Below are 234,577 nucleotides of genomic sequence, written 5' to 3'. Positions count from 1 at the left end.
ATGACTAATAACGGTTGAATGAAACAGGGATATTTTACATGAAGCACGCTTAATACTACAATATACGATCATAGTTTAGAGGATAATGTGCTTCCAACTTTGTGTCAGCGGTTTGATGAAGGCCCCTTTACTGTTTCTACATAACATCCATGAACAGAGGAGCTCATCTCTACACCTCCAACACGTCTGGGATGAACCGACTTTATGTCAGATCTCATCACCTAACATCAGTGATGGGTGACGAATCCCTGTAGCACGATCCCATGTGGAAAAACCTGAACCCAGAAGAGTGAAGACCGTTGTAGCTGCCATGGAGAGCGAGATGCTCCACAATAACACATGTTTGGGGGAATTCCAGTATTTTTAAATCTCTGTATTTACACGTCTTGGTCTGTAAATGATTCATATTTACAAAAGGTTTTGGAGTCGCTGCAGTAGACCGCCTCAGCTGGCAGCCGCCACACAGCTGCAATATAAACCTAACTTCACAGCTGACTGTCTTTCATCATTATAACTAAAAGACAAGAAGGAAAATGAATGTTTTCAAATTGATTTTGTTTTCCAAACTGCTTGGGGACTCTTCTACAGATACAGATATGGTTTTAAAAGCTATCTAGGAGTTAATGTTAGTTTGATTAGTAAATACTAGCTAGCTCACATTTGCATTAACATTAACTGGCTAAAGTTGCTTTCCAGCAGATGAACTGGGTAACGGCTTAGTAAGAATAATGCATCTTAATAGATCATCTCTAACTCTTACTGATTTGATATGTTTTAATTACCTTCACTGTGAAGAAAGCTGTGGAGGTCCACAACAAAAAGTTTTCTGGAGGCGGGGCTTTGTCAAACGCTCTGTTTTAGCTCCTGTCTCTTTAAGGCCCCCCCTCCTGAATTCCCGGTCTCCTCTGATTGGTCAGCTCACACGTCTGACCCAGCAACGCTAACAACAACAGAGCAGTTGTGCTAAAACAATTATTACGTGCCAAACTAGCCACTGAGCGTAAATTATGTAAATGTGCGACATTGTGATGTAGTGTGATGTCACAAAGTCACGGAATTAAAGGTGGGACTACTGACGAGGCGTTTCAGGAGCAGTGTTTTTTGTGGAAAAGAGGAGCTTCTGTTGGTGCGGACTTTGACCTTTATAACTTTTAAGATCTTTTACATGCACAAGAACATAAAACAACACAGGATGATAATACTAAGGTCTCCTTTAACGCACAAAACACCTCATAAGCAGAATTGTGTTCTTTTTGTAAGAAGCGAGAGCACTCTCTCATCTCTGAAACGTGCATAGTTAAAACCGAACTGCATACCACCAAACTAATCTCTAAATCTCTTTGTCTCAAACTCAGATTTAAAGCACAGGACAAGCCATAAGAAATGTCAACCAATTACTGCACCGTGACAGTGAAACTGCAATAAAGTTGCCACATCAAAGCGGGCATGCAGTGTGTCGAGAAATGACAACTCCCGAGAAAGTCTGATAAAAAATCCCAGAGGACACCGGACTGTAAACCCTGCTCAGAAAACACTGCTTTGAGGGATTTGACGATATAATTAAGGTTTTTACAGGGAGGCTGTCAGGTGGGTGAGAGAAAGTCACTCAGTAATTGGCATGTAAAACAGGGATCAGATGGTACGGGGCGAGTAGTAACGTTGAGTTTAATGACTGAAATGAAATAACACTGAGGTATTTTTAACCACCAGATAAGATGTTCTGTGTGTTTCTCAGCTCAAAGTGATGAGATTCTCCCCTGATGAACCTCAGGACATGTGTGAGCAATAAAAGCAATAAAAGGAAGACTTTATTGGGCTTCTTTGGGAAAACTACGAGGAAGCTAATTAGACCGGGGCTATAATAAATTTCTCGGTATAATGAGACAGACAGTTTGAATATCTGTACATAGACGCAGGATAATTCATCCAAATGAGTGATATTAAAACCGGAGGCGGGAGCAACAACAGCAGCAGCAGCTGCACTGTGAGTAATCCCCCCGAGAGCAGGTGTGGTGGACCAGTAACCAGGAGGCAAGGCTGCAAACACAAATTGGATCTCCGGGTTCATCAAGGAAGCTCTTCATCACCAACGCAGCGTGAGCACCGAGATGTACGATGTTGATATCAACCAGAAGCCCAATTCTTCATGTCCGCTGATACATAAAGCATTTTTTTAGGTATAAAGTTTGGGGAAAAGTACAACTTGTTCACAACAACATGGTGTAAAATCTTCAGAAATAACAATCTGATAATCTTTTGACCCACACTGACGTCATTTCAGTTATCTCATGATGGTTTGAACACGTGAGGGGGCAACACGTGAGTTAAAAACATTTAAAAAATAACAAAAATCCTTAACATAATGTTTTGACATTATGACGTCTATTTGTTGTGCTGCAGAGAAGTTAGCATGCTAATTAGTTCGCCCCAAGCCCGTCCCACTCTAAAGCTCCAGTGTAAATACCAAAACACGTCGGGTCCCCAAGCTCCTCTACCGGACTGCTAGCTGCACAGCTAACTGAGCTAACAAGCTAATGGCAGCTGCAGTTACAGGCAGTTAGCTGTTACTCTAGTGATATGCTGCCAGATATAAGACAGGTGGCCAATTCTTACATATTGCACCTTTAATACAACACCACTGTACTCTACAATAATGTAATCATACCTCTACAAATAAGGTGATTGTATGCAGATATATGTCTTTATTAATACACGGGCACCCATGAGAGAGAGAAGAAACTTTTTTTTATCACATACAATGTAAAATGTAACTCGCAGACTCTGCATTTAATGCATCCCGGAGGAGCTGTGGGCAGGAACCAACTCCAGGTCTTAGCCAGTGCCTTAATCAAGGGCACTGACTGGAGAATTAACCTGATTTATAACTGCTGACAAATACTGGAATGCATGAATTAACACCTAAAATGTCAGTCTGTTTACAACTATATTATGGTATGTTATTAACCGCTAATTAAATGTTTATATACTGCTAACAAATGCTTAATATGGGGATTTAATTGCTACTGTCCGTCTGATTACCTTAGCTCTCATGTTGGGCTCCTTCATTCTAGTGTCCCTTTCTCTTCTAAATTTTGGGTTTCTGATATCAGTCGTTAGCATGATGCATCATGGGAAATGTAGGATCCAGTTTTTTAGGAGATCTGACTATACGCGTAATTTACCTTTGTTTTCCATTTCTTTCCGAAACACTTAGTTGTGAGCGCCTCACCTTTATGGAAGTGCAACACTAAATCAACGGAGTGCCCCTTTAAAACAACCTCACGTGGTAGAAAAAACAGCAGAGTGAAGCAAACCAGTTCTGACTTTAATCAAAAATGCCCAATCATCATAAATTAAAAAGAATAAGAAAGTAAAAACGTCACAATGACTGTTTTTATTGCGCAGCCACGTGGCCGGACTTTAAAGCTTTAATGAAATCCTTTTGTGTTGTTATATGATTTATGCAAATGACCAATGCAGATGTGCGCCCCGCCCTCTCATTAGCAGGAACACCATTACGCTGACAGGAGAGTAAACCACTCGGACAAATGTACAGCAGGTTCACAGCATCACAACTCACCACCTGAACTCATCACTTTTATCAGCTCACCTCAGCTGGATGTTAACGGTGCAGCCCGGCTCGCCAGCTGGGCCGCACTGCGTCCAGATGCTCCTGCTGCAGTCGCTCCCCAGATATATGGCTCGTCCTTATAGATGCACGGAGAGCTGAAATGGTTTGAATTTGATTTCATTTTAATAAACGTGTCACATAATCGCTGATATACTACAGAACGTTTTTATTTGATAATCATTAGCCCCTTTGTAGTGGCTGGGTGAGGAAAAAAAGCTCCGGCAGTGTTTCTTCTGAAAAAACACCAAAGTACTCCACACAAACTGTGACCCCACGACACCACACTTCTTTCTTCTTCATCTATAGACCGTGTGTATGAACACTTCAGCACCACGGAGATGAATCAGACTCGAATCACACAAGGTCGAGGTCAGATACATTGTCGAATTTAGCCTTTGAGCTAATTACATGAAACCTGCACGGATGCTTCTCTGATCATCGCTCTCAGTGAATCTCCTCAGCGTACGTTTTGTGTTTAAAAAGCAGACTCAACAACAATGTGAGGAAGAATAAAGGAAATCAACTTTGCACTGCGCTCACTTCATCTTGTTTGTGTGTTCGTGTGACTGATTCAGCAGAATGTAATAAATAATCGAGAGGTAACGATTCAGTTAATGGATGTTTTCTAATCAGAAAATTAGACCAAAGTCAAATCATACGTCAGAACTGTTAATAAACACAAGAACACGTTCAATTGTTTATCATTCTTGCATCCAGATCAAAACCAAGACAGTCTTTGAGTCCATTAGCTTTGAAACCCGGCTGATTGTATCTTCTACCTCCTGCTTTTTAAACAATGTTTTTTAATAGCATGGCATCAGATCTGTGACAGGCAGTCAACACTTCTCTTCTGTTATGCTCTTTCAAAGGTAGAATAATTGTTTTGGGTGTATATAATTTGATTCATTATTTTGATGGAGAATGTTTGAAGGCTTTATACGGACGTCTGTTCTGTACATTCAATGAACAAAACATAAGAAGAATTGTTTTGGTGTTTTTGGAAAAAAGAAATAAAATGTCAGTGGTCATCCTAAAGACCTGTCACTGATATATAACTCATGTCAGAGTGAAGTCATACGGTCCTAACTTCTACCAGCTATATAACTTTTTGTTGTCGATTGATTAACACATTCATATAACTATACTGCAGTTTTGTTTTGTTTTTATTATTATTTCATGATTCAGACTCTCACGTGATGTAGCAAAACGTTAACCTGCAACATTTGTTTTTCCTCATACCAGCACGCCATGAAAGACGCTTACTGTACTGAAACATTGAAGTGAAGTGAAATGATGTGGAATTAAAGACATTTTTTGCAGCCTTAGTATGTGTGAGAGAACACAGGACGCAAAATATCCGTGCTTTTCAAGTCGCCATCAGTTTCCAGCTACAGTATAAAGGGCTTTGTAAGCAGTTGGTGCGCTCCAGAAAACTCACCATTAGTTCAAGGTCAGTAACCAACACAGGAAGTGGACGATGATCGCAGATGTTATTAATGAATTTACACACAAGTCAGTGGTGAGGAAACATGAAGTATAATCATTTATTGAGGAATTAAAATTGCTCTATTATAGATCAGAAGAAAGTGGTGCTCTTCTTAAAATGATTACGTTATTTTTTAACAAAGTGAGACCACTGTTCAGTTTCATGTGGAGGTAACACCTCTCCACTGCTACTGGGAGGTTTTTCCCCTCTTTGTTTTCTTTACAGCTGATTAAAGATCTCAGAGTGGAACCTTTTTCGACTGTCCGTGCACCGTCAGCAGTCTTTGGCCAGAACAACGTCTCAGCTGTTCAGTGCATCCTTTCTATCGCATTAGTCTCTCTCTCTCTCTCTCACTTCTAATGATACAGTCATTATTACAATCAGCAGTTCACTGTGATTGCTTAGATATTTACGTGTGCATGTTTGCGTGTGGCCTGAGCTAAATGAATGTGATATGTCAAGTGTTTCTGAAATATTGTATTTCTCTCACCTTTAAAGGTCAGTTCCTCCAAATTACACATACATATTTCTCACTTAGTTGGTTGGGCAGTTGTATGTATCCAGGGTATTGACATATCTCTAATATTTGATTATGTAATAATAATAGATAGTACATATTAACACAAAACGCACCCAGCTCTGAACCAAAAACACACCAACTCACTGCAAACAAGACCGGGGGCTTAACCAGATTTTACATGTGAATATACAATAAAGTAGGTGTTGTTTCTGGCCCATGACCCACCATTAAGTTCTGGTTTTGCCCAATGGGTAAAAGTTTATATACAGTTGGATTACTAATCATATGTCATGCGATCCGTGCCTGCAACCTTTTACAGTTAGTTGTAGCCCCTCCTCAAGTTTATCAGTACCTGTTTTTGTTTTAGTTTTTGTTTTAGTTATACATGGTTGTTTTATTCTGTAACTGCCATTTGCATTTTGAACAACACCAGGTATTTTAATACAGGTGAAAGGGATCCGTTATTGTTCAATGTTCGTCTTGCGACCTGTTAAGAATCCATTTCTCCGACTCTAATTGCGGACTGTGTTTCCTACCCACATGTTTAAGTAATCCTCGGTCCTTACCTATGATAGAGTATCCCACTGAGAGGCCTTTTACTTCCTGTGGTGGGCTAGAGTGAATAAACACGTCACACATCGTAGATTTGTTGTCTTGTCTGTAAACGGTCCCACGACACTAAATTACAGGATGATTTTAAACCCCTGCTAACCCCCTGTGAGTGTCAGCAACGAAAGAAGGTATCAGTCTACGCAAAGTTTTCCCTGTACAACACTCACCCTTAACCCTGCATGTAATGAAGCATACTGTAGATCATTGTAATATCTCTAAATAACATTAGCTCTATGATGCTCCACTACCTTGGCATACTTCATCGGAGCTGGCAGGACGCCCGGAAACCCTTTAAATTAATGAGATAACTGTACATATGCTGTGTTCACCTGATTTCTCTGAGCCTGCACTGATACTGCAAGCACACACTTCTCCTGCAGCACCACTTGGCCTCACTTTGCAGAAATCTAAAAAGAGAATTTGCATGTCAACAATCAGGTTGAGACTTGAATGTAGAGCAAGAAGAGAGACAGTAGGGCTCTGTTTGGTTTTACCTGTGTATCCAGAAATTGAGTACGACGTAATCTATGTAATCATTCAGGAATGAGTACGTCTTTTTTAAGCAACTTACCTGGCTACATGATTAAAGATGGCAATGATACAAACTGTATCATAGCTGAGAGTTAAAGCATCAAAAGAAAGTTTAAAGCTGCTATAATCAATGTCTGTATCAACAATGGATCATTGTGTAATGTGAAACATGTTGCTCACAGTGATGAACCCACAGAGAGGTATCACCAAACTGTTCCTCAGTTCTTTCACTTCTTCAAATAGTTTTAGCATCTTTTAGCTCATTGTTCTGGTTTCCTGGCTGCAACTTTACTGCGTTATTATGTATCTCGCCCCACTCCACCTCTGATGGGTTAGCTTCATTGGTTGCATTCTCTATGCTTGACTCAAACTGTTAACTCACACAGTAGCTGTGGTTGTGTTGTTATATGGCAGTTTATAGCCACAGTTTCCCCGGTAAACACACCAACCTCTTCGGACTCTCTTCAGGTCCTCTGCTGTTCTTCTCAGGGTTATTCATCCTCCGGAGCTGCCGGGCTGCCCTGCCGCTGGTCCGCCACCCAGCCTGTCCACTATACCTCAAACACCTCTGTGAACTCAGAGACACTGCAGTTGCAACAGCCGAATAGGTTAGTGTGTTCACCAGGGAAACTACAGCTCACCATCTGCTGAATGAGCGAGAACTGCGAGAAAATCACAGGCACAACCCATTAACACTCGACAACCACTGTCCCACATACTTTCGTCCCCTCCTCTGGTTTTTCGGCAGATTTTTGGGGGAGCCCAGAGGTGTGTGGTCTCGGAAGGACAGCCGGAACAGGTACTCGGCTGTGGGCACGGGCCAAGTCGAAATGGTTGGAAATCACTCCTGCAGAGTCAACCGATGTCAAGTCTGTACTTACACAGGTCCTGATGGGTCCTGCTCCTTTTTGGAAGGACGTGTGCCACCAGAGCTCAAAAAGTGCCTGATCAGCTAGATTTAAAAAAACACAAAACCCTTTAATGAAATTAAAACTTATTTATGGAAACCTACTGTAAGCAGAGATATCTGCCACTGGCAGAGCTTTTCTCTTTCTCCTTCCCTCTCCTCTGAGATGTGTCCAAGTCAAGCCCAGCCTTTACAGAGGTTACTGTATCAGTAGCACAATGCTCCCTCTGAGGCAGCACAAACAGCAGGGCCAAAAGCTTGACATTACAGCAAGGCTCTTATAGGGAAATGGAGATACGTTGCTTTTCCATTTTCTCCACTTTCCATGAAGGACTAGCAGCACAAAGCTTCTTCTCCCTCAGGCAAAAGCTCAGTGTCCCGCAGTAGAGGAGAATCTCAATGATTGACTTCAAAAATCAGCCACTGGCATCCGTATCCAGGAATGATTGAGTGGTGAGTATCATAATTAATGATTTTTTAACCCATGGATCTAAAAAAATACTGAAGATATGACAGTTATTAATGCTGCAGGAGACTTCTGGAATCTTGAGTTCTCTGAAACTCACATTTGCAACTCAACCTCTACTCCGTCATTGCATGTAAGCGCAGCTCTTGCATGCAATGAGTAATAAGGAATACTAGACACCCCGAGGTGCAGGACTCTCCTCAGTCTGACACTTTGCCCTTAATAGCCTTATTCATCCAGCCGCGCTTTAGTTTGTGCAGTCTCTCCACATTGTATGACATCAAGTGACCCTGGGTTGAATTTTCTGAGAAGTACGTATGTCAAAAAATTACCCCTACCTTGTTTAACAGAAAATCAGTTGATAGAAATGAGGTGAGGAATAGAAGAGTAGAGAGTACAGGGAAAGGGGAATGAGAAAAATGAATGCAGTACAAGCGTTTGGCTCATAAATGAGACTATTTATGACTTTATTCCAATAAAATGAGTTTTATTATAAACAGTTCTGTTGTCTGTGGCTGTTGCAGGCCTTTAATAAGCCCATCCAATCATTTAATTCGGCCCCTATGAAATCACTGGACGACCCACCTGTCAGTCTATCCAAGTACCTGCCTTCCCCAGCGGTTTACTCATTAAGCAAAACCATTGAGCATTGAGTTTTCCACAAGCCTGGGCAGATATATTGCTAATGCCATTAGCGAGCTAGAAGCTAGAATGGCAGGAAACACAACACAGGGGCACATTGATAACTGTGCTTTATTCAGAGCTCAACAAGACATTTTGGGCTGTTGAACAGTAATTTTACCCGTGATAAACATCAGGGCTATGATTATGTACAGACACACAAACTGGAGAGCCTCTCATAGGAAAGCTAATGTACACAGCACACAGTAACTCTGTCAAATGGCTGTTAATGACTGATGAAGCTAAATCAGACTCCCCGTCTTTCCAGCAGAGACACTGACACTGACAGCTTCTCATGGCTGGTTCGCTCGATTTCCCAGTTTTATGTTGCTGTCCATGCTACTCTCAGTCCTTGTCAGTCAATGTCCCTGACCCTCTGTCTCGACCATCACATAGCCGCAAGGCCTCATACAGTCTGTGCTCCGTTTTTTTGAATATACAAAATTTGAGGGTATAATTGTACTCGGTGTAGACAGTTTTTCCTGTGACTTTAAGGATTGCATTGTATTCAGTAGAATATGTATGAATATGCATTGAAGATCTTATTGTGTGTTTGGGAGAGTAAAGACGTGTGTGTGTGCACTGTAATGCTGTGTGTGAGGGTAATGATTTATGCCCTCAACGGCCTCCCATAGGGGTAGTTTTGACCAGAAGCATGGATTTACCACTTTATATGCTGACGTTAAAAACTGAAAACTTCCATCATCTGCATGACAAATTGTGACAATCTACAATTTTATGTTAAATTAACCATAATGATCTATCAAGTGTCATTAAATAAGGCTGACATTAAAGCCATTGAGATTGATTACACAATCATCCAGCCTTACTTTAGTCTGCAGAGGATCCCAACATTGTTTAACCCTATATACTGTAGCATCAAGTATGTACCACAGTGAGGGACACTTTATGTTTCTAATGTGACTTATGCATGTTTTTTCTTCTGCTTAGTTTGGAGACAATTATATTTTCACTTAACGACTGGATACTGGAAACAAAATGATACAGTGTTTGTGGGAACACAAGTAATGAAATAAATTCTAACCAATAATCACAATACAGCCAGCAGGTGAAACTACACACCTCATTATCAGATCAGTTGTTGACTGATTTTGATGAATATTGTTGATGTCACTTGTTGGAGATGAAGGGTGGCCTCGCCTTTCTACCTTTCGGGTCAAACACTCTTGTATGGATGCAAATACAATCCTGCTCCATGTTTAACCTCTCAGCCTAGAAAGTCATTACACTGTCAAATACATCCCTATCACCCTGTCCCAAGCAGGCGTAGCAAAATGTTTTTTAATGATTTCTGTACAATAAATCTTCCTCAGGTCTAATTTTCATTCTTAAATGTTTCATTTTCCACCATTATCAGGTTAAAATGAACATGTTTGCAACACTTTGGACCACATGACCAGTTCAAAACTCTCATTCCCGTCAGCCACAATTCTACTTCTGAGGGTAGTGCTAATTAGAAAATGTTAGTATGCTAATTTGCTAAAGTAAGATGCTAAATATGAAAAACATACACCTGTTAAACATCGGCATGTAGCACAGCTCATTGTGAGCATATCCACCTTATTCCTAGCCCGCATGATACTTTGCGCTTATTAAAAAATTGGGCCGTTTTCCATGGTTACAGGATGATAAACCATTTTTGGAGCAATTCGTAAGTATATGACTCATTCATGAAGATCTTGAAGTTAGCTACTTTATCGAGTGAATAACGCTAACACTGTTATTATTGCTTAGCCTACTTTTATTTTTATTTATCGTTGTTACTGGATGTTTTGGGAACATTGTGAGGTCACACCAAGCAGATTTGAGTTTCAGTAACACTCAGTATACCTGTAAATGCCTTGATTTTGTTAATAGAAAGGTCAGAATAGGTATCATAAAGCCAGCAATCAGTAGCTATAAACTGTAACTGTGATCAGTCCCTCCAACTCTCCCTCATATTCTTACCATAAACAGTACAAACAATCATTAACTCAGGGCTGTTGTAACAATTACAGGATGAGACTCATCTAGGGACGGTCACATTTGAGAATGATCATTATCTGCTTGACAGGAAGTGTCGTCCATTCTCCGCTTTAATTTTCGCATCTGACTGGCGTGTATCCACCACTCAATCATTGATTAAAGGGTCATAACGTGGCTGTAGATTCCAGTGTCTTGTAATTAAAAGTGCTTTACCCTCTGGCACAATGTGCCCATTGTTTATGCAAGATCTTTCTCTCTCTGTGATTTCCCCGAGCCCCACCAGCTGCACGTTTCTGCACATTTAGCAAAAATGTCTCTATTTCGCAGGGAAATTCATCAAATCAATTATTGAGTTAATTACTTTGATTTATTTGGGCCTCTGCACGTTGAACTTCTGAATGCATTACACATTCAAGAGGCAGTCAGCTAAATCCTTTGATAACCCGATCGCGCTCACACAGCAGAGTGAGAGGTGTTTTCCGAGCGCTATGGATCAACAGTAATAACAAAACAGAAACATGTGAATAATTAACCATAATAGGTTTTTTTGCTTTTGACCAAGATGCTGCAGCCATGTTAGCGGCTACGTGGGGCAGTCCTAAGGCTCAGCAGCCCTTTAAGATGAATGCAAACTTCATGTCTCTCCTCCATAAGGTATCAAAGCCAGATTTCATCTTGACAAATAGTTACTACAGTTCCCAGCTCGACTTCCCCTGTTTGTATCACATCAGTCTAAACTCTCTGAGGTGCAGAATACAAAAATTAGGATGCTCCGTCGCAGCTGAGGGGAGATACTAATTTTAAACTCATCTACATCAAAATGGCAACGTGTCTCTTTAATTACGCAAGACCAGTATCCACATCCTGAACTCTCCAGAGAAATGTTCGTTCAGTGAGCTTTCTCATTAAACACCAATCAGACGCTGCGTTCTGTGTACACACTTAATGCTGCTGCGCTTTACATTTGCTAATAAACGCGTGCAGCCTAAACACCCAGATGAACCCAGAAGACATCTCTGACTTTATTAAAGTTAATGTCAGGCTGTTAATCAGACTTTTGCACCGGTGCCTGAGGGTGTGCTGATAATGCCTAGTGGAAGTATCTGCTTGTGATGATTTCATCACTAATTTCTAAACAAGTTTCTCCTGTTTCCCAGAGCAATTTGGGGACATAGTGGGCGTAATAGCGGGTGGTGGCATCCCAGGAAGGTGTTGGGTGGTTCTCCATAGCCTGGATTCTCTTTTTTTGTCCTTTCACGGATAGTAAAAGGTCACAGAGGCATATGTTGAGCGTTTGGAAAAGGCCAGTGTCACGTTCAATAAGGTCTCCTACATAATGTCCGGGTGTATGAAGCACTAGGGCCTTTCAGTCCTCACACACCCTCAGTAAGTTCACACTCTTGGCATCGCGTTGAATGTGACTGAATTGGGCATCAGACAGGAATATCGCTATCGATTTCATAATGCTTGTTGGCAGTCTAGACACATTAGGCATCATTGTTTTTGTCTTGATTTTGAAGCATGCAACTATATTTAGTGTGAAGCAGCGAAGGATGAGGGTAAGCATGATCAATTCTGATAGCGTGGTTATCTTTTAACACAACAGCTGTTAGTTGAAGTGGGTGGGACCGCAGACTCGAGTTTTGATTGCGATGACTTAGCTTTTGTGTTCTTAAGCCGTTCAGGTGCTGTCTGATCATCTTTGATCACCTGAACATCCAAGTCACAACCAAAATGCAAATGCAGCAGTCAGATGTAGCTGTTCTTATTCTCCAGGTGTGTGAGGACTGAGTGGAGGGCAGTGGATATGGCCGCTGCTAGCTTCCTTCAGCCGTGCGTCAACATTTATTGAAGGAAAACAATCCGGCAAAATCCATGATGAGATTCAATGCCAACATTTTTTCACATCCGTTACAAGCAATTTTTAAAAATCTTGGTGACTATGAAATCTGCACATGGCAGCTACATATGCTAAGGTTAGCAAAGGACCTTAATTTGAGGTCTTTGACTGACTGAAAACTAGAAAAGTGTGACCCTCGCTGTTCCTGGTACACACTATTCACTGATTGAAAAAGTGTCCCTTTGCACTTTTTCAAAGTATTAATCAAAGAGCATGCAAACCACGGCCTACCTCAAGGACCATGCATGAAGAGTATGAAATGTATTAAACACAGGAAGAGAGCGCTGATATGCTGATATTCAGACAAGGAAAAGGATAAGCAGCTCATATGAAATAGGTTGTTGAGTTGGCCTAATTTAAGCTGTCTAAACAGGGTCTAAACATACAGGTTAGAGGAGCTGAACACAATTTAAAGCAACATGAACGCCTGTGACTTTGAAATCTCCGCTGTGAAATTCGACAACCCATTGAAGACCCTCAAACATCATCAGTTGCTGTTCAAAAATGTAAAAATTAAGACAGGATGCCCAGATGTTATCCTGAGACCAGTCTGGTAACGGGGATTGGTGACCTCAGCTATTTGTGGACTGATGGCTGTACCACCTCTGAGGACAGCTGTGATATCTTTGTTTGACAGTCAGACGTATCCTCAAGGTGTTTGTGCTGTGGTCAGAGCGGCTGGTACAGTCCCAGACCAGTTCACTTATTGACTAAAATTAGATTTATCTGCCCAAATGAATGCTCTAACAAGAGGTGACATTGTCCTCCTGTCCCGGATTTAATCAGAACCCAAATTAGTTTTTCCACAGATGTCATGCACATTCTCACATCCAGCTGCACAAACCTGAAGTTTCGATTCAAAAGTCTGATAACACTGACTGTGAACTACAAACCTCTTCAAGTATCAACTCCTTCATTAATGATTTCATCTGATACATAACATAGTCTCATCTGATTCAAAGGGTCAGTGTGCAGGATTTAGGAGCAGAAATTGAAACTAATAAAACCTGAAACTAAGAATCTTTGTGTTTTTGTGACCTTAGAATGAGTCTTTTATATCTCCAGACCTCCAATCATGTTCCTACAGTAGCCCTGAATGGACAAACCAAACACTGGGTCTAGAGAGGGAGGGCCTTTTCGTTTTTAGTAGCCACCGTAGGAAAGTGTGAACGAGGGGTGTTCAGCTGGTTGCAGTCTGCAGCCTCACCACTAGATGTCACCAATCCTTACAAATTGGAACTTTAATAGTTTAAAGTGTTTATTTTTTTGCATTATTATTCAGTTGTTTTACTGCACAGAAGATAGCTAGAAGTAGAAGTAAGTTTTAGCTAGTTTTAGCTTTTCTTAGCGAGCATGCAAGCTTTCGATAGCCACTCTGAAAAGACAAGGTTCTGTGCAATTCTGAGATTATTTTACATATTAATTTATTCTTCTTGATAGAAGAGTAAATAATCATAATTTATGATGGTTACATGTTATCTCATGTGAAACTAAATCAAGCAGAGCAGACTGAGAGCAGTGATCCCAGGTGGTTTTACCAGATTTAAATATAACTTTCTGTCTTTGTTCCTATATTATCCTGGTTTGTGCTCGTCGATTTATTGACGTGTCCGTGTTTTAGTTTGAACACAAACTAAGAAGCATCAGTCAGATGACTCATGTATCTTAGTTTTTGTTAAAATAAAATGCATCAGAGTTTGGATTGTGTGTCTTTCCTCTCCTCTCCCTCTTTTTACAATGTTAAAGACACCCACAGTACACTTATATATCTCCACTGAGTGACTAATCTGGAAGTGTGTGTGTGTGTTTCTTTATTGATTACTTTGCTGTTGGACTAAATCTAAAATGTCTAGAAAATAAAACAGACTGAGAACACTTCATATAACACTTACTGCTGATACAAACCTCTCTGGGAACATCGCAGTAAGAAAATGTGTAACGTAAGAGGCCGACATAATGTGTGAACCAGCATGTATATGCGGTACATCATTATCACATATACTGGCTCCTTAGACGCTGCATAAGGAAGTCAAACACGATGGGTTGTAATCATCCGTCTGCTGTCTGTTGCAGTGCATTCGTCCTGTGTTGTGGAGGCCATCTGCAGAAACTGATTACCTTCGCTACAACGGCCTCGAGCCACCGTACATCATTCCCACAGATTGATCCGCGACTTCAACAGAATCAGCAGGTTTCCTCACCTGGAAATCAGTGGGCTGGGCAGTTATTGCTTATCTGTGACAAAGGGAATATCCATCCGGAGGATTCATTATAAAGAGAGGGCGAATAAGGTGATCCGCGGTCAGCGAGACAGATGCTCCCACACACCTTCTCACCTTTGTGTCTGTCCTCATCAGTCCAACTCGACCTGATTTGTTTGCCAGGCAGACAAATAGTAAAAAAAAAAAAAAAAAAAAGTCTGTTGGGCTAATTTCTACTTTCTTTATATTTATGGCTTCCTCCGTGAGGTTTTCTTAACACCTACAAATCTCTTCAGACAAACTGAGGTGCCAAGCATCTCACTGTCTCCAGGCAACAGGAGTATGCTATTCTCAGTTTAGACACCGTCAGATTTCACAGGTCCTCCAGTCAACAGATTCACATCCAAACACGGTTTAATATATCAAAGTCATGTCAGAAGAAATATTATCTGTGTCTGTTAACCTGTCTGACTTGGTGTGAATATACATACAAAACATTTACATTCTCTCTTTAGTTCATATTTAAACATGATCATCAGATAGAATCGAGTGTGTTGAGGTTTGATTCTGGATTTAATGGTGTTTATTTTGAAAAACACAAATAAACAAAGAACTATAATAAAATATGCTGCATTTAGTCATGTAACACCTACAGTGTGCTCAGTTATAGCATTCCCTTCTCTGCACCCACTCACACACACACACACACACACACACACATATATATACAGTATGTATACTGTAGTTTAGACGTTGCTCTGACAGTACTGAAGCACTGACTGTGGACTGATTGGAGTATCATGCCCTCTTCTGGCAGGTTGTTTGCTGTGTGTGAGAGAGGATGAACTGCTGCTGTGACGCTGTTTATCTCCACTCTGCTCAGTGTGTTTTATTCACAAGCCTTCAGTTACACAGACTTCTCTGTGGTTTTCAGCCTTATTTTGAGTTTTGAGGGAGGTTGATCGTGTATCACCTGATGATAAAGTATCAAGTGCAGTACTTAGTGTTTTACTTTAGGATTTTTTACAATTATTCTAACTATGTTAAAGATTTGATGCAACTGTCAAATGTTTGGTATTTGTGCTTGAAAAACAAGCTAATATGACTCATTTTCCATCAGCTTACTGATTAATGGACTGATTATTGCATCTCTGTATCAAAACTTTTCTTTACTCACCCCTTAGTCTTCTCATGATGCCTCAGATTTTTCTCGTTACCTTTTGGGGAGGCCGGACCTCTAACTAATCTACCAAGCTGTGCGTAAAGTAGTTAAAACGAGCTCCACCTCGACCCACAACAAAGGGAAAAAGACTTCTATGTATCGTGTTGCTGAGATGAGCTGTTTCATAATAAAACACTTTGCTAATAAAGCTTTATTCAGTTTTCTAAGCTAATAGGATGACTAGCAGCACAGCTGACTAAACTAACTAGCTACAGCAGCTACATTAAAGCTGTCGTTAACATTGTCATCATTTTAACTTCCTGTCCGTTCTGCAGTCACGATCCCCTCCCTCCTCTTTATGTTACAGGAGTGGTAAGGCTTTATATGTTCCCGCTTCATCCACTCATAAAATGTTGAGTTGATGAATAAACATCCATGACAACACGGGCTGTGACTTTCCCATCAAGGGCAGCATGTCAGTTCACTCTGGGAGGCCGCAGTCCTCCTGGTGATGTCGTATTTTACACTGAAGGACACCAGGATGAAATAAAAGTGAACACAGATGGAGAGTCAGCTGGTATTAAATCCATCCATCTCATGTCACCATGGAGAGGTTTTATATATTCATTAATAAAGCCATGTGTGGTGGATACATACTTACATTTGTAAAAAATGTAAACTTAACATATATGTTTGAGCACTGACATTGTAATGCCAGATAATGATAGATTTTGTCTGAAATGCCAAAATTTCAGTCTAGGTATGATATGATTTTATTTCCAGCTGAGAAGCACAACCTGATTTAGTGTTTTCTCAGTGCATAGCTGGATTTTTGAGGCTGGAGTTGGCCCTGTTGTCTCAGATCCACCTCACTCTGGCCATTCATCATGGGGAAATTGAATTGTTCTCCATGCCAAGATGCCACAGTGTACAATCAGCCATTAGTTTTAGGCTCAACAGCTGGATGCTCCTGTAGCAAATTGCTGCAGACTGCCCCGGGATAGGCCTTTTGATTTATCTCCTGTGGGGAACCTGCAGACTAAGTGGCCAGTCAATCTCTGGAGGTACTAATATATCAGAGCTCTGAGTTTCATGTTCATTCATTGTGTTACAGGGCTCAAGAGTCCATGATCTGAAATGTGTCTCTACAAAATAAAATAGTGTACACTGAGTGGGTCATTATCTCAAATTTAAGTCCATTTAAGTCCTCAGCAAACTTTAGAGCCCCTATGTGTACATTTTTCTGCTTTTAGTGACTCCTATAGGTCGGATCTAAAAGAGTACAACTTATCTGTCAAAGTCATTATTTAAATTAATAATTAAAGTTAAAGTATCTAATGTTTACGTAAGGCTACTACATGGTTATCATGTGATAGAAATATTACACAATGATGAGATCATTGCAGACTGTAACATCAAACGACAACACTACCACATATATATGGATTAAAGTAGTAAGTTAATGACCACAGATTGTTCATACTTGGATATGATGCAATACATTTTCAAAACATTGCGAAAATAAGCGAATATTGATAATAGCAACAGCAGGATAATAAAACAAATATAGCACGGTTTAGCGCCCGGCTACCTTGAACGGGAATAAAACAATTTAATCATGCGGCTCTTTTCTAATTTGCTGGGGTTGTGACGCTAAATAAAAAATGAACCCGCCGTTTAACGAACACTCCTTTCACAACGTAAATTTATGGGGAAAAGTATTTTACGAAAACTTGCTTCAAAGCCTGGCGCCCTTCCTGGGGACTTGGTCTGTACAGTTAGCAGCTGTTAGCGGATACTCTGGTAATATGCTGCCCCTGTTTTTGGCCAATTCTTACATATTGCACCTTTAAGTACATCATGTCTTAATGATATAGCTTTTGCACTAGGCTTATAGTTGTATATATTATTGTTATTATTATTATTATTATTATTATTATTATTATGATTATTATTATTATTATTACTATTATTCAATTCAATTAAAAAAAACTTTATTTGTACACAGACACTAACAAGTCAGATAGAATAAAATAGACAAATTAAACTAAAGCGATATTTGCTGCATTTACATGAGGTGCAAAGTAGCATATTATTAAAGTAGCATATTTATTATTATTATTATTATTTTTATTATGGTTTTGGTAGCAGTAGTAGTAGTAGTAGTAGTAGTACCACATAATTTAAGGAGAAAAAAAAATGTTTTTAACAGTTGTAACTCATTTTTTCTCTGTCATCAAACTGTTTTACTTGTCAAACTACTTTAAAAACTACATCCACCTCTGGCACTGAGGATATCTGGCTGCTTCCTGTGATCCAGAGTGAACTCCAATAATACCGCGTGGCACTTGGAGACACAAACCCCAGGTCAGAGGGAGGCAGGGCGGGAGGAGGGGGGAGGAGCCTGCGGGTCACATTTCCACAGCGGTGCGACCCCTGGGCCGCTCACGAACATCCCGCGTGTGCGCAGCGCTGCGCGACATCCGCTGCTCAGCCAACGGAAGGCGCGCGAGGCGGCCCGTTGGCTGAGGCCCGTCCGCATGACGTGTAGATCGAGCCGCGTCGAGCCGAGGGGGGACGTCCGAGCTGTGCCGCCCTCCGTCCCTCCCTCCCTCCCTACTATCTCAGCATCCTTCCCAGCAGCAGGGGAAAAAAAAAAGAAAAAAAAGGAGAAGCTAAACAAGGAAAAAGTTTTTCCTCTGACTCGAGAAAAAGAGGAGTCGACATGGATGAAAACGAGACAGACTGACGAGAAAACTTCCTCCACACGGTAGAAGAAAATGATAACATAGCTGTGCACTTTGTGTTTGTTTGTTTTTGTGTGTGTGAGAGGACACGAAACAAAAAAAAAACAAAAAAGAAGAGCTGAGCTGTGGGGTGAAGTTTGAAGCAGTATGGCGCGGCACAGCGAAGACCCCGAGATGACCAAAGCCTCTAAAGTCAAGAGGCAACGCAAGAAGAAGAAACCCAAAGAGAACAAAACCAGGACCGTTCACGCAAACACACTGTACGACCACGCCAAAGGGGAGGAAAACCCAAACCGACACTATGCTAACAACAAGATCAAGACGACCAAGTACACGGTGCTGTCCTTCCTGCCCAAGAATCTGTTCGAGCAGTTTCACCGGTTCGCTAATGTTTACTTCGTTTTCATCGCTTTGCTCAACTTTGTCCCGGTTGTCAACGCGTTTCAGCCCGAACTGGCTCTGGCTCCGGTGGTGTTCATCCTGTCTGTCACTGCCATCAAAGACCTGTGGGAGGACTACAGGAGGCACAGGTCGGACCAAGAGATCAATCACATGGACTGTCTGGTGTACAGCAGGTAAGTTTGGGGCCTCCAAGTGCCAGCAAGTTGTCCAGCTGTTGCTTCAATGTGTGTGTGTAGATGTTAAACTTCCCAGATTCACACAAACAACACATCAAAACACATTTCAAGACACCGTTTTTCTTTTACTTGAAAGCCTTCATGATGCTTGGGTCCAGCTGTCAACCTCTCAGGATGTCAAAAAACAAAATGACAGTTCAGACCTGAGAGTTAAAATCACACACACGTGGAAATCCTTTAAAAAAAAAAAAAAAAGTCCAGACAAACCTCCTTGTTTTGCTGCTCCTGTCTGTCAGAGAGGTTGTTTTCCAACCCTAAACAATACAGATGTTGCCTCAGTGCTGCCATTATAATGTAAGTCATGAGTCAGTATGTAACCTCACAGGCTTTTCTCTGCGACTTAACTATTTATCCACGTCTGTGTGTGTGCGGAGTGTGTTTTGCTGATGAAAAGCAGCCTTGTGGTGCATGTACAGAGCATAATTCATGCTCATCAAAAGGCTCAGTGTTGTAGCGGCTCCACACTTTTTCTTTTTTTCTTTTTTTTTTTTAGCTGAGTCCTGACCCGCGTTGTTATGTCAAGGGCTGGACATAATTGAATTTTCTCTTCTGCTGTGGCAATATTGTGCGAAACATCCTCTTTCCCAACCTGGCAACCAATGACTGGACTACACACACACACACGGCGTAGTTATTTAATTTTTCCCCAAGGTTGAAGGGGCGCTGTGTAGTTTTGGAGAAGAAATTTAAACTCAGAATTGTAATGTTTACAATATTAAGGAGATAATAATGCAAACAAGCTTTTCTCAGAGGAAAATAAGGTTTGACGCTAGAAAGATGGCAGGGTCCGCCACATGTAAACAAAAGTACAACAGTATGAAACTGTGTTGTCCTTTAAGGTCAGTTTGTTTATTCAGTCATGAAAAAGAAGATAGTTTGTTTATTTAGTTTGTTTGGACTTCAGTCAATAACGATTTGTTTCTCTTCTGCATACATTTTCTTTCCTAAATCTACGCAGTGCCCCTTTAAACACTCAGTCTATCACTTTTTTTCCCTCGAGAGCTTTTATCCGTGTCTAAATGGTTTACCTAACATACCTCATCTTAACACAGCTTGTATTTATGATATGATAAATTCCATCTTTTATCAGAAACACTAATATTTGCAAAGTTTGACGGAGGGAAACGGCCACGTGCTGGTAAATGTTTCTCTACGTTTTATCATGACTGATTTACTTCCGAGGATTCATCCCTGATTGTTGATTTTGGAGCGACTACAAAGACGTAGATGTTCGCAGTGAAATCAGATATTTTGCACTAATAAATTGAGTTTACTGGAATGTAAATAGTTTGCTCTTAATCTGCTTTACACAGTGACAACAACATCCGCTGCTGCTGCTGTCCAGGATCAGGACTGCAGGTCACTGAATGTCCACTTTGACCACAACAGCTCATCCTGCTAAGCTAAAATATTGGCTTCTTTAAGTGGATGATTAATTAGTGTTGTGTGTCGGCCATCTTTCCACCCCTCTGTTAGCTGGAGTTGTTTTATGGGACATAGATTTCACATCTGAGCAGCACTGTTTTTGAATTTGTGAGAGTATTTCCAGTGGCCTTTATTGTACATTTAAGGAAAAAAAGGAGGATCTCAAGGTGCTGTGTGAATTTTACTCTATTCAGGACTGTTGCACTCATTTCACATGAAAGTGTTTGTTTGTGGCTGCGACCACCAGGATCCCCAGTAAGAAGAGCGCTCAGGGGTTATTTCCAACAGACATAGTATTCATTGATACACTTGTATGTTATTGTTACAGTGGGTTATGTAAATGTAATACAGTGTGGAGTCAAAGATGATATAAACCACATGCTCAATTAGCTTCACACATATAAAATGCCTGTTGACCCACGAGGAATCTAGGCTCCATGTTTGTTTGCATTTTTTCAGCAGTTCGAGGAATTTATCTTGTTTTTTTTAAGAAAAAAAATCTTATACATTGTGTTATAGTTTTTGGTGATTATCATTGGCAAACTAGAGTGCCACTATTTTGATTGCACATCCAAAAAACGGTCAAGTTGGACTTAACAGTTATATTTGTCGCCCCTCCGTACCTGAAATTTGCGTTGGTTGGTTTGTTACCTTGATAACACTAAAACTACTGAACAGATGTCCACAAAATTTGGAGGAAGGATGGGTCCCAGCCCAAAATAGACCTCATTAACTTTTGGTACAGATCGAGATAAAGGGATGGATCCAGGATCTCTTTCTGTATCATTACGAGATAGGGTGGTTTTTTTGACATTTATGTCAGTTTTTTAGGGAATAATGCATGGATCTTGATGAAGTAAATCAGGTGTATTTAGGCAGCTGGTTTTCATGAATGAGTACATTTTCATGTGTCAATCTGGTGATCGTAAAGGGACTGTTTGGCCTTGGTGGAGGTATGCACTCTACTGAATGCTTGTGTAGTTTCATTTTAGCTATTATTTTTTTTGATTGTTGGGATAAGAAATGTCAGAAAAATAGACAAAAAAGGCCTGTTTTTGTTTTCCACAGCCGGAGGTGAAATATTCAGATCACTTGTGCTGTTTTCACCAACGATCTAAAAAACCCAGAGATAATCAATTTACTATTAGATACGGCAAAGAGAGGCTGCAAAACCCTCGACTTTGAGACGCTGGAGCCACAAACTGTCCGGTGGTTTTGTGTAAAAAATGACAAAAACAAGAATTTTACTAATTCCTGAAGCTCTACACTGAAACCCCAGGCCCCAAATAATTGTCTTTCACTGTTGCATACAGCCATTTATTTAGTGAACCACTGTAGGGAACTAGTTGTGTACTTGGTATCTTCTGTCTTATAGACCTTTTATATAAAAGAGACTGAGACAATAGCAAACTCTACACATCTGGGTCACTTGTTGCCTCAGGCTATTGATCCATTTTCAGACATGGGGGAAAAAATGTCAGTGACATAAGTTTTTAGTTTTTCATTGTTCTTTTGATTCAGTTCTGTTCGCCATCTGTTTGTCCGGTCTGGAATATAAAGTATGTGGAGAAAAAGGCTGATTTCCACGCTGACACCACGTTGCACACTTCAGCAACAACATTCAGGGAAAGGAATGATTTTATATACTCGGATGTGAGTCATTAATGCCAGAGGGTAGGTTGCTATGAATAAGTTACTGAGTGTTTTTTTTTTTTTTTCTCCTTTCACTTCTGGACTGTTGTTTATAGCTTGGTGATATGCATTATTTAGCACCAGGAAAATGTCATTGTTCAGAAATGAAACCCAGTAGTGAAGTCTCGTCCATCCGGGAGTGTTAATGGTTGAGAATGCAGCAACTTTTCCTCAGAGTAGTGACATCATGTACAGTATGCTCATGTAACACCACAAGCTCATCTGTTGTTATGACCCAAAATGAGGAAACACTCGTGAGATGTTTTTTTTTCATGTGGTGTTTTTCCTCCCTAGTGGTGGAATCATGTTTGTTTAACCGTCTGAAAATGTTGAGAGATATATCTCTAGCTTGGCTGAATTTAAAAGTTGGTCACACCAGCTTTTTTATACATAACATATTTGCTGTCCCGTGCAGATTTATGGAAGTCGAGCTAAAAACCTTCCGTTTATAGAAACCACCAATTATTGAAAACAATGGCTCCGCATCTTCCACCACTCAGCTCACACTCAGCCCGTTTGCCCTTCTCATTGTTCTGGCAGAGCGGAGAGACGCTACTTGGAGAAGTACTGGAAGGAGGTCCGGGTGGGAGACTTCATCAGGCTGCGATGTAACGAGATCCTCCCCGCCGACGTTCTGCTGCTGAGCTCCAGCGACCCCGACCGGCTGTGCCACATCGAGACCGCCACGCTGGACGGGGAGACCAACCTCAAGCAGAGACAGGTCGTCCGCAGCTTCTTCGACCTGGTGAGACGGCTGCTCCTTTACTTGTTGTTTCCATCCTGTCATTTTTAGTCATACACTGGGTCCAAAACTTTGGATAAATCAGCTGCAGCTCCAGCTGTTTCTACATGCTGCTGAGGTGAAAGCAGGTTACTTATACACTGTTACACGATAAGAAAACAAACAATTAAAGTTGTTGGACAACTGCTTTATTGTCAACTGTCACGTTCACTCGCAACTTGATGTGCACAACCCAAAAGAGCTCTCACTTCCTACTAATAAATATGTATGTATGTATATACATATACATATGATTAGGCCAGCAGGACATATTGCAACCAGCACCAGATAAGCACCTGTAACCTAACATACAGGGAACTAAAAACTTATTATTACTTATATTACTTACTTAACAGTATTGAAATTAAAACATCATTGTCAGTTTTTACTTCTTGATGTTTTTGTTGCTTTATACCAGAGCTAAATGTTGACAATAATTTATACTAAGTAGTAGAGTATTTTGTTTTGTCTTCTATTTTTCTTCTAAAAATATTGATATTCAAAACCATTTTCAACATTCAGGACATCAAATTTGAGGTTTTTATTAAAAGATAAATATAACAAGGCTGTAACATGACAATGAGATACAATTTTTCTTGGCTAGTAGCTGAAAACAGCAGACAGTTTTTATCCTTTCAGAATAGGAAGACTGAGAAAGTGCTGCCTGCATCGATACTGCAGAAAATGAGTATTGAAACAGTTTCAAATATGCAGCATTGATATGTCTAGTTAAATCAATATTTTTTGACAACACGTGTAGAAATATAAAGCTGGTAATCCTGATAAACAGCTGATCATTTAATAACTTATTGAGTGATAATATGGAACACGTCAGTATGAAGAAAATGGAAGATTTGGTTGCTTTTATCAGTTATAAATTAAATAATGTGTATGTTTTTGTGTTGATTCACACAATGCTGTTTTGAACATACCTAACTGTATATGTGAAGTGAAACTGAACAGCATACTGTCCATTTTTTATTGAAAGTTGCAGCTGCTGCCTGAATAATCAGCTTGTTTGTCGTCTGTTTGCAGGATTGTGATTTCGACCCACTGAAGTACAACAGCATCATTGAATGTGAGAAGCCCAACAACGACCTGAACAGATTCAGAGGCTACATGTGAGTACTGTGAAACACTTCTTCCTAACCCAAAGATGCTCAACTTTTCTTATTTGTTAAGTCACATGAAAGGTTTCAGCTTTCATTTTCATTTCACTGTAAATTAACTCGGTGGCATTTTTGGAGTCATGTTAAAGCTCCCGAATGGAAATAATGTGAAACTGCGGTTTGTTGACAAGCCAGGAGGAGTTTCCAACTTATAATTATGACTTGAACAGTTTTTCCAAGTCCAGATTACGATTTGCCTTCTTGGGATGCGGTTGCAGGGTTTTGCCCGTTTGACCATGCACATTTGAAGATGCATGTGCTTCCTCATGACCAGAATAAACTGAAGCAGCAGCAGCAGCAGCAGCAGCAGCTACTCCTACTGCACCCTGATTACTGACGCTGTAGTTCCTGGACCTGTTCAAGAGCCAGCTTGAGTGTTTTAGCAACAACAAGTTGCCCTTCTCTAAGCTGATTTCCTGTTATTACACCTTTACTTCCCTTTTGTCTGTGTTTGCAGTCGAACTTTCAGAGGTAGCAGGATGTGTTTTTGACAGATATAAGAATGGAGGAGAGCTCGTCCAAGTTTCTCTCAATGATTCAGCCGGTTGTAGTATTTTTGTCCATTTCCTTTAATTAATCACAGTTAAGCCAACTGCTGTTTGGCTTGTGGATATTTTATTTAACAGTGACTAACCACCGTGCTGGCAAGTGTCTGTCTTAAATGTGTATTTGTAAGAATCTTTGGTTCAAATGTTTTAAAACATGAACTGAAATTAGCAACACAATGGGAAGAAATAACAGGTTGAACACTATGTTAGAGATATCTACTGAAGTTAGCATGCTAACCAGCTAGCCCCAGCCCATCTTGTCTTGTAATACCACTCTTTAGCTCCCAATCTGGACCACTAACTGCACAGTTAGCAGCAGTAGCTCTACTCACCCTGTAGTACACAGTTGTTTCATATCTTCTGTGGCTCTGGACGAGCTAACAGACATAAAGTCCAGTCTGAAAATATCCCTGATGATGTAACCCAAGTTGTCTTGGCTTTGCTTTGGAGACTGAACATTTACAACTAAAACATGTAGGTTACAAGTGGAGGTGTTGAGCTTGAAAGACATTTATTGGGGAAGGTTTGGACTAATTAAAGATGCTGTTAAGTTGCTTTATGGGAAATGTAGGATCCAGTGTGTTTTTAACCCATACTGAGGCCTGAAAGTCAGGATGTGTTTGGATCTACAGCTTTGATTTTAACCTCTCTCTTGTGAGTCCCTCAACATTGAAGCGATTAAATACCAAATTGCTGAAATGTCAGTTAACGCCATTACATCTTCAGTAAAGCAGTGGAAAGTGGTTTTGTTGATGCATGCAGTGTGATGATTTAGTCTTAAATGTGATAGGTTTTCATGTCTACTTTTTCACTTGGCAGCTCGGTGGTGATAAGTCTCCAGAAAGTCGCTGCTAGCGGCCCTTGTAAAACCTAAGCAAGGCGTTTTTTACACCTTTATTTAAACAGTTACGCTGAAACATTTAATCTGTGAGCTTTAGTGGTTCTGGAAGGCAGATTTTAATTCCTTTTGACAAGAGATAAGCTAGCTGTTTCCCCCTGTTCCCAGTCTCTGCTAAGCTAAGCTAAGCTAACTGGCTGCTACGTAACATTGGTTCATTGACTAGCTGACAAGCACATTTCCCAAAATGTTGAACTATTCCTTTTTTCATGATCGTGTTAACAGCGGGTTGCAGCATGTTAGCTCCCGGCTAACGTCAGAGTTTTCCGTGACCTGCTGTGTCTCTACTCTGCCTTTTTCATCGCGTCTCCTCGCTGAGGCGTGTTGGAAAAGTTTGCGGCAGGCCGAAGATGAGAAATGTACAGTAAAGAGGCCGGACTGACCCACAGCCACATGAGTATGACATTCAGTCTTTACTCAGAAGGAGACCAGATGCTGCAGGTATTCAGTTGCCAGGCTACAGTGGAGCACAGGGCACAGCGGCAGAGTCGAGAGGGGTGGTGGTGGTGGTGGTGGAGTGGCAGGGGCAGTTGTCTCAGCAGTGTTTTATTACATTACAGCCAACGTGCACCAAGTGTAATCTCACGACCTTTTCTGGGAGAGAAAGCATTGTTCGTCTCCGAGCATTATCACTTTCTTTAAGAGCGTGTGAGCTGTGAACTAGGATGAGCTGTGTGTGTGTGTGAACTGTTCGGCCCTTCAGGGACACTGTTATTAATCTGTGATGCTGGTGACGTGTCGGTCGGCCTGCTGTCAGAGGCCAAAGGATGAACGTTCCTGTTGGTAAACATGCTGACTTGTTGCGTGACTTTGAGAGAGGTTACAACAGAGATGGTTAAGCGCTAAATGTTGTAAATGCTGTTTAACTAACACACTTGTAATCCTTGATTTAGTAATGGGATTAAGGCTGACATTAAAAGCTCAGCCTTCTTCTGCAACAGGCACATTTGCCCTTATTATTGACAGATCAACATGGATCTCACTTTAAGTTACAAGGGGGGGGGTGATCTTCCTCGTTGCGCCAGCCGTGAGCTGAATTCAGTCTTTGTCGGACATCGTCGTTCTAGATGAGCCTGACAAGCTTTAAATCTGAGTGTGAAGTGAGATCTGAGGGTCAGTGATGAAGCAGTGAATTGCCTGATTGACTCTTAAGCCCGGTTTGTGTGGCGCGGTAGCACAGTCAGTGCTTCTATATCAGAGGGGATTTTGTGCTGAGATAAGGGCTCCTCGTGAGGGAAGACCATGATGCTTCAGAGCGTGATCGATTGAGGCGCTCAGCAGAATAAACTGATGTTGTCTGTGGGGCTGTGGCACAGAGAGATACTCTTATTTCTCCTGAAGCATCAGTATTTTTCACCCGAGTGTGAAGAGATCATTTTGCCTTTGTTTGCTTACATTCTGAACAAGCACTCATGGTCATTTTTATTCATCTTCTGACCCCGACAGAATCCATCGAAGTGGCCGGAGAGATGCACTTTACAAAGAAAACCTGCTGCTGAGAGGCTGCACCATCCGCAACACAGAGGAGGCTGTGGGAATAGTCATTTATGCAGGTTAGCCCTCCAAAATAACCGTGTTTTCCTGTGAGTTGTCACACTCAATAACTGACCTCTGACCAGCTGCTGCTAACACGCTGTGTGTGTGTGTGTTTCGCAGGTCATGAGACCAAAGCCATGCTGAACAACAACGGCCCGCGCTACAAGCGCAGCAAACTGGAGCGACAGATGAATGTAGATGTGTTCTGGTGTGTCATCATCCTGCTGGTCATGTGCCTGTTTGCTGCTGTTGGTGCGTAAAAACACCTTTAAAACCTTTATTTCCTCAAGATGTATTGTGAAAAAGTAAAGAAATTCTCCCTTTGAATCTGGTTTATGGTCCTTTTTATTTATATCTTGTCATTCCAGTTGTTTATATGAGTTGACCTTGTGGTGTTGCCGTTCCAGGTCACGGGCTGTGGATGTTTCAGTACGGAGATAAGAGGCCCGTGTTTGACGTTCTTAGTCCAGAGGGGACGGACTTATCGCCTATCATGTCCGCTATTTATCTGTTCCTCACTCTGATCATCGTCTTCCAGGTACGAAACACAGAGAAGCTCAAAAGAATCAAAAGCACAGATAAAGACATAAACAAGACTCACAGTATCACTGAGTTTGAAAACGTTTTATCCCACCGCTCACAAGCTCTGCTTTAAATCAAAACCTTGGCTGTCGTCGTATCAGCTCCTCTGGATGTGTAACCTCTAGATCTGGATCTTGACATTTAATCTGGAAAAGCAGTGAGAAAGCACTGCAAAATAATCTTTATAATACAGGATCAAAAAAGGAATAAGTGCCACCTGGCAGCTATTGATCTGTTTATTTTGATTTTTTTCCAAACATGTCAGAGAAGATGTCACCCTGTCCTGTGTCACATGTTGCAGCTCGTTCACCGGATATTTCCTAATGTTTGAAATGAATGAGAAGATAACAGTTTGGTTACTCTGCACAAACAGTAACTGTTTGAGGTTGGAGACCTACCAGTGTGGCCAGACATTGCTTGATACAGTTTCAAATAAACACATGACTTTGTTGGCATTCAGTCACAGTGAGACTGAGCAGACAGGATCGCCCTCCCAAAAGTTATGAGTCATTTCTCCGGAACTACTTTCCTGAAATGGTGCCTGGAAATGTCTCACTCGGGAGGACAACAACATTTTTTAAACAATCAAACATATTAAATATACCCAGTAGACTTATTATTTGTTATTCCTCGACTTTTTTGTCAGACATTCCCCACAGACCCGTCCATTAAACTCAAGTACCTCTTCACTGACACACCATTGGTTTTATACATTTAGTTAACTATTTAAAGTGTTTATCTGTTATATCTGTAACTTTGTTAACTATTTCCATTCCTTTAAGCTCGCTAGCTATTTTTAACCATTAATCATTATTTTAAGCTCGCTAGCTATTTTAGCCATTTAACCATAACTTTTAGTTAACTAGTTTAACAGTTACTTTTATCCAACTATCTACTGTTATTCAACCTGTTTATCCATTACTCAGCTTCTGTTTCAACTTCTGCTCACTTGCCAACAAACATGTACCGCTCTAAGATTTCTGAGCTGTAAAATTCGCACAGAGGAGGCTGAAAAGACTGACAGCAAGCTCGATCTTCTTTCGTCCCCCTCCAGGTGCTGATACCCATCTCCCTGTTTGTGTCGATCGAGATTGTCAAGATCTGCCAAGTGTACTTCATCCATCAGGACATGGAGCTGTATGACGAGGAGACGGACTCTCACCTGCAGTGCAGAGCTCTTAATATCACTGAGGATCTCGGCCAGATGCAGTACATCTTCTCTGACAAGACAGGCACGCTGACGGAGAACAAGATGGTGTTTCGCCGCTGCACTGTGGCAGGGGTGGAGTACTCCCATGATGCCAATGGTGAGACAATCACAGACACACACACACTCCCTAACAACATAAACAGTTAGCAGTCATTGCCTTTTTTAAAGTAACTCTTAATGATGTGTGCGTGTTATCCAGCTAGAAGACTTGCTATGTACCAGGAGATGGATTCAGAGGAGGAGGAGTGCACGTCTCACGGTGGCACCCTGCCCAGGCGGGACAGTGTGACCAGCCACCAGAGCGCCCGGGTGGTGCTGCGCTCCCAGAGCACAAAGTCCCACCGCAGGACGGGCAGCAGAGCGGAGGCCAAGCGAGCCAGCATCCTGTCCAAGCACACAGCCTTCAGCAGCCCCATGGTCAGTGCAGCTCACCTCCACCACCCCCTGTCCTCATACTCCTGTGTTGTGTTGTGTGCTGTCCACTGATAAAACCCTCCTCTGTTCTGCAGGAGAAAGATATCACCCCCGACCCTCAGCTCCTAGACAAAGTCAATGAATGCAGCAGTCAGATGGACTTCATGCGCTTCCACAGCCAGCCCACGTCGCAGCTGCCCTCTGACCTCGCCGACATCATTGATTTCTTCATCGCGCTCACCATCTGCAACACGGTGGTGGTGTCCTCCCCCAACCAGCCCAGACAGAAGGTACAACTCGCCTCAGCAACATCTGTCCAGTGAAAGCTTCTCTCAGTCAATAAGGGATTAACTTTTACTATTCAGAAATTAATGAGACAGTCAGATTGGCTGTCAGATAGTTGTTCTTTATGACATTGATTTTGGTGTAACTATATTTGGAGGTCACATGTTCTCAGTTCCTGGTTCTGGTTTTGCTCTCGTGCCTTTCTCACTTGTGTGGATGACCCTGTCACCTTTTAAAGCAGCTTTTTCTCACCATCCCATTGTGTCATTAAAATTTCAACCAAAAAGGAGAATCAGGAATATTTTAGGAAATATTTTGGGAGTAGTTTTGCCTTTATAAGCTAGATAAAAGAAATGTTTACAGTAATAGAGATGAAAGAGATGCAGCAAAGGTCCCTGGCTCTGTCTGCAGGGTATTAAAAATACATTGTCAACACAGCGACCCGTCGGGCCCTGACCCACCACGTTGGGGCTGCCAGTGAACGTCAGTTGCTCTAGTTGTTGCAGCGCCTTGTCGGCCCTTGTCGCTGTGGAGCCCCATCAGTGACAGAAACTGCTCTGATTGGCTGTTGAGCTCAGTGAATCAGTGCACAAGAACAGGAAAGAGAAAGAAAGGGAAAGGCACTTGAGCCTGTTGTTGACCTGTTCACAGCTGATAACTGTAGAGACACAAGTGGACGTGACTTTGTTTAAAGTGGTCACAAGCCTGAAGGGTCGGGAGGAAAAAAGCCAAGGTATGATAAAGATCCAGCACAGATAAACCTCCTCTAATATCCTTCCAAGCCACTAACACAAGCACCTCTGTTATGGTGCACCTTTTTAATGTTTGTCTTTTTTTGAACAACGCGGGGAGTAGTTTCCATCTTTTGCCTGTTCTTTTGGCTACTTTTCCTACAAAAACAGCCTCAAAAGCACAAAAACTTCCCAAAAAACTCTCCAAGTCTCCTTTTCGGCACGTAGCTTTCACCGCTCCGCTGCCTGCGATCTTTGATGTGCTCGGTCCGGTCGCAGTTGTGTATCCGTGTTTTGTTTAGTGTTTTTTTGTGTGAGCCTGGGTGTGGTCGTCCTGTTCAGAGGTGACATCCTCTCCTCGCCACACACTGTGTGCACCAGCTCACTGTCGTGCCAGTCACAGGAACAAACCTGCTCAGATTAAGCTGCGTAAAAAGAGACACATTATTTATGAACTGTGTGTTTCTGTTTTGAGGTTATCTGATAAGATAGAAGGAAATGTAAAACCGCACAGAAGCGTTGCTTTTGACACAATCTCTGTTTTCTCTTATTGTTTGTGCTGTTTTTTTTTGTCCTTTGGGCCGGTGTAATTGTTCACATTGTTATTATGATGCCCTTGCGGCTCACCCAGCACCTGAATGATTTATATCTGTGTGTGTGAGAACTCCTGCTGCCAGAAGTCCTCAGTGTGAGTCACTCTCTCTGCTATTGTACTGCACCACCTTGGGATAAAGGATTGGCTGAAGGATAATAGCCAGGAGGTGCATTTTCATCAGTACTGAAGACTTCTGTACCACTAGAGCCGGGCCGGGTCTCTCAAAAGCATCTTAAAACTGTAACGATCATAAAATTCACCTCGTGTCCCAGAAGCGTTTTTTTTTTGTTCATTCTCAAACTGGCAGTGTTTTGCTTTAACTTATCATTATAAGTACATTTTGATGGCTCAGTGTAATAGCTATGGACCAACGGCACCATCAGCATTTACATTGGTTCCCTATAAATTAAGCTTTCAGTGTTTAAACAGGCAATTGACAAGTTTTATTTGACAAGTAAATGTTGATTGTCTCTTGCCACAATTTTGTTTGCCTCCAGGCACAAAATATCCTGTGAATAATGAAGGCCAACTGTCCAGTCAGGTTTTTATCATGCTCTCTTTGAAGTGATGCTGATGTAAAGTGAGCGCTACATTTTAAAGAAGAAAATAAAACTAAAGTAACACACGAAAAAAAGCAAATTAATTGCACTGATACTGAATTACTGAGTCCTCTATCAACTGTCTGATTTGCACCTGCTTCGCTCTCCTTGTCAACACTTGTCAACATGAATGACTCAGTTTTCTTTCCTTCAGGTCCGTATGAGGTTTGAGCTGAAGTCCCCGGTCAAAACCATCGAGACCTTCATCAAGCGCTTCACCCCGAGCCGCCTGACCTCGGGCTCCAACAGCAGCAGCTCTTCCAGCCTCATCACCAACCGCTCCTCCAACAAGGGCTGCTCCAGCATGCTGTCCTCCCCCTCTGCGGAGAGCACGCTCACCAAACTGGACGAGGAGCAGCCGCACAGAGGCCTGGAGCACGCCTTCAGCCCCGTCCCGCCCTGCTACGACGGGAAGGGCTGGAACCTGGAGGAGGGCGAGCTGCGCTACGAGGCTGAGTCGCCCGACGAGGCTGCGCTGGTCTACGCCGCCAGGGCCTACAAGTGCTCCCTCGTCGGACGCCTCCCAGACCAGGTGACCGTGGAGCTGCCACACCTGGGGAAGTTGAGCTTCGAGTTGTTGCACACTCTGGGCTTTGACTCCACCAGGAAGCGCATGTCTGTGGTGGTTAGACACCCTCTGACGGATCAGATCACCGTGTATACTAAAGGAGCGGACTCTGTCATCATGGACCTCATCAGACCCCCCGACACAGGTAGGAAACACTCATCTATACTGTTATTTTAAATCATTTTCAGAATGTATCATAACATGAAGGTGAATTAAGTGGCGGCACACTCACACGTGATTAACGATGATCCTGCTGTCAACATGGTCTTATGATGGGGTTTGGAGTGGGGGTGCTGTATCATGTCTGCACACCAGAAGTGATCAATCGTGGGTGTGGACTGGCTGCAAATCATTCAGTGTAATCTTCACTGGACATGTTGGCAAATTAAGAATATTTTCACTTCACCCAGGTCAATCCCAAATGATAGATTAGTGTCTGTGGACTAACATGCCTGAGCAGGGAGGAGCTCTGTGAGGCTGTTTTACCATCTGTCCGGAGTGATCCAACATCACTGGAGCAAACAGAGACAGAAATATCTTCATGTGTGACATTTGCCAGATTAAGAAGAAGCCCCAGATAGTTAAGAATTTCTTGAAAACAGTGTTTCACATAGTTATAAAGTTTCTCTGAACGCAACAAGTCTCAAAATCTAGCGTTTTTTTAATGGAGTCTGGGGACATTATCCATCTGCGTCAAATAGGTAACCTTTATTAGTCACTGTTTACTGCATTTGTAAAATGTGACACGTTTACCGTCAAAATATTATATTCTCCATTAAAATTGGTCATTTAAAACAGTGCCTTCAAACAGCTGTTGGAAGCTACGACACACTTCAGACACGGAAACGGACACGCCGCATTTTAGACTTGACAACAGACAGGATTTTATAGCGATGCCGAGCCATGCTGACACTATTTACAACAATAGAAACATCTTAAATTATGTATTTAATGTCGAGTTTGCAAGAAGGTGCCAATGATTAATAATGTGTCTCAGTTGTTTCACATAGTTCCATACGTTTCTACACTTTCAACAACTCTTAAAATCACGCAGTTTGTTAAGGGAGTCTGGGGATATTGCGGTTTAGTTCAACGGAGTGATCAGATCTCAAATGCATCCTCAGTGTGTCTGAGGAGTGTTCAGACCTTCAGTCTTTCCACTGATGTAAACCTATAAGCTAACATGTTACGTAAGAACTTATATTTTTAGAGCAACTCACTGCTGCAGCCCTCGATGCGTCCTGACTTGTGCCTTTAAAAAAAAAAAAAAAGCTTCCTCGTATATTTTTTTCCCCCCTCTTGATCTTGAAACCTTGTTCCACACTCCTCAAGTTCTCCTAATGGCAAAGGTGTAACCAGGTTGTTAGTATTCCAGGCACACAAAGAGCCACACAGGCACTTTTCACTAATGCTTTGTACACAGTCACCAGACATCTGTCCAGGGGTGCTTAGCGAGGACTGTTTCAGCCCCGCAAACTAAAAGGCTCGACAAAACACACAAGCTGTGTGCGTTTCTCTGTGGATTGTGAGTTTTGATACTTGAAAACACCTACATCTGCTTTATAATCAGAGAAGACAATGAACATGGGACCTTTTTAAGGGCCACTCCACTGCTTTTACACGTTAAGTCTTGTCATTAGGAGTTCTGCTCAGCCTGTAAAAGCAGTTAATAATATAATGTAATATAAATATATTATGTCGTCTGTGGCTTCTGCAAAGGAGCTTTGGGCTTGAGCCTGAGTTACTCACTGGCATGTGGAGTTAAAGCAGCAGCCTGAGAGCAATTGTAAAGGGAGGCTTTGGTCTTGTTGTGATAATAGTTGTGTATTTTAGTGATTTTAATATGCACCAAATGACTGGCGAGCGACCGCTTCGGTGTCAGATACAGTATATCATATTCAGTGCCGGTCACATTTACACACAGGCCCCCAATAGGGCCTCCAGCCTGAACTGAGAGAAACTGAATATTTTATGGTATTTACCCAAGATATGTGCACTCGTTTCATTTTCAGGTCAGCTAGAGAGTCTTTCCCGCAGTTTTGCCGTCATTCACAGTCGTGTTTTCTCTAACACCTTTCTCCTCTCCGGTGCAGACAGATACGGAGCGGAGCACAGACGGGCACATTACTCGAGTTGATGACAGGATGTGTTGTGATCTGTTGCACCTGTTTTATTTTTTGGAAAGTAAAACATCGTAGCAGAGGGTTATGAATTGCACATTTACTTTGAGAAGAAGGATCGGTTGTCTGAATCAGAGCAGCAATTTTTTTATTCCACTCACATGCCATTTGCAGCACATTGCAGACAGACTCCTTCCATTTTTTTACCTTTCAGAATAAGAGTCCCGGATAAACCACTCGACACCGTGTAAATGCTTATAAGAGGGAGCTAAAGTCCACTTAAAATAGTTTACAACGTGTCATTTTTATTAGGTATCAACTACTTTTAAACCCACCTGCACATCATGGACTTGTACAGGAGTGAACTCCATGTCTGGTCATGTGACCTTTAGGCTTTATTCATGAGAGTTGATTTGCTAACCACACAGTAACTATCACAATCTAAAATGATGGTCCTTTTTGTCTCGTTCCTATCTAAATATAAACCTGTCTGTCACCTTCCTATTATATTATATTATATTATATTATATTATATTATATTATATTATATTATATTATATTATATTAGATCCAGCGTTCTAATAATGCTCATGATCAAGTTATTTCTTCATGAGCTCATTATGACCTCAGAGAACAGTGAGGTGCTAAATAACCTGCTGCAAGTCACAGGAATTAGATTTTCCTTATGTGGGTCCTGATAATGCAGGATGACAGCTACCAAAACCCTCCAGTCGGACTTCATGATGACTGCTCTTGATTTTTTTGTAATATGTCAGTGTGAATATGACGTTTTTCTTGGTCTGAACCAAATAAACTGAACTAAAGATATGTAAAGTAGAGACTGCAGGTTTCTCTCCTGCATCAGTTTTGCTATTTTAAGAAAAATCTGTTTCTCCCATGTCCCTATATTTTATGGAGGTGTCCTGCTAAATCAAATGGAGTACATTTTTAAGAAATCTGAATGTGTCTCTTCCTGATACACAGGCCTTGATTATTTAGTGTGTAAAACCTCCATAAACTGGCTGTATATGCTTCACATGTTTACGTTTTAGATGTGCTGACCTAACCTGTGCAGCAACTCATCCTGACTACCTTCAGTTAAAAGCGTGCCGGCATGTCGAGTGGGTAACTCGTTTATGTAATCTGTCTGTTAGTGGCTCCCTCCTGTTCATTAGGCACTTCCTCTCTACGAGGCAGCTCAGCTTCACAGAGAGATGGTTTCCCGTTAAATTATCCTCCGACGACTTTTTAACTGCCACGCATAAATGGAGGAGAGCACTCCCATCTTGTTTTGGCATGTTTTCTCGATGACGTTCGGTCCTATTCTTTGGAGGAATTCTGAATTACAATATGATGCATTGTATTGATTTTCCATTAATGACCACCAGGCCGGTTCCTCTGCGTTTAGGAGTTGGGCTGTGCTGATTGTTCATCATCTTTAATGCCCTCTATAGAGCGATGTCGTGAGTTGGCACACTTTTTCAGAAGTTTTTCACTCACTTAAAATTCACAGAGCGCCGCCGCTGCTCGCTGGAGGAGAGAGACTCCATCGGGACAGTTGTCACACACACCCCCGCCCGTCCTCCACCACGTGTCTCAGTTCAGCCGCTTTAATGGCTGACAGGGTGTGTCTTCACGCAGACAACTCACTACTTTGTTTTACCATTGGGTCAAAACCGGCCAATTGGAGTGCAGCAGCGTGAGTTGGGCCTCCTCATAACACAGACCTCCATAATGGCTCCATTCAGGCGACCAGGGAGTTGTTCAGTGTCACTGTAATAACAGTGCACATGGAGGTAGACTGCAGACCCTCCAGGCTTAGAAGTGCCACTGTGTCATTGCGTAACTCCAGTCTCCACCTTTAAATTCCACCTTAAAACACAATTTACATGTTTTTCATCCTGATAATCAACACCCAGATCAGTTTTTTGAGGGAAAGAGAAGTGAAGTTGTGCTAAAGAGGCCACAGACCGATAAAGAAAGCAACAAATGGAGCTCCTCTGTTTCGTTTAAGTAGTCTTGTGACCTACGTACACCGCCATCAGTGAGGGCCGTTGCTATGAGCGGGTGTATGGTCTGCGGTAGTGTTCAGACGGTGTGTCACAGGGATGCCAATTCATGGTTTCCCTTGACAACCGTCGATTGCAACGAGATGATCGATGCAATTCACTTCATGTGTCGTTGGTTTTAATGTTGTGGCTGAAGTGTATGTATGTAGGTATACACAGTATGCAGTAAACGTATTAGTAGACGGGTAAATAATGACCTCAGGTTCAGATGTCAAAGCTTTGAGTATCTGCAGGGGATTCTCACTGAAGCTTTGAAGCCCCAGAAAAGGTTTTGGGACTAATTATCATTATTACTGAAGCTGCTATAATCAATATTTTTATATTAATAGCAGATTAAATGACTGTGTGTAATATGAAAAGGGGCAGTCAACGTTATAAACCCACAGATCTTTTTCTTAACGCTGTAGTTCAGCTCAAGTCTAAAAATAACATTTAAGCGTCTTTTAGCTCATTGTTTCGGTTTTCCAGCCCACAACTTTGCTGTTTTGAATCACTTTCACCACTCTCATGCCACTGCCAGCTGTTTTTGACCCTAGAAGTAGCACAGATGCTACTGCCCAGGACCAAATTGTAGACCGTAGGCACAGTTAGCAACTAGCTGGTTGGAATAAAGGAGCATTTAGCTGCTAAAGAGCCAGATCTGTCCCTCAGGAGTGGGTGTGGAATAATAAAGAGCTAAAAGGAGATAATATTGGACTTGACTGTTTGCTAACACGTTAGCCATAGCAACTGAAAAGGTGATAATATGTCAGTGTTGTGTTTACAGCCCGTTTCCACCGTGGCCAAAGAAAACAGTGTTTGTAGGTGTGAAGGTGCCCCGCGGAGCTTTCTTCATAACAAACTCTCTGTTTAGCGTTCAGTGTTACTCAATAAGACTCATTGTGTGTGTCCTTGAAGTCTTAACAAATGTGATGAATGCATTTCCTTCCTCATAAAACATTCGCAGGGCTGAAATGTGGATGATGTTACTGTGTGGATACAAACAGGCAGCCACACATTAAAAAAAACTTGTAGTGGCCAAAAAACTCCTCAAGGAAACTTTAACAGCTGGGACACGAATCCTTTGGTGGAAAATAAACATTGTTAAAAAACAAAGTTTCACCTGCGTCAGGGAGGTCGTCTGGTTCCTCGCAGCTATTTGTCAAACGGGAAAAAAGTCCTGCTGTCCTTGGAAATAATGATTTTTCACAACCAAAGTTAAAAAAATGTCTTACATCTCACTTCTACATGAGATGATCAAAGCAAACGATCAGCCCTTATTGACAGCTTTGTGTTAATTTGTTCTTTTCAGTAAAAAATAATTTGTGCATGTGTGTGTAGCCATGCCTGCCAAGCTGTTGTGTTATTAGTGAGATTTACAAGGCTGGCGATCAGAGGCTGGTTGGCTGGTGCATCTGTGTCAGGAGACTGATAAAGCCAATCTGTTTGTGCACTGTCCCTCTGCCAAAAAGATGTCCAAGATGCTGCGCCGGAGAGACGCTTAATGAAGGCTCCATCACAAAACATGATGATTCAAAACATCTTCAAAAAAACAACATGTACTATTCAGTCACAATAAGATCATTAGGACAGGTGATCGATATTGATTACTCTAATTTTTCATCACATTTTTGCTCAGTATAGTCCAGACGCAGCTCGGTGACTAATATGAACACTTGTTGAAATATATCGAGGCGCAGCATACATGGTTAATTTAGGTGTGAACACAGATGGCTTTCATGTGCCTCTTGGAAGAAGCCTGTGGCAATCTGGAACCAAAATGCTGAACCAATTTCCACCAATTTAAGGATATTTAATCTTCATTCTTCTGTCCTTTATTCTTTTTAAGGAAGCTCCAAAGGGAAACGCCAGAAAAAGATTGTCAACCGGACCCAAAACTACCTGAACCTGTACGCTGCAGATGGCCTTCGCACACTGTGCATTGCAAAAAAGGTAACGGGGATCCATCAATGTCTTAAGAAGTGCTGGACAAGTGCCCTCTCTCTCAATAAACGGCTTTAGAAGTTGGAGATGATGTGTCTCAGTGGCAGTTGGCTGTGTTTCTAGCCCGGCGCAGATGATCACATGGACCGGCCGCTCTAAAGTGACATTCTTCGTGACTCAGCTGCAATCTGTGCCACTTTCTCAGGCTGTTAATTTATGCTCTCGCAAGCCGGGCTCATTATATCCCTGCTTGTGCAAAAGCCTGTCACCAAAGCGATGTGATAAAAACACCTTCTCAAGGTCTCACATTCTCCTGTGGATCCTCCTCTGCCATGTAGCCGAAAGGAGCCGCTCCACTCTTACATTTCCTCTAATGCTTTAAAGGGGCGCTGTGTAGTTTTGGAGAAGAAATTCAAACACAGAATTTTAATATTTACAACATTAATGAGGGCATAATACAAACTCAGAAATGAGTAAACAAGCTGTTCTCAGAGGAAAATAAGGTCCCAGAACACTGTTTGAAGCTAGAAAGGTGGCAGGGTCCGCCACATATAAACAAATTAAAACAGTATGAAACTGTGTCGTCGTTTAAGGTCAGCCTGTTTATTCTGTCATGAAAACAAAGAGAGTTTGTTTGGACATTAACAGTCAATGAAAGTTTTTCTCTTTCTGTGTGTGTGTGTCAGATTCTGAGCAAGGAGCAGTACGCCTGCTGGCTGCAGCGCCACCTGGAGGCTGAGACGGCCATCCAGGGCAGAGAGGAGCTGCTGTTCGAGTCGGCCCTGCGACTGGAGACAAACCTCCAGCTTCTGGGTAACTGTTTATTTCATTTATTTATTTATTTTACAGCCTTTCTCTGTGGAGTTTGCAAACTAACTGCTCCTAATACTTGTGAAGGGTTAAATGCAGAGAACGATTTCACCGTACATCGTATGAGACGATAAAGTTGATAAGATGTTGTGTGGATAAAGGAGTGTGTGTCACCGTCATGATCCTTCACCCGTAGGAGCGACAGGCATCGAGGACCGGCTGCAGGATGGTGTGCCTGAAACCATCGCTTCCCTGCGGAAGGCCGGCCTGCAGATATGGGTGCTGACGGGCGACAAACAGGAGACGGCTGTCAATATCGCGTACGCCTGCAAGCTGCTGGACCCTGAGGAGGAGATCCTGACACTGAACGCTGATTCTCAGGTGAGCGGTGGAAGCCAGTGTTTCAAAAAGAAATTTAAAGAGAGCATGTTTTTAGCCATGCTAGCGCCTTTGCTCTTGTGCAGTTTTTTTCCAGTCCTGCCCTGCATGTGTTAGATGTTTCCCTGCTCCAACACATCTGATTCAAATGAAGTGGTCATTATCAGGCTTCAGCTGATCATTTGAATCAGGTGGGCTGGAGCAGAGAAACATCAGGTCCCAGGACCAGGATTGAAAAACACTGTTCTGATGATGGTAATAAGCTACCAGATGGATTGCCATTAAATCTGGAACAGTTTCGGTGATCCTATCCTTTCCTCTAGCATCCAGTACTTCTGGTTTATGTGTTAAGTGCTATTTGACAAATGTTGGAATGCTAACAAGCTAAACTATGTTGGTAATGATATATGGTAATCGGGCTGGTGACAATATATAGTCCCATATCATATAAATATATATATGGTAAATAAAAAGATGGCTTATACAAACTGTATAATGTATAAATTACTAAAGTAATAGTTAAACATTTTAGAAAATCCACCAGAACAGCTGTTTCCAGTCCAGTCCAGACATTAAGGTGGTATCAAATGTCAAACTATTCCTTTAACATGTTTTCCTCCTCCTCGTTGAAAACACCACCTTTGTGAAGGTTATCTGAGGACGAACGCTGTGTTTGAAGCATCTGTTTGCCAGATGTGAAGCAGCTCAGACGATGTGATATTAAACAACTTAGCGATCTGATCCTGAACTCCAGCCCACTCTGTGCCTGTCTCTGAACCAGGAGGCATGCGCGTTGTTGCTGGAGGAGAGTCTGCACTACATCCAGGCCAAATTCCTCTGCAGCTCTACAGAACAAGCCACGAAGGCCTTCCACGGTAGCTTCGCCCCCTTCGAGATCTATTCGTCCTCATCTCCGTCCTCCCACTCGTCCTCCCACGCCACCGCTCCCTTCACGGTGCACCGGCTGGGCCTGGTAATTGACGGGAGGACTCTGGCCTACGCCCTGGATAAGAGTTTGGAGGATAAGTTTCTGGCCGTCGCTCGTAGCTGCCGCTCGGTGCTCTGCTGCCGCTCCACGCCGCTGCAGAAGAGCATGGTGGTCAAACTGGTGCGGAACAAGCTGAAGGTCATGACTCTAGCTATAGGTAAGTACAAGTTCATAATCCACTGTGACACACATTTGTATTCATACACCCCCTTTTTTATTTGAACTCTTGACCCGGATGCTTTGGATGAGCTTTGACTGCCGGTGGTGATCACTGTTTTAAAGAGTAACGTTTTCACTGCGACGCTTCATGTCTTTTTGGTGTCAGACACATCAGAAATGAGGTTCACAGGAGTTTTTTAAAAGTCATTCGTGTTAATTTTTTCTAAACTAAAAGCTGTAGACAACCATTTAGGCTATCATCCAGTAGCGTCCAGACAGATTCAAACACGCCTGAGCCCCAGGACACAGCTGCCAACCTGGGAAAAATGTAATTAATTCAGAATTTTACAAAACCTCTACACCACTACATCTTCTTGGTTTACATTTAGTATTGGCTACAAATCACATTGCCTCTGTGTGCTTTACAATCTGTACAGTGTCTGACACCTGCTGTCCTTACACAAAAAAAATAAAAACCTCGAGGCCCACACACACTGAAAGCAATAGCTGACGCGCCTTTCATGCTCACATGGCGCTCTGCAGGCGTCAGATTTGAAATGCCAGCACCACAGAATCTGCAGTATTTGGGGACAAGGATCCCCCAACACATACACAAACACGTGCAACATGTCAAACCCAAAACAAAAAGTCCGCCTCTGTCTTTACATCGTGCTGACAGTCTCCTACGGGACGGGGAGAAGTGTTCACAATAGCTACATTGGTGAATTTGCTGATGAGAGATAGAGCGCAGCACCTCAGCTGTGATATCTCTCCCTCTCTATCTCGCTCTCTCCTTACGTTTTTTGTTTTTTTTCTCCTTGTAGCTTTCTCTAAAAGGCAACGGCGGATGCAGAAAAGCGGTCCTATTTTGACTTTAATGCTTGTTCTGTAAACAGTTGTGCTTCAAAAGATGAAAGTCAGACGCTGTCAGTGCGTTTGGCCCCTTCAAAAAGAGCCACAAAGGAGGGATCCCTCTCCAGAACAGACCAAAATGAACGAGTTTACAGATTATAACGTCAAAATGACTGTTAAATCACTGTTAAAGGGTAACCTCGTTAAACTCCACCAATTCCCCACATTAAAGTGCGTTTATAGGTCTATAGGATTACTGGTGCTTATATGTAAAAAGTAGTATAAAGCTTTTTTGTGGCTGCATGTAATCTGATAAACTGCCTCCAGTGATGTCACTCAGCGTCTACATTGCATTGTGGGTAATGTAGGCTCTAGGTCTTGAAGAGCAGTCCACTGATGGACAGTTTAAAAACCAAATGATTAAACTCGATACAGCAGAACCAGAGATATCGCCTCTTCTATCCCACACATTCTTCTTCTTTTTCAAAACCTGGTGCATACATTACCCACAATGCAACATGACATCACTTGAGGCAGTTTACCAGATAACATGCAGCTTCCTCTGGAGCCACAAAAGGCTTCATACTTCTTTTCTCACAAGACCTGTAAACACAGTTTCATGTGTAAAATTGGTGGAGTTACCCTTTAAATAACCCTCCACCAGCTTTTATTCATATAGAGGCAAACTTAAACGAACTCTTCCAGCATCATGAAGATCTTTTCCTGTTCACTAATGAGTGTATCTTCCTCCATCGTGTCCGTATTATCCTGAACACCGATGGTTTAAACTGTAACACAGACGTGGTGAAGCTCCAGGGTCGTCTTCTGCTTCGGCGTCGATATGAGTCGACTTTGAAGTTCAGAAAGAAGTGCACACTCATCATACGCACCTTCAGCACCCTCGCTGTGACCACTGAGTCAAAACAATGTTATTTTTAAGGCACCTTAGTAATTAAACACTTTGGCTTAATGAAGCTGTAGCGTAACGGAGGTGACATGAAGGATGTCAGCGTGACTTATGACTTCTGTCTTTTCCCTGTTTATCATTTATTTGTTCCTGCTGCTCTCTGGAGGATCACACTTCTGCCAACCAAGCAGTTTTTCCGTCATTGCTATGTTCGCAGTAATGTGGAGGAAACACTCTTTTATTTCACATCTCTGTGGGGACACCAGATGATAATAAGATTAGAGTGGTGATAGATATTAGAGCTTCACTATTACAACAACCTGATCTGCTGACATACAGCTAACAAGAGTGGAGCCTCCACCTTCTGTAGTCTATATGTAAATTATATTGTACCTCACACACACTGTTGTTTATTATCTTTCTACTGCAGCAACTGAAATTATTTAGTGTGTGCAATGACTGTGAATATAATATAGACTGGATGTACAATCTATTGTTGTTAATGCACATCAATAGTGATTAAATAAATATAAAAAACAAAAATCATGCATGTAATTCATGGTACAGTTCAAACAGGTTAAAAAATTGTTCGTCTCTCACCTTCAACCACCATTAATCTTTTCTTTTTCAAAGTAAGGTCCCCTGGTGGAAACTGGAGGGGGAGGGAATTTCATTTCAAAATGGCCCTTGACCTTTCATGACATGTACCTTCAGCCTCTTAGCTAGCTGCTACCAAATTTAGCAAGTAAGCTACTGTTAGCTTGAACAACAATTGTGTCAAACTAACTGTTACTAACTGTAAATCAGCAGGTTGTTGTAAATAAACCAGGCACAACCACAGTAACTAACATTTTCTATGATTTAGCTGAAAAACCCTGTGCATGCTACATAGCTAACCGGCTAGCTAGCTGGACTGCCTTGTGAGCTCGTGAACATTAAAAGTGAGGAGACAGTTAGCTGCTCCAGCTAACATTAGCTGTTTAAATCTGTTCTTCACATTCTGTTGATAATTTGCGATTTATTTATTTTTAACTAAAATTCTTACGTATTGCACCTTTAATTTAATAATAATATTGCACAAATTAGTACAGGAAGCTCATTTCAACTACTACTGTGTCACCCTTAGAGCTTTAAAGCTTAGTATTTTCACTGGATAAGAATAAGTGTGTATGTCGTACTGTAGCTCTTTAGAAATGTAATATCATGCTGGAACATTATTAGCCAGCTAACACAAACTGGAAACCTCTGTTTGAGCACTCATCACCACCTACCTCTCACATTCAGCCGACGCTGCAGCTCCAGTCGTGTTTACTATTTTGACAACAAAACCCTCTCTGCCCACCAACACTTCATCTCCCACTCCACCACCTGCGGTGACAAAAAACAACCATCCACAGCTCTCAAAGTGGAGGGAAAAACAAGAAGGCTGCTCGTCAGCAGGAGAAGAAGCAGCAAATAATAAATGCTTAGATATAAGTTGTTTTCTCTCCAGGCTCAAGTGTTCAGTTTCCTGTTCTGACTGTTTCCTCTCTCTGCATTACTCTCAGGTGATGGGGCCAATGATGTCAGCATGATCCAGGTAGCGGACGTTGGCGTGGGCATCTCTGGACAGGAGGGCATGCAGGTGAGGACAAACATGGGCGTGGCCAAACAGGAAGGGGAGGGACGAATGAAGAGAGATGGATGAGACTGTAGGGCGACATGAAAAAAAAAAACTCTCTTTGTTTTCATGACTGAATTAAAAAACTGACCTTAAAGGACAACACAGCTTCATACTGTTTTACTTTGTTTATATGTGGCGAACCCTGCCACCTTTCTCGCTTCAAACAGTGTTCTGGTCAGTGTTTCCTCTGCGAACAGCTTGTTTGTTCAGTCATGGAGTTTGTGTTATTACCTCAATTATTACCTCAATTATAACCTCAATTCTGACTTTGAATTGCTTCTTTAAAACTACACAGTGCTCCTTTAAGTACATGTCATATCAGAAACCTGTGTGTTACCTAGAAAGGAAGCTGCGTTTCTGCAGTGAAGCAGGAGACTTTACGGGTGCTTTAGTCTGGACTCCATCAGCACCGGCTTCTCTCCCTCGCTCTAAGGTCATAACCAATGCCACAGCTGAGGCAGCGGGCAATAGCATGTAAAAAAATGAAATAAATAAAAGGCTAAGTTGACCCTCCTCCTCCTCCCTCTGCTCATTTCACTAAAGCACCCTGTTCCAGAAAGGTGATCTTGCACAGCAATGATGGAGATTCCCAATTAAGTTCCAGTGGAGGCTTCGGAGGCGCGCTGCTGTGTAGCACATCTGTTAAAGTCTCAGTATCCTGTCCTTAAACGGGCCGCGAGATTAATCATCGTTAATCAACTTCGCTCTTAATGAGACAGCGGTCACTCCTCGGGATACCGAAGCACGCACACACTTCCAGCACACGCTGCATTATGATTAACACGCCTTTCTTCTATCAGGGGCGCACTCCCCGTGTAGTCGTTACCGGGCCGTTATTAGAGCGCAGCAGAAACCTTAATTGCTGCACAACGAGGCATCCGCTGTTGTTTTTCTTGTTGACAAATACTGTTGACAGGTGAGATGTGTCATAAAGGGTTAGAAGTGCCATTTAAATTGTAAGTTATAAACCCGGCTGGACTCCAGGGACGGTTTTGTGTTAAGATGTTGATGGATGAGACTGACAGATTCCCGCCATTGTAAAGATAAATCCCAAAAGGTTGAAAACCTCGTTTAAGGGTTATTGCTTTGGAAAGACTCATTAAGGAAGACGCAGGCGAGTGAAGCAGAGCCAGCCATTTCCTGCAGTCATTTCCTGATAACGTGTGATGGTGTAGAGGAGAGAGACTGAATGTCGGGTCCTTTCTGGTGTTTTACAGGCGGTGATGGCGAGTGACTTTGCTCTCCCACGTTTCCGGTATCTCCAGAAGCTCCTGCTGGTCCACGGACACTGGTGCTACTCCCGACTGGCCAACATGATTCTCTATTTCTTCTACAAGAATGCTGTAAGACGCTCTCACCTCTGTATAAACCCTTCTTACATTTGTGCAGACACCAGATCAGTCAACAAATATGGAAGTGATGTGTTCTCACCTTTCTGTCCTGCCTCCTCCTGTGAACTCATCCTGGTTATCTTTCTTTCCCACAGATGTTTGTGGCGCTCATCTTCTGGTATCAGTTCTACTGTGGATTCTCAGGTTCAGCCATGATTGACCAGTGGTATCTTATCTTCTTCAACCTGATGTTCTCCGCCTTCCCACAACTCATCACTGGCACGCTGGACAAGGACGTGTCAGCAGAGACTCTCCAGCAACTACCTCAGCTCTATGTGAACGGCCAGAACTCCGAGGTCCGGTCTCCTTGTTCATTTGTCCCTCTTCTTTTAATGTACACCGTTTTGTGAAAGCAAGAAGTAAAGCTCTGACCTCGATTCTGGATAAAAGATTTAAATCACAAATCAGAGAGAAGGGTGAACGGTTCTACTACTATGTGAATATGCAAAGCTTTTCAGGAAGCCAGCTAGGCTAGCTGACAGGCTAACCTCGCTAGTTAAAAACGCTTCTGTGATCATCCAAATGGTCTTTAAAAGATAGAAACACTATATACCAAAAAAAAGGTAAACTATTAATAATATATACAAAGCAAACTGTTGATTTATAGCTGAATACCTGCAAAACTAATGGCTGCCCATCAGCCACAGCAATGCTTTGATGCCTTGAGTTTCATGCTAATGAGCATATATTAGCATGCTAACACATCAGATAAGATGGTGAACATGGTAAACGTTAACATCAGCTTGTTAGCATTGTCATATCGAGCATGTCAACATGATAATGTTAGCGTTTAGCTTAAAGCACCACTGTGTGTAGCGGCCTCACACATCTGCTAGCACGGCTGTAGACTGTCTTTCTTGGATGGATAAGTATTCATGTATACACATTAATATCTTCCCTGATAAATGAAATGCATCTGTATCATTAAGCGTGTTGAGTGTATGTTGTCAGTCATTAGTGATGAGAGTCTGCTCGGTCGTATCGACGAGCCTCATGACTGTAAATCTGTGTTTCTATCTTGCAGGAATATAAGCCATATATGTTCTGGATGAACATGATCGATGCCTTCTACCAAAGTCTGGTCTGCTTCTTCATTCCTTACTTCGTGAGTCTGCTTTTAATTTCCATCAGCTCGTCCTCGCTCAGTAATTCCTTGTTGTTGCTCTTACTCATAATTTCCGCTCTTTTAACTCCGTCTCCTCCCGTCCTCCTTCTTCTCCTCCTTCTTCTTCTTCTCCCCCCCAGGCCTACGCTGACTCTGACGTGGATCTGTTTACATGGGGAACTCCCATCACTACTCTCGCTTTATTCACCATTCTGGTGCACTTGGGCATTGAGACCAAAACCTGGGTAAGCAACCTAAGATCTCTTTTTCTCAGTGCTGCTTTTCCTCTCTCAGATCAGCATCTTGGCTTTGTGGAAAGCTCTGGTGTAAAAGCTGACAGGCACATGGCTATTTAACTCCAGCTGATTAGATTGAACCAGAAAGCTCTGCAGCATCAGAGCCCATACAGTATATCAGCTTGACAGCACTTCTGCCTCCTTCCCGCTGCAAACTGGCTCCACCACAGCACAGCACAGCACCACTTCACACTGCAACCGAGCGCCAAAATACCTGTTTATCTTCCTCCCACGTTCCCTCCCTGTCTCGGTTTTCATTCTCAGGTATCTACGTGTGGTTCTCGTAAACGGCCCAGCAGTCTTTGGTCATGAGCCATTTTAAATTTATGACCCTGCATTGAATCAGAGTCTTTTCCATTATGCTGAGGCTGTAAATTTAGCCTGACAAGTACATGAAAAATGTCCTTTTCACTAACTCCCCTCCTGGACGTGATGGCCCCTTCGTGCAGAGAAGTATTCACAGCGAGCAGCGTCGAACCGAAGGTAAACATTTTCCAAACGCTCAGCTGGCAGGTACTTCATTCTCCGGCTGCTCGGGAACATAATGCATGCATGATTGGTGAAAGTCAATTAAAGGTATTTGAGGTGACAGCAGGCTCTTTCTCTTCGCTCCGTACTGTAGCTGTGAGGCAGTAATTAATTATGCGCTTCTGCGTGTGCTTGTTGCGCCTGTGTGTCAGGAGGGACAATAGCCCAGCGAGGCATTGTGGGGAATTCAGTCCGTCAGATGTCTATCAGCCAGTCAGCTCATGAAGCCTCCGGGTGACAGGAGGGAAGTGTAACACTAGCTGCCTCAAGAGCACAACAACACACATCCCAATGTTAAATATGTTTTATCCCAGCTTGTTTATTCAGTTATGGACCAAATATATATTTCTGAGTTTGTATTATTACCTCATTAATGTTGTAAATATAAAAAATCTTCATACAGTGCACGTACAACCTTTGACTTGCAGCGTGGCAGACACGAGAAAAATAATTTCTCCTGAAGACTCAGATGGTTTTCCAGTGATTTTAATAGTCTTAGCTTGATATCAGCCAAACGTAACAAAGCTAACGACACAACTTTGACTATGTGGTTATAAATGATGAGGTCGAAGATTAAGTCAGACAGAAATTGATAATTAATAATCCTCATGAGTTACCGTATATTGGGTGGTCTAACCGTCAGTTACTAATCTTATCGCCTTGTTAAAGTTGCCATGGTATGAAGTTATTCAGGTCCAGTTAATGCACAACTTATTGTGGGTCTGTGGACTGTTAAAGTGTTGATATTAGTTGTTACAGGTAGCAGGAGCCCAGATTATTGAACTCTTTCCTCATCTGATACTATTGTTGTAAGACGACAGTAGTAGTACATATTTAAGAACTAATTTTCTTCAACTTACTGATGTTTTTCACCAGAAAAGACAAAAAAATACTATAATACTTGTCCTTGTCCCGTCCCCTGCAGACCTGGATGAACTGGCTGTCTATCGCCTTCAGTATAGCTTTATTCTTCACGGTGGCTCTGTGTTACAACGCCTCCTGTCCCACCTGCTACTCCCCCTCTAACCCCTACTGGACCATGCAGAGGCTCCTGCAGGACCCCCTCTTCTACCTGCTCTGTGTCATCACGCCTCTGGTGGCGCTGCTGCCCAGGTACACCGAGCTTCGATTTGTTTTTTTCACTGAATACACAAGCCATTCCTCAAATATTTACGACCTCGTGCCATGAATTATATCTGTACCAGATGCCTTTCATGTTTATCCCGAGAGCCTGGCATTCATTGCTGGAGTCGTGCTGGAGTGTGTCCTGATGGTCTGGCTCTGTTTTACTTTCCAGATATTTCTACAGGGCGTGTCAAGGCACGCTGTTTCCCAGCCCAGTCCAAGTTGGAAGACAGTTGGATAAACTCCCTGCAGAAACCCGCAGGAACATCCTCAGCCTCAGCAGGGTCAAGGTGGGGTCACCGCTCAGCCCCAAGCCTCCCTTCCTGTCCCTCACTAAGCCCTCCCCTGAAGGTTGCAATAAAAAAGACCAGAGGAGCTTCCCCAGCTCCAAGACATCACAGGGGCCCATTTTACAAACAGTCGACCAGAGCGGGAGGAGCCCGCTGGGGTCCACAGACACTGAGAGGGGCCTGTCAGATCTCTACACTTTACTTCCTACAGAAATAGACACTCTTCCTTACACCAAAGACGCCCCTCCGCTCTCGGGGGGGCCTCATCCTCCTTCCAGCAAAGACTCAGACTGTCTTGATAAGACTTTAGAGGCAGCAGATCTGAGTCTGTCCAGCTGGATCACTTCCACGCCGCTGCTCTCACAGACAGACAGCGTGCAGCTCAAACTGCCCCCCGACGGAGACTCCCAGTGCGTCACGTACACGAGGAGCTCCGAGGAAAGACTCAAGTCCGACCACAGCGTTCATCCAGCGCAGAGGACGGAGCAGGCGGCGGATCAGCCGCTGCACACGACCTTGTGATGTCTGACAGTCTTAAGTTTGTCACTCAAACTTTTTCCAATTTGCACGATAGTTTTTTTAAAAGTCTAATTTTATTGTATTTTTCGAGGAGATTCTTTTATAAAAGATACAAATAGGTACTTTATATTTTGGATGTTTTAAAGATATTTTGAGGTTTGGGAGATGGAAGAACTGGAATATCTTCCGTTCGGTTTTTTTTTTGTAATCCTGGGAAGTTTTTATATCGCAAAGATGCATCTCAGTACTTGATCAGGTTTTAATGGGAGAAGGAAGAGCAGAGTCGAGACATTCCACTGCTGGCGTATCAGGGAGCTCGTTTTGGTACTCTGTTCATTCTTTCAGCTGCGCCTGTAAACGCATTAAGACCTGGATCAGACGCCACTGTGGCCTTGAATCCGTGTTGATATTCCTGAGAAGAGATGTTTTAAGGCCCAACGGAAACATGTTTCAGTGTCTTTTAAATTAGCAAACAGCGGCATTGGCTCAGTGCACGTTTCAGTCTCGTTGCTGGATTTGCAAACTTTTTTGTTGCTTAATGTTAAAGACTGAAAAGCGTGTTTATAGCTGTTCAATACATTCCACTGAATAATGGGCTGTTTACCTTAAATGTCATTATTACGCATTATCACCAAAGAAATGTTCGTTTCAAACTTTATACAGCAAGAATCTACCAGAAGTGATGCTCTGTGTGTGTGTGTGTGTGTGTGTGTGTGTGTGTGTGTGTGTGTGTGTGTGTGTGTGTGTGTGTGTGTGTGTGTGTGTGTGTGTGTGTGTGTGTGTGTCCACTGACTCATTGGATCTGTTTTCACAGTGCCAGCCAGTTTCACATTGAAGTTGTAGTTTGATATTTTGGGGAAATATTTGAATTTGCTTTCTAACGAAGAGTCACATCAGAAGATTAAAGGGGCATTATGTAAGAATTTAATTGGATAACATTTTAAAAAATAACTGAAACAGTCCTGATGCAAACATATCTACTGACGTTAGCATGCTAACCAGCAAGCCCCTACCTGTCCCGGTCTTTTGAATATAAAAAATTAAGAGACAGTTAGCGTAGCTTAGCATAAAGACTGGGGGTGACGGGGAAATGGCTGTGTCCATATGTGAAAAAAGAAAACGCCTTCCAGCACCTCTAAAGCCCATTAATTGATATGTTGTAGCTCGTTTTTTTGAAGTCGTACATACATTTTTTTTTTTTGCGTCAACGTAAAGTTGCCAAACTACAGGAAGTCACTACAGAAATCACCAAATGTTTCATTTTTATACCTCAGTTTTTATTTAGATTAAAAATGGAGTTCTCTCAAGTTAATGAGCTTTACGAGTGCAAGTAGGCAGATGTTAATATGTTTGGACAGAGCCAGGCTAGCTGCTCCTCATCTTTGTGCCAAGCTAAGCTAACCATTGTCACACAAACATGACAGTGTCAGTCAATGAAGGTGGAGCTAGCAGGCATTTTTATGGATTAATCAAACAAGATATAACATGCAAGTAGATTTAAACTTGCTGGTAGGTGGATTTTTTTTAGTTTATTACATATTTTCATTCTTAATGCTAAGCTAACTGCTAATCGTCTCCTAGCTCTAGCTTCATATTTAGCATATATGTGTGGTCTCAATCTTCTCGCCTAACTCTCATTAAGAAAGCACATGAGCATATTTCCCAAAATGCCAAACTGTTTCGTGAAGCACTGTTCAGTAGGTTGACAACAAGCTACCGTCACGTTTCATAAACAAGTTTACTTGAAGGTAATTTTTAACAGTTTATTTCATGAGCTAAGTTTATCTCAACCACGTTAAATTAGTTTTGCTGGTGCTCAGCTGTAAACCAAAAGCTCAGTGGTGAAAGGAGCTTCTTTCCCAAATGTCAAAGATTTAAAATTTGCACTTTTGAAAGCATTATTTCAGAATGGCCATTAAGTGTCGTTGTCGTCGTTGTTGCTGGTGGCATGTGCAGTGCTCAGACACAGTATGAAAAGGATGGAAAGTTTTATTTCCTTTTAGAGGACCCATCATGCACAAACTAACTAAAGTATGAACAGTTGGAACGATGCTACAGTTGCTACTGTTCAGTTGTTGAGCATTTAAAGCAGCAGCACCTTTAATATTAATTATGATTGTTGTATCTCTTGTGTCATTGCAGTACATTTTTGTAAAGTGTATCATTTACCAAAGATCATTTATATTTCTGTATTTTCTAAGCAATAGTAACGTGCCTTAACACTGGATGAGAAATTACAAATCTACGAGTTTGCTTACGATGCTGAATCTGTATTTGTTTAAAGATGACGCTGCATCTTTGTTCAATGAGGAGCATTTTTTTGTGTTGGTGTAGAAGAATATTTATGAGGCTACATGCTATGTGGTTTGCACACAGTTTTTTTTTGTTTTGTTTGTTTTCCTGGCATGTCGTTCACGTTCTGACTCCGCAGTCTGTCCACTTTGTTTTATAGGTTCTGTCTGTTCTGTGCTTTTTGGCATCGCGCTCTCTTGTGCCAGAACGAAGCTCGAGCGTGTTCACTGCTGAATTCCAACACTCTCACAAATTCCTCACAGGAACGTTCCCTCTCTCACCGCTCACGGCCTTCACCATATCCGAGCTCGACTTTTTTTTTTTGTTGGTTTGTCATTTGTATTTTGATTACAAGGTCGGCCTTCTGTAAAGTTTCATGTTTTTATGTTGTGTGTGAAGGACTCACAGGGGGGAAATGACCTGCTGTTGAATCACTGAGTTCAGTATCATTCAAGGTATTAATGCAGTTCTCTGCTCAAGAAATGGGTTGTAGCAAGCTGGAAACACTGAAGAGCTGCAGCCCAGCAGCAGCAAACACCATCACCAACTTAGAAGAAACTATATTTTAAGGGTTTGTTTTCTTTTTTCAGATATATTTAAGCTCTTTGTACCAGTTCTCTGTCCTACAAGTAACTGGAAGTAATTTGCACCGTGGCTACTTGTGAACAAAATACAAATGATGATAATAAAGTAATTATTCTTTGCTACCTGTTTGTTCAGAAAGATGTACCCTTTGCTCAATAAAATGTCTCAAGTCCTCAATTTCCTTTTTTTATTGTCTTTGCATGCAAGTGCTGCACCGCAGAGCTCTCAGGTCGGGGCGTGGAAGTAAACAAACCTGTTCGGAGCTCACCTCGGTACACAGCTGGAAGCTCCGCCTGTCTTGTGTTATTGCAGTAAAAGCACAGACGCTGACGCTAGCTTGATCAATGAGCCTGTCGAGCTGAGCTCAGGGTTTTATTCTGAGCTCTCGGGGAGTGTGAGGTAAAAAACTAGTTCAACAAGTTGCTCCATACGAACTGGGTTACAATACACCTCAAGTCTCAAGAGAGTGTCATAGTAGGATATTGTTTAATATGACAGTGACAGTTTGTGTGTTCTCGGCTACAGACTAGGCTCTACCTTTGAGTTGTCCATGGAAAGCACAGGTATTACTAATGATATAAGTATTAATATTGGAAACAGTGAACCAGTGTTGCAGCATTCTCCTAAACAACTGTTTAGTTGTTTTAAAAAAGAAAAAAACATAAAATGGGTCCACACAGCTCGTCCAGTGCAATCCAAGTCCCCCCAAATTGTTTTGAAAAGACATTTACACCCTTTTTTTGAGCTGAAATCTTCACTGTAGCTGCTCAGCTAAAAAGGTTGTGCATTGAGGGTGTAAATATTGACTTTTTAAATCAATTTGTGGTCTGTAGGTTTGAATTACACCTGAAAAGATATATTGAGCCCTGTTTATGGTAGTGTTTTTTTTATTTTTTTCCATTTTTAAAACATGTCCCCATCTACTTCAGTTTTTTCTGAGAGTTCTGCTGTTTTGCTCCAGTAATGTTTTGTGGACTACAAAATGTCATCCAACTTTCCACCGGCATGGGAGTGAGGAGATAATGACTGAGTTTTCATTGTTGGATGACATTTTTCTTTAAGGTTTGTGCAGCAGCTTTGGAGACGGATTGAGCTTCACATTGCTGCTGTCTGAAGAGTGATAACCCCTGAATTTAAAAATGGGCTTTCAGAGTACAATAAAATTAGGATCGACACCTTCAAATTAGTTTCTAAGTCAGTGTGATAGTTCTGTGTAGCCCAGCGGGTAGATCATGATAGTATCGGTGCCAGGGGTGATGGTTTGAGCCCCACAGGATCCACCACACATGATGCTGAGAGGTAAAAACACACTGGAGCGTAGAGCTTGACCTTTCACCTTACTCACTACATTTGCTCTCGAAGAAACTCTGGCTCTGGTTTTCTGGAGGAGCTGCTGGTCTTTTGTCTCTGTGACATACAGCGTATCTGCATAAGTTCATCTCCCTCTGCTCACACGTCTGTACAGAGGTGTGATACAGAGCCCCTCTTCAGAAGATGGATGATCTTTGGCCTGGCGTTGCAGCAGTTTGTCTTCGCCTGGTGTGCGTAACATCTGCGATGGGGGGTGGGGGGACGTTATTAATGTTTCTTTTAAGGCACGATGAGGGAAAAGGGACGGACGAGGCCCTGCTGATGCTGCAGCGGGACGGCCAAATTACTGACCGCCGCCGCTGCTGCACTTTGCAAGAGCAGGTTCCTGGTGTGAACACAGAGATAATGATGACTCCTCTCCCCTCGCGGTGCTGCTCTCTCCATCTCTTTCAAAGCCCCGAGTGTAAAGCAGCCTCGATTGATCAGCTGTTTTTCTTCTGCACGTGTAAGTGTGGAAACTTTTGTGCCATTGTGCAAAGCTCTGGTCTCTGCACGACACTGTTTTCTTTCTGTAATTTATCTCCTCTCAGTGGCGTTAGATAAGCGGCACATGCAATAAAATGGATTTCTGTCACACTGGTCACATAATTGCGTTATGGAAATTCATGTAAAAGATTGATAATATAATTAAACTCTCTCTCTCTCTCTCCTCGCAGCCTCCATGAGTCTTCTTTCATTTCCTTTAATGACTTTTTTGATTACCTGCAGTCCAACAGACAGACAGACAGAAGACTAATTCTGCTGAAGCTAATGGATTTTGATTTGCATTTTATCACAGAGGAGCTTCATTGATTCTGGTCATTAAAGTGGCCCCGACCTGCTTCATGACCCGTTGTTTTAACAAGCTTAAATCAGGACATTTTCAATTTCCTAAGCTGCCTCGTATATAATCTGCTCACATGAAGCCGTCAGAGAGCTGGATTATGGGAATTGTTTATGTGTTAAGAAGCCCTGCAGCCTCTCCTCTGCACAGGACCTGAAGATGTGTTCATTCACAGCCAGTGGAGAGATTTTCACCACATCACCTCTTTTTCCGAATAACAAATAAAGTCTTTTTTGCGAGCCAGGGCCATCTGTCTTCCAGTTGGTGGAAACAATGTAAGGCTCCGTTCTGCTTGGCCAAAGCACTACTGCTCCTTTTTAAGTCTGACTTCCCTCTGACACAAGAAACAGAAAGAGCACGGCGACCACACTGAGAGGAAGTGTTTCATTTGCCCTTTTGGGGTTGAAGGTTTTAGGTCTAGTCTTACCTACACCCAGCAGTGATGTCATAGTGTCGTGGAGTACACCTGTACATCGCTGCAGCAAGGTGAGTTAAAGATAAGATATAAACCGCTGGAGGTCAGCAAGATTTGACCTGAAGCGCCAGATGGTTTGTGACAAGGAAGCATCTAAGTGGTTCCCAGAAACTGTTTAAAAGGGCAGACACTTTCAAAACATACCAGCCAACTTGGCAAGTGATTGGACGAACCATCTGTTGATCAGCCTCTAAATGAAACTCTTACCAAAGCCAGTCGGGAGAAGAGCAAACACGTTTTGCATGCAGTGCGTGCAGGGGTTTGAAAGCTCAAATACCCTCCTGGATGCCCCTCCAGTGGACAAACATGGTGTTTGTCCTCTCTTCACTATAAATATATCACAACTTTCTGCGTGCTTTGACCTGAATCAATAGGATTAATCCACTGAGGATCATGAATGTCTGAACAAAATATTATGCCAAACCATTTTGCAGATATCGAGATATCATACTGGATAAGTGAATGAAAGTCATGAGATCATCTGAGACTCCTCTGGGTTCATCATCTGGGGACCAAGGATATCTGGAAAATGTTAATCCATCCTGTATTTGTTGACATATTTCACTAAATACTAAAAAGTGTCGACCTCATGGAGGTGGTAACAGAAAAGTCAGGGGATCAGCGAAGTCAGGAGGATTCATCCTCTGGGGGACATGAATGTCTGAACAAAATATTATGCCAAACCATCTTGTATATTTTGAGATATAATACTGGTTGAAGGAAAAGTAGATGAAAAGACATGAGATAATTTGAGACTTCTTAGGGTTCATCATCTGGGGACCAAGTATATCTAGAAGTAGAAAATTGAATGGTAATCCATCCACTAGCTGTTGACATATTTCACTAAATACTAAAAAGTGTCAACCTCATGGAGGTTGTACCAGAAAAAAGTCAGGGGATCAGCAAAGTCAGTAGGATTCATCCTCTGGGGGACATGAATGTCTGAACAAAATATTATGCCAAACTGTCTTGGAGATTTTAAGATATCATACTGGATGAGTGTTAACTAGCTGAAAACTCATGGTGTCATCCGAGACTCCTTAGGGTTCATCATCTGGGGATCATGAAAAACTGTAGAAAATATAATGGTATATAAGTATAATAATATATAGTATTATAGTATAATAATAGTGTCAACCTTATGATGGTGCCACCGGAAAAGTCAGGGGATCATCAAAGTCAGTCGGATTGATCCTCTGAGGACCATGAATGGTTATAACACAACAAACTCAACATACAGTAGAAAAAAGAGCTAATATTTCCCACACAGAGGATAATCATGCTGCGAAAAATGGCATCTATCAGCAAAATCCTTCTTCGTGTCTCATAAACACTTCAGTCGACCGTCCTCTTCCTGTTGTGATGATGTCGACGCTCATATTCTGCTGAAGTTGTTGAAAACGCCCCCCTGAGCTAATGAGCCAGAGGTGAGCGGGCTGATCAGAGACGTTCATGTATCCTGATCACAGAGGACACCGTGTCTCGTCCTGACTGCCTGACTGACCCCTGTCTGTGTCGGCTGCGTGGGCACTCTTCCAGGAATCACTTAAGAAGCATGATAAAATAATCCTGCGCTCCTCTGACAGACGTGTCCTACATGCAACCTTCGGTGTCCTCTGCTGAACCCCGCACCACCCTGCAGTTACACTCCCAAACTGCCAACTGTACGATTGAGGTTAATTGACATGTTCCAGAAAAAAGGGGGGACGTGCCGTGATGATGTCAATTTTTAGGCACTCTTAATCCACATCGAATGGCTGGGAGGGGAAATGATATCACCGTAGATTATCACAGGAGAAAGAAATGACCACCAGCATGAGCTAATGTTCAGCGTTAGAGCTTCAACAGAATCAGCGGCTGCCAAACCTGCTTCATTTCCTTCCATTTGAGACATTAAACGTAACACAACCTGAGACAGAAAGGTCGCTTGGAAATGATGAAGCGGGTTTCCTGTGTGCGCTGGAGTGTAAAACTCAGGCTACAGCGCAGATTAATGGAGCTGCAGCTGTGATTGAGTGAATAAGTGCATCAGTGTGGACGCCTCTTTGGTTGTTCGTAACGTGTCTTCAGACAAAATAACAGACAAAGAGGATCAGGATTATGAAATTACACATAGTATCTTATATGTGTGTTTCACTGGGAAGTTTCATATATATATTGTATATTATATTGTACTATTATTATATTATAACCTTATATTTAACATTTTTTGAAGTACAAATGTCCAGATAAGTGTTAGATAAAACATGTATAGTGTTACAGAGGGATGAAAGAAGTGTTCTTATATATTATATATACAAATAATATAATATAATATAATAATGTCTCTCTCCAAAACTCACCTTGCGAGTCTTTTTTAACACCTACTTCAACGTTTTTATGTGCACATCCTTGTACCTCTGACTGTTTTTTAATCAAAGAACCAGAGTTATTTTATTGATGAGTGACTGATTAGTGAACAGGGAGAGTTTCATGTTAATCCAGCAGACGTGCTTCAGCTGTGAGCCGTGATGAAGTGGACTTGAACCTGGGGCTCATTGTTTTATGGCTGCTTTAACTAAAAGTACCAAAGTATTATCAGATGAATATATTAGGTATCACAAGCAGAAGTTCTCTCTGGTCTTTTGTGATGTTATAGGCAGGATTGGGGAGTAATGGAATACATGTAATGGGATTACATAAACTAGAGGAAAAAAGGTAATTAGATTACAGACACATTCAGTGAAAAAAGAGGATTACTAATACACAAGTGTGTATTCTCACAGACAACGGCTCTTTAGTTACATGTTTGGTATTAGGGTAAAGCAAAAGCAACAGAAAGTAATCAAGTTACATTACTTTATTATTGTGGTACTTGGATTACATTACTGACTATATTTCTTAACAGGTAATTAGCAACTATATCAGAGTACATTTTTAAAGAAACCCTCCAGCCCTGGTTGGAGGTAAATTACTTTAAATTCATTGATCAGCATTTACATGTCTCAGCAGGTCGGGGTGAGAACCTGGTTTCAAAGCTTTCCTCCTTTATTTTTTGGTTTTTGATGTGATTTACTAGATAATTTTGCTCTTCATGAACAAATAAAACAATCTAAGGTTGAACTGTTCTCGAACAGTTGTCGTACGGCCTGTGGTTCAGGGTCACAAGGTCAAAGGGTTTGGAAGTCACTGTCCTGAACCACCTGTGAAGGTAGTGTTGAGCTATTTATCTTAACTCAACGTGTCTGTTATTTATCTCCAGTGTAATGTGAAATAAATAATCTAAACTATATAAAGAAATCACCTAGTGAGTTAATAGTCTATGATGCTTTCTGTGCCTACAGTGACCTCCTGTGTTCATGTGTGTCACTGCAGACATGTGGTTTTAAATCAGTATGATCAAATAGAGACAGAAGGATTGTGAGTTTGGCTGATAACTTTCTAGAAAACGCTCTTAATAACCTACTTATTGTCACAATATGAGTATATTTTCATTTCAACACAGCATGTATTACCACTGTATTTCCCTCACATGGCTGCAGGAAATACTCTGTAATGTTCAGTGTTGGGTGTGACACAAAGGGCTGATGGGTACAGAAACCAAACGTCACACAAAGTGTAAAACTGCATATCAGGCTGGGACGCTGACAGAATAACAAACATGTCCTCAGCACCATGAGAGCAACGCACGTGGATTAGATAATGTATAATTTACAAGGACCTATTGCAGAATGAGATGGCGGGGGTCTGACTACCTGCTATATATGTCGGCTTTGATTTATGGTTTATGAAAATGATTTAGAGATTGCGCCTTCATCAACACAGCTGCTGTTTCAAACACGTCACACTTTGACCTCTGTCGCATTAGTGTGGGTTTTTGCAGAGGTGTATGATTTGAGTAATTTATGATGCTGAATGTATTTAACAAATTGATGAATGAACAGCTCTACTTATGATTCTTGTTCAGTCTACAGGGGCAGGAATGTCTGTAATTATGCTATAGCCAATAGTAGGTACATTCAAATGTTTCCAAAAGAAAAAAACAAGTTAAAAGTAGCCAAAGTGTGTATGAAATCATGAAAACTCATACAGAGAGCCAACAGCTGTATTTCTCAAGTATTGTACTTAAGCAGTTTTTTTTTTGAGCTACAGTATTTGTAGTTTACTGGTACACTAGGCTACTACTGTGTACTGTACCTCTACTTTATTGCCTTTTATAAGGAAATACTAATACTGCATTTCACACTTCACTACATTAATTTGTTTATGTTTCATTTTTACACATAAAAGGTGAATAAGGTATAAGGATTAAAGGTGCAATATGTAACAAGAATGTGTTTAAAACATCCCAAAAATATCTAAAGCATACAGAAAAATAACCCTTTTGTAATTATGTGAAACATTTCTATGTGTTGTGTTGCATAGATAGATAGATAGATATATTGAAGTTAGCATGCTAACCAGCTAGCCTCTAGCCACTTTGTAGAGTGATAGTTGACACGTCCCTGGTGCTCCGAGCTCGAGTCGGCTAATACGACCGCTAGCTGCATGGTTAACTGAGCCTACTGACTAACAGCAGCTGCAGTTAGCAGCAGTAAGCAGCTACTATGATGATATGTTGCCCCTTTTTGTTTGGAGTATAAATTTGACAAGTGGCCACTTCTTACATATTGCACCTTTAAATATGATGCATTGTTATAAATTAAATCACCAAAAACTGTATAAAGTAAGTGAGATAATGTAAATGTTATGTCTTCACGTTCTGTTGATAATTTGAGTTAATATTTTTAATGTCTTCAACTAAAATTCTTACATATCGCACCTTTAAATGGACTTAATTATCAAAATAATTCAAATTGAGTATAAGAATACTGTCGAATGTGCATGGGCCTACATTTTATTTTGTAGGAGTAAAGTGTCTATTTCATCCAAAGATGATTTGTTTTATATTAAGCTTGTAGATATGTGTCTTCTTTTAAAGTTAAAGTGTATTTATTGCACTTTAAAAAGAAATAATAATTTAAAAAAGCCTAAGTGGATGAATTGTGTTAAATAAACTGGAGCTCGGTGTTATTTTACGAACAGGTGTCACTCAAACTGACTTCCTGTTTGGTTAAATCACAGCTTTTCAAAACATAAATCAAATCAAACACGTAGAAATCACTGAAAGTGGAGGAAACATTCCGCCATTTTGTTTTATATTGTTTGTTTTTTAATCATAATAACGTTTATTTCGGCAGTATCTGTGTGGCTCGTGCTGCGGCTCGTGCTGTCGGCGGGAGGAGGGCGCATGATGTTTGACAGCCCCGCGCTGCATGCCGGGATACATCGCGTTCTTGTTTACAAGATGGTAGAAGAGGAGATTTTTTTGCTCTGACCTATAAACAAAAAAGTGTTCAGACTTCCTGACGTGGTCGCACTTGAACCGTGTTTCAGTTCACGTGTCGCTGCAGAAACTGAAGGTGGGCTGTTGTTTTTTTTGTAGCCGGAGCGACGCAGACTGAATCGGACTGAATGTGGCTGAAACAGCAGCAGCAGCTTCAGACTGACAGGAGATTTTTGCACTGTCACTGACAGACAGACAGACAGGCAGGCAGAAAGACAGACAGACAGGCAGGCAGGACGGTATCCCTGTTCAAATCACAGGTTAGTACTGAGCATGAAGGCTGCAGCCGTTACACTGGATTCATCGTTGTTTCATGTTGTGTTCACCTCCTTAGCTCGGCAGTTAACCTGAACAACTAGCTAGCTAACAGCGGTGAAACTAGCAGCCTGTGTGTGTGTGTGTGTGTGTGTGTGTGTGACAGCTCGTCACTGTCAGCTGGCAGCTCTGAGATGAGTCACGTTGGTCGTGTGATGTGATTCAGCCAGGCTCAACACACAGGACAGATAAGACAGTTTGGTGTTTGTCTTGTTATGTGTCATTGAAGTGAAGAGGAAAAAACTTGGTCGTATTAAAGGTGCACTGTGTCGTTTTTGAGGAAGACATTTTAGTCAGAAGTGAAGGAGCTTCATTGTTTTCATGATTGAATGAACAAAGTGACCTTAAAGTAATCATCTTTAAGATTTTCATGTAAATAGTCACTATCTAACGCTTGATGAGTTAACACTATGATGATTGAGCCTTTGAGGACTTAAAGGCTTAAAGAACAACTAAATTTCATACTGTTTTACTTTCTTTATATGTGGCGGACCCTGCCACCTTTCTAGCTTCAAACAGTGTTCAGTGGACCTTATTTTCTTACTTTCTACCTCATTAATATTGTAAATATTTAAATTCTGAGTTTCTCCAAAACTACATAGTGCCCCTTTGCATGATATAGCTGCTTTCAAGCTCGCTGCTGTCTCCACAAACAGGACGATACCTGAATGTGAGGCTTTTTTAACATATTTCAGCTCTGATTGGGCCTTAATCACTACAAAGAGGGTAAAAGCTGTTACCTCTGCAATCCCCAATCAGAAACTCTTACAGGATTTTCAACTTTTCCAATAATGTCCTGTAGAAAATAACTGCATTACCCTCCACTTAATTCTGAACATAACATGTTTACAGTATGGTGAAATTGGGCAATGCAATATTTGTCACTGCAATCAGAGTTACACATAATAGCCTAAAAATATATTTAGATCAGAGGTTGTTGTTGTTGTACCCTGATATGCATGAAATCAGATATCCGGCTACCTGGCTGTCCATCATAAACCAAAACCAACTACATGATACTGAGTTGAGTAGCTGTGTGACCGCTAAACTCTTCACACACGCAGACATGAATGGTTGTTATAAAAAGACTAAGACACCACTCAAGTTTTGTTGCCTCATTCCGGATTAAAAATTTGAAGGGGAAAAAATGAATTAGATCATTTAAAAATGTCGCCTGACACAGCCATCAGATATCTGATTCAGTCTTCAGCCTTCTTTAATGTTCACAGTAGACAAAGTTTTACATAATTGCTGAATGTTTCTTTCAGAGGACTGTAAATTGGGCCTGAAGGAGGAAACCTGAATCCAGCCGAATGTAAGTCACTGTGATGGACCTAGTTATACTAAACTAATAAATATGCTTTTAGTTAAACTAATATTTCTATCTGAGGATTTGATTTGATTCCCGTCTCTGTTTCATTTTGTCTCAGCCTTTAAAGTAGGAATGCTTGTCCAAGTGCTCGTTCAATATTCAGTTCTGTTGGACCTGTTGTATTATTTGCATTGCCAGAATGTGTTTATGCTTCTTCTTTCTAACCGTAGACAACTTTAAATCATCAGACTTCCTGTTTAAATATCTTACGCAGGAACAGAGCGGCTGCAAAGCATCTAATTGAGCGCTACTTTCGGCAGTTAACAGACGGCTGTGGAAATGGCGACTGCACGAATGAGTTTTGCGCATCATGCTGTGATTTTCAACCTATGGATAACAATGCAGCCGCTGCCAAGGCACTCGAGCTGTTTAAGATTAACGCCAAACTCTGCAATCCTAACCCCTCCAAGAAAGACTCGGACTCCAGTGCCCATGAAAACTCTCTCCTGGACAGTAAGATGAGCGACAAAGAGGACTTCTCAGGTACTGTAAACCCGACTCAGACTCTTCTGGATGCTGTTTTTGAATCATTCTTTGTTTTAATTGAATTCTTCTTTTACTGTTCTGGCCCAGATCTTCATCACCTCACAGAAAACACTGTATGTATGCTCCTGAGTTCCTGCGAGGAGGAAGGGGACTACTCTGTTCTCGTCCGCGTCATTGGCAGGGTTTTCTCCAACGCAGAGTCCCTAATGAAGAGTTTCAGGAAGGATGAACCCAACACTACTGAAAACCTGGACTCTTTAAAAGCAACAGATGTGGACAAGCAGAGTGAGCAGACCTCAGAAGCGATGGGTGCTTCCTCGGCAGCTGCTGACGAGGGTGCCAGTGAAATGTCCGACCCTTGTGAGGTTACGGTGGACATCTGCGCCGTGAGGAGAGTCTATGACAGACTCCTAACCATCGACCAGGTGGAGGCAGCTCTCGTGAACGCAATCATTTACCTCACTCCAAACATGGAACTTGACCTGGAATACCTTGATGTGTACGAAACAAACCCAGATTACCTGAATATCTTCATCATCGTGATGGAGAACAGTAACCTGCACAGCCCGGAGTACCTGGAGGTTGCACTGCCACAGTTCTGCAAAGCAATGAGCAAACTGCCGGTGACCGCGCTCGCCAGGCTGTCAAAGATCTGGTCCAAGTACGATCTCCCACACATCCGCCGCATGATGGAGACCTTTCAGCAGCTCATCACTTTCACAGTAGTCAGCAATGAGTACGACGGCGAAAACCTGGTAAATGATGATGAGACTGTGGTGACTGCGACCCAGTGTTTAAAAGTCGTCTTCTACGCAAGTATCCAGGCTGGTGATGTCAATGTGGAGCACAACGAGGACGACGACGAAGACTCGGAGTCCGATGAGCTCACCCTGCATGAGATGCTGGGTGAGGAGCAGCTCTATAAGAAAGGTCCTCGGGTCGATCCTCTGGAGAAAGAACTGGGCGTCAGACCTTTAGATAGCATAAAACCCCTCATCCCCTTTGAGGACTTTATTAACGAGTCACTGAACGAGGTGGTGGAGATGGACAAGGATTTCACCTTCTTTAAGGTCAACGCCGAAACCAAGTTTTCTTTTCAGACCTGCCCCTTCATCCTCAATGTGGTCACCAAGAACCAAGGACTGTACTACGACAACAGGATAAGAATGTACAGCGAGCGCCGCCTCACGGCCCTCTACAGCATGGTCCAGGGCCAGCAGCCCAACCCTTATCTCAAGCTCAAAGTACGAAGAGATCACATCATCGACGACGCCCTCGTCAGAGTGAGTTACAGCATCATACGTTACTGTTGCATGTGCGTGGGAGGTCCATCTGAGGCTGAGTCCTGCTGTGTTTATGTTGCAGCTGGAGATGATCTCCATGGAGAACCCGTCGGACCTGAAGAAGCAGCTGTTTGTTGAGTTTGAGGGGGAGCAAGGTGTTGACGAGGGAGGAGTTTCAAAGGAGTTCTTTCAGTTGGTCTTGGAGGAAATTTTCAATCCTGACATAGGTGAGACATGAAATCATAATTGTACAGTGATTTGCTTCACATGCGATGATCTTCCTTCTCTCCCTTCCATTGCATTCATGTCGCAACACCGCTGTTGTTCCAGTCATCTTTGCTGTGCAAGCTAAAGTTGCTAACTCTAGCTTGTTCACATTAATGCTGCTAATGCTTGCGTGCTAATGTTGCAAAAGCTTGTTAGCGCATGTTGCTAATGCTAGCTCACATGGCAGTACAGTATGCTGGGAGAATTCTGTAGTAATCAGCCACTTTTAAATTTTTTTTCCCCCACAAACTGGCAACTGCCAAGACTCTCTCTCACTCTATGCTAAGCTAAGCTAAGATAAGCTGTACCACTATAGCTTAGCTTAACATTATGACTGGAAATGGGGAAAGAGCTAGCTTGGCTATGTCCAGCAAGATACTAGTGAGCTTTTTCCATTGTTTCCAGTTTGAGTGCTAAGCTAAGCTAATGACTGTCGCTTCATATAACTTTTACAGATATAAGACTGGTATCAATCTTTTGATCTAATTCTCGGCTGGAAAGCAACTGCAAGTATTTCACAAAGTGTATATATTTTTCCTGACGTTTGTTCCTGTCTTTCTGAACAGGAATGTTCACCTACGACGATGACACAAAACTTTTTTGGTTTAATTCGTCCTCACTGGAGAATGAAGCGCAGTACACTCTCGTCGGACTTGTCCTGGGGCTCGCCATTTACAACAACTGCATCCTGGATGTACATTTCCCCATGGTTGTCTACAGGAAACTCATGGGCAAGAAAGGGACCTACTTGGACCTGTCAGACTCACATCCAGTACAGTAACTTTCTCCAAAGTTAATACACAGTGAAAAACAATACATCAGTTCTGTATTTAGAAGTGTTAGCGTTAAAATCAAGAACATTTTGCAGCGTTGTACAGTTTTCAGAGGGTTAGAGCAGCTTTTTTCAAGCATCAGACTGCACTTAGGGAACAGTTGAACATTTTGTGAAACATGCTCAATTACTGACTTTGCTGATTGTTACTGTAGATGAGAAGATTGATACAACCTTCAGCTTGAACCAGGAGACAGTTAGCTTAGCTTAGCTTAGCTTAGCTTAACATCAAGACTGGATGCAGGAGGAGCAACTGCAAGCTGGTGGAGTCACCAGGAAAGTCATTGACAAGGCCAACAAACACATATATATTTAACCTCCATAAAACTGCAATTTGTCATTTTCACTGATTAAACCAACGAGATATGACACGTCAGTAAGTTTCAGAGGTGCTGAAACTTTTTTGACAGAGCCAGGCCAGTTATTTCTATGCTTTATTGTAAGTTGAGCCAGCTGTCATCTGACTGTAGCCTCTTATTTAATAAGCAGACATGAAATCAGTTTAAATCGTCTCAACTAACTCTTGAGAAGAAAAAGTAGCAAAGCATATTTCCCAAAGTTTTTTCCTCATACTTTGACTTTTTTTTTTTTTTTATGGCTGATGACAGTATTTACTGATTTATAGAGCGACAAAAGATATCCAACATCCAAAGCTCTTGAACTGTATGTGATTTAGTACATATTTATGTATCATTTGCAGACTTAAACATACAATTTCTGAAAACTTGTAATCCAAAAATTCATATTCTTAATTTAAGCCATCATCAGGGGAAGTTTCATGGCGACATCTACTAGTTAAATTGTTTTACTTTATGCACCTGCAGTGTCTTTCCTGACCAGCAGAGGTCTCTTCTGTCCTTCTTGCAGGCTCTATTCCAGAGTCTGAAGGAGTTGCTTGAATATACAGGCAACGTAGAGACAGACATGATGCTCACCTTCCAGATATCACACACGGACCTTTTTGGAAGTCCGGTCTTACATGATTTAAAGGAGGACGGAGAACAGATCCCTGTTACCGAGGAGAACAGACAGGTGAAGTGTCTCATCCCATGATGATTCATTCTGTAGGTTGTCTGTCCTCTGTTGTAAAGAAACATCACTTAAAAGACACACTGACTCACTGTTGGTCAAAGGTTCATAATCACTGCAGTTACTAAAGAAAGTAAATAATGAGCGGTTGCTTTTCTGTACATTTAACGTGTGTTTTTGCCTTTTACATCTGTAATTCACAGGAGTTCGTGGACCTGTACACTGAGTACATACTGAACACGAGCGTGGAGAGACAATTCAAAGCCTTCAAAAAAGGTTTCCAAATGGTCACGAAGGAGTCCCCGCTGAAATATTTGTTTAGACCTGAGGAAGTAGAGATGCTGATCTGTGGAAGCAGGGTGAGGGAACAAACCTTCATTCTGATTTTTGTTACTGTCTTGTCGCCAGTGTTTTCTGACTTACAGAGCATCTCTTCACAGAAACTCGACTTTGAGGCGCTTGAAAAGACGACAGATTACGATGGAGGTTATAGCAAAGACAGTCAAATCATTAAGTGAGTGACCCAACGTCCAGTTTCTCCACATACACAGAACATTATTGATGTAAAAACATGTTTTAGGAAGCTGCTGACATTATAGATCTGACGCTGATGTGGATTTTTCTACACAGAGATTTCTGGGAAACGATTCACTCGTTCGGAGAGGAGCAGAAGAGGTTGTTTCTTCAGTTCACCACCGGCACAGACAGGGCACCAGTCGGCGGACTAGGCAAATTAAAAATGATCATCGCGAAGAATGGCTCCGACACAGACAGGTACACAACAGTCGGCTTTCATTTCAGTATATTTTTTCAGGATCTTTTCAGGATGAATTGACATAATAAGCTCATCTCAGTTCACGTTCATCCCGCAGGCTCAGCAGCGTTTCCTCACTTTTCATCCTTTTCTTTCAGGCTACCTACGTCTCACACCTGCTTTAATGCACTGCTGCTCCCAGAGTACTCCTCCAAGGAAAAACTGAAAGAAAGACTCCTGAAGGCCATCACTTACGCCAAAGGATTTGGGATGCTGTGACAAATCCATGAGGGAAAGTTTTGTGACTGCATTTTAACCAAACAAAAGGGACTATCACAAAAACACAGAGAGGGAATTAACATGACACAAAATGCTGCAATAACCCTGTGCCTAACCAACCCTTACCAGTCATACTCCGCTGACGGCCTTTCAGTCTGAGGCCTAACTTCCTCTGAGAGCTAGTTTCATTTACGCTACATTAGGTTTCCCAAAGAGTTTAAGGCAGCACTTACATGATTTGTTTTTTCTTGTGTGTTTTGTTTGTGGGCGAATATGAACAATATATGATTTGTGAAACTGTGAAAGTGCACTTATACACCGTATTTTAGTGAATGCCAGCACATACAGTATATTTATTGACTTAGTTTGAATTTTCTCTTGTTTTTTCTAGTTCTTTATGGTGTAGCAGTATTCAGTCCTCAGGCTCTATCCCACAACTGAGTGCACTGAGCATAATGGTGCTTCTTGGTCATGATTGTCATTGTAGTATATTGAGATGAAGCCTTTTATATTACTGCTAACCCAAACAGCCTCACTGACAAGCTTACATATAAACTATTTCCTGTCAGTGTGTGAGAGCAAACTCACCACTAACCTAAAGGTTATTTTAAAGTATTTCTTTGTCGTGCCTGTTATGTAGAAAATGAATACGGTGTGTTGTGAAACGGTGAACCTGACCAGATAGTGGGGTTTCGATAGCTTGCACGGTTTCAAAATGTACTGACTGACTGGTCGGGCCAGACTTTCACATCCTGAAAGAAGCGTTTCTCTTCCTTTTGGTTTGTTTGCGATTAAGTGTTTCTGACGGCACATTTTGTAAGTGCAGTTGCCAAATGTGCGATGCCTATTTAAGAAAAGAGTCACATGACGTGTTTTGTTTGGCCAATTATCTCAGGTACATAAAGAATGTGCAGATAACGTGACACTCCGATGTAAAGCAATTATTATGCAAAGTGAATAAAGTTGAAGAAATCCATCAAATCTGTCGTTGATATGCATTGAAAGAATTTCCACAAATAACATGTATACATAACTAAAAGGGGCAATTTTATATTAAAGGAACAGCTCACCCAAAAATGAAAATTCAGTCATCATCTGCTCATCCCAATGCCGATGGAAAGTCAGAGGGGAGTTTCGTAGTCCACAAAACATTTCAGGAGCTTCACAACAAAACGGTGATGGAGCATTCGCCTAAATATCTGAAGTAGATGGGGACTTGTTTTAAAGTGTAAAAAAAAACACCAGAAGGAAACAAAATGGCTCCATACAGCTCGTCGGTCATAATGTACATCTCCTGAATCCCACATATCCCAAATTGATTGATTTCAAAAGACGTTGCCACCATTTTCTAAGCCAAAATCTTGGTGCCGTTCAGCTAAAAGTCTGACTTCCACAGACTTGGATTAAGCCGGACAAGCTGTATGGAGCCATTTTATTTTTTGTTTTTTTGTTTTTTGGTTGTTGTTTACGTTATCAAACAAGTCCTCATCTACTTTAGTTGTTAAGGAGAATGTTGCAAAGATGTTTTTACTATTTTCCATCATTATGGGGATTACTAAATTACTGAATTTTAATTTTTAGCTAGCTTGTTAACAGGACGGAGTAGAAGCTAAAGAGCTAGATATTTTTCTCAGGAGTTATTTCAGACCAAAAGACCAGGTGGACAGAAACATGGGTGTTACATATTTAGTCCTTATAGAGAAAAATAGATTTGAAGCCAGGTTCTGGGGCTTTAAAGTCAGAAAATACAGTTTAATAAGACTCACTGAGAAAAATAAAAACATTTATATATATTGTAATATTCACAGTGCTGCACAAAAGATCTCTCTTCTACAAAAAGACATTGGAGACACACACAGTACATGTTATAAGAACATTTTAATCTTTATTCACAGATCACATTTACAACTGATAGTGTATGCTGATAACTTATAAACAGAACTGCATTTGGGTGTATTTAATACATTCACATATAGTATCAAATGGGTATTGCAGTTGCATTATTATATGCAGCTGCATGTTGTTCATATATCACAGACAGATCAATATATGTTTAGGGGAAAAATGTCAGTACTGATCCTCTTAGATTATTCTACGGCTAAGAAAAGCCATTTCTGTGCGTACACGAGTGCTTCTGATCAACATAGTCAAGTAGTTTCATGACAACATGAAGTTGGCTGTCAATCGTAGCGTACGAACAAAAATATTTGCTGCACACACTGTACACAATTTGACACATTATGATGATAATAAACAGACGTATAAATAGATATAAACATGGGCCTTTAAAAAGTGTCACTCTAACACACTCTTATAAATTCCTTCGTTTCCCGTAAAGTCCATCTCTTATGTTACTGCACTTTTTTGTCCTTGTCGGCCACCACTTCTGTCAGGTCCTCTGGTCGTATGGATTTTACTTTGGACTCCATCTCTGTGACTCTCTGCTTCATCCTCGTCTGGCTGGAGGTCAACTCCGCCATCAGCTTCGCGAACTGGACCTGCAGGCCGTCCAGGTTGCCCTGCAGCTTGACGATCTTCTCCTCTATGTCTTTGGGGTCGGCGCCGGCGTTGGCGATCGCTTCGTCGATCAGGTTGTCTTTCATCAGGATGGCTTTCCCCTTCTCCTCCAGAGCCTTTTTGGCATCTGGATACTCAGTGAGAGCTTCCATCAAGTCGTCCTTGGACAGGGCGAAGAGGTCAGAGTAGCCCACGCTTCTGATGTTGGCTGTTCTCCTGTTGCCCGCTTTACTGCCCTTGATACCCAAGATGCTGATTTCCCCAAAGTATGCGCCATCACTGAGCACCACAAACTGAGTGACTCCATCATCAGCCACCACAGCTAGCTTCCCCTCCTTGATGATGTACATCTCCCTGCCAATATCCCCCTTCTTACAGATGTAATCTCCAGGACTGAACACTTGCGGCTGCAGCTTGAGCACCAATTCAATCAGCAGTCCGGCTTCGCAATCTTGGAAGATGCGCACTTTTTTCAGCGTATCCAAATGGACGTTGATGGCGATCTCAGCCCTGAGCTTGTCTGGAAGGTTCTTCAACACTTCCTTCTCATCGCAGGTCTTCTTCTCAGTCCACAGGTAGTCGAACCACTTGATGACTCTGGCCTCCAGGTCTTTGGTGACCTTTCGAAACTGCATGTACTGCTTTATGGAGTCGATCTTCGCCTGGAACTCTGCGCGGGAGGCGTTCATGTTGGAGATCATGGCACCGACGTTACCGACGATACTAGCGAAGATCAGCACACCGGTGAGGAAGTCGGAAATGACAAAGAGGAATTCAACATCCCTGACTGGTGGAGGCGTCTCTCCAATGGTGGTGAGGGTCAGTGTGGACCAATACAGGGAGTAGATGTACTTTCTGGCCAAGCGGCCGTGCTCCGGGTGGCTGATATTGGGATATACCCATGTGTCAGTGCCAAAACCGATTGTTTTCGAAATGGCAAAGAACATACAAGCATTCCAGTGAATGATAATGAGGATATAAAGTACGAGATTGCTGATACGGAACATGTTGGGGAAGCTGGTTCTGGTTTCAGTCCGCTCGAAGAACTCAAAGAGCCTCGAGATTTTGCAAAGGCGGTTGAATCTGAACTCCGGGTTGTTGTATCCGAATTTCAAAAACAGCAGATCGGTGGGTATCATCGAGATCATATCGTATTTGAACTGCGATGTCGTTCTGTATTTACTCCTCAGTTTCCCAGCATCTTTTACCAGCAGACCTTGCTCCAGATAACCTGCGTGAAGAACAGGAAATTAGGAGCCAAATCCGAAAAACTAAAACGGAAACAAATAAATGTACATGTACAAGTTGAGACATCTTCAAGAATCTCACCTGTTCTCGATCTGACGAATGTGTCTGCGTAGTAGATAAAGTCTGAGGTGTAGTCCAAGACTAGCCACAGTTTTGTATACGTGTCCTGGAGTTCGTTAAAACAGGCTCTGGAAGACAAGGACAGTGCGCTTTAAAAATGTGTGAATGTCCTATGAATCAAAGTTTTAAAGTTTTAAAATGGTCACGGACGATACCTTGTTACGATCATCATCAGGTTATAAAACACTGGGCCTGCGATGACGGTCAGCCATCTGTAGTACTGGTCTGCGGCTGGATCCATAATCCAGATTTCTTTCCTAGAAACGACTCAACGTTACTTGATGCTGAAGAATTTATTAATTTTTTTACACAAAATATGAAACATTTCCTTTAATCAACCGACCCAGTCCCATCACAATACTTACGGTGGCTCCTCTTTCTTTTTATCATCTTTCTTATCATCCTTCTTATCATCTTTCTTCTCGTCTTTCTTCTCGTCTTTCTTCTCATCCTTCTTCTCGTCCTTCTTCTCCTCCTCCTTCTTGTCCCCGTCTTTCTTCTCTTCGTCTTTTTTCTCCTCCTTTTTCTCCTCTTTTTTGATCTCCTCTTTTTTGCTACGGACCACAAGTTTAGTTTTCTATGGTTGTGAGAGGAAAAGGACGGCGGCGGTGGTCTACGAGGGGCTCTCAGAGGGCTACTGGACTACACGAGGGAGGTCTAGCGGGAGGATTCACACACAGTCCAGGCTTTGTTGGAAGATCCAGTGCAGGTCATACTATTTGTCCAGCAGATGGCAACACGACACAGGAAAGCCTCCACGTCATCTTTCAGTTCAACATGTCACAGCTGACTATCAGAATATGCTTATTTTATATCTGAATATTCCTAGAGGGTTAAATTAGTACAACCCACATCAGAACTTGCAACACAAATCCTTCAAGCGAGCGAAGGGACAGAGGTTTCATACCGACAAGGAATGGAGAACTGGGAGACATGTTTCAAGGACTTCTGTGCTAAAAGCTATGTTGTCTACTGCAGCATGTTATCTACATAACACACACAAGACTACTAATGTCCAGCTGATCTAATGACTGCTTTCTCTACTCCACGGATATATTCACACACTTACTCGTCTGTGTTGTTGCAGTTATTCATGTTGTAAGCAGCGAGCGGCCACTTACTGACGTGACTTTGGAGGAAAATGAAGGACAAGATATTTATTTAAAGTGTCAGACATTAAAGCTCTTTGTCTTTATAATAAATAATACATTTTCCAAGTTCTAATCCTGCAGGTGTCCCCCTGTTATTATTCATTCATCTGTTTTTTTGGGCTAGGCTACATGCTAAATGTCAAAAAATCAAGTTTGAGTATTTTTGTGTTTTTGGATTGTGTAAAAATGTATCCAATCAAATGTTCTTTGAGGTGACCAGCTAACACCGTACATCATATAAAACTAGATTTGACCATTAGCTAGCAGAGCGTTATCAGTGTAGGAGGTATGTGTTTGGATTTCAGCTAGCAAAAGCTTTGTTTAGTGCAAAGAATGTGGTCTAATTTATTCATTTAACTTACGTTGATCTCCTCCTGACCAAACACTCTACAGCAGCTTGGTGAGGTTTGTTTAGCAGCCAACAGTCCTCACAGCTTCCTGTCTCTCCACAGCTCAGAGTTTTAGGACTTGTTCCTTAGGGACTTTTCTCAAGCTAAAGATGCTCTATTTGACTTTTATGTCATTTTCTAGTTTCACTCAATTCAGTTTGACTCATCAAAGCTTCATCAAATTGATTGTAAACCTTGTAATGCAGATTATTGTCCTGTTTGGTGCTTTTGTTGAGAGCTTTTGCACATCGTAAGATCGTCAGGTGCATAGGAGAAGACTGAGGGCCGACAAATCAATTGTTTTCCCCTCCATAAGTAATTCTTCATCGTATGGTTGTCTCAAGTTATCGTTTGTTGTAACCAACTTCTACATAGCCTAGATCTGTGTATGTATGTAACTGGTTTTCAGTGGCGTAGATTTGTTTGTCCAGGTGTGTTTGATGGGATTTTGAGGGATGTCTGTCTGCGGTGTGGCCTGATTGGTCCACACGAGCCCACAACCCAACTTAAGACAGCCTCCCCCATTGTCCTGTAAGATAACCTGATGAAGGTCTTAGTACAGAAATCATGTTGGACAGTGGACAGTGTAAGTTAGTTTTTTTCCTGTTGAAACTTTTCATAGAATAAACCACTGTCACTGTCGGTCCATAAAGTTAAACTCTGAGGTAGTGACCATCATCAGCGCTGTTACACTGCCCGGTACTTACTTCCTCTTTCGGACTGTGTCGTTGAGGCCCACAGACTGGGCGTTGCTCTCTCGACTGGAGATGTCTTTGAGCTCAGGGCCTCTGAAGCGCTCGAGGAAAGAGTCGTGTCTCTCTGTTTCACGGTTCTCCCTGTGAGACGCCCAGTTCCACAGCATGAAGAAGAAATAAGAGAGCCTGGAGGGTTAGCGGGATGAAAAGGGAACAAGGTGACACCCGACTAGTCTAGGAACTAGTTACTATGATTCATATCATCTGACAGAATATGTAAATACCAATGGTGGAGGAAGTACTCAGAGTATTTGAGTAAAAGTACCAGTGAAATACTCCATTACAGTAAAAGTCCTTCATTCAAACTTAAGTTGTTCACTGATGTATCAGTGTGTGAGCAGCTGATGTAGCTGGTGGAGCGGTTGATATGTTATCTACATTATATATAGTTAGGTAGTTTAGTCATATTGTTCTCGACCTAAAGATCGGGCTTCCTTAAAGGGTCACAGGATGTAACTGAGGGGTCGTTAAATGATTAGCTGGAGAGGAAAGGGGAACATTTAATTTTTCAGACTTTTTTGCTTGGTTTGTTGGTTTGTGACCAGGATTACGGGAAATCTACTGAACGGATTTCCACGAAACTTGGATGGAGGATGGGTCTCAGCCCAGAATAGACCCAATTAACTTTTGGTGAAGATCCTGGTAAAGAGACGAATCCAGGATTTCTTTTTTCAGAATTAGATGTATTTAGGTGGCTGGTGAGTACAATAGGTGACTGTTGTTTTATAAGCCTATCATATCTTCTTTTTTATCTCAAGTCTTAATCTGAAAAACCTCAAAGTTGTACACTGCTTGAGTACATGTCCTCTCCACCCCTGGTAAATACCAACTAAGAACTTTAAAGTATGACCACATTAGTTTACCTGGCCATGGCCCCAGCACCTGTAAATGAGCCTCTGTGGGACTCTGAGGACAGCGCTGTCTCAGAGTTGTCTCCACAAAGAGAGTGAACCCTGCCGAGGAAAAAACAGTGACAGGCTTAAAATCCCAGCACTTGGACAACAATTCAAAAGGCACTCTGATAAACAGCTCATTTTTGAATACAGCTTGAGTGTTACAGTGATGTCAGACCTGCTGTCCCCATTTTCAATGACAGCCAGCTCCTCATCAGGTGTGTTTGAGGACAACCGCTGTCTGGTTAAAAAGGACTTTTCACTGCAGATTTTTGCCATGTTGTCGTGTCCGGCTCTGCTGGCCTGGAGCACACACACACACACACACATACAGAGAAAAACACAACACAAGGTCAGATTTTACAAGCTGGAAACAACGCAGCAAAAAGCAGTCGTTCCCCTCATGAGAGCCGCGTTGTTGACGTGTTTACCGAACGCCACTTTTCACTCTCTGTCTGAGAGTAGCGCCTAAAAATACATCATTATTATGTCCTTAACACTAAACAGGATCAGTGGCCTCTCTCTCTCTGTGAACGGTCAGATGGTTTTTAAAATAACTAAGCTATGGCTTACAGGGAGACTGTAGTTGCTATCTTCAGTCATGTATACAGCAGGTTAAGTCCATTAGGGCACCACTTAAAGAACAGGTACAACTGTACGTGACGAGAACACCGACTTTCTTCAGTTCTCGGTACAGTCTGGAGAAACAGCCAAGTCAGCCATATGCTCCTGTAAGCTCTCTAGGAAGTGCATTAAAAAAATTTACATTTTTATTCAGTGCAGGTGGATTTTTAGGCTCTTGAGTCAGTTACAACGTATAAAAATACACTGTGCAAATTGAGGAGGCTCTTTTGTTGTTGTTGCGTCAAATAATAGACTTTTTTTGGTCGACTGGTAAATAATGACTCACTGATCTCTGGGCAACACCGATGGTTGTAACACGTGCACACATGTAGATTAGTGCTAATACCAGGGAGTTAGCCAACCCCCCGCTAAATTAAATTACACTGACATTCACCAAGAAGCTGAGTGCTTGAAGGGTGACAAAAGGTAAAGCCAACGCCGTGTCTGCACACTAAATGCGACTTACATGATCGTCCCCGAGTTGTGCAGCAGATACATATTCATAATGATCTGCTCAGAGAGGAAAGGATATCAGAAATCATGTTCATATTTGGTTTATTTGGCCAATTTCAACTGTACAGGACAAAAAATAAATGCTTCCATGAGCAAAACAGGAGCAGGAAGAAAAATAACTGATGTTTCCTGCTCCTTTGTTATGTGATTTATATCTGTTTCACCTTTATTTTCCACAATAATCTCACAGGCAGGATGGTGCAGTTGCTCAGAAGTAATGAAATGCATACCGCTTCCTGCATTCTCATTAAAAATGCAGAATAAAGGGGTGTTGTTTCAGACATGGAACACAAGTTAGATGGAAAATGTCTTAATACTCAAGTGTTTATGTCCAGTATCTGTCTCATGTCTGACGTTTGAATATACAGTCATGACGATGCTGGTGAGCCAGATCAGCCCTTCTGAATTATCTGATTCAGCAAATCCTTTGGAGGAGAGCACAGGGACGTAGGGTAAAAACTTTAATGGATATCGCCATGACACGTCCCTCGTTCATTACTAATTAATTAATTTTTGTATTATAATTTACATTCTTTATGTTATTATATACAATCTAATTGAACATGCACTAAAAAGAAAGTCTAAAATCTCAAAACTGACCAGTGCATGAAAAAAATGATGTATTCACCTTTGGACTGAATGAGTGTGTCCTCTGTAGCTGTTCAGTGTAATAAAACCAAAACTTGTGTTTGATTGAATGCTGCTTTTTTTCTTCTTGGAGATTAGTTGCTCAGCTTCACCCAGGTGTCAAGACTCACTAAGAGGCTTGAGGCTTGCTGTGCTGTGGTGCTGTGGTATTGACACCCCCCTTCAATAAACCCTTCCCCTCCTCCAAGAACTCATTTCTTATTTCTTGTAATTAAATCCAGTTATTATCCAAATTCACTTGTTGATTATTGATAGACTGGTTGCGTCTGCATAATCTCCTATATAATGTCCATCTGTTGAATAAGGTTTTAGCTCTGCACTGTTTGACTAACACACTCTTGAAGTCTGATATTGATTCACATGACATTTGAATATCTTTGTTTTTTTTCATTATTTGCCTCCTTCCATCAATATGATCTCTGCAAAGACTCATCAGGTTTTGTTTCTGTTGTCTCTGTTGTGTTTTTGCTGTAAATCCATATTTTTAGCAATTTTCAATGACACTAAGGCGTTGGCAGCTCCTGTAGGAATGTATTGTTTGTTATTGTTTCATATTTATTTATTTATTTTGACACTGAACCTGTTGCTGCGACAGATTGGACAACATCTGAGTCACAAAGTTAAAATGAAAAGGCAGAAATCAACAGCTAATGTGGATTTATTCTTTTAAAAAAATGTACTATATTAGTCCCAAACGTCTATTAGAGCAACATAAGGAAGGAAAACAACACATGTATGTTTCACTGCAGGGTGTAATGAGTCCAGGCTGCAGTCAGCTCACCTGTGTTGAAGCCTCTTCACACTGAGTTTCGTGCTCCGACCAAACGAGCAATTCCCCTCTGATCGCTTCTGTTTATTCCCATCTTGACAACAACAACAATAAAAAATCAATATATGTCCCCCAGAAGATTATTTCCGATTCTTGCGTCCGGAACGCAGCGTCCACAAAAATTATCCACCGCGGCTGTGATGGTCCATCCTGTGAGCTGGACGAAGAGAGGAGCGACTGACAGGTCCCAGATCAGATCAGACCGCAGGAGGGAGGAGACGTGTGAGCATCAGCTGCCATCACTGTGCACAAGCCACAGACCCACACAGCTGGCTGATCATACAACACTTTGATTTAAACAAGTTAGTGTTTGTAATGAATGTATCAAATAATAACATGCTGATGGTTATTGTTGTTTATTCATCAGGTAAATGTGTCAGCCAGTGTTGGACTGTCACTTAATAGACATACTCAAAATGTACAGTGGTAAATATTTGAACTCTCACTTTACTATATTTGTTTGACAGCTGTAGTGAATCTTTAAAAAATTATATATAAAATATATAGCACAAAAGCTAAATTAGCTTATAAGGTGCAACACGTTGCTATCGGGTTAGCACTATACAAGCCTATAGGCTAAAAGTTAAAACATTTCTCCAGCTTGCATATATGTCGTTAAAAATAATGTACGTAGATATTAACATGAGCTATTTTTCTCCAAAACAAGCACATTCTACTAAAAATATTCATGTAGCTTACTTTTACTTGATTGATTTCTTTACATGGCGGCCATTTTACCCTGACTTAACGCTCAACACTGCGATAATGATACGCTGTGTTCCACGTTGTCATATAAACGTAGGTAATCTGACATATTATTAACATTTGTTCCAGATTGATCAGCAAAAAGAGAGGATTGAAAGTGAAAATCTGGAGGGACATTGTGTCATATTTCAAGCTAAAACGACAAATTTGATAACCCATTTGCTAACGTTAGCATTAAACGACTTCCTGGCTAACATTCGCATCTGATTACGGACAGTGTGTTTCACTGCCAGGCTTAAATAAATGTGCCCAAGATGTGTGTTGTAATTTAAGAATTAATTATGCCTTTCCCATAGTAGCGTGTAACAATATCAAGTGGTTGAATGCTTACGTTAGCTATTGTCTAACGATAGCTACTGGGTTATCAATTATTTTACTCTGCAAACAAACACTCCGTCACCCTGCTAATGAAAGATCACTACATTTCATTGCTAGCTTTTGTCATTGACTCAAATTTTACCAGCTGCAAACACTTAATGTTACTGTTGCAGCTAGCAAACGTTAGCCAACCGCAAGCTAACATAAAGAGTGACCTGTAATTCATTGCAGTGAAAATGAGACAGGCAAAATGGGCATTTTAAGTTAAGATGACATGTATTTTATACATGTAGCATTTTTGTCATGACAAACATTTAGAGCATCCATTTGATAACAATTTGAATTTGAATTTTTTTGAGCCACTGATGAAAGTTAAAGGTGCAGTATGTAGTTCCTGTTAGCTCAGTTAGCAGTGCAGTTAGCAGTGCAGAACACTACGGGAGTGTTAGTGTTGTTTACACCACAAGCACAAGAGCTTCCAACAGCCGGGAGGAGGAGGTGAGTGGCACCATGACATAGCCCATTGTCAAACCTGTTATTTCTTCACATTCTGTTGATAATTTGAGTTAATTTTTTAATCTTACATATTGCACCTTTAACACCGGACACACCTGTGTTCTTAGCCCCCTCCGGTTCACACTGTACACCCATGTCTGCACTCCCAGACATCAAGAGAATCCTATTGTTGTGTATGCAGACGACACCACCATCATCATCTGAAACAACGATGAGCATTCATACTGGGTGGAAATCAACAAAATAGTATTTATTTGTACATAAGCCTGAGATCAGGGAGAAAAGGCCACGTTACATGATGTATCCACACATAAACTGGCTTTTGATGGACTATGTGAATGGTTACTGGAAGTCAAACGCTTGATGAGTAATGATTTGGGTGGTTTGAGCAGCATCCTACATCACAGTGTCTCTCTTGTCACTGTTCCAGCTCAACACCAGCGTGTCGCTCCGCCCCTCCACCACATCACCTGAAGGCATAAGGTTAAAAGAGAAATCCCTTGGCAATACACAGAGCTGCACCACTAATCCCAGCTTAGATTTGAGAACCTATTTCAGCCACCTAATGCCCCCTGATGGATGTAGTCACTTAAAGATATGTTACTTTTCTTTAACATTTCACATTGTTGGGTCAATATTATATAAAAATTCACAATTAGCTAATTTAACTAGATTCACTGTTTCTGTTTGTAGTCTCTGCTGCCTTTATATTCAAACATAGATATTCTTATCTATATAAATCATCCCTGTAATTCAGATATAAATAATGCTGCTGCAGATTCACGTTTGTTTTTTTTGTGTGTGTCTGTGCTCATCTCATACTGAAGGGAATTAATGCTGTAATAGACTTTAGGATTGCCCTCACTGAGAGTGGGTTTAGGCCAATCCATTAATAGAAACAGCGTACTGGATACCAGAAAAGGTGCTTACAGACTGAGAGTCTGTGGACACTAAGACAGAAATAACATTTCTTTAAGCTTCTCCACATTTTGTTTCTGTTTCCAGTATAATGCTACATTCACTATAAGTGCAACATGTCAAAGCTTTGGTTGCATCTAATGTCCTTTAACGAAGGTTAGATCATTGTTCCAACCAATAGTCACAGACAATACACCTGATATGTGGTCGTTTTTATAACCTTCTTCATTTTTTTAAATGCCTTATTTCAATTCAATGCAATCACTCTCCCCCTCTCCAAACCTCATTAGGTTTAGGACCGTCTCCAGGTGCATAGAGATCTATTGAAAGCCTCTTTACATCTCTGCCAGACGGCACAGGGTAATTACTGCATCCTAAACCGTGGATTTCCCACAGTGCACCGTGACACAGTGCAACAATTGCCTCCTGCATGCTGGCTTCCATGTGCATTTCCAACAATGAGCTGGATCCGAACTGATGTGACGATCAGGCTGGTAGTACCCACTTGTGTTTAGCTCTGAACTGAAGTCTCAGCTGATGCCCAACATTCAGTGTATTGTGATAAGTTTGGATAGGGGGGGCTAACATCTTCTCCCCCATGTGTCCACATACAATGCAGAGTCATTTGCGTGAAGTAAAATGCAGGAAATGAATATAGCACTCCAGTCCCAGGGGCGTCTTTCATTCAGAGTGCAGGTGAACAAGAACAGTGGATTGGTCTCAAGTGGACTTCATTTCCAAGCACACAACAGAATTAGCCTGATAATTAGACAGAATTTAATTGAAGTTAATGTAATTATTAAAATGACTATTTACTTAATTGAAGTGCTGAAAGAACTCATTAGGTTGGCAGTGATTCAGAGGTCTGGAGCCAGATTAATAACATGACCAAGTGTCTACAGCCATAGTAGCAGCTTTGGGGGGGCTTTGAGCTAAATGCTAATGTTTAGTTTAGCATTCTAGTATTTTGTGGGAAAGCCACTCAAAGCCACAATGAGAGCGTTGAGAGTCAACCAAAACACTTAATAAACACCCTCTCTTTGTTTTCATGATGACCTTAAAGGACAACACAATTTCATACTGTTTTACTTTGTTTATATGTGGCGGACCCTGCCACCTTTCTAGCTTCAAACAGAGTTCTGGGACCTTATTTTCCTCTGAGTACAGCTTATTTATTCAGTTATGGAAAGTGAGTTTCTACTATTAACTCATTAATGTTGTAAATATTACAATTCTGAGCTTGAATTTCTTCTCCAAAACTACATAGTGCCCCTTTAAGTGCAGTTCATTACAAATCATGCGGTGTGATGAAAACCACAGAAAGTTAAAATGAAAGAAATGGAAGCACAATTTTTTTTAAAATGGAGTCTGACTCCACAATTATCTCAGCCATGGAACAGGATAGTTTTTTCTGCAGGAAGTGGGGCGGTGTGAATGAATTCCTAAAAGAAAAACAATAAGTACTTAATTTCTGGTGGAAATTTCAGGAACGTGTCAGCCATTGTGACTTATGATGTGTTTTTAATAGTTTTTGGACTGGGCTTTGGATACACAGAAAATGGTAGTTTTTTTTTTACGCTTTAACTGAGCTGGAAAGTCACTCATCAGACTCCAAGTCTCAATGTTGTCACTGTGTCTTCAGAGAGTAAACACATCACTGTACACTGTTGCCGGGCAGAATGGTCCAAAGCAGCGCGTATAACCTGCAGTACATATTAGACTGATTATACACTGAATAAAAAAATCCAAAAGATGAAATGATATTTTTAATGAACAAATGGACAATCATGCCATATGTGCTTGGAGGAGGAGGAGGAGGAGGAGGAGGAGGAGGCGGCGCTCAGATGTGTCCTGGCAGTCAATCTCAGTTTGAGTGTCCTCTTGTGCTGATGAGCTGTGCCCTGTTCATCAGATGCCAACCTGAAGAGAGATGATTTATCATCCGCCAAACACTTACACAGGGTTGCTATAACAACCTCAAGGACATATGTGAGGGCCTTTTGCCACAGACATCCAACACAAGATGGCAGACGTGAGGAGAATCTGCAGAACTCTGCAGTCGCTGAGGCTTTGCAGTCATTTGTTGTTTGTGTTTGTTTTATAATCCTCTAATAGCGCAGTGATTTAACCTGTTCTGTAATCGGCCACTTGTGTTGTTTGTTCCTGTTCCCACTCGCAATCAGTCGGCAGCATGAGTGTGTGTGTGTGTGTGTGTGTGTGTGTGTGTGTGTGTGTGTGTGTGTGTGTGTGTGTGTGTGTGTGTGTGCTTCTCCTGTACAATCACAGGATTTGTGTGCTTTTAAAAATTGTGTGACTGGCTGTTCGCTTTACTCTTTTGTTCTTGTCATTGGAATTCATGATTAAAAGGTCATATGCTACTTGTTTTTTCATGTATGAATATGGAAAGATGCTTTATTTGAATTACATACAGTAGATTAATATTGAGAATAAATGTTGAATCAAAATATACACAAAATATTGTACAAGTAGCAATATAAAAAGAAATAGGAGAGTATGCAATATACAGTAGAGTGAAATATTAAAAGCAACACTTTCATTACTACTACTACTACTACTTTTCATTATCTAAATATGACAAAAATTACATCACAAAAACTTGACATTGAAATGAATAAAAACAAGCTCTTGGAGGGACTGATTATGTCATTTCACACAAACATGAAATGCTTTATAATCCTATTTACCACAAAAGAAAAGATCTCACACAACTTATATTTTATCAGATTTGTGCTGCACTTTGCCTAAAACTGTGACTTCTGGTATTTCACTTCTGTGTTAATTTTCCATTCTATGACATAAGTTACATGTAAAGGGTCACGTTTAATGCAACATTTTCATTTTTCATCATGTAAGTAGATGTGCTGTGTTGGGCGGTAATGCATTACTCAGAAATATTACTTTTCCCAGTAATAAGTCATGTAGGGATTACAGTTTCAAAGTCAGTAATAATATTACAGTTACTATATTGAGTAACCGCAGCCTGAGGCCTCTACTGCCTGTGTCAGGCCTCTACAGGCAGCATGAGCCCCGGCTGAACAACAGAAACTGGATTTCAGAGCAGGGCGTGGTTGTGGAGAGACGTTAAGATCTAAAGAAGCTTGTTGCTGGGGAGGTGACAAGTCTGCATTCAACATGACAGCAAAACTTTGCATTAAATGTACATGTAATTAAACACTTAAAGTCATTATTTCAGGCAATTAGTGTCCTATTTATTAATAGGTTGATAATAGATCCACTGTCACAAGTATTTTTTAGCAAAATGGTGAGTGAAATACCTGAGAGAAGTTCTGTTGGAGGCATTTCAGTACATTTCTGCCCTCTACAGGTCACACACTGAATCACACTCTGCAGCCCTGCAGTGTGTCCTTACAGGCGCTCCATGCAGGATTTGTCAGTAGCTGTTTGAAAACACACCATTTGAAAATTGCAGCCAGCGATTCTAGACTGAAATCTTCTTCCCAGGTTGTCAAATATATATTTGGGTCGGCCACAAGCCAACGACCTTGGAATGAGACTCAACACATCAACTATCGTCCTCCGCACCCAGAAGAAGATTAAGATCGTAACAAGGGGATTTCTGTTACGAGCCTATTGTTGAGGGAATTTGAGGAAATTCCTTTGTGGGTTTAATGATGGCTCAGTGCCATAAGGTGTGGCAGTGACTCGTGTGCAGCAGTGAGTGTCATTTATGGCACCTGTCAGGTGAAAATGTCATTCAAATAAAGTCAGGCAATATCAATACGATTTATGTTTAAAGTGTTATTTCAAATACTGATGTTGTCATCGTATGAATTTAAAGATATAATATGTAAGAACTCTCACAATTAAAATGTCTCAAAACAACTTAATATTTTGTTATTAGTCGTGTACTTATATTATTGCAAATGTTTACAAAGGTTCACTCAAGGTAACGGTGTGTTTCTTTGCTTTTACCTCCCGGACAGACTGAGGATGGACGTCCGTGAATGTGACTGAACGTAACGTGAATAAACTAAAACATGACCTCGTCCATGAGTCACTCCAGATAGATTTTCATCAGCAGTGGCAGTTGTTAAATGGTTTGTTCAGCAGCAGCATGTGACCACAGGATCATTCATGTGTATTCATGTGACTATTCATTTCGCCACATCCAGATTACTGTACTGAACATCAGCCGTAAGATAGCGAGCAATACCTACCCAGCGATAACCTGGGGATCAGGTCAACTCTCACTAACCTCAGCACACACTTGAGACTCTGTCTTCTTTTCCCCTCTCCTCTCTGCAATGTTACGTTCATGAAGTAAAGTAAGTGAAGTTTTTCCTCCAGCTCCAGTCAGGAGTCTGGCTCTGCACCTAACTCTCTCTACCTCCCACTCAATACTTGGCAGACATCGTTTGTTTTGTTTTGATAGAGACCCAGTATGCTGTAAAATAGTCTGTGCTGCTGGCTCTTGTGTTTACTGGAACAGAGTTATGGGAGGTTATGTTTTGACTGTTCCTCTCTTGGTTGCAGCTCTGTGGCAATGTTCAGCTCTGCTGTCAGTTCCTGTCAATGCCTGTTTCCCCAATTTTGATGATTTATTCATAATTTAAGTATTTTATTCAAGCAAAAATGTCAAAAGTTCACTGGTGCTGGCTTCTGTTGGTCGACTCCCTACTTTCCTGTGAAAGTAAACTCAGTCTCTTTGATTTTTTGACTGTTGGTCCATTTGAATAACTTTTCAGAAGGTATTTGCATATTTCAACTTGGGCTTCCTGCACTGATGATGGCCATTTTCTACCTCTGTCTGACATTTTATCCACTGAAGAATCAACTCATATAACAGATGTATCAATAATGAAAATAATTGCTGGTTGCAGCCTTACAGTGCTTTTACCTTGGTCTACAGCATAAATTATGCTAATGTGTGACTCTGTGATGACACAAAGTCACAGAATTAAAGACGGGACTACTGACGAGGTGTTTCAGGTGTTTCCTGTTGGTGTGAACTTTGAAGATCTCAAGAATCTACAGTATATAAACACTGAAGGAAGGGAAAAACACAAAAAGCATAAGACGTGTCCCCTAAGATCTTAAAACCAGATTTCGACACAGGGTCCTTACACAAGACAGGGCCACAAGATGGGGGGTGGCGGGCCCATCAGTGTTACGTCAGCGGTTTACACATTTGCCATCAATCAAATTATGAAGACCCAGATGATGTGGAATAAACCCTGGGGCTTTTGAGGCCCCCTGGGGACTCTTGGCAGTTGCCTGCCAGAACTAGTTTGAAAAGAAGGAAGTTGGATCGAGGTGAATCTCATTTCTGAAATATGAGTGGGAGGAAATGAGCTGCCGTTATTCAACAACGTCAAAGCTATAATTATCCTGTTCTTATTTAGGTGAACTTACATAACAGCTTCTTGTGTCTGCCAGAGGTTTGGCTGACACAATGTTGAAGTCATGTTTATATGATGGACCATTCAATCATTTATTTCACAGAATCCATCCTTATATTTGTCTGATTCATCTTAATTGTCTACTAGTGATTAAAAGTTAGACTTGTCCTTTGAAGTAGTATTAGTAGTAATTTGAAACTTATTAACATTTTTTTCATATTGATCTATTGTTATTTCTTGTTAGCTCCTCTACAAAGTGACTACAACACTTTGTAGAGGGAACTAACTCGTCAGTGATGACTAACCCTATCACTATTTGACATTCCCACAACTTCCCAAAAGTTTGACTAGTAAAAACCCCTTTAGGACATCTATGCATAGTGTTGCAGAGATAGCTACTGAAGTTAGCATGCTAGCTTGTCCTGGTGCAAAGCTCCTGTGCAGGCGGTATAAACATCAGCACTTCCTCGCAACAGGTGGCCAATTCTTACATATTGCACCCTTAATTTTTAGTATTTAAGAAGTAAAAAAAGTTAAATTAAGTATCTTTATTTGCAGAAAAAAGAAGACAAGACAAACAAAAAACACTCCAGTGACTCATGACTTGTCTGCGCTTATCGATCCATCTCTGTTCACGTAGCAAAACAACATGATTTTAATTACCCCACCCTGATCTGTGTTAATCAATGATGGGGTTGTAACAGTAGCAAGGATCTCCTCCATCTCGGTAAAAAAAATCATACTGACAGCGCCCTGTAAGAAAAGGTGTGGCACCCAGCAGAAAGTTGCCAACCTTTGTCACCCTATAATTATCATACAAGTTTATGAGTGTTTGCTCACTGTGGGTGCACTTAGGTGATATGATCGTAGTGGATGTCAAAAAAAAGAGTCATTTCACCAGATGTGTTATCCTTTTAAAGTTGGTATTGAACAGCAGATGTTAACATGGTTTCACGGCTCCCGGTCAAAAGCCAGTGATACTCCTCAAACTCTGATCTGCATGGCCGAACACGGAGGATAAAGTTACCAAACTTTACCACAGAGTCGACTGTCATCAGCTTTAAGTGGCTGCTTTAAAGAACAACCTGTCTTATTATGTTCTATATATGTTCCCTGGTCTCATGTTATCTTAGCTTATCCTCAGTGTTGTCCATAAATTTCCACTATCAGCGATCAACTGGCTTTATTGTATGTCAAACATTAACCATTACTCTAGTTTAATTTTCCTACCGCATCCCAGAGTTTTTCCTAATTTTTTAAAATCTAATTCTGCCGTCTGGCAATTTTGTTTTCTTGAAATGTCTCGATTTATTCTCTTGGCCGCTGCATCTGCGTTTAAATCCTTTGAATCTGGCTCTTTTGGGCACAAGAGAGATCAGCAAAGAAAGGAAGGAAGGAAGCTGATTGGATCAATAAAATAAAGAGCAATTAGAGAGCAAATAAAATAGAGATAACTTCAGCTGTAAAAAGAAGGAAATACTAGAGTAAAGTACAAGTATGGCTACCTGTGCTTAAAGGAACAGTTCACCCAGAAATGAAAATTCAATCACGCTAATGCCGATGGAAAGTCAGGTGAAGTTTTATAGTCCACGAAACATGAAGTAGAAGGGGACTTGTTTTAAATATCAAAAACAACAACTTTTTAAAAAAAAAAATGGCTACATTCAGCTCATCCGGCATAATCCAAGTCTCTGGAATCCCAAAAGTCACAAATTGATTTAAAAAGACTGAATTCGAGTAATTTCAACCCTTTTTAAAGGTGCACTATGTAGTTTTGGGGCACAAATTTTATTCAGAAGAGAAAGATCTTCATTGACTGATTTTTTTTTACTAAATAAACTCTTCATTTTCATGACTGAATAAACTGAATGATTAAATATATATACTGATTTGCTTTGTTTATACTTGGCGGACCCTGCCACCTTTCTAGCTTTAAACAGTGTTCTGGGGACACAATATTTCTGAGTATTCACTATCACCTCATTAATATTGTAAATATAAAAATTCTGAGTATGAATTAATTCTCCAAAAACTACATAGAGCCCCTTTAAAGCCCAAATCTTCACTGTAGCTTCTAGGCTAAAAGTGTTAGCATGGATGCACGAGCTCAACCGCACGTCGAGGGTGTAAATAACGTCTCTTCCGGAGACTTGGGTCGCACCAGACGAGCTGTATGGAGCCATTTTTTATATTTTCTCTGTTGTTTTTCTCTTCAACGCTGCAACATCATTTTGTTATGAAGCTCCAGAAATGTTTTGTGGATGACGAAACTTCATCCAACTCTTCATCAGCATGTTGATGACAAGATAATGACTGAACCTTTACATTTTAGGTGAGCTGTTCCTTTAAGTAGCCTACAGATAGATAGATAGATAGATAGATAGATAGATAGATAGATAGATAGATACAATATACAAAAAAACAATAAAGTACTATATACAATAAAATGCTCAAGTATTTATAAAATAAAATACTGAGGTAAATAAAATAAAATGCTGTATATGCTGTAATAGGTTACTTTTCACCATTGATGAAAACTCATTGATAAAGGTCTGAATTAAAAATATAACATGAACTAGCGCTAGAGGGATCACCAAAATAATAAATTGACTTATTTAAATCAGAATATTAATTGATTAATGACCGGTTAACAGTAATAATGACATTAGAAGTGGTGAATTACAGTAAATAAGAATAAATAAAAAAATAATATTAATAAGTATAGCTCACCTGTGCTTGACTAAACAGTCTGCACTTGTATAAAAACAAATAAAAACGCATTAAAAAGATAAAAACGTGCGTGTTTCTGTCAGTTAGACCCCGCAGAGACCCCCGATCACTCCGCAGCAGCAGGCAGCAGTATACACCGCTGTGCGCGTGAAGGCCGTGACGCGGCACACATGAGGCGGAAGAGGAAGAGAAGAAGAAGAAGAAGAAGAAGAAGAGGAAGAAGAAGAGAAGAAGAAGAAGAAGAAGAGAGGCCAACGTCCTGTTCAGTAGTTAGCTTCTGCTCAGTTGACTTCGAGTTTTTTTCTCCAGCACGGCTATGATTGACAGAGTCAGCGGAGGTTTACACGGGCATGTCCGCACACTCGCTCGGTTGTTATCGTAACAGAGAGATCTGCAGCATGGCGAGCGGAGAAAGAGCCCCGGGTTCTCACACAAGAACAAGAGCGCCATGTATCGGATTATTGAGGATGTTATTTATTGCTTTTATTCAAACGACGCGGGCCAATAATCAAGGTTTGTAACTTAGCTGGCTACGTTAGCTAGCGCTAACTTCCGTAGACATTTCTACGAAGTGTGGGGCTGAGGTTACCTCCGCGGGCCAACTTTATCACAGCTAGCCTGCTAACGTTACTGCTAAATTGTAGTTTTTTTTTGTTTGTTGTGCCATTGACAACGTTTCATGAAGAAGTGTAGCGTCAGTTTGAGAATGAAAGTGCTGCCTTTTAGTTAGCTTTGTGTGGCCTTTAACGCTACTAGCTTCGTGTGCAGCTTGTTATGTTGTCATTCCTTCCTTATAAGGCTAAGTTAGGCTAACAGTCAACCCAACAAACATACAAAACAGTGCGAGGCGCAACGAGCAGCTCGTTAGCATCACGGCTAGTGACTAATGTTAGCTGAGCTCATCTGCTGTATGATCTTAATGCATCGGAATTAAGAGATAAGTCAAATTGCAGATATATAAATGGCACCATTGCCTCCATATCGCTGGCAGGGCACCTAACCCTACTTCCTCATCCTGGGCTCGATAAAGGAAATGTTTGAATCCAGTCAGGTGACTGTAAACGTGGCTGTGAGTTATGGTTTTAAAGGTCCCAGCTGAGCAGTGGTCGGTCCACTGGCCAAATGACAGCCCGCATGTTATTTATCCAGCGGAGCGAAGTGTCCAGCTGTCAGATCCACTGATCTTGTCAGGTCACAGTGATAAGTCTGCCAGTGGGGAGCGGACAGCTGCAGTCCACGTCCAAGATAAGCTGTGCCAAGTCTGAAACGTGTCTGCCGCCGATAAATTGTTTACATGGCTCCGAGAAACTTGCAACACGATGCAGCCATTTGTCTCCCAAGAAGTGCACTTGAATGGGTTAACTGGCAAACATTCATGAGGTGACTTTGTCTTGCTTCTACCAAAAGTCAACACTGCGAGCTCAGCAAACTGAATCAGTGTTAATAAGATCACTGTGTGCTTCACTATCTGTACAGATTGACACAGGCCCATGCCAGGAGCAGTGACTTGTGGTTTGTGATCAAATGCTAAATCCTCCTGCTTCCTTTCAGTTTGAGAATAGCAGAGAAACTCAGTTGTATTCGTCGATCAGAGGCGACAAATAGGCCCGCCGTTAATGCATGTTCAGGCAGACTGAGTATATTTGTTAAGAGCAAGTGAATTTTGTCCTGTTTGATGTGTTGATGGTAGTTTGCTAAATCATATGCTGAATAGAGATGGGACGATGAAGGATTTAATAGCTGATTGCGATAAAAATGCTCACATAAGTTGATCGTTGTTTTGTGAGTCGAGATAATGAATGGCTGCCTCTGTCGCTGACATACAGTCCTATATTGGTTTCCTGTTTTATTTTGAATCGCCTACACCTGTCATCGTGGCTGAAGGCTCGGCTTGCACATTGTATCCCTCACAAAAACAAGTTAAATCGGATGTATGTAAACGCTGCGGATTCAAAACTAAAAACCGAAATCCTTTATGATTACTTACTTGAGATACTTTTGATGTATCATGCTCATGCTTAATGCTGAATAACCAGAGAAGTAATTCTACAAACCCTTAAAGATGCACTATGTGAGACCTGACTGTCAAATTAATACTCAAGACCAAACAAAAAGGGGACAGCATATCATCGATTAGTGCTCCTAACTGTAGCTGCTGTTAGTGGTTCAGACTTGGAGCCTTCATGTCCAGAGGAGTGGACCGGGGCAGGCTGGGTTTAGCTGGTTAGCATGCTAACTTCAGTAGATATCTCTGCATCACATTACATCAGAACCAGAAAGAGTTTTATTGCCAAGTAGGTTTTCACATACAAGGAATTTGTTTTGGTCTCAAAGGTGCGTGTGCCATACAATAAACAAAAAACAATAAATAGACAACAAATAGAGACAGGCGAGACAGACGGAACCATACATAGACATCATAGTGTCAAAACTACTATTTATTTACATTAGGTTGATAATTTTAGCTTTTAAAAAACAGTTTTCAGCTAAATCTCTTACATATTGCCCATTTAAAAGTCCAATTTGTAAGATATTTGATTGTTGAGTCTCATTCCAGACTCGTCCTATACTGATGCGCTTTGGGTTGGTGGACGGCCCGGTTTTCCAACCCCAAAGTCAGTATCAAATATCTTACAAATTGGACCTTTTTTTTAATTTCACTCTCTATTGACTTTATTCAGTCCAGTGTAACTGTCACCATGGCTGTCCTCTGTTTAGTGTTAACTGTTCCACTGAGGTACAGTAGGAAAAGTTATTTTAAAAGAGGCCATGGAAAAATTCTGACCAGAATCTCTTCCGCAGCAGAGCAGCTTCGGTGTTAGCTAGATGTACTCGTTTAATGTCAGTGGTGAAATCTAAAAAAGGAAATGAAACAGACTTGTTGAAGTGATTGGATCACCTGTGTGTGTGCTGTGGCAGTTTAACCTCAAACACACTTCACAGCCAGCAGGAGATGGTTGTTAAATAAATGCAGAAGTTTAGTTTGTCAGTTCAACATACTAACAGGGTCCTGTGCTGACAGTGCGAGCTGTGAACATGATCTGCAAAGGCTGATCGCGCTGCACAAGCTGTGGGATTTGGTGGTGTCAGGTGAAAAGCCTGTCAGTAGAGTGAAAGTGTAATAGTGCTGAGTTGGAGCTCAGCCCCTCAAAGCTTGTAGATTCATACTTTGAGTGAGTAACTTGACAGTTAAAGCAAGAAACATCCGATCCTCAAAATCCTGTTGATAATAGTGCGATTACTGAGGATCCCACTGATCTTTTAACACAAAACTAAAGAATATGAGTGTGTACCGACGTAGCTTGTGGTCTGACACCTTCTAACATCCTAAACCTGTCAAGTGTGTCATGCGTTCATGGTGACGGATGAAGTGTTTCCTCTTGGTACACTATAGATTACACACCAAACTTTCACACAGTGTGGAGCAGAATGTGAACCCTGATCTCAACCCTGATCTGTCTGTTGTCGGCCCTGAAAGTACAAGAGATTGAGTCAGGAGTTATCTTTACCAGTAATAAAACTCTGTGGTTCAGGAAGCTGTGATGACTGATATGGGATGACTTTGGAGATTTGGGAGGAGGAGTTAAAGGTGCAATATGTGAGAATTGGCCACCTGTCAGATTAATACGCAAAACAAATGAGGAGGCATTAAATCACTGGAGTAACCACTAACTGCTGCTAACTGTAGCTACTTTTAGCTAGTTAGCAGCTGGGCTCAGAGTTAAGAGAACAGGGGGAATGTTGATGTTTACACTGCTAGCACAGGAGCTTCAGACTGGGACGGGACAGAGCTAGCTTGTTAGCATGCTAACTTCTGCAACACAATACACAGTTGTCATAAGGTCAAAACTGTTATTTCTTTACATTCTGTTGATAAGCAAGTCTTTTTTTTTTTTTTTTTTCAACTAAAATTTGTACATATACCACCTTTTTAAATGTTCAAAACTCTGAGATTGCTGCCCTTTTTCTGCTTGTGATACTCATTTGTTCTTCCTGTTGTTGTTTTTGCAGCATTCATTCAGTCAGACACAATTCTAGAAGTTTTACATTTTGATGAGGGAAGACTTTTACAGGTAAGCGCTACTCCTTTATATCCTCTTTGTTAGTACTGTTACTTGTCGATTGACCCCTGAATGTGATAATGCAATGTCTATTTAAATCACATTTAAATGATAACTTGTGTCTCTGTTCTTTTTGCAGGCAGAGTCTGACATCGATTTTAGTTTATATCATCAACAAAGGTAAGTTTTTCTTCTTCACTTCATCAGTATACGTCCCCTTACTTAACCTCAACCCTACCCCTTTGGAGCATGAACTCCAAACACAGGCATGTTTGCATAGGTAAATGCCATTATATTTGAATGGGTATAGCCAGGTTGGCAGATGCTGTTATCCTACATCTTCTGCATGAATCATACACCGCACCTGGATTGCATTCCTTTTGTTAAAGTAGATGGCCACATGTTTTTAGTGAGGCAAATAAGATGATATACACAGTATCTTGTGGTGTCAATGCTCAAGTTATATTCATGTAAATTAACCAACACAGGCTGATATGAAAGATACAGAGTCGTATTTTGGGGTTTGAACAATAACTTCCGATTAGAAAACCTCATTCACTTTCTTACACGCAATTTAAAGGTATTTTTTAATGATGTTTCAAATGATATACATGTATTTCATGTATTAATACATGTTTGATGCTTTCCAAATTTTCCTGAGAAAATAACAGCTTGAGTTTACCCAAAACTAGCAGTTAGTCCAGGATGTGCTGTTGTGTAGCTATCAAAGACGGTAGCAAAACAACACAGTACATTAGATAAGCACGAGAAAACATCAGATAAGTTGAACCGCCATGTTTACTACATATCTTTTAGTTACAGTTTCAGCTGATTATGACAACAGAAATAAACAAGTTTGCTGATTCCACATGTCTGCGCAGTGCAAATCAACCACCAGTTGTTTACGTGGAGGTGACTCTTCTTGTTAGCGTAACATCACAGTGATCTGGTCTATAGAGCCTGAAGGAAGTCTTGAACTGAACTGACACGGCAGAACCGCAGCAGCACACTATCATGCTTCCAGCTGTAACATGACCAACAGTCACAGACAAAGTAGAAGAGAACAAAGATGCTGCTAAAACTGCACTGTAAACCCATATGCACCACCACCCCCCCCCTCCCTCAGCTCTCTGAAACATGTGCTGTGGCTGACATGAGTGGCCAGGACAACCTCTCAGTCTGTCACCTGTTGTTAGACCGGACCGCAGTGTGCCTCTCTGCTGCAACAGCTACTTAGACAAGTGAGCCAGGAAGCTAATGTGTTCGCTTGTGGCCACACTGAAGCAGATGATTTTGTTTTTTTGATGACAACAACCAAAGGAGCCTTTAAAGGGTCTGTGGTTAGGTCACATTGCCTTCTAGTCAGGATAGTTTTAGTGTTTTGATTCAAACGGAGAAAAACTTACTAAGCTGACTAAGATAGATAGATAAACTAAATAAACAAACTCTTTGTTTTCATGACTGAATGACCAAACTGACCTTAAAGGACAACACCGATCTATACTGTTTTACTTTGTTTATATTTGGCAGACCCTGCCACCTTTCTAGCTTCCTTGGACCTTCTTTTCCTCTGAGAACAGCTTGTTTATTCAGTTATATAAAACATAAATATCTCTGAGTTTGTATTATTACCTCATTAATATTGTAAATATTCTGAGTTTCCTCTCCAAAACTACAGGTTGCTGTAAACTGCTGAAAAAGTATTTCCATTTTCTGTTACTTAAAACTTCCACTCCTCTACATTTATTTGTCAAGTTTAGTAACTTACCTTGCAGATTCAAATTATTCACTGTTGACAGGGTATTACTTGTAGACATGTAGACAGTCAGATAGTGTTGTGGGCGGACGACAGACTGGTGACTACAGACAGAGAAATAATGCTGCAACCAAGCCAAAGCGGCACATTTTTAAATTAAGTTATTTAATTGGCAGTTGGACACAGAACACAGATAGCAATAATTGGAAAATGAATTAATCAGTCTATCCCTTGTTGTTTTAGCTGGCGAGGGAAGCAAGTCTACCAGCAACTTGCATGTTAAACCACCATTTTGGGTGACAGGAGAGTGATTTGAGGAAGTTATAGTTTGCTTGCTAGTGTCAGTCACAGGCACAGACATCAGACTCTTATGTCTTGGTGAGAACTGTGGTGTTTGTCTGAGAACAGCATAAAGAGTCCATTAAATTGCCTGTATATTGCACAGATTATGAAGGACTAAGTATGACGTATGTATAGATTGTTTGGACAGGGTCATGTGTCCAACAGGTAGAACAGCTCCAACAGGCAACTACTGTTTACAAGGCAGAAACATGTAAAAGTCGGCGAGTTGACTTTTTTTTGACAACGTGTTTTGGTGTCACAGCGTCGACATGGCATCAGCACTGTGTTCAGACATTACACATGTGTGTTTTGTCTTGGCGCAGCAGACGGCGAGCCTTTACTATTTGTACACTATGTACTAACCCATAAAAGGGTTATCTTGCACGGGCATAGCGTGGCCACTCCCCTGAGCTAGAGGGGGAGTGTATTTTGCTGTTTGTGTTGATTCAGGTTTTTTGAATGTTGAACTTCCCCCTTTTTTCTTTGTGTGTGTGTGTGTAGTGTAGTGTTTTGAAATCTTCTGCTGTTAATTATTATCTCCTCTCTATTAGCCAGCAGGCTCTTCAAGTCAACATGCTGTGGTCACTTTGACAGGAATTAAAATGCTTTTCGCAGTCACTGTTTTTAAAAAAACATTTTTTGAATGCACTCGCCCTGAGAAGTAGCCTGCAGCAGGACATATGTAGCTCTGAGGCCAAGAGGCACGGCCTCTCAGCGTGATCTCCACTCCACTCTACTCCAATTACACACTGACATTCAACACATTAGCTCCGAAGCGACGAGCGACAGGCCACACAGAATTCACAGCCAGGATCCATTTGAATCCTTAATCCCACAAGAATTTTGTCAGTAGTTGTTATATTAATGAGAGAAGCGAGGACAGGCCGGTAGATGACAGATTATCCAGGAGGAACAGTGCACGGCCGTGGCTCTGTGTGGATTACTGTGTGCGCCTCAGGGGATGGAAATCCATCCCGTCTCCAGCCAGCTCTGCTATTGGAGCTCGCTGCTGCAGCCATTGTCTGCCCCCGTACGCGTAGGCTCGGTAGTAAATAGGTGAAATTGATCTCTGGTAAATTGTGAGACTCCAGGGTGATGTTAGGGTGATTATAGGTGAGAGATGTGGTAGTGGGTGGTGTTTGGCACCATCACGGCAGCTCTGGTGCTAAAGATAGAAGAATAAAACGTGTAATATCTTTTTGGCCAGCTGTGATGGTCTATACATTCTTAATGAATGAGTTTCATTCAGGCTTTTTTCAACTTTCACACATCTTGCAGCATTGCTCATGTACCACACCTGTATCACTGATGAGCTTCTCTTTCCATGAGATTTAAATAATGGCTCTCATTACATACTTCTGTTGTATATCAGCGCCACCAATGAGGAGCTGCTTCTCTTTAGGGACGGCTTTGTCTGTTAAGATATTGTATGTACACCTGTTGTGAAACAGGTTTGGTGAGTTATGCCTGTGTCCTACAACAAGGCGGGTCGCCTTTGTGTGAGAGAGACACTGTACTTTGTCGGGTTGACGAGTAGAGATACATTTTTTTTTTTTCTCCTAATTTAATGGACATTCATGGAGATTCTCAGTATGGAAACATTGCCCTGCCGCTGGGAGTGGTCCCATGGCCATCTTAATCTAGTGTTAGGAGAGCCTGGCCACAGGCTGTGGTGTCTGTGCTTATGTGTTTAGCCTCCCATTTGTTTGAAATGCACACAAGCATGGATACTACTTTTCCTATCCTCCTGCTGCTGCTGCTGCTGCTGCTGCCGCTGTCACATCTTCCTGTCTCTTGCAGCACGTCCCCGCACCGTGGGAACTGCCGACCTATACGCTTCGAACCTCCAATGTTGGACTTTCACGAACAGTGAGTGCTTGTTATGTTCTCACACTAATTCATTGTTTTGTTTTCATATTATCTGTGTTTTTCAAAACCCGGTGGACTAGTGCCTCGTCTTGTAGCTCTCTATGATATGTTCTGTAAAACTTTAGCGTCTCTGAAGTTGTCAACAATGAGCGGATTGATGCTGAGGAAGCATTAAAAGCACTTGGCGAAACCAAATTCGTTATCTCCAGTGCCAGCACCTTAGCTTCACCTAGCTTCACCTAGCTTCACCTCGGCCAAACTTCATAGATCACATTCCACTTTGACAAGAGGTGCACACCCATTTTGTATTACTCAGCTCCAAGCGTAGCCGACCTCACCCCGGAGCATTGCAAACAATTCGGAAGCTCTCGGAGGAGCAGCGTACCCCGCCACCAACTCACGGCCAGAGACCCAGCTGTGTCCTACTTCCTCAATAAAAACAGTCCACTTATCAGCTGTGAATGTTTGAAGGGCATGAAAATGAGAACTTTAGAAATTCTCCCCCCGCCTCTGATGCAGCAGAAACAACATAAGGATTGGATTAGCGCTGCATAAGAAGTTAACATGATGGACACGCTCATATCTGCCTTACTTGTGTTTGTGTCCACTTTATTCAACTGCCCATACAAGGGACTTTTTGAAGGTCTGCTCATTTGACCAAGAAGGAATCCACCATGATAAACATTTGGTGGCCTTTCTTCCTACTGACGAGGCGTTTCAGGAGCAGTGTTTTCTGTGGGAGAGAAGAGCTTCTGTTGGTGCAGACTTTGACCTATTTAACGAACTATATAAAACAATGAAGGAAAGGGGAAAAAAAGAAAAAAGTATAAACGGTCTCTTTTAAATTTTTCACCACTCTTGTTCGCTCTGTTTAAATGTCATGTTATTGTCAGCATTTTATTAGAGTATCTGTTTTAAATATCTCATGCATATGATCTTCTACAATAAGTCATTTACTTGCTCTGACAAAAGTTTCTTTTCTTCACTTCCAGGCCCGTTGGGATGCCAAAAATGGAGAAAGTTTATTTACATAATCCTAGCTCAGAACAAATTAGTTTGATATCAATATCGGCAACAACAGCCCATTTCCATGCATCCTTTTTCCAGAATAGGGTAAGTACACATCACCTTACACTCGCTGTGTGTGAACATGAATTTATTCATTATTAAGTACAGTTGTCACAACACATCTAATACTCCTCTAATAAGACCTTTGGGCGTAGGAGGTTATGCTTTTATTGTGGTCCCTTTATCTTTAGTCACGTGTCTGTGTGTTGATCGCACCACGTAATTCGATCATCATGCTTCACGGGGCATTTTTAAACATTAACCAGCATGATAAGCTTGCGTATGCATTGCAAACAAGAGACAGTGATCAGTGTCTCTCAGGTGCCATTTTTAAACCTGACTAGTCAGAAACTCCTTCAGGCATCGACGGCAAACAGCAGCACACAGACGCTGACAATAAAGTAGGAAGTCCCCATGCAAATGACATGTGTCATTTAAACATGCGACTACAGCAAAGCTCTCTGGGGAATGCAGTCTAGAGACGGTGCATGGATGAATAGCGGTGTATAAAGGGACACATAAGCACAAAGTAAACAAGACTGGGAAAAGTAAGCAGCGGTATAATCCAGTTATGGTTTACACATTCTTTAAACATGACACATTATGGGAATTTATTAGAAACAAACAAACAGAAAGTGGATGCAGTGTCCCAAGAGGGTGGGTCCAAAATAGCTGAAAGACTCTGATACTCCAACAAAGTAGAACCTGCTGGTTCAGATTGTGACATTGATGGTCTGGAAGCGATTCACCCTACAAAAATGTAATGAATAAATGATTGTTATAATGTTCAGTGTGACGGAGTAACTGAGTCTCTGCTGTCCACTCTGTAGTTTAGATGAAGCGAGATTGTATAAACACATGTTCAGACATCCTCTGTTACGATATCGCATTAGTATCAACACATTATAAAACACAAACGCCAACACAGTGTGACCAGTCACCATGAATAATGATCACAGTAAGTGAGCAGCTGATCCCAGCGCAGTGCAAGAGAACTGATCTAATTAGCTCAGCTACGTAAATAGCAGCCAGTGTCGATGGCAGACGGCTGTAGTAGAAGGCCTCTCGTTTGTTTCCAGCTCTGCCAGCTGTTAAAGGAGAAGTTCACCCATAAATGAAACTTGAGTCATTATCTTCTCACCCCCCCAGTGCCGATGGAAAGTCAAGTGAAGAGTTGTAGTCCTCAAAGTTTGGCAGCATTCTCATGTTTTTAAACTATGAAAATACGATTGAAAAGAAACATAAAACGGCTCCGGTTTTAAAAACAACTTATTTTCACCCTTGACACACTTGAGCTCGAGCTTGTGCACCCACTTCAGACGGGGTGTGCGCTCACACTTTTAGCTGAGCAGCTTTTTTTATGGTTTCAGCTTAACAAGCACAGTCAGTAACGTCTCCACTTGAATTTGGAGTCTCAGGGCGCCTGTGAACTTGGATTGTGCCAGATGAGGTGTTTGGGGCCTTTTTTTATATTTTTAATTTTTTTTACAAGACCCAATCTACTTCAGTTGTTTAAAGGAATGCTGCCAAACTGTTTTGCTGTGAAGCTGCAGAAATGTTTTGTGGACTACAGACATTTTTGGGTGAACTTTTTAACACTACATGATGTCGTGTTGCTGGTCAGATACTTGCTAAAACGCAGGTGTAAAGTGATCACAAGCAGCAGAGGTCCACCACATCCTGCCGAAGGTTAGAAGAGAAAAGAGTCGGAGCACTTCCTTGTAACTGAAACTCATAGTAAGATACAGAACTTGCGTGTCAGTGATTTGCCGTAAGCAGTAATGTGATGCTTTTCCAGCGTATATTTTCTAATGTTGGCATTTTTGCAAACAAATCATGTTGCCTGTGCTGTGTGTGAAGACTCCCTTTACAGGAAGGGCCTGTTCTGTCACTGTAGGCACAGTCGCTGGCGCTGCATACTTTGAGTGGCACTAGGGCAGGGCGCTGTAGTTTAAGCCGATGTGTTGCCCTAAGACACTGATTATATAAGCTAGGTCATCTAGAGGAGGATGATTTTGAGATATTAGTATTCAGTTAGTTGCCTCTTGGCTTGAAAAGCTGCTGTGAGTTTTTGTTGCAAAACATGTAGTTTTACATAATCTAAAAAACAGAAGTTGCATTTTTTTCAGGATTGTAGACAAATTTTGGTTTAAAAGTCCAAAGTCCTGGGTATTAATGTGCATGAATTAAAAATTAAAATCAACGTCAGGACTTGAGAGTCTGGTTCACGGAGACATTCAGTGGGAGGGAAGTCGGTGTGGTTTTGAAGATAACAACCTGAGGCCTCTAGTCCTCCGTCATGGGATGTGTTTGCATAAAGACTTTGTACATCAGGGTAGATAAAACACATCTCCACTGAGACCCTTCATTTCAGAGAGTTTTGAAATTAATAACATCATTAGGTCTATTTGTAGTTTAATGCGGTAATAACATAACTTGACATAGGTCAATCCTTATCTAGATTCCACCAGAGTACTATTAATTTTTGGTGACTTTAAGAAAGAAGGTTACAGGTTGATATCCAGTTAGTTTTTTTTCTAGATCAGCTCAGATTCTGCTCGCTCCAAGTGCCAATTTACAATCATAATTCATAATCAAACATTTCAAAGGGTGATATTATGAACCCATCCTTTTCATCTTTTCGTTTGACACGGGTGTTTTTCAAAAACAATTTGACTAAAATGATCAACAGAGTGTGAAGAAATAAGAGTTTTGACATCATGACACAGACGTCTATGTATCATGTTGCAATGATATCTATCTTTCGCAAGTTAGCATGCTAACCAGCTAGCCCCACCCCCAGTCTCGTATAGATTCAGTTGGGAGATGTTTGCTAGGCTCCACAAGCCCCCTCTGCTTTTTTTAGTCTAATCAACAAACAGATCAAACTCACAAAATGTCAAGAAGGTAAATAATCTTATACATATATTCAAGTTTCTCTCTCTTTTAAAGAATGAAGACGAGCTTAGTTGCCTTGTTAACTCATCGTAAAACACGCTTCCTTCAAACCCGACAGTGACAAGACCATTTCTTACATATTGCACCTTAATAAATAGATACTCATAACTACATATAACTGATGTATACCTCCAATCTATTGCTGCATGTTGAGTCTCTTATGGTTTCTATCTGCATTGGATCATCTATTTATACACCAGGATTCTTCTGTGCATTCAAGCCCATATATAGTAAGAGACTACATTCCCCAGAGATCTCTGATGCTGTGGTCACATGTTCCAGTGGCAATGACGCGTTCAAGTGATTTTGTTTTATTTATTTTATTTTTTTTGTTGCTTCTCCATTTCCTCCATGAATTGGTGCACTTATAAACTGACGTGTCCAAGTGTGTGGGAAATTTGGAGTTACCAGTTGTTCCTGTTTTACACTTTCAATTTGATTTTCTTGCTAAATTCTCTGTGAACATTGTTGTCCGACTGCCAAAATCAAGAAGCGATGAAAATGTTGGCTTCAAATGAATGGCTTCAGTTATTGCCATGCTCCTAGATGAGCTTAATACGCTGAACTGGGTGGTAAAGCGCAGAGCTTTTGTAGTACAGATGCAAAACAGGATTTATCTCATTATCAAGAAAACCAGATATTATTCTAAGTAGGATTAGTGGATTAACAGCACAGCAGAGGTTTATATATTATTTAATGTGATGCTAACATTTTTATGGAAAGCCAATTTCATCATACTTTCTTTTCTCACCTGCCAAACATGCCACAAAAGAGGAAGTCGATCGTTTTCAGTGTACAAAAAAGAAACCAGGCTCTCTCTATATATATTTATATATGCACTTCTGAAACCGAACCTACAGCCAAAGAGTGTAGTTTGAAAATGTCACGGCTTTGCTTCCTGCTTGAAATGCCTGCCTGAATAATTGAGTAATGTTCAGGTTAGAGTGAATATTTTCCATTATACTTTTATCTTTTTGCTCCTGCACTTCCACACACGCCTGTATCCACTCAGCGGTGCCCTGAAGTGGATGTTGAAAAATGTTTTCTGAATTCCTCTGCCCTTTTACTCCCTCCACTATCAGCGTGTTTTATACACTCTGAACGTCCTGCAGCAGCAGAGACGATACAAGAGGATCTGTTCTTGTTTTGTGTACGCAACGTTTCAGTGTTTGTCCCTCAACAAGAAGTTCTGATTTGTAGCTGTTTCTGCAGATTTTTACACGTTGCTTTAAATTGACTCGAGGGAAAAACCCACTGAATAGTCACAATGTGCAACCACAGTCGCCACCAAAATGTTGAAGTTAGAGTGTAGCTGTAATGTTTTCGTAGCAGCGGACCTTTAGGTCAGGTGTTGTGAGAGTGAGTGAGATCTTTCAGGTTATGAGCCCAGCTGTTAGAGGGTCAGTACATGTGAAAGACTGTAAAAAGCTGTATTCAGTTACAAAGAGTTTGTTACCATGTCGTGTATATTTTGCCAATTTCCTTTTTTTTGTGTCTGTTCCTGCCACAGATAATTCCACCTGGAGGGAACACGTCATTTGATGTCGTGTTTCTCGCACGAGTAGTTGGGAATGTAGAAAACACTTTATTTATTAATACATCACATCATGGAGTGTTCACATACCAGGTAAGGCGCAACATAAACATAAAAATACTTAAGTTGAATAATTAGTGTTGTAAGAAATCTCACCAATCTTGCTTTTCCATCTCCGCCCTGCAGGTTTTTGGGGTCGGTATCCCAAACCCCTACAGACTGCGACCCTTCATCGGGGCTCGAGTTCCTGTAAACAGCAGCTTCTCACCTCTCATACACATCCACAACCCGTACAGTGAACCACTGCAGGTAACTTACAGTTATTAGAATCTGTTAAAAAAAATTTCAAAGGTGTAATATGAAAGAATTTTGGTTTTAAGGATTTAAAAATTCACTTAAATTGTTAACGAATTGTAAAGAAACAACAGAGTTGACATTAAGTCAAAGACGTCTCTATATTGTGCTGCGGAGATATCTACTGAAGTTAGCATGCTAACCGGCTAGCCCCGGCCCATCCTGTCCTCAGGTGGCGATAGTATGATAGTGTAGCTCAGGCCTCCGAACATGAGCACTGACTGATGTGTATCCTTGTTGTCAAACTGGCGTCCATTAGTCTTTGAGACTGTTTGGTTCTGGTCCGTGGTCCCATTTCCGGGCCTGAAAACCCCCTTCTCGCAGGCACCCAAAGCTCCTGTGCTAGCAGTGTAAACATCACCAACAGTCCCCCTGTGCTGCACGCTGACAGTCTGGATCACTAGCTGCACGGCTAACTGAGCTAACTAGCCAAAAGAACTCGCCAGTTCTTACATATTGCACCTTTACATTGTTGACCTGCTTCTGTGTGGACCAGCTGATTAATGTTGGTGGACTGATTTCATGTTCATGGGGTGGGTTCCTTTTCTGTGTTCCACTACAGGTTGTTGAGATGTACTCCAGTGGTGGAGATCTACATCTAGAGCTCCCCACGGGTCAACAAGGAGGCACTGGGAAATTATGGGTTAGTACCACACCTCAGTGTTTTCCTTCCAGCGTTTGTGTCGAGTCTGACTTTGATGTGAAGATGAGTTGAGTCACTGTCACTCACGCTGACCTTCTCCTGACCTTCCAGGAGATCCCCCCTTTTGAGACGAAAGGGGTGATGAGAGCCAGCTTCTCGTCCAGAGATGTGGACAACCACACGGCTTTCATCCGGATCAAAACCAACGCCCCCAACGAGGACCAGTTCATCATCCTCCCTGTAGAGGTGGAAGTCACGTCAGGTGTGCAAGCAATCCCAGTCAGTAGGTTTATTTTAATACCGTCCTTCTTTCTGGTATGTTAACCATGTTTCTGTGTTTTTGTCTTGCAGCGCCTGGTATATACTCCTCCACAGAGATGCTCGACTTTGGTACGCTGCGGTCACAAGGTAAAGACGCTACATGTTGCAGTTTCATCTCGAGCAGTCTCTCTCTGGGCGTCTTTGCTCACCCTCCCTCTGCTCTCTGTTCCACATTGTCTCACAGATCGTCCCAAACTGCTGAATCTACACCTTTTAAACTCGGGAACAAAAGATGTTCCGATCACAGTGGGTATCCTTAGTAGCAGTCCTTTTTAAAATCCTTTTTTAAAGCCCGTCTCAACCCTGTAACCCCATCCTTTATTTATGCTTTACAGAGTGTACGCACAACACCATCAAACGAAGCAGTCACGGTAGATTTCAAAGCAGTCACTCTGAAGGCTGGAGAGAGCAGATATACCAAAGTTGCAAGTATTAGTTTTGATGGTGAGTATGTGTTCATGTTTGACTTTGCACTTTGTTGCAAGACACAAGTTGATTAATAATAGCAGAAGGAATAAGAATACTTTTAAAGAATATTTCCACTGAACTCCTGACAAGGACATTTTCTGAATTTAAAGAAGTTGGCTGTAAATGTGAAGTGAAGAGCTGCATGATGTCAGTTTCCTTCCAGAGATCTTCACTGGCAGACAAAAAGATGTGGTTTTTGGGTTAACAGTGTGTCATGCATCAACTTCCTTATAAGAATTATTTCAATTTAACTGTTTACGGCCTTTTCATATTATTTGATGAAAATACAATAAAGCATTCAGGAGTCGGCGGCTTTTATTGGTAGTGATCTGATAATTTTTTAGCTGTAAGAGTTTCACTTCATGTCCGTACTCACAATTTGTGACTCTTTTATGGTCGAGTATTTCACAACTTCCTCTTTTGAGGCCTCGTATCCTTCTGCAGTGAACTTATCCGCTCTTCAATCTTTCTTTTTTTTCATCGCAGCCTCAAAAGCCAGAAGACCATTTCAGTTCGCTGGTAAAATAACAGTTAAAGCAAAAGAAAAGAGTTACTCCAAGCTCGAAATCCCATACCAGGCAGAAGTTTTAGAAGGGTGAGTTATCCTGTGGGTGGATTTATGTTTTATATAGAAGAAAATATTCCTGTAGGGGTTTTCCTCTAAGTGATAGTGGTTTGTCATCTCTCCTGGCAGCTACTTGGGCTTTGACCACACAGCTACACTGTTCCACATCAGGGACAGCCCTGTGGACCCGGTGGACAGACCCATCTTCCTCACAAACGCCTTCAGCTTTGCCATCCGGATACACAACGTGTCCCTGCCCGAAGAGGCCAAAACCATGTTTAATGTGAGTCGGTGAACAGCGGCCGGTCTGATTGTGAAGTCTGATGTATGTATAGAGGTTGGATTGACATCACTGTTCCTCTGACTATTTTAGGTGCAGAACTTCAGCGCACCCATCGTTATTCCCCCACATGAGTCACGCTACATCTTCTCCCTCCTCTTCCGGCCAGTCCGACCCTCCATCCACATCGACAGCAACATCCTGCTCATCACAAATGCATCAAAGTTTCACCTGCCGGTCCGGGCCTACACGGGCTTCTTGGAGGTACACGCTGGACACAGTGTATTGAGAAACAAAGTATTTTTCCTATGTAGGTCGTTACGTCACCAAGAAAGTGGCACTGAACAATGAACCCAATGTATTCTCCATACAGGCTTGTCCTCTGTTATGATTGGATGTAACTGCTTCCTCATTTATTTCTGTGGAAGAACAAACTGAGTTATTATCTCATCAGAATGGATATTTGGTATTTGTAGGTAGGGAAACAAACAGTTGTAGGTGGTGTTGTCATGATTTCTAACATCGACATGTAAGTGGGACTGTGTGGGCACTACAGTGGTACATGTGTTGACTCGCTGTTGGAGAGGAGGGTGGGAAAAACCCGATTAGAGCTGGTGTATAAATACTGTGAAAAATAATATCGAAACCATTTCAAATTTTCAGAATTGATTTGTTTCTATATGTGTACATTTTTGAGAACACTAGTTGTAGGTACAGTCTTTTGTTTTAAGCTTTATATAACCCCGGCTGTGTCTGTTTCACCAGATGACTACTGCTGGATATAGCTCTCTTGCTTTAGCTGTTTCTCTGTGACAGAGTGCAGGAAGTGTGGTGATTGTGGCCTCTTAAGTTTAGCTGGTTACTGCAGCCTGGACAGCTGCAGAAAGTCAGAATGTAGCAACTACAAAACTAGAGCACATTTACTTGCCCTGTTTTCAGCTCTGTTCTGTTGTTAATGCAAATTTAAATAGGCAGTTTTTATTTATATCTTGAATAACAGATGACAGATGTGGGATTCAGGTCTTTACTAATTGTAGCCACATATGTCGTCACTGTGTTTAACCTTTGTAGGACAGCGTATGTGTCTGTTGGTAATGTGGTGTGTTTGTTCTTTGCTGTGAACAGCCACTGGTCCTGCCTCCCAGTCTGAAGGAGAACCTCCTGGACTTTGGTGTTCGCAGTGCAACACACACCAGCAGCATCATATTTGTGGTGGTTAACAGTAATCCCATAGAGGTGAGATCACTGCACGCGTTAATACAGCACACATAAAACAGCTGCTAATTATCTAACAAGTGTCAGATAAAGAGGATATTTTGTCTTTCCTGTTTATTGCACAATACACTGTTGGCATTGTGTAAAGCATGTCTACATATTCTTTAGAAAGTGCTGACTTGTGCTTTTGAATATTTGGGCTTATTGCAACATACATTAAGCCTTTATGCCAACATGCTGTGAACAATTTAAAGTACACGCACATTGTTCACCAAAAACAAACAGATCCTAGTGCAAAGAGTGTTACACACGTTTGTCCTTGGATTCCCTTTAAAACGCCTTTCTGTCCTGCAGCTGGAGATCAAGTCCTGGCTGGTCACAGGAGACAGTCTGTCCATGGAGCTGCTGAAGACAGAGAGAGGAAATACAACAGTGGCTCTGAGTCGCCTGCGAGAGCTGCAGAACACTTCAGCCTCTCATCACAAAACAGTAAGACCTCCGCAGTGTCATTCAAAGCTGCGCTTGGCTTTATGTTCAGGTCACACTAAATGTGGTAGAAATCCCTAACTCCATCGCTGATCCGTCCAAATCAAAGGAGCCCAGGATTTAATCCGACTTTTATGAAGCTTCTCATGTTTGGTTACTTGTTGAAACTGTCACATGAGCCTCACTTCAACATGATGGTCGTTTTGAAGGTTGCAGTGTTGTATTTCATTACACTTCAAACAAGCCGTGACCTATCTGACGTTTTTCACCTGACATGACTCCAAAGCTGTGAAAGCCAGTCAGTGTTTTTACCTGGTTACATCACTGCTTTTTGACTGAGGTTAAAAAAGCTGAAAATGTCATTAAATATTATAGAAGCAGATGTTTTTGAAACCTCAAAGTCATTTTTATTTGGTCATTGCTAAACATATAGCTCGCCAAAATTCATTCAAACACTTGTTTGCAAGAATTAATCTCACTATTATAAGCTTCCATCCTCCACATTTGTTCAGTGTTGTAAAAACTACCCAGCATTCATATTTGAGTACAATTGTAGTTGGTTACATTCCATCACTGCTTTTGTTTGTGTCTGTTTCTAACTTGTGTACTGCTGCTGCTGCAGACATGTACAGACAGTGACTGACGAGCTCCAACAAGAAGAACACCAGATCGAGGGAAAGCAGCAAAAAGCAAAACAATGTAGAACGAGGAGGGAACGCGTTAGCAGACATCAGTTAACTTATCTTTATTATATATATATATATTATATTGTTGTTGTTGTGAATTGCATGCGATTGCAGAAAATATATAAAATGATTAAATAATGTAAAAAAAAAGTTAAATTGTGCAACAAATTTAGGAAAATTGTGGGGAAGGAGAGAAGAAAAGAGCAGTCACATACATTTCAAAGTCAGTATCTTTAGATGTATTAAATGAGGATAGATATAATATTTTGCTCCCATACTAATCAAGTTAATTATGTAAGTTTCATCTGCGGAGAAGTTGGCAGTTAAAAATTAGAAATCTATCGACTGTAAGTACGAGGTTTGTCTGTAGGTTTTCGCTGCGGTTGCCTGTGGTGACATAGAGAGGAGGGAGTTGGTTGCTAACTGCAAAACGGACAGTTGGTTTCAACCACGACGACACTTACAGCAGCTTTAACGGATTCACCTTTTCTGTGGTAAAACATTGCTAACTTTTGTGATGCCTCACCGGATAGACCTTGTTATTGTGAGCAGATTCTCATTATCAGACGGTGTCAAAATGCCCGTTCTAAAAACAGACATTTGAAAGGTAATTTCTCTGCTGCGTGTCAGTTTTGCTATGCAGCATATGAGAACTTTGAATCTCAATATTTTCAAACCACAAAGATCACAGATAAAAGCTATTTTGAAGTCATGACGGTGACGACTACAGAGAACGTATAAATAACAAGGTACTTGACAGTTTACCACTTCCTCTGCAGAGACTCTGCAGCCTCGGCAAAATAAAGTATTTCTGCTTGAAAAAGAAAGCAAAACTAATGCACATTTATTTTGTCTCTACGCAGGTGATATTAGCATCAGGCTATTACGCAGCGTTCAGAGTGACGCTTGTGGCCAAGGCTCTGGAGGGCACGTACGATGGAGCTGTGCACATCACCACAGATTATGAGGTTGGTGACCGGTCAAGCCTGCTGCTCACACTGTACTTGAGCATCCTGCACCATTCAGTCTACTGGTGGGATTAACTTTTCTTTTCTTTTCCCCTCAGATATTAACCATCCCGGTGAAAGCTCTCATAGCAGTGGGTACATTAAACAGCTCCCCCAAACACATCGTTTTACCACCTTCCTTTCCTGTAAGTAAACATTTCACACCAGTCCCGTAGTGATACCCACCAGAAGGATGAGATAATATGCGGAGGCCCTTCTTTCCTGTTTCATGCCAGAGGTGTTGCAGCTCTGAACACAACTGTTCATGTGTCTTTTCTTTTCTTTTTCAGGGGAAAGTCGTTCATCAGAGCTACAGCATACAGAGCTCTTTCACGCAGAAAGTGAGGCTCCAGCAGATCCGCTCCCTGACAGAAGATATACGCTTCTATTACAAACGGCTCCGCAACAACAAAGACGAGCTGGAGCCCAGACGCAAATCTAAGGTAGCCCCTCCTCCCACCGAGCAGCACCAGCGAGCCACACGCGTCCTTATAAACATGAACTTATTTTTCTTTCCTCCATCTTTTTCAGGTGGCAAATATTTATTTTGACGCCAGCTTGCAGTGTGGTGATCACTGTTATGTGGGGCTGCCATTTGTGCTTAAATGTAAGTTTTGATTTGGAGCGTGTGTAACCAGGGCTGTACCGAATCTGTTTTTACATTTGAAGCAGCTGTTGAGGTTTTTGAGTGAAGATTCGAATGTCTACTTTATTTCAGCCAGAATACACGACTATTTTTTTTTTTCCTTCTCAAGTAATTTACTGAAACAGTGCCTAAATAAATGTATCATTATTGTGGGAATAAAAATGTAATTGATGGTGCTAATAGTTTGCTGCTACTATTCCCTGTTTAACGGTGGAGTCAGCCATTCTGGAGAAAGACGGTTGATAAGTCTCACTCTCAGGTCGTCAAATGCCGACCCTGTGGGTTTATGGCTCGTGCAGAGCCAGCGTTGGTGTTTGACGACGTAGGAATGAAAGTCAACGATTAACTTCGTCCACAATCACTGACTTGAACTTTAAAGGACACCTATAATACTATATCTTGAAGGAAAGAGGTCAAAGTCCGTACCAACAGAAGCTCCTCTCTCCCACAGAAAGCACTGCTCCTGAAACGCCTCATCAGTAGTCCTGACATAAATTATACCTAGTGGCTAGAATGGCACGTAAGAATTGATTTAGCACAGATGTTCCCTTGTTGTTATCGGTGCTGGTTCAGGCATGTGTGAGCTGACCAATCAGAGGAGACTGGATATTCAGGAGGGGAGACAGGAGCTAAAACAGAGTGTTTTAGACAGAGGGGGGATTCAGAGCTGCAGCACTGGACAGTGTGAGAAAGCTGATATGTTTTTTGAGCACTAAAGCATGTTAACCGGTTCTAGTAGGAACCCAAAATAAGATTACGAACCTGAAAATGAGCATAATATGTCTCCAAGCAGGAAAGCAAACGATTATTTCACGGCAGTCTTTGAAAAGCTAAACAGCTACAAATATAGACTGAAGCAGATAAAGATCGTTAGATAATCATTTCCAAATTCCCAACAATGTTTTTATCTATCTCCTTTTTTTAAATCTAATACTGCAAATAGTATAATGTAACCTAATCTTAATCTGTAGCTGTGCAGGAATCCTGAGTTTAAACAGAATGAATAGACAATGTCACTGCTTCAAAGTATTCGGTACAGCCCTTTGTGTAACATTCAAATCTCACAAAATATGAGTCAGAAATTAAGAAAAATATGTTCTTTTCTTTCACAGCTGAGTCGAAGCCTCATGGGCTGGCGTTACAGGAGGATATCTGGGACGCTGATGTCGATCTCCATCAGAAACTCCTCAGACGATGGAAAGAGCTCAAAGAGCGCTCAGGCCACAAGTAAGTGTGTTAGGATTCTCTGATCTTTGATCAAATTTTGTCGTTAAATTAGTTGTTCCACACAGACGGGCTATTTACAGAATGTCACAAGATGTTTCTTTTCCTCCTGAAGGGTTGAAGCCGTCTTTGAAGTCAACACGGACCTTCAGAAGAACGTACAGGCTAAAATAACGGCGCACTTGACCTGGCCATCGGTGGTCAACTCCTCCCAACGAATTACGTTCCCTCTGACCAACACAAACAGCTCCTCTGTGAGTACGAACAGATCCGCCTGTTGTTACAGGAATTGTTTTAAAGCTCTGTTAAAGTTTTTGTTTGACGTTGAGGAGTGACATGTTTCTGTATCTCTGCAGGATGAGGAGGTGATCCTGCAGAATCCTGCCGACGTCCTCGTCTACGTCCAAGTTCTCCCCTTGGCCCTGTTACCCAGCCCCTCAGTGTTTTCTGGAAAGCTGGCGGACAGGTGAGAAATCTGCACGCTCCTTTTCTCTATGGACTTTATCTCGCTCTAACAGAGATCTAACCCTAACCCTCTTATTTTTACCTTCCCAGGTTGCCATTAGGAAATCTGTCCAACATCAACATCGACACAAACACCTTAGAGTTTCAGGTTCACAGAAATCAGGTGAGTGCTGCGCGAGTGACATTCAGGGATTCTCAGAATCAGCTGCTCGACATGTAATCGCATTGATAACCACAGCCCTCCTGTCCGCAGTGGAGGCGGCATGTGGAGGCCGTTTCTTCTCTAACAGGACCTCTGTTTATTTGTCAGACGTCGCTAATGAAGAGCAGTACAGGCTTCGTGGAGGGATCAACCAGACCCTTTGTGTACAACCTCCTCCTGCTGCCCGGAGAAGTCAAGTCGTTCAACGTGAGGTTCACTCCCGTCAGCAACCACAGTGTCTCCTCCCTCCTCATAGTCAGGTACTGTCAGAACTAACCAAACGTCTGGTTATAATCTGGATTTCTTGTAGTTTTTGTGTCTTTAAAGGATGCAAAGAAGATTAGCACCTAATCTGTGGGAGTTAATGGGGATCCTCCTTAAATGTGTTTCTGTTCTGAAATGGTGCGATTTTTTTTTTTAGGAATAATCTCACTGTGATCGACACAATCATACTTCACGGCCGAGGTACGACAGAGAGCCTGAAGGTCGCAGGGAAGCCCCCGGGACAAGGGAGCTCGCTGAGATTCAAGATGACGGAGGCCCTGCTCAAAGACTGCACAGAGAGTGAGTTGGTAGTCCAGATCAGTGGGACCACTGGCCCCATTTACACCGACCATGTCAGGTGTCACATATCAAGATAAACATCCAAATATGATTTAAGGGTACAGTGTGTAGGATTAAGGGGGCTCTGTATGCACAAATGGAATATATTTGGTGTATTATCCTCTGAAAATATGAACTGTTGGGTTTTCGAATGAGCCTTTTATATCTACAGAGGGAGCAGATCCTCTTTCACAGAGTCTAGATCGAACAGCTGTCTGATCTGCCCAAGAACCATGAAATGACTAAGTGCTCAGAGTCTGTTTGACTTTAGGTTACATCCACCACCACCAGAAAGTCCAGGCAGTATGATAGTGAGATCATCATCAAACATGAGGGGAAATAAAGCCTGTGCATGTTTTTAATACATTCAGACACCTCTTCCACACATTAGACACTAAATGATAAAATAAAAACATTCATCCCACACAAATGCATAAACTGTCTGAAATATAAGTTATAAAAACTAATAAAACAAAAAGAATAATAACACTTTTCTGTTTCTTTTCCAATAAACGTTTAAATATTCTCTGCGTTTATTTCAGAGACAAAAGTCAAAGAGCCAAACTTCACCCTGAAGCGAATCTTCAGAGTGGAGAACACAGGCCTGCTCCCGATCACCATCAGATCAGCAGAGATCAACGGACAAGCGTGTGAAGGATATGGATTCAAAGTTCTCAACTGTCAAGAATTTGCACTTAAGCCAAACACTTCAAAAGACCTCATTATACTGTGAGTGAACACACGTGTCGCTTCGCTTTGTGCAGCGAGCGTTTCTCTGTGATGAATTTGGGTACTGCATAGAAACGTGTGTGTGTGTGTGTGTGTGTGTGTGTGTGTGTGTGTGTGTGTGTGTGTGTGTGTGTGTGTGTGTGTGTGTGTGTGTGTGTGTGTGTGTGTGTGTGTGTGTGTGTGTGTGTGTGTGTGTGTGTGTGTGTGTGTGTGTGTGTGTGTGTGTGTGTGTGTGTGTGTGTTTTCCCCATCTCCCACAAGCTCTATTAATACTTGTCCTCAGCTTCTCTGGCTGAGTAAGCCCTCAGTAAGAGGATGAATCGGCTCTCTGTCTCTCTGCAGCCTCGGCTCTCTCTCCCCTCAGCACTCATTTTTCTTCATCACTTAAAGTTCAAGTCCACTCGCACATATTTACACACACATCCACCTCAAATATTCAAGTCGGGGTATTTTTTCTTCAATCAATGTCTGCTGGAAAGTTAGAGTGACACCAGCTCTGGGGCTGTGTATTGTCCTCAGTAATAAAACTGGACCGCTGTACAATTAGGGGTCAATTCTGCTTTGCTGCACCAATTTTAGATTATTAACTTTCTTAGTTTAAGTTGTATAAAAAAAGTTGCCTAACTTGTCATTGATTTGATAAAATCCGTATTGATAATGAAAGGTGGAGAAGCTAGTGAGCTGTTAGCAGCCGGTGAGCAGCAGAGTCCTGCGGTGAGTGCGGCTTATCAGCTATCGCATATCAGCTGATAACGACCGGCGCCCGATCAATCAGAGCTCCCTTACCTGATGGCCGTGTTTTTAAAAGCCCTACAAAGATATTCTACTTAATCTGCTTTCTCAGAACCGTGTGTGACTGTTCACTCGCACCTCTTAGAGCAGGACAGGTTGGACCCTTATCATTCTTGTTGGTGCATGAAGTTTGATTAGGTCTTTTTTTCATGGAAGACACTTTTTGGGAAAAGCACAGGTGTAAATAATAAAATTGAATAATACAACCCTGATTAGATTGTTATTTTAATATTATTTTCACATATGCTCAATTGAAAATAATACAAAGACAAATTAATGTTGAACTTCAAGTATTTTAACTCAGTTATGGATAAAAAACAGACATATTGAACAGATGAAACTCCTCGTTAGTCTCATTAATAACCGCTGTGCTTTTCCTACTATGTCGAGTCAAAATGTCTGCTGTGAAGGCCTGTTATGACCTGTTGTAGCAGGTAAACCACATGTTAAACTAATAATATATTATTGATGGCTCTCTTTCATCAAGTGTCCTAGTCAACCTTTACAGTGCAGCGTGCACATGCAGGGCCCTGGACGTGTCCCACCAAAATGTACAGCAGCCGTTATTAATGTTACAAGCTGCTACACCTGTGCAAACTGTGTTCTGTGATAAGCAGAGCTCAACTTTAACCTGAATCTAATCATGCAAATTCAGTGAAAACACCTTTGGAGGCCTTCAACATCGACACGTGCAAACGTCTCAAATGAGAGCCACGCCCAGCTCCACCGACTAGCAATCTGATCTTGATTAGCTCACCTGTTGTTGTAAACTAGCAAATGTTGTCAGCGCGCCAGCTTGTGTGCTAGTCATCAGTTGTCTGACTCACCGGATGTAAAGTTGGTAGAAAGCCTAAGGTGGTATTCTCCTCTTCCTTTGGCATTTCACTTGATAATATTATCCGAATACCTGTCGCTAGATCAAACAACAACAACCTCCGAGCTAGGAAGGAATTACAAACAAGCCGAAACACATTTTTTCCTACACCAGGACAATGAGTGCAGCCAGATCTTTAAGTAAGCAGATTTATCGTACAAACACACACAGTGTCTGTTAGCTTTGGTCCACATGCTAACGATTTATGATGTGCTGTACAGCTATGCATCTTGAAAATGAGCAATATTTTGATAAGGAGACTGCTGATTCAGGGATGCTGTAAACGCTGTATCATTTACAACTTGTTGGACTTCTGTTATTAGTCCACAAGCCGTTCTATGTGCCACGTTTAAACCCGTCCCACTCCGACCTTTGGTGCCGCTGCAGCTTAACGACCGGATATTAACAGACATTAAACAATAAATGCTCAAACTTGTGCAAAAGTTGCAGAATGAAGTCGAGCTTGTTGTTATGAAAGTCTTTTACATTTGGATCAAGGTTAGTTGAAATTAAACACCGATCATGTTGCAGTGTAGACTTTTCCCATGGTGGACATTTTGACCAGTCATAGCAGGAAATGACAACAGTAACAACAAAGGTTCTGTTCTGTTTACAGTAAGTGTCACAGGCGGTTAACCAGTTAGTCGACATGTAAAAGATGAAAGCCTGGAGCGGACGCACCCAAACGGATTGTAGAAATGTATTAATGTTATTAACCACACCTGTGCCTGTCAAATCTCCCAACTCCAAACACCTGCGCCATGATGGATTAGGAAAATTAAGTTCGAACACGGTACATCCTGCAAACTGTCCCTTATCAGTCCAGACCATTGACAGGTTAAACATCCGATTTATAAGATGTACACTCCCTTCATTTTGTGTTTGTGTTGTTGTTTTTTTTTTAAAAGCATCAGAGGAGGATGTGACTTCGAGCTGCCTCTCTCAGGCCAGGATCATTTTACAGGAGTTTCGGGTCAATTTAAGCCTAGTTTGTCCCTCCAGACAATCAGGAGAAATCTGGTCCGGGAGCTTGTTCCGTACCAAAGTGTGGCCCGGATTATCCGGTAATGTGAGAGGTGTACTGATCCAATCTTAAAATCTCCCAAACTGTTCAGACTCATTTGGGCCGCCCCAAATAAATATCAAACGTGTTTGATATTGAGGATTTCAAATCTGGATAATTATGTCAGTGCCTCCCAAGCAGGACCACAATAGCCAATGAGGTAGGCATCCCGGAGCAGCTCACAGTGTTGCTAGGCAAACGTTGGCCAGCTACAGATGACAGATGTGACTAAGATTGTGAAAATCTCACTTCCAGTTCTCTCTGAAGTACAGTCACCCCATGTTGACCGTGTCTTGTTTTTTCTCACTGCAAAGGATTAGCATTAATACAGCAGGTTGTTGCGCCACATCAGTCTCGGTTTTGTTTATATCTGCTTCCCCGTGAGATCACGTGAGGTAGTGCACCCCTCCCTCTGATGCAGCTGAACAACTAATATATTCCCAAATCACTAAGATACCTCCCAGCTCTTCCAGTTAGCCACCACCTCTGTCCTCTGTCTGTTGTCAGCAGTCTTACTTTGTGACCACAGGTGGATTTCTTTGTATTGTTTGGAGCAGCTTTTTAAACTCAGCATTTCCTGCCTTTCTCACAGGTTTACACCGGACTTCACTTCATCTCGAGTGATCCGGGAGCTCAAATTGGTGACATGTGGAGGCTCTGAGTTCGTGTTTGTCCTGAACGCCTCCTTGCCTTACCACATGTTAGCTGCATGTGCCGAGAGCCTGCCCAGACCGAGCTGGGAGCTGGAGCTCTACATCATAGTGTCTCTCATTATGAGGTGAGTATCGCTCCGGCATCTGCGGCGTAGCCTGAAGAGAGCACCACCCCCAGCTAACGGTTGCACTTGTTGTGTCTATGTCTCCTCAGTTTTATGTTTCTGTTGGTGATTGCCACGGCCTACCTGGAGGCTCAGAGCATATGGGAGCCTTTCAAGAGACGTGTGTCAGTGGAATCCAACTCCAGCTTGGAGACTGGGAGACCGTTTAATCTCAGGGAAATTGTGCAAATTCACAGTGATTCAAAGTAAGTTTAACATGGGAAAAGCTGAATGACATCTCACGCAGCGGTCGATCAAGCAAAATTGTTGCTTAAACCACACAACGCCATCAATATGCACAATAGGGCTGCAGCTAACAGTTATTTTCATTGTTGATTAATCTCAGTTATTGCCTTGATTATTTGATTAGTTGTTTGGTCTGTAAAATGTCAGTAAATGCTAAAAAATTGATTTAATAGTTGACAACTAATCGATTAATCTTTGCAGCTCCTGTACAGAAAGATGTAATGTAAAGTGAAGAGGAACACCGATTATTAAACATTAAAGACAAGTATTTCATTAAATTTACGCTGAAACGGACCAAGTTTGTCCGTGGCCCACAAAAATCTTTAAATAACGTCCATCAGTGTGATTAAGTTGTTGAAAGGGCCCTGATACGAAGAGGAGACCGTGAATGACTGTCTGTGGCTAACCACCAGTCGGCCCTTATCACTGGTCGTTCGGCCATCTTTGCATGTTTATCCTGTGTGCAGATGACCTCAGCCCTTTAGTGTCTCTCTTTGCGCTTTAAAGAGCAAAACTTGAAGGTACCACTTTATTCTTTTTACTTCAGTATGCATCAGACATATTAATACATCAGGAAAAATATGAACGCAACCTTGATGAGTTCTGAGAGCCTAAGGTGACGTCTTTAAGTGTCTGCTACATGGGTAACAAGATATTGCCTTTTTATCTTTACTAATCCCACAAACTCATGAAGCAATCACTTCCTGGAGCTTCACTTCTTTCAGTTTAACAGGAAATCACCTACAAAAGAAAAAAACAACTTTTATCTTTACAGCAATACCACAAAATATAGTAATGAAGGTATTCAAAGGAAGTTGGTTGTAACTGCAGCATGAACACTGACATAAACTGTTCTTTCCCTGTTCAGGTTGAACGATTACAGCGACTCAACCCAGAACTCCAGAGTTTATACGTCCAGCAATGGAGCAGCTCGGGTCGGAGGCCGACAAGGCAACAGCCGCACCTTATCCGACTCAGACAGCCAAGATAAGAGGTCCAGGATCGGCTTCACCCGCTCATCTATGCAAGCTACTTCCTCCCAGCTGGCCAAAGGAAGTACAGCCTCAGGCCAAGAAGGCCCTCCGGCCGCCTGTCAGCTCACCAACCGGAAGGCTCGGAGTACAAAACAACTGGATCTCCACGGTCAAAGTTTAGGTGGCTCATCGTTGCCTCACAGAGGCCACGGGCCTGAGGATCCAGAATATGCCACCCTGATAGGAGCCATGGACAACGACCTCGACCGTCCAGAGTCCATCATTGCTGAGACCCTACAGGAACAGAGCTCTCAGTCTATACAAAACAAAGGTACCCACATTTGTTTTGATGAGAGGAGAGCAGAAGGCCTCTGTAATCATTTACAGCTCTCTGACGTGTGTGTTCATATTGTTTGCAGTGTTGGAATCCAAAGGGAAGCTGCGGGGCAAAAAAGCCCAGAGAAAGAAGGAAGAGAAGGAGAAAAAATCCACAGTAAAGACTCAGGGAGACGAGCTCAAAGACAACCTGGCTGACAACGACGACAGCTCCTCCACCACGACAGAGACCTCCAATCCAGATGTGGAGACGAACATCAAAGAGGTACACTGGAGTTACTAGTCCTGCTCTCACGTCCTGAGCTTCATATCATTACTGTCAGCTCCCTCTCCATGCATCACTTCTACCAGAGCTGGAGACTTCGACTAATGATGCAAATCAACTTGACGTACTTGAGACTTGAACACAAAAAGCTGAGGAGACCAAAAAACATAAAAAAAAACAACAACATTGTGTGTAGTTTGCCAAGATGCACGGATAACTAGGATGTGCACAATGTCTCTATAACCTAATACACTCAATTGTCAATAGTAGGTGTGTCATGATCGTCCAAATTCACAATTCAGTGTGACTTTTTTATGCTCACGACTCGATTCCATTTTATACTCCTGCGGCTGTTAGACTCTCGCTTCTGAATTTGAAACGTCCAACTGATGATTGGCTTTCTGCCCTGACAACTTGCACTTTCATGTTCTTCTTTAAACAGATGGGGGGATTTTACAGCAGGTTGACTTTAGCTTAGTGGCTTTTTGCAAGTTCAGATAAGTTCAGAGTTCAATAAAACATACCACCCTTCAGTGATTTAATAATAATAAACAACAATATATAGACATTCAGTTGGGTTTCTCAAATCTGTCTCGAGTAATCCTTCTTCCCAAACAAATCAATAAAAGATCTCTGACATCTCTGAAAATAAACCAAACATCTTCTAGGCTGTCATCCAGTTGATCGTCTGTAGGTCTGGAAGAGCCGTCTTGTTTTATTTCTTCAGATGTGCACAAGTAGACGGCGGTGGAGAGGCGAGAAGATACTGTGAGAATAGGCGACACTGTTCATTTCGATTATCAAAATGGAAAGCTCATTTTTCGAATGAGAATCAAAGTCGTGGCGCCCCGAGTCAATCATTTCCTGTCCTGTGCAGCATAATTTCGTTTTCGTGCAAATTATTCTGACTGAACGGTTCCGTTTGTTCCACTGGGTTTTTAACTAAATGTAAGAACAGGCAGAAGTCTACTACATGAGGAGTCAATAGATACATAATAATATCAACAATTAAATGTAGCTATGCTCCTTTAGCTACATGATATTACCTACTTAAAGACATTAGTGTAAGATACTGGTCACCAGTGCTCAACAGTCATGCGTCAGGACGCTGCACTTCATGATCCTCACAGTGCGATCTAACTTTTAATGCTCACGTTGAACCTTGGTACAGTAGATGATTTGAATACAGCACAATATGTGTGTGTGTGTGTGTTGGGGTAGTGTTACGGTTAGCCTCCCAGGGCTTTAGATTAGATAAAGGATTTTGTCCAGTATGACACGTCACATTCAGATTTTAAACATTGAACTGTTTCACATACAGACGGTTTGATTCATGAATTGCACCTTCTAAAATGCCCCGATCCATTGAAAAGGGAAGTGTTGGCCATTGTGCACTTATTATTTTAATACCAGCATTGACAAACCGCAAAAACTTGCTCATTACTTCCCAGCAACGTCTTCAAGACACAAGGCTTGACTTGGAGTTAAAAATGGCTCAGTGACATAATGATGAGCATCATTTTTTCATAATTTCTTCTAGGAACCAGTGAAAAAGAAAGGAAGAACAGTAACCACAGGAAAAGTCAAAGAAGAACCTTCAAGTTTCCTCATCAAACCCAAACCCAAGAAACAAGGAACCACGAAGAAAGAAAACCAAGCAGAAAAGTCCAGGTGTGTTGATTTAATGGCTGTCATCTTTTGTTTGTTTTTTTTCCCCTTGTTTTTTTTTTTTTTTTTAACAAATCTTTATCGTCCTCAGTTCTCTGGAGCTGCCATACGTGACACCGCTGGAGAACAAACAACGCAAGAGCTTCACATCCAAAGCTCTCTTCCCTCTCACCAACATCCCAAAGACGAGACCTGTGCCGAAACAGAGATGTGAGTTCCCTAAACCTCCACTTAAATGTCGTCACCCCGCCCTCTGCTTCAGTACCAGATGTGTTTGTGACACGTGTGCTCTGACAGTAGATGGAAAGCTCGAGGACGGGCGCCCCTCTCTGTTGGCCAAACTGCTGTCCAGCGGCTCAGTGCCAGAGCTGGGCCACAGCAGCAGTTCTGAGGGGGAGAAGGAGTTTGCGTCTCCGGAGTGGGACGTACCACTCTCCAAAAACAGCATCCGTAAGTCGAGCTCTGAAAGGAATGCGGCGTCTGTCCGATATTCTCCAATCAGGCTTGTAAAGTTTTGATTTTCTCCCGTTCTCCACACACAGAAGCTGATAGTCTTCAGCAGATCTCCCTCCAGACGTTAAACGCAGACCCTTTCCTGAAGAGATCCGTCACAGCCGGGACCTGCTCGCCTCCACCCACCTCCCCCAGCCTACTGTCCCGAGGCTCCTACAGCAGTGTACTCAACAGTAACAGGTATTGTTACAATACAGCATGCTTTTCTGTTTGATGTATTTTCATTATTAACTAAAACGAAGCCAGATTTTTAATTACTTTCTCTCTCGTGTTTGCAGTGAGGTAAACCAAAAGAAGGCCCCAGGAAATAAGTTGTGTGCAGCCGCTCCGCTCCCAGGCAAAAACGGGAACCCCACATTTGCTGCTGTAGCTGCCGGTTATGATAAAAGTCCAGGTAAAGACGTAACGACGAACTAGCACTCGATGAAACAAAGCGTGTACATTGTTCTTGAGGTGGTTTGTTTTTACGAGAGAGCACTAATGTGTTGCATGTGCTCGTCAGGTGGCTCTGGCCTGGGTAAAGCTGACCAGGGAAAGAGTCTGGCCCACATGACATCAGTGGAGAGTGACAGCTCTGACAGGTAATTTGAGAAGACGACTTATTTACATCCACACTTTACATCAAGACACAATCCCGGTGTCATATCCTGTGTACATTTCTCTCTCCCGTAGCTCTGGATTATGGAGTCCCATGGACACGGCCAGCAGTCCGAACTACCATCCAGCCAACTCCTTCTCTGCTTTCGGACCCAACAACTCCTTCAACCTGACGGGAGGTAACCTGTGCTGCTCACAACCAGAAGAATGTAGAGTAACTGGTATAACACTTCATGGTTTACTGGCTGCATTCATACTGGAGTGTGTGTTTGTTTGTTTTTTTTAGTTTTCACTGGAATGAAGTCATCGGAGCCTCAGCAGAGCTGGCCTGAGTTCACCCCCCCACCCTCGTCCATCTGGGACATACCGAGCAACGACTCTCTGCACCCCTGGCCCAGCAGCTCCAGCTCACCGACCGCCCCAACTGCAGTAAGAGCGCGCAGATATTCCCTCTTAACGAATGTTAACGCTAGATCCGAAAAAGGTCACATAGTAAAACTTCTCTTCTCCTTTTTTCTTAGTCACTCCTGGGAAACGGCCGCAACCCCTGGTCTACCACCACGCCCTTCGGGAGCTCTATCTGGTCAACAAGCGCAGATTCGGCCTTGCACCCGACCTTTTCTCCAACGACCAACTCGACACCGCTGACCGACCTGGTCAGCAGCCCCACCCCGTCGCCACCGGCCTCCACCGAGATGAGTCGCACCTACAACCCGTGGAGCATGTGGCGCCCCACCCTGAGCCGGCGCAGCTCTGAGCCCTGGCCCAGCTCCTCCGACAATGGCAATTAAAACAGCACGTGACTGCACTTAACGGAGGCACGTCATGGATTTGACGCTCTCTGTACGCTAAATCAAATTTTTTTTTTTTTTATAATCTGAGAATCCCAACAGAAAGCAATGTTACCTGAAGTGTAATGAGTTTGGTAGCCCAGTGCTGTAGGTTACCAACCCCGCAATTTAGTTCTCCGCAGCTTTTTATTCACGGGGGCAGAAATGCTAACTTTTTATTTGGATTTGTTTTAACAGGTGCCCCTCAACTGAAAATGTTGATGGCATGGTATGCTAATGCCAGTGCAGACATTTTGTTGTTATAGGAAGGCTGGTCATGATGCCCCCCCCCCTCAAAGTTTGGTACATGGCGCAGAATCTTTAATGTTCAGTATTAATGTTGGAACAGACATCTTATCTTAAGCCACGTGTTTTCTCAATCATTTCCGTTTCTTATTGGATCTTATCGGTTTCTTAAAAAAAAAAAGGTCTGACAAGTCAAATTTTGAAGTTAAATCGGTGCACTTTTATTTGGCCGCAGGGATATTTCATTATCTGACATGTGATTCTTCAGAACACCAACGGCCCAAAACACTTGAACGTGAACGTTCACGTTCCCCATGTTAAAGCGGGCTCGGTCCGAAAAATATCAAAGCCTTCTGTGAGAATAAATTTGGTCAGGTGATCATAGAAACACTTAAGTTTGAGGTTTGTATTGTACATTGCCTCTGTTTGTCAGCCAATTTAAATAAAGGACTTCAGCAAGACATTGTGGTTTTCATGGTTTTTCATGTTCATTTATTGTAGGTTTACTGCAATAACTTCTGTTGCCACTTGGGGGCAGCAGAGACAAGCGAACACAACATTGACATATGTTGATAAGGTGACCTTGTTAGCAAACAGTTGTATTTAAACACTGAGCAGGTGGTGTTCAGACCATTTTTCGACATTTATGGCTGAAACTCGCTTGGAACTCAATAAAAAGTTAATATTTCTTCAGTTTGTTAAAAATTGTGTTTACATGCCCCGAGCATTTAATCAGGATATAACTTTTCCTACATGAGCAGAGAGGTTCTGCCCGCTGTGAAGCGTCAAATCTGCTGGAAATATTATGTTGTTGTTTTTTTCTGAGTGTGTTGAGAATATTCAGTTATTCATTCATTTGTCTGTCAATACGCTTTTCACATTCATGTTTGTTGAGCTAACGTTGGCTAATAAGTAAAGCTGCTTGACCCTTGAGAAGGAGGAGCCTCGCAGTGATTATCCTCAAACTCTGCAGCAAGTCATGTTCACCAATCGTCGCTCTCCCATTAGATCATCCATAAATCTGTCTGGGTCTGAAACACTTGTGCCGTTTTGACTTTAAGCGTTGTAACGTGAGCAGGCTGCCTTTAAACTTCTGCAGCAGTTCTTGATTTGATCGGTGTGTTAGATGGATTCCCGCTTTAAACATCTTTTCAAATGCTTGTTTGAACAACTTGTTGTTTGGAGCCTTTCAACCATTAGCTGTGTTTACATGGACCCTATTCCACCAATAATCAGAATAAACGACCAATCAGAATAATAAAAATGCCTCATGTAAACTCCTCAATCGCTCAGGAAACTGATCCAATCCGGCCTGAACAGAATGAATTTTCAATCAGATTGAAAGAGGTGGAATAAACCTTTGATAATCTGATCAATAGGAAAATATTAACCATATAAACTCTTATTCCAATTGTTTCTCTCTGCTTGAAATAAATATATTCTTTCTACTTTTATTTAAAGACCACATGTACCGTCTCATTGTCACCGGTGTTTCCCTTTGTTGTTTGGCAACATTCCAGGTTTTTATGAAATATTTTTTCTCGACCTCTTCACCACAGCACATGTAGTCAGGAGAGTCACAGGAGAATGATGGTTATACAAAAAAAAAATCAGGCAGTTGTCTCTCGTTTCATTTAATCAGATTTGATAAAAGTGTGATTGAATGATGAACCGTATTTTTGCTATAATGTTGAAAATAAAGTAAAAAGTAAATATCGCTGCAACACAATACAAACATGTCCAAACTATTTCTTCACATTCTGTTGATACATTCAGTTAATTTTTAAGTGTTTTAAACTAAAATTCTTACATATTGCATCTTTAACTCGCAAAAAAAAGAATATTAATGTGTTCTGTCATTTGCTGATCAGTAACACACCTCTTCACTGTGTTTTTATTTAATTTAATTTGAAACCAATTAAATCAGTAGTTCATTTCATTATGGCACATAAAATACAAACTGAAAAACTGAGTGTGTTGTTTTCCACTTTTTCACTCGACATTTTAAAGCTTCCATATTTGACTGTCGATGCTGCTCCCTGAGTCTTTTTTAAAGATGCAATACGTAAGAAGTCGCCACCTGTTGAACTATTGCATTTTTAATTAATCAGTCAAGGCACGTTAAATAGTCGGCAGCCGCTTCACTTCCAGGGAGAAGAAATGGAAACCCCTCATGTTTGCTGCTGTAGCTGCTGGTTACAAACGTTCAGGTAAATGATGTAACACTGAATCAACATTTGAGAAAAAACTGTGAGGTGTGAGGTTAAATTGGTCAAACAACGCTTACTTCTACTATTTGTCAGCAAATTTAAGTAAAGTATTTCAGCAAAATGACTAATTATTAAATAATAATTAGCTTCAGGTTGGCACAGTATCGTTTCTCTTGCAACCCAGCTGTACGTCACCAAAAATCACTTCTTTAAAGGTTGTCTAAGAGACTCCATGAGTAACTGACCAAACTTGGCAACATCACATTTAGTCAACACAAACACACTGTGGCTCTTCTTCAGCTTGTCGGTGCGATCCAGGGCCATCATGCCCCGAGCGATCGAGCCCTGCAGCTCCACGCGGACAGGGCACTCGATTCTTTCCGTCACTACGCTGCCGTCGATGCAGGCCGCCATCGCATAGGCGTCGTAGGAGACGAAGACGGATCCGAAATACACATCTTTCTTATCCACCATAGCTTCTTTGGAGTAAGCCCAGCATTCAGACGTTATCATCTTCATAAATCTTGCAGCCGGTGCGTCCTGATTGATCAACTCTTGGAAGAACTCCTGCACAAGTGAAATCCGTGTGATGAGTTTGAAACAGAAACAATCATGCAGGGTAACATAGATCTTCACATGCACACATCTTACCCATGTCAGTCCATTTCTGCAGGAATATTCCCATGATGCCAGGTATGTGGTGCAGAGATATTCTTCAAGAACAATATATGCAGACTCTGGATCCAGTGAAAAGTTATACTCTGCACAGAGTGACACATTTCCTTTTCCTACAATGACAAAAATCAAGTTATACAAGCCCACGTGTTTCACAAACAAACACTGTAATCATGGGGTTGGTTCTACCTTCCATGTTGCCGCCCATAATGTACAGATCTTTGAGCTTTTGGGGAAAACATGGATCCAGTCTGACAGCCAACGCCAGATTAGTGAGCGGGCCAAGAGCCACCAAGGAGACCTGCGAAGAAGACACTTTAGTAATACGACACCAGAGAGCAGCTGCACACAGCGGACGGAGGGTTTCTCACCTGGTTCTGGTTCTCAGTCACCAGCCTGATCATTGCATTGACCGCGTGTTCTTTCTGGATTTTCTCCTCCCACTTTGGGTCTTTTTCTTTTATCACATCCCCAAGTCCATCAGTTCCAAAGTGGTCAGTGGGTGAACTACTGGCTCCAACCAGAGCAGAACCAGCACCTCGAAACACTGGAATCTGCCAAAGAACGTTCAGCTTAGTGCAGTTTTCAGTGGGATTTGTGTACAGAGAAAAAGACGCTGACATCTCCTTTTCTTTCTATACTGTTGGACCTTTAATTTCCCTATAGCAATCAATCAATCAAATGTTCTGACAAGAAAAACAAAAACTGGTATGTGCAGCTAATGTTTAGTGGTTCTTTCAACAATGTCCAACGTCTCTCTGACTTAAACCTACGTAAACCTTCACTGTGACGGATCAGAAAACAGTCAGATGGGTCAGTTGCAACGTATACAACTGTTTTTCGTAGTCATTTAAATAAAGCTTCAGTAAACTCACCCCCTCACGCTCACAGACGGAGAGCACCCTCAGAACGTTCTGACACACATAATCAACCGCCCCGTTCCCAAACACACAGGTGACACCCACGACCTCAACGTTGGGCGCTGCCAAGGCCATCATTATGGCCTGAGCGTCGTCTATGCCGCAGTCTGTGTCGATGATCACCTTCTTCGCCATGGTGCTGCAGAGATACAATAAGTCCTTTAACTCTGTGGAAACAGCAAAATCATGTCAGACAATAATATAAATCGTGCCCGGGGCTTATCTTAGCAGGTAAAACACACCTGAGACAGAGGATCCAACACAGTTACAGCAACATGCCGGGACAAACTGAGACCATATTTATTTTTATTATTTTTTTACACAAACAGGAATAACTTTATGCAGTACTCAGATTAAGAATCTGACTTTAAAAAACACCAGGGAGCCCGTCCTTTCAGGATTAGTTTACTGGAATGGGGTAAAGTCGCCTCATATGAACAAAGGCGAGGCGTTCCCAGGCCAGATGAGATATGTAGTCTCTCCAGTGAGTTCTTGGTCTGCCTCGGGGTCTCCTCCCAGTTGGACGTGCCCGGAAAACGTCCATAGGGAGGCGCGCAGGAGGCATCCTAATCAGATGCCCGAACCACCTCAACTGGCTCCTCCCGACGCGAAGGAGCAGCAGCTCTACTCCGAGCTCCCTCCGGATGTCTGAGCTCCTTACCCTATCCCTAAGGCTGAGCCCAGCCACCCTACGGAGGAAACTCATTTCAGCCGCTTGTATCCGCGATCTCGTTCTTTCGGTCACTACCCACAGCTCGTGACCATAGGTGAGGGTTGGAACAAAGATGGACTGGTAAATCGAGAGCTTTGCATGGCGGCTCAGCTCCCTCTTCACCACGACAGCCCGGTACAACGGCCGCAATACTGCAGACGCTGCACCAAGCCGTCTGTCCACCTCATGCTCCATTCTCCCATCACACGTGAACAAGACCCCGAGATACTTAAACTCCTTCGCTTGGGTCAGGAGCTCACTCCCCAACCGGAGGGGGCAATCCACCGTTTTCCGGCAGAGAACCATGGCCTCAGACTTTGAGGTGCTGACCCTCATCCCGACCGCGTCACACTCGACTGCGAACCGCCCCAATGCCTGCTGGAGGTCACCGGCTGAGGAAGCCAACAGAACCGCGTCATCCGCAAAAAAGCAAACACGCAATTCTGAGGTTCCCATACCGGACACTCTCCTCGCCATGGCTGCGCCTTGAGATCCTGTCCATGAATATCACAAACAGGATCGGAGACAAGGGGCAGCCCTGGCGGAGTCCAACACCCACTGGAAACGTATTCGACTTTGTGGCGAGTATACGGACACAACTCTCACTTTGGTCATACAAGGACCGGATAGCTCGTACCAACGGCCCCGGTACCCTATACTCCCTCGGTACCCCCCACAGAACTCCCCGCGCGACCCGGTCGAAGGCCTTCTCCAAGTCCACAAAACAAACAAAGACTGGATGGGCAAACTCCCATGACCCCCTCCAGCAAGCCTGCAAGAGTAAAGAGCTGATCCACTGTCCCACGGCCAGGACAGAATCCGCATTGTTCCTCCTGAATCAGATCGGACGGACCCTCCTTTCCAGCACCCTGGAATAAACTTTCCCAGGGAGGCTGAGCAGTGTGATACCCCGATAATAGGCACACACTCTCCGATTCCCCTTTTTTAAAAATGGGAACAACCACCCCGGTCTGCCACTCCAGAGGTACCATCCCCGAACTCCACGCGACATCGCAAAGACGTGTCAGCCATGACAGCCCAACAATGTCCAGAGCCTTCAGCATCTCGGGGCCAATCTCATCCACCCCTGGCGCCTTGTCACTGGGGAGCTTCTTGACCACCTCAGTGACCTCTGCCAGGGATATGGACAAGTCTTCCCCCGAGTCTTCAGACTATGCGTCAGTTACAGAGGACGTGTTAGTCCGGTTCAGCAGGTCCTCAAAGTGTTCCTTCCACCGCCCGAGGATATCCCCAGTCCAGTTCAGCAGGTCCCCTCCCCAACTGAAAACACCCTGGCCTGAGGCCGGCTTCCCTTTCTGAGCTGCCAGATGGTTTGACAGAACTTCCTTGAGGCCGACCGAAAGTCTTTATATTTTCTAATTTATTATTTTTAATTCTCTGTGTCTTTTATTCAGAGTTTCTTGATGTTTTTTTAATCTTGTTATGTCGTTATTGCGTTAAAAATCTGAGAATCATACAAGAAAAAACATCTTTTTTGACTTGACAGCTGTTCACAATATTCATAAAGTCTACACAAACTGAGTAACTCACAAAACTTGGCGATTTTTCAGGGGTACTTTTCTACAGAGGACTACACTGAGATTGCATTACTGTTTCCACTTTCTCTATTTAGTGTATTTATTTCAGCCAATAACACAACACCACACTGTTTGTCTTCGTCTCGTTCACATCCACCGTCTTTAAACATCATCAACATAATAGTTGCACTGTTTTGCAACTAAGGAACTATTTCCCTCGACTACTGTCTGCAGCTTTTTGTTTTTTTAAAGGATTAAAGTTTGGTCTGCAGTGAAAATCAACACTTACCTCCAGCAGTGAAGTTTCAAGAGTCACCGCAGCCGCTCCTGTGATTGACTTGAACTGTAGGACGATACCATTGTTTACTCACACGGGGGTTGTGCGCACTTAAAAAGCGAGCTGTTTACATGAGTCGAATCCATATAATATAATAAAGTGTGTTTATTTTTCAGTTAAATTACGTTTGCACTTGTCTACATTGTTTACTTAAGTGTTTTAGCTTATTATCTGGCTTGAGTTATTTGTGTGCATCCCCGGTTGTTACTCCGAATGGTACAGTCCGTTAAACCTGCACAGGAAGTGGACGCAGGTCAGCGGGACGACGTTTCACAATTGTTATCGTTCATTTTTTAACATGTCTCGAGCTAATGTGTGTAACACAATATGTATGGGATTCCACTTGCTTTGTATTGGAAATGTATATTTGGGAGTTTAGTGGCTCAACAGCGCCCTCTTTCAATGGCAGTTTATGAATGCCAAGTGCATGTTAGAAACGCTGCCAGTTAATGAGAGGTGCAATCGAGGTGAGTTGCAAAGTGTAGCACGGTATACAATTATTGTGTATTTATGTCAATATTCTCTCTTGTATGAATAAAGACGTACTGTGGTTATTGAAGATGTTAATGTCACACTCGACTGTGAACCGCCCCAATGCCTGCTGGAGGTCACCGGCTGAGGAAGCCAACAGAACCGCGTCATCCGCAAAAAAGCAAACACGCAATTCTGAGGTTCCCATACCGGACACTCTCCTCGCCATGGCTGCGCCTTGAGATCCTGTCCATGAATATCACAAACAGGATCGGAGACAAGGGGCAGCCCTGGCGGAGTCCAACACCCACTGGAAACGTATTCGACTTTGTGGCGAGTATACGGACACAACTCTCACTTTGGTCATACAAGGACCGGATAGCTCGTACCAACGGCCCCGGTACCCTATACTCCCTCGGTACCCCCCACAGAACTCCCCGCGGGACCCGGTCGAAGGCCTTCTCCAAGTCCACAAAACAAACAAAGACTGGATGGGCAAACTCCCATGACCCCCTCCAGCAAGCCTGCAAGAGTAAAGAGCTGATCCACTGTCCCACGGCCAGGACAGAATCCGCATTGTTCCTCCTGAATCAGATCGGACGGACCCTCCTTTCCAGCAGCCTGGAATAAACTTTCCCAGGGAGGCTGAGCAGTGCGATACCCCGATAATAGGCACACACTCTCCGATTCCCCTTTTATAAAAATGGGAACAACCACCCCGGTCTGCCACTCCAGAGGTACCATCCCCGACCTCCACGCGACATCGCAAAGACGTGTCAGCCATGACAGCCCAACAATGTCCAGAGCCTTCAGCATCTCGGGGCCAATCTCATCCACCCCTGGCGCCTTGTCACTGGGGAGCTTCTTGACCACCTCAGTGACCTCTGCCAGGGATATGGACAAGTCTTCCCCCGAGTCTTCAGACTATGCGTCAGTTACAGAGGACGTGTTAGTCCGGTTCAGCAGGTCCTCAAAGTGTTCCTTCCACCGCCCGAGGATATCCCCAGTCCAGTTCAGCAGGTCCCCTCCCCAACTGAAAACACCCTGGCCTGAGGCCGGCTTCCCTTTCTGAGCTGCCAGATGGTTTGCCAGAACTTCCTTGAGGCCGACCGAAAGTCTTTATATTTTCTAATTTAAAGACTACCTCTGCCACTCCAGAGGTACCATCCCCGACCTCCACGCGACATTGCAAAGACGTGTCAGCCATGACAGCCCAACAATGTCCAGAGCCTTCAGCATCTCGGGGCAAATCTCATCCACCCCTGGCGCCTTGTCACTGGGGAGCTTCTTGACCACCTCAGTGACCTCTGCCAGGGATATGGACAAGTCTTCCCCCGAGTCTTCAGACTATGCGTCAGTTACAGAGGACGTGTTAGTCCGGTTCAGCAGGTCCCCTCCCCAACTGAAAACACCCTGGCCTGAGGCCGGCTTCCCTTTCTGAGCTGCCAGATGGTTTGCCAGAACTTCCTTGAGGCCGACCGAAAGTCTTTATATTTTCTAATTTAAAGACTACCTCTGCCACTCCAGAGGTACCATCCCCGACCTCCACGCGACATTGCAAAGACGTGTCAGCCATGACAGCCCAACAATGTCCAGAGCCTTCAGCATCTCGGGGCCAATCTCATCCACCCCTGGCGCCTTGTCACTGGGGAGCTTCTTGACCACCTCAGTGACCTCTGCCAGGGATATGGACAAGTCTTTCCCCCGAGTCTTCAGACTATGCGTCAGTTACAGAGGACGTGTTAGTCCGGTTCAGCAGGTCCCCTCCCCAACTGAAAACACCCTGGCCTGAGGCCGGCTTCCCTTTCTGAGCTGCCAGATGGTTTGCCAGAACTTCCTTGAGGCCGACCGAAAGTCTTTATATTTTCTAATTTATTATTTTTAATTCTCTGTGTCTTTTTTTCAGAGTTTCTTGATGTTTTTTTAATCTTGTTATGTCGTTAGTGCATTAAAAATCTGAGAATCATACAAGAAAAAACATCTTTTTTGACTTGACAGCTGTTCACGATATTCATAAAGTCTACACAAACTGAGTAACTCACAAAACTTGGTGATTTTTCAGGGGTACTTTTCTACAGAGGACTACACTGAGATTGCATTACTGTTTTCACTTTCTCTATTTAGTGTATTTATTTCAGCCAATAACACAACACCACACTGTTTGTCTTCGTCTCGTTCACATCCACCGTCTTTAAACATCATCAACATAATAGTTGCACTGTTTTGCAACTAAGGAACTATTTCCCTCGACTACTGTCTGCAGCTTTTTGTGATTATTGTGTTATTTTTTAAAGGATTAAAGTTTGGTCTGCAGTGAAAATCAACACTTACCTCCAGCAGTGAAGTTTCAAGAGTCACCGCAGCCGCTCCTGTGATTGACTTGAACTGTAGGACGATACCATTGTTTACTCACACGGGGGTTGTGCGCACTTAAAAAGCGAGCTGTTTACATGAGTCGAATCCATATAATATAATAAAGTGTGTTTATTTTTCAGTTAAATTACGTTTGCACTTGTCTACATTGTTTACTTAAGTGTTTTAGCTTATTACCTAGCTTGAGTTATTTGTGTGCACCCCGGTTGTTACTCCGAATGGTACAGTCCGTTAAACCTGCACAGGAAGTGGACGCAGGTCAGCGGGACGACGTTTCGCAATTGTTATCGTTCATTTTTTAACATGTCTCGAGCTAATGTGCACCTAGGGTTAGTTATAAGTGGTTAGCTTGACGTTTTGTTGCTAATTGTCGGCCCCGTCTGGTACTCAGACATTGCTCAAGGTATGATAAAAGGAGAAAAACGGTCAAGCTGGGCGTGTTTACCTCCAACTACAGCACTGGTAGCTGTAGCTGTGCGCTCACTCCGACTACAGCGTCTGTGCAGGTGAAATGTTAGCTAGTTAATGTTCAGTAACTACGAGACTTAGGTTACTTATTGTAGGTTAGAGGTAATGTTACATGATGCTGTCTGAGTTGAAACAGTGACATTCAGGGTTATGACTTTGATAAATGTACATTGTTTATGTGATCAGATGTCCCCTGAGTCTCCATCAGTGCACCTCCATCTCCATCTCCATCTTTTATCCATATAGTGTTTCTGAATCTGCCTCTCCTTTCATCCCCCAGCCAAGGCAGCCATCCCAGTCAGCCTCAGCCAGTTCTGTCATCCATCACATGAGTGGCTGTTCAATGCCTAACACGTCAGAAGGTCAAGGAGCAAACCTATCTGGGCCAGCAGAACCGTCAGGGCTGCAAAAGCCCCCCAATGGGGAGGAGGAGCGCGGTCTGATCAGCTCCCTCGCCCGGGATGCTGCGAGAGTGAGGAGGGCATCGAGCGCTGAGCTCCACCTGCCGTGGACCTGTCCGGTCACGCACTCCAGGGAGAAGTTCTACACGGTCTGCACAGATTATGCCCTTCTCAACCAGGCTCCCTCTGTGTACCGTCCCCCAAACGCAGCCAGGGACGTGGTCCCGAGCAAGCAGGATGATGGGCCATCGCTCGTGAAGCCCAAACCCTCTGCTGACATGAGCGCTGGCCAGTCTGGAGGAGCCCATGTGGGGTCAGACGGGGACTGTGACATGGTGGAGGTGTCCTCTGGTCACATGAAGCCTATTTTCAGTTAAAACAGCATCCGTAAGTCGAGCTCTGAAAGGAATGCGGCGTCTGTCCGATATTCTCCAATCAGGCTTGTAAAGTTTTGATTTTCTCCCGTTCTCCACACGCAGAAGCTGATAGTCTTCAGCAGATCTCCCTCCAGACGTTAAACGCAGACCCTTTCCTGAAGAGATCCGTCACAGCCGGGACCTGCTCGCCTCCACCCACCTCCCCCAGCCTACTGTCCCGAGGCTCCTACAGCAGCGTACTCAACAGTAACAGGTATTGTTACAATACAGCATGCTTTTCTGTTTGATGTATTTTAATTATTAACTAAAACGAAGCCAGATTTTTAATTACTTTCTCTCTCGTGTTTGCAGTGAGGTAAACCAAAAGAAGGCCCCAGGAAATAAGTTGTGTGCAGCCGCTCCGCTCCCAGGCAAAAACGGGAACCCCACGTTTGCTGCTGTAGCTGCCGGTTATGATAAAAGTCCAGGTAAAGACGTAACTACGAACTAACTCTTGATGAAACAAAGCGTGTACATTGTCCTTGAGGTGGTTTGTTTTTACGAGAGAGCACTAATGTGTTGCATGTGCTCGTCAGGTGGCTCTGGCCCGGGTAAAGCTGACCAGGGAAAGAGTCTGGCCCACATGACATCAGTGGAGAGTGACAGCTCTGACAGGTAATTTGAGAAGACGACTTATTTACATCCACACTTTACATCAAGACACAATCCCGGTGTCATATCCTGTGTACATTTCTCTCTCCCGTAGCTCTGGATTATGGAGTCCCATGGACACGGCCAGCAGTCCGAACTACCATCCAGCCAACTCCTTCTCTGCTTTCGGACCCAACAACTCCTTCAACCTGACGGGAGGTAACCTGTGCTGCTCACAACCAGAAGAATGTAGAGTAACTGGTGTAACACTTCATGGTTTACTGGCTGCATTCATACTGCATTCCACCCTCGTCCATCTGGGACATACCGAGCAACGACTCTCTGCACCCCTGGCCCAGCAGCTCCAGCTCACCGACCGCCCCAACTGCAGTAAGAGCGCGCAGATATTCCCTCTTAACGAATGTTAACGCTAGATCCGAAAAAGGTCACATAGTAAAACTTCTCTTCTCCTTTTTTTCTTAGTCACTCCTGGGAAACGGCCGCAACCCCTGGTCTACCACCACGCCCTTCGGGAGCTCTATCTGGTCAACAAGCGCAGATTCGGCCTTGCACCCGACCTTTTCTCCAACGACCAACTCGACACCGCTGACCGACCTGGTCAGCAGCCCCACCCCGTCGCCACCGGCCTCCACCGAGATGAGTCGCACCTACAACCCGTGGAGCATGTGGCGCCCCACCCTGAGCCGGCGCAGCTCTGAGCCCTGGCCCAGCTCCTCCGACAATGGCAATTAAAACAGCACGTGACTGCACTTAACGGAGGCACGTCATGGATTTGACGCTCTCTGTACGCTAAATCAAATTTTTTTTTTTTTTTAATCAGAGAATCCCAACAGAAAGCAATGTTACCTGAAGTGTAATGAGTTTGGTAGCCCAGTGCTGTAGGTTACCAACCCCGCAATTTAGTTCTCCGCAGCTTTTTATTCACGGGGGCAGAAATGCTAACTTTTTATTTGGATTTGTTTTAACAGGTGCCCCTCAACTGAAAATGTTGATGGCATGGTATGCTAATGCCAGTGCAGACATTTTGTTGTTATAGGAAGGCTGGTCATGATGCCCCCCCCCCTCAAAGTTTGGTACATGGCGCAGAATCTTTAATGTTCAGTATTAATGTTGGAACAGACATCTTATCTTAAGCCATGTGTTTTCTCAATCATTTCCGTTTCTTATTGGATCTTATCGGTTTCTTAAAAAAAAAAAGGTCTGACAAGTCAAAATTTGAAGTTAAATCGGTGCACTTTTATTTGGCCGCAGGGATATTTCATTATCTGACATGCGATTCTTCAGAACACCAACGGCCCAAAACACACCCCATGTTAAAGTGGGCTCGGCCCGAAAAATATCAAAGCCTTCTGTGAGAATAAATTTGGTCAGGTGATCATAGAAACACTTAAGTTTGAGGTTTGTATTGTACATCGCCTCTGTTTGTCAGCCAATTTAAATAAAGAACTTCAGCAAGACATTGTGCTTTTCATGGTTTTTCATGTTCATTTATTGTAGGTTTACTACAATAACTTCTGTTGCCACTTGGGGGCAGCAGAGACAAGTGAACACAACATTGACATATGTTGATAAGGTGACCTTGTTAGCAAACAGTTGTTTACTTAAACATCCGACAGTGAGCAGGTGGTGTTCAGACCATTTTTCGACATTTATGGCTGAAACTTGCTTGGAGCTCAATAAAAAGTTAATATTTCTTCAGTTTGTTAAAAATTGTGTTTACATGCCCCGAGCATTTAATCAGGATATAACTTTTCCTACATGAGCAGAGAGCTTCTGCCCGCTGTGGAGCGTCAAATCTGCTGGAAATATTTTGTTGTTGTTTTTTCCTAAGTGTGTTGAGAATATTCAGTTATTCATTAATTTGTCTGTCAATACGCTTTTCACATTCATGTTTGTTGAGCTAACGTTGGCTAATAAGTAAAGCTGCTTGACCCTTGAGAAGGAGGAGCCTCGCAGTGATTATCCTCAAACTCTACATCCACTCTGCAGCAAGTCATGTTCACCAATCCGTGCTCTCCCATTAGATCATCCATAAATCTGTCTGGGTCTGAAACACTTGTGCCGTTTTGACTTTAAGCGTTGTAACGTGAGCAGGCTGCCTTTAAACTTCTGCAGCAGTTCTTGATTTGATCAGTGTGTTCGATGGATTCCCGCTTTAAACATCTTTTCAAATGCTTGTTTGAACAACTTGTGTTTGGAGCCTTTCAACCATTAGCTGTGTTTACATGGACCCTAATATTCCACCAATAATCAGAATAAACGACCAATCAGAATAAAAATGCCTCATGTTAACAACTCAATCGCTCAGGAAACTGATCCAATCCGACCTGAACAGAATGAATTTTCAATCAGATTGAAAGAGGTGGAGTAAACCTTTGATAATCTGATCAATAGGAAAATATTTACCGTGTAAACTCTTATTCCAATTGTTTCTCTGCTTGAAATAAATACGTATATTCTTTCTACTTTTATTTAAAGACAACATGTACCATCTCACTGTCACCGGTGTTTCCCTGATCTTTTGGCAACATTTCAGGTTTTTATGAAATATTTTTTCTCGACCTCTTCACCACAGCACATGTAGTCAGGAGAGTCACAGGAGAATAATGGTTATACAAAAAAAAAATCAGGCAGTTGTCTCTCGTTTCATTTAATCAGATTTGATAAAAGTGTGATTGAATGATGAACCGTATTTTTGCTATAATGTTGAAAATAAAGTAAAAAGTAAATATCGCTGCAACACAATACAAACATGTCCAAACTATTTCTTCACATTCTGTTGATACATTCAGTTAATTTTTAAGTGTTTTAAACTAAAATTCTTACATATTGCATCTTTAACTCGCAAAAAAAAGAATATTAATGTGTTCTGTCATTTGCTGATCAGTAACACACCTCTTCACTGTGTTTTAATTTAATTTAATTTGAAAACAATTAAATCAGTAGTTCATTTTATTATGGCACATAAAATACAAACTGAAAAAAGCCAAATACAAAAATCAATGTGTTTTTTTTCACTTTTTCACTCTACATTTTAAAGCTTCCATATTTGACTGTCGATGCTGCTCCCTGAGTCTTTTTTAAAGATGCAATACGTAAGAAGTCGCCACCTGTTGAACTATTGCATTTTTAATTAATCATTTAAGGCACGTTAAAGAGTCTGCAGCCGCTTCACTTCCAGGGAGAAGAAATGGAAACCCCTCATGTTTGCTGCTGTAGCTGCTGGTTACAAACGTTCAGGTAAATGATGTAACACTGAATCAACATTTGAGAAAAAACTGTGAGGTGTGAGGTTAAATTGGTCAAACAACGCTTACTTCTACTATTTGTCAGCAAATTTAAGTAAAGTATTTCAGCAAAATGACTAATTATTAAATAATAATTAGCTTCAGGTTGGCACAGTATCGTTTCTCTTGCAACCCAGCTGTACGTCACCAAAAATCACTTCTTTAAAGGTTGTCTAAGAGACTCCATGAGTAACTGACCAAACTTGGCAACATCACATTTAGTCAACACAAACACACTGTGGCTCTTCTTCAGCTTGTCGGTGCGATCCAGGGCCATCATGCCCCGAGCGATCGAGCCCTGCAGCTCCACGCGGACAGGGCACTCGATTCTTTCCGTCACTACGCTGCCGTCGATGCAGGCCGCCATCGCATAGGCGTCGTAGGAGACGAAGACAGATCCGAAATACACATCTTTCTTATCCACCATAGCTTCTTTGGAGTAAGCCCAGCATTCAGACGTTATCATCTTCATAAATCTTGCAGCCGGTGCGTCCTGATTGATCAACTCTTGGAAGAACTCCTGCACAAGTGAACTCCGTGTGATGAGTTTGAAACAGAAACAATCATGCAGGGTAACATAGATCTTCACATGCACACATCTTACCCATGTCAGTCCATTTCTGCAGGAATATTCCCATGATGCCAGGTATGTAGTGCAGAGATATTCTTCTAGAACAATATATGCAGACTCTGGATCCAGTGAAAAGTTATACTCTGCACAGAGTGACACATTTCCTTTTCCTACAATGACAAAAATCAAGTTATACAAGCCCACGTGTTTCACAAACAAACACTGTAATCATGGGGTTGGTTCTACCTTCCATGTTGCCGCCCATAATGTACAGATCTTTGAGCTTTTGGGGAAAACATGGATCCAGTCTGACAGCCAACGCCAGATTAGTGAGCGGGCCAAGAGCCACCAAGGAGACCTGCGAAGAAGACACTTTAGTAATACGACACCAGAGAGCAGCTGCACACAGCGGACGGAGGGTTTCTCACCTGGTTCTGGTTCTCAGTCACCAGCCTGATCATTGCATTGACCGCGTGTTCTTTCTGGATTTTCTCCTCCCACTTTGGGTCTTTTTCTTTTATCACATCCCCAAGTCCATCAGTTCCAAAGTGGTCAGTGGGTGAACTACTGGCTCCAACCAGAGCAGAACCAGCACCTCGAAACACTGGAATCTGCCAAAGAACGTTCAGCTTAGTGCAGTTTTCAGTGGGATTTGTGTACAGAGAAAAAGACGCTGACATCTCCTTTTCTTTCTATACTATTGGACCTTTAATTTCCCTATAGCAATCAATCAATCAAATGTTCTGACAAGAAAAACAAAAACTGGTATGTGCAGCTAATGTTTAGTGGTTCTTTCAACAATGTCCAACGTCTCTCTGACTTAAACCTACGTAAACCTTCACTGTGACGGATCAGAAAACAGTCAGATGGGTCAGTTGCAACGTATACAACTGTTTTTCGTAGTCATTTAAATAAAGCTTCAGTAAACTCACCCCCTCACGCTCACAGACGGAGAGCACCCTCAGAACGTTCTGACACACATAATCAACCGCCCCGTTCCCAAACACACAGGTGACACCCACGACCTCAACGTTGGGCGCTGCCAAGGCCATCATTATGGCCTGAGCGTCGTCTATGCCGCAGTCTGTGTCGATGATCACCTTCTTCGCCATGGTGCTGCAGAGATACAATAAGTCCTTTAACTCTGTGGAAACAGCAAAATCATGTCAGACAATAATATAAATCGTGCCCGGGGCTTATCTTAGCAGGTAAAACACACCTGAGACAGAGGATCCAACACAGTTACAGCAACATGCCGGGACAAACTGAGACCATATTTATTTTTATTATTTTTTTACACAAACAGGAATAACTTTATGCAGTACTCAGATTAAGAATCTGACTTTAAAAAACACCAGGGAGCCCGTCCTTTCAGGATTAGTTTACTGGAATGGGGTAAAGTCGCCTCATATGAACAAAGGCGAGGCGTTCCCAGGCCAGATGAGATATGTAGTCTCTCCAGTGAGTTCTTGGTCTGCCTCGGGGTCTCCTCCCAGTTGGACGTGCCCGGAAAACGTCCATAGGGAGGCGCGCAGGAGGCATCCTAATCAGATGCCCGAACCACCTCAACTGGCTCCTCCCGACGCGAAGGAGCAGCAGCTCTACTCCGAGCTCCCTCCGGATGTCTGAGCTCCTTACCCTATCCCTAAGGCTGAGCCCAGCCACCCTACGGAGGAAACTCATTTCAGCCGCTTGTATCCGCGATCTCGTTCTTTCGGTCACTACCCACAGCTCGTGACCATAGGTGAGGGTTGGAACAAAGATGGACTGGTAAATCGAGAGCTTTGCATGGCGGCTCAGCTCCCTCTTCACCACGACAGCCCGGTACAACGGCCGCAATACTGCAGACGCTGCACCAAGCCGTCTGTCCACCTCATGCTCCATTCTCCCATCACACGTGAACAAGACCCCGAGATACTTAAACTCCTTCGCTTGGGTCAGGAGCTCACTCCCCAACCGGAGGGGGCAATCCACCGTTTTCCGGCAGAGAACCATGGCCTCAGACTTTGAGGTGCTGACCCTCATCCCGACCGCGTCACACTCGACTGCGAACCGCCCCAATGCCTGCTGGAGGTCACCGGCTGAGGAAGCCAACAGAACCGCGTCATCCGCAAAAAAGCAAACACGCAATTCTGAGGTTCCCATACCGGACACTCTCCTCGCCATGGCTGCGCCTTGAGATCCTGTCCATGAATATCACAAACAGGATCGGAGACAAGGGGCAGCCCTGGCGGAGTCCAACACCCACTGGAAACGTATTCGACTTTGTGGCGAGTATACGGACACAACTCTCACTTTGGTCATACAAGGACCGGATAGCTCGTACCAACGGCCCCGGTACCCTATACTCCCTCGGTACCCCCCACAGAACTCCCCGCGCGACCCGGTCGAAGGCCTTCTCCAAGTCCACAAAACAAACAAAGACTGGATGGGCAAACTCCCATGACCCCCTCCAGCAAGCCTGCAAGAGTAAAGAGCTGATCCACTGTCCCACGGCCAGGACAGAATCCGCATTGTTCCTCCTGAATCAGATCGGACGGACCCTCCTTTCCAGCACCCTGGAATAAACTTTCCCAGGGAGGCTGAGCAGTGTGATACCCCGATAATAGGCACACACTCTCCGATTCCCCTTTTTTAAAAATGGGAACAACCACCCCGGTCTGCCACTCCAGAGGTACCATCCCCGACCTCCACGCGACATCGCAAAGACGTGTCAGCCATGACAGCCCAACAATGTCCAGAGCCTTCAGCATCTCGGGGCCAATCTCATCCACCCCTGGCGCCTTGTCACTGGGGAGCTTCTTGACCACCTCAGTGACCTCTGCCAGGGATATGGACAAGTCTTCCCCCGAGTCTTCAGACTATGCGTCAGTTACAGAGGACGTGTTAGTCCGGTTCAGCAGGTCCTCAAAGTGTTCCTTCCACCGCCCGAGGATATCCCCAGTCCCCTCCCCAACTGAAAACACCCTGGCCTGAGGCCGGCTTCCCTTTCTGAGCTGCCAGATGGTTTGCCAGAACTTCCTTGAGGCCGACCGAAAGTCTTTATATTTTCTAATTTAAAGACTACCTCTGCCACTCCAGAGGTACCATCCCCGACCTCCACGCGACATTGCAAAGACGTGTCAGCCATGACAGCCCAACAATGTCCAGAGCCTTCAGCATCTCGGGGCAAATCTCATCCACCCCTGGCGCCTTGTCACTGGGGAGCTTCTTGACCACCTCAGTGACCTCTGCCAGGGATATGGACAAGTCTTCCCCCGAGTCTTCAGACTATGCGTCAGTTACAGAGGACGTGTTAGTCCGGTTCAGCAGGTCCCCTCCCCAACTGAAAACACCCTGGCCTGAGGCCGGCTTCCCTTTCTGAGCTGCCAGATGGTTTGCCAGAACTTCCTTGAGGCCGACCGAAAGTCTTTATATTTTCTAATTTAAAGACTACCTCTGCCACTCCAGAGGTACCATCCCCGACCTCCACGCGACATTGCAAAGACGTGTCAGCCATGACAGCCCAACAATGTCCAGAGCCTTCAGCATCTCGGGGCCAATCTCATCCACCCCTGGCGCCTTGTCACTGGGGAGCTTCTTGACCACCTCAGTGACCTCTGCCAGGGATATGGACAAGTCTTTCCCCCGAGTCTTCAGACTATGCGTCAGTTACAGAGGACGTGTTAGTCCGGTTCAGCAGGTCCCCTCCCCAACTGAAAACACCCTGGCCTGAGGCCGGCTTCCCTTTCTGAGCTGCCAGATAGTTTGCCAGAACTTCCTTGAGGCCGACCGAAAGTCTTTATATTTTCTAATTTATTATTTTTAATTCTCTGTGTCTTTTTTTCAGAGTTTCTTGATGTTTTTTTAATCTTGTTATGTCGTTAGTGCATTAAAAATCTGAGAATCATACAAGAAAAAACATCTTTTTTGACTTGACAGCTGTTCACGATATTCATAAAGTCTACACAAACTGAGTAACTCACAAAACTTGGTGATTTTTCAGGGGTACTTTTCTACAGAGGACTACACTGAGATTGCATTACTGTTTTCACTTTCTCTATTTAGTGTATTTATTTCAGCCAATAACACAACACCACACTGTTTGTCTTCGTCTCGTTCACATCCACCGTCTTTAAACATCATCAACATAATAGTTGCACTGTTTTGCAACTAAGGAACTATTTCCCTCGACTACTGTCTGCAGCTTTTTGTGATTATTGTGTTATTTTTTAAAGGATTAAAGTTTGGTCTGCAGTGAAAATCAACACTTACCTCCAGCAGTGAAGTTTCAAGAGTCACCGCAGCCGCTCCTGTGATTGACTTGAACTGTAGGACGATACCATTGTTTACTCACACGGGGGTTGTGCGCACTTAAAAAGCGAGCTGTTTACATGAGTCGAATCCATATAATATAATAAAGTGTGTTTATTTTTCAGTTAAATTACGTTTGCACTTGTCTACATTGTTTACTTAAGTGTTTTAGCTTATTATCTAGCTTGAGTTATTTGTGTGCACCCCGGTTGTTACTCCGAATGGTACAGTCCGTTAAACCTGCACAGGAAGTGGACGCAGGTCAGCGGGACGACGTTTCGCAATTGTTATCGTTCATTTTTTAACATGTCTCGAGCTAATGTGCACCTAGGGTTAGTTATAAGTGGTTAGCTTGACGTTTTGTTGCTAATTGTCGGCCCCGTCTGGTACTCACATTGCTCAAGGTATGATAAAAGGAGAATAACGGTCAAGCTGGGCGTGTTTACCTCCAACTACAGCACTGGTAGCTGTAGCTGTGCGCTCACTCCGACTACAGCGTCTGTGCAGGTGAAATGTTAGCTAGTTAATGTTCAGTAACTACGAGCCTTAGGTGACTTATTGTAGGTTAGAGGTAATGTTACATGATGCTGTCTGAGTTGAAACAGTGACATTCAGGGTTATGACTTTGATAAATGTACATTGTTTATGTGATCAGATGTCCCCTGAGTCTCCATCAGTGCACCTCCATCTCCATCTCCATCTTTTATCCATATAGTGTTTCTGAATCTGCCTCTCCTTTCATCCCCCAGCCAAGGCAGCCATCCCAGTCAGCCTCAGCCAGTTCTGTCATCCATCACATGAGTGGCTGTTCAATGCCTAACACGTCAGAAGGTCAAGGAGCAAACCTATCTGGGTCAGCAGAACCGTCAGGGCTGCAAAAGCCCCCCAATGGGGAGGAGGAGCGCGGTCTGATCAGCTCCCTCGCCCGGGATGCTGCGAGAGTGAGGAGGGCATCGAGCGCTGAGCTCCACCTGCCGTGGACCTGTCCGGTCACGCACTCCAGGGAGAAGTTCTACACGGTCTGCTCAGATTATGCCCTTCTCAACCAGGCTCCCTCTGTGTACCGTCCCCCAAACGCAGCCAGGGACGTGGTCCCGAGCAAGCAGGATGATGGGCCATCGCTCGTGAAGCCCAAACCCTCTGCTGACATGAGCGCTGGCCAGTCTGGAGGAGCCCATGTGGGGTCAGACGGGGACTGTGACATGGTGGAGGTGTCCTCTGGTCACATGAAGCCTATTTTCAGTTAAAACAGCATCCGTAAGTCGAGCTCTGAAAGGAATGCGGCGTCTGTCCGATATTCTCCAATCAGGCTTGTAAAGTTTTGATTTTCTCCCGTTCTCCACACACAGAAGCTGATAGTCTTCAGCAGATCTCCCTCCAGACGTTAAACGCAGACCCTTTCCTGAAGAGATCCGTCACAGCCGGGACCTGCTCGCCTCCACCCACCTCCCCCAGCCTACTGTCCAGCAGTACAGCAGCGTACTCAACAGTAACAGGTATTGTTACAATACAGCATGCTTTTCTGTTTGATGTATTTTAATTATTAACTAAAACGAAGCCAGATTTTTAATTACTTTCTCTCTCGTGTGTGCAGTGAGGTAAACCAAAAGAAGGCCCCAGGAAATAAGTTGTGTGCAGCCGCTCCGCTCCCAGGCAAAAACGGGAACCCCACGTTTGCTGCTGTAGCTGCCGGTTATGATAAAAGTCCAGGTAAAGACGTAACAACGAACTAACTCTTGATGAAACAAAGCGTGTACATTGTCCTTGAGGTGGTTTGTTTTTACGAGAGAGCACTAATGTGTTGCATGTGCTCGTCAGGTGGCTCTGGCCCGGGTAAAGCTGACCAGGAGAAGAGTCTGGCCCACATGACATCAGTGGAGAGTGACAGCTCTGACAGGTAATTTGAGAAGACGACTTATTTACATCCACACTTTACATCAAGACACAATCCCGGTGTCATATCCTGTGTACATTTCTCTCTCCCGTAGCTCTGGATTATGGAGTCCCATGGACACGGCCAGCAGTCCGAACTACCATCCAGCCAACTCCTTCTCTGCTTTCGGACCCAACAACTCCTTCAACCTGACGGGAGGTAACCTGTGCTGCTCACAACCAGAAGAATGTAGAGTAACTGGTGTAACACTTCATGGTTTACTGGCTGCATTCATACTGCATTCCACCCTCGTCCATCTGGGACATACCGAGCAACGACTCTCTGCACCCCTGGCCCAGCAGCTCCAGCTCACCGACCGCCCTAACTGCAGTAAGAGCGCGCAGATATTCCCTCTTAAAGAATGTTAACGCTAGATCCGAAAAAGGTCACATTGTAAAACTTCTCTTCTCCTTTTTTTTTTTAGTCACTCCTGGGAAACGGCCGCAACCCCTGGTCTACCACCACGCCCTTCGGGAGCTCTATCTGGTCAACAAGCGCAGATTCGGCCTTGCACCCTTTTTCTCCAACGACCAACTCGACACCGCTGACCGACCTGGTCAGCAGCCCCACCCCGTCGCCACCGGCCTCCACCGAGATGAGTCGCACCTACAACCCGTGGAGCATGTGGCGCCCCACCCTGAGCCGGCGCAGCTCTGAGCCCTGGCCCAGCTCCTCCGACAACGGCAATTAAAACAGCACGTGACTGCACTTAACGGAGGCACGTCATGGATTTGACGCTCTCTGTACGCTAAATCAAAATTTTTTTTTTTATAATCAGAGAATCCCAACAGAAAGCAATGTTACCTGAAGTGTAATGAGTTTGGTAGCCCAGTGCTGTAGGTTACCAACCCCGCAATTTAGTTCTCCGCAGCTTTTTATTCACGGGGGCAGAAATGCTAACTTTTTATTTGGATTTGTTTTAACAGGTGCCCCTCAACTGAAAATGTTGATGGCATGGTATGCTAATGCCAGTGCAGACATTTTGTTGTTATAGGAAGGCTGGTCATGATGCCCCCCCCCCTCAAAGTTTGGTACATGGCGCAGAATCTTTAATGTTCAGTATTAATGTTGGAACAGACATCTTATCTTAAGCCATGTGTTTTCTCAATCATTTCCGTTTCTTATTGGATCTTATCGGTTTCTTTAAAAAAAAAAAGGTCTGACAAGTCAAATTTGAAGTTAAATCGATGCACTTTTATTTGGCCGCAGGGATATTTCATTATCTGACACGTGATTCTTCAGAACACCAACGGCCCAAAACACTTGAACATGAACGTTCACGTTCCCCATGTTAAAGCGGGTTGGTCCGAAAAAATATCAAAGCCTTCTGTGAGAATAAATTTGGTCAGGTGATCATAGAAACACTTAAGTTTGAGGTTTGTATTGTACATCGCCTCTGTTTGTCAGCCAATTTAAATAAAGGACTTCAGCAAGACATTGTGCTTTTCATGGTTTTTCATGTTCATTTATTGTAGGTTTACTACAATAACTTCTGTTGCCACTTGGGGGCAGCAGAGACAAGTGAACGCAACATTGACATATATATAAAGTGACCTTGTTAGCAAACAGTTGTATTTAAACATCTGACACTGAGCAGGTGGTGTTCAGACCATTTTTCGACATTTATGGCTGAAACTTGCTTGGAGCTCAATAAAAAGTTAATATTTCTTCAGTTTGTTAAAAATTGTGTTTACATGCCCCGAGCATTTAATCAGGATATAACTTTTCCTACATGAGCAGAGAGGTTCTGCCCGCTGTGAAGCGTCAAATCTGCTGGAAATATTATGTTGTTGTTTTTTTCTAAGTGTGTTGAGAATATTCAGTTATTCATTCATTTGTCTGTCAATACGCTTTTCACATTCATGTTTGTTGAGCTAACGTTGGCTAATAAGTAAAGCTGCTTGACCCTTGAGAAGGAGGAGCCTCGCAGTGATTATCCTCAAACTCTGCAGCAAGTCATGTTCACCAATCGTCGCTCTCCCATTAGATCATCCATAAATCTGTCTGGGTCTGAAACACTTGTGCCGTTTTGACTTTAAGCGTTGTAACGTGAGCAGGCTGCCTTTAAACTTCTGCAGCAGTTCTTGATTTGATCAGTGTGTTAGATGGATTCCCGCTTTAAACATCTTTTCAAATGCTTGTTTGAACAACTTGTTGTTTGGAGCCTTTCAACCATTAGCTGTGTTTACATGGACCCTATTCCACCAATAATCAGAATAAACGACCAATCAGAATAATAAAAATGCCTCATGTAAACTCCTCAATCGCTCAGGAAACTGATCCAATCCGGCCTGAACAGAATGAATTTTCAATCAGATTGAAAGAGGTGGAATAAACCTTTGATAATCCGATCAACAGGAAAATATTTACCGTGTAAACTCTTATTTCAATTGTTTCTCTCTGCTTGAAATAAATACGTATATTCTTTCTACTTTTATTTAAAGACCACATGTACCGTCTCACTGTCACCGGTGTTTCCCTGATCTTTTGGCAACATTTCAGGTTTTTATGAAATATTTTTTCTCGACCTCTTCACCACAGCACATGTATTCAGGAGAGTCACAGGAGAATGATGGTTATACAAAAAAAAAATCAGGCAGTTGTCTCTCGTTTCATTTAATCAGATTTGATAAAAGTGTGATTGAATGATGAACCGTATTTTTGCTATAATGTTGAAAATAAAGTAAAAAGTAAATATCGCTGCAACACAATACAAACAGTCCAAACTATTTCTTCACATTCTGTTGATACATTCAGTTAATTTTTAAGTGTTTTAAACTAAAATTCTTACATATTGCATCTTTAACTCGCAAAAAAAGGAATATTAATGTGTTCTGTCATTTGCTGATCAGTAACACACCTCTTCACTGTGTTTTAATTTAATTTAATTTGAAAACAATTAAATCAGTAGTTCATTTTATTATGGCACATAAAATACAAACTGAAAAAAGCCAAATACAAAAATCAATGTGTTTTTTTTCACTTTTTCACTCTACATTTTAAAGCTTCCATATTTGACTGTCGATGCTGCTCCCTGAGTTTTTTTTAAAGATGCAATACGTAAGAAGTCGCCACCTGTTGAACTATTGCACTTTTAATTAATCAGTCAAGGCACGTTAAATAGTCGGCAGCCGCTTCACTTCCAGGGAGAAGAAATGGAAACCCCTCATGTTTGCTGCTGTAGCTGCTGGTTACAAACGTTCAGGTAAATGATGTAACACTGAATCAACATTTGAGAAAAAACTGTGAGGTGTGAGGTTAAATTGGTCAAACAACGCTTACTTCTACTATTTGTCAGCAAATTTAAGTAAAGTATTTCAGCAAAATTAAACTATTAAATAATAATTAGCTTCAGGTTGGCACAGTATCGTTTCTCTTGCAACCCAGATGTAGGTCACCAAAAATCACTTCTTTAAAGGTTGTCTAAGAGACTCCATGAGTAACTGACCAAACTTGGCAACATCACATTTAGTCAACACAAACACACTGTGGCTCTTCTTCAGCTTGTCGGTGCGATCCAGGGCCATCATGCCCCGAGCGATCGAGCCCTGCAGCTCCACGCGGACAGGGCACTCGATTCTTTCCGTCACTACGCTGCCGTCGATGCAGGCCGCCATCGCATAGGCGTCGTAGGAGACGAAGACAGATCCGAAATACACATCTCTCTTATCCACCATAGCTTCTTTGGAGTAAGCCCAGCATTCAGACGTTATCATCTTCATAAATCTTGCAGCCGGTGCGTCCTGATTGATCAACTCTTGGAAGAACTCCTGCACAAGTGAACTCCGTGTGATGAGTTTGAAACAGAAACAATCATGCAGGGTAACATAGATCTTCACATGCACACATCTTACCCACGTCAGTCCATTTCTGCAGGAATATTCCCATGATGCCAGGTATGTGGTGCAGAGATATTCTTCAAGAACAATATATGCAGACTCTGGATCCAGTGCAAAGTTAAACTCTGCACAGAGTGACACATTTCCTTTTCCTACAATGACAAAAATCAAGTTATACAAGCCCACGTGTTTCACAAGCAAACACTGTAATCGTGGGGTTGGTTCTACCTTCCATGTTGCCGCCCATAATGTACAGATCTTTGAGCTTTTGGGGAAAACATGGATCCAGTCTGACAGCCAACGCCAGATTAGTGAGCGGGCCAAGAGCCACCAAGGAGACCTGCGAAGAAGACACTTTAGTAATACGACACCAGGGAGCAGCTGCACACAGCGGACGGAGGGTTTCTCACCTGGTTCTGGTTCTCAGTCACCAGCCTGATCATTGCATTGACCGCGTGTTCTTTCTGGATTTTCTCCTCCCACTTTGGGTCTTTTTCTTTTATCACATCCCCAAGTCCATCAGTTCCAAAGTGGTCAGTGGGTGAACTACTGGCTCCAACCAGAGCAGAACCAGCACCTCGAAACACTGGAATCTGCCAAAGAACGTTCAGCTTAGTGCAGTTTTCAGTGGGATTTGTGTACAGAGAAAAAGACGCTGACATCTCCTTTTCTTTCTATACTATTGGACCTTTAATTTCCCTATAGCAATCAATCAATCAAATGTTCTGACAAGAAAAACAAAAACTGGTATGTGCAGCTAATGTTTAGTGGTTCTTTCAACAATGTCCAACGTCTCTCTGACTTAAACCTACGTAAACCTTCACTGTGACGGATCAGAAAACATTCAGATGGGTCAGTTGCAACGTATACAACTGTTTTTCGTAGTCATTTAAATAAAGCTTCAGTAAACTCACCCCCTCACGCTCACAGACGGAGAGCACCCTCAGAACGTTCTGACACACATTATCAACCGCCCCGTTCCCAAACACACAGGTGACACCCACGACCTCAACGTTGGGCGCTGCCAAGGCCATCATTATGGCCTGAGCGTCGTCTATGCCGCAGTCTGTGTCGATGATCACCTTCTTCTTCGCCATGGTGCTGCAGAGATACAGTAAGTCCTTTAACTCTGTGGAAACAGCAAAATCATGTCAGACAATAATATAAATCGTGCCCGGGGCTTATCTTAGCAGGTAAAACACACCTGAGACAGAGAGGATCCAACACAGTTACAGCAACATGCCGGGACAAACTGAGACCATATTTATTTTTATTATTTTTTTACACAAACAGGAATAACTTTATGCAGTACTCAGATTAAGAATCTGACTTTAAAAAACACCAGGGAGCCCGTCCTTTCAGGATTAGTTTACTGGAATGGGGTAAAGTCGCCTCATATGAACAAAGGCGAGGCGTTCCCAGGCCAGATGAGATATGTAGTCTCTCCAGTGAGTTCTTGGTCTGCCTCGGGGTCTCCTCCCAGTTGGACGTGCCCGGAAAACGTCCATAGGGAGGCGCGCAGGAGGCATCCTAATCAGATGCCCGAACCACCTCAACTGGCTCCTCCCGACGCGAAGGAGCAGCAGCTCTACTCCGAGCTCCCTCCGGATGTCTGAGCTCCTTACCCTATCCCTAAGGCTGAGCCCAGCCACCCTACGGAGGAAACTCATTTCAGCCGCTTGTATCCGCGATCTCGTTCTTTCGGTCACTACCCACAGCTCGTGACCATAGGTGAGGGTTGGAACGTAGATGGACCGGTAAATCGAGAGCTTCGCCTTGGGGCTCAGCTCCCTCTTCACCACGACAGCCCGGTACAACAGCCCGAAACTGCAGACGCTGCACCAAGCCGTCTGTCCACCTCATGCTCCATTCTCCCATCACACGTGAACAAGACCCCGAGATACTTAAACTCCTTCGCTTGGGTCAGGAGCTCACTCCCCAACCGGAGGGGGCAATCCACCGTTTTCCGGCAGAGAACCATGGCCTCAGACTTAGAGGTGCTGACCCTCATCCCGACTGCGAACCGCCCCAATGCCTGCTGGAGGTCACCGGCTGAGGAAGCCAACAGAACCGCGTCATCCGCAAAAAAGCAAACACGCAATTCTGAGGTTCCCATACCGGACACTCTCCTCGCCATGGCTGCGCCTTGAGATCCTGTCCATGAATATCACAAACAGGATCGGAGACAAGGGGCAGCCCTGGCGGAGTCCAACACCCACTGGAAACGTATTCGACTTTGTGGCGAGTATACGGACACAACTCTCACTTTGGTCATACAAGGACCGGATAGCTCGTACCAACGGCCCCGGTACCCTATACTCCCTCGGTACCCCCCACAGAACTCCCCGCGGGACCCGGTCGAAGGCCTTCTCCAAGTCCACAAAACAAACAAAGACTGGATGGGCAAACTCCCATGACCCCCTCCAGCAAGCCTGCAAGAGTAAAGAGCTGATCCACTGTCCCACGGCCAGGACAGAATCCGCATTGTTCCTCCTGAATCAGATCGGACGGACCCTCCTTTCCAGCACCCTGGAATAAACTTTCCCAGGGAGGCTGAGCAGTGTGATACCCCGATAATAGGCACACACTCTCCGATTCCCCTTTTTTAAAAATGGGAACAACCACCCCGGTCTGCCACTCCAGAGGTACCATCCCCGACCTCCACGCGACATCACAAAGACGTGTCAGCCATGACAGCCCAACAATGTCCAGAGCCTTCAGCATCTCGGGGCCAATCTCATCCACCCCTGGCGCCTTGTCACTGGGGAGCTTCTTGACCACCTCAGTGACCTCTGACAGGGATATGGACAAGTCTTCCCCCGAGTCTTCAGACTATGCGTCAGTTACAGAGGACGTGTTAGTCCGGTTCAGCAGGTCCCCTCCCCAACTGAAAACACCCTGGCCAGAGGCCGGCTTCCCTTTCTGAGCTGCCAGATGGTTTGCCAGAACTTCCTTGAGGCCGACCGAAAGTCTTTATATTTTCTAATTTATTATTTTTAATTCTCTGTGTCTTTTATTCAGAGTTTCTTGATGTTTTTTTAATCTTGTTATGTCGTTATTGCGTTAAAAATCTGAGAATCATACAAGAAAAAACATCTTTTTTGACTTGACAGCTGTTCACAATATTCATAAAGTCTACACAAACTGAGTAACTCACAAAACTTGGTGATTTTTCAGGGGTACTTTTCTACAGAGGACTACACTGAGATTGCATTACTGTTTTCACTTTCTCTATTTAGTGTATTTATTTCAGCCAATAACACAACACCACACTGTTTGTCTTCGTCTCGTTCACATCCACCGTCTTTAAACATCATCAACATAATAGTTGCACTGTTTTGCAACTAAGGAACTATTTCCCTCGACTACTGTCTGCAGCTTTTTGTGATTATTGTGTTATTTTTTAAAGGATTAAAGTTTGGTCTGCAGTGAAAATCAACACTTACCTCCAGCAGTGAAGTTTCAAGGGTCACCGCAGCCGCTCCTGTGATTGGCCTGAACTGTAGGACGATACCATTGTTTACTCACACGGGGGTTGTGCACACTTAAAAAGCGAGCTGTTTACATGAGTCGAATCCATATAATATAATAAAGTGTGTTTATTCTTCAGTTAAATTACGTTTGCACTTGTCTACATTGTTTACTTACGCGTTTTAGCTTATTACCTAGCTTGAGTTATTTGTGTGCACCCCGGTTGTTACTCCGAATGGTACAGTCCGTTAAACCTGCACAGGAAGTGGACGCAGGTCAGCGGGACGACGTTTCGCAATTGTTATCGTTCATTTTTTAACATGTCCCGAGCTAATGTGCACCTAGGGTTGGTTATAAGTGGTTAGCTTGACGTTTTTTTTTGCTAATTGTCGGCCCCGTCCGGTACTCACATTGCTCGAGGTATGATAAAAGGAGAATAACGGTCAAGCTGGGCGTGTTTACCTCCAACTACAGCACTGGTAGCTGCAGCTGTGCGCTCACTCCGACTACAGCGTCTGTGCAGGTGAAATGTTAGCTAGTTAATGTTCAGTAACTACGAGCCTTAGCTGACTTATTGTAGGTTAGAGGTAATGTTACACGATGCTGTCTGAGTTGAAACAGTGACATTCAGGGTTATGACTTTGATAAATGTACATTGTTTATGTGATCAGATGTCCCCTGAGTCTCCATCTCCATCTCCATCTCCATCTTTTATCCATATAGTGTTTCTGAATCTGCCTCTCCTTTCATCCCCTAGCCAAGGCAGCCATCCCAGTCAGCCTCAGCCAGTTCTGTCATCCATCACATGAGTGGCTGTTCAATGCCTAACACGTCAGAAGGTCAAGGAGCAAACCTATCTGGGCCAGCAGAACCGTCAGGGCTGCAAAAGCCCCCCAATGGGGAGGAGGAGCGCGGTCTGATCAGCTCCCTCGCCCGGGATGCTGCGAGAGTGAGGAGGGCATCCAGCGCTGAGCTCCACCTGCCGTGGACCTGTCCGGTCACGCACTCCAGGGAGAAGTTCTACACGGTCTGCTCAGATTATGCCCTTCTCAACCAGGCTCCCTCTGTGTACCGTCCCCCAAACGCAGCCAGGGACGTGGTCCCGAGCAAGCAGGATGATGGGCCATCGCTCGTGAAGCCCAAACCCTCTGCTGACATGAGCGCTGGCCAGTCTGGAGGAGCCCATGTGGGGTCAGACGGGGACTGTGACATGGTGGAGGTGTCCTCTGGTCACATGAAGCCTATTTTGGCCTGGGAGATCGATACCACAGACTTCAATGCCGTGCTCACTAGAAAAACAAGAACAAGTGAGAAACATACTATTGTAGAAGCATCATTATACAAGCATATCATCTGTCAGACAATTAAAGGGGTAGCATGTAAGAATTTTAGTTGAATGCATCTAAAATGATCAACTGAATGTGACGACATGACAGTTTTGACATTATGAGTCTGTGTATTGTGTTGCAGAGACATCTACTGATGTGAGCATGCTAAACAGCTAACCCCAGCCCACACCGGTCCAAAACTCCTGTGCTAGTGATAACATGACCCGATAAACCAAGCTCCCAGTCTGGACTGATAGATGCACTGCTAACAGAGCTAACTAGCTACAAATAGCAGCAGTTAGTGGCTATCCTGATGATGTGCTGCTCCCAATTCTTATGTGAATTCTTACATATTGCACCTTTAAACTGGCTTCAGCATTTTACCATAAAGCTGTAATTTCTGCAATAATAGGAGAGATTTTGATTATTTATCTGCCAGTCGATTGTTGTTTTGACAGTTTCAATCCTGGCTCAGCCTTCATCGACTGGTGTTTCGTTTCAGGCAATGTGAAGAAATGCGGCACCAAGAAGATGAAGTCATCGGACAGACCCAGCCGTAATCTGCAAGACGCCTCTCCTCACGCCTCACTGGAGGAGATCAAACAGAGAAAAGTGCTCGACCTCAGAAGATGGTAATGTTATATTTAGTGACCCAGTGGAGTCACGTCAGGCTGGAGGAGCGCTGCTGGTTCAGTAACAGTCTTATTAATGTGTCCTATGATTTATTCCTCTTCCACTTCAGGTACTGCATCAGTCGGCCGCAGTACAAGACTTCATGTGGCATCTCTTCATTGGTGTCCTGCTGGAATTTCTTGTACAGCACTCTGGGTGCAGGGAGGTGAGCAGCACGTACTGCTGTCTATCAGACTTAAAGGTGCAATATGTAAGAAGTGGCCAGCTGATGAATTCCTACTCATAGCACATCACCAACTGCTTAGTGCTGCTAACTGTAGCTGCCATTAGCTAGTAAGCTCATTTAACAATGCTGCTGCAGGGTCGTATTAGCTCGCTCTTTCTGGATTGGGAGCTCAGAGCACAGGGTGACTGTTGGTGCTGTTTAATATCAGAATACCAGCTCTTGATGTACAATTTTGCTAGGGGCTAGCTGGCTAGTATGCTAACGTCTGTAGATATCCAGGCAACACAATACATAGACGTCAAAACTGTTATTTCTTCACATTCTGTTGACATTTTTATTTGATTTTAATTTTTGCACTAAATTATTACGTATTGCACCTTTAATCTATGAATTTTTTAAACTAAAAGTCTTACAAACTGCATCTTTACCGTAAAATTTCAGCTGCAGAGACACTAACTGTATTTATTTTCATTTCTAGTCTTCCGCCCATCTCTCAGGAGGAGGCTCTGCATATTCTGGGTTTCCAGCCGCCTTTTGAAGAAATCAAGTTTGGTCCCTTCACTGGCAATGCTACGCTAATGCGGTACACAAAACTGCTTGTACTGTCTCTCTGAATACTTAAGTTACAGTTACTATCAGTTTAAGAAAACATATGCAGCTCAGTCATCTGTTGCTATTTCTTGCAGATGGTTCAGACAAATCAACGACAATTTCCGAGTGCGAGGTTGCTCCTACATCCTGTACAAACCACATGGGAAACACAAGACAGCAGGAGAAACAGGTGAGTCTCTCCCTCAGCTGTCAAACTCAACTACATGTCTGCTCATAAAGAGATCAAACAGAAGCGATAACCACTCAAATCTTTTTAAGCTGAAGGAGCGCTGATGAAACTGACACAAGGGCTGAAGGATGAGTATATGGCCTACATTTACCACTGCCAGAACCATTACTTCTGCCCAGTGGGCTTTGAAGCCACTCCACTCAAAGCAGCAAAAGCATATAGGTAGGTCACATCACTCCTTTTTAATTAGATTTTTTTCATTACCAATTAATCTGCAGTAGGTTGCAGTAATATACAGTTTTCAAGGTATATGATGGTCTGACTTGATTATCATACTGTGTACATTTACTTATTGAACTCTAATGTATTAGTGTTGCTAAAAAAATATATCAAGTTTCATGTCTGTCAGGACATTATTTGTGAAATTATAATAAATTGTTTGTTCAACCAAAAAGAAAACTCTGTTAAATAACTTAAAGGTTCAATATGTAAAAGTTTTTAGTTGAAAAGATTAAAAAATGAATGAAAATTATCAACAGAATGTGAAGAAATGACTGTTTTGACATTAGGATGTCTGTATTTTGCTGCAGAGATATCTACTGCAGTTAGCATGCTAACCAGCTAAAGCTCCCTTGCTAGTCGTGTAAACATCAAAACTCCCCCAGTTCACAGTATGGACCACTAGCTGCACTGCTAACTGAGCTAACTAGCTAATAGCTGCACCTTAAAGACCAAACAAGTAATTGTACAATGAAGAAAATAATCGTTAATCGCAGCCCTCCTGATAATTGTTCTGTTTCCTGTGAAGGGGCCCTCTCCCCACAAATGAAACGGAGTACTGGATCCTTATTGGAGAGCCGAGCAGGAAACACCCAGCGATTCACTGTAAAAAGTAAGCTCCGTCTCTGTTCAGTCTCAGCCGTATTCAGTTGCGTGCTGTAGATGAGCCACTGAACATGGAGCCTCTCTTTTCAGATGGCTCGACATTGTGACCGACCTCAACACACAAAACCCAGAATACCTGGACATCCGTCACACGGAGAGGGGGATTCAGCGCCGCAAAACCAAAAAGGTTCTTCATCACAGCTGTTGTTACTTAATTGTCACTGATTATGTGAACATTTCTGGGTCTGAGCCTAACTGAAAGATTACTCCCCGGCGCACAGGTGGGTGGCAACCTGCACTGCATCATGGCCTTCCAGAGGGTGAACTGGCAGAAGCTCGGCCCCTGGGCTCTTAACTTGGAGAACCTGCGCCACGACTTCCACCACTCGGGCTCAGAGAGGGCACACGGAGGCGTCGCGGACGAGACGGAGGAGAGGACGTCGTCCAAGCGCCTGGCCAACCTGGGACGCTCACACAGTATGGGAAGTCAGAAAGACACCAACTGGAAACGGCTGTCCAACACTACGGAGTACAGACAGAGGAGCTCCCCTGACAGCGACCTCGAAGAAGACATCACAGACTGACGAGGTTTAATGGGACGTTAAGTAGCAGACCTTACAATACAGTACAGTCGCCCTAAGTGGATGAGTCTGGTGTTATTCTGTAATTAACTGCCAACAAATCCCATGAAAAGACCAAAATGACAAGTTGATGCTCCCTTAATACTTCCTGACATCCTTACCCTGTCTGTGGCACTCAGGCTTAAGTTCATTCTTCACAACTCAAGAAGTAAATCCTTAAATATACAGTTTATTTTTTAAACCTGTGAGAATGATTTGTTTTGGCCACATGGAGGCAGAAGAAACTAGTCAACAAAACACTGATGCGCCATCATCTCCGAAGTTGATGTGGTGAACTTAATGAAGCATTACAGTTGCTTATTTACACATCCAGCAGTTACAGAGTGACATTAAGATTCAGTTTGGATGAATATTCACTCTCTTTTGAAATGACTGACCATATTCACACAGCGGCCATTTTCCTCTGACATCACACTCAGGGTGGGAAACTCCACTGTGGTACTGCTGAGTTGGCATGCTGTATGAAATGACACACTGGAGCGGCTTTAAGCCGGCGCTGCTTGGTTCAGTGTGAACAAACAAAGGTGGTGTAAAGGCAATAACTTTTCCTACTTGATGATGAAATGATAACAATTTGTCAGATTCTCTACGTTTTTCAACACAGCAGCACAGCGTTATCCTAGGATTCAAGTTTCCCACACTGAAGCTCGACGTCTGAGGAAAATGGCCGCTGTGTGAATATGATCAATGGAGCTCTGTCACAGAGGAATAAGATAAACCAGGATTTTGACACGCAGACACTTTTTACTCACTCTCACTCACTCATTATTGCCTTTTCATGGGATTGGTCATCAATAAGAAAATTATAGAATATCACCAGACTTGTACTTGTATGACTTGTACGTGTTTTTTAAAGACGTGTCAGATGTAGAATCAACTCAGCTGTCATTTTTGGGGCCATATTTGTAGTTTTTAATGCTTTTAATCTACTATTCTAGTAGTTGTCAGTAAGGATCTGCCTAATGACACATTTTATTTTGCCACATTTCGTGTCTGCAAATGTACACCAACTACTTTAAATCAATAACAACGGCAGCTACACAAATGAGCCACAGTACATAACAGCAGTGTGCGTCAGTGAATTAAGGTCTCACTATCACCATTTCTTATGCTTCAAATAGAGCATACGAAGGCAGAACTGCTGCTGTTGGAGTTGCTAACGCATGAGTTGTAATCAAAGACCTCACAGGGCATTTTCTTGACAGCACTACGGCCTCAAAAATGACCTATTGAGTGGTTACAACCTCACAGCTACTGTATTATAAGGTGTCTCTGTTATTAAGTCCATCCCCTGTGTTATATTAAAAGGGGATATTAGGAGTTCTCACTACAGGACTATTTGTATTCCATCCTACTGCTAATCATATTTATCTTTATTTAATCACGGTTATATCGCATCACCTTAACCTCACTGCAGTGATACTGTGCACATTATACTCAACTCTAGGATAAACACGACATTCACACACATTCAGCTGTAAATTCTGTTCAAAGATGACACACTTCCCATGATTCATTGTACAGGTAGATGGGCTTGTTTTGACGTGCAGTGGTTAGTTCAGTGGAAATACCGTCCAGTTCCAGTGTCGTGAAAGCTGCTGACGTTTTGTTGTGCTTGTGTGAAACCTACAGTAAGAACCGTCGCGTAGATGATCCCAGTTTTTAAAAGTCGGGAGCAGTACAGACGTGATAGTGGAATCCCTCGATCCCTCGAAAAATCGTTCAAAATGTGAAAACTACTGAAAGTGAAGACTGCATGGTTCATTTTTCATGTTCATGTACAGACATGGTTTGTTGTCACCAATCTGTTTGCACCTCCGCCACACGTCTCTGACCCAACACAAGTGTCATTTGATGTAGTGGTTTATTTATTTCTTTTCCAATAAATTAAGTTTTTTATAAACTCCTGGAACAGACATCTTTCTTTACAACAGTCATCATCACATTTTCGGTCCAGTCACACTGCAGAGTCCGTAGACGTGCAACTTCCTTTAAGCTGTCGTCGTAGCTCGGCTGTGTGAGCGGGACTGATCCGGCAGCAGCCTCCTGATGGTCAAAGAGAGAGTCATCAGAGAGAATACAGAAAAACAGAAAGCTGCGACACTGTTGTGCTGTGAAGCTCTAGGAATGCTTCGCGGACAACAAAACTTCACCCAACTTTCCATCAGCATGAGGAGAATAATGACTGAATGTTCATTTTTGGGTGAACTTAGCCTTTAATGAAAGAAAGCACTTGACCTTACCTATCAAAGCAGCACCTTGCTTCATCCATGTACGACTGAGCTCAGGTACTAATGCTGATGTTTTCTCTGATGTCAGCCACCTTTGTAAGGAAATAAAGAAACAGCAGGGTTTACTTAAAAGCGAGAGCAGCAATAACACACGAGTAAAGTCCTGTGTTCACATGTTCACTTAAAAGTGCAAAAGCATTAGCAGGAATATAGGCCTCATGAGTTTGACATGTCGCAGTGACGACAGACTCACCCCCGCTCTCTGCTCCACTCCTCTCCACTGTTGGGGTACACCACCCAGCTCATGTCTGGGCTCAGCAGTGACCCGGCAGACTCCAGCAGCGGCTCCACCAGCGCCGGTGAGCAGCAGTTGACTCCTACAGCAACCAGCTGCGGGGACCGATTAGCAATCTGCACCACGTCGGTGAACAGGCTGCCGTCTGATATGCACTTCCCATCCTGACAGTGTTTTTGTACAAAACGTGAATCATTTTGATGCACAACAGTTAACAATGAATCAACAGTAGTTATGCTGTTCAGCAGCAGTGGTTACCTTACACGAGAGGGCGAGCCAGGCTTTAGAGTCGGGAAACTCCCTGAGCAGCTCGACCAGAGCCTCCGCCTCTTTGATACTCGGGATTGTCTCAAAAGCTATGAGATCAGCTCCTGCTGCAGCTAAGCAGTCGATCTGCGGCCGATGCCAAATTTTAAGCTCCTTGGAAGAGAAAAAAGACAGCAGAGAGCACTTAAAGGGTAACTCCACTAATCTTCCACGTTAAAGTGTGTTTACAGGTTTTGAGGAGAATGACTGCATTTGTGAAAAAAGTACTTTAAGCCTTTTGTGGCTCCAGATGAAGCTGCATGTAATCTGATAAAGTGCCTCCAGTGATGTCACTCAGTGGCATTGTGGGTAATGTAGGCACCAGGTTTTGAAAAGAAAGACGAAAGTTGATCTCTCTGGTTCTGCTGATTTTAAACCATCCATAATGAGTCCAAGAGGAGGAGTTCAAGAGGATTGCAGTGCTGGACCTTGACCTACATTACCCACAATGCAACTTAGCTACTGAGTGACAACCTTGGACCAAATTCAGTCACCTTCACACAGCATGCACAATGACTTCAGATGTAACCAGTACGAGCAGCTGAGAGACTCACTTCAACACTCATCTTCTGCGCGTAAGCCCCGGTGTACTCTGAGCCGTCGTGCAGAAAGGCCCCGTACGGTCCGACAGAGCCCGCCACCAAGGGACACGTCTGCCCTTCAGGGATAGATAGACACAATGAAATAGCATCATAGTTTACAGACGTCTCTTTGACAAATACCCAATTGAATAGTTTGGCACCTTTTGGACGAGTGTCAGAGACAAATCCCTCGACGGTCTCTTTGGCCAGTTGAACTCCAGACATCATCAGCTCTCTGGCGCGTTCAGAGCTCGCGTCCAGGTGATTGATGAACCCTGTGATACTCGCTTGGTATGTAGCTGTTGTGATGACATCAGCACCACTGAGGAGAAACCTGTTGATGGATCACATCTTTAAACTGCGGTCACATTTTTTAAAACTCATTTCTACAGCCATTAATCATTCCTGTGCATCAGGAGCTGGAACCAGAGATCGTTTGGCATTTTTGCTTTAAAAATGACGTAAAACGATTATCCAATTATCCGAGCAGTAGCAGATTAACTTTCTTTGGATTGACCATTTGATTAATCAGTGCAGCTACAGTATTTTGAATGGACCTACCTGTGATGAGCATCTTTTATGGCCTGGGGATTCGTGTGCAAAAGCCTGGCGCTCCACAAAGGATCTCCCTACATGTGTGAGACAAACAGACAATTCAATTATTTTCATTTGTATGTAAACAACTTTTTAATTAATATTTATTTGCATTATGTTGCCTTTGTTCCAAAGTGTTCATGATGAATGAGGTGTCTCAGCTCCCACACAGGTCGTCATTGTCTGTGAGCACATGACAAATGGCGCCACCTATCGGATTTATTATGGTAGTTCAACCAAAGTACTGAACTTATTTCTGAGCTACTTGCACTGCACTTGAGTAGCTCATTCTGAGCAGTACTCATTCTGTACACTAAACTCTTAAAGCTAAGGTAACTTTAGAGAAAGTATTTAAAGAGCATGATGCTACATTTGATCCACATGGTCAGGATGTAGCTTTATAAGTAACATGTAATATTTCATGTGCAGTGTAGCCTGCGTGCTTTTTAATGAGAAACCAATGCTGACAAGTCACAGAATAGAGACCCAATTTAAAGACGTGACTGTTGTTGATTCATTTACCTGTAATTTGACTCCCTGCGCTTCCAGTTCAGTTGCTAGTCCACCATCTAAGATCAATGGTTTGTTATCGTCCATGTACTGTCTTAGACGAGCGGAGGAACCCATGGAGAAACACTTAAAGGCACTGAAGTTAGGTCCAATACTCTTGTTCACTCCTCACATATACAGTCGAGGTGATACAACTATCAACACAACACAGAATTAAAGGCCCACTGGGTTGAACACGCTGATGGTCTTCATGCGACTGTTCACACTGTTGTTGTTGTTCCGGGTAACAGATTGCAGGTTGCGTTTAAAGACGCTCGAAATTCATACAATTACAGGAATTTCGACGTCCACAACACCACCAGACCGCCACGAGATGGAGCGTTGAACAATGACAATGCAACGAGGGTTTTATATTTCAACGTAGCTCAGCTTATGAATTATTCAGTTTGTGTATTTGTTTGATTCCAAAAATTGCAAAACCGCCATTTTATAAAAGCTAACTGCGTGATGTATTTTATATATTTATTTTGTTTAACTAGATATTAACATTTCCCCCTCTCACCTGTATGACTACGCATTTTATGTTTTATACTGTACACTGTGTGTGGTGAAATCATTTTAGCTGCACCAGTAAAGGTTGAAGCGATGGGACTTCGTTTGCTTTCTATATGAGCACAACTCATATGTACACCACCAGGTAAATGTACCATGAACGCACCATGGCTTGTGACGACAGTTACTATAGAAACGAAACGCAGCCCGGGAAAGCTAACGTTTGCTAGCTGAAGACAGTTTTGGGACATGTAGACTTTGTTCATTTGTCCAAAATGGTAAGTTAAAGTGTGCCTGTACGATAACATTGACGCGAACTAATTTCTTTAGTCAGAGACTCAAAACCATTGAACTAAATCGCTTGAACGTAGTGACATGGATCATTGTTTGCTAACGTTAGCATAGCACACACATAATAACAATTAGCATTAACGTTGCCAAGTAGCGCTACCGGTAACTAATAACGTTAGGCTGAATAAAGGATTTTTTAGCTAATGTTTGCATTCTGGGGAAGCGTTAATGTATAAGTTTAAAACCAGCATTACAGCAACGTTACTTGATGGTAACTAACGTTCAACAACTAGTTGAGCATTGACAAACTAGCTAAAGTTGAAACGTTAGCGTTGTGGTTGCTAACACTGTGGTTTAATAGTTGTAAAAATAGTTTCCATGCTGTGTGAAGTATGTCATGGTAAGTTGGTTGGCCCATAGGTACAGTTGGTGCTAATAAAGTAGCACAAACTGCGGCTAGGTGTTCAGTAACCGGAGCTACATTTAGCATTTTAGCGAGTATGAAGGAAGCTAAATGTCTCATCAGCCTGCACGTTAGCTTGTTGCCTTGTTTATGTAAACGAGAGTGGTAGGTCGCTGTGGTGAAAGGGGCGATAAAATGGCAGTAAGCGCCTGTTTTGCTCTCAAGCAAGAGACTGAATCTGGAGCACTGCTCTCAATATACATGAACATTGGCTTTCCTGTTTTTTGTGGGTGTGCTAAATAAGATTAAACATCAGGAAATGCCCTCAAGGTCAATGTTGGGAGTCTGCATGTGCTTTGCATATCAGTTAATGTCAAGATAATATGTTTTATAAGAATATTTCATCCACCAATATCTTTGAGTTTATTTTGCACCCATGTTCCTGTAAAGCAGAAGATAGAGGTGGTTTATTTTCTTTGCCTACTCAGTCAGGGTCACAGGGGCTGGAGGCTTTTTCAAGTTAACAATGGGCAGATAATAAGGAAACACCTTGGACATGTTGTACTTTACAGAGACGAACACACACCCACGATAGGGGGCTGATAAAGTCTTCCATCCGCCTGACTTGCATGACTTAAAGACTGTGGGAGGAAACTGGACGTCTGCACAGACAGCTCTGGAAGTCAAACACAGGCCTCTGGTACTGCGAGGTGACAGTGCTAACAACAGACTTCAGTAAACTTAACTGAAGTTTTTTAGCCAATCTGATCAATTAAGTCAAGGATTGATTGATTTTAGATCATTCTTAGTCAGTCTTAATTGTTAGTCCTTCTCATTTAATGCCACTTCTTTTCTTTTAAAGTAGCTGCCATGCTAACAAGACACCGTGTATCTTGAGTTCATACAAACAGAGACTTGCTAAATGAGCCATTAACCTACCTATCACAGTCTGCTACATGGCTAAACTCAGATCTTTAAAGAACCATACTGGAGCTTTGGATGTTTGAAATGAACTTAAACTTTCTTAGGCTAGGTGATCCAACATAGAGTTGCGGTGGTATACTGTTTTCAAGGTATAACGTGGTATGGAAATTGATGATAACTAGTTTAAAAATTTTTGTAAAAAAACATGTATGCAACTGCTTTAAAGTACACTTGTTTCTCTTAATAGTTCGGTGTTAACTCTTAACTTTGCTAATTCCCCACAAATTTTGTGCTATTTAGTTTTAACAGTATAATAACATCACATTTGTCATGAGAAAATTCTCCATCTAATGATAAGCTGACTTTACCTTAGATTTTCTCTCAAACTGTACAGTAAAAATAGCCTGAATTTGTCATGGTTGTAGTCAGAGCCATCTTGAACAGGACAGCTGTGAATTTTTTGTACTATAGTTGAAATATAAGAAAATTGTAAACACTGTAATGTTATTATAGCTACATTTCCTCAGTAAAATGAGTCTGAATGTGTCATGGTTCAAACACATTTAAAGTCTCTGCAAGGTCGTTATAATAGTCAAAACACAGACTAACAAGAAAGTAGGCAGATTCAGAAATCGGACACACTAAAGCATGTGATGAGAGATAGTCGTTGGAGATATATAGTATGTGTGAGGTGTAGTTAATGGGCTAAATCAAGCAAAACCTCTGTTAAGGACTGCTAAGTCTACTGCAAGAACTATGAAGCTGAGCACTGCCATTTTAAGTTGAACAATTTAGACTCCTACTTATCAGTGTTTTCCTTTTCTCATTTGGGAGTATTGTAAACACATTTCACTTGTGGGACTCAGACCTACGCACATACTTGACAACAAAATCATAAATTGTAACAGTATCATAGCCTCATATGTCCTTATGACCATTGTAATGCTCAGTGTGGGTTATTTTGTGCCTTCTTATCCCTCTGATTGAATCTGTTTGTTGACATAATCAGGAGGAACGTTACGCCTTTCTTACTGAGTGGTATGACCCTGTGGCAGCTCTCTTGCGGCGATACCAACTGTTCTACTACCCCAAAGATGGCTCAGTGGAAATGGTAAATATTACTGCTGCAGTTCAAGTTTGTTTAAGCCTCAAACATTTAAGTTTAAAGGAGACTTCTCGGGCAAGATGTTTATTCTGTTTATGTATTTTTATGTCGAATGATTTTAAGTGACATTAATTAAATGCAGATGGAATTTTAATGCAAGAAAACATGTTCTAGATATAATTTAAAGAAGTCCAATGGCTTTATATACTCATGGTTAATGATACTACAATAGAAGAGAAATCTGCAGTCTGATGTATATTCGATAATCATTTATGTGGAGAGGACATGGCTTTGAAGATATTTCCAAACGTTAGACATAGGATATGTTTTCTGGCAGATCTCAGATATCAACATATTTGGACTGTGGGGCCTTGAAAACACCGACTGGTGTTCTAATTCAGTGTCACCTTGACTGTGTTTGTTGTCCTTGGTCTGATGGTATTTCAAAGGCGAGTAAAAATAAACCTCCGTCGTCACAGAACAAGCTTGTTAGAATTGGATTTCTCTCGTTTTGAGAGATTTAATTGGCTGAGGGTACAGAACAGGGTGGGTGGACCAGGTTAAATTGTGTGTGGTGCTGAAGATTGTATCTTTCTAATTATTTTCGCCTGCTTGGGGACTCATACAGTTCTACCACTAGGAGGAGCTCAACTGACTTTGTCCCCAACAGATTTCAAACACTTGCTGGCAAGACAACCTTTTTATACTCGGCAGCTGTTGGAATAAGCTTCCCAAAGTCATGATGAAATTGAAGGAGTGGGCAGGTTCAAAACTGCTGTAATAAAATGGTGTAGGGACAGGTTAGGATAATTTATTATCTCATATACTGATGAGATGTGTTGTGACAGGATCCACCCATTTTGAGTATTTATTGTTTAATCCAATTTTTCCCCTCAAGGCGTCGTATATAGTGTCTCTGTGTTTTTGTATGCATGAGATGTCAAGGTAGTCATTTGCTGATAACTGTCCCTGTAGCCCCTTTCATGAAGGACAACAATGGAGATAAACGTTAAATGAATTTGTGGAAAAATTGTACATAAAGCCCATATGGTGTATTTATTGTTTTTATTTATGTCAAATAAAATCAAAATGTAAATGTTTTTTTTACTTCTCAAGTGCTATAGGAAGAGTAACTGCAGTAATTGGCCCTGGTTGTGTACTCTGAGGTATTTTTTACAGTAATCATAAACAACTAACCCTAACCCTAACCCTAACTACAAACTTTTATTTTATTGTCAGTTCGATGTGAAAAACCAGCGAATATTTTTGAGACGGACCAAAAATGACGACCTCCATCCAGAGGACCTGTTCGTCGGGAATCGAGTGAACGTGCTCTCACGACAGCTCAACCTGATCGACTATGGAGATCAGTACACAGCGAACAAACTGGGCAGCAAAAAAGAAAGGTACGGTCGTGCAACTTGTCTTTGCATGTTTCTCTCCGGTTACACACCTCACAGCTGTGGCTCAAGATATTTATTTTAACACTGTCATCTGCATTTGTTTTTATCATTTAAAGAAGGATCTTTTTAGATTTTTATATATATTGTTAATCAATTCGATGCTTACAAAGTGAAATCTGCTTTTAAACAGCAGCAGATTTATATCATAAAAGCAGCAATGTGACTTTGACTATGTGTTTGACCAAATTAGTGAAGACTACTTGACAATTTTATTATAAGTGATTTATTTGTGATATATTTATTTTTGGAAGTGATGCCAACACAATACATCCACAAAACATTTCTTAGTTTAACAATTTGTAGTAATTTACATGTATTAATCATCAAACTGAAGAACTAACATAAACAAACGATCCAAATCAGGCAGTATTTGAGAAATAATAAAACCTAGGCTGCTCAAGGACACCGACGTTCAGCTTTTCTCTGTGCTGTGGACACAATTTACTTCCTGCAGCACCCAGTACATATTAAGGTACAATACTGAGCCTCACATGTGATAAAACACATCTGAAAAAATGCATTGTTGTAAGTGCTAAAGTGTGAGTTGCCTCTTATTGGCTTATCTGTCCGTCTTTCTCTCCATTTTTCCAGAACGCTTGCTTTTATAAAGCCAGACGTCGTGACCAAGATCGGAGATGTCCTTGAATCGATCTACGCCTCCAACCTGATTGTGACCAAAGCCAAAATGACAAAGCTTACATGGTAAGGTCGACGCCTCAATGTGTCATACTGACCATACTGTGGTAATGCATCAGACAAACTCCAGTGCAAGAGACACAGGCTGTTTGGCGCCGGTGTCGTCACACCAACAGATGGATGGCTGTGCTTTGTCACACACATTGGGAGCATATGGTGAGCCAAGTGGCAGACAGGTTTGGCATTTAATTAACACTTTTATCAGGTGCTCATTCATGGTGCAATCACATTATCAAACCATTTCTGTTTCAGAAAAGGCTCTGTGAGTGTGAGCACTTTTTTCACCTGATGCTAATTATACTTTGCTGGTAAAATGCTCCTGTAATTTTATTCACTTGAATGCCAGACGTTTACTTGTTGTAGTGTGTATTAAAAGATTATAGGAAAATAAAATACTGAGGTCAGGGTTAGGGTTCTAGTGTCGCGTTTTCTTTTGTGTTTACTTCATTTAGTAGATTTAGAATGGAGGCGCAATATACAATAATTATGCAATAATTGGCCACCTGTCGAATTCATACTCTGAACAGATTGGGGGCAGCACACCAGAGTAATCGCAAATTGCTGCTAACTTCAGGTGCCGTTAGTTATTTGGCTCAGTTAGCCGTGCTGCTAGTAGTCCGGACTGTGAGCTCATAGCACCAGGGGAGTAACTCTGCAACACAATACACAGACGTAGACAATATATGAAGTTGTATTTTCTTCACACATTGTTGGTAATTAATGCTAATTTAAATTTTGAATGTTTTAAACTTATATTCTTACATATCGCCAATTAAAAATACATTTTGTCAATCCAGTATGATGCTTTTTGATGTATTTGTGCCCATCCCTGATTGTTGGTAAATGCATTTTGAACCAGTTAAGTTCTTAACTGCAATTAATTGATAAATGATTAATCACAATCATTTATTATGATTTATAGCCTCTTGGATGAGAGGTTAAACGTCTTCAAGAAACTGAAACAAGTCCAGTTGCCTATGATACAGCATCTTCATCAACATTAATCATAAACATTGCTAAAAGGTTATTCAGTGTCAACACAATCCCATCAGAACCATTTAACAGTTAAGAAGCTTAAATCTTTCACATCAAATGAGACACAATCCACACAATTCTCTTGTACGTGAAATATTATTGACCTCTGTAAATGACTTTGTCAGTAGTACATTGAGTTCACATCGAAGATAATGTAGCCACTCATTAACTCCACGGTTTATGGTTTTCTTACATTACAGGAGCCAAGCAGCAGACTTTTATGCGGAACATCAGTCAAAGCCGTTCTTCAAGTGAGTGCCTGTAAATGATTTGCCAGTTTTGAGCAGGTGTGAGCCAGCAGAGAACATATCATTAACAGAACCTGTGACAATAATCCTAATGACATTGTAGTGACATTTAAAACATAGTTAACACAGCTGACCTACTGCTGGTAGGAAGTCTGCTTAATATGAACGAGTTATTCCGCCTCTGCTCCATTTCGCAGTAACCTGGTGCAGTTTGTGTCCTCGGGCCCCGTGGTTGCCATGGAGCTGATGGGTGATGAGGCCATGTCTATCTGGAGGAGGCTCCTGGGACCTGCAGACTCCGCTGTGGCGCGGAAGGAGGCACCGCAGAGTGTCCGTGCCCAGTTTGGAACAGATGGCATCAAAAATGTCGGACATGGCTCTGACTCACTTGCTGCAGCAGCAAGAGTGAGGATGTGAATCTAGCCTGTTGGTTTTAATCATGTTCATATGCGCCCATGCACTCTGTGAAAACTGCTTTCACTTTGTTTGTTTTATTAGGAACTTGAATTCTTTTTCCCTTCCACAATTGGGCACGGCCCCTCGAATACAGCCATCTACACAGACTGCACATGCTGCATCATCAAGCCTCATGCTGTATCAGACGGTAGGGAACATGTAGTATATCCATCTGTTTGAAGCCAACTCTTATGTAATCAATTAATCTATTGTTGTGTCTTTGTCTGTCTGTTAAAGGATAGGTTCACTCTAAAATGAAAATTCAATCATTATCTACTCTCCCTCATGCCGATGGAAAGTATGTGGAGTTTCATAGTCTGCAAAACATTTCTGGAGCGTCACAGAAAAACAGTGCTGAAGCAGTCTCCTAAACAACTGAAGTAGATGGGGACTTGTTTTAAAATGTAAATTAACAGTCCAAAAAAAAAAAAGCCCTGAGATCCTAAATTGATTTGATGAACAAGTCCCCATCTACTTCAGTATTTTTTGGCTGCAACACTGTGTTGCTGTGAAGCTCCAGAAATGTTTTTGCAGGCAAAGAAAAATAACTTGACTTTCCATCTGCATCAGGGTGAGTAGATAATGACTGAACTTGTCTTTTAATACATCCATAAAGTATGAAGTTTCAAGTCCACTGACTTGTGTAATCGTTGCTCCCCGTCCACCGTTGGCTGTTTGAACGTGTTTGTGTCACACAGAGGCACTACATGGTTACCGAATTTGCCTTTGGATTTTTTCTAAATCCCTGCCCGCCCCTGATCCCTGTTCATAGAGCATGCCACTAGAGCTCTGACCTGTGAAATGTGAAATCCTCCGGACAGGGCTCAAGTATGCACACAGAAAGTTGTTGACTGGGGAGGAAAGATCTGGACTGGTTGTTTTGACCATATTAGTCCAAAGGCAATTCACTGTGGTCCCATATATATATTAATTTGATCTTCATATCTGATTTGAGGGCTTATCCTCAATGGTAGTTTGTTTGGTATCTGATTTGGAACAGGTTTTTATTGAGTTTCCATGAATATCTTTATGCTCTCTCTTTCTTTCCTTTGTCCTTTTATTCTTTCTGCATCCTTAGCGTATTTATTTAGCATCACCTAGCACTGCACACACAACATCACAACATCATGGAACCGTCCTCAAAATCAGCTGAGAGTAACTTGTGCACATAGCGAGCTGACACGACATTTTGATCGGGAGATGAACATCACTGCTTTGCAATGTTTACTCAAAAGGAACACCAGAGAGGAAGCAACATAATTCAAAACAGACCCAGCAGAAAACACACCATAAATAGTATTCATGTGTTGAGGGTTATTTCATTCCCAGTGTATAGACCTTTCCCATGGAGGGACACTTTGACCTTAAAATAACATAATAATGTCAGTTTGATATCTAGCTGTGTCGAGACTTTCTGCCACACCTCACTGGAATGACGCCATCAAAAAATGTTGTTACAGCAGTTACACCAGTGGTTTTCTTGCTATGACAAGTTGAAATGTTTACCGTGAGAAGTTTCTATGAGAAAGAAAACATTAAAAAAAAAAAAATGAAAGTACAGTCATGCTGGGTTTTGCTGCAAGGCAGAATTGAGCAACTGTTGGCTGTGAAATTAATTTCCTCAATTACTTGTATGGGTGTTTGAATAGTGTTTATTCATGATGGTTATCATTCATTATCTTTAGTATACACAGGTGGTGTTTGAGTTGTAACCTGTTTGTTTAATCAACAGTCACAACAACGTTCAGCACTTTATTGTTGAGCTATTAATTATGTAAGCTCTCTTCCTGATGGAAACGTAAATTACATTCAAGCCTTTCTACTGTTGGGCTGTGTCTGGGGAGGAGTCAATTTAACCTCACAATTTCAGCCCACAAATATTTCTGGTATTATTGTGTAATGTTGTGGTCTCTGGCAGCTAAATAAGTATTTGCTTGCAACAGACATAACTTCAAGCAGGCAGCTCCTTTGCTCACTAAGACCATGATCTTTGCAGATTCATGAAAGGATAGGTGCACCCAAAGATGAAAGTTCATTATCAGGTCATTATCAACTTATCCTCGAGTCGATGGAAAGTCAGGTGAAGTTTTGTAGTCTACAAAACATCTCTGGAGCTTCACAGCAAAACAGCATTGCAGCATTCTTCTGAACAACTGAAGTAGATGGGGACTACTAAAAAAAACAAAGTCAGCAAACAAAAAAACATGATATGGCTCCAAACAGCTTGTCAAGCGTAATCCAAGTCTCTTTAAGCCCCCCTTTTTTGTCTTTAAAAAAAGGTGTAAGTAACGTCTTTTCAGTTTGGGAGTTTGGGCCTCCTTAGACCTGGATTACACGATTACAAGTCTCCATCTACTTCAGTTTTTTGTGAAAATGCTGCAATTATACACACTTACAGGACGGCCAAAAGTATTTCAGTATTTAAGTTGCAAAGAGATCTGGCCGATCTGAAAATATTTGGTCACGAGTCGCAGGATATTTGAGAGGCAGCAAGTTTTGTCGCTGTTCCAGTCACTAATTAGTTGACTGGTCTGGCATTCATCTACCAGACTTAGTTCATTTTTAGTCTGTTTTTATCAATAGTGTTTTAGAAAGTCTGGAGGTGTTGTAGAAAAAGCAAAAACTGAGCTCATGAGATTAATTTCTGGCCTTGTGTTTTCAGTTATTTTGCTCAATTACAAGAGTTTGGTATAAATAATTAAAGAGGTCCTGAATTATTCAAATGATATGACTGTCAATGTTTTGATGTGAGAACACATTTACTGTCAGGTGACACCTCTGGTCTGAGCCAAAAATAGAACCCAGTGTGACGGGATTGGCCAGCTGAGCCCAGACTGGGATAGTCAGTCAGTTCAAAGACGAATGGTATCAAAAAGCTTGATTAGATTACCTCTGAAGACCACTTAACTGGACAAATTACACTACGGCTACGTGTACAGGCCGCAGCCAATCACAGCGGAGATGTTGTGACTGAACATGTACTCAGACATGACTGGAATAGAGAAGCTTCTGTTGCCAGGCACCCAGAATAGGATCTCCTAGCAACAGCACCAGCTGTTTTGGGAGCTGCACTGAGAGTGTGCCTACCTATCCTCGGCAGGCTGCCGGCTGGGGAGGTGGTTACTTACCTAACGCACGCACATAACTGGACCGTGACCAAACCATTACACAAATAAAAGAGAAACCGATCTTTGCCGGCGGTGGCACCTGGTCCAAACGGGAAGTCGTGATTATGCACAGCAGGATTAATGGAAAATGTAGACACCTGCTATCCTGCCTGACGAGTACACAGCCTACTTATTTATCAGGATGTCAGACTGAGATTATGAGACTGGCGCCGTCTTTCAATTATGTGTCTGCAGCCGTCTGACCTTCACTGTCACTGGTGCACCTTCGTCACTGTGGTTCTACCATTTTTACTATAACGTACAGCAGTGACAGGAGGCACAGCTCGGTATCTATCTGTCTAAAGTGTTGACTGTGTGTACAAAAATAAGGACGTGTCCTCTACTCTAAAACATAGGTCATTTGTAAGATAATCTTTGTCCAGAGGAGACACTACAGTCTGAGGTTATTGCAACAACAGACAGGATTCATATCTGGATAGGAGCATTATGATGGCTTCCTAGCACAGTCAGTAATGATAAGTCCCTTTATATAAATAAGAGTATTGTTATTAGCTTCATCCTGTGATGTGAACTATTTCACTTAATGTCCCCCTCCAGTCATAAATGTGTTTTCCTCTTGTTCCTACAGTTGAACGTTTGAGCCTCACTGTGTAGAATGATGTATGTGCAGAGTTTGACACTACAAGGCTGTTTTCACATTAATCTACTGAAGGGGAAATCTTCTCTGTGCTCATTGAATATCAAATTTTAAGTCGCGGGCCTATGAGCATGATTTGTGACATCACAAATAGTTACTAACACTCAGCAAACACAAGTGTGATGCGATGGAAACTTGAAGCCTCCAGTGCACACACACCGAAAGACAGACTTTACAGTGAAGTAGGAGACACCGTATGTCGAGCAGTTAAACTTATTCATATATTCATGAATTCTTAATCAATTAGGAGGAATAGGTGCCATTTTAAGGATTTTAAAGGTGTTATTGATAACAACATCTCCCCCTTCCATAGCATTCACGTTACAACACCGCTGTATTTCGGACCATCTGCCCCTGCAAGTGGTTTCCAGTTCGTTGCACTAGCTAACAATAACGTTGCTAATGTTCTCTAACGTTAATGTTGCTAATGCTAGCTAGGTGACTTTTTTTATCTTGTATTATATGTATTTTGTAATTTTTTTATTTTCAAAAAATATCTGTCTCCATAAAAATGTTATCAATGTGACCTTAAATGTTGTAATTATACTTTTTCTGAAGAAACCAGGTCAGACACACATTAGAGGACTTTTGTGTTGAGGGTATCTTTAAATTGACTGCGACTGCTGTTGTAGAAAATCTTTGGTTAGGATCTCGTTGAAGAGTTTATTGATGCACTAAACACCTAACGTGTCAGTCTGTGTAAACCGTGTCATAAAAGCTCATAGGTATGAACAGCTTTGGTGTGTCTGCAGGTCTGACCGGGAAGATCCTGAACTCCATATCTGATGCCGGATTTGAAATCTCAGCCCTTCAGATGGTAAATGTTTAACAAATAAGTATATGTTTGCTTTAGTTGCAATTCTTTCTCTGCGCTCATGTCAACTAGTCAAATGAAAACATGAGTTTATGGCTCATATGCCCATTTATCTTAGCCATACTCGTGTAATCAATACGAGCATTGTATTGACTTTATACAACCTGACCTCATAATTGACCCCAGCGTCACTGCTGCAGACAGTGACCTCTCACTGTCCATTCGTTTTGCCTCATCAGATGTGATGCACATTTTGGGCCGTAGGCCAAAAAATAAATCAATCAGGGTTTTGTGTCTGTGGCCGCATGCAGAGTGTGCATTAATGGGAATAATAGAAAAGAGCATATTAACAATTCATGCTGTGCCTTTAAGAATATAATCAGTGGAGACCTTGAGTAATTTTTCATGGAAATTACTGAAGGTCTTTTGCAATTATAGAGCTTTTGTCACGATTCAAAGCACATACAGATACACAGATATATACACAAAGTCATTTTTGCACTTGTTTTTCATGAGTAATGTTTCTTTTTCACAGTTCAACGTGGACCGGGCTAATGCAGAAGAATTCTATGAAGTTTACAAAGGTGTTGTCACAGAATATCCCGTGAGTGTAAACACTACATTGTTGTGCCATCATTCCAAGTACCTGCAGTACTTCTGAGACTTGTTACTTTTGATGATTCAATAACAAACACTGTCTGACCTTTTGTCTGGAAGAGTGAAAAAATCTCTCAGATCTTGTTCATTGTAGTTGAGTCATTGCACATAATAATCATTACTTTAACTCTTCAATTTGAGTAAAAATGTGTTATAGTCATTATTCCAGTTTTGACTGTATTATTCATAAAAAGTAGATTATAGTATATAGTATTTGTAGTATTTATTAACCATTTACAAAGTATTATAAACATCAAATGCAACTTTACAATAAACTACTGCTTAATAAATGGTTTGTAAAGATTTTTACAGTTTATCATCAGTGAAATAACTCAACCATGGTTATTATTAAGTATTACCCCACTCTCTCCCTGCAGAGTATGGTGACCGAGCTGTGTTCTGGACCCTGCATGGTCCTGGAGATCCACGGCAGCAACGCGCCGCAGTCATTCAGGGAGTTCTGCGGGCCTGCCGATCCAGTGAGTCAAATGATATTAGATGTTATTTATTTCCTCATTATATTCATTATATACTAGACGCCTGTCTGACAAGTGAAATGTCAACAGTTGGGTTAAATGTGGTGAAAATCCACATTGTCCGTCCATCATCCTCCTTTAGAACTGAGGTTTTCAAATGCAACAAGCAGCAGAAAACATGTTGACAGATCGTGACAGTTTCCAGAGCACATTGCTAAAACCAGTGCAGTCTAATACAGCAGGCCTTCATTGTGTTAAATTGTCTGTGATATTTAGTCCATGACTTTAAAAATGACAGTATTTCTGCTCGGTTGAGCCTTAAAAAGCAACAGCAGTGTTTGTTTTTTTTTGTTCTCCTTTTATGTTTTCAGTTATGTGTGAATATCGAGCCAGTGCAGCCTGTTATGTGGCACTTTCTCCATCTTGTATCCTACGTAAGTGTAGCTAAATCTTCTGCGTTCAGTTTTAAATATGTGATGTCAGTCTGGGACACATCTGCTGAGAAGCCATGAAGCCTGGCAGCTGGACGCCAGATGAATGCGGAGCCCAGTATTTTAACATGAACCTGAGTTTTCGAGCTCTGATTGGTTCGGAGTTGGATGAAAAGTAACACACACCTGTTGGTTTTGAATCAGACAGAAACAAACTGGTGATGAATCAGAGAGTGTTGTTTTAGCCTTTGCTGAGTGCACATTGTAAAGATTTTGTGGCTTAGCTGATAAGATAAAGGAGTCGGCCAGTGAAATAAACTTGTCTGTGTGTGTGTGCATGTGTGTGGTGGTTGGTGCTGTGGAAGCAGTGCTGCAGGGCTGTGCCAGTGCGTGCTGTGAAATCTAATGATAAGACGCTCTGCCCCCAATCACTGTTCAGCTACCAGAGAAACGAGGGCGTACACACCTGCACGATTCCACTGCAAGTTTTTTCTCGTTTTCTTTAACATTGCCAGACAGGGCGTTTTCCAACTTTTTCAATACGTTCTCGTAAATAATGCATGGATCTTGAGAGGGTAGTCTTTTTTCATCCACTATACGGCAACAGATAGGATATTAGATTAGGCTTGACTGCATTAAAGTGGACCGCTGGGCCGTGCCATTCTAGTTTAATTCATATATCCGTGTGTTTTGCTTTCTGTTGTTAACCATGAGCCCTCCCAGGCCACTGTCAGAGTGCTACTGACAGTGCAGCCACAGAGAAGGGAAAGGGTTACCTAATTAGATAATGATTTCCAGGTCACATGACTCTGCACCGCAACTGCTCATTGATGCCAAAATAATTAAGCCTTTGTAACCGCCCTGTGTTAGTTTATTAGTTACCCTCCCCCCGATCTGCCCCTGGTTTGGTTTATTACTTAGAACACTTAAAGAGCCTGTGTGCAGAACGTTCTCAGCAGCATCCGCTTACTTAAACAATTCATTTAAAACTAATTATAATGAGCTTATGAAGAACTGCCCTGAGACGGTTTTTATATTGTAATTATTATTATTATTGTTTTTTTTAACTAACTAGCTTATTTTTATGTTCAAACGTATACCATGTTATAATGCCAGAGGGCTTGGGCATCGTATCGGAAGTGAAAAGTGGCATACAAGTAGAAAGTATGTTTCCTCTGTCTGTGTTTCCTGGGGAGGTTAATGAGGAAACAGTTGTGGGTGACACTTCCGGTGCTCAACAGAACTAGGGTAAGATAACATAATAAGGCATGAGCTAAGTGGGCAGAGCAATAACAATTGTATTTACTTGATAAAGTTGCTAACCTAGATCTTCATGAATGAATGATGGACTGTACCAATCGCTCTAAGAAAGAGGATTAGCATCCCGTTGCCATGGAAAAATGCCAGCTCTGAAGTTAAAGGAGAAGTTTACCTAAAAATGAAAGTTCAGTCATTATCCACAAAACATTTCTGGAGCTTCACAGCAACACAACGTGGTAGAAGTAGATGGAGACTTGTTTTAAAAGATTAAAAAAAAAAAGGGGAAAAAAAGAAACATTAAATGACTGGATACAGTTTGTCCAGTATAATCCTAGTCCGTCATAAAAAATCTCAGGAAGCTTGAGACCCCAAATTGATTCAAAAAGATGTTATTTACTCCCTCGACCGCATGCTAACACTTTTAGCTTAGTAGCTAAAGACTTCATCTAAGAGTTAAATAACATATTTTCAAATCAATTTGTGATTTCAGGACATCTGGAGACTTGGATTACGCCGGACAAGTTTATGGAGAAATTTGATTTTTTTTAACTTTTTTTTTTTCTGTTGTTTTTCCCATCTACTTCAGTTGTTTAGGAGAATTCTGCAACATTTGCTGTGAAGCTCCAGAAATATGTTGTGGACTACGTAACTTAACACAACTTTCCATCATTAGATAATGATGGATTTTTTAGGTGAACCTATCCTCTGAGTGACAGGACGTGACAGAAGTTGCGCCCATGATTCATGCAAGTCATCATGGCGCTTAATACTAACTACTAACCACTTAAATAAATTTCTTTTTTTTAAATTTATTTATTTTTTTAAATTAATACCTTTTTTGATACTGCAGCAAGAAGAAAAAAAAGTCTTTGGCACACAAAGTAGGATTATTATTTTATTTTTTTTACTTCAGGAACACGAGGGAATAAAAAGTATCCATACTTTTAACAGCCTTTGTGTCTCTAGTTAAATTCTCCAGTACATAGTTCAGGCTGCTGTCAGAGGTTAATTTATTCATAGCCTTCTTCCTCCATTAAAGCCGCTGTAACCTCTGTGATTCCTTCAGACTGAGTAACCGCGAGGTCAAGCAGTTTCATCACTCCATGACCTCGGCCTCACCTCAGTATTGTCTGACAGATAACCTCAACATTAGCGCTCCTACTCTTCAGCGCAGTCCAGTCATTTGATCCTCAAGATAAGAGGAAAGTCACAGCAGCATTGAGGTCTGAGAGAAGAAATGTTGCAGACCAGATCAGCGTGTTCGAGACTAGCTGACAGGGCGCGTATGTCCATGTAACATTGTTCTGCTAAGTACCAAAGTACAGTACGTTTTTCTTGTCAGAAGCAGCGTGTAAAGACATTCCAGACGTCATTATCAGGCCGACACATTGGACCGGACAAACTGTGTGAGGCCGGACTGTATGAAGAGGTCAGAATGTTTATTAATAGTTAAGGGCTATTGATTAATTCCAGTTGACTGAGGACTAATCTATAAACAACACAGGTCTTGTGTGAATAAACGCATGACTGTACAGCAGAATGGCTGGAATTAATACACTTAATCATATTAGAGCTGACGGCAGATCAATTCGTCTGATATATTCCCTCCCAGGAGAGAGCGGAAACATCAAAATACGTGACAGAAGAAACTTGACACCTTCGACTAGGCGCCGTATATCTTTCTATTAAGGATCGTCGTGTATTCACACCTCCACACCCTCAGCTGCCCTGCGCTGCTCCCTCTCAGTCACGAGATTGCGCTCAGTCTTGTGATGTGTCCTGATATCAGAGTGGACAGACTCAGCAGTCCTCTGATAGCCAGTCCTGACCCCTGCCTGTGCTCTTTACCCTCTCCCATCGTGTTTCATCTTCTTATAGTCCGTATGTGACACTTACACTTCCCCTTTAAATCAGCAGCGTAATGCATCACAGGTGACCCCTCTGCTGTGTTACCTCACGGTGTCTTACTGTAGATGATGAGTGTGTGAGATGATCGAATAGGCCTGAGCTTCCTGTTACACCAGGCTAGGATGCTATCGCTGCATCATGCTGGTTAAAAATATAATTTTCCTATTGATTTCCGACCCATCCATGTAATGCTTTTGTAGAGAGAGATATCAGCTGACCCCGGTGACCACAAAGCTAAATTTAGTACCGTATGGTCTGGTACCTTCAGACGATACATCTGAGTGGAGCAGAAATGTAGCTGGATTTACTCTGATTACACAAGTTAAAGGTCATATTGACAACATTCTTATGAAGACATTTTTTTTTTCTTATTTTTTTATAATCCATCTACAGAGATTGTAGAAAGTCACAGATTAAAATGATCTATTTTCATTAAAAACATTTTTATGATTGTGAACTAATCATTTAGAAAAATGTCAGGTCCACAAAGATTGTTTTGTTTGTCTCAGTCTATGAATACAACCGTTGCTTCAAGCTCGGAGGCTGAATGTTCTCAATAACACTTTAAATGTTCATTTTTTAGTCAAATTTGGGTAAAATTGTAACTAGAATTTGACATCGCTGCTTTCAAGATCTGTAGATCAAGGAGACATTACTGAGAAACTATGGGAAGTTTTCACAGAACTGTGTGTTTGTGTGTTTACATTGGGAGACATTTTTCTTCACATTTTGTGCTTTGGCTAGCGGTGTGCCTAACCATTATTTCCATTGTTGATTAATCTGTTAATACACCTTTTAAGAACCAGCAAATATTTGACATTTCTGCTTGAAAAATGACTTATCAACTAATCCTTGCAGCTCTTATTTTGGCAATCAGCTTTGGTTTTCATTTCTTTATCTGGTGAATCTTTATGTGCAATACAAATAAGATGCAAGGTGCTAACAGGTAGTAGCAGCAGTGGTAGCAATAAAAGAATTAAAGTCTGTATGAAGTCATATAAACAGTATTATTTTACTGCCTAATTGCTGAAATGCTAAACAATAAACCTTGTGACATCTTCTTTTGTGAGTGCAGATAGAAACACATTTTGGGGTTTTTGATTAAGTTGGAGAGTCGACCAAAAAGCCTTTCCATCACAAAGCTAGTGTAAAAGTTATGAGCAGCATTTTAGTGTTTTACTTGGTTTGTTCTTAAGTGGCTCGGGCAAAGTTATCAGGATCGTTGGATATATGAAGTGAGCTTTTGTCTCCCTCACTTCAGCAGGGTTGGACAGTCAGCGGCGCATGAAGGATCAGAAGCGAGACTTTTGGATTGCTGGTCGGTCACGTAACCACCAGGTCACTCTGCCCCGGACATTACTGTCCACAGAAGTCGGCCCCTGTTATGAGAACACCAGTCTAGCAAACTAGGGGACTCATTAAAATCAAATTAAACTCTTGACTGCAGGTCACTCATGGGTAACTAATGCAATTACAGAGAGCAGCAAAGAATTCCTTTATCACTGAGTAAATCTCCCCTCTTCCATCTTTGGCTTTAGTCTCATGTAGCATGAGGACACTTAGGCAACAGGCTCCTGGCTGGGCAGGGCCACTTTGCAGATAGTTCTCTGGTTTCCTGAGATACAAACACACACAATACAACACACATGTCTCATTGTACGAACAATGATGATTTCACAACTGGGTGGCCATTTTAGGATCCTGCTATTGTTTCTTCTCGTTCACCTTTTCTTTACTGATGCAACCTGATTGATGCTTGTACCAGTAAGCAGATGATGGAGTTTAAAATCTTTGTTACAGTTCAGCCAACCGTAACTAGTTTTGAGTTTTCTTAACAGATTTTGTGAGCTCCTCCTGTAGCGTGAATTCAATTTACCGAGCTGTGTCACCAGACTACCATGACTCAGTTTGTCACAAGACACTTAGCACCTCATCCCTCACTGATATTGGCTTGAAAAGGAGAGGCTACAGTACGTTAAAGGAAACAGTTCAGCCAATAATGGAAATTCAGTCCTTATCTCATCACCCTCAATCTGATGGAAAGTCAGGTGAAGTTTTGTGGTCCTCAAAACATTTCTGGAGCTTCACGGCAAAACAGTGTTGCCACATTATCCAAAACAACTGAAGAAGATGGGGACTTGTTTTAAAATGTCTAAAAACGTAAAATGGCTCCATTCAGCTGATTCACCCAAATAGATTTGAAAAGATTCTACTTTACTACTATACTGTTTTTTTTTTACAATTGAAAAAGAATCATTATGTCTATCAAGGTGCACTGTTTTAATCATAGGAATAGGTTGTCAGTTTGATTCCCTCTCCTTAAACAGCCTGGGTTGAAACTTTTTAATGAATTAAGACTATTTCTGTGCCTGGCAACAAAGAGAATTAATGAATGGGCCAGTTTACCTGCTAATAAAATGATCCAATGGCCAGAAAGAGGCTGTTAAAGGGCCACACTTGGCCCGCAGGCCACCACTTCAACAGGTCTGACAGTAATTTAAAGTTAGGCTTGTAGGTTTTTAACCGTTATATGTTGTACAAAATGTTTTTTAATAGATATTTCTTGGCCTTCTAACTCTTTCTGTGATTTTTTTTGTCTTCCATTTTGAAAAACAGATGAAAATGTATCACAGGTACATTATTAATTCTCCTGAATTTGCCACAGTCAGATGGCATAAGGAAAAGAGCTAATGTAGAACTGGGTTGACCCTAAATTTCCAGGTGATCCATAGTTCACATGATCCTTGAACCTTGCAGATAAAGATTTCCTTTATCGTCAAATCATTGTTGTGTATTAGAATCATTGAACCAGGAGAATTGTTTTCCACAGGGGTTTTTGTTCAAAGATTTGATGAAGTGCTTGCAGACGAAGGCTAGGCTGATTGATGACCTTGAAACTTGTTCCTGCCTTTTGTGTGCGCTCTCATAAACCACAGGAGGAGAAGGAACCTGTCGTAGGAAATGTTGCCCTGACGTAAAACACAAGCAGATTCTTTTGTCAATCCTGAGCTGGTGTTGTGTGAATGCACTCCTCAGTTGTTACAGCTACGGTGGTTAATTCTGACCAGCATTCACTTTGATGTCAGCTCTTCTGGTTAAATCAGACCGAACACATCACATGATTCACTTCTTTCCCCAGTGTTTCACATATGACAGGAGTGCTATATGATGTATAATGCTCGCATTCCTTCTGGGTTAATAGTCGTCTTGGTGAGGTAATTATTCACATGTCCCTCCCCTGATGGAGGACCCTGTGGGAGGGTTGCATTTCCTGGAGGCACAGAGTAGCAAAGGGCAAGAGAACCCAGCTCTGACCTTGGGAGTGTCTGATGTTGAAAGAAAATAGAAAGACACCCAAGATAAAGCAGAAAAGGAGGACTTAGTGTCTCTATAATTTAATTTGTTGTGGTAAAAGACTGAAGGGTATTGAAATTGTATGTCTAGAGCTGCGTTAAATAGAAATCATGTAGTCAGCCTGATAGTAAATGGGAAGTAATCGAGCATTCGATGTGTAAAAAATTTGCTGAGTGTTTTGTCACTTCCTCCACACAATCACATGTCCAGTTGCTGAGTAATCACTTAGTAACACCCAACAGTACAGGATGTTCAGTTTCAACACTCCACTGTGGGATCCACAAACAAGCTGATATTTGGGACAGAAAGTGTGCCATGTTCGTGCCACTGAGCCGAATGCTAATCAGATGACTAACGAGATGTTTTCATTCAACAGGAAATCGCTCGGCATCTCCGTCCGACCACACTGCGCGCTCTTTATGGCAAAGTCAAAGTGAAAAATGCAGTGCACTGTACGGACCTCCCTGAAGACGGTGTCCTGGAGGTGGGTGCTACGTCACAGACAAATACCGTAGAAAACACCCACGATACATCATGTGTAGCTCCTCTGATCCCACACACACGTTTTCTCATTGTCTCCCAGCGCCATGCATAACTAACCACCTCAGCAAGAACAAAACCCCCGACTCTGTGAAGCCGTGTCTTTAGACGAGTCTCATGACTCCGCTCTGTGGGCCGGGGCAACCTCAGCTCAAACTGGGTTTGAGGAGAACAAGAATGGCAGTGGAATTTGAAACAAAACCATTGTTTTGCAGGGAGTGGGTCTGACCCATCGAGCGTCATTGTTCAGGAAAACTCCTGATCTGTAGCTTGGACAAATGCCTCCTTGTTAAACATTAGCCTGTGACTGACTGAGCTGCCATTTTCCCAAGACTGGGACACAGTGGCCAAGAAAGAGGCTTGTGCAGGAGGAGAATTTACTCTGAACTTTCACAATGAGGAAGGACTGGCTCCAGCTTTGATGTTTATTTTCCATTCCTCTCTACAGGTGCAGTACTTCTTCAAGATTTTGGACGGGTGAATGCAAAAGAAGAACTATGTATTCAAAGACTTGACAATTCAGTCTCATTTTTCTGTTTATTGTTTCATTGTATTGTTTTTATGCAGATTAAATAAAGTGACAAGAGCAGACTCCTGACAAGTGTTTTTGATCTTCAACATTGAATTAAGTATTTGCACACCAACTAAACATCTTATTACACGGGATACTGCATTGCCTCTGATATTCTCTCACTCTCTGACCAGCGACTTTGGTATTGGATTCATACATTAAACTTTGAAAAAAATGTACAACTGCATAAATATAAAATTCTTCCACCATGAAAATGGCTAAAACATTCAATAGTAAGTAGCATCACAGTCATGTGACGTCTCCAGCAAAACAGATTTCAAAGCACTGAGTTGCCACTGTTTCCATGGAGGTGACAGTCTTTCTAGGCTGGACCCACAAAGCTCTACACTATGAATTAAGAATGAACAGATGTAAGAGTATCAAACAGAAATGTCATCAAACCATAAATCCTACAGCTAAAAGGTGAACAACAAAGAAAAATGTGTACAAATGTCTCCTTCCACAGTCAACTCGGGTAAAGAAACACACAAAAAAACAGATTCCATGGAGCGCAGTCATTTACTCATACATGGGCCTTAAAGGTTCAGAGTACCATGCTAGTATTTCAGTTAGTCAGAGCACATTAACACACACACTCCACGCACTCACATATACTAACACAGTCCTGCACACGGAGAACACGAGCGCACACACACACCTTGGACCACTAAAGCTGACATAAGACAGAGAAGAAGAGATTACAACAGGACTAGACTACAGCACTGGACACTCCAAAAATATATAGAAACCACGTTAGGATGAGATAGTTTGGGGACAGAAACACAGCTCGCTACACGTCAGTAGTGGAATTGCAGTTTTACAGTAATAGATGAACACATCCCATGGCTCAAGGAATATTTTCATGTACAGTAGAATAAATATTTGCTATTGCTACTCTTGTATTTTACATTCTAACCCTCGACAAACACACAGAAAAGCGGGTGTAAAGCACACAGATTAAGTGTAGGTCCTGTATATTATGAATGTTCAAAGACTAGTGGTGTTTTTATCTGAACTCTTTAAATTCTCTCTACATTTTATTCGTTTCAAAATGAGAGTGCTCATCATTGCTGAGGTCACGATTTGACTGTCAGCTTGACATCGAAACGTCCCTGGTAGCGGTCTTTCTCGCTGTAGTCGATGTTTGATCCGAATACTTTGCACTCGATGCGCAGCTCCTGGTCCAAAGTGAGGTTGGTGAACTGGATGGCGACCAGAGGCTGGAGGTACTGGGGCTGCAGCTGCTTGCCGTAGTACGGGTAGTACTGCAGAGGGAAGCCTTCACCCAGGCCAAAGTACTTGATCTCTCCAATCTTGCCTTCATCCTCATCTCGCTGCAAACACACGAATTTAAGCATTAGCACTAATACCGCAGACAGATTTTCTACTAGTAGACACTAGTACACAAAACGTGGCCAGATGCCGTCATATCAAACATACCTTATTTTTGCAGTAAATGGGGATCAGATTGGGCTGGACTTTGCCCTGCAGACCTTCTGGGAGGGACTGATTGTTAGAGGGAGCCTAGAAAAAAGAGAGAGACTGGTTGAACAACATCCTGAGCATGCCGCAGAACCAAGCTGCTGCAGCAACAAGTGGTTTCACGTGGTGCAACTTGTATTGAGCTACTTAAGTTTATTTCAAACAACTCTGACACACATTGCCACCTTGAAAAGACAAGGCAAGGTTCCAAATGGAAAAAAACAGCAATGTTACTTCTCTTATTTTATTGCATGTTTTAGCATTGCACTCCTACAACATTGTCGGACTCTTAATGGAAAGTTTAAAACAAAAAAAGGATAAAAGTTTCTATCCTTTATGCCCATCTCTGGTGCCTGCATTAACCTTTAGTTAATGGTTATTTCACAGCTAACAAGCAATGAAATGCTTTAGAAACCATTTATTAAAAAGGTCCAGTCATGAGTCCACCATTACTTCTTCTAAAAGTCTTGTTCCAAGACAACGATTCGTAGTTTAAGGTGATTATAGACTCATGAAAACATTCAATTCCTGCCAATAGATCCCCCTAAATCCTCGCTCCATCGCAAAGTGGCCACTGAGCCAAAAGTAACTCAGTGGCATATGCCACAAAACTAGTACTGGCATATGCCACTGAGTTACTTTTGGCTCAGTGGTCACTTTGCGATCTCTCATTGGAATTTGTGCATTTAACTCAATGGCATATGCCACTAGTAGCTAAGTATATTACTTCGCTGTTAACAAGCAATGAAATGCTTTATGAACCATTTATTAAGCAACTGTTTATTGTAAAGTTGTAAATGGTTAATAAGTACTGTGTAGTTCATCTGTAAACATTATTTTGGATGCCATTTAAAGTCACAAATGGTGTTTTATAAACCTTTACATACTGTATACTAGTTTTGTGGCATATGCCACTAGTGTCTCAGTGGCAATAAAGGAATGTATGAGTTTCTGTCATCCGGTGACCTGAATTAAACACGGATTCATTCTTTTCATTGATTTAATTGATTCTTGATTACTCCCAACTCCACTTCATACAGAATTTCAACACGAGTCACAGACTCACAAATAAAAACTTATCAAAATAAATTTTATTCTGGACTTTCGTTTCAATGACTGAAATCATAACAGACTGAGGTGATGCGCAAACTGCAGAAAAAAAAGGCTTGGAGACCCTATGGGAGAGATGCTGCTGAGCTGACATGATGCTCTGTTGTGCCAAACTCTGTGGCGCAGACCCGAGGACGGCATGAACACATCAATGTAATTTGTCATGACCCAAGGTTATATTACTGAGCTACTAGCGGCATATACCACTGAGCTAAATGCACAAATCCCAATGAGAGATCGCAAAGGGGCCACTGAGCCAAAAGTAACTCAGTGGCATATGCCAGTACTAGTTTTGTGGCATATGCCACTAGTGTCTCTGTCAAAAAGGAATGTATGAGTTTCTGTCGTCCGGTGACCTGAATTAAACACGGATTCATTACTTTTGTTGATTTCATCGATACTTGATTAGCCAGTGATTTGCCAGTAGTTGCATTGTGGCATTTCCCACTAGTGTCTCAGTGGCAATAAAGGAATGTATGAGTTTCTGTCATCTGATCACCTGAATTAAACACCGATTCATTATTTTCCTAACTCCACTTCACACAGAATTTCAACACGAGTCACAGACTCACAAATAAAAACTTATCAAAATATATTTTATTCTGGACTTTTCTTTCAATGATCTGACTGAAATGATAACAGATCGAGGTGATGCAAACTGCAGGGGGAAAAAAAAAAAGGCTCGGAGACCCTATGGGCTGGGCTGACATGATGCTCTGTTGTGCCAAACTGCATGGCGCAGACCTGAGGTTGGCATGAACACATCAAAGAAATTTGTCATGACCCAAGGTAATACTACTGGCATATGCCACTGAGCTACTAGTGGCATATGCCATTGAGCTAAATGCACAAATCCCAATGAGAGATCGCAAAGTGGCCACTGAGCCTAAAGCAACTCAGTGGCATATGCCAGTACTAGTTTTGTGGCATATGCCACTAGTGTCACTCAAAAAGGAATGTATGAGTTTCTGTCGTCCGGTGACCTGAATTAAACACGGATTCATTACTTTTGTTGATTTCATCAATACTTGATTAGCCAGTGATTTGCCAGTAGTTGCATTGTGGCATTTCCCACTAGTGTCTCAGTGGCAATAAAGGAATGTATGAGTTTCTGTCATCTGATCACCTGAATTAAACACCGATTCATTATTTTCCTAACTCCACTTCACACAGAATTTCAACACGAGTCACAGACTCACAAATAAAAACTTATCAAAATATATTTTATTCTGGACTTTTCTTTCAATGATCTGACTGAAATGATAACAGATCGAGGTGATGCAAACTGCAGGGGAAAAAAAAAAAAGGCTCGGAGACCCTATGGGCTGGGCTGACATGATGCTCTGTTGTGCCAAACTGCATGGCGCAGACCCGAGGTTGGCATGAACACATCAAAGGAATTTGTCATGACCCAAGGTAATACTACTGGCATATGCCACTGAGCTACTAGTGGCATATGCCATTGAGCTAAATGCACAAATCCCAATGAGAGATCGCAAAGTGGCCACTGAGCCTAAAGCAACTCAGTGGCATATGCCAGTACTAGTTTTGTGGCATATGCCACTAGTGTCACTCAAAAAGGAATGTATGAGTTTCTGTCGTCCAGTGACCTGAATTAAACACGGATTCATTACTTTTGTTGATTTCATCGATACTTGATTAGCCAGTGATTTGCCAGTAGTTGCATTGTGGCATTTCCCACTAGTGTCTCAGTGGCAATAAAGGAATGTATGAGTTTCTGTCATCTGATCATCCGTTTCTGTCATCTAAACACCGATTCATTATTTTCCTAACTCCACTTCACACAGAATTTCAACACGAGTCACAGACTCACAAATAAAAACTTATCAAAATATATTTTACTCTGGACTTTTGTTTCAATGATCTGACTGAAATGATAACAGACCGAGGTGATGCAAACTGCAGAAAAAAAAGGCTTGGAGTCCCTATGGGAGAGATGCTGCTGAGCTGACATGATGCTCTGTTGTGCCAAACTGTGTGGCGCAGACCCAAGGACGGCATGAACACATCAAAGGAATTTGTCATGACCCAAGGTAATACTACTGGCATATGCCACTGAGCAACTAGTGGCATATGCCATTGAGCTAAATGCACAAATCCCAAAGAGAGATCGCAAAGTGGCCACTGAGCCTAAAGTAACTCAGTGGCATATGCCAGTACTAGTTTTGTGGCATATGCCACTAGTGTCTCAGTGTCAAAAAGGAATGTATGAGTTTCTGTCGTCCGGTGACCTGAATTAAACACGGATTCATTACTTTTGTTGACTTCATCGATACTTGATTAGCCAGTGATTTGCCAGTAGTTGCATTGTGGCATTTCTCACTAGTGTCTCAGTGGCAATAAAGGAATGTATGAGTTTCTGTCATCTGATCACCTGAATTAAACACAGATTCATTATTTTCCTAACTCCACTTCACACAGAATTTCAACACGAGTCACAGACTCACAAATAAAAACTTATCAAAATATATTTTACTCTGGACTTTTGTTTCAATGATCTGACTGAAATGATAACAGATCGAGGTGATGCAAACTGCAGAAAAAAAAGGCTTGGAGTCCCTATGGGAGAGATGCTGCTGAGCTGACATGATGCTCTGTTGTGCCAAACTGTGTGGCGCAGACCCGAGGACGGCATGAACACATCAAAGGAATTTGTCATGACCCAAGGTAATACTACTGGCATATGCCACTGAGCAACTAGTGGCATATGCCATTGAGCTAAATGCACAAATCCCAAAGAGAGATCGCAAAGTGGCCACTGAGCCTAAAGTAACTCAGTGGCATATGCCAGTACTAGTTTTGTGGCATATGCCACTAGTGTCTCAGTGTCAAAAAGGAATGTATGAGTTTCTGTCGTCCGGTGACCTGAATTAAACACGGATTCATTACTTTTGTTGACTTCATCGATACTTGATTAGCCAGTGATTTGCCAGTAGTTGCATTGTGGCATTTCCCACTAGTGTCTCAGTGGCAATAAAGGAATGTATGAGTTTCTGTCATCTGATCACCTGAATTAAACACCGATTCATTATTTTCCTAACTCCACTTCACACAGAATTTCAACACGAGTCACAGACTCACAAATAAAAACTTATCAAAATATATTTTACTCTGGACTTTTGTTTCAATGATCTGACTGAAATGATAACAGATCGAGGTGATGCAAACTGCGGGGGGAAAAAAAAAAGGCTCGGAGACCCTATGGGCTGGGCTGACATGATGCTCTGTTGTGCCAAACTGCATGGCGCAGACCCGAGGTTGGCATGAACACATCAAAGGAATTTGTCATGACCCAAGGTAATACTACTGGCATATGCCACTGAGCTACTAGTGGCATATGCCATTGAGCTAAATGCACAAATCCCAATGAGAGATCGCAAAGTGGTCACTGAGCCTAAAGTAACTCAGTGGCATATGCCAGTACTAGTTTTGTGGCATATGCCACTAGTGTTTCAGTGTCAAAAAGGAATGTATGAGTTTCTGTCGTCCGGTGACCTGAATTAAACACGGATTCATTATTTTTGTTGATTTCATCGATACTTGATTAGCCAGTGATTTGCTAGTAGTTGCGTTGTGGCATTTCCCCACTAGTGTCTCAGTGGCAATAAAGGAATGTATGAGTTTCTGTCACCTGATCACCTGAATTAAACACCGATTCATTATTTTCTTAACTCCACTTCACACAGAATTTCAACACGAGTCACAGACTCACAAATAAAAACTTATCAAAATAAATTTTATTCTGGACTTTTGTTTCAATGATCTGACTGAAATGATAACAGATCGAGGTGATGCAAACTGCAGAAAAAAAAAGGTTTGGAGACCCTATGGGAGAGATGCTGCTGAGCTGACATGATGCTCTGTTGTGGCAAACTGTGTGGCGCAGAACCGAGGACAGCATGAACACCTCAATGTAATTTGTCATGACCCAAGGTTATATTACTGAGCTACTAGTGGCATATGCCACTGAGCTAAATGCACAAATCCCAATGAGAGATCGCAAAGGGGCCACTGAGCCAAAAGTAACTCAGTGGCATATGCCAGTACTAGTTTTGTGGCATATGCCACTAGTGTCTCTGTCAAAAAGGAATGTATGAGTTTCTGTCGTCCGGTGACCTGAATTAAACACGGATTCATTACTTTTGTTGATTTCATCGATACTTGATTAGCCAGTGATTTGCCAGTAGTTGCATTGTGGCATTTCCCACTAGTGTCTCAGTGGCAATAAAGGAATGTATGAGTTTCTGTCATCTGATCACCTGAATTAAACACCGATTCATTTTTTTCTTAACTCCTCTTCACACAGAATTCCAACACGAGTCACAGACTCACAAATAAAAACTTATCAAAATATATTTTATTCTGGACTTTTGTTTCAATGATCTGACTGAAATGATAACAGATTGAGGTGATGCAAACTGCAGGGAAAAAAAGGCTTGGAGACCCTATGGGAGAGATGCTGCTGAGCTGACATGATGCTCTGTTGTGCCAAACTGTGTGGCGCAGACCCGAGGACGGCATGAACACATCAATGTAATTTGTCATGACCCAAGGTTATATTACTGAGCTACTAGCGGCATTTGCCACTGAGCTAAATGCACAAATCCCAATGAGAGATCGCAAAGGGGCCACTGAGCCAAAAGTAACTCAGTGGCATATGCCAGTACTAGTTTTGTGGCATATGCCACTAGTGTCTCTGTCAAAAAGGAATGTATGAGTTTCTGTCGTCCGGTGACCTGAATTAAACACGGATTCATTACTTTTGTTGATTTCATCGATACTTGATTAGCCAGTGATTTGCTAGTAGTTGCGTTGTGGCATTTCCCACTAGTGTCTCAGAGGCAATAAAGGAATGTATGAGTTTCTGTCATCTGATCACCTAAATTAAACACCGATTCATTATTTTCCTAACTCCACTTCACACAGAATTTCAACACTTTCACAAATAAAAACTTATCAAAATATATTTTACTCTGGACTTTTGTTTCAATGATCTGACTGAAATGATAACAGATCGAGGTGATGCAAACTGCAGGGGGGAAAAAAAAAAGGCTCGGAGAACCTTATGGGCTGGGCTGACATGATGCTCTGTTGTGCCAAACTGCATGGCGCAGACCCGAGGTCGGCATGAACACATCAAAGGAATTTGTCATGACCCAAGGTAATACTACTGGCATATGCCACTGAGCTACTAGTGGCATATGCCACTGAGCTAAATACACAAATCCCAATGAGAGATTGCAAAGTGGCCACTGAGCCTAAAGTAACTCTGTAGCCAGTAGTAGTTTTGTGGCATTTGCCACTAGTGTCTCAGTGGCATAAAGGAATGTATGAGTTTCTGTCGTCCGGTGACCTGAATTAAGCACGGATTCATTATTTTGTCTTGATCACTCCTCACTCCACTTCACACAGAATTTCAAAACGAGTCACAGACTCGCAAATAAGCATGTTACATAAGCCTCTTCTTGTTTATATTGCATTTTCTTTTTTCTCTTTTTAAAGGGGCTCTGTGAGACTTCTGTGTTGTGCTGGAAGCCAGTTGTTTATGTTAGCAAACTCCATTTCTCAACTAACCTTAGCTACCTTTGCTCTCTGTTAGCAGAGCAGAGGAAGGTCTTATTTATCACCTCACGTTACAATCCAAATAAAAAAGTGATTAATAGTTGACAAGTTGTTGCTCAGAGCCCCTTAACTTAAAAAATAATAATGCACATCCACATTGCTCTGTGTAAACTGACCATTTGTCACCAGGTTGCTGAGTAACATTAGCTAACACTTTACTTGACAGCGTACGTCACATAGTTGGACAGATGTTTGATTCGTGATGGGTAACATTTCATGTTAGATAACATTAATTTGAAGTTTTTTTTAAGAATGCTCGAGTCTTGCACATTTAAGCCTTCCTGGTTTTTACGACTGTTTTATTCATTGTTCATTGGGCCTTTATCAACGTGAAAGCACCTGTAACTGTGAAAAGCTATAACGGTTTAAGTGTGCTTTAACCTACCTTTGGTCTGAAATTGACAATCCTGTTGAGCTTGACGATGAGGCACGGCTTTCCCTCACGGAAGCCAAAAGTGGGATCGCTCGCCCCTGAGCAGCTTTCAAGCAAAGTCCTGCGGAAGCGGCAAGCTTTCCTCTGGCCTACATCGCTTTCCAGACTTCCACGGTTGATGTATGCCGAAGGAGACTCTGCAAATGGTAAAAAGACACATTAGACCCCTAACCAAACACTAAACTAGTCTTTATTTCAAGCATGTTCTTAGTAGTACCTACATTAAATTACCAAATGTACTTTTAATATTTTAGAAGTACTGATGGAGGCCTCGATGTTTCTTTTCATTGATTTAAATACATCAATATAAGTGTCTATTGCTGCATGTACATCAGGTGTCACTCAGAAAGTATGACCATCCCCGTATGATCGACTTATACTTGCCTCCACAGTCTTCAAATTTCATTTCATCAGCCTGACGTTCATCGTCATAGAGCTTGAGGAAGTCCGTCATGCTTGTGGTGTACTTCTCGTACGATTTCGGATCTCCCTTGCTGAAAGCAATTTCAGATTTTTCTGAGCGTGGGGTGTGCGATAGACCTGGAAAACACAAAGTTGTCTTGATAAAAATGACAAAATAAAAATGAAACACGGATGGCCTTCAAACAAAATTGATATTTTTATATGTATCACGATACATATATACATACATATTTGATATCTCCTCAAAAGCCCTTCACAGGGCAACAAAATCAGATACCATAATATTTTTGACTAAATACCATGATATTGCAACAATATTATAAGGATGATAACTGAATTTTGACAAAATATTCATTTAAAGCAAATACATTTCTGATAAATAATCATCAGTACTGAAGATATAACGACTAAGTGGGTAAAGACAAGTATTAGAACAAGCAGAACATTTTGGAGAGTTAACAAAATTACATCACTTTACTGTAATGCAGTCTTTAAAACCAGGAAAAGAAAACACTGGTGTCATATCACAATATAACGATATCCAAAATGAAAGACGATCACATTAAAGGTGCACTCTATAGTTTTGGCCAAGAAATTTTAATAAGAAGAGAAAGATCTTCATTGACTGATTATTTTATGCCTAAATAAACAAAATAAACAAATTATCTTTGTTTTCATGACTGAATAAACTGAATAAACAAACTGACCTTAAAAGGGCAACACAATTTTAAACTGTCCTAGTTTGTTTATATTTGGCGGACCCTGCCACCTTCCTAGCTTCAAACAGTGTTCTGGGGTCCTTATTTTCCTCTGAGAACAGCTTGTTTACTCAGTTATGGAAAAGATAAATATTTCTTGAGTTTTTATTATGACCTCATTAATATTGTAAATATAAAAATTCTTAAGTTTAAATTTCTCCTCCAAAAATACGTAGTGCCCCTTTAAATGCAAAGGCTTTGAGAAAAACACAATAAAACTGTTCTATGGAGTGAAATTCTTGACAGAAGCTACACTGTTTATCACGCGACCTATTCTTTGTAGTGCCCAGAGAGAGTCTGCTCTATTATCTTAGGACAACACAATGTGGGGTCTTGGGGATTTCCTCAGATGGTCTCTGTCAGCTCTTTATGGCAGTAATTTTCCACAGACCTTGTGCACAAGGCCTCAGTGAGGCGTGGCGTTAGGGGAATTAGATGGGTAAGAGGAGTGAAAGGAAACATGACATTTATGAACCTCCTCTCAGCCTCACCTCTCGCTGATCTGTTCATTTACTGTGGTAGTTATGAGCAAGATTCATAGCATTTGAGCAACAGAGAGAGAGAACTAAGAGTCAGTCATTTGATTTTCAGTGGTGGCTTGTGAAAGTTCACCAATCCCCTGCCCCCACCCATCCACTCTCACGTGTGTCTCTCTCACAATGGAAACTTTTAGCCCCAGAGTGAGAGGCGGGCTTGAGCTCTGAGAAAAAAAAAAAAACCTAACTACTCCCTTCCTTTATCTTGCCACTACTGGAAACTCGCTTCAGCTCAAAGCGCTGCACACTTGTTTCACTGCCAGGCTACTCTTTGACTCTTAACAGCCGTGGACGGCTGACAGACAAAACGGCCGGCAAACTAACTCGTGTGCATGAAGCCAGTCATTTACAATGACTGCTAAAAATACCGCCAAGGCAAGAGCATGTGCTGTGCAAACAAGTACAGGCACAACAAGATGAGGCCAGGCCCTTAAAATCTGCACCGTCTCCGAGTTTGTAGGAAATTTCGAAAAGGCTTGTAATGTGACTGTGGTGGTGTTTGATGTTCTCACAAGATTACAGATTAAAATTTGTGTCCACACAAACAAGCCTGGATGCCTCTTGGCTGCAACAAAACTAAAAAAAAAATTAAAGAATGAAATACAAACTCTGGCTGCCTCACGTGTTTATTTGAACATGTCGGCTGTGACACAGTCATAGCACACATGAATCGTTTTAGTCACAATGGGTGTAAGCTACAACAGTTCCCCTGTAGCCTGAGGGGGGAAACATTGACTGGCTGAGAGGAGTGAAGGACAAAATGGCTGAACCTATCTAAGGTCAGAAAGACTTCTGATAGAGTAGCTGCTTAAAGGCACACCCCAACAGTCAATTTGAACTACATGAACCACACACTGCACAGAGCCCAAACAAAAACAGTTTGCTTATGAGCTAATGAAACATGCATTACTGCTGCAGAGAAGTAAAAAGCTGGTGAGTATATTTACCTGGAGGGGCGACTCTGTCCTGATAGGTGGGCTTGTATCTGCTTAATGTAAGCAGCAGGGCCTGGATGGTCCCGACGAAGATTCCAGCCAAGCATAGGTAGAATATCACGTAGAACGAGATGATTTTAACTGTGGGGAGAAAGGTATATTTAATCACTTGTGTAAAATAATTAGAGCTGCAACAAGAAATACATTTGGTTACTTATGGAGCAAAGAACTAACATATTTCAGCTTCTCAACTGTGATTATTTGCTGCTTTTATGTCACATTAACTGAGTATCATTTGGTTTTTGCATTGTTGGTCTGAAATTTAGAGATTGTTGTTATTCTTTTTTGACAATTCATAGAGCAGACCATTAATGGATTAATAAAAACAGATAGAGTTTGATAAACACATTTATTCTTAATCTTGAAAGGCCTTTAATACCACTTATAATCAACTTGTTAACAGTTTATAGGCATTCAAGAACATGAGCAAAAACTTAAATATTTTCTTATAAATGTTTAAATTAGCACTACAGACACACTGAGTTTAACTTACCTATTATGTCACTGTTAACGTTTATTGAGCTGTTGTCATTGCTACCAGATCTAACATGGGAACAATGCCTCATTAAGTTAAATTAATCCTTTATAATGTAAATGTTATTTTTCGGGGGGTTTTTAACTTTATTGAATAGTAGAGCTGAAGATAGGGGACATGCAGCAAAAGGGCTTATAAATGGCTTATTATTAAACAATATATGTGTTTATTAGTACACACATATATCTTATTAAAACATAATAATGCTAATAGGCATCTTACAAGGACTTATAAGGGCCTCAACAATGCTTATAACAAGGCCATTAATAAAAAGCATCACCCTTGTTCTGTCTTAAATCTTAAGTGTTCGCACTCAAGAACAAAATTACTGATGTATGTCTCATACCAACCATTTTCCTTTTTTTTTTTTTAAATAGGAAAAAGGTCAATATAAAGAAAGTTCCAGGAAAAGAAAAACAAGATTTGGACAGAACCTCCAGGAGAGAAAAACCTCGACGACTGCGTTTAGATAGTCCACAAACTACTCCCCCACAGCATGACCCCTTCTCTTCCCGTCTGTGGAAGCCACTTCAGAACAATGCCAACGTTTTTTTTTATTCACCTAATTTAAAATTTACTCCAATTATGCAACAGCAGGAGGGTCGCATTTCAATTCAAACTGGATGAGTCACTAGTCGATCCTGTTAGCGCCACAGCCACCTCTCATGCAGACCCCTCCCCCGCAGTGCCGCCACTTCTACAGCAGGTTTGGCAAAAACACACACTGCCGTCACTTAACTGAACAACAAGGCCTCACTTTGTCTGTCTCAGGCTGTTGTTGTAGGCACAAAAGTCTAATTAGCATTTTGTGTTTTGCTTACTTTGAGTCGAGATCAGTCGGAGGAGTCGATACTTAAATGTATCACACTTTTTATCACCTGTAGATTACCCCAATACTTGTATCCGTCTATACAACAGTGTATCTATACTACAACTTTAAGATGGAGTAGCGTGTATCTCATTTGAGGTGATCTCAGAGAGTAACACCAGAAACAGCGTGTGGCTCAAGCAAAATAACCATCTTCTGTGAGATGTGTATCTAACAACCAGAGCTCAAATGAAACCCAGAGTTCACAGTTTTTAGTCTGATCCTACTGTATAACTTAAAAACAGCCAACACAATAACTTAATCATCCTCTTTTTTGCAGTAATAGGTTTATTTGGCTATTATAATTTTTGTCATTTGAATATTCAAAAAACTTCACATATATTTTGAACTGAAGGAAAAATTCTGAATATTTGTGTTTCTGTTAAAGGAGTGTGACCAATCAGCACACAGGGCCTTGAAATCTATGACAAAAATGTCATCTAAAAAACTTTGCATTTGATGCCAGATTTCTGCTCTAATCACAACAGCCATCATGTGGCATCATATCGTCTCTGATTCTGAACCCCAACAGACGGCAGCATCCTCATCATTGTTCCTGATCTGTCTGCTGTTGTTGTGGCGCCTTACCAAAATGTCTTCCCGCCCCCTGCCAGATGCATGTCCCAATCGGCCAGTGTGAAACCAGTTTGGCGGGTTGATAACTGGTTCAACTCCACAACCTTATCTCCCCCAACAGACTATAGATTACCTCCCCACGCCTTGTGTTACTCTCATACTGTTTTTTTTGCATTTCAAACACACAAGCAGTGTTTCCAGCGCATGAGATCTGGGGCAACATCCCCTCATTTTATGCTCAAACGCAGAGAGAGAGAGAGAGAGAGAGAGAGAGAGAGAGAGAGAGAGAGAGAGAGAGAGGACAGTTTGTCTTCTAACACAGCTACAGATAATGAGCAGAAGCGGGGACACCATATGAACCTTTTTTAAATAAAAAGTCAAAATCAGCTTTGATTTTGTGTTCCAGAACGGCTACAGGTTGTCACAGCACGAACCACCAATGTAAATGTGTCGTGAGCTATTTTTTTCTAATGAGTGTGCGCAACCATAGCTGGAGTGCAGGCGAGATGCACCTGTTGAGGAGGAAACTATAGACGGTCGCTCGTGCTGACGAGATGTGTAGGATTACAATTCTGTGAAGTGATTTCTTTAGAATAGACCGCCTTAGAAGTAAAAGAAAGGTTTGAATTAGCACCTGTTGTATGGATGAGGAGTATTTGCATAACAAATACCATTTTTTTTTTGAGAAAGGCGTGCCAGACAGTACAGAGTTATAGCCGCTGGTGCAGCCATTTGAGTTCCCTGTGACTGTTAACATGTCTTCGATCAAAGCAGAACTATGTGGGCTTCATTTTATATTTACATTCGATTACATGGGATTTATAAGAAAGGCCATTTTGAGTGAGTGCACGTGGGTGCCTTAGATACACAACACCATTTTGTAGCAGTAAAATGCCAGGTATCAACACTGCTGCCAAGACATGTAAATAGCACAGAAACTGGCCTGCTGCTGCTGCTGGTGAGAGGCAGAGTTTGAATGGAGAGCACCTCCCCCACCAGCAGCACCAGACTACTGCTGCAGCATGTTGTGAAGGGGCCGTCACCACGTTCACACCTCGCTCATGTCCCCACACTTTTACTGACGCTTTTGATGAAGCCTAGTCGACGCCTTTACCAGCTCTGCAGTAACATTTCCAGACGGATTCAGCTGTCCTAAATGTCGAAATGTTCTCACAAAAACTATTATAGAGAAGAAATGAGCGACAGGTCTGAAACTGACGGACGTCATTTCCTATATTTCGCATTTTTTGGTGACAAATGACGTTGGGAATAGTTCACTTAAAAACTATGTGGCTTTAGTAATTGAACGCATCTGAAATGAGCCTTAATGTTAGCGACGGACCGTGAACGTTTCAAGAAACTCAAGGGCACAGACATACCTGTTGCATTCACAGCCACATCGCCCGCTTTTTAGTTAGTGCGACATCGCCCTCCCTCACGACAGACACGCTCACAGTTACGCCTGTAATACACGCACACTAACAGCAGTGGTGGCATTACTACATTAACACAAGTACGGTGAATTTAATTTCCACCTGAAAGTGAACCTCCTGTGAGTTTCGCCATAAACTCGCCATTCACAGTTCAGCGCAGACGGACCGTGACGGCGAGACTACAGCGACATTACAGTGATTTTATTCGACACAAAATGAGCCTTTCTCTCACAAAAACTGTTTATTCTTTGAGCTGTCGTTGCGTTTTGAAGGGGGGGGGGGGGGGGGGGAACCTGCCAAGGACGTGCCGACCAACGTCTTTTCTTTCAGAGGGGGGGGGAAGAAAAAAATAAGCATGAGATGGAGAGGGGCGGCCCTTGAGACATGTGAGTCGTGATCTGCTCCCCAGCACCATGTTGCCAAGCGGTGTCTGGCCGAACCCGGCTGCGTCTCACACAGACGGGGGGGGAAAAAACACCATTTAGACTTTTTCTAAACGGCTTAGTGAGCTTAATTGGTAGTATATAATAGAGTGCAGTTATCCCATCAAATCAACAAGCACTGCTGACCGTATTAGGTCGTCTTAAAGTATTGAAAACAGTGGTAAAACGATTAGAGCTGGATCCATTAATCTTGGGTTTGAGTGAAAGCATAAGAGGGAGGGGGGGGAGCATAACCAGGCCTGTATACAGGAGCCACAGTTTAGCTATTAATCTTATTATTAAAATGAATAAAATATCCCACTTGTTTCTCGCCTGCTTTCATTTGGAAGGGTAAAATACAAAAGGTGGACCAGTGAGGCACACAGGCAACCCAAGCCCCAACTTTCACCATTTGGTTCAGTGAGGAGTCCTGGCCCACCACACTGTCCTTCAGGATGACCTTTTCATAAAGGACGTTTATTAATGAATGGCTCGATGAGGGGCTACGCCTTTGGTAACCACTTCCCACAGCAATGTATTAACCATAAAACCAATTATCTAATATTTACTCAAGTCGCAGTTATATGTGCTTATGTTACCAGTCAAATGTCTAAGGGCAGAAATGATATATAGTACGACTTAATTGTTTTTTTTTTCCTTAATAATGAGCCTAATTTTCTCCATATTCGACCTGTAGCACGTCTGTGGAGCCAACTCTGTGAGATGGACCCGTTTCCTTTATGTGTTTTTCTTTCCCTCCACAAATGAGTTTATTCTGATCTGACAGACCAACTTCTACACACAGCCTCCATTGAGAACCGAAGTCACGACGCAGCATGTCAAAGGCAGTGAGATCTAACAGGTGCTGTCTGTACAGTCAGGAAATGGAGAGAGGAGGGAAAAAAAGAGGAAAAAAACCCTCTGAGCAACGTCAGTTTCCAAACCTCTCAGCCAAACGTGCTCAGCCACAGTTTATTTCACATTGTGCCGTCGTGTTTTAAACAGCAGCGGAGCGTGTTAATTCAGTAAAATGGGGGTACTCACACCAACTGCACCCTGTTCGTCCTAGAAACTCCCTCTTCTCTGAATTCCACAGAAATGTCCTCCATCCGCCGTCACTGTCTTTATTTCCCGACATATTAACTCCCGGTAATATCCCGCCTTTCGGTTTTTTATCGGATTTTAAACGGTGTGGCTCGGGCTAGTTTTTTCTGTAGCTTGCTATGTTGACTGTCCCTCACAGGAAAAGCGAAAGGACAGTTTCGTACCCGACTCCACCAATTGTACCACACACAATTTACCTCTCAGGGAAACCGACTCCGCCTGCAAACTCCCGTAATAAGTTACCCCCGAAGAGGGAGGGCTGAGTCTAGCAAATCACAACCGTCCGCTGCTTTTTGCGTAAGAGGGAAGCGGAGGAAGAGGAGGAGGAGGAGGAGGAGGGAGCGTGCTACAGGCTAACACGCTAATGAACACAGAGAGTGAGGAGCCGACACAACATGGCCAACGGTTCCCTCGAACGTCTTTTACACGATGCTGGTGTCATGGTAACCAGTAACGGCCACGTCCCTCAAGATTCCAAACTCTGTTGTGGAAGAAGTTCACGTAGCTGCACTTCCTGAAACACACGAGGTTTTGATGATGATGTAGTCTGAATGGTTGATAAACTATTTTATAATTTTAAAAAAAAGAGGCACAAACTGATGTTACCTTTGATTAGCCTTCAGCACAGGTGTACCAACATGAACCCACCTCCATTTTATGTTAGGAGCCCCTACAGGAGGTACTACAGCTACAACAGTGGCGTGGCTATTAGCTCTTCTGTTATTAAAAGAACATATTGCCACATTTAACTTTTTGTTTTGTTTTCACATGGCCGAAATACATTTGCATTCAATTCAATTCAACATGTAGCCTAGCTTAATCTAACAGTTGGTTATTGTGTACGCACATTTAAACATTAAAAAGAACTCATTTTAACCACTGCTACAAAGGTTAGCATTATTTTGCAGCTATAAAAGTGGCATGGCTATTAGCTCTTCTGTTGTTAAAAGAATAGGCGATATGTTGAGCCAACTAGGAAGCCAAATAACAGCTGAAAAAAGAAATGAAAAAGATTAAATATTTTGTAAGATGGAAAACAGACTGGAACATAAATGCAAAACACAAAAAAACTACATGAGGAGCAGCACTGCTAAGTTGAAAACTAGCAGAGGTCTGAAAAGCCCTACTTTTAAGATAGCTTCTGTTCCAGTAGCGTCAGCAAGAAAATTATTCTTTCTTTCAGTCAAGCTTAATTATTATATTTTGGTTAACTGTAGTATAGTGAGAGCTAATAGAACCGTGTCAATTTAAGCACCCAACATCTACACGTTTTGATAACCCAGCTACGCTTCATGCTATGGTTGCTAAATGCTAATCAAAAACATTCAGTATGGCACCTGAAAGTGACGCTACTCTAAAAGAACTCATTTTAACCACCGCTTAAAAGGTTAGCATTATTTTCCAGCTATAATAGTGACATGGCTATTAGCTGCAGTTTAAAGGAAGATACATTTATTAACTGAACAAAAACCAAACAAAGGGAAATAACCCTAAAAAAATCAAACAAACAAACAAACTGATGGGCTGGCCAAAAAAAACAAAAGGACAGCCTCCCAAACCAACCCACCAGGGCCATCAGAGCTGGGTGCCAACTCTACCCTAACACAAATTAACAAATAAACCTAATTGGAACAAAGCCACGAAAACTAGGCTACCGCACCCATCAGATAACCACAAAACAAAAACTTAATACCCCAGCCAGCCTCCACTCTGAATCACTGCGTCTCTGGTCAGGTGGAATGGAGAGAGAAGTAAACCAACGGAAGTAAATTAATCATGATTAATAATTGAGTTATGGAGACCAGGTAGGATTAAATAAGCGTATACTTCTTCATGCTCCTTTTTGGGCACGTCAGTGCTTGTTAATGGAATATACTTTGTAACATGCTTTTCATTTTATTTGCTCTTTTGTCGAACTAATTTAACTTTTTGTTTTGTTATGTTTTCACATGTCATTAACCACTGCTCCAAAGGTTAGCATTATTTCCAGCTATAAAACTGGCGTGGCTATTAGCTCTATTGTTGTTAAAAAAAAAAAAACGAAATGCAAAAGTTAAAAACTAAGCAAACTGAGATCTGAAAGGCTTCACTTTTAAGCTAGCTTCTGTTCCAGTAGCCTCCGCAAAACTAGCCTATATATTCAGCCTAGCCTCATTCTTTCTATAAAGCCTAATCATTGTGTTTTGGTTAACTGTATAGTGATAGATAGTATCATCTTGTCATTATAACTCTAATAAAACAATTATTTTGTTAGCTCCCAGCATCAACAAGTTTGGATATTGCACCTGTGGCTAATGCTATGGTTGCTAAATGCTAACGAAATAATCATATCTGGAATAAAATTAGAAGATGTTTGCTAAAGTGTTAGTCCAGTAGATTTCCATTAAGTTCAGAATATGTATGTACATGCGTACGATACTCATACTGAGTGGTCTGGTATCACATTCAAGCCTTTCAGGATGGCTGATGAAACAATCTGCCTGATGGCAAAATACAGAGAACTGAAAGTTGGTGGAGGAGAAGCTGAACAGGAAGGGAGGTGAGAATTTACAGAGATTGACAAATAAACTGAGGTAGAGATCAACCTTTCTTTCAATATGTAGGACTTTTTTTGTTTTTAACAATCAGGAAAGTCTTGACTTGTTGTTATAAGTAATCCTTATTTACTGTAAGCCTTGTTGAATAGGCCTAAAAAAGGTATTAGTGCAGTCTGGTACTCTGGTTCAGTATCACTTGGTCATGAGTCATATAATGATGACACCGTGTGCCGAGAACAATTTCACAGTGGAATGAATTGAACTGCATTGTGCTAATTCCATTCTTGCTGGTTTATTCGTATTAACCAACTCATGAGGCAATGCTAATGACACAGATTGTACAAAACAAGTCTGTCTTGTTACTTAATCCATGGAAGAGGTGCTTCAAATGTAGCGCAGGCCAAGAAGATACGCTGCTACATTTACAGTCTTTCTCAATAAACTGTTATATGATCGGCTGAATCGATGCCCAGAAGGTGTTAATGGGTCTTCTGTCATTCGCCATTGTAGAAAAGTAGAAAAACATATCATATAAACTGAGTTCCTGATTACAGGTGAATTTGTTTTACTGAATTTCATTATGCTGTTACAGTGTGCAGTGTGTATGCTAGTATATTGCTAAAGTATATAGAAGTACCAGCTTTCACACAGCTGTGAGACAAAAACAACACTTACAAAAATAGAAAGGTGACAGTCTGACCAAATTGCCAAGTTGCAAAACTAGAACAGCTTCAAATAAAATTATATAAAACAAACTTCTTTATATTTCATAAAAAGAACACCTCTGGTATAATTTAATCTTTTATTCCTCAATGTGATGTGTTTAAAAGTGGAATAAACTACACTTTGTTTCCTTCATTTGAATAATCTGAAATTCTGTTGAGTCCAGAGCAAACAGCCAGCGTTACGTGCTGGTCTGTTTTCCCCCCATCATAAGTAAATAATGTAATACACTCCTTTGTAAGACTATTGATTCTGCAGTGATAACATAGCAGCCCACTATTTACATAGATCAAGGGTTTGCCAAGATTACCAGGAGGTGCAGCATTCTGAGATAGGTTGTGGATAGAATCTGGTATGCAGCGTGTGAGCTGGACTTCAGCTCGTCAACAATAGTGTGTCTATGCGGCGGGCCGGAGGCACGATGACCTCCTGGACTGGCCCTTTGACAGCACAGTGGATACATACTGAGGCCTTAATAAAAACACTTCAGTTCAAAACAATCCTTTATGCTCAGATGGAGAAAGAGACGCAGAGAAAGGCCTTTAAATAATGAAGTTTCAGCAATAACTGTTATTTCTTGCCAAAACGTGCTCCTCTAGACCTATTTTCTGAACGTAGACGCAACTTCTTCAGTTCTAACTACCTGGAGGGGAGTTACAGGCTTTTAAACTCTGTGTGGGAGTGTCCTTACAGAGTCGTTAAGGACACGTGTGAGCTCTGAGTTTCAGAGTCGTTAGGGCCACAAACCGGCCCCTGCAGGGACTGCAGATGAAATTCGCCCACATGGCTAAATCTGGTACATTTACATAATGGACCCAAGTGCTCATGTTAACAAAAATGTAAATTCATGAGCAAATAATTGTGAGATGGCTGAGGGTGCGCCAAAACAGTAAAGCTACTGGCTGAAAGACACTAAAACGCTTCTTAAAGCTAAGAAGAAATAGTCAGGTGATAATTATCTGCGGGTTCGTCGCTGTAACAAATACCCTTCACAATAGGCATTGTTTGGTACATTTACAATATCCACTTTATACAAAAAAAGTATCACAGCAGCTTTAAAGATTATTTGCTTCTGTGCCGTTAAAGGCCATTATTTACAGTATTTCCCTGTGAAACTGGTTGTGCTTTAACTTAAAGAAAGGAATAAAACCTTATTGGATCCAATCAGTATAAAACATAAGGATCTATTAGTTAATTCACAGTATATCCACCATGTAAAATATTTTGTCACAGTGTACATCCACTTCCTTAATGCGCATTTTGTGGAATGTAAATCCGTCAGCCACTTGTAGGCAGATTTACATAATCCTGTCCTTGTCTGCTCTCCTGTACACTTTACAAAGAGTTTGCTACATAACTTTTAGAGACAGGAGTTCAGTTCTGTGGGATGTAAGGTGTGAAAGGACAGGTCGTTCTGAGATTGCTATGCTTTTTTTTAAAGATTAAATACCAGTACATTTGAGCTGTGGCAGTGCAACAGTCTCTGCACAAAGAAAACCTGACTGATGATGACAGTATTATTGTGCACAAGAAGACCATGAACACTTTGGGAATGTAGTCGGTGCAGTGTGTAGGAGTCTCAGCACATTCAACTGTAGAAGTTTTACTTCACATTTCTTCTCTGGCGATTGAAACAGTTATCACTTTCCAAGATAACAGAAGACTTAATAAGTACAGGTATGCAGTTTTAAGCCAAGAAAAAAAAAAAAAAGAGACATTTTATCTTCTTAATATGACCAATATTGATTTCAATGTCACAGTAATCCACATTAAAGCTTCCCTCGGACATGAACTGTTATGCTAGAAAAGTAAAATGTAGGCTTGAAAGTAGAAACAAGCGTCACACACGTGGCTCCATGTGCATTTCTATTTTAAAATGATGATGTTTCCTCCCTCAAGTCTTCTCTCGCATCAACATGATCTTGAAGAAAGCGTGAGAGCAAAAACATCAAGATTATGAGCCATCTAATGATTAAATCAACTGACTTGTGAAGTAAGATTGTACATGAACATCCTCAACCGGCATGTAGTGAAAGAGAAGTCACTTTGTCCTCATTAACCTCGGCTGACTGTTTCCAGGCAGTACTCACATACAAGCAGGTCTTTGTTACTAGCTTTTCAAATTACACACCTTGTGGTTTTAGTTCTGCCTGGAAAAGTTGATGTGAACTTCTAATTTGAAGTAGTATTCAAGGCGGGGTCATCCCTCTCCTTCTTTACTTCCTGAACAACAACAGCCCTCTGAGGCCATATGCTTTGTTTGACCTTTACATTTGCAGGGCAGCCCCTCGCTCTGTGTGAAGCCTTCCCCCTGATGCTGTGTCACAGGTGAATAAGCAGGCCTTACCACGCGATCACACTGTGCACAAGATGATCAACAAGACACTGGACGCTGGATAACATCCTGTAGAACTGATCACAGATAAACATTTTAGGGTAATTGACTGCCTATATCAGATATTTACAATGTTTTTTTTTTTGATGGTACAGCACTACAACACTAGCTGTAGCCAGATTTAAAGGGACCGTTCACCCTCAAACCAAAATTGCATATTTGTCCTCTTACCTGTAGTGCTCTTCATCCATCTTGATTTTTTTGGTGTGAGCTGCTGAGTTTTGGAGATATCGGCCAACTTCCTTTACTGTGCAGAAGGAAGCGTATAATTCAAGCCCCCAGGATGTGGGTCGGAGTTTGAAGCCACTTTTCGTAGTGGCCGAACCGTGTAAATACAGCGTCAACTGATGCCCTGCGGCCCAAAAATATTTTTTACCATAAGCCAACATTATAAAAGAAGGGGCTGTAAAACGATGTATACATTTTTTTGAGCATCACAACCCCAGCAAAATGACTTGTTTCACTGTCATAATTTGAGCCATTCAGTCCAATAACATTTGTAAAGTCTAGAAGAGCCGATTTAATTATTATTTTATTCCTATTCAAGTTAGCCGGGCGATAAACAGGAAGTCAGCCGGCTTGCTCGGCGGAAGTCTCTAGTGCGCACACTCTACAGGCCGCACAACCTGGAAGCTATGTGGAAGAACCCAGAAGTCGAGCGCTTTTGGCTTCAAATTTAGCTAAGTTTAATATAATGTTTTGGCCCCTCATGCTGTAATTTTGGCATAATTAGTCTTTACTAACAAAGACATGAGTTTAAGTTTTAAGGTTGCAACCCAATTTAGCAAATCTGTAGTTTGAAACAGTTACTAAGTATTTAGGAAGGACTTTACATGCTGGTGAACATCATTGTCCAGCAAACACTTGGCAGAGAGATACAGTATGATTAGTCTGATTTGGGATACTCCCTGCCTTTTACAGTATAGTTAGGATTTTATAACGTATGTAAGGTAACGTACAGTATAATGGACAAATCAACTCATATTGCCATTTGATCACCAGGCTTAGGTGCATCTGCAACAGAGACCCTCACTGTTCAAATCCAGAAAGACTGAGGCAGAGTAGGAGGTAGGGATGTTTGCTGTAGAGCGTGCCGATGGAGAGTATGCCCTGCAGGGTCATGGGGGGAGCAGTTGTCTGAGTTACATGACAAAATCAATAAACTGCACGTCACATTATTTTCCATGGTGACCACAGTAAAGGTTCATCCTCTGAAAAGATTCAAAAAATGAGTTTTTGGAGGTGCCTGCTTAATAATCAGTTTTACCAATAGCGTTAAATTGTGCATCGCTACACAGTTCAGCTCAGTGTACTTATTCTCTATAATGATTATTACTGATTAAGTGCAGTAATTGTGTTAAGACATTAAAACATTACTGAGTCATAGAATTTGCTGGCGCTTTCTGTTAGGCATCAACATTGTACATCAAAGTCTGAATGGAAAACATACTTATCACTCGGGTCATTGAAATGGGTCATTGATATGTTGTGTCTACATTGGAGAACAACCAGAATGGATGTGATGTATTGGTTGGTTAGCACTTTCTTGACGCTTGTCTTTGCGCAAACTATGAAGCCAGTAGGCAGCTAGCAAAACTGAGGATAAAGCACCAAGGGAAACAGCTAGCATTGTCCTGTCGAGTTGATAAAACTAATTAACCAGCAGGTACAAGACAGCTAGCAAATGCTAACATTGCTAACACTAGCTAATGTTAATGTTTATAAAAAATATTTGTGCACATAAAACTGAAAGAAAAAGCTCCAGCTGTTTCCTGTTTCCATTTTTTAACCTGTCTTTGTTTCTACATGGGTTTGATCATTGAAAGCAATCATGTTTCTGACTGATTATATACACTGTTATCTGACAGCATTTAGTTAATCTGTCATAATATTCACAGTAAAACAATTATCCAAAAATGAATTATTATCTGTTTCCTGGAGGGATGCATCTTTACAGAGCTTGGTTGTTTAATCCACACAGGGACAAATTGATGGTATTTTAAAGTATTTGTTTTATTCAGAACTAAAATCTAAAGTCATTTCACGTGTTGTATCCTGTAGAGGTTTTTTCAGAATCACCTTCAGCAGTAGAGTGTAGTAGCTGTGTTGAGATGCAGCTCCACAACCCAGCGTCTGTATCTGTAAGCATTCACTGACCCAGTTTTTTGAACACAGTGAAGAAATTAATATGCTGTGTAGGCATGCGATGTGGAAATGGAAACAAAAAAAATGCTTTGTAATGGAACTGGAATCAACTCTGATAATAGTTGCCTTTCATACAAGAAAATTGTGGATGATTTGGAGCAAAGATTGTTCGTTACAGCAAAGAACGTCAGTTTTTATACCTGCTTATTGACATGATAGGGCTCAAAATAAGTGTTATCAGTGGAGACATATAAACCATGAAAAGTGACCTTGGACACGGTTCAGCTTTGAAGCTCACATGACAGAGTTTTGACTTGAATCTCAAACACGCCACGAAACCACTGAGCCTTGGGAAGAGAATAAATAGCCTTTTTAGTGAAATAGCTTGTGACCCCCAATTTCTGTCAGAGTCATTTGAATAACATCAGAGGCTGAAACACAATATCGCATTAGCAGAATCAGTGTCACTTATCTCGCATTTCCACTCCACGGTGTGATTTATGATCACTACCAGCCCACTTCTCTGTGCTGCAGATTAGATTACAGATGCTTTGCCTGTTTGTCGAATTCGTATTCCATTAACTGACACTGAGATAGCAGTTCAATGTACTATATAGATCAGACACTACTATACTACAGAGATATACATTAAAAAAAAAAAGCTAAGTCACCAGTGCACTGTTGCAGGCCACTCACGCCAAAAAAGAGCTGCTGAGTGTTGCGATTAAGGTGAAATTTGTTGATGTAAATTTTGATAGTCTGGTCATTTTTCCGTCACCACATCTGGATCCATGAAAGAGAGACAGCTAACGCTAGCAAGCGCTGTCCTTTGTATGATTTGTAACACATATCAACATGAATAACTACACTAAACATAACATGTGGTATAAGTTACTGCTAACGTTTGTAAGGTAGTTAGCCTAGTTTGCTAAGAAGGCTACATCATCAAAAACATCATGCTTTGGCTTAAAATGCCTGTTTTGGTCGCCACGATCACAGATGGAGATGGTCTAATAGCCGGTTTTGGTCGCCACAAAAATGGGTGGAAGTGTCCGCAGGTCTCCATACAAATCACCCAATTTTCTCACCATTAAAATGAAATATCTCCAGGTCTCCTGAAAAAAACAGGGTTTTGTCACTACTAAAACAGATGGAGATATACCCAGGTGTACTTAAAAATATCCACTGGTGTGACTTTAGCTTAAACTGCGTGGCTTTCATTGTCTACAGACACAAGTTCTCCATGTATTAGTAGCGTATCATGAAAGTTGGCAGCATGTTTCTGAGCAACTTCAAGTCTTAGATATCAACTTCTGCCGAGATAAACCACAAAGCTAGACGCTCAGAAGTCCAAAAATGGTTTTACTTTATTTCTATATAGCTTTATAGCTGCAGTACCATCATTATAGTCTGTGTGTTCTTTCACAAACTGAGAGGGGAGCTCAACTTGTTGTTGGATTTAGATAATAATTACTGAGATCACTGCAGTGCTGCTGAGCAACTTGAAATGAGTTTGTTCTCGGTCTGGTAGTCCGACTTTTTAGGATCTGTCAGAGGAGATGAGACAGAGTTATTGAACTGTTCTGGTTTGCCAAGCAGAACTAATACATTTACTCAATTTGTGGGCGCTAGTGTCAAAATATGAAACACAGATATGTGCAGTTGTACATCGTAATGAAATGAAACCAACATTTCTCTAATCAGCAATCAGTGAAACATCTTGACCCGTACATATCATCTCCCAGATAACCTTGAAGCTCAAGGGGGAATTTGTGGCATCGATATCGGCGAATGAATAAGAACATGGTATCATGCGCCTGAAATACTTCGGGTGTGATTATTTTCCAGGCAATCATTCCTGCTCTCCTATTATCACTACTGTCAGTGAGGCTTATCTCTGCCTGCCTGCCTCGCCAGCCAGCGCTCAAGACACATCCTCAGAGCAACGACGACGCATTGTTCTAATGAGGTTAGAGCCTGAAGCAAAGTGATTTGTTTTGTAGACGTTATTATGGTGGCCTTTTGGCTTGCCCCTTAATTTCATCAGTGAAGCACTATTAAACAGCAAAGGTCTTATGGGAAAATGGACCATGCTGAGGGACCTTTTGACATCCTCGCAGTGCCAGTTGTGTAACTCTACATACCAGAGATAGTTGTGTTTTTAAGAAGTGAAGTTTAACGCCGTTCATTCCTAATTATAACCTAAAATGTCTCGATTCAGATTGATATTAGTTTTGATGGTTTGTTTTAAAAATTAAGTGATGTTATGATAAACCAAAGTTTGTTAACATCTTTATCTTGAAATATAGGAAACGTTCTATAAAAAAAAACCTATGATGTACAACGTCTTCGTCAAAACTTCTGACAAACAGTTCAACATATTATGACTTTTGCACTGTTATTAACTTTGTCAGCTGTCGTGGTTTAGGCACCAAAAATACTCAATTACTCTGTCAGAAACGGTATATTTTAGCCCCCCCCAAAAAGAAAAAGTCTACACTCATTGGTCAGCTTGCACACGCCTGACCCAGCAACAGAGCAGCTGTGCTAAATCAAGTATTGGGTGCCAAACCAGCCGCTAGGCATAAATTATGCAAATGTGTAACTCTGTGACATAGTGTGATGTCACAAAGTCACGTATGAAATGCAAGACTGCTGATGAGGTGTTTCAGGTGCAGTATTTTCTGTGGGAGAGGAGCTTCTGTTGGTGCAGACTTTGAGCTTTTTAACTTTCAAGATCTTTTACATGCACAAGAACATTTACAACGCACTAAAGGAGAGGAAAAATGATTAGTAAGCACAATATGTCTCCTTTAAGAACAGGGAATGATAGTGGTCACGGTTAAAAGAAATCATCGACTGTCAGTGGAAAACGGAAAAAAAAACAGAAGTCTCACATGTTCAAGTCTGACTTTTTGTCTATCCACCCTGACCACCTTCCTCTTTGTGGCTCTATAACGTCATCTCACTTCCTCATTTACTCAAAAAATACTAAGTCAGAATTGCGACAGCCGCTAGAGGGCTTCGTCACTTGAACACAGACACTCTTCCTTAAACAGCTGATGCTGTTGTGTTTCTGGGTGAGGACAGTCTCCCTCTGATGATGTCATTTATAACCACTACACAACCTGCTGACTGAATGACCTTCATAATATACTGTATTTATAAATACTACAATACATATATACATGTACAGTATGTTAAAGGCCAGGTCTTGCTGCTGACTCTTTCTTGCATATTGCTATGAGTCTGTGTGGGCTGCTGTTTAGTGACATCAGATGATACATGAATCATCTGAATTTCATTTTGAGGGGACACAGTAGTTTTAAAGGTTTTTCCTGTACTCTTGAAATACACAAAATATCCATCAATTACAAAAATAGTAAAAAAAAAAAATTAAAATAAATAAATAAATATAAATCTGTAACTGTAAATAGACAGTATACAAATAATTCCAACTTTTTTTTTTTTTTACAAAAAATGTTTCTTCCACATAAAAAATACTTTCACAAAGTTTTTCTTTTTAAAATATTTTTTTAAATTCAAGGTTAATACTGTAAATGCATCTATCAACTTAGATACACCCACACGCAAAGAACCTATATAAACATATATGTTTTAATATAGGTTTCGAATATATGTGATATACATAAAATTGGCCGTTTTCATATATGCGGCATATATGATCATATATGCGCATATATGCTATATATATATGCAGCATATATGCAGCTTATATTCGCATATATGCAGCTTATGCGCATATATGCCGCATATATACAGCATATATACAGCATATATACAGCATATATACAGCATATTTGATAATATATATGCCGCATATATGCCGCATATATGAAAACGGCCAATTTTATGTATGTCACATATATTCGAAACCTATATTAAAACATATATGTTTATATAGGTTCTTTCCGTGTGGGCAATTACTGGCAATCAACACTTAAATCTATCTAGTGATGTTTGCGTGCTAACTAGCTAGCTCCGGCCCATCCCGGTCCAAACTTCCTGTCCTAGCGGTGTAAACACAAGCACTCCTCTGGTGCCCTGCGCTCCCACTCTGGACCACTGAGCTAGCTGAGCTAACTGACTAACTGCAGCTTCAGTTAGTAGCATTTAGCTGATATGCTAACCCCATTTTTTTAAAGTATGACTTCAACAGCTGGCCAAATATTACATATTGTACCTTTAATTGACAGACATCTCGTATATCTCATTTGTTGTTTCGTTTGTTTATGGAACTTTTTTTTTCATGTTTGAAGATTTCAATCAATCAATCAATGCTTGAGGTTTTCACAAGATAAACTTTGAATAAATGTGATTTTCATTGACTTTCTAGTGATGTATTTCACAAACTAGTCAGCAGCTTTACTGTGAAGACACCACTTGAATATATTGATTCAATTATATGATTATTCACCTGAAATTATCCATTAAAAATCTACATCAATCCTGTTTTTTTGTATTATAACAGTGTTTGACCATATTTAAAGGTAATTCCATTGTTTTGTGTAAATATCCCTAATTAAACATTAAAAGGCCAAAAAATATCATGTAAAATTAAAGTTAAAAACTGTATTTTATTTATGGAGAATTACAGTGTTTTTACTTTCTGTTGTTTTACAGTCTTTCATTTTGGCGCCCACTTCTGCCAGTATATTATTTTTTACAGTTATTTTTACAGTGCACATGTTGTATAATACGTCTGGTCTATGCGGAGTTCATCTCGCGGGTGTTGTTGACCTGGTTTGACCAGAGAAGTTACACAAAGCTCGAACTCCTCGTGACCCTTTGATACTGTTTAAATTCTCACATTTCTCTATTTGTTACTGTGAAACCTCTCACTTTATTTTAAACAAAGCTGTCAATGTGGTGATAATGAAAGGAAATGACAGATTCATGCTGTATAATGAAGCGCACCACCGAGAGATGACAGTGACTGTCAGGGAGGGTTTTATTTAGTTTTTCTCTCAGATATCATTGTCCAACATGTTTCCTTTATTTTCCTGAACACAGCGTACGCAGCAGGAATAATCACAGGTTGTCCTGCTCCTGTACACACAGTCTCAAGATGTCATATTTGTAGAAACATTTCTGAATGGGACACTATCTACTTGGCAGCTGCTCAGGGCCCCTGATTTGAATACAAGCCTCTTTCTGGCCAACCGGGACAATGAAAGTCTGTCCTGGTGCAGAGAGACCAGAGCTGTCCTGACCAGCTCTGTAGGACGGCGATGAGTGATTATCAGTGTGTTTGTGTAAACCGATGTGTGATAAATTTAGACGTTTGGACTGAGCTTTTGTATTTCCCATCATAATAAATACAGTAGAAGTTTCTCTTGTGGGTACAAAGTGCCACAGAAGAGTTTTTTTAATCATCAGACATCCCAAAACAGGCAGCGTTTATCAGATAACCTCTGCTGTCAAACAAGACATCAGGCCATTATTTTGTTCTCAAGGCGTTGGATGGATGGATTACAACATCTTCCACATTTGTTTGCCTCTTTTAACCACACGGCTCGTATTGGTCATAAATGAAACCGTTGTTATTCTAAAGCAGTGCAAATATAACCACTTTTCAATATGATTGGCACTGATGAAAAAGAGAAACCATGGATACCACAGACTCAGAGGACTATCCCTTTCGTTTTCCGTTTCTCCCTTTTGTCCACTGATTGGCTTAGCTCAATAGCCAATCAGAGTTATTTCTCTCAACGACTTGCTCCATCTCTGCTCAATCGGCTAAAAAGTTGCCTACATCAGTGGAGCAGGTGAACAGTTATAGGTTCTGTGGTATTATCATCACTCAGCACCGATCTTGGTCATCACACATCACCACCCTGGTTAAAAAAACACAGGAAAGGTTAGCTTACTATGGAAACTTAGGAAAGGCTGAATTCCAACTTTTACAGAGGAGCAGTGGAGGCATCCTGACTGGAAACATCACAAACTGGAGAGGAAGGCGCTACAGCGGGTGATTAAAACCGCCCAGAACGTAACTGGTACCGATCTACAGAGCATCAGTGACATCAGTGAATTAAGATGTCTGCACGAAACCCAAAGGATACTTAAAGATAACACCACCAGCTGAGCCACTGTCTGCTCACCCTGCTGCCATCTGACAACAGATACAGAAGTATCGGCTGCCGTACCACCAGACTACAGAGCAGCTTCATTCCCAAAGCTATGAGACTCATCAATTCATCCTCAACACTCCATTTTATAAAATAGATGTAGCACAAAGGACTCAATATATATATGTTTTAAAGCCTTGTGTTTTAATAAATGACAACAAACTTATCATTTATTGTATTCTCCCCCTGAAACAATAGGAGAACGATTGATTACTAACAGCAACAGTCGCAAGAAGCGTATAGCGGCCTTTGAGAACGGACTGAGGGTTGTCCTTACAAGCGCTGCCAGGACTGTGTGGAGCTGCTGTTGGATCCAATGAAAAGCAGACAAACACTGTAGCTCCCAAATATTTACCACACAAGGACTGGCATTTATTTGTGTGCGTCTGACCGAAAGATGTTGTAACTGCGTCATTTTTTAGAGACGTACACGCAGTTCAGACCTCGGCATTCTCATTTAAACATAATTATTGAGGGGGGCTGCCTCCGCTGTGTGATCTGTGGCTCAGTGCAGTCTGTATGTCACAGTCTGATCAAAGTATAGTGAACGAGGCCCTACATTCTCTGAGTGCCAACAGCTCTGCTCTAAATAGAGATTTTTAAATAGACAATAGTGACTAAAAATACCTCCCGGTTCTGCTCCATTTTGACTTTTGTGGAACTCCTCATGCACTGACTCACACACTATTCCTGAACATGTGCTGTTATTTATTTTTAGATGCTTTGAGGATGATCTCTCACATGGGATCAGATTCTCAGGCGCACAGTGATTAAATGGATTTTCTCCGCTCGCCGAAGCCAACAACAAGTATCTGATAGGGTGACCGGGGAACAACTTGAAAAAGTCAAGGTTTACGATGCATGTAGGGGTGACTGTGTTATTGCATGTATTATACAGTAGGGCTGCAACTGATGCTTATTTTCATTGTTGGTTATTTTCCTGTTTTCTTGATTAGCTGTTTGATCTATAAAAGATCATAAAATGGTGTTGATCAGTGTTTCCCAAAGTCCAAGTATGTCCTGTTTTGTCCAAGACCCAAAGATATATTAAGTTTACTGTCATGGAGGAGTAAAGAAAGTAGAAAATATTCACATTTGAGAAGCTGAAATCAGTTAATCAGACTTTTTTCTCAAATATTTCTCATAATTGTTTATCAAAATAGTGGGATAGTAATTTAAAGAAGACCTAGTATGCTTTTCAGTGTTTTATATGTTCTTGTGCATGTAAAAGATCTTAAAAGTTGAAAATGGTCCGAACAACAGAAGCTCCGTCCTCCCACTGAAAACACTGCTTCTGAAACGCCTCGTCAGTAGTCCCCCCTTAAATTCTGTGACTTTGTGACATCACTCTATGTCACCATATCACACATTTCTGTAATTTATGCCTAGCAGTTAGTTTGGCACGTAACAATTGATTAAGCACAGCTGCTCTTTCGTTGTTAGCGGTGCTGGCTCAGGCGTGTGTGAGCTGACCAATCAGAGCAGAGTCGGTATTCATAAGCATAAGCATAAGCATTATATGTCTCCTATAATATTATAATAGTTGAAAGCTGAATTGATGAACCCTTGCAGCCTTATTTCACAGTATAATCCAAATATCAGGATCGATTTTCATGAATCCAGGCAGAAATATCAGTAATACGTTTTGTCAAACCTTCAAACTGATCTCACATTTCCTTCCTCCTTCCTGATACTGTACTGCTTACTGCACACTCACCTTTTAGACTCAAGAATATTGAATAAGCATGTGACAAATAAAACCTTTGAATCTTGAGTCATATTTGGATGATAATCTTACATTACAAGACCCATTGCTAACAGTTGTGTTGGCCGTTGGCCACAGGGGTTTGGTTGCTTCCCACTGAAATATGCATAAAGTCATCGCCACTGATTATGTAGTAATGTGCGTCTCAGTGTGAAGTGGGAAACACACTGCATGAACAAATTAAAACATCTAAAATTCATTATTATGCTCGTACACCCTTTTAACATCTTGTCCTTGGATGTAATGTGGTCAAACTACATGTTTTATGAGGACATTAATATGTAAGAATGACCAAAAACAACACTTACACAAACTACTCTAACATCGCACTTCATTAAAAACATGAGCTCATTTTCTAACAAGAGGCCTAATTTGTTTGCCATTCAGCGTTAACAAGAGCTCCGTTTCACAGGAACTGGAGAGGCAGTGGAAAATAACATCTTGTGGTAAAGTGAAGAAAATGGATTCTGAAAAAGTGATTCTGCTCCGATCCAACTGTGTGTGGTTTCTACTGAATGTGAGGGGATACAGCACAGAAGTGATCTGTGTCTGTAATCACAAGCCATATGTTGCTAGTAACAGCAAAGTATGATGACCTCGATGACCCTTTTATGAAGGGAAATGACAGATAAAGTCCTGATGTGACAGAAGATCAAATATCGTCTTGGACCTTTGACTTATTTCCTATTTTAGCGATCTGTCTCACAGCACTTTCAGTTTCTGGAGTTGACTGGCTGCATGTCAGGCTTTCCAATTCCACACAGTACGTATGTAATTTACAATTATGATGGATTAACCTCTGGAAACCATATATAATTTTCAAAACAATGCATCCTTGATTTCAGAGGCGGACAAATAAAGGTTTATCATTTCTATCTGTGGCTGTTGGCATTGTTTTTGTTTGTTTTTTAACTGAGCTCCATGACTTGGAAAACAACATCTCCAGTTTTTAATGTTTCCAGCTGAATTGTTTTAAAATGAAAACTTTGTAAATATGCACTTGATGGCGACGTACACATAACGGTGCTAAAAGACTAAGGAGTGAATTCACAGGAGGATGGCATGTCCTGTACGGCTGCTATGCCTGAATAAACACAACAACAAGAACCAAGAGTGTCTTGGTGCTGCTGGAGGTGGAGGTGGACCGGACTGTGGATATTTTTGAAGAAGGACCGCTGCGTTTCAACATCCAGCTGTGTTTGTGGTGACCAAAACATGTAGCCATTAGAAGCTGAAACACTATGTTTTCCTTGCATTAACCAACTGGTTTTTGTGCTTAAACCTAACCAGAGAGTGAGAACAGCTTTGTTTTTATTATGTTTTCAATTATATGATTATTGAAGGGGACACATTTCTGTTTTTCCCTGGAAGAAGGGGTCTGGACTCCCCCCTGTCCCCCCCTGTGATCTCAGAGAGTAAAGGTCAGAGAGAAAATTGTATCGTAGGCAACTGGACTTGTTTCAGTTTCTTGAAGACGTTTCACCTCTCATCCAAGAGGCTTCTTCAGTTTCTAACTAACTGGATGGGAGTTTCAGGCGTCTAAACTATGTGTGGGAGTGTCCTTACAGAGTCGTTAAGGACACGTGTGAGCTCTGAGTTTCAGAGTCGTCAGGGCCACTTGTGAGTCGTTGACCCAGTCGGCCTTCATGTGGGTTTCTAATGCTAGGTGAGCCCAGGTGTGAATGGTTGTTAAGCTGTCTGGGGAGGGAACTCAGTACTGCATTGTAGGTGGGTGATAAGTCATGTCGTCGGCCAAAAGACGGTCGTTCCAGTTTGACATAGATGGATTCCTTTACTCCTCTTTCAAACCATCTGTCTTCTCTAGCCAAGATGTTTACATTGTTGTCCCCAAAGGAATGAGTTTTCTCCTTTTTCTTTGTGTAACTGAAGTGTATTTATAACGGATGTTCACTCTTCTTCAGGTTTCACCTGATTTAAATTCCTTAACATAGGTTCAAACAGAAAGACTGTCCTTATGTCACTCATTCATTCAGTCTCCCTCTATCTCTTCCTCGTCTCCTGTTTCCTCATATCAGCGGATTAGTGCTGTTTACTGTTTTGCCACGATCTCTATCAGCCTGACTTATCTTTGCTGTTTCTCCTCTCTGTCGCTGTCAGCTGTCATTTCAGCGTGTGTGTGTGTGTGTTGCATTTTGTCGCACGGATGATTGCTATCAGACAAGAAACAGAGGCAAACTGTACAACTTTATGGGCATGTTTGCACAGAAATGTCATCAGTGCGATATCTCTTGTGAATCGGACCTTGAGACAGGGCAGATAGCGGCTGTAACTAATGTGCAATTAATGGTGCTATCAGCAGCCGTGATCCATTCAGTGTGAACCTGCAGTGTAGAGCCTGTTTGCTCCAGTACAACCAGTATGATAAAGAAAACTGTGAGATAAAATGTAAGATTTGGCTGCCGCAGTGTGAACGTCTCCAAACCCTGACGTTAGCTTAAGCAAATAGTAGCATCCTGAGCCGGTCTGCACACAATGGGGAAACTCTACACAGTGGATGTGCTACATGTGAGCTAGCCATTTATGTGGGCAACCTGTAGGCCCAAAATATTACACTGTAAAATCTGACAGTGACTTTATTTTTTAAAACTCGAGGAAGCCAATTACCTCAAAATAACCACGTAAAGCAAAACTTTTTAGGTCGTACAACCTAAATTTAATAGTCTACTTTACTTGGTAATTATTAGGTCGTTTGTTTACCGGCTTTTTTAATGTTAAGTCAACTTGCAAAATGTACAGTGTCGTCTTTTTTCGGGATTGCCTCATCCCCCTCTTAAAACTGAATGAGGCGGCTGTGTGGTGGCTCTGTAACGGAGGAGCGGCGGTTAACCAGACATACGAGACCGACCAGTTAGTCCTCCTCGTTAAAGTCTTTTCTCTGGCAAAACTGAAAAGTCCTGAAATTTATTTGCATTGAAGTATTTTTGAATGCTTACGGCAAATATCTGTATGTCTGATTAATTTCCATTAAGCAATTAAGCCTGTAATTAATTAGATAAGGTTTAGATAAGTATCACTTGTTCTGCAGTCCAATGCACGGTGTCTTAAAGTGCGTGTAAAGCAGCAAAAAAAATGTGTTATGAGTTTGTCACACCACAGTAACATGTATCATTGACCACTGAGCCAAATTTGAAAGATTAAAAAAATTGCTAAGTATATAAAATTAGGTCTCAAAATTATGGAAAAACAAGAACTTCTCTCTGCTGTGAAACGCTGGGGGCGTGTCAGTTAGAGGCACTGAAACCACGCCCACCGCGGGAGGGGAGCCCTCTGTGTACTGCACAAGGACGTAGCCTAGCAACAATGGAAGCTAGTGCTAGCAGCGTCATCTGAAGGACCCAGCCCTACCTGTTTGAGTCCGACACTGATAGTGCTCAGCCTCGTTCCTCACAGGCTCCATCAGAATGGTAATTTATTTCCCAGTAATTTAAACCCCAGTCTACATATAATTCCTTGTCATAGCTATATTGGTGCACATAAAATATAACCTGTGGATTATCATTGTGCTGTCAGATGGACTCGGTCAGGGAATCAGGCCAAATCATGTCATGATTAAATGCAATAACATTTGCTAACATTACATGGGCACGATGTAAAATCACTTTCAGGATTTGCACCTTCAGCAAAATGCATTTAATTAAACGAATACAATATTTATAACATAAGCACACACTTACACTGGCGGGCACGTAATGCCGGTGGCGGAGATGAGAGCACCTACTTTCGGCGGGACAGAGAGGATCGGTGGCGGGCACCATTATGTGCCCGCCACCGATCTTCTCCGTCCCCGGCTTGCATCCTCCCGTCCCGCCGAAAGCGGCTGCTACCATCACGGCCACCGGCATTATGTGCCCGCCACCGGAGATGAGAGCACCTGCCGTCGGTGGCGGGCACGTAGTGCCGGTGGCCGTGATGGTAGCAGCCGCTGTCGGCGGGACTGAGGGAATCGGTGGCGGGCACGTAATGCCGGTGGCCGTGATGGTAGCAGCCGCTGTCGGCAGGACGGGAGGCTGCAAGCCGGGGACGGAGAAGATCGTGGCGGGCATGTAATGCCGGTGGCGGAGATGAGAGCACCTGCTGTCAGCGGGACAGAGAGGATCGGTGGCGGGCACACCCTCTCCGTCCGCCGACAGCGGCTGCTACCATCACGGCCACCGGCATTACGTGCCCGCCACCGACAGCAGGTGCTCTCTCTCCGGTGGCCGTGATGGTAGCAGCCGCTGTCGGCGGACGGAGAGGCTTGGTGGCGGGCACGTAATGCCGGTGGCCGTGCTGTAACTATCGGGGGTAATGTGGACACTGCAGAGACTGGTGTTGGTGGTGATTTTGAACTCTCCACAGTAGCTCCTCTTGACAACATCGATCCACCATTTCCTTACGTTGTCTCGGTAGGAGACTTAAATAGGCTAACTGAGCCGTTACCCTGGCCTGCACACTGTGGCATCCAGGAAAGATGCATGAGCTACGTGGAGGAGACATGACTGGTTAGCTAGCTGCAAACTACCATAAGCGATGCTATCCGAGACTCGAGAGCTAGCGGAAAACCACCGAAGCTAATGCACTGAACGTATTTATACCGCTTCCGCAGCAGGGCGGGGTTTATGCTAATCCGCGGCTATGATTTCTGACCCGCCCATTAAATCCTGAACACAGAAATGTTGAAATACAGTTTGGCAGCCTAGCTCCATAACTAAATTATAAATGGCTGAATGGCTTTTTACATGTTTTAAGGAAATACATTTATAACCTATTTAATGTGTTTAGAAGAAAATGGCTGAATTTGCTTTACACGGACTTTAACATGCAGAGAAAGCTAGACAGGTCCGCTGTGTTGAGTTACTGTTGCTTAGCTATAAGTGGACAATCGCTGTTGAGAGGAAGGATTTAGAGAACTGTCACATTATTGTTGGTTTTGTTGAAGTTGGGAAAACTATTGAATATCACTCGCCTTATTATTTAAGCTGACAAGCTTTTCAGAACTAATTACAAACTTTATTAGTCTTTTTGTTCTTGGCTGTAGCTTATCCACATTACTTATACATATTTTTTCATATCGATTACTATCACCTGCATGAACAAATATTGCCCCCTCTACGTTATTGATATTAAAGGAGACCCGTTATGTTTTTTTCCCTTTTCTTCAGTGTGTTATAAAGGTACCACATCAACAGAAACTCCTCTCTCCCACAGAAAACATTGCTCCTGAAACGCCTCGTCAGTAGTGCCGTCTTCAATTCTGTGACTTTGTGACATCACACTACGTCACCATGTAACACATTTGCCTGATTTATGCCTATATTCACAGTAAAAGTGAAGCTAACTGGAAGCTGAAAACAAAACTGAACGACACCAAGGAGAGGTGCTGGTTCAGGCATGTGTGAACTGACCAATCAGAGGAGACTTGATATTTGGGAGGGGGCTCTTAAAGAGACAGGACCTAAAACAGAGTGTTTCAGACAGAGGCAGCACTGGAAAATATGAGAAAACTGGTGTGTGTTTTTTATAAGCACTAAAGCATGTTAATGTTAATGTGTGTTTGGTGAAATTTATTGTGATGCTCATGATAAAAATTCAACAGTTTCATGGTCCAAAGTTAAAACATTTATGTTGGAAAAGCCATAAAAAAGATGATTGTGCTGCAGCGTTAACAACCTGAGCAATTAGATGGTTCCCACATGATCACACCCTCCAGATTCAAATAAAGCGTCACATAAATATCTGAATTGCATGTCATCTTGAAGTGCTGTCTTTTAAGGTAAACCCTCATCTACAGTGGGACTTTGTCAATACCCTGTCTCGGAGTCCACCTTAAAATGTCAAGTGAGGTCCAGTTTTGGAGTTGTCCCGAGACCAACAAATTACACATCACTCCTGGATACAAAACATCTGGGCAACAAAAGGACTCGGAGGAGTTTAAACTGAGGCAGCTGTGAGGAAGAGCAGCAGACGGACCGATCTCTCCAACATGAATCCTGCTCCCGCGGTGTTGGTGTTGTGTCTGCTGGCGACAGTGGCAGCTCAGTCTCAAGACCATCATGACATGGGCTGGGTCAACGGCTACCGGCAAAGCTTCAACTTCCAGTGTCCCCACGGGGAGGTGATGGTGGCCGCCAGGAGCTACTACAGCGAGGAGAATGGCATGGACCGCCTGTGGTCGTTTGAGTGCCAGCCCACACCTGAGGGTCTGGGGGAGCCCAGCGACTGCTGGTGGGACGACATCAGCCGGGCTGGGTTGGAGTGGTGGGTCCTCTGTGGTCTGTTTTACTTGCTGACCACCTGCTTTTCTACTTTCTTTGAATGTACAGATGTGAGCTGAAGTCACATCTGTTCAGGTTTTACAGTAAAAATATGTGTGTTGTTTACATTCAGAGTATTCAGAGATTATTAGAAGTTTAAATATCACATCAGTTGGACTAATTTGATTGTAAGGAAGTTTCATTTGAGGAGTGTACAGTAGGATGCACACAGAGGATGCACACAGAGATGCACAGATGCCCTCTGATGAATTGTGGCTGTGGGTTTGTCTCATTGTTATAATCTTATTGCAAACAACCTTGTGCTAATTGTGTCGGACCGCACTGATTTAACCAGCAGTGATATGAATAAATGATGCACAATGATATACGACTACAGTAATACAGAGATCCACTGAGTAAATCAGTCATTCTGGGACATCTGACTCAGATTACACGTGTGCAGTAAATGCTGCCATAAAGCATCTTTCAGCAGTTTTCTACAGCTTCATGTTTACTCCCACACCAGCTGTGAACATGTTTAGATTTGATCATTCTGTTTGTGGGTTCATCTCGGCCCAGAGCTGCATTTCAGAAGGACATTTATTAGAGACATGTGAAGCCACGTATGAGGCACATCTTTGGTCCATTTGTTGCTTATTGTTCCAATCAACAGGAGGAAGCACAGATCAAAGATAGAAATGCCTTAATTGCTAAGTTATGTCCCTTCGCTGTAGGTCAGACGCTGACCGACAACACGGGCTGTTAAAGGTCACTATTGGCAGACAACAAGGGCCCATACGAGGCCTGTGTGGAGGTTGCTGCTGAAAACTGTTGTATGAACAAAACCACCCATGTTGTTGGTGGAAGATCTCCAGGCCTCAAAAAGACAGCTGCAACCAGAGGATGTCTTTGGCACTGAGAGAGCTAACCCGAGTTACACCGCTTCTTCACAAGTTCAAACTCGACCTGGTTGTAGCACAGTAGGTGGAAATTAACACATCAACAGCACCACACCAACTATTCTTATGTAAAGTTAAAGTACTTAAAGTTCACACCCAGAAACTGCCACATAGCTAACTGTGCTAGCTAGCTTAACAGGACAAAACTAAAACATCAGCTTGTTAACATATGATCCAGTTAGACTGAGGAGAGGTCATATGGAAAATGGGCTACACATCGACTTGATAAGATGCTTTTTAAATGTACGTCAAGGAGTTTTTAACTGGTTATAAAACAGTCTCAATGTAATACTGAGACTTCTGAATAACCTACGTAACAAAACGCGACTAATAGCAAGAAAATTGTCTATTTCTTTATCGCTATTCTTAACGTCTGCCACTAGGTCAGATTCAGACAATTAAGCTATTTTTAATGGCGACAAAAGATACTTCTTTAATGCCATATAATGAAGAATAATATGCCGTCGGCCTATTATCATGAGGACATTTGGAGGGAATGGTAATAACTTTAGCTTTAGCTCAACAAAATTACCGTGCAACAGTTATCAAAGCTGCTGTGAGCGTTGTCGTCGTTTCAGGCTTATACTGCTTCTGTCCACAGGGGCCGCCAGAGTCAACATAAAATAAAAGTCACTTGAAGTTGCTTTAATAACGGTGTAAACTCTGGAGATTTAAATGACATTTCACAAAACAACACAACAGACCTCAATGGACAAAATGTTAACTAGGTTAGCATGATTTAACATTCCCCCAATATACTAAAGTGCAAGAATAATACTTACTTTTAAACTTTTTTTTTTCCATGTATGCATAAATAAAACATGATTCGCATTTACAAAAGTCATTTGTAATATGTGGGTGTAATGTTACAGTGACTTCAGGTCTACATAGCTGATAGTCTTTGATTGGAGATGCACCAGATTTACACATCTACACAAGTATTTATTAGCTAAACCATTTTTTTGTGCAAGTAGGCCGAGTAAATCATAAATCACTAGTTTGAAACTAGTTACCAAGAATGAAGTCAGGATCCAACACAAACTGAGTGACTGACTCGGTAAGTGGTGCAACATGTTCTGCAAACCTAACTCATTTGTCTTCGCAACAAGAATTTTTACTCAGATTTTCCACTTGTGTATCTTTTTTTTGTGCTAGTTTTTGTGTCCACTGTTTTCTCATTCAGAGGAACAGAGCCAGGTCCTCCTGGGCCTGTATGAATCACCATCTCACTGCAGAACAGCCATATGTGTCTTCAACTGACTGGGAACACGACTACCTTCAGAGAATTTTAACAAGTCACGTCCAACTGGCTGTGTCAGGAGCTCCTCAGAGATATCACATGTTTACAGCCTTTTCTTTTTCTTTTGCAACAGGCATTTATCATTCACAAAAACTAAAAGAGAATATGCAACAATAATCCACGACAGATTGACTACATTAATCTGTTGTATCCGTGGAAGGAGATGAAGAACTAAACGGTCCTTGCCTTTAATATCCATCTTATGACTGGTTTCCGTTACGTGCAATCAGGTAATCTTTTTATATTACCACACGAACGCCACATCCTCACATAAAACGTGTTTGACTAACCAACTGCAAACAGTTTGGTGTAATTAAAGGCCTTGGATCAACCTTTTGTGGAGTCAGAATTGGAGCCTAACGTATCTGTGTCAACAGCAGCTTGAGTCAAACAACCCAACAGTCTGCCGGCTCAAATCTGCTTCAGATTACTTTTTCTAGGTAGGAGAGCAAAACACAATTTGTGCTCTCCAGATTTCTTTTGAGTTAAGCTCGACTGCACCCAGCCCAATGATTTAAAGACAAACAGTGTGAACGCTCTATCGCTGCCACGCCTGCCTCCCTTTAACATAGCTGCCTGTTTGAAATACAACGGCGAGGACATTACCCTGCAGGGAAACACCCCCACTGGCTGAATGGCTGATGGCTGTGCCCATGTTGCCATGACAAACTTCTACACATTGTGCTACTCCCGCTGCTTGGTCCTGGTATTCTTGGCTGTGTTGTGGTGACAGCAAAGCCCATGGGTCATAAACAAACTACACCATCAACAAACCAGTGTTTACTTTAAACAATATAGTACAAACTTAGCATCAAACTATGTTTGAGATTTAAGAAGAATGACTTGGAAGTAGTCCTAACAGGAGAGTATGGTGTGTCATGAGAGATCTTTCTTCACTGTCATAAATTAAAACTGACTCTTCCCCCACCCCTAAATAACTGAATGACTCTGTGTCTTTGCAGGACTTCTACATGCACTCGCAACGGCCTGGTCGCTGGCGTACAGAGCAAGTACTTTGAATCTGTTCTGGACCGGGAATGGCAGTTCTACTGCTGCTACTACAAACGCCGCTGTCCTTACTCCTGCATGTACGTTCTCACGAGGCTATAGGGTGTGAAAATGTTGACATTTTGGAAAATATGCAAGAAGGTCAATACCACTCATATCTTTCTGCTAAATGTGAAGCTGAAGCCAATAGATGTTAGCCTAGCTTAGCACGAAGACTGGAAGCAGTGGGAAAACAGTTGGCCTAGCTTATCCAAAGTTATAAAAATCTGCCTACCAGCACCTCTAACGCTCAGCATCAACACATTTTATACCTCTTGGTTAGAACGTAAACAAAGTGTTAAAGTCACAACCTCATGGTTTCACACAGATTTTGTGCCAGGTGAGGTGTGCTTAACAAGCAGATACTCCAGCACAAAAACACACATAAAACACTTAATTTGTTTTGTATTAAACGTACAACAAGAAGGTTATTAGTGAGATTTAGAGGTGCTGGTAGGCAGATCGTTTTTAACCCAGAGCCAGGCTAGCTGTCTGCCCCTGTTCAGTTTCTGTGTTAAGGTAACGTAAGCGTCTCTCGGCTGTAGCTTTATATTCAATACATTCTCACCCAAAATACAGCAGCTTGGTCAGTGCCCTTAAGCTTCAAACTATGACGTTTTCCCGAAACGTCTAGCATCAGTTTTGCACCTGTGGAGCTCCACCATCAACTTAGCAAAAACACGTAATATGCTACGTCCGATTTGACTTTCAAAATAAAGTTTGCTGACATATCATGACTTTTTCAGTGTTGTCACAATGCTGTCAAATAGTTGTGTTTAGGTTTACACAGAAAAATACTTGGTTAGGTTTAGGAGAAGATCAAACTTTGGGTTCAGTCTCACGTACCTGAAGAGACGTAACTTACATCGCTTACAAATGGCAAGTTGCGTCATTAACGTCCATTGAATGACCCATCCAACCACCCAACTTAGAGTTTTCTCATTCTTTATACTTCTGCGTCAGAGCGTACCTAGCCAGGGTACCAAACAAATTGTATGTCTACTGAGCAGGCTGCCGTATCTGACACACTAGGAGTGAGAACGGGCTGTCAGATTCAGTGTACAGATATGAGGTTGGTAACGATCTTAATTCTAGCAAGAAAGTGAAGAAAAGGCATATTTCCAAAAATGTCAAACCATCATTTGACAGGTTTCTACCTTAATATACAACTTGCTTACACATTTGTCTTTTGTTGCTTTCCACAGGAAGACCAGTGACATTCCTGAACACTACAGAGAAGAGGGAGAACTGGTGGTCCCTAGTTATGGCTACTTCATCCGAGGTGCTCAGACCACTTTCACTGGAGTGCTAAGGTTTGTTCCCAACATCTGTTTTTTCCCCACTAATAACTTCTGATCCAACAAAGTCCATCCAAGAGTTGATGTAATCCCCTCGTGGCCGAGTGGGAAGAAAACATTTTCATAGCAAGGCCTATGGGAACGTAATTTATTGGCAGAAACCAAATAAAGACGGAAGAAAACATGAATTTTGATTATTTATGAGTGTTGAACTGACAGGATTATGTCTTGTACTTTGTTTCAGGGATCGGCAGTGGAAGTACATCCTGTGCAGAATGACAGACTTTGATTGTGATTTTGAAAATCTATAGATTGTAAGCAGCATTTTCAACTAAAAATACATACTCTTACATGTAAACAGAGGCATAATGCTGATATAATACTTAAATGATATGATTCATGTTTTCACTCATGTATTTACTTTTGATGAATGCTTAACCACAGGCATGCCGTATACTGTATGTCTGTATAATCACTGTTTTTTAGACCACCACTTTCAACACCGTTAAGTGTTTTCATTCAGATGCGGGAGGAACTGGAGGTCCTTTGGCAGCATATTTAAGTGCTTTTACAAAACAAACTCAATTATTTGATCTTGTGGTCTCATCAAGCTCTGCTCCACGATCTCTTGGCCAAACAAAAATGGCTCACACCATTTTCATGGTCATAAGTGAACAGCGGGCTGTGTCTGATTGGTTTTGTCTTGAATCGCGTGTGTTGGAAGTAATAAAAAAGCTCTTTGAGAATCACTGGCAAAATGAGCTTTGCATGCAATAAAAAGGGCCCCACCTGCTTTCAATTGACTTCATATCCCTCCTTTATTAAAGTGTCTTGTTCAGTTTGGCAACAGCTCCACAGTGTACTGTACTGGACTGAAACACGTAACTGTAACTGTAACTGTATTGTGTGAAAATGAGATTGAAATAAAAAATGGGATTTAATGTATAGCTATGGTGTGTTCATTCATTCAACATGATACAAAAATATCTGTTGTTTTGCATTTAAAAAAAAAGAGATAAAAAACAGAGTATATGATGTTTTAAAACTCAATATAAATATCTTGATTGAACTCCTATGGGCAAAGGGAAAGGTTTGTGGGAGGACGGATTATCTATCTATATGAGAGTATAGAGGGAGGATGAAGTCAGCCACTCTGCTGGGCTTTATTAGGCTGAAGGTCAACTCAACACTGCTTTATGCTGCCATAAGATGCCTTTAAAGGAGACCTAAATTTGCTTTTTAAGTTTTTTTTACTTTCCCTCAGTGTTTTATATCTGTTCTTGTGCATGTAAAAGATCTTGAAAGTTAAAAAGGTCCAAGTCTGCTCCAACAGAAGCTCCTCTCTCCCACAGAAAACGCTGGTCCTGAAACGCCTCGTCAGTAGTCCCGCCTTTATTCCTGTGACTAGCGGCTAATAAAGCAGCTAACAATTGAATTGAGTTGAGCTTAAAGAGACGGGAGCTGCAGCACCGGACAGTACGAGAAACCTGATGAGGGTTTTTTTGGCACTACAACATGTAAATCTATAAAGATTAATTACAGGTATAAACAGCTTGGCTCTCCAAAGGTGGCAAAATAACAAGTTGTGGTTTTATGTGGTAATTTTGTGCAGGACTACGTCTGATCCAGGGCAGACTGTTCTACCTTTGGACAGAGCTAGGTCCTTTAGCCTTTATGCTACACTAAGCTAATCATCTACCGGCCCGAACTTCAAATTCAATAGACAAATGTCTTCCAAAATATTGAACTATTTCTTTAAAAAAATTGCAATTATTATGGTTAATCAAGGTAACTACAAATAAATAAAAGAAAGCATGTTTATATCGAGGCATGTAAGTTGTTTTATGACTTGGGAAACAGTTGGTTGAAAAAACACACCAAGTTCTGCTTACTTGCTTTTTCCGGCTCTGTGAACCATCAGTACAAACTTTCATACATCAGTTTTTAAATCAAGTCTTACCCACGACTGAGCTTGAAACTTATCAGATCTTTTTTCCTTTGTAGTCGGAGGTTGTGGAGCAAAATATTCTCCAACTGTCTCACTTCATCAACCAATTTAATGTTCTTGTGAATTTCAGAGTAAAAATGTATTTTCTTCCCCTCCAGTTCATCCGTCAACAGAGCAAATCTGGAAAAAATAAAGTTTCTAGCAGCCACTTCGCCCTCATTCTCATTCCACTTGCTTTGGATGAGACCAGCAGCATTTCTTCACCAACTCTCCACGGTGCAGTTAAAATCTATTCGAACTTAATGGAGTGAGCTGGGCGAAGGTCAGCCGGCACACTGCACCGTCTTGAAAAGAGAGCTGGGGACCGGGCCAGTAGCTTTCAGCGCTGTTTGTTTATGGCAACTGCTGTCTCGGGGCACGGGGCCAAACGCGGCAGCGCGACACAGCTGTCCCCAGAGCCTGTGGACGGTGGCGAGCCACACGCCTGTGGAGGCTGCCTGCCCTCAGAGACCCGCTGTCCCTGTGGTGAAAGCCTCCTTCCTGAGCTGGAAAAGACGGGGGGATATATCAAACTGCTCCACCGTCTCCTGCCTCCAACACGTTTCATTACAGCTGGATGAAAAACTATCCTTTCAAAACAATATTCACACTGGCTGTAATTAGAGTTTATAAAAGTCTCCTTACTACAATCACTTTTGGAATCTGTAGCCAGCCACCATATAATTAAGAGCTAAGTATACATATTTATGGCAACAAAGCCCCAGACAAAAAAAAAAGGGGTTTAACTTCTGATGAAAAGCTGCTACCGCTTAGAAGAGAATGGAGGAGATTTATGAATGGATTATTAAGATTTCGATAGAGCGCAACTCATACCTATTTTATGAAACAGACACGTGTGGCTGTGGATGTGGATTCACAGTGGGCACAGACGGGGTTACTTCAAGATATTACACGTAAAGAAAAGGCAACCACCTGTGGGGCGCCTCAGTAACAGCTCACACAAGAACCATTTTATATTAAATTAAAATTAAAATGCATACAAATGAAAATAAATGTGCAACATGTCATTAACAGTGCAAATAAATAAATGCTTCATATTTGATAGATGTGTTATACGAAGTGGGAATTCAGACCAAGAACGTGCGTTAAGATAATTTGGCCGGGTTAGCGGGGCGTGTTAAGGTTCTGTTGAGAAAATGAAGCTTGATCCATTGATCTGTTTCACATATGCCAGAACACCATACTAACAGTAGGCCTAGTTTACAACTATGGCAAGATATGACAGGCAGCTATTTTAACTTGTATCGCCATAATCGCTAAGTAAACAATATAAATACAGTGTTCATATTCCAAAGTTATCTACCAGGAATGTTTGTCTGCAACCTATTCGATTTGGCCAACGCAACACTTTGCCAGATGATGTTGTGTTTCGTTGCAGGAAAAGCTGAGCCAGAACAACAGCTGCGTCTTTTTGCTGTGTCTGATGGACTGGCTTCATTCGAACGTATGAGAAGGCTACAGTGTTTTCACACATGGCTCAAGTTGGTCTGAATGTGGCCTTTTGTTAAGGGGTCAGCAGTTATGCTAGTTGTTCTGTGAGGCTCAGCAGTGCTTTGAGCAAAATGTTAAAATCATGTCAACACTCTAAGGGTTTGTTCACACAAATGCAAAATCAACAGTTGCGAATATTTTCCTCCCATCCACTTCCATCCTATGTGAGTAAAGGGGCAAGTTAAACATCCGCATCTGGACTGGAAGTAACTTCACCGATTTCAGGTGAAGAGCCAATTCTTCTGGAGGAGTAAACACCCAAAGTCACATCGGATTCTGCTCTGATCCAAAGTCTTTTCAGCGACACGAGGAGAACTCAGAGATTACTTTTAAACCCTTGGGATTAAAACTGGATATCATCTTCACTCCTACTTATCTGCTCCTACTGTGTTCACTGAGGGGGAAATGTACTTAATTTCATGAATGTACAGAGGCAAGGGGAAAAACAAGAGAGAGAAAGGGAGTCTCCGGTGAGTACAATGAGTCAATTAGGGGCTTAGTTTAATTAAAACACACAGACACACACAACCTCGGTCTGCGCCATTGCTCGCTAGTTTACAGCTAATGTACAGTACAGTGTCTGGCTGTTTGGGGCGAATGAACACTAACGATCCCATGATTAAAGTCAGCCGAGGAACCCAAGGCGAAAATGTATTTTGCCAGAGGAAGACTTCCTCTTCTGTGTAGAGATAACTAGTAACAGTCCGAATAACAACTTGAGACTTTGGAAATGAAGTTGGAGCTGAGAGACAACTCTTAAATTAACTGCAGTTTGGGATTGTGCCTGGGGACCAACTCCAGATCTTCACCAGTGACATGGTCAAGGAGAACCAAGGAAACTGGAGTCAACCTAATCCCCTGTGTTGTTCACACACTGCACACTGCTCCCTCGGGATGGGTTAAATGCCAAAAATACCAATATCACCTTGTTGTACATTGATTCTTGATCAAACACCATAATGTCTATTCAACCAGGCACCGATCATCTGAATAAAAAAAGGAGCATGTGATGTTTTTCTTGCCCTCAGCCAGCCTCGGAGCACGTCTTTCCCTTCACTCAGAACCTTGAAACAAGCTGGTGCAGTAAACGCCTGAGTTCATTAGCTGTGATCCAGCGAGGCTTCTGTGCTGCCAGAGCTAAGAACGAGACAAATAACAGCTTCTCACAATAAGAGGCTACAGCCCTCGTGCCCAAAATCCTTTGGAAAATTAATTTTAGCTCTCCAGAACAAGTTTGTTTACCGCTCAGAGTGAAGTGAAGTCTTCAGAGTGAAGAGCCCGGCCAAAAGCCCCAAAGTTTCTACTGGTACAAGACCGATACATGCGTTTCTGTCCCTTTACTTTGTGTTGCTGATTATCAACGTATTGCTCTTTGGTTCAAAACTTTGGTAAAAGCTGAAACCAGAGCCATCGTTTGTCTTATTAATTGCACCTGTGCATTCCTGATGACTGACAATCCAGTTGCATTGTCGTCATTGTCCCTCACAATGCAATGCAGTGAATTGATGAAACACCACTTCCCATAAGTCCATATCCAAGCTAACAGCTCCAGACGTGTGTGTTATAACAGCAGGACAGAGAGGACTGACCGGAGCAGACTTTTGCAGACAGCAGTGGGGAAGAATGATTTTAGAAGAGTGTTATTATAGAAGATGATAGAAGTGCCCACGCTGCTGCACTTCCACTGGAGCTGTTGTCTTTTGTATGCACACAAAGTAACCCTTATTTAAAGTTTGGGTTGGTAAAACTGGGAAAACAAACAAACTCCAAAACACATGAACTCTGTGAAAAGCCAAAAAAACAAAACAAGACACAATGAAAATAACCAAATAGCCAGTTTGAAAATGCTACCTGACACAACAGCGACTGCTCACTGCTGAAGGTGAGTGCTTTGTGCTAACTGGGTTAGCGGCTGAACGACAGTCGGTCACTGCGGCTGCTGCTCGCTCGTTCTTTGGCTCAGAGGCTTTGTACTTTATGCTACTGAGTTTCACATGTCAGAAAACCCAAATATTACCATCCTGATTGCAAACAACAAACATGGCTATTAGTACTCACCGCTGTCAAGCTAGCATGTTACCACTGGGAAAATTTGGCTCCATTTTCACTTCACTTCTTGTGCAACCAGCTCGCTAATAGCTTTAGCAAGATATCGAGATAATTGGATGGGCTTAATGGAGGCCATTGTTTCGTGCTAATTAGTAAATGTTAGTATGCTAACATGCTAATCTAGGTTGGTGAAGATTATACATCCTGCATGTTAGCATTGTCATTGTGAGCGTGCTATTGTTAGCATGAAGCTCAAAGTACTGCAGTGCTACAGGACATCGTGGCTCGAGTTAAATAGTTACTTGCTAAAACATCATGACTGAATCTGCATAAATCTGAAAATGATAAATAATTACACCGACTGAAGACTAAAGTTGTGTGTTCTCAACTTATTCTTGATAGTTACATCCACTTCAGTGCTTCTATTAAACTATATCAATGTCATATTAAAGTATTTACCTCCTATTGAGCTAACCCTGAACTGAGATGGAAGGAAATGTAACTCATTTGAAGTTATTTCCAGCCCGCAGCGATTCCTTCAAAGTCATTAAATCAGTACAGTGATCATTTTCCTGACTTCACAGCTGGTCAACACACTGTTTTAAGTCACATAAAAAGCTCTGTTCTCAGCCGGTGGAGAAGCGAGGCGCTGTGTTTGGATGTGGGCAGGGAGAGCCCGAGTGAGCGAGCACCATGGTGTGTGACCCTGACCCAGCCCCGGGGCTGCACAGATAGCCTGTTTATTTTAGGGAGCCTCTGGCCGCTCTCGCTGCTCTCACTTGAGGACAAAAACAGCTGCCTCGATTCATGTCCGACAACAAGGGGCGCAGTGCAGGGTAGACCCGCCACAATTCAGTTCGGCCAACTCTTTACTACACAGTGGTAACACTTTTCAAAGACGATGGAAGTTATAATAATGTGGATTTATAGTATGTGCACAGAGAACATGAAACTGGAGGAGGCTACGTACAGGGTCAACCCATGTCTGCCTCCACCCAGAACAACTGAGGTGAATGTTTTTCTGTGTAGCAGTTATGGAAATAAAATATGACATCTGAAAAAGGCAACATGTCTTTCCAAAAAATGTCCTTCTCTCACTTTTTCCGTAAATTTAATACAAACTATTTCCAGAAATTCCACAGCTAGCATATCTGCATGACTAGTTACCACTGTGGGTAAGTAAGAACATGTGTTGTTTTGAATTTTTTTGGTTAACCAACCCCTTAAAGGCTAGATTTTGGCTTTTCTTTTCTCTTTTCTTCTTCTTTAATTAGCTTTGTTCACATTACAGCGAGACTATTAAAGTTTTGCTGAAAAACACTGTGAGTTTCCCTCCATCGGTTGCTTTAAGGCCATCATGAGGGGCTCTGACAGACATGTTATGCTCTTTATCAGGTTCATAATTTTAATTCGGATTACTACTACAACAGGTTAACATGCAAAAAACACATCAGTTTTCTCATACTGTCCAGTGTTTCAGCACTTTATTCCCCCTCTGTCTGAAAAGCTCTGTTTTAAATCCTGTCTCTTTAAGGCCCTCCCCCCTAAATACCCAGTCTGCTCTGATTGGTCAGCTCACACACGCCTGAGCCAGCAAAGCTAACAACAACAGAGCAGCTTCATTAAATGAATTATTACGTGGCAAACTAGCTGCTTGGCTTTAAATATGCAAATGTGTGACATGGTGATGTGTGACATCATCAAGTCGCGGAATTGGAGGCGGGATTACTGACGAGGCGTTTCAGGAACAGTGTTTTCTGTTGGACAGAGGAGCTATTGGTGTGGACTTTGACCTTTTAACATGTATCTGTAGCATTAGTATTAGCATATGTAGCATAGTGTAACAGTAAGTAGAGAAGAGTCAAAAAGTTAGCAAACTAACTCAGTAATGTCAGTTACACACTTAGCTAACATTAGCAACCCTCTGCTACTTGTCATACCAGACCAAATCAGGCTGTAGCACCAAAACCCCTGTGCTGAGCAAGGTTGTCTTCTACTGCCCATGAATTCAAGTTTCATGTTTACAGGATGGTCGTGTTATCATCTCTTTTGAAAAGCTACATAGTCTCACTTTAATAGTTAATGGCTGCCGTATGATGACCACCGACATGTGTTCTCGTTATAAACTACGTCATTGCCTACCTGAGTCTGACCTGGCACATGTGGCAGCCTGTGCAGTACCGTTTGCACAACATACATACTTCTCTTTGTTATGATAGGTTGTTGTCGAAGGGAGGGTTCAAGACAAAAGAGAAAACATGTGGAAACTCGTGGCTCGTTGGGCACGGCACAATAAAAAAGTTCAAGTTCAAAAGTTTCAGGACAACGTGTGTTTGAGTTTTTATCTGAAGATAAAATTAAATTAACAAACCTGTGGATAAAATGTGAAAAATATAGAACAGTGTCTATTTCAAATGCTGCTAATGTGTTAACATATTTTAATATATCATAACACTTTTCAATAAAATTTAAACTTGTTGAAACTTGCTCCCGTCTCCTCCTCCCTCATTCAGTTCCTCCCTCCTGACACTTTATCCCTCCCTACCTCCCCCTGTTCAACTGTTTTTTTCTTTAATGAACATTTCCTACAAAAACAACAGAAAAACATTGTCCATGGCTCTTTAAATACTCTCTTTAAGAAGTCTGTGAGAAGAAATGGAGGGCACAAAGACAGCTTTACTCACATAATGAAACGAATCTGCACAAAATATTGTGTTTGTAGCAAAATGTTATTTCCTTCCAACATGAAATGAATACACAATTTTAACAATTGTATTTCTCCTTAGTTGTTCCTTGATGTTACTAACTTTTATTTACCTGGAAGGAGTTTTTGGCCTTCTGGCAGCCATCTTAGTTTTTGAGAAACTTGTATTGCACTTACACAGTAGCCAGTTTGAGGCAGTATATTGAGGTTGGTGGACCACCATAGTACCTTGTACTTGAATCAATGGCAAGAAACAAATACAGTTTTTATAATCCCATTTGAATTATCTCTCCTTTCGTATAACTGCAGCTGAAGCATGAAGCATGCCCTGCCTCTGACACTGAGTCCAGTTCCCCTTGTTCAAAATTACCACTATCTGTAAAAGGATTTCAGTAGTGTGAGGTGTTTCCTGTTATAACGTTTCTCTACTCCTTCAGATGAGAGGATATAGTCACAAATGAGGACGTGATTTTTTGAATGTTTCTCGGAGATCCTGGCTTTCATGAAGCTGCCCGAGTCTCAGGCAGCACAATTAACATCTCCCTAGCTGACGTACTGTGAATAACATCAGACGGATTATTCCACCAAAGTGGGTTCCTTGAATAATCTGTTAGCAATCATTTTGTGGGAGTAAGCGAGAGCAAAAAGCTGATGGGAATCCTCTCCTTCCCGAGTGTTACAGCTCCCAGTCTGTGGCTCTTGGGAAAGATTCTTTGCATTGAGGACTCAGGAGGGAGCTCTGCACTCGTGTTTACACAGTCAACTCGTGTTCGTCCTGTGATCACAGAATGATGGTGTCAGATAATAGAAGCTGGTTGTGATTTAAAGTTAAGAACAACAGCTTACTCACCTTTTCCCCTCTGGGTCTGTGGAGCAAAAAGTTTGGGATGTGATTTGGGACAGCGGCCAAAGCATTGTGGGAACAGGAGGTGTAAGGTGAGCTCAGTGACCTACTGGTTCCCAGCCTTCCCTTTGGCTTTCTCACTTTCTCCGCTCGCAGCGCACCTCCAGACAAAAGCATCATTATTGCTCTTGGGTTCTCTCTTGGTGAACTCTTGGTAGTGAAACGGCACGGAATAAATTGGACCCTTTAAGGCCTGCGCTGGAACCATGAGCGAGCCAGCACCGAGTCTTTCCAGTCATTCAGACTCAGAGCGGGAAATGTTACGCCGCAATGTTTCCAATAGCGTTTTTTTTCCCTCTCTCATTAGCCATGATGAGCTTGTGGCTGCATTTCCTGGAAGCCCTTAGAATAAAACAAATGGTGCCACAGAGAGCACGGCCTTTGTTTTTGAAGGTGTCAGACCTTATTCTGTGATTTTATTGGATCTCCCTGCAGGTGAAAGGTCGAGGCTGTGAGTGTAAAAGATGTACTGACGCTTGTCAGCATGTTAATCGGTCTGTTGGCCGGAGGCCCAGGCAGAGAAGAGCAGGACTCTGACAGTATTGTGTTACACAAAACAGGCTCTTCTCACACCATCGAGCATGTGTTCCTGTCTTAGCTGTGTGGAGCCCAACAGTGATTCAGAGTTTAGATACACTCCTGGGGTTTCCTAGGATATAGAAAATATATCACGAAGTACAGAACGGTCTTTACAGGACACGGAGGCAATTTTTCTCATGTTTTTCAATTTACTATACACTCACACTATAGGTAGAGTCTAATAGTCAAGTGTGTAAATCAACATGAGAACCCAGCTTGTTTAATAGTTTCTTATTTTCTAATCATAGTTAATACTCTGAAAACAGTTGTATAAAGTCAGCTTACACTCTTACAGGCTGGACACACTTTCATTTTGCCGTCCATGTTAACAGGTCGGACTGTTCACACTGCTGTGTCTAGAGATTCAGAGTCTCACCTATTTCTACAGCGACACGTGTGCGGTTCTCAGCAAACGTCGACCCGAAAACGACCTGCAGACAGTCACAAGGACATCGTACCAGCATTTTACTGGAGTTGGTTGAATGCTAACATTAGCTGTTTTCTAATGATAGCTGATGGTTTATCAAATAGGTTGTTTTCATCTTTTCAGTCGCTGATCAATCAGGAAGTGGTGAAATGATAACAATGTATCAGATTTTCTATCTTTAGCTACCTACTGCAACACAGTAGTGTGACATAATCCCGGTATTCAAGCTTCCCTCAGTGAACATGGTGTCAGAGGAAAATGGCCGCCGTGTGAATATGGTCAATTTGGCTATATTTGTTTTTTTACCATTAAACTATAATCGTCCCTGGGGATCGCCCCCAGTTGGCACTGTTAAAGGGTAACTCCACAAATTTTCAAAACCTGGCGCCTGCATTACCCACAGTGCAATTTAGCTACTGACTGACATCACTGGAGGCGATTTAACAGATTACAAGCAGCTGTAAAAGACCTGTCAACACACTTTAATGTGTAAAACTGGTGGACTTGACCTTTAAACTTAGCCTTTAACATGTTATTGCACTGTATTATACATACGTCGATTGCACAAATCGGGAATTCTGAAAGATATACTTTAGTATTTCAAACTAAACTAACAAACTCCTCTGAGCTGAACGATTTTGAAGATTTGTTGTGCTCTCTCAGCGACCAAACAGCACAGGATGTTTTAAGGCTTGACTAGAACCAAGCTCACAGTTTGTATTACGGCCAATTCCTTGTAAATACCCGTAAAATGTCAGTTGCTCTTAGCCAGCCAGACAACAAAGCACTGAAGGATAAGCAATAGTGGTGACATAAGCAGAGCTGTGATTGAGAGCTCTTACATCATCATCCTCCATTCATGCTCTCTGTGCTGCAAAGCTCAGTTTCCTTGACAAACGGCGCTGATTGCCAGGGTCCTCCATGTTGGACTTTCCCCCCTCCTTGTTAGCGAGCACTCCGATCACACCACAGGGGGAAGGATGTGAGAAGATCGCTCCTGATACGACTCAACTTTTATTAGTTTAGCAACAAAATTGTGAGTTTTCGTCTTACAGGTGCGCCTGCATGTTCCCTGCCTGTCACTGGCATATTTACAGCTGGCACTGAGAATCTCCTCAGGCACTGTGTGTGTGTGTGTGTGTGTGTGCAATGGAAAAGTACTCCAGTGCCAGAAGAGCCATAGCAAGCTTTCTATTACTATGTCTGGCCTTGGACACACAGCAAGAGCAAGACAGTGAAAGATAAGGCTGTCTCCACTCGCTCTGCTCCCCAGCTGTGCTTGTCCTTGGACAGTCAGACACCTTTATCTTACTCAGGAGTCTGGGTCAGACACAAGATCTTTCTGACTGCCCTTAAGCTCCAGTTCAGGACCAATTAGTGTAACGGGACGGATAGCAGATTACTAATCCAGACCTCAAAGACCTCGAATCAAGATTTAAAATCAGAATCATAATCTACTTTAAATGGTTTCCTAATCTTGCCAGTACACGGTGCACATCGTTCCTCAATGTGGAGGTCAGAAGTTCACATTTGAGGTCCATAAGAATTTAGTTTAGTTAAAGCAAATGTTCAACATCTTGGGAAATATGCATCTTTAATCTTTGGTGGGGCGTTAAATGAGAAGACTGATACCCAGCCCATTCACTGGGCCGAGGACAAACTTGTAGGTATCCAAACTCCCTTTAAAAAAGCTTTGCGAGGGTCTAGTTGTTTTGCAGTCGAGCCGGGTGCAGATGACGTTGACGTCGGCATAAAAATGAACACTGCAGTACTGGAAAATAAATATTTAGCGCTGAGTAAATAGCGGGGTTATCAACAGTCTGGGGACTTGATTTAAAACGTCTGCAACAAAAGTCTGAACTGTACTAGAAACATATTATTTTCACCAGCTGCAAGCAGCATCATCCAAACCAAATAAAAGCAGTTTATTTAACAGATTGTTGAGTGGAGACAAATAACAAATGTATATATATATATATTTCTAATCAAAGACGTATAAAAACCTACAAATACTTTTATTCCAGGACAGGAAACATGATCCCAAATTCACTATGCCTTGGAGATCTTAAACAGTTTATATCAAGGTCAAAACTCTGGATGAACGGGAGATAATTTAATGTCTTTATTCTTGGAAAACATTAGTGTGTACAGTCAATATAGGCCTGCTTCAACTGAGAGTGGAAAAAGATTCAACAGCAAATATACGACCAAACGCCACATGGCCAACCATGCGGGTAATAGGGGCACTGATCAGTACTATTTTTCTGCTCTTCGATGCCTCAGGCCGTGTTTACTCTCTCATTTCAAGGTTAGCGAGCGAGGGAAGCATTAGTGTGAACCATTTTGGCTGCCGTACGTTTAAGCATCACGTGAGCCGAACTCTACATGACAGAACGCATTAAAACGTGTCGTCTGTCGATGGATGAATCTCTGATCAAATCACGAAACAAGCGATAACAGTAGCGACGGTGGATATTTGACTTGTTCCAGGAGACCAGCAGGCTGTAAGTGAGTATAAGGGAGCATTTTTGGGAGAATTTCCTCTCAGTCATTCACTGTGAAGGCGATGACGGCTGCGATGAGGGCATCAAAATGAGTAATGAAATGAGAGCGAGGGCCCATGGGCACGTATCGAACAAGTGGCAGCCATGAATACAAATGCACCCAGAATAAAACTGCTTTCCTGGGCTGGGTGGGAAGTCAAACATCTGCAGGTGAAGAATCATGTAATCATCTTGTCATGGGGAAGCACTCAGACAAAACACTGACAGATATCTTATTCCAGCTGTATCACAGATTTAATCC

At 42.0% G+C, this 234,577-nt stretch overlaps 14 protein-coding genes and 1 long non-coding RNA gene across 24 annotated transcripts; 9 read left to right on the top strand and 6 right to left on the bottom strand.

Moving 5' to 3' along the window:
- Nucleotides 1-18,593: 18,593 nt before the first annotated feature.
- Nucleotides 18,594-52,678, top strand: atp10a (ATPase phospholipid transporting 10A). The gene is made up of 21 exons (XM_084355183.1): nt 18,594-19,405; nt 23,126-23,330; nt 24,402-24,487; nt 27,428-27,534; nt 27,638-27,769; nt 27,925-28,055; nt 29,154-29,406; nt 29,509-29,726; nt 29,819-30,013; nt 32,088-32,646; nt 38,519-38,622; nt 39,300-39,426; nt 39,620-39,804; nt 40,583-40,946; nt 44,255-44,331; nt 45,588-45,713; nt 45,857-46,057; nt 46,786-46,866; nt 47,007-47,111; nt 48,616-48,803; nt 48,988-52,678. Exons 1-21 carry the CDS (start codon nt 18,978-18,980, stop codon nt 49,625-49,627), a joined length of 4,512 nt encoding a protein of 1,503 aa, XP_084211309.1. The 5' UTR covers nt 18,594-18,977; the 3' UTR covers nt 49,628-52,678.
- A 7,738-nt stretch (nt 52,679-60,416) lies between these two features.
- Nucleotides 60,417-68,127, top strand: ube3a (ubiquitin protein ligase E3A). Of its 6 annotated transcripts, none has more exons than XM_084355257.1 (11): nt 60,417-60,611; nt 62,119-62,165; nt 62,483-62,705; nt 62,796-63,991; nt 64,074-64,218; nt 64,825-65,030; nt 65,958-66,122; nt 66,323-66,478; nt 66,560-66,633; nt 66,750-66,893; nt 67,032-68,127. In XM_084355257.1, exons 3-11 carry the CDS (start codon nt 62,552-62,554, stop codon nt 67,150-67,152), a joined length of 2,361 nt encoding a protein of 786 aa, XP_084211383.1. In that variant the 5' UTR covers nt 60,417-60,611; nt 62,119-62,165; nt 62,483-62,551; the 3' UTR covers nt 67,153-68,127. The 6 variants fall into 6 exon arrangements, with proteins under 6 accessions (XP_084211383.1, XP_084211381.1, XP_084211382.1 ...); XM_084355255.1 differs by having other exon boundaries at nt 62,437-62,705; XM_084355256.1 differs by having other exon boundaries at nt 60,417-60,795.
- Nucleotides 68,128-69,048: 921 nt separating this feature from the next.
- On the bottom strand, nt 69,049-76,890 carry cnga3a (cyclic nucleotide gated channel subunit alpha 3a). Its single transcript, XM_084355450.1, has 7 exons — nt 76,792-76,890; nt 74,404-74,528; nt 74,196-74,285; nt 73,285-73,458; nt 71,193-71,294; nt 70,999-71,105; nt 69,049-70,900 (listed from the first exon to the last, which is right to left on the bottom strand). The coding sequence occupies exons 2-7, from the start codon at nt 74,502-74,504 to the stop codon at nt 69,504-69,506; spliced, it is 1,971 nt and encodes a 656-aa protein (XP_084211576.1). The 5' UTR covers nt 74,505-74,528; nt 76,792-76,890; the 3' UTR covers nt 69,049-69,503.
- Nucleotides 76,891-87,660: 10,770 nt separating this feature from the next.
- Nucleotides 87,661-120,631, top strand: LOC311258827 (transmembrane protein 131-like). Of its 3 annotated transcripts, none has more exons than XM_084355437.1 (41): nt 87,662-87,980; nt 91,479-91,540; nt 91,668-91,708; nt 95,427-95,495; nt 96,488-96,608; nt 101,032-101,148; nt 101,242-101,364; nt 101,972-102,052; nt 102,164-102,314; nt 102,404-102,460; nt 102,558-102,619; nt 102,709-102,817; nt 103,328-103,436; nt 103,536-103,689; nt 103,780-103,950; nt 104,812-104,922; nt 105,256-105,390; nt 106,937-107,041; nt 107,140-107,226; nt 107,371-107,523; nt 107,612-107,687; nt 108,839-108,953; nt 109,066-109,204; nt 109,307-109,416; nt 109,506-109,578; nt 109,726-109,877; nt 110,039-110,181; nt 110,763-110,949; nt 114,271-114,456; nt 114,546-114,701; nt 115,610-116,046; nt 116,135-116,316; nt 117,857-117,987; nt 118,076-118,194; nt 118,285-118,434; nt 118,527-118,677; nt 118,776-118,891; nt 119,000-119,078; nt 119,170-119,273; nt 119,381-119,523; nt 119,616-120,631. In XM_084355437.1, the coding sequence occupies exons 1-41, from the start codon at nt 87,818-87,820 to the stop codon at nt 119,883-119,885; spliced, it is 5,400 nt and encodes a 1,799-aa protein (XP_084211563.1). In that variant the 5' UTR covers nt 87,662-87,817; the 3' UTR covers nt 119,886-120,631. The 3 variants fall into 3 exon arrangements, with proteins under 3 accessions (XP_084211561.1, XP_084211563.1, XP_084211562.1); XM_084355436.1 differs by having other exon boundaries at nt 118,282-118,434; XM_084355435.1 differs by having other exon boundaries at nt 87,661-87,980; nt 118,076-118,434.
- Nucleotides 120,632-121,788: 1,157 nt separating this feature from the next.
- LOC311258837 (inosine-uridine preferring nucleoside hydrolase-like) lies at nt 121,789-126,565 on the bottom strand. Its single transcript, XM_084355458.1, has 6 exons — nt 126,515-126,565; nt 123,931-124,142; nt 123,427-123,609; nt 123,245-123,356; nt 123,032-123,168; nt 121,789-122,947 (listed from the first exon to the last, which is right to left on the bottom strand). Exons 2-6 carry the CDS (start codon nt 124,108-124,110, stop codon nt 122,582-122,584), a joined length of 978 nt encoding a protein of 325 aa, XP_084211584.1. The 5' UTR covers nt 124,111-124,142; nt 126,515-126,565; the 3' UTR covers nt 121,789-122,581.
- A 3,074-nt stretch (nt 126,566-129,639) lies between these two features.
- Nucleotides 129,640-132,760, top strand: LOC311258841 (uncharacterized protein). Its single transcript, XM_084355462.1, has 7 exons — nt 129,640-129,912; nt 130,155-130,662; nt 130,755-130,905; nt 131,004-131,119; nt 131,228-131,306; nt 131,398-131,672; nt 131,766-132,760. The coding sequence occupies exons 5-7, from the start codon at nt 131,275-131,277 to the stop codon at nt 131,999-132,001; spliced, it is 543 nt and encodes a 180-aa protein (XP_084211588.1). The 5' UTR covers nt 129,640-129,912; nt 130,155-130,662; nt 130,755-130,905; nt 131,004-131,119; nt 131,228-131,274; the 3' UTR covers nt 132,002-132,760.
- A 1,177-nt stretch (nt 132,761-133,937) lies between these two features.
- On the bottom strand, nt 133,938-139,466 carry LOC311258836 (inosine-uridine preferring nucleoside hydrolase-like). Its single transcript, XM_084355457.1, has 6 exons — nt 139,416-139,466; nt 136,094-136,305; nt 135,590-135,772; nt 135,408-135,519; nt 135,195-135,331; nt 133,938-135,110 (listed from the first exon to the last, which is right to left on the bottom strand). Exons 2-6 carry the CDS (start codon nt 136,271-136,273, stop codon nt 134,745-134,747), a joined length of 978 nt encoding a protein of 325 aa, XP_084211583.1. The 5' UTR covers nt 136,274-136,305; nt 139,416-139,466; the 3' UTR covers nt 133,938-134,744.
- A 213-nt stretch (nt 139,467-139,679) lies between these two features.
- LOC311258843 lies at nt 139,680-140,913 on the top strand. Its single transcript, XR_014622784.1, has 3 exons — nt 139,680-139,961; nt 140,204-140,711; nt 140,804-140,913. It is a non-coding gene; the product is annotated as an uncharacterized lncRNA (long non-coding RNA).
- A 17-nt stretch (nt 140,914-140,930) lies between these two features.
- LOC311258842 (uncharacterized protein) lies at nt 140,931-142,822 on the top strand. Its single transcript, XM_084355463.1, has 5 exons — nt 140,931-140,950; nt 141,049-141,164; nt 141,273-141,351; nt 141,443-141,717; nt 141,812-142,822. The coding sequence occupies exons 3-5, from the start codon at nt 141,320-141,322 to the stop codon at nt 142,042-142,044; spliced, it is 540 nt and encodes a 179-aa protein (XP_084211589.1). The 5' UTR covers nt 140,931-140,950; nt 141,049-141,164; nt 141,273-141,319; the 3' UTR covers nt 142,045-142,822.
- A 1,165-nt stretch (nt 142,823-143,987) lies between these two features.
- Nucleotides 143,988-148,977, bottom strand: LOC311258835 (inosine-uridine preferring nucleoside hydrolase). Its single transcript, XM_084355456.1, has 7 exons — nt 148,892-148,977; nt 148,673-148,726; nt 146,141-146,355; nt 145,637-145,819; nt 145,455-145,566; nt 145,242-145,378; nt 143,988-145,157 (listed from the first exon to the last, which is right to left on the bottom strand). The coding sequence occupies exons 3-7, from the start codon at nt 146,321-146,323 to the stop codon at nt 144,792-144,794; spliced, it is 981 nt and encodes a 326-aa protein (XP_084211582.1). The 5' UTR covers nt 146,324-146,355; nt 148,673-148,726; nt 148,892-148,977; the 3' UTR covers nt 143,988-144,791.
- A 157-nt stretch (nt 148,978-149,134) lies between these two features.
- LOC311258832 (basic immunoglobulin-like variable motif-containing protein) lies at nt 149,135-155,094 on the top strand. 2 transcript variants are annotated; one of them, XM_084355452.1, is made up of 10 exons: nt 149,135-149,220; nt 149,455-150,004; nt 150,528-150,657; nt 150,768-150,863; nt 151,363-151,467; nt 151,571-151,665; nt 151,755-151,887; nt 152,474-152,557; nt 152,641-152,737; nt 152,832-155,094. In XM_084355452.1, the coding sequence occupies exons 2-10, from the start codon at nt 149,503-149,505 to the stop codon at nt 153,132-153,134; spliced, it is 1,545 nt and encodes a 514-aa protein (XP_084211578.1). In that variant the 5' UTR covers nt 149,135-149,220; nt 149,455-149,502; the 3' UTR covers nt 153,135-155,094. The 2 variants fall into 2 exon arrangements, with proteins under 2 accessions (XP_084211578.1, XP_084211577.1); XM_084355451.1 differs by having other exon boundaries at nt 150,465-150,657.
- LOC311258834 (homocysteine S-methyltransferase) lies at nt 155,039-158,000 on the bottom strand. The gene is made up of 8 exons (XM_084355455.1): nt 157,721-158,000; nt 157,166-157,233; nt 156,766-156,938; nt 156,578-156,681; nt 155,976-156,137; nt 155,676-155,881; nt 155,435-155,514; nt 155,039-155,237 (listed from the first exon to the last, which is right to left on the bottom strand). Exons 1-8 carry the CDS (start codon nt 157,823-157,825, stop codon nt 155,149-155,151), a joined length of 987 nt encoding a protein of 328 aa, XP_084211581.1. The 5' UTR covers nt 157,826-158,000; the 3' UTR covers nt 155,039-155,148.
- A 430-nt stretch (nt 158,001-158,430) lies between these two features.
- On the top strand, nt 158,431-178,737 carry nme7 (NME/NM23 family member 7). 2 transcript variants are annotated; one of them, XM_084355453.1, is made up of 12 exons: nt 158,431-158,538; nt 160,888-160,989; nt 162,223-162,389; nt 163,038-163,148; nt 164,378-164,428; nt 164,623-164,830; nt 164,924-165,029; nt 169,459-169,523; nt 170,056-170,124; nt 170,555-170,656; nt 177,983-178,090; nt 178,595-178,737. In XM_084355453.1, the coding sequence occupies exons 1-12, from the start codon at nt 158,536-158,538 to the stop codon at nt 178,625-178,627; spliced, it is 1,125 nt and encodes a 374-aa protein (XP_084211579.1). In that variant the 5' UTR covers nt 158,431-158,535; the 3' UTR covers nt 178,628-178,737. The 2 variants fall into 2 exon arrangements, with proteins under 2 accessions (XP_084211579.1, XP_084211580.1); XM_084355454.1 differs by lacking the exon at nt 160,888-160,989 and having other exon boundaries at nt 158,452-158,538.
- On the bottom strand, nt 178,670-195,441 carry atp1b1a (ATPase Na+/K+ transporting subunit beta 1a). Its single transcript, XM_084355460.1, has 6 exons — nt 194,976-195,441; nt 190,050-190,178; nt 187,770-187,925; nt 187,338-187,522; nt 180,158-180,241; nt 178,670-180,051 (listed from the first exon to the last, which is right to left on the bottom strand). The coding sequence occupies exons 1-6, from the start codon at nt 195,067-195,069 to the stop codon at nt 179,794-179,796; spliced, it is 906 nt and encodes a 301-aa protein (XP_084211586.1). The 5' UTR covers nt 195,070-195,441; the 3' UTR covers nt 178,670-179,793.
- Nucleotides 195,442-216,648: 21,207 nt separating this feature from the next.
- Nucleotides 216,649-222,557, top strand: dpt (dermatopontin). The gene is made up of 4 exons (XM_084355461.1): nt 216,649-217,010; nt 220,228-220,353; nt 221,518-221,625; nt 221,855-222,557. Exons 1-4 carry the CDS (start codon nt 216,736-216,738, stop codon nt 221,919-221,921), a joined length of 576 nt encoding a protein of 191 aa, XP_084211587.1. The 5' UTR covers nt 216,649-216,735; the 3' UTR covers nt 221,922-222,557.
- The last annotated feature ends 12,020 nt before the right edge of the window (nt 222,558-234,577 follow it).

Source organism: Pagrus pagrus (genome assembly GCF_965226575.1).
Source record: "Pagrus pagrus genome assembly, chromosome: 6".
Classification (NCBI taxonomy): Eukaryota; Metazoa; Chordata; class Actinopteri; order Spariformes; family Sparidae; genus Pagrus; species Pagrus pagrus.
The sequence above is the reverse complement of the archived record's forward strand: the minus strand, read 5'-3'. Positions and strand labels throughout refer to the sequence as shown.

What these genes read in the sequence shown, in the direction of transcription:
- atp10a (XM_084355183.1), top strand. Translation starts at nt 18,978, where the DNA reads ATGGCGCGGCACAGCGAAGACCCCGAGATGACCAAAGCCTCTAAAGTC. An exon ending in TGAACGGCCAGAACTCCGAG is followed by an intron (nt 46,058 to 46,785) that starts GTCCGGTCTCCT and finishes TCTATCTTGCAG; the next exon opens with GAATATAAGCCATATATGTT. An exon ending in GCATTGAGACCAAAACCTGG is followed by an intron (nt 47,112 to 48,615) that starts GTAAGCAACCTA and finishes CGTCCCCTGCAG; the next exon opens with ACCTGGATGAACTGGCTGTC.
- ube3a (XM_084355255.1), top strand. An exon ending in CGACAAAGAGGACTTCTCAG is followed by an intron (nt 62,706 to 62,795) that starts GTACTGTAAACC and finishes GTTCTGGCCCAG; the next exon opens with ATCTTCATCACCTCACAGAA. An exon ending in AATTTTCAATCCTGACATAG is followed by an intron (nt 64,219 to 64,824) that starts GTGAGACATGAA and finishes CTTTCTGAACAG; the next exon opens with GAATGTTCACCTACGACGAT.
- cnga3a (XM_084355450.1), bottom strand. Translation starts at nt 74,504, where the DNA reads ATGGCAAAAATCTGCAGTGAAAAGTCCTTTTTAACCAGACAGCGGTTG. An exon ending in GGTGCTGGGGCCATGGCCAG is followed by an intron (nt 73,459 to 74,195) that starts GTAAACTAATGT and finishes CTAACCCTCCAG; the next exon opens with GCTCTCTTATTTCTTCTTCA. An exon ending in ATTCGTCAGATCGAGAACAG is followed by an intron (nt 70,901 to 70,998) that starts GTGAGATTCTTG and finishes TTCTTCACGCAG; the next exon opens with GTTATCTGGAGCAAGGTCTG.
- LOC311258827 (XM_084355435.1), top strand. Translation starts at nt 87,818, where the DNA reads ATGTCCGCACACTCGCTCGGTTGTTATCGTAACAGAGAGATCTGCAGC. An exon ending in AGTTTATATCATCAACAAAG is followed by an intron (nt 91,709 to 95,426) that starts GTAAGTTTTTCT and finishes TGTCTCTTGCAG; the next exon opens with CACGTCCCCGCACCGTGGGA. An exon ending in TGCAAGTATTAGTTTTGATG is followed by an intron (nt 102,818 to 103,327) that starts GTGAGTATGTGT and finishes TTTTCATCGCAG; the next exon opens with CCTCAAAAGCCAGAAGACCA.
- LOC311258837 (XM_084355458.1), bottom strand. Translation starts at nt 124,110, where the DNA reads ATGGCGAAGAAGGTGATCATCGACACAGACTGCGGCATAGACGACGCT. An exon ending in TGACTGAGAACCAGAACCAG is followed by an intron (nt 123,357 to 123,426) that starts GTGAGAAACCCT and finishes TCTTCTTCGCAG; the next exon opens with GTCTCCTTGGTGGCTCTTGG. An exon ending in GCAGAAATGGACTGACATGG is followed by an intron (nt 122,948 to 123,031) that starts GTAAGATGTGTG and finishes TCACTTGTGCAG; the next exon opens with GAGTTCTTCCAAGAGTTGAT.
- LOC311258841 (XM_084355462.1), top strand. Translation starts at nt 131,275, where the DNA reads ATGACATCAGTGGAGAGTGACAGCTCTGACAG. An exon ending in GAGAGTGACAGCTCTGACAG is followed by an intron (nt 131,307 to 131,397) that starts GTAATTTGAGAA and finishes TCTCTCCCGTAG; the next exon opens with CTCTGGATTATGGAGTCCCA. An exon ending in CACCGACCGCCCCAACTGCA is followed by an intron (nt 131,673 to 131,765) that starts GTAAGAGCGCGC and finishes TTTTTTTCTTAG; the next exon opens with TCACTCCTGGGAAACGGCCG.
- LOC311258836 (XM_084355457.1), bottom strand. Translation starts at nt 136,273, where the DNA reads ATGGCGAAGAAGGTGATCATCGACACAGACTGCGGCATAGACGACGCT. An exon ending in TGACTGAGAACCAGAACCAG is followed by an intron (nt 135,520 to 135,589) that starts GTGAGAAACCCT and finishes TCTTCTTCGCAG; the next exon opens with GTCTCCTTGGTGGCTCTTGG. An exon ending in TATGGGCGGCAACATGGAAG is followed by an intron (nt 135,332 to 135,407) that starts GTAGAACCAACC and finishes TTGTCATTGTAG; the next exon opens with GAAAAGGAAATGTGTCACTC.
- LOC311258842 (XM_084355463.1), top strand. Translation starts at nt 141,320, where the DNA reads ATGACATCAGTGGAGAGTGACAGCTCTGACAG. An exon ending in GAGAGTGACAGCTCTGACAG is followed by an intron (nt 141,352 to 141,442) that starts GTAATTTGAGAA and finishes TCTCTCCCGTAG; the next exon opens with CTCTGGATTATGGAGTCCCA. An exon ending in CACCGACCGCCCTAACTGCA is followed by an intron (nt 141,718 to 141,811) that starts GTAAGAGCGCGC and finishes TTTTTTTTTTAG; the next exon opens with TCACTCCTGGGAAACGGCCG.
- LOC311258835 (XM_084355456.1), bottom strand. Translation starts at nt 146,323, where the DNA reads ATGGCGAAGAAGAAGGTGATCATCGACACAGACTGCGGCATAGACGAC. An exon ending in CCGTCTGTGAGCGTGAGGGG is followed by an intron (nt 145,820 to 146,140) that starts GTGAGTTTACTG and finishes GTTCTTTGGCAG; the next exon opens with ATTCCAGTGTTTCGAGGTGC. An exon ending in GCAGAAATGGACTGACGTGG is followed by an intron (nt 145,158 to 145,241) that starts GTAAGATGTGTG and finishes TCACTTGTGCAG; the next exon opens with GAGTTCTTCCAAGAGTTGAT.
- LOC311258832 (XM_084355451.1), top strand. Translation starts at nt 149,503, where the DNA reads ATGAGTGGCTGTTCAATGCCTAACACGTCAGAAGGTCAAGGAGCAAAC. An exon ending in GGCAATGCTACGCTAATGCG is followed by an intron (nt 151,468 to 151,570) that starts GTACACAAAACT and finishes TATTTCTTGCAG; the next exon opens with ATGGTTCAGACAAATCAACG. An exon ending in AGCGCCGCAAAACCAAAAAG is followed by an intron (nt 152,738 to 152,831) that starts GTTCTTCATCAC and finishes CCCGGCGCACAG; the next exon opens with GTGGGTGGCAACCTGCACTG.
- LOC311258834 (XM_084355455.1), bottom strand. Translation starts at nt 157,825, where the DNA reads ATGGGTTCCTCCGCTCGTCTAAGACAGTACATGGACGATAACAAACCA. An exon ending in CGCAGGGAGTCAAATTACAG is followed by an intron (nt 157,234 to 157,720) that starts GTAAATGAATCA and finishes TCACACATGTAG; the next exon opens with GGAGATCCTTTGTGGAGCGC. An exon ending in GAGTGGAGCAGAGAGCGGGG is followed by an intron (nt 155,515 to 155,675) that starts GTGAGTCTGTCG and finishes TTCCTTACAAAG; the next exon opens with GTGGCTGACATCAGAGAAAA.
- nme7 (XM_084355453.1), top strand. An exon ending in AAAATGACAAAGCTTACATG is followed by an intron (nt 163,149 to 164,377) that starts GTAAGGTCGACG and finishes CTTACATTACAG; the next exon opens with GAGCCAAGCAGCAGACTTTT. An exon ending in GTGTTGTCACAGAATATCCC is followed by an intron (nt 170,125 to 170,554) that starts GTGAGTGTAAAC and finishes CTCTCCCTGCAG; the next exon opens with AGTATGGTGACCGAGCTGTG.
- atp1b1a (XM_084355460.1), bottom strand. Translation starts at nt 195,069, where the DNA reads ATGTCGGGAAATAAAGACAGTGACGGCGGATGGAGGACATTTCTGTGG. An exon ending in ACGAACAGGGTGCAGTTGGT is followed by an intron (nt 190,179 to 194,975) that starts GTGAGTACCCCC and finishes TTCTCCCCACAG; the next exon opens with TTAAAATCATCTCGTTCTAC. An exon ending in GAAATTTGAAGACTGTGGAG is followed by an intron (nt 187,523 to 187,769) that starts GCAAGTATAAGT and finishes TACCATTTGCAG; the next exon opens with AGTCTCCTTCGGCATACATC.
- dpt (XM_084355461.1), top strand. Translation starts at nt 216,736, where the DNA reads ATGAATCCTGCTCCCGCGGTGTTGGTGTTGTGTCTGCTGGCGACAGTG. An exon ending in CGCTGTCCTTACTCCTGCAT is followed by an intron (nt 220,354 to 221,517) that starts GTACGTTCTCAC and finishes TGCTTTCCACAG; the next exon opens with GAAGACCAGTGACATTCCTG. An exon ending in ACTTTCACTGGAGTGCTAAG is followed by an intron (nt 221,626 to 221,854) that starts GTTTGTTCCCAA and finishes ACTTTGTTTCAG; the next exon opens with GGATCGGCAGTGGAAGTACA.